The sequence below is a fragment of the Mobula hypostoma genome, chromosome 4, assembly GCF_963921235.1.
Source record: "Mobula hypostoma chromosome 4, sMobHyp1.1, whole genome shotgun sequence".
NCBI classification, from domain to species: Eukaryota; Metazoa; Chordata; class Chondrichthyes; order Myliobatiformes; family Myliobatidae; genus Mobula; species Mobula hypostoma.
The window spans coordinates 60,572,391-60,860,748 of record NC_086100.1 but is presented as its reverse complement, the minus strand read 5'-3'; the positions used below and the strand labels follow the sequence as shown (position 1 = coordinate 60,860,748).

Below are 288,358 nucleotides of genomic sequence, written 5' to 3'. Positions count from 1 at the left end.
AGAGTGCCTGAATTTCGTTGGGAACATTTACTGTATTTAGGCATTAAATAAATGCATGTTATAATAGGCATGTGTGTGTTAGCTTCTAGGGGGTTGTTCGAATAATTAATAATATTTAATGTCTCATTGAGAGCGGGCCAACTTGTGGACATGTCGGCCTTCAGCTGCCGATGTTAAAGATTATACAGTAACTTTCCAGGGTATATTTCCAGTTTCAGAGTGAATGAGCTTTTAGATGGTTAAACCAACTCCTAACAATGCGTTTTAAGGATCAGAAGTTACAAATTGGCCGCTCTGAACATACACACCTGCGCTTATCACATCAACGCATCTATATCGCGGCTTTAAAGCAGTAAACAATCCTCACAAAACTCAACAATCAGCCACGTTAGGATATTCGATAAGCAGGTTCTATGCAGAGCGTTAAAAAGGGCGGGAATTGGAAGGCGTCTATAATCTAGAGCTGATTTCGGGGCGAGGGGCGTTGAGCTGCAGGTACAGTCAGTGATTCCGATACATATTACAGCACCTTCATATAGTATGGTATCTTCCAAAACAAGATTATGACACTATTTCTATATTAATTCGGATCAAAATAACAAAAGTGATACAGGCAAAACTGTGACAAACGGATTTAAAATTCGACCGACAGTGTCAATACATCAGTATCAATTCATCAAACAGTCTGCGTTCCTTCATGCCAACGTATACCGGCGAGGAGGATAAATTCCGCACAATTGGTATACTTCCGTTCATCTGTCTTCTTGAGTATTAATGTGTGATCCTTCGTCTTTAGAGGGTATTTTCTTTTTGACGAGCGATAGTAAAATATCAAAGGCCTTGCTTGATCCTTCGCCTGTCTTTGCACAGCAGGGCTGGACGTACCAGTCACGGTCTGAGCAGCATCTCTTTAGGTGAAAGCGCCTGGTGATTTCCTCCGCAGAGAAAGCACCTTTAACATCCTGCTTGTTTGCTATTATCATCACCGGGATCCCTTTCAGACACTTGTGTTTCAGCGCCCGTTCAAATTCTATCCGGGAGGTCTCCATGCGCTGTGTGTCGGCACAGTCCACCACAAACACAAGGGCATCGGTGTCTTGAAAATAAAACGGCCAGAGCTGCCGCATCTTGGACTGACCGCCAACATCCCAAACTGTCAGGGCAATGCTCTTATCACGCGGCAGCATTTCCACGTTGAATCCTACGGTGGAGGCAGTGATAAATTCAGTATTACTGAATTTTAGTTTGTACAATAAGGTGGATTTCCCTGCTCCGTCCAGACCCAGCATTAAGATGCGAACGTGTTTCATTTTCAGTTCTCTGGAAGTCGACAAACCCATTTGGACTCAGAAATGTGCCTTTATGCTGTATTGTTCGGCAAGTTACCTCCGGAGCCTCGGAGCGAAAATGATCAAACCAGTTTCCGCAGCTCGGCTTAGAGACAGGCTCATAAAAAAGCAAACACTTGCGGCTATTCATACACTGCCTCCCATTCAAATACTGTAAAAAGATTACACAATGTTTGGTTTGGGCGCTGATATTGATACAGTAAGCAGAAGGCTGCTTGGAGCAACTATGTGGAATTTGGGGAAAGTCCACGTAGGTGACTCAGAGGCCACATGTCACAATTGCTTACAGGCTTGGTAACTTGCTTGGAAAAAGCATCTTCCAGCAAAAATATAAGAAAATAGGAGAGGGAACCAGGCCACTTGGCTCCTCAAGCTGATTCATCATTCAATATTATCATGGCTGAACTACCTCAGGACTGAACTCCTCTTTCATGCCAGTTTCCAATTGCTTTAATTTCCCTAATTTATAAAAAAAAATGCATACTTTATCTTTAAATGTCCCTAATGACCTAACCTCGTAACCTTCTGGGGAAAAAGATCCCAAAGATGCAAAACCCTCTGTGAGAAATCTATGCAACTCAGTTTAAAATGATTACTTCCTGATTTTGTAAGTACATTACTGCATTTGAGATTCTGTCACCAGTGGAACTACCTCAACACCTACCCTGTCAATCCCTCATTTAATGGTTCTGTAAGTCACATTTCACCCTTCTAAACTCCAAAGTATTTAGAATTAATTTCTTCAGTTGCTCATGTACTGACAGTATTCTCACTCCAGGGAATTCTGTATGGATCTCATTTGGATTTCCTCCAGTGCTCACATGTCCTTTCTTGAATGAGAGAACCAAAACGGTGCACGGTATCCAAAACAAGCTGCACTTCCCACTCAATTTTCTTAAACTATGAAATTCTATTATCTGTAGTTTCACAGTTTAAGAAAAAATGGAATGAAAAGATACTCTCAGCACAAGCAAACTTTCGAAGTGAAAAGCCAACTGGTGGAGGAACTCAGCAGATCAGGCAACGTCAGTGCAGGCAAAAGGATGGTCAACACTTTGGACTAGGACCCTGCAACAGGACTGGGTGTAGAGGGGAGATAGTTGGTAGAAAGAGGTGAGGCAGGGGCTGGTAGAACCAGCTGAGGAGGGGAATGATGGATAGGTGGAGGAGGGGAAGAGGTGGAGTTGGGGGATAGCTAGAAGCAGATCAGGAGAGAGAGAAAAATGGGGTTAAGCCTTCCGCCAAAGGGCTGGAGAACATAGAAACAGAGGCTGGAAGGTGATACGTGGTGATACAAAAACTGCACATACTGGAATCTGATAAGTAAGGAAGGAGATAGGTGGAACCAGAGAAGGAAGGGATGACAGGTGGATAAAACCAGTTAGAGGAGAGGCAACGAGAACAAATGGTAAAGTGCATGGGTAACAGGCAGATGGAATGAGATGGGGAAGGAGAGAGAAACTGGGTAATATCTGGATGGGAAGTGAGAGAACCTGAGTGGATCAAGAGGACAGAGAAAAGGGCACAGATCGTGTGGGTTACTCAAACTTGGAAAGTTCACAGTTCAAAGAAGGGATGGTGAATGAGAGTGCACATTAGGATAAGGGCAGCAGTGGTTTGTAACTACCCAGGTTGAATATGAGGTTTTGTCCTTCCAGTTTGCATTTGGCCTCGGTCTGGAGATGAAGGCCAAGAATGGTGGGGAATGGGAAGGAGAGCTGATGTGGCATGCAACCCATGATCTCTGTGTGGCCATTGACAACAGAGTGCAAGTGCTCCACAAATAATTGCCTAGTCTATAGTTGGTATGTCTGGTGTAGAGCAGGTACATCAACAGCACTGAATGTATCAGACAAGGTTGGAGAAGGTGCATGTGAATCTTTGCCTGACCTGGAATGGCTGTTTAGGTTCCAAGATGGTGGGGAGGGAGGCAATGTATGGACAAGTGTTGCAACTCCTATTGTAGCAAGCAGAAGTGTCCGGACAGGAAGGGGTGGAAGGAGAAGAATGAAAAAGGAGCATATGCACTACTGGAAATGGAAGCTGATAGGATGGTTGGTGAGGACTATTAAAATTCTTACCTCAGTTCTGTATATTGCCCACCAGCCAATGTCTCCTTTCTCAACCTCTTCCCACCTAACCATCTACCCATCACCACTCTTCTCACCTGGTTCCACCTATTGCCAGCCAGCCCCGCAGTGCCGGATTAACCTAGTAGCAAAAGTAGCATATGCTACGGGCTCCGCATTTTCGAGGGCCCTGCACTAAATGCTTGCAAGCTGCAGTTTGGTGAAATCGGCATCTCACCATATTCTCACGATGATCTGGCAATGCTGTTGTTTTCATGTCAGGGGAGCTGCATGCTGCATGGTATGTGTGTGCAGGTGTGTGTTGGCTCCTTGCTGTGTCCTGCTGACCTTTGGGCTATCTCCCACGCTCCCAAGCTGCTGCAGTGTGCGCTGTAACGCCGCTAGACAGTGCGCCGCCACGGTGAGCCTGCGTCAAGGGATGTGCGACTCAACAGTTTTATGTGACCCAGTTCATAGTTCCTCATTTTTTTTCCTGATTTTAGGTAGTCCGAACCAGCTCAGGAATGTACAAGATCGGATTAGACTACCCGTTTCAACCTGTATTTCCCAATTGAAATGAGTTTCAATAAGCAACTAAACAGATAATTTTCAGAACACTGTTCCTAGTTGGTTGTTGAGTGCATGTGATCCACATGCACTCATAGCCACAACAGTCACATAAAGTTGTTATTGTTCACTAGTCTTTGTTGATACCACTCCTTAACTGAAATGTGCTGCTGAATGTTGTCAAGAAGCATTAACTTTTATTTATTAATATATGCACATTCTTTCTCTCTCTCTCCTTTTTCTCCCTCTGTCCCTCTGACTATACCCCTTGCCCATCCTCTGGGTTTTCTCCCCCCTCCCCTTTTTCCTTCTCCCTGGGCCTCCTGTCCCATTATCCTTTCATATCCCTTTTTGCCTATCACCTGTCCAGCTCTTGGCTCCATCCCTCCCCCTCCTGTCTTCTCCTATCATTTTGGATCTCCCCCTCCCGCTCCCACTTTCAAATCTCTTACTAGCTCTTCTTTCAGTTAGTCCTGACGAAGGGTCTCGGCCTGAAACATCTACTGTACCTCTTCCTTGCTGCCTGGCCTGCTGCGTTCACCAGCAACTTTGATGTGTGTAGCTGTACACAATTTTTCCGCTTCTACTTATCGGTGGGATCTCCTTTCAGCTGCATTATCTGATGGTGGTGCTCATTTGCCTATTGTGAAAAGAATGTCAGATACCAGGTGGCCAGCTCATGCAGATGCAACAAAAGCACTTTTATACAGCTTTTCTGCAATAAAACAAGTCTTGGATGACATTTCAAATAACAATGATCAGAAGGCAGAGTTTCGACAACAGGCTCGTGGACTATTTTCAACCATGATGAAGTTGGAAACAGGAATAATGGTCATATTGTGGGATCAAGTATTACAACGTTTTCAAATGACCAGTGCTTCTTTGCAATCTTTTGGCCAATACTTGAACACAGCTTGTGCCCTCTCTGAATCCTTGCATGGATATATTCAAGCTATACGGTCTACTTTTTCAGACATTGAGCAAAAAGCCAAGGATCTGACTGAGTGTGAAGATTATCAACAGCAAACTCGAAGAAAACACGAGCAAAATCGCGCGTATGATGATTTCAGTGGTTCCAGCACTCTTGATCCACTTGTTGAATCTCAAACGTCTTCTCAGAAGTTTAAAAGCCGAACATTTCTTGCCATTATTGACAGCTCGCTTTCTGCCCTGTTAAAAAGGCAGAAAGCTTATCTAAAGGTGAATGGTGTTTTTGGATTCCTTCATCAGTTACAGTCATTTACACCTGAAGAAATCGTAAAGAGGTCATCAAATCTTATGAAATCATTTCCGGAAGATCTGGAAGAAAGTCTTGATGAAGAATTTTGCAGTTTGCTGAACTGTTGAAAACTGATCTTGCTTCTCATATTGGCGCCAAACAAGACCTTGTAGAGTTACAGTTGTACCATTTGATAACTGACAATTCTTTGGAGTCATGTTTTCCAAATGTAGAAAATGCCTTGCACATCTATTTGTCACTCATAGTTACCAACTGCAGTGGAGAACGCACATTTTCAAAACTGAAAAGGATTAAAAATGAACTAAGGAGCACCATGGGTCAAAACAGATTGAACAATCTCACTCTAATGAGCATTGAACATGAACTTCTGCGTGAAATAGACATTTCCAGTATCATCAACAAATTTGGTCATGCTAAATCTAGAAAATCTAACTTTTAAATTGTAGCAACACACATCAAAGTTGCTGGTGAACGCAGCAGGCCAGGCAGCATCTCTAGGAAGAGGTACAGTCGATGTTTCAGGCCGAGACACTTCGTCAGGACTAACTGAAGGAAGAGCTAGTAAGAGATTTGAAAGTGGGAGGGGGAGGGGGAGATCCAAAATGATAGGAGAAGACAGGAGGGGGAGGGATGGAGCCAAGAGCTGGACAGGTGATAGGCAAAAGGGATATGAGAGGATCATGGGACAGGAGGCCCAGGGAGAAGGAAAAGGGGGAGGGGGGAAAAATCAATTGTAGTTTTTTTACTTTTGACATTTGAAAAAGATACCTACATGTAAGTAATACTATTACTGAACTGTCAGACATTTGTCATATTATCTGGCTGTATAGCAAATGAAAAAATTGAATTACTTTACTATGCAAATAAATCATTTATATTTTAATACTCACGTGTATTTTTTAAATTTAGGGCCCCTTTATAACATATGCTACAGGCCCCGTGGTGGCTTAATCCGGCCCTGCAACCCTGCTTACTCCTCCCTCTTACGTCTTAATATTGGCTATCTCCCCTCTCTACTATCAGGTCATTACACATGGCCTTGACCCAAAATGTTGACAATCATTCTACCGCCTCAGATGCTGCCTGAACTGCAGAGTTTTTCAACAATTTCTGTTTTTATTTAGAATTACGTTAGTGCTCTTTTATTGCTGGTTCCCCTCTGAACAAAATAGAAACCAAGTCATATCACCAACTGTAATAATTACATTTAGCTGCCCATTGTATGAATGATAAATATACACTAATATGATTGAAAACCTAAATGTTTCAGGAAAGAATCTTTAAGCTCGCAATTTTATAATTGCTGTCACTCATAGAGAAGGCAAAAGTTATATTTGGTGACTCCAGATCAAAGTACAGGAGTCATTAAAAGCTTAAATGAAAAAGTCAAAAGGAATTTGCTTACACAGATTAATGATGACAAGAAACTGACTGCCACAGGAATGGATGAAGCAGAAGGCAAAGAAATAACAAAATACAAACTCAGTTCATAAGGGAGGGAGAGGCGAAGAAATAAATCGGGCACAGTGAGCAAAGTATTGAATTCATGTAGCAGCCTTAGCAAACCATCCCAAGGTTTTTAACTGGACTGAAATCAAACTCACCAGGCATTAGCCAATGGAGATTTTAGGATACATATCCAAAAGCTTTCTTTGTGTTAACTTTTCAAGGGAGCATCTTAAATCTGGGAAGAGAATTAATAAGCTGACACTTAGGGAAGGAATTCCAGAGTTAGTTGCTCGGGTTATGTTATCCTTTGGAGTGGCTACAAGCATATATTTTCAACAAGCCAGAATTGGAGAACTGAAGACATTTCTCAAAATATCTTTGTACAGCGGGAGCAGAGGATAAGTTATTGGATTAGTAATCAAGAGGTGTGGACAGACAGTTCAAGGAAATTCAATTTCAAATCTCATTGTTGTGGACTTTACCTTCATTTCTGAAATAAAAATAAATTAATCATTAGTCATGATGACCACAACTTTATCAGATTGTTGTAATTTCTTCACAGGATGAATTCTAGTATCCTTATCTGTTTCGGTCTACTTGTACCTCCAAAAGAGCTGACATGGTTGATTCTCAAATAACTCAGCAAGCAATTTATGGTATCAACACAAGATCCTCAAAAAACAAATTTCTAAAAACACCTTAGGTGCGAAGGAGGGAGGTTTTGGATGAATTTATCAAACCTGAATTAGTCCATGAGCCAGGACCCAAAATTTGGGCCACCGGTACCATCTGGGGGGAATAATTCTTATAGTGATTTTTGGCAAGGAAGTGATTTTCCCCTAGTGCTAGAAAATATGTGATAGCATTGCAGCGGAGGTAGCTTTCTGTGTGTTATCACTTGATTTATAACCCCATGCCAAAACACACTTTTCAAAACCATACACAGCACAGAATAAAGCATTCTACTTCAAACCGATGGTTCTCTCTTACTGTTGACACTTTGTCTTTGAAAATTGGTGGGAATATAGCTCAGACTATATGCTTTTCAGATAAGTTGTTAAAACTGGCATCTCTACAAATCTATTACTGGCAGTGACAACACAGTGACTATACATTACATAAGCTGTACTTCTGTTTTCATGTTCTGTTTCACATTTATATCTTGTATATCACCATTTATACATACATTTATATCACCTTCGCAGCAGGTGCTTTTTTCACCAGCAATGTTAATGTGATTTTTTTCTGTTTCAGGTACTGTGGTGGTGGGATAGTCCTGCACAATAGAGGAGTCAGAAAAGCAGAGTAGATTTAGATCTGGAGTAGCTGAATCACTTTGCTTCAGAATGGAGAGCCGTAAGCACAAAGAATCTATTAAGAAGCAGTGTATCATACACCAGAAAACATCAAAAGAAAATGATGACCATTTAGTTAGTCCTCAAGACTATGAATCCTGGAAAACATTACTTGAAGCAGCCAAAGCGAGAAACTATGCCCCTATTTTAGACGTTGCTAAAGAACTTGGAGAAAAAGAAGTCCCAAGAATCTACTATCACCGAAAATGCCAAAGCCTCTTCACCATGAAGAGAGACTTAGAAACTCTGAAAAGGAAAGCCAAGGAAAGCATTACTGATGAAGCTGGTGAGAATACCTGTACATCAAAAAGGCCAAGTAGGAGATCTTCATCAGAAGCAAGGTTTGGAGTCCTGTCGGCAGCTGATGGAGTAACATCGTTTTAGATTGCTCCTACCCTGTTTACTTAATTGTCTCCTACCAGTCTTTTTTTTTTGAAACCTTATTATAATACTTTAATACTACTCTACTATGGCTGGGAAAAAAGAAAAAGCTTCTGCCAAAGAAAGAGAAACAGAAGATGAATCCCCAGCCACTCTGGATTCAATCAATGACTTCCTGAAATGGCAAAAATCGGAATTTTCTGAGGAGTTTCAACAACTTAACGGCAAATTGGATACAATTCAACAAACTTTATCTGAGTGTGAGAACTGAATTCAGGAAAATACTGTGAAAAGGACATTGACGGTACAATTAAACTCTGCAAAGTCATAGTCATAGTCATACTTCATTGATCCCGGGGGAAATTGGTTTTCATTACAGTTGCACCATAAATAATTAAATAGTAATAAAACCGTAAATAACTAAATAGTAATATGTAAATTATGCCAGGAAATAAGTCCAGGACCAGCCTATCGGCTCAGGGTGTCTGACCCTCCAAGGGAGGAGTTGTAAAGTTTGATGGCCACAGGCAGGAATGACTTCCTATGACGCTCTGTGTTGCATCTCGGTGGAATGAGTCTCTGGCTGAATGTACTCCTGTGCCCAACCAGTACATTATGTAGTGGATGGGAGACATTGACCAAGATGGCATTGGATAAAGAGTTATCTTTATCCAATGATAAAAATAATAAAAAGGATTATCAGTTTAGAAAATAGGAACAGGAGAACTAACTTGTGAATTCTGGGTCTTGAAGAATCAATTGAAGGTGCTGACCCTACGAAGTTTTTTGCAAACTTTCTGAAACAACTATTCCCTGCTTTATTCACTTCCGAGCCGAAGCTCGATCGAGCATATCGCTCCCCGACTTCGAAGCCATTGTCATCGTCGGCAAGGCCCAGATCGGTTATTCTAAGTTTTCATGAATTTCGTATTAAGGACCTTTTAATTCATCATACCCGTCGACAAGGAATGATCGATTTCCAAGTTACAAGGTCAGATATGTGGAAGACTGTTCACCTGAAGTTATGGCTGATCACATGAAATATAAAGAAGTTATGTCAGAATTTTATAATAAAGGATGAAACCATCCGTTCGGTCTGAGTATTGTTTTGAAGAACGGATTGCGAAGAGAATAAAGTCGGTTGAAGAAGCAAAAGAGTTTCTGAAGGATGAAGTCTAAAGCTGTTATATTTCTTATTTGATCAATTTTTTTCTTCTGTTAATATGAATTTGAAATAAGGTTTCAATAAGCTTACGTTTTGGCTGTTCATATATTGTCTTTTGTTATATTCTTTTTGATACATTTTTATTATATCCCTTTTTGAGGCTTTATTTTAATGGAGCTTTCTTTGAATTTGTTTAAACTGATCCTTTTATATTTTCGAATACTGAGTTATTTTTCTTTTCATGTTATGTCTTGGTATGGACATAATGACCTCATGGGACCGGAGTTTTTGTCAACAGGATTCTTTGGGGAGGGAACTTAGTTCTTAGCTCGCTGACTGCCTATTGGTCAGCTTTCTCGCTTTGGCTGGGGGATGGGGTAGGGCCTATTTCTCTCTGGGAGTTGTGTTGGGTTGATTATGTGATTGCTTGTTTGATTACCTTACCTTAAGGTTTGCTTTCTAGTTTTAATAACTTATGGCCAGATCTTTTAATTACATGTTGATTGGTATTTAAAATGGTTTGAAATATTAACTTATTTAGTTTGAAATGTGAAAGGCCTGAATCACCCCATAAAACGGGACAAAGTGTTTGCTTGTTTTAAAAAATTAAAAGCACCCATTATTTTCTTACAAGAAACGCACAAACGCAGTTGTGACAGCTTATGTTTTTTTACTCGGTGGAAGGGTATGCAATTCCATTCTTCGTTTAATACAAAATCATGTGGAATTTTGATTTTTGTAGATAATACAGTTTCTTTTGTTCAGCATAAAGTTGTTTCGGACCCTAAGGTCAATTTGTTATTGTATCAGGGAGTTTAGACAGTAAGTTGATTGTTTTTGCAAATGCATATGCCCCCAACGTAGATGATCCAGTATTTTTTGCATGTCTATTTTCATTATTGCCAGATTTGTGTACTTACTCTCTTGTGATGGGAGGAGATTTTAACTGCTGGTTAGATCCAGTATTAGATCGCTCATCTGTCAAACCAGCCACACTGAATAAATCAGCTTTGTTTATCCAATCCTTTCTAACTAAATATTGTATAGTTGATGCCACACTCAGGTTGGAGGAACAACACCTTATATTCCGTCTGGGTAGCCTCCAACCTGATGGCATGAACATCGACTTCTCTAACTTCCGCTAATGCCCCACCTCCCTCTTGTACCCCATCTGTTACTTATTTTTATACACACATTCTTTCTCTCACTCTCCTTTTTCTCCCTCTGTCCCTCTGAATATACCCCTTTCCCATCCTCTGGGTCCCCCCCCCCCTTGTCTTTCTTCTCGGACCTCCTGTCCCATGATCCTCTCGTATCCCTTTTGCCAATCACCTGTCCAGCTCTTGGCTTCATCCCTCCCCCTCCTGTCTTCTCCTATCATTTTGGATCTCCCCCTCCCCCTCCAACTTTCAAATCCCTTACTCACTCTTCCTTCAGTTAGTCCTGACGAAAGGTCTCGGCCTGAAACGTCGACTGCACCTCTTCCTAGAGATGCTACCTGGCCTGCTGCGTTCACCAGCATCTTTTATGTGTATTGCTTGAATTTCCAGCATCTGCAGAATTCCTGTTGTTTATAGTTGATGCCTGGCATTTTCTCCATCCGATGGACAGGGAGTATTCTTTTTTCTCTCATGTTCATCATTCTTATACCAGGATTGATTTTTTTTTATTGACAGTCAAATTATTCCATTGGTTCAATCGATCGAATATAAAGAGATTGCTATTTCTGACCACTCTCCTGTACTTCTATCTTTAAATCTTCCTGGTCCTATCCCTTTGAGTAGATTTTGGTGATTTAATTTAACTCTGTTATCCGATGAGAACTTTTTAAAATTTATGGAGAATCAAATTACTCTTTTTTTTGAAGAAAAAATGTTGGAAGAGACGTCTACTCTTATTATATGGGATACTTTTAAAGCATACATCCGGGGTCAAATTATTTCTTATACTGCAAACATCATTAAAAAAGTTAACAGAGAGAGAAATGAACTAGCTGATCAGTTAAAACAACTGGACCATAAATATGCTTCGGTACCCAATCCTGAAACATATAAGAGACGTATTGAAACTAAAACTAAATATGATCTCTTCACGTATCCAATTGAAAGCCAACTTTTAAAAGATAGAAGTTAATTTTATATTCACAGAGATAAAACTGGTAAGCTACCTGGCTAATCAATTGAAGCCATTTATAGCCCAAGCAGCAAATTAAAGAAATACATAAAATTAATGGAGACATGGCAACTGACCACCTTGAAATTAATGACACTGTCAGGGGAATTTTATTCTAAATTGTAAAGTTCTGACTCTGTTAATGATAATATTGCAATGAATAATTTTTTAGATCAATTAAATATTCCTAATCTTTTGATAGATGATCGTAGGCAATTGGATCAACCCATTTCCCAGGAGGAAATTTCTCAGGCTGTTCGAGAATTGCATTCTGGGAAATCCCCAGGACCCGATGGATTCTCTGGAGAGTTTTATAGGACTTTTTTCCTCCTTGCTTATACCACACTTTGTTCTACCCTTACAGATTCCATTAAAGTAGGAAGATTACTGCAGTCTTTTTACGAAGCTTCCATTTCGCTCATTCTCAAAAAGAATAAGAATCCTACTGAATGTTCTTCATATAGACCAATCTCTTCACTCAATTTTGATGCTAAAATTTTATCTAAAGCATTGGCTTTCAGACTTGAAATATTATATCTTCTATAGTTTCAGATGATCAGACAGGATTTATTAAAAATCGATATTCCCACTTAATATATGACATTTGTTAAATGTTATGCACTCGCCATCTAAGGAAATACTGGAATGTGTGATACCTCTGGATGTGGAGAAGGCTTTTGATAGAGTTGAATGGAACTATCTATTTACATCCTTAGAAAATTTAATTTTGGACCTAATTACTTTATCTATCTCCCTCCGCTCGGGTTCTTACTAATTTTCAGGATTCTAAACCCTTTAAACTCCAATGTGGAACTAGACAAGGTTGCCCTTTGAGCCCTCTGCTTTTTGATTTGGTATTAGAACCCTTAGCAATTGCTTTTCGAGCGTCTAAAGAGATTACTGGTATTTTAAGGAGAGGTACTATTCATAAAGTGTTGCTCTATGCTGATGACTTATTGCTTTTTATATCTAATGTTACAATCTCCTTTACCATTTGTGTTCCATTTACTGAATAATTTTAGTCAGTTCTCAGGATATAAATTAAATTTACATAAGAGTGAACTGTTTCCTTTAAACAATTTAATACCAACTGGTATTAACCTTCCTTTTAAAATTTTAAGAAAACAACTTACATATTTAGGAAAACAATTACTAAGAATTATAAAGATTTGTTTAAGGAAAATTTTTTAAGTTTAATGAATTATGTTAAAAACACTTTCTAATTGGTCGCCTCTCTCTTTATTACTGATTGGCCGAATTAATTCTATTAAAATGATTATCTTACCTAAATTTATGTACCTTTTTCAAGCTGTGCCTGTTTTTATTCCTAAATCTTTTTTTGACTCTTTGGATTCAATTCTTTCTTCCTATATCTGGAAGAATAAAAAACCTCGTATAAATAAAGCTCACCTTCAAAAAACCGAACAGAACGGAGGCTTTGCCTTACCCAATTTTAGGTTATATTATTGGACAGTTAATACATGAAATATTACTTTCTGGATATATTACATTAACCATGAGAATTGCCCTATATGGGTTTCTTTGGAAGTCAACTCTGTTACGAAATTTTCCATTATTTCTTTACTTGGATCCTCGCTTCCTTTATATTTAAATAAACTAACTGACAATGTGGTGATCAAACGTAATTTGAGGATTTGATTACAGTTTAGAAAACATTTTGGTTTATTGAGATTCTCCCTCTCAAGTCCCATCTTTTCTAATTGTTTTTTTAAACCATCTTTAATTGACCTATCTTTTAAAGAATGGGATAGATTAGGTATTAAACAATTTCAGGATTTGTTTGATGGAGGGACTCTCTCTTCTTTTGTGCAACTTTCAATGAAATTTAACCTTTCCAATACTCACTTTTTTCGATACTTACAGGTTAGAGATTTTTAAAGATCTCAATTACATACATTTCCTACGAGTCCAGATAAGAATATAATAGATACAATTTTTAATCTGAAACCCTTTGATAACGGTTCAATATCTTACATTTATGGTCTACTGTTGGGACTGAAAAAGGCCTCTTTAGATAAAATTAAAGGAGATTGGGAAAAGGATTTACAGATTTTCATATCTGAAGAGAGCTGGAAGATCATTTTAAAATTGATTAATTCTTCATTATTATGTGCTCGTCATTCTTTATTGCAATTCAAAGTGATACATAGAGTTCATATATCTAAAGACAAGCTCTCTCATTCTACGCAGATATTTCCCCTTACTGTGATAGATGTACTAATGGAGTGGCCATACTAATGCATATGGTTTGGACATGTCCGAGCCTTGAAAAATTTTGGAAAGATGTATTTCAAAATTTTTCAATGTCAGTTTTAAGCTCAGTCCTTTGACTGCCATGTTTGGTATTGTCGAGGATAGTGTTACAAAATTAAAGCCATCTAACTTGCGGGTATTGGCCTTTATGTCTCTTATGGCCAGGAGAGCGATCTTGCTCAAGTGGAAGGAGGCTGCCCCACCCACTCATGTTCAATGGCTATCCGATGTTATGTTGTGCCTTGATCTACAGAAGATTTGTTCTTTGATTTCTGACTCTAAGCATGATTTTCTAATGCTATGGGGACCCTTTCTGAATTATTTTCATAATCTTTGAACTGTTATTAAAGTATGGATCTGAGCCATTATTATTATAATATCATATAGTAAGGTATTTTTCTTTTTTCTTCTGTTTTTTTTTAACCAAACAGTTCATTTTGGTAGTGGAGGTAGACATTTTTTTAATAAAATACAATTATTTTATTTTTGCATTTCATAATTCAATTTTTTTTCTACATGATTGATTTGGAATATGGGATACTGTGATTTAAATGTAACGTAATTCATATTATTTACTTGTATACTTATGAATTTTGTATTTGTATTCCTGCAATTTATATAATATCAATAAAAATAATAAAAAAAGAAAGAAGCAAGGGTGTATGATTAAACCTGCATTTCTTGTAATAAGGTGAAATTTCTGAAGGGCTCCAAGTCATGTGAAAAGCTTACACAAACTGTACAACTCACAGCTGACCAAACACTACGGGAATGTGCACCCCGAAAGGAAGATGAAAAGATTCTAGCAGTAACAAGCAGAGACATACTTGCTACAGAGGCCCATTATCATGTTTCATGCTACAAGGATTATACCAGAATCAAGAAAAAGGAACCTGCGTACAAAGAGAATGATGATGAATCGGATGGTGATGAACTGTATAAAAGGATAGAAAGGGAAGCCTATAAAGACCTTTTCAAGTATATCAGAACTGATATCATACCCAACAAGATGATTGTACAAGTCACTTCTTTGGTCATGAAACTTGAATCTTTCATGCTACCTGGTGGAGTTACACTCTTGCAAGATTCTACAAGGGAGTGCATTCATAGGAAACTGGAATCTGAGCTGGGCAATTCAGTAGATATATTTCCAGATGACAAAGGAAAATTCTTAATGGTTCCTGAAAGTGTATCATTAAGGGACGTTGTCTTGAAAAATCAAACTCTACAGAGGGAACTCAAAGTTTGGATGGCCAAGGCAACCAATTTCGACAAGATCATAGATCAGACTTCATCACATATCAGGCCCTGACCACAGCAGAAGGATTGTTGAGAAAGACAAAGCTACTTTAGCCACAACCTTGCAGAAAAATGTAGCAGTAGAAGAGCAACTCTCAGGAAACTCTGCTACAGTGGTTGATGGAATGAACTTGGTCCAAAGAGTGAAAGGTGATCAAGTTACTTTCAGAGATGTTGCCACAACAATTCTGGGTATGGCTCTGAGGGAAGGCAGTCAGAGTAGCAGAATAGATATTGTGTTTGACACATACAAGGAGAACTCTATCAAGAATAGTGACAGATCTCTGCGGGGTGAAGAGACTGGTCATGAGTTGCAAGGTATCACAGACACACAGATGGTGAGGCAGTAGAGGAGCTTTCTGACCAAAGTCAATAACAAAAATAGTCTCATTAGCTTCATAGTCCATGAATGGAGGAAGGCGGAGTACAGAGCAAAGCTACAGGAGAAGATTCTGTAGGCAACTGTGAATGACAAATGTTACAGAATCACATCTCAAGACAGTGAGGAGATGTCAGCTCTTCAGGGTCAACAAGAAGAAGCAGATGGCCGCCTACTTCTCCATGCTGCCCATGCCACAAGAGAGGGATACCAATCTGTAGTGATCTGCTCAGAAGACACAGATGTCTTTATCATGTCTTTAGCATTTTGTGACAAGACTGAGGCCCCATTGTTCCAGAAATGTGGCACTAGAACCCATACAAGGCTTGTAGACATCAGGAAGGTTGCTGCTGCTGTTGGCATAGAGGTTCGTAGGGCTCTCATCGGGTTGCATGCATGTGCAGGATGCACTTTTACAGGCAAAGGGAAGACAAGTGCCCTAAAACTTTTGACCAGCAACAGGGAAACTCAGGACATATTCTTAGAGTTGGGTCAGGAATGGGACCTCTCCCAAGAACTGATGGACAAACTGGAGGCATTGTTTTAATTTCATACAACAATATGGAAAATATGACATTGATCAAACTCCAGAAATCTCTCCAAATAAGGTTTTTTACCTTTTGGGGGGGTGGGGTAACATTTTCTTTTTTGTTTAACGGCCTGAGTCGACGTAGTAGTAGTAGTAACATTTTCTGCTGTACTGGTGTTAATATGGAATATATACAAAAAGTGATTACTTATTTGAAGAAATAAAACTACCACTGGTGCAATGCTATCACACATTTTCTAACTCTGGAGATGTGTACCTTTCCAAAAATCACTATGAGCATTATTCCCCTCAGATGGTACCGACCAAACCTACTGGCTCGCGGACTTAATGATCATTGTAAAATTGTAGTATTGGTATAGGTTAACTGAGTATCAGTATATGTCAATGAGCGCAGAAGGGCTGGTGAACGAGAGTGCACATTAGGATAAGGGCAGCAGATTTTATGGATGCCAGTGGTTTATTCATTCATTCAGATACAGTGTAGAGTCAGCACTTCCGGTCCTTTGAGTCACATCGCACAGCAATCCCGCAGTTTAATCCAGGCCTAATCACGGGTCAATTTACGATGACCAATTAACCTACCAACGGGTACGCCTTTGGACTGTGGGAGGAAACCGGAGTACTCGGAGGAAAGCCACGCACTCACGGGGAGAAAGTACAGGCAACGGTGGGAAATGAACCCGAGTCGTTGGTATTGTAACGTGTTGGCACCCCACAGAGGTTTACAGAGGCTAGACTGTGGGAAAGTAGCTAGAAGTGATCTGGAATAGTCAAATATATTTATTTATTTTTACTTAGCGAAACAGCATGGTAACAGACCCTTCTAGCCCAATGAGCCTGCGCTGCCCAGTTACACCCGTGTGACGAATGATCATCACCAGGAGGAAACCCATTTGGTTATGGGGAGTCTGCCACTTACATACCGGGGCAGAAATGAACCCAGGTCAGTGACAGTCATTATTGTTATGCTAACCACTACACCACCATGTTATAGAGCTATTAACATTCGAATGAAAAGAGCTGCGGTGGAATTGATGGCACACCCACATGAGTGAAAGTTCATTTCGTGGTCAAATATACTATGTCCTGTTTACCCTCAGAAAGTTGCAGGAGGAGGGGTGGAATCTGTAGCAATTGAGCAAAATCAATGACCTTATCAGTTAATTGATAAAAATTAGTCATTTAGTCACTTAACTGGAGAATACTTTTCTGTATCTTCTACTAGATATCAAAATGCCATTGGAGGAGTTGAGAATGATGGTGAGGAAGAGCTGAACATTGATAAATGCCATATTTCACTGTAAAAATTTGGAATACTTCAAGAAAATAACTATAATGAACAAAATGTTTGCATGTTAAAAATTCTGTCAGAAAACAACAGAATGTGAAGCAATTTTAGTTGAACCATGCCCCCTCAACCAAGTAATTAATAAATTCAGAAAATAAGCATTTTAAATAACAACTTTCAGTTCACTGACCCTGATAACCTCACTGCCACTGTCGATGTCCCAACCCTTTACACTTCTGTCCCCCATCAAAAAGGCGCTCTGCTTCTTTCTCTATAACAGATCCGACTGGTACCGCTCCATTGCACCCTCCTCCGTCTGGCGGAACTGGTCCTCATCCTCAACAATTTCTCCTCTTGCTCCTCCCGCTTTCCCTAATCTCAAAGGTAGCCATGGACACCTCCATGGGCCGCAGTTATGCCTGCCTTTTTGTTGGCTGTATGCAACAGTCCATGCTCCAAGCCTTCCCTGGTACTGGTCCCAAACTCTTTCTCCATTACATTGACGACTGCATTGGTGCTGCTGCATGCACCCATACTGAGCTCGTCAATTTCAACAACCTTGCCTCCAACTTCCACCCTGTCTTTAAATTTACTGGGTCCATTTCTGACACCTCTCTTCCCTTTCTCAATCTCGCTGACTCCATTGCTGGAGGCTAACAGTCTACAGATATCTTTTATAAACTGACTGATTCACACAGCTGTCTTGACTTTACCTCATCTGACCCTGTTTCTTGTAAAAACGTTACTCTCTTTTCTGAGTTTCTTCATCTCCACTGCATTTGTTCCCAGGATGAAGTTTTTCTTTCCAGGACATCAAAGAACAGAGTTTCCCTTCTCTATCATTAATGCTGCCCTCACCCACTTCTCCTCAATTTCCCAGACATCTGTGCTCACCCTATCTTCCCGCTGTCTTAACAGGGATAGAGTTCCTCTTGTCTTCACCTACTACCCCATAAGATTCCACATCCAACACATCATTCTCCCTAACTTCTACTGTCTTCACTGGGATCATACTGTAGGTTTTTGCAAATAAAATGAAGTGAGATGTTTTATTTTTAATGAAACCTATAACACAATTTATCGATCTCCAAAACCAAAACAGGAAAGGAATGGAGGGTTATGGGCTGAGTGCAGGTCGGTGGGACTAGGTGAGAGTAAGAGTTCGGCACAGACTAGAAGGGTCGAGATGGCCTGTTTCCGTGCTATAATTGTTATATGGTTATATGGTTATATGAAACACAAAAGTGGTCTAAAAATCTCTATGTGATAACATCATCACGTCAGACAAGCCTCTTAAACTAAAATACCAACTCAATGCTGGCCGTTGTAAATTATGTACATTTCTCTCAATTACTTTGTCCTACACAGGATATTCAGTCAGGACACTCATTCCACCGAGATGCAACACAGAGCGTCATAGGAAGTCATTCCTGCCTGTGACCATCAAACTTTACAACTCCTCCCTTGGAGGGTCAGACACCCTGAGCCAATAGGCTGGTCCTGGACTTATTTCCTGGCATAATTTACATATAATTATTTAATTATTTATGGTTTTATATTGCTATATCTATACTCTATTCTTGGTTGGTGCAACTGCAAAGAAACCCAATTTCCCTGGGGATCAATAGAGTATGACTATGACTATGACTATCCCAGAGTTCACTAAGACCATCGTTGTGAGCCTGTCCGGAGCTCAGATCGGCCATCTGGCTTGGGTCCTGTGTTCCATGGGTGGAGGAGACGCAAGTGCCTCTGGCTTGTCCAGAGTTGCGTTGACAAGCTTATGGTCATGTCATGACGGTAGTGGCATAATAGTGGAATACTCCAATTCTTGGTGGGCTGGTATAAGGCGATCTACTGAAATATGTCCAAGTTTACCCCTCTTATCTATGATAAAATTTTTTCTCTCCATTCCAAAATGTGGAATGGGTCATCATGAGGGTGCCTAAGGGGACGCTGGTGTGCATCATGTTGATGAAAACAAGCGAGGCAGAAGGTAGGTCAACAGGAACTAAAGAGTGCTGTTCGCCAGGATGGGAGGTAGGATTAGGTAAATAGGAATCAGATTTACTAAGGCAGGTAGAATGCTGTTGAAAAGTTGAATAGGCAGTCGTGGCATCAGGAGTGAAATCACCTGGCACTTGTAACAGCTGCCTGTATACCAACTCAGCTGTGGGTGACTGCAGGTCCTTCTTTGCAGCTGTTCTAAGCCCCAGCAGGACCCACGGGAGATGATCGTGCCAACTCTCAGTCAGGGAAGCCCTCAGGGAGGCCTTTAAGTGGTGAAACCCCTTGCATAGGCCATTGGATTGCGGGTGATGCACTGCGGTGTGATGTAGCCTAAAGCCAAGATTCTGGGCTGTCGCAGCCCAGAGGTCTGAAATGCATTGGGGACCGTGGCCAGAGGAAATATCAGATGAGGTGCCAAACCAAGCAACCCAGGTGCTGATGAACGCCCAAACCACGTCAGCGGCCATCATCGATGCTGGAGGGGTGACCTCTGGCCACCTGATGGGATGGTCCACCATGGTAAGGAGGTGTGTGAAACTGTGGGACCAACAAGGTCCACATTGACATGATCGAACCGTTGCTCAAGGACCTCAAAAGGTGCCAATGGCACCTGAACATGATGGTTAAACTTTGCCTGCTGGCCCTTCACACAGGCTGCAATCCAATCATGCACATCCGTTCTGAGGCCGTGCCAAACAAACTTTAGTGCAACTAGTTTCTGTGAGGCCTTCCAGTCCTGATACGAGATGCCATGTATGGAGTTGAAAGCTGTCCATCTCTAGTTTGCGGGCATGATGGGGTGAAGGTGACCGATTGAGTCATCTCATAGGAGAGAAACCCAGGCTTCCCTAAGCTTAATGTCAGCCAACCACAGGCCTGAGACTGCTGTTCTGTAAGTCTGAACCTCAAGATCAGTGGCTTGGCTGGATATCATGCCGGTGTGGTCAACCCCTATGTGTACGGCTTCAACGGCTGGCTGTGAGAGGCAATCAGCCATGGCATTATTTTTCCCCTTGATATGCTGTACATCCATTGTGATCTCTGATATGTGGGCCAGGTGGCATTGCTGCCATGCAGACCAAAGATATTTCGGCCATTACATGCACAAGGGATTTGTGGTCAATGAAAACTGTGAAATGGTGACATTTTAGAAGAAAATGAGAAATGGTAGACAGCCAGATAGAGACAGAGAGGCTCACAGTCAAACGTGCTATACTTGCTTTCGGTGGGAATGGAGCTGCCAGCTGTAGAAGGTGAGTGGCTGCCACAAGCCTCCAAAGAACTGTTTGTGCACAGCACCCACAGCGTAGTCTGAGGCATTAGTAGTAATGGCTATGGGTGCATTGGGGAGTGGGTGCGTCAGTAGGGTCGCATTAGAAAGAGCTTGTTTAGTATCATTAAACGGCTTGGTCATGTCCGCTGACCAGTCAAGCATTTGTTTCGTGGTACTGACTTTAAGCACATTATACGGGGAGCAGTTCAGCAGCTCGTGGATTGAAGCAGTGATAGAAATTTACCATACCTAAAAACCACTGTAGTTTTTTTGTAGTGTGGGATGGTGGGAAATCTATGATAGTAGCTATTTTTGAAAGGAGGATTTTCGCACCTTCTGCGGAGATGCGGTGGCTGAGAAAGTCAAGGGCTGACAACTCAAACCGGCGTGTAACAGGGTTAATAATCAGCCCATTTTGGCTTAAGTGCTTGAAAAATGTGTGGACATGAGATACGTGTACGGATTTGGGCGCACTGGCAACAAGTACGTCATCCAAGTAACCAAAAAGAAAATCTAAGTCTTTTAATACTGGGTCCATCAGCCGATGGAAAATCTGTGCTGCATTTTTCAGCCCAAACGACACGTGCAGAAACTCGAAAAGGCCAATCACAGCTGTTTTGGGAATGTCCTCCGAGCACACAGACACCTGATGGTAGCCCTAATTGGATCAACTTTGAAGAAGATCAATTTTCTGGCTAAACATGCTGAAATCTTAGATGTGTGGGACCCAGTAATGATCGAGAGTGGTGGCCTCGTTAAAGCATTGGTAATCACCACATGGTCAGCAACCACCATTGGACTTGGGGACCATATGGAGGGGTGAAGCCCAGGGGTTATTCCACTGGCGTACGATGCAGAGTCTTTCCATGTTGGCAAACTCAGCCTTCACGGTTGCCAATTTTCAGGAGCCAGTCTACAAGCGTGGGCACTGACTGGCGGGCCAATTGTGGGAATGTGGTGCTCGACCCCATGTTTTGTGACTGTAATGGAGAATGTGGGCTTGGTGAGATTTGGGAATTTGCCCAGCAGTCGAGTAAACTCACATGTGGTGGTGCATGCGCTTGATAGAGTCGTTGTGGGGAACCTACTAGTGTCATAATCCAGTCCATGAAGTCCATATTCCGGTTCACGGTCCGGTCCGTCGACCCTTGCTCCACGTTTTCCTATCTACCCTGTTTCTGTCCTTGTTGAGCTAATTGAGGCAGCTGATGCTAGTTGGGGCTGGCTGCATAAATACCTCCGGAGACCAGGGCATGGTTGCTGGATTGTTCTTGTCCTGACTCCTTGTATCCCTTCCCCTGCCTTCTGTTTCCTCGCCTGAAGCCTTGCCTTGCCTTGCCTTGTCTTGTCGGTAACTCTCGCCTCGCCTTGCTTTGTCTGAAGCCCTGCCTTGTCTTGCCGCCTTGCCTTGTCTTGCTGTCTTGTCCTGGAGCCACCCCATACCTAGCTCCCTTCCTGTCCCTTGCCTCCGCCCAGGTAAGCCAGGCCGTCTTGCCGTTACCTGGGGTTGGTTCTGTCCCTTCCTGTGCCTTGCCTCCCTGCCCAGGTGACCCGCGCCCTGCCCAGGAGGAGGCTGCCAAGCCTCGCCTCCAGTTTCCAGCCTCCAGCCTCGCCTCGTCTCCAGCCTCCAGCCTCGCCTCAAGTCTCCAGCCTCCAGTCTCGCCTCAAGTCTCCAGCCTCCAGTCTCGCCTCAAGTCTCCAGCCTCGCCTCATTTCCAGCCTCCAGTCTCGCCTCAAGTCTCCAGTCTCGCCTCAAGCCTCCAGCCCCACCTCCAGCCTCAAGCCTCCAGTCTCACCTCAAGTCTCCAGCCTCGCCTCGTCTCCAGCCTCCAGTCTCGCCTCAAGTCTCCAGCCTCCAGCCCTGCCTCAAGCCTCCAGCCTCTAGCCTCGCCTCTAGTCTCAAGTCTCCAGCCTCCTGCCAAGCCTCGCCTCATCTCTTGCCTGGCCTCGAGCCTGTAGACTCCAGCCTCGTCCTGCCTGCCTGCCAAGCCTCGTCCTTGCCTAGTTCTGGGGTCGGGGCCAGAGGCAAGACCCAGGTACTGGGTCCTTGTCCAGTCTCTGGCTCGGAGTCCAAGCCCGGGCTCCTAGCTCTCTTGTTCAGTCCTGTTCCAGGTTCCTGGTTTTCCTGTCCATGTCCTTGCCAGCGCCCTGTATTCTAGTCCTGTCCCTAGTGCTTCAGTGTCTGTGTCTTGCACTTGGGTCCGTTCCCAGCCCCACCGCCCTTATGACAACTGGAGAAGTAGGATAACAACCCAAAGTCCTTGGCATAGACAAGCCAGCAGTTCTTAAGATTGATTAACCTTCCTTGGGCACACAGGAGATCTGCACTGAGCAGAGGCCTAGCCACATTAGCCAGGACAGAATCCCTGAATAATGATTAATGTCACCCACTGAAGCTGAATGTTACCCATCATGTCATGCAAGTCTGGATCCTGCTGCTGTTGGTGGACCTCAGTGAGGTTTCATCACTCTGCCTTCTGATCAATAGGCGATGCTAGCAGCACACTCACTTGTGCACCCGTGTTGCACAGGCAGCATCGCCCTGATAGGGTGCTGTAATGAACAGTACATGACGGTGGCAGCTGGAACCCATGGTGTTCACAGACTTCTGCTATCCCAATGCACTGGCACTGTCGAAGCTGCAAAGCGGTTGGCTCTTCCTAGCATGCATGGTAAAAACACAGACCCAGCATCATCCGTTTCGCAGCCATGGGTGTCCTTATGTTGGGGGGCCTTGCTGACCAGGGTTATTGAGGTAGAGAAAGGAGGAGGAATGATGCATCGCTGCCTGGCTGAGTGTCGACTATCAGCCATTTTAGCAAGCTCCCTATAGTCATTCACGGGTGCATTAGTGAGGGCTATACAAACTTTATCAGGCATTTACTGTATGAAGAATTCTTTGAAAATAAAACAAAGATGGTGATTTCCCAGGAAAGGCAGCTAGTGGTCCATTAGCTCTGAAGGCCTAGCATCACTGAGACCAGGCAGGAGAGCAGCTGTTTGGTGCATTCAGACTCTGAAAGTCTGTTAAAGGAGAGTTTTCAGTGATTGGTATTTATCGTGTTTAGTACAGTCTTCAAGCAGACTCACCATTCTAGCAGCCATGAAGTTTCTGAGTGACGTTACCACGTAGTAGAATTTGGTTTCTTGCAGAGCGAACTGGGCCTGAGTTTGTACAAACCAAGTGATGACATTTTGCTCCGCAGACTCTGGTAGTTTCAAAGCGATTGCGTTGGTCAATATGTCCAATAACTCTGGAATAATCCTGGAACATTGGGTCACCAATGTGGGTTTATCGCAAATAAAATGAAGTGAGGGGTTTTTGGTGTAATGAAACCTGTATCACCTTTTATTGAACTCCAAAACCTAAACACAAAAGTGCGCTAAAAATCTTTACGTTATTGTCGCCATGTCTGACCAGCCTCGTAAAGGTGAAACCCCAACTCAGGGTCAGTGGCTGTGAATTATGTACATTTCTCCCAATTACGTTACCCTGCACTGCCACCAAACACATCTCCACCTCCTGCTTTTCCCTCTGCTGGGTGGAGGAGTCCTCATCCCTCTGCATTTCAGCCTGGCTTGGAGTAGCTCCTCCTGCCTCACTTCCGGCCATGGCCTTGAACATTTGCAGGCATAATGTCACTGTACCTGCTTGCTCCACTGGGTCCTTCAGAAGACTATGAGATCTGTAGATCATTAATTTGATTTAAAAGTACATTGCTTAAAGGAAAATTGCATGCTGCAGATTGCAGTGAGAGTAATTCGAAAGAGGAATATTTAGAAGCAGACATCCCACCTACCCCGGAAGTCCCGGGAGTCTCCCACATATGAATAGTGGCTCCCTGATGCCCGCAAATTTTATACAATATCACGGAAATCAATTTTTTGAGAGCGAGCGAGCGAGAGATAGCAAGCGAGAGCACGCGAGCGAGAGAGAGAGAAAGCAAGCGAGAGCACGTGAGCGAGAGAGAAAATAAGCAACAGTGAGAGAGCGCGCGAGCGACCACGAGAGAGAGACAGCGCGAGCGACCACGAGAGAGAGAGAGAGAGAGAGAGCGAGAGAGAGAGCACGCCATGGCAGAGTGTTCCAAAAAAAAAGAAAATATAAAACGTACGTCACCCCAGACTACCCTAAAGTGTATCCCTGCCTAATAGGGGTCAAGAATAATGACAGTGTTGCTCGCTGCGCTGTTTGCAACAGTGATTTTTCTATTGCCCATGGTGGGTTAAGACTGTAAAAGACATGTTGAGGTGAGTTTAACAGGTGTCATTTGTTCATTTGCATAGCTAACGTTATTTAAAATAGCTGACTAGCAGCTAAGGAGCTACTCTATTGCAGACAACCACCTCTCCCGGAAGTCTCCCGCAAATTGATGGTGCTACCTCCCTGAAATGAGCTTAGGCAGGGTGGGATGTCTGTAGAAGTACTGTACATAGCCCGCAGAGTGACACCATGGATCACCAGCGCCATCTTGTTGCCATTTGCAAAAACAGAATGATTAAAAGACAAAAAAAAAATCATATTTTGATTTTTGAACCTCGATAGAAATGATAGGAAACATTAATTATCAGCCAAATCTAATGTTACCAATTTGGGAACTCTTACGGAAATTCTTCTTTTTTCCTGAGGGTGGCATAGTGGTGCAGCTAGTGGAGCCGCTGCCTACCAGTGTCAGAGATCCAGATTCACCCTTGACCTTGTTTCCTGTGGTGGAGTTTGTATGTCCTGTCTGTGACATCATGCTCTTCTTCTCATGCTCTGGGGTCCTCCTACTTTCCAAGGACATGCACTTGCAAGTTACTGGCCACTGCAAATGACTCCTAGTGCTGGAACTAATGAGAATTTGAGGAGAATAAAAAAATAAGGATTACTGTAGAATTAGTGTAAATGGTGAAGATCCAGTGGGCTAAATAAAGTATACCTCTCTCTGATTCGATGATTCCTGTTTCCTGTATTGGTATTTATCACTCCAGACCTACAAGGAGTCAAAACACAGACCCAATATGTGCAAAATTTGATCATTATAGCTGAGAAGTAAGAGACCAAGCTTTGAAACATTTATTATTAAAATACCTTCTGGATTATCCATTCTGTCTGCCTCTTCCATTTCTAGCATCTGTTGTTTATCTTTTGATTTTCAACCCTCAAGTCAGGTCCCAAGTCAAGTGTAACATGTGATTCTGGGAACGAACAGTTGAAACAGGATATAGAACTTGTTGCTGCATGCAAAGGGATTAGATACTTCAAAAAGAAACTAGATGAATCAATGAGAGAAAGTGGAATATTAAAGTATGATGAATGTCTGAACTGAGTTAATTTCATGGGAGGTTATTGAATTTGAGCCAAATACAGTAATTCTTTCATTTTCAAACATTTTATTAACACATTCCTGTAACTACACAGTGGACTTTATGGTTTTGGAAATAATTTGAAGCAATAAGGGAGAGCTGAATGATTTTAAGTTCTTTTCTTAAATAAATTAAAACAATAAAATACTTTATATTTTTGTAATTGGCATCCCTCCTTTTGATTGCATCAGTATATTGGGCCCAGGACAGATCCTCCAAGACTCTGAGAGCCAGAAACTTAAAGCTTTTTGTACCTGATAGATCTACACCTTACTTACACCTTCTTTTAATATTAATCATGTTTTGTAGAAATTAATCATCCTCCTTATCCATGTGAACCTGCTACCCTATATATTCAATGAATATTACAGTTGTATTAAGGAACTATTCCATAGCACAGAAACAGGCACTTCAGCCAAGTTGTCCTTGCTGACCAAGGAGCCTTCCTGTGTTGGTCCCATTTGCTTGTATTTGGCTCATGTCCCTCAATGAAACTGTTATATTTATTTATTTAGACATATAGAGCAGAATAGGCCCGTTTGGCTCACTTCCTAGCGATCCCTGAATACCCCAATTTAATCCTAACCTAATCACAGGAGAATTTACAATGACCAATTAACCTACCCGGTATGTCTTTGAAGCGTGGGAGGAGCCCGAAAGACCTGAAGGAAACCCACGTGTTTCATGGGAGAACTGCAACGCTACCATGGCACTGATTGTAATTGTATCTGCCTCCAACACCTCCTCTGGCAACTTGTTCCATATACTCAGAAAGCTGATAAAATTGACCCTCAGTTCCTCTTGAAATCTTGGTCCTCTCACTTTAAATGTATGTGCTCTGCCTTTGGACTCTCCTACCCTAGGGAAAAAGACTGACCATGCACCTCATTAACGCTCCTCATAAACCTCTATAATGTCAACTTTTGGCCTTCTGTGCTCCAGAGAAAACAGTCCCGGCCTATCCAGTTTCACCACCCTTCAGTCCCAGCAATACTTTCATTAATCTTTTCTGCACCCTCTCTAGCTTAACCACATCCTTTGCTTAGTATTGTTATCAGAATTCCCTACGTAATTTGAATTTGAATTTAAATTTAACTTTGAACTTACTTAAATCTTATATCCTTTCCATAACGTGAGAGAGTAAAAGTCGTTGCATTATGACTCCGTCGCAATGTACAGATGTGAATTTAGAAGTCTCATGGCTTGTAGAAAGAAGCCTGTTGTTTCTGGCTTTAATGCTGCAGTACCGTTTGCCAGATGGAAGTGGCTGAAACAGTTTATAATTGAGGTAACTGGTGTCCCCAGTGATCTTCCAGGCCTTCTTTACGCACCAGCTGCTGTAAATGTCCTCAATGGAGGGAAGTTCACAGCCACTGATGTGCTGGGTTGTCTGAATCACTCTCTGCAGTGCCCATCGATCAAGGTTGGTGAAGTTCCCGTACCAGGTGGTGATACAGCCGGACTGGATGCCCTCAATGGTGCACCTGTAGAAGGTATTGAGGATTTGGGGGCTCAGGCTAAACTTTTTCAGTCGCCTCACTACAGGAAAGGTGTGGAAAATATAGAAGGGGTGTAGAGGAGATTTACAAGGATGTTGCCTGAATTGGGGAGCATGCCTTACGAGGATAGGTTGAGTGAACTTGGCCTTTTCTCCTTGGAGCGACAGAGGATGAGAGGTGACCTGATAGAGGTGTATAGGATGACGAAAGGCATTGGATTGTCAGAGGCTTTTTCCCAGGGCTGAAATGGCTAACACAAGAGGGCACAGTTTCAAGGTGCTTGGAAGTAGGTACAGAGGGGATGTCAGGGGCAGGTTTTTTAAAAATGTTTTTTTATTACACAGAGAGTGGTGAGTGTGTGGAATGGGCTGCTGGCAATGGTTGTGGGGGCGGATACAATAGTAGAGGCTCCCGGATACGTATATGGAGCTTAGAAAAATAGAGGGCTATGGGTAACCCTTGGTAATTTTGGCACAGCATTGTGGGCCGAAGGACCTGTATTGTGCTGTAGGTTTTCTATGTTCCTATGTTTTCTATGGTAATCCAAACAAAAGAGCCCAGATATCTTGGCTGGCGACGTCAGCTGAGCCACAATAGAGCTGAAGGTTCTGATGAAATTTTTTATAAAAGTTGGCAAATCCAAAGAATCGTTAGACTTGCTTCACACTGGATGATTGTGGGAAATCTCCAGCTGCCTGCCTATTACTAGGGTCCATCTTGAGATTGCGATAGGAGATGATGTAGCCAAAAAAGGAAATAGAGGTTATGTGAAATTCAGAATTCTCCAGCTTGACGTAAAGTCCATGATCAAGAAGCTTCTTTAGGATATCTCTGATGTGAGCAAAATACTCCTCTATGGACTTCGAGAAGATTAGGTTCTCATCCAAGTAGACGAAGGCCTACTTATGGAGCGCATCCTGGAGCATGTTGTCTATGAAGGCCTGGATAACTGTTGGCATGTTCAAAATGCCTAAGGGCATGACCAGATACTCAGAGTGCCCTGTCCCTGTGTTGAGTGCGGTCTTCCACTTGTCACCCTCCTTTACGTGAAGCGGGTTGTATGCACCCCGCAAGTCCAGCTTCCAGAATACTCTTGCCCCTTGGAGAATCTCGAAAGCTGTGTTCACGAGTGGAAGAGGGTAACGATTCTTGACTGTTATGTGAATTAGCCCTCTATAATCAATGCAAAGCCACAGATTTCCATCCTTCTTCTGTACGAATAAGGAGCCAGCACCGACTGGTGAGGTGGAGGGCTGAATGAATCGCAGGGCAAGAGCCTCCTAAATATACTCCTCCATAGTGCTTCTCTCCAGGCCTGAGGGCGTGTGTAATTGACCCTGCGGAGGACACACACCTAGCAGATGTATTGCTGGGTTGTCTGAATCACTCTCTGCAGTGCCCAGCGATCAAGGTTGGTGAAGTTCCCGTACCAGGTGGTGATACAGCCGGACTGGATGCCCTCAATGGTGCCCCTGTAGAAAGTCTTGAGGATTTGGGGGCTCATGCTAAACTTTTTCAGTCACCTGAGGATGTAGAGATGCTGTTATGCTCTTTCTTGCCACACAGCTGGTAAGTCCAGATGAGATCTTCGGTGATGTGTCTACCGAGGAAATTGAAACTATTCACCTTCTCAACTGCAGTCCCATTGATACTGATTGGGGTGAGCCTGTCTCCGTTCCTCCTGTAATCCATGATCAGCTATTTTGGAGAGGGAGAGGTTGTCATCTTGGCACCACTGTGTCAGGGTGTTAACCTCTCCTCTGTAGTCTATCTTGTCACCGCTAGAAATAAGGCCGATCAAAGTCGTGTCATCTGCAAATTTGATCAGCACATTGGAGCTGTGTGTGGCAGTACAGTCATGGGTGTAAAGGGAGTCGAGGAGGGGACTCAGGACACAACCCTGTGGGCTCCTGTGCTCTGTGTTGAGGGTCAGAAGGGCAGAGGTAAGGGAGCCCATCCTTACCACCTGTCGACGATTTTATAGGAAGTCCAGGATCCAGCTGCAAAAGGTGGTGTGCAGACCGAGGTCTCTGAGCTTCCTGTCAAGTCTGGAGGGAATTATGTTGTTGAATCTTGACCTGTGATCCAGGAACAGCATTCTAATATATGCATCCCTCTTCTCCGGGTGAGTGAGGACGGTAGAGCTGTGGCAATGGTTGGGAGATCGGTTCCATCAGTAGGCAAATTGTAGGGAGTCCAGTGTGGGTGGTAGCATGCTGCAGATGTAGTCTTTACCAGCCTCTCAGAGCATTTGCTTACAATTGAGGTGAATGCAATAGGGCGCCAATTGTTCAGGCATGCTACCTTGGTTTTCTTAGGTACAAGGACAATGAATCCATGTGTAGTTCACCAATATCCTACACAGCTGTAAGATAATGCCCCAACTCTTGTACTCAGTGCTCCATTGAATGAAGGCAAGCATGGCACACGGCTTCTTCACCGCTTTATCTACCTGGGCTGCTACTTTCAGGGAACTCTGTGCTTGTACTCCAAGGTCTCTCTCTTCTACAATGCTCTCTAGAACCTTGCCATTTACTGTGCAAGTCTTGGCCTGCTTTAGCTACCTAAAATGCATCTCTTTGCACTTGTCTGAGTTAAGTTCCATCTGCCAGGCCTTTAGCACTTTCCCAACTAAATTGCTAATTTGGTATAGAACCTGTTTAGAAAATTTTTTGCACTGTCCACCACACCATCCATTTTAGCAGCATTCACAAACTTACGTATTATGACTATGTTTTCATCCAAATCTTAATATACAAGACAGGCAGGAGGGATTCCAGTGGCACACCACCGGTCATGGGCCTGCTATGTGAAGAACAGCTTTTCCCTACCACTCTCTAGCTCCTACCACAGAAGCAATAATCAATAAAGATGAAAGCACACAAGTGAATACACATGAATATGTTAGTGTGCATCTCCCTAGACCTATCCATGACTATTCACACCTGTTGTGAAATACCCACTTGTCAGTTTCACTTTGAAGTCTGGAATAAAGAACCTCCTAATTTTCCATAATGAATTCAAACTGTCTCTTTTCTCTCATCTGTTGATATTTTCCTGTTTTGTTAGTCCCTATCAAAAAATATAATCTGTAGAAATTCTAACAAAATCTCCAGAGTACTCCCAACAAGAGTACACAACCTTGACTCTTTGAGTTTTCAATGGGAATGAACAACTCTGTGATGCTCGCATTGATTCTGTTGTTTCCACTTAAAGAACTGGTGTTTATTTCTCTTACCGACCATTGTGGTTTAATGTCATCACTCTATTTTGTTTCTGTGTTTTCACAAAGTTTTTTGATGCTCTGAGTTCCCCAGAACTCAGGACCATACGCTCCAAAGTGAAGTTCATCCTTTTTGAAGCAGAGAGTGTGCTTAAATATTTACTGTATTAGGCACAGAACTAAAAGTGAAAAAGAACCTTTTGCATTTAAGAACATAAGAAATAGGAGCAGGAGTGGGCCATCTGGCCCATCAAGCCTGCTCTGACATTCAATAAGATCACGGCAAATCTGGCCATGGGCTCCTCTCTGCCTACCTGCCTACCTGCCTTTTCCCTAAAACCCTTAATTCTCCTACTATGCAAAAATCTATCCAACCTTGTCTTAGATATATTTACTGAGATACCTCCACTGCTTCATTGGGTAAGAATTCAACAGATTCACCATCCTGTGGGAAAAGCAGTTCCTCCTCATCTCCAACGTAAATCTACTCCCCCAAATCTTGAGGCTATGTCCCCTAGTTCTAATCACACCTATCAGTCAAAACAACTTTCCTGCCTCTGTTTTATCTATGTCCTTCATAATTTTATATGTTTCTATAAGATCTCCTCTCATTCTTCCGAATTCCAGGGAGTACAGTCCCAGGCAACTCAATCTCCCCTCATAGTCTAACCCCCTAATCTCTGGAATGAACCTGGTGAATCTCCTCTGACCTATTGGACAAGCTCAAGGGTTAAGGCTCCTTCAGCACTGTTTCTTGAAACCCACTACCCACCTCACTCATAGTCACACCCTCTTGACCCCGACCACAGACCGAATTTGAAGCAGCTAATCTAACGGGTGTGACTACCTCCTGAAACAGAGAATCCAGGTAACGCTCCCCCTCCCTTGATGTGCCGCAGTGTTTGAAGCTCAGATTCCAGGGCATCAACTTTGAGCCTGGGTTTCTTGAGCAGCCAACACTTGCTGCAGATGTCATCACCAGGAACCACAGTGGGGTCCACCAACTCCCACATCATGCAGCTAAGACACATCACCTGGTCCTGCATCATCCCTACTTTGTTTAATTAGCTGTAATTTAGTGACTTTTTATTCAACCACTACAACAGCCTTACCTGCTACTTACCTGTGCCTCCCCACTGAAGCCTCTTGAGACAAAGCCTCAAGTTCCCACTCCTACACTGGTCCACTCACAAAATGGCCGCTCCACTTTGATCTGCTTTACTTTTATTTGTTCCTGCTAATGAATTACAAATTGATTGGTCTACTGCTAATATGCCGAGCCCTGCAAATCGTTCCTTTTTAAACTCTCCTCCCCGACCTGTGCAAAGTTCTCACTCTCTGTGAATTGATTGGACTGCCGCTAACACGCCAAGCCCTGTGAAACGCTCCGTTTTTAAACTCTTCTTCCCGACCTGTGCGAAATTCTCTGAATCTGTGAATTGACTGATCTGCTGCTAACGTGCTGAGCCTTGTGAAATACTCCTTTTTTAAACTCTCCTCCCCGACCGGTGCGAAGTTCTCTCTCTCTGTGAATTGATTGGACTGCCGCTAACACGTCAAGCCCTGTGAAACGCTCCTTTTTTAAACACTTCTCCCAGACTTGTGTGAAGATCCCTCTCTCTGCGAATTGATTGGTCTGTCGCTAATGCGTTTGATGAAACAGCCCTCACTTCAGTAGTAATTCATATCTGCAGCAAAGCACTTTAAAATCATTTGAAAATGTGTCTTGCTGCAAAGTGTAGGTGTCTCGTAACCTCTGCTCAAGCCCACACTACAACGCACAGATAATCTATGTTGATATTTGAATAAAAAGTGAGATAGATTGTTAAATTGAGGAAAAACCTGGGCTAAATTTCATCTGCTTGAATGATGTAAAGAAATTCACAGTAACATGGAGTAATAAAGTTCTTTGATGCTCTGTAATTTAATATCGAACCAAAATAAAATTGGTTATTTATCTTGCTCATTGTTGTTAGTGCCTCGCAGTGTGCAGATTAGATACTATGTTAACTTGTACTCCTGAGGGCTTTCGTTGGTTTTGAATTGGTATTGACTAATCCATTTTTTGGCCTAGGATAAATAGATCAATAAGATATACAAGTTGTATAGCAGCTCCTACAAGTTGTATAATTATATATGATTACAATGTCTTTGAAATTTGTTAATTTGTTGCTGTCATAAACATGAGAAACTTGCAGATGTTGGAACTCCAAAGCACACACACAGAATGCTGGAGGAACTCTGCAAGTCTGGCAGCATCTATGGAAATGAACAAACAATCGATGTTTCAGGCCAAGACCTTTCTTCAGGATGGGAAAGGAAGGGGGAGGACACCAGAATAAAATGGTGGAGGCAGGGGAAGGAGGATAGCTAGAGGGTGATAGGTGAAACCAGGACGGTAAGAAAGTTAAGGGCTGGAGCGGAAAGAAGACAATGGATCACAGGAGAAAGGAAAAGAGGAGGAGAAACGGGGGGGGGGGGTGTGATAAGCAAGTGAGAGGAGGTAAGAGGCCAGAGTGAGGAATCGAAGAAGAGGGGAGGGGGAGGGAATTTTTTTTTTAAACCAAAAGGCAAAATTGATATTCATGCCATTAGGTTGGAGGCTACTCAGATGAAATATAACTTGTAGCTATTTATAGCTATTAATAAGGGAAAATCCTGGGAACTATAGTATGGCGAATTTCACATCAGTTGCAGGGAAATTGCTGGAGAAAATTCTTAGTAATAGGATATATGAGCATCTGGAAACCCATGGACTAACCAGGGAGAGCCAGCATGGCTTCGTGCGTGGCAGGTCGTGCCTTACAACTTGATTGACCAGAGATGAGGGTAGGGCAGGGTGGATGTTGTCTACACAGATTTTAGTAAGGCATCTGACAAAATCTCTCATGGGAGGCAAATTCAGGAGGTTAAAATGGATGGGATCCTCAGGGAATTGCTGTTTGGATTCAGAACTGGCTTGTGCATGGAAGACAGAGGGAAGTGCTGGAAGAGACTTCTCTGGAGGTCTGGAATTAGTGGAGTTCTGCAAAGACTCTGCTGCCTGCCATTTATATAAATGACCTGGATGAAAATGTAGATGGGTGGTTTAGTAAATTTGCAGATGATACTGAGATTGGTGGAGTTGTGGATAGTGTAGAAGACTGGCAAAGAATTCAGCACGAGATAGACCAGTTGCAGATATGGGCTGAGAAATGACATATGGAGTTTAACACAGTTAAATGTTGCACCTCGGTAGGGCAAATGCAAGTAGACGGTACACTGTTAAGGACAAGGTCCTTAACGGTGATACTGAGCAGAGAGATCTTGGGATCCAAGTTTGTAGCCTTTTAAAAGTGCTTAGCCAGGCTGATAAAGTGGTTAAGAAGGTTTATGGAATGCCTGTTTTTATTAGTCGAGGCATGAGTTCAAAGTCAGGAGGTTATGTTGCAACTTTCTAAAACTCTGGTTAGGCCACATCGGGAATATTGTGTACAGTTCTGGTTTCCCCATTATAGGAAGGATGTTGAGGTTTTGGAGAAGGTGCAGAAGAGGTTTACCAGGATGCTGTCTGGTTTAAAGAGCATATGCTATCATGAGAGGCCGGATAAACTTGTGTTGTTTTCTCTGGAGTGTAGGAGGCCGAGGTGAGACGTGATATGGGTTTCAAGATTATGAGAGGCATAGATAGAGTGGACAGAGAGTATCTGTTTCCCAGGGTTGAAATATCTAATATCAGAGGACATACATTGAAGGTGAGAGGGGGTCAGTTCAAGGAGGGACAATAGACGTGTATGCAAAGTTACAGCATCATTACAGGCACATGGTATCACATAAGCAGCATTCACAAGAAAAACTCAAGATAAACAAATTATACACAATTTTTACAAGAAAGAACACAAACGAGAACAAAGAAGTCTGTTTTTGTTCAAAATGATCCTTTCCTCACTCAATGAACATGTTCGGTTTGAAAGGCTATAATTACCAAATTAACTAACATTTTGAATGGGGATAGGTAAATTTAGCAAAATTACGTAGTTCCAATGATAGCACATCCTAACTAGGAGGGCCCTTTGAATATTCTAATGCATTGGCTGGTCCAAAAGCTTCAGAGAACAAACCTTCCTCTTCAGTCCTTTGCAATTACAACCTGCCTGGCCTCATCTACCACCTTCTAGCTATCCTCCTTCCGCTCCCCCCACCTCTGTTATTCTGATGTCTTCCCCTTTCTATTCAGTCCCAAAGAAGGGGCTTGGCCCCAAACATCGACTGTTCATTCATTTCCATAGATGCTGCTGGACCTGCTGAGTTCCTGCAGCGTTCAGCACGTTGTGTGTGTTTCTGATCGACTGCCGTCACTGCGCATGTGAGCACAGCCATGCAATGAGCCAAACAACTTCTGAGAAAACTCCTCAAGCCGGAAGCATTCTTTTTGGGTCTTTAAGGAGTAGATTTTGTGAAAAGATGTTGTTGTTTCTAAGGCAAATAGAGTGGATGGAGATTAACATCCTTCCTCTGTGTGCTTCAAAGCAGAAAAACAAGCTGTACAGGAAGTGGTATTTCAAAAAAAGCTTGCAAACATAAAGTAGTCTTTATAAAAAATGAACTGCGCCTCCCAAACACAGCAGGGCCAGAACACTCCCTACTTTGCATCCAGAGTACGTCAAATTTTAAAGACTGAAAATAAAGTTCAAGTAATCACTTCATTAAGTCCTTGGCAAAAGAAGGATAACCCCCAGAGAATGGTTTAAAAACAGTCTTACCACACTGCCTTTAATCCTTCTCATTTTGATGTGAATAGTACAAATGCTATGCATGTAAAAATGATGACCCAACATTAACAATTTGCATGATATTCTTGAGGTAATGGACCTTGGACAAAACACATCAGAATCAGAATCAGGTTTAATATCACGGGCCTATGTCAATGATATATGTCATTGTTTTGCAGCGGTAGTACATTGCAATACATAATAATAAACTATAAATTACAATAAGAGATACATATATATGAATTAAATTAAGTTAGAAGTGCAAAATGAGAGCGAAAAAAATTGAGGTAGTATACATGGGTTTATTGTACACTCAGAAATCAATTATGGGAGATAAGCTGCTCCATAAACATTGAGTGCATGTCTTTTCACTCCTACCTCATCCTTGAGGTGATGAGAGTCCTTGATGAGAATGGCTTGGACCCAAATGCTGGAGTATCTGAGGCTAGGAGCGAGACAGTTTCAAACTGGATCAAGTTCAGATGTTCCTTAAATGCTCAATCCTTGGCACCTAAAACATGATTGCCAATTAGCAAGACTGTCCTAAATCTTTAAAGGGATTCATACTCCAGGGAGTTGGAGCATCTAAACCTCGGAAGCTGGCGCAGATGAGTACATGTCATAACAGGATCCCCTCCCCTATGGCTGACTCCTGATGGTCCTGGCTGCTCAGAGAGATAATGACTGTAGTCATGGATGAGGTGTCTCTTTCAGGCACCCATAACCTCTCCTCCAGTCCGAATCCTTCCCAGTTCATGAGGTATTGCCAAACACCTCAAACAGTACATGAGTCCAAAATTCTTCTCACAGTGAGAATCTGCTCCCCGTCGACAAATCTGAGTGGTAGCGGCGCTGATGGTGGTGGGGGTAATGGGCTGGTCTTCACAGGGTTTAACTTGGGAATGTGGAAAGTGGGATTGATCTTGAGGGTCTTGAGGAGCTGCAAGGTGTAGGCAACTGAGTTTACTTTTCTGAGAATCCTGAAGGGTCCAATGAACTTAGGTGCCAATTTCCTGGACTCCACTCAGAGAGGCAAGTCTTGAGTCAACAGCCAGACCTGTTGCTCAAGCTGCAAAGCTGGTCCTCATCTTCTCTTGTGGTTAGCCTTTATTTCAGTCTTCTGGGTAGAAGCTAACAAAATCTCCCTTGCCCTAATCCATCACTCCATCTCTCCTTACGAGCCTGATTGAATTTTTTGAGGATGTGATTAAATACATTGATGAAGGAAGAGCAGTAGATATAGTGTCTATAGATTTCAGCAAGGCATTTGATAACGTGCCCCATGCAAGGCTTATTGAGGAAGTAAGGAGGCATGGGATTCAAGGGGACAATGCTTTGTGGGTCCAGAACTGGTTTGCCTACTGAAGGCAAAGGGTGGTTGTAGACGGATCATGTACTGCATGGATGTCAGTGACCAGTGGTGTACCTCAGGGATCTGTTCTGGGACCCTCACTCTTCATGAATTTTATAAATGACCTGGATGAGGAAGTGGAAGGATGGGTTAGTAAGTTTGCTGATGACACAAAGGTTGGAGGTGTTGTGAATAGTGTGGAGGGCTGTCAGAGGTTGCAGCAGGACATTGATAGGATTCAAAACTGGGCTGAGAAGTGGCAGATAGAGTTCAACCCAGGTAAGTGTGAAGTGGTTCATTTTGGTAGGTTAAATATGATGGCAGAATGGTAAGACTCTTAGCAGTGTGGAGGATCAGAGGGATCTTGGGGTCCAAGTCCATAGGACGCTCAAAGCAGCTGCACAGGGTGACTCTGTGGTTAAGAAGGCATATGGTATATTGGCCTTCATCAATCGTGGGATTGAATTTAGGAGCCAAGAGGTAATGTTGCAGCTATATAGGACCCTGGTCAGACCCCACTTGGAGTACTGTACTCAATTCTGGTTGCCTCACTACAGGAAGGATGTGGAAACTGTAGAAAGGGTGCAGAGGAGATTTACAATGATGTTGCCTGGATTGGGGAGCATGCCTTATGAAAACAGGTTGAGCGAACTCAGCCTCTTCTCCTTGGAGCGACGGAGGATGAGAAGTGACCTGATAGAGGTGTACAAGATGATGAGAGCCATTGATCGTGTGGATAGTCAGAGGCTTTTTCCCAGGGCTGAAATGGCTGCCACAAGAGGGCACAGGTTTAAGGTGCTTGGGAGTAGGTACAGAGGAGATGTCAGGGGTATGTTTTTTACACAGAGGGTGGTGACTGTGTGGAATGGGCTGCTGGCAACGGTGGTGGAGGTGGACACAATAGGGTCTTCTAAGAGACTTTTGGATAGGTACACGGAGCTTAGAAAAATAGAGGGCTATGGGTAACCCTAGTAATTTCTAAGGCAGGGACATGTTCAGCACAGCTTTGTGGGCCGAAAGGTCTGTATTGTGCTGTAGGTTTTCTATGTTTTTTTCTATGTTTCTTTGCAGCATCATACAAGATCTTCAGCCACTGGAACCCTAAACTCAGCTACCTGCTCAGGGAAGAGTTACAGAGAATAGCTAAATTGGCATTCGAAAGGAGAAATTCCGTGTGCCGAATGCTGTAAAGTGTTGTGGGCAACTTCTGTCCAAATCAAGTGGTCGCTCCACTTGTTTGGCCTTTCAGAGGCCAGGCATCTTAGGGTACATTTGATATCTTGGCGCACTCGCTCCATCTGGCTGTTGGACTGCGAGACGGAGAGGAAAGATTCGCTGTTGCCCCAACCAGCTTGCAAAATGCCCTCCAGAAACGGTATGTGGATTGCAGACCGTGATCCAACGCAATGTCCACAGGAAAACTGTGGATCCCGAAGACCTGCTACAGGATAACCTTGGCCATCTTGAATGCATATGGAAGTCTGTCGAAGGCAATGAATTTGCAGGCCTTTGCAAAACAATCCACAATTACCATGCTAACAGTCTTCCCCTTTGATAGAAGAAGACCCGTGACAAAGTCCTTGGAGAAGAGAGCTCCTGGTCTTTCCAGAACAGGCAGAGAGTGAAGGAGCCCTTGAGGTTGGGCGTGGAGCTCCTTGTTCCAGGTGCACACCCCACATACCAGCCCATATTGATGGACCTCTGTTGTCATTCCAGGCCACCTATATCTTGTCTTAATGAACTCGAGGGTCTTGGCAATCCCTGGGTGAGATGTCAATCTTGATACATGTCCCCATTGAAGAACCTGAGACCGGACGTGACTAGGAACGGGCAGCCAACCCGGAGGGCCATTCTGAGGAATCTCCCCTTTTGCCTGGACCTTGCGGACAAGTGTGTCAATCCCCCAATGAATTGGCGCCATCACCTTGGCTTGGGGGAGAAATGATGGTAGGCTACTTCTCCCTTTTGGATTTGTTGTTCTGATGGGACAAGGCATCTAGCTTCTGGTTCTTAGATCCCGGTCAATAGTTCAGGATGAAATTAAAACAGTTAAAGAGAAGAGACCACCTGGCTTGCCTGGAATTCAGTCTCTTGGTCTCCTGAATATAAACCAGGTTCTTGTGGTCCATCCATATGATAAAAGGATTCTTGGGTCCCTTGATCCAGAGACACCACTCCTCCAGGGACAACTTGGCTGTGAGCAGCTCTCTATTCCCAATGTCATTGTTCAACTCTGCCGGGGATAGCCACCTGGAAAAGAATGCAACGGGTACAGTTTATTGTCTGAAGGTGTCCGCTGAGACAACAATGCATCCGGTGTCCACTTCCATGATGAAGGGAAAGTCTGGGTTAGGTGTGAACAAAATGGGAGCTGTTATAAACCATTGCTTGAACTCTGTAAAAGCAGCCTCCACCTCGGTACGTGAGAGGTACAAAATGACTAGGTAATGATAGAAATCTAGGAGATTATAAGGCTAGCAATTAGTGGGACTGTCCTGAATCTTTATAGGGGCCTCAGCAGCTACCCATAATCCTGGGAGTTAGAGCGTATAAACCTCAGAAGCTGGCACTCAGGAACTTGAAATTGCTCACCCTTTCCACTGCTGATCCCTTAAAGAGGACTGGTGTGTGTTCTCTTGGCTTCCCCTTCCTGAAGTCTACAATCAATGCCTAGACTTACTGATGTTGAGTGCAAGGTTGCTGTTAAGACACCACTCAACCATCTGACCTATCTCACTCCTGTACACATCTTCATGTGTCCAAATGCACATATGTAAATATAGGGTCAGCGCTCAAGTGATTTGCTGTCGTCTGCCATTTTCTATTGCTGTTGGCAACCCCACAACTTGTGACATATTACACAACTTCAGATCAGGAAACTGATTGTTCATTTTCCTCAAACAATCCATAAACCTGTTGGTCTAACAGCACCTTCAGTAAAATGCTGGCTTTGAGGACATAGTTTTCCTGTGGTCCCTTGGAGGGTCAGACACCCTGAGCCAATAGGCTGGTCCTGGACTTACTTCCTGGCATAATTTACATATTACTATTTAACTATTTATGGTTTTATTACTGTTTAATTATTTATGGTGCAACTGTAACGAAAACCAATTTCCCCCGGGATCAATAAAGTATGACTATGACTATGACTAGTTGCTGTGGTAATGTCTAATGAGCAGAAGGGTGACATGGTGCTTTCCTGGAATGACAATTGCATGTGTTTCCTCTGTAGTAGGCTGTTCCTTCTTCATACGTCCTCCAACTCGCAGTAGCCCTTCTGAATCAAAAAATGAGCAGAATTTACAAAAGGAACTGTGTTTTTGGGAGAGTCTCTTGCCTCGTGATGGACTGTACTTCTTCTTTGAACAACAAGAAGGAGTCTAAACTTCAGCTAATTCAGCTGCTCTGCATTGAGAGGTTGATTATAGCTGTGCCAACCATTGCAAAGTTTGTCTTGGGCTATTCCTGTAAAGGAATGAGTTATATGTGAGAACCAAGAAATTGCTCTGGTAAGTGACTTACAGTATGGAAAACACTCAAAGTGTGCACTACCAAATTGGAGTGGTGGCAAATGAGCAGTGTTGGTCAACACTTGAGGCCATATCTCTATATCTGCATTGGGGTCAGATAAGTCAAAAGTTTCCTGCTGACTATATTCTTGTTAAGAATCAGCAAGAAATGCTGGACCAGTTCACCATGAAGAGAGTGGAAGCTGATTACCTTGGAGTGCTGTTGTGACGTGATTATTCTGGTTGAGATCAGTAGGAACATAGTTCCATTTGCTCTTTTGGGTTGATTGTCTGATATCTTGCATCCTACCATGTATATAGACATAGAATCTCCTTGTTTCATTAGCTACATAACTAAGTAAAAACTTACTGTCAGTAAAGAACTGGACATCATCTATCCCTATCCATGAACTCTACATAATGATCATTCACTCCTGGTTTCATTTTTAGTGTGCATCTGAGGGATATGAGCCTGTTCTCTGTTGTTTGGTAAAAGCTACTGTGGAGAGCAGAGAGGAAGGCGAACCACCAACTGGTTGATTCACCTTTGCTGAGCTTTTTGTTCATGATTTGAAGGAAGACCTCATCTTTCATGGAAGGTGCAAGCTTATAGTCATCTTGGGAGTGACAGAAGATCAGCTTGCCTAAATCTGGTTGAGCAGAGGTCAGTATGTCAGGAGGCTTCCTTCACAATCTTCTCTTTCGTACAGATTCTACTCTCATGGGCTCTGAAATGACTTGAGTGCCTGTTTTCCAGGACATTAGTCTTAAATGTGCTAATGAGCAGCACTGAGGCAGACTTCATCCATGAGCTGCTCAATGACCGTGAGCAGCTTAAGGAGTTGGGTTTTCATTCCTTTTATTGGGAATGTGGTCTCACTCAATGGCTGTTGGCCAGGGTAAGCAGACCTCCACTCCTGTTAACTCCATGACTAATCCATTGTTTCTTCTTCTGGCAACCTCTGATATTTCAGAACTTGTCTTTACAGCGTATGTAACCTTGAGCACTGAATATGTCAATTAATGTTGAATTTGCCAATAAATTGCTCTAATCATCTAATATCACATATACGTATTTTTTTGCTCAGGAGGTCCTTTTGGGTAGATATTAGATAAATTTTAGAGCAGAATTTGCCTTCGAAGCCTTCCCCACATTCCTCTATGCATGGGGAAGTAGCTACATCCGACACAAGCTCAGCAGGCTCCTTGTTGTGCTCTGCTGCAGATGTGCTGGATTCAGTAGTAACCCAAAGTGCTGGCCTTGGATGAAGTGCTGATGTGTGCTGGTCACTGTTGCATTCAGTACAATGGCTTTACGGTCTTTTGTTTGGTAGATAATTCGACAAATTCCTTTCTAGGATCCAGCACCAACCTGATTTTCCCAATCTACCTGACCACCGTAACATAGAACATAGAATAGTACAGCGCAGTACAGGCCCTTTGGCCCACAATGTTGTGCTGACCCTTAAACCCTGCCTCCCATATAAGCCCCCACCTTAAATTCCTCCATATACCTGTCTAGTAGTTTCTTAAATTTCACTAGTGTATCTGCCTCCACCACTGACTCAGGTAGTGCATTCCATGCACCAGCCACTCTCTGAGTAAAAAAAACCTTCCTCTAATATCCCCCTTGAACTTCCCACCCCTTACCTTAAAGCCATGTCCTCTTGTATTGAGCAGAGGTGCCCTGGGGAAGAGGTGCTGGCTGTCCACTCTACCTACTCCTCTTAATATCTTGTATCCCTCTATCATGTCTCCTTTCACAAACCTTCTCTCCAAAGAGTAAAGCCCTAGCTCCCTTAATCTCTGATCATAATGCATACTCTCTAAACCAGGCAGCATCCTGGTATATCTCCTCTGTACCCTTTCCAATGCTAACACACCATAAGCTTTCGTAACTACCCTATCTACCTGTGAGGCAACTTTCAGGGATCTGTGGACGTGTTCTCCCAGATCCCTCTGCTCCTCCACACTAGCAAGTATCCTGCCGTTTACTTTGTACTCTGCCTTGGAGTTTGTCCTTCCAAAGTGCACCACCTCACACTTCTCCAGGTTGAACTCCATCTGCCACTTCTCAGCCCACTTCTGCATCCTATCAATGTCTCTCCGCAATCTTTGACAATCCTCTACACTATCTACAACACCACCAACCTTTGTGTTGTCTGCAAACTTGCCAACTCACCCTTCTACCCCCACATCCAGGTCGTTAATAAAAATCACGAAAAGTAGAGGTCCCAGAACCGATCCTTGTGGGACACCACTAGTCACAACCCTCCAGTCTGAATGTACTCCCTCCACCACGACCCTCTGCCTTCTGCAGGCAAGCCAATTCTGAATCCACCTGGCCAAACTTCCCTGGATCCCATGCCTTCTGACTTTCTGAATAAGCCTACCGTGTGGAACCTTGTCAAATGCCTTACTAAAATCCATGTAGATCACATCCACTGCACTACCCTCATCTATATGCCTGGTCACCTCCTCAAAGAACTCTATCAGGCTTGGTAGACACGATCTGCCCTTCACAAAGCCATGCTGACTGTCCCTGATCAGACCATGATTCTCTAAATGCCCATAGATCCTATCTTTAAGAATCTTTTCCAACAGCTTTCCCACCACAGATGTAAGGCTCACTGGTCGATAATTACCCGGACTATCCTACTACCTTTTTTGAACACGGGGACAACATTCACCTCCCTCCAATCCTCTGGTACCATTCCCGTGGACAACGAGGACATAAAGATCCTAGCCAGAGGCTCAGCAATCTCTTTCCTCGCCTCGTGGAGCAGCCTGGGGAATATTCTGTCAGGTCCCAGGGATTTATCTGTCCTAGTGTATTTTAACAACTCCAACACCACTCCTCCCTTAATATCAACATGCTCCAGAACATCAACCTCACTCATATTGTCCTACTGTCATCAAGTTCTCTCTCATTGGTGAATACCGAAGAGAAGTATTCATTGAGGACCTCGCTCACTTCCACAGCCTCCAGGCACATCTTCCCACCTTTATCTCTAATCAGTCCTACCTTCACTCCTGTCATCCTTTTGTTCTTCACATAATTGAAGAATGGCTTGGGGTTTTCCTTTACACTACTCAACAAGGCTTTCTCATGCCCCCTTCTTGCTCTCCTCAGCCCCTTCTTAAGCTCCTTTCTTGCTTCCCTATATTCCTCAATAGACCCATCTGATCCTTGCTTCCTAAACCTCATGTATGCTGCCTTCTTCCACCTGACTAGATTTTTCACCTCACTTGTCACCCATGGTTCCTTCACCCTACCATTCTTTACCTCACCGGGACAAATTTATCCCTAACATCCTGCAAGAGATCTCTAAACATTGACCACATGCCCATAGTACATTTCTCTGCAAAAGCATCATCCCAATTCACTCCTGCAAGTTCTAGCCTTATAGCCTCATAATTTGCCCTTCCCCAATTAAAAAATTTCCTGTCCTCTCTGATTCTATCCTTTTCATTGATAATGCTAAAGGCCAGGGAGTGGTGGTCACTGTCCCCCAGATGCTCACCCACTGAGAGATCTGTGATCTGACCTGGTTTTTTACCTAATACTAGATCTAGTATGGCATTCCCCCTAGCTGGCCTGTTAACATACTGTGACGGGAATCCGTCCTGGACACACTTAACAAACTCTGCCCTGTCTGAACCATTGGAACTAATCAGGTGCCAATCAATATTAGGGAAGTTAAAGTCACCCATGATAACAACCCTGTTATTTTTGCACCTTTTCAAAATCTGCCTCCCAATCTGCTCCTCTGTATCTCTGCTGCTACCAGGGGGCCTATAGAATACCCCCAGTAGAGTAACTGCTCCCTTCATGTTCCTGACTTCCACCCATACTGACTCAAAAGAGAATCCTGCTACATTACCCACCCTTTCTGTAGCTGTAATAGTATCCCTGACCAGTAATGCTACCCCTCCTCCCCTTTTTCCCTCCTCTTTATCCCTCTTAAAGCAATGAAATCCAAGAATATTGAGAATCCATTCCCGCCCTGGTGCCAGCCACTACATCACAATTCCATGTATGTATCCAAGCTCTCAGTTCATCACCTTTGTTCCTGATGCTTCTTGCATTGAAGTACACACATCTCAGCCCTTCTACCTTACTGTCTTTACACCGTTTATTCTGCTTCTCTTTCTTCAAAGCCTCTCTGTATGTTAGATCTGGCTTTACTCCATGCACTTCTTCCACTGCTCTATCGCTCTGGGTCCCATCCCCCTTGCAAATGAGCTTAAACTCTCCCGAACCATGCTAGCAAACCTACCTGCAAGGATATTGCTCCCCCTCGAGTTCAGGTGCAACCTGTCCAATCTCAACAGGTCTCACCTTCCCCAGACGAGATCCCAATGATCTAAAAATCTTAAACCTTGCCTCCTGCACCAACTCCTCAGCCATGCATTCAACTGCCATCTCCTCCAATTCTTACCATCACTATCACATAGCACTGGCAGCAATCCTGAGAACGCCACCCTTGAGGTCCTGTTCTTCAGCCTTCTGCCTAGTTCCTGAAACTCACACTTCAGGACCTCATCTGTCTTCCTGCCCACGTCGTTGGTACCAACATGTATCACGACTTCTGGTTGCTTTCCCTCTCGTAGCAGGATGTCATGCACCCAGTCAGAGACATCTCAGACCCTGGCACCCGGGAGGCAACAAGTCATGCGGGTGTCCTTCTCATGTCCACAAAATCTCCTGTCTGCTCCCCTGACTACAGAGTCTCCAATAACAACAGCTCTCCTCTTCTCCATCCCATCCTTCTGCACCACCAGGTCAGACTCAGTGCCAGAGGCCCTGCCACTGTGGCTCACCCCTGATCCCCATCAACAGTATTCAGGATGGTATACTTATTATTCAGGGGAATGGCTACAGGGGCGTTCTGCACTACCTGTCTACTCACCTTCATTTCCCCCCCTCTGACTGTCACCCAACAACCTGCTTCCAGCAGCCTAGGTGTGACTACCTCCCTGTAGCTCTCATCTATGAGTGTCTCATTCTCCCTTATGTCGAAGGTCATCCAGCTGCTGCTCCAGATTCCTTACACTGTCTTCCATATCGCCCAGTCGCATGCACTTCTGGCAGATCTGCGGGGAAGGGAGTTCCCCCAAGACTGCCACATCTCACATAAGAGGCACATCACCATCTCAGGAGGCATTGTAAAGCCTAACTGGGAACAAGCTTACCCTCCGCTCTTCTCGTCGAAACCTCTGGAGTCAAAACCTCAAAGATCCACTCCTTCACTGGCCCACTCACTCACTGGCCGCTCCTCTTGAGCTACCCCTCTGTTTATTTGTTTGAGCTTTTCAGACTGCTTGGTCACCCGACCTCGATTGCCTAATCAACTGTCTTCTGCTGAGCTATTCAAATCTTGATTGACTTGCCCTCTCTACATCCCAGTTCTGTCTCTAGTTGGAAATTATACCGCACATCCTCATAAATCTGTATTTAACTTCCATCATTGTCTTTTTACCCTGCAGTTTCTTATCTGTATGCTCAAGGATTCTACATCTTCTGATGCTATGACAGTTCTTTTTCAGGATTTGGTTTCATTATGTGATGATTAAAAGTAAAAGCCAATGGCAAAGATGCTGCAACATGGCCTCATTCCAGTAGGCAGTGTTATTTTGTTATTTTGTGTTCTCTTTCCATTGGCTTATTAGATTTTTTTTTGCAAATGCATACTATGTATGTGGTATAGTTTCTCCGTAGCCAGTCGGTTCCCTACAATAACGGTCTCAGACTCGTTAGCGACGGGTTTCTGGTCGGTTTCTGTCTGAATACTTGGTTCTCGTGACGTAAGCTGGTCTAATTTCGACCAGTTTCCTGGCTGAGCGGTAGTACGCGGGGGTAGTTGAGGACTGTGAAATGGCCACGGACTCCATATACAGTCGGGTATGTGTTGTATTTGGGTCAGAGCCAGCCTCGCCGGTGAGCTGCGGCTTTTCGGAGGAATAGCTGACGTAAAGTGAGTTACCGGTCTGGGTCCGAGATTCAGCCCTTCAATCTGGCCTGATTTATCCATTTCTTTTTTTGTTTATTATTAGTTTTTCTTCTTGAGGCGAAGTCAGCCCCGTCTTCATTTTGCAGAGTCCGGTACACAGAAATCTGAGGATAAAGATGTTTAGTTGTCGCTGCAGATTAGTATGTGGTGAGCTCAGACTTCGACTGAACAGTTAGTTACTCATGGTATGTGTAACGTTGAATTCGCCGGTAGTGAGAGCATTTAGCTGAGAGATCTGCTCTGGTAGAGGATTAAGGGCGGACCACATAAAGCAGGGTGATGTTAGATGCACTTTCGGTTCCTGTCATCTGCTTCCCATTTACAACTTTACAACTTCCCAATTTTAACCAATAGCTATCGCGTAAATGTTAAAAAATGTCTGCGGGTTGGGTGTGTTCGTGTGGGTGTTCGGTGCAGGTTGGCGGTTACCAGAGGAGACCAGCGAATTGGTTGAAAAACCAGTTTTCGCACGAAAATGGCTTCTGCCACCTCTGTACTTGATCTGCGGGGTTAATGAGAATGCTCAAAATGCCTTGTAAAGCGCATTCCCTCGGCTTTCGGATCTTTTTCTGTCTTGTCAGGAAGGTGAGGGAAGGAACGATGTAAATTCTAAAGAGGCGGTTAGGCGATGAGTCGTCATATGTAATTGTACAAATGTTGATGTCTTTGTAATCTTCATAATTGTTTCAATCTGCTGAGAGGCTGGTGCCGCAGTAAAAATTGGAAATTCGCGAATTTCACTTTAAATCCAGAATTAGTTTTATAAATTGTGATCTCTGAATTTTATGGTTGATAATCTTAATAATAAATTTATTCAGTGTTTTAAAATATAGTTTATCTTTACTGGCTTAACAATTAAACATCAAATTTGTGACAATAATTTTATCTCACTGTTCTGTAAAAATGGTCAAAAATTACCCCCCAAAAAAAAGCCCCCTTGAGCAGATAAGGCTTGCTACAGAATATAGTATAGAGGCCTGGTGCAGGATTTCCTAAGGGTATCATGCAGGTTGAGTTGGTGGTAAGAAAGGCAAATTCATCAGAATCGGGTTTATTGTCACCAGCACGTGTTGTGAAATTTGTTAACTTCGTAGCAGGTTAATTGCATTAAACTATGCAATTTCTGATAATATAGAAAGAATAAAATAAGTAAATCAATTGCAGTAAGTATTTATATGTATATTAAAAAAGTGCAAAACAGAATTTTTTGTTTAAAAAGTGAGGTAGTGGTCACGGGTTCAATGTCCACTTAGGAATTGTATGGCAGAGGGGAAGAAGCTGAATTACTGACTTTGTGCCTTCAGGCTTCTGTACTTCCTTCCTGATGGTAACAGTGAGAAGAGGGCATATCGTGGGTGATGGGGGTCTTTAATAATGGATGCTGCCTTTCTCAGGCACTGCTCCTCGAAGATGTCTTGGGTACTACAGAGGTTAGTACCCAAGATGCAGCTGACTAATTTTACAACTTTCTCTAGCTTCTTTTGGTCCTGTGCAGTAGTCTCCCCCACCCTCAAACCAGACAGTAATGCAGCCAATAACAGGAATTCTGCAGATGCTGGAAATTCAAGCAACACACATCAAAGTTGCTGGTGAATGCAGCAGGCCAGGCAGCATCTGTAGGAAGAGGTGCAGTCGACGTTTCAGGCCGAGACCCTTCGTCAGGACTAACTGAAGGAAGAGTGAGTAAGGGATTTGAAAGTTGGAGGGGGAGCGGGAGATCCAAAATGATAGGAGAAGACAGGAGGGGGAGGGATGGAGCCAAGAGCTGGACAGGTGATAGGCAAAAGGGGATAGGAGAGGATCATGGGACAGGAGGTTCAGGAAGAAAGACAAGGGGGGGGGACCCAGAGGATGGGCAAGAGGTATATTCAGAGGGACAGAGGGAGAAAAAGGAGAGTGAGAGAAAGAATGTGTGCATAAAAATAAGTAACAGATGGGGTACGAGGGGGAGGTGGGGCCTTAGCGGAAGTTAGAGAAGTCAATGTTCATGCCATCAGGTTGGAGGCTACCCAGACGGAATATAAGGTGTTGTTCCTCCAACCTGAGTGTGGCTTCATCTTTACAGTAGAGGAGGCCGTGGATAGACATGTCAGAATGGGAATGGGATGTGGAATTAAAATGTGTGGCCACTGGGAGATCCTGCTTTCTCTGGCCGACAGAGCGTAGATGTTCAGCAAAGTGGTCTCCCAGTCTGTGTCGGGTCTCGCCAATATATAAAAGGGCACATCGGGAACACCGGACGCAGTATATCACCCCAGTCGACTCACAGGTGAAGTGTTGCCTCACCTGGAAGGACTGTTTGGGGCCCTGAATGGTGGTAAGGGAGGAAGTGTAAGGGCAGTGATGCAGCCTGTCAGAATGCTTTCCACAGTATGGTTATAGAAGTTTTTGAATGTTTTAGATGACAAACCAAATTTCTTCAAACTCCTAATGAAATATAGCCGCTGTCTTGCCTTTTCCTTCTTTATAGCTGCATGTTGGGACCAGGTTAGATCCTCAGAGATCTGACACCCAGGAACTTGAAACTGCTCACTCTCTCCAATTCCAATCCCTTGGAGGATTGGTTTGTGTTCCCTTCCTGAAGTCCGTAATCAGCTCTTTGGTCTTACTGATATTGAGTGCAAGGTTGTTGTTGTGACATCACTCAACTAGCTGGTATATCTTGCTCCTGTACGCCCTCGCATCTCCATCTGAGATTCTACCACCAATGGTTGTATCAGCACCAAACTTATACATGGCATTTGAGCTATACCTAGCCATACAGTCATGGCTATAGAGAGAGTAGAGCAGTGGGCTAGGCACGCATCTCTGAGGTGCGTCAGCGAAGATCATCAGCAAAGAGGAGATATTATCACCCATCAACACAGGTAGTGGTCTTCCAGTGAGGAAGTCAAGGATTCAGTTGCAGAGGGAGGTACAGAGGCCCAGGTTTGTTTTGTCCAGGTGATCTAAGGCCATGTGAAGAGCCATTGAGATTGCGTCTGCTGTAGACCTAGTGTGGTGATAGGCAAATTGCTGTGGATCTGGGTCGTTGCTGAGGCAGGAGTTCATTCTAGCCATCACCGTAGTTTTGAGTGCTACTGGACTATAGTCATTGAAGCAGCTCAAGCTACTCTTGGGCATTGGTTTAATTGTTGCCCTTTTGAACTTCCAGCCGTAGGAGTGAGTAGTTAAAAATGTCCTTGGATACTCCCACTAATTGGTTGGCACAAGTTTTCAGAGTCTTACCAGGTACTCCATCGGGACCTGCCACCATGCGAGGGTTCACCCTCCTGAAAGACGGAGATCACAGGGTCAATGGGTGCAGCTTTAGTTATATTCTCCCTTTCAAAGCGGGTGTAGCAGGCATTGAGCTCATCTGGTAGTGAAGCATTGCTGCCATTCATGCTATTGGGTTTTGCTTTGTAGGAAGTAACGTCCTGCAAACCCCGTCAGAGTTGAAGTGCATCTGATGTCGCGTACAACCTCACTCAGAATTGTTTCTTTGCTCTTGAAAAATCCCTCTGCAAGTCATTCCTGGTTTTCTTGTACAGACCTAGGTCACCAGACTTGAATGCCACAGATCTAGCCCCCAGCAGACGATCAATCTCCTGGTTAATCCACGGCTGTTTGTTTGGGAATGCATAACAAGTTTTCGTAGGCACACAGTCATCCGCGACATGTTTTACGAAGTCGGTAACAACTGTGGCACGTTCAGTCAGATTTGAAGATGAATCCCTGAATGCAATATTAGCATTCATTTTAAGAGGACTAGAATATAAGAGTAACGATGCAATGCTGGGGCTTTATAACCATTGGTCAGACCGCACTTGTAATATTGTGAGCAGTTTTGGGCCTCTAACTAAGAAAGGATGTGCTGACATTGAAGAGGGCCCGGAAGAGGTTTAGGAGAATGAACCCAGGAATGAAAAGGTTAATGTATGAGAGTATTTGATGGTCCTGGGCCTGTACTCACTGGAGTTTAGAAGAATGAGGTGGTGGGGGTTTTCACTGAAACCAATTGAGTATTGAAAGACCTAGATAGAGTGGATGTTTCCTATAGTGGGTGAGTCTAGGACCAGGAGGCACAGCTTTAGGATAGTGGGACATCCCTTTTGAACAGAGATGAGGGAATTTCTTTAGCTTGGGGGTGGTGAATCTGTGGAGGCCAAGTCTTTGAATATATTTAAAGTGGAGGTGTTGGGTTCTCGATTAGTAAGGGTGTCAAAGGAGAATGCAGAAGGATGGGGTTTAGAGGGATAATAAGGCAGCATTGATGGAATAGTGGAGCAGACTCAATGGGCTGAATGGCCTAATTGTGCTCCTATATCTTATGATCTTGTGAATTTTTTGCTAGGCAAATTACCTTTATTTTTTATAAGTTGTAATTCTTAATTAAGAATGCATTAGATTAAAAAGGAATTATTTAAAGTCTATAAGATTTTAAAAAGGGCTGAACATGGATGGAGTTATTGGATGTACTTTATGAAGTCCTTCAGTCAGTCACAAGAATTGCAAATCAGGTCAGGTAAAAAATTTTTATGCATTCCAGCACATGTAGGGGTGAAGGGGAATGAGACGGTGGATGAGTTGGCAAAGAGGGCGTTAAAGAAAGAAAATATAGAATTGCACATTAGTATCAGTAAAGCAGAGGTTAAGTGTGTAATCTGGGAAAAAATCAACCAAATGTGGCAAGAAAGATGTGAAAGGGAGGGGAAAGGGAGGCATTTATATCAAATTCAAAAAAAGGTGTTGCAGGTACTAGGGTGGGTAGTGGATACAGAAGAGAGGAAACTGTGTGGACTAGGTTTAAGGCTAGGGCACTGTGGATTAAACAAAACATTGAAAATAATAGGGAAATGCCAGGAAGAGGAGCCAGTAGAACATGTAGTTCTGAGTTGCAGGAAATATGGGATACAGAGAGAGATGATGATAATCAATCTAAGGGAATTGGGGGTGCAGGAATTCACATTAAAAGGGTTGCTGGGCATGGGTGAGAGAGCACAGGTCAGGGTATTTTTAGCTTTTTTAAGGGGTACAGGGTTTTTTTTTAATAGGATATGACGGATAACAGGGATAGGGTACTAGGATGGCCAAAGATGGGAAGATAAAATGTAGGTTAGGGCCTGTGTGTGTGTGTGTGTGTGTGTGATTGGATGAAGGGATTTAGAATGTAACACTATAGCACACTCCGGAGCAGAAGGTGGCGGCTATCCACCATTAAGTTATTGGATAGCCAGATTTAATTAGTTTTAAAGGTGATCACTTTGAATCCAAGTGCTGGAACTGTTTTAAGATATCACTACTGTTTATTTGCTGGGTTTGAACGCTGTGGTTTGGACTGTTGATCCAGGTGTTACGTACCCCGTAACTGGGTTGCCAAACCAGCAGAAATGGATCACTCAGTTGGAGTCTGGAGTACTAGAACTAAGAAAGTTTTATTAAAGAAACAAGCAACACAGTAATCGAAAGGATAATAAATGCAACAGTTCAGTGATGATAAACACACATGTGCACAGAAGTAAGATAACAGCATCAGTCAAGCTCTATCGTTGTCTAGGGGTAAATGACCAATTTCAAAATGACTCAAAGTTCAGTCCAGGTAGTAGTTCGCAGTAATCGTTGCCATGGCGATGGACAACGTGGGGGAAGAGAGAGATAGAATAGGAACAACTGATCATTCAGAACACTGCTTCACTCACAGACCAGCGAGATGGCTCACAAACAGCTTTTGGGCGGGTCCTTGGTGATGTCACCTGAGGTCACCGACTGTGACCCCTCCTCCAGATGCGGTTGATCCTCTGCAGTGAACCCGGCACCCAGGCAAGGGCGGACACACACCGGGTTCCCGCTGATCGTACCTTTCCACCCTTGTCGTTGTCTGGTACTTCTCACCCACTCGTGAGAGGCGCACCGCTTCCAGGGTTTCGTTACCTCGGGTGGTGTGTGTCTTTCTGTCTTAGCGAACCTGTCCCTTTTTATCCCCCTGCTGGGGTATCGCCTGTCCATCACTTCAAACAGTTCAAGGTTCAAAGAGGGGAGCCGCTCCAGACAGCTCTCTCTCCCACATTCCTTCATTACACAGCTCCAGACGCTGCTCCATTGTTCCTTATCTCTCCTTCCCCTGAGGGCAGGTGGCAGACCAACTGCTGATGCCACCGATGCTAGCCCAGGCCAGCAAACATCTTAATTTTATGTGTATTCTCGTAACACAGGAAAGAACAAGAGGTCCAGATATGACATCTGGAAGGCCATCTCACATGCAAAGTGGCAATTCCAGACCAAACTTCAATCACAGAAGGACGCTTGAACACTATGTCAGGATTTGAATGCTGTCATCATCTACAAAGCAAAATGAAGCAATATAAATGGCAACAAGGTTCAGCTCCCAGATAAGCTTAATTCCTTTTCTGCTCGCTTTGACAGAACATGGAGGCACCTTCACAAGCACTCCATGGCCCTCGACAACCCTCTGATTTCAGTCTCTGAGGCAAACATGAGAGATTCCTTCAAGAGGGTGAATCCATGCTTCCAGACAGTGTACTTGGTCGAGTACGGACAACCTGTGCTAATCAACTGGGTGGAGTGTTTATAGACATCTTGAGCCTCTGGCCTCAAAAGTCTGAAGTACTGTTTGCTTCAAGCAGGCTTTAATGATCCTGGTGCCGAAGGTGGTAAGCTGCCTCAGTGACCATCATCCAGTAGCCCTTACAACCATTGTGAGGAAGTGCTTTGAAGGCTTTGTGATGAAGTATATCCACTCCATTTGCCAGCTGTCACAACAGATAAACAACAAATACCATTTCATTGGCTCTTTACTCAACTCTGGAACACCTAAGCTATGAAGGTACCTGCGTAACGATGCTCTTAAATGATTATAGCTCAGCATTCAATACAGGTTTCCCCCGCCATCCGAAGGTAGAGCGTTCCTATGAAATGGTTCGTAAGCTGAAATGTCGTAAAGCGAAGAAGCAATTACCATTTATTTATATGGGAAAATTTTGTGAGCGTTCGCAGACCCAAAAATAACCTACCAAGTCATGCCAAATAACACATAAAAACTAAAACAACAGTAACATATAGTAAAAGCAGGAATGATATGATAAATACACAGCCTATATAAAGTAGAAATACTTTTCCACAATCATTACTACACTGTTCTCCATAGTGAAAATCTCACGCAAGCGCTGTTGGCAAAAACACAGCACAAGCGCTATCCAGTAACCTTTAAGCTATGAAGCTGTCAAATCATACTAAATAACACGTAAAAATACACAGCCTATATAAAGTAGAAATAATGTATGTACCATGTAGTTTCACTTACCGGAATCGGGACAGCGCCGAGCACACTGGTGGTGTGTTAGACTGAGTCGTCGCAGGCTGGGGTGGTGCAGTGGGCCCCACCCTCCAGGCCACCAACCGATACCGATCTGCGAAGCATGCAGGGGTGCAGCGGTAGCCGGGAGGCACACAGCACATCTTTAAGAAAAAATCCGAAACAAACATGCTAATTAATTAGGTGCCGCCCAGCACATAATTGTCGGCCCAGATCAGTGCTGATTTTCGATTGCGTCGTCTCTGATCTGGGATTCTTGCGAATCGGTACCTGTCCGTGGCCTGGGGGTTGGGGTGGTGAGGCACTGGGGTGTTGTCTGTTTCCATTAGGGCAGGCAGGTCATCTTCTATCCCTGCCTGCCTCGATGTCGAAGGTCGAGGTTTGTCGTCTGCTGTGGCTGATGTGGAAGGCTTGCTTGACTGCTGAGCCTCACGCATTTTTCTATAACACAGTTCTTTGTAAGGACTCAAACCATCTTGCAAATATCCCCTAAACCTACGTACCCTTTCAAAATTAAAGTTGTACTTTATCATTGCAGCAGAAATCTCACGCAGTTGCTTCACGTTCAGTTCGTTATTACATTCGGTTTCGATTGTTATCTTTTTTTCTTCCAATTGCATCAGCTCTTCATCTATCAGATCTTGGTCATGGGATGCCAAAACCTCTTCAACATCATGTTCGTCTGCTTCCACAAGCCAAACTCACTTTGTCCTTACTTCATTCACCACGATCGAAACGCTTAATTATGTCTAGTTTTACGCTAAGCGTAACACCCTTACGAGCTCTTTTAGGCTTTTCCAATACCATAGAACTCACCTTGCAAACGACTGCTCACAGGCATGTGTTTAAGCAATTCTGGCGAGAATGCAGTTCCGAATCCGGGGGAGAGCGGCTGTTTGGGGTGCGCACTGCCTTTTATCGTGCGCTGCTTTTTTTTAGTAACAGTGAAAACACCATCTGAAAGCGAAAACAGGGTACTAATGTAGGTCTTTCGTAACAGTGAGGTTTCGTAAAGCGAACGTTTGAAAAGCGGGGGACACCTGTACTCTCATCCCCTTAATTTATCACTAAGCTTCAAGACTGTGCTCAGTTCTGGTCACCTCACTACAGGAAGGATGTGGAAACTACAGAAAGGGTGCAGAGGAGATTTACCAGGATGTTGCCTGGATTGGGGAGCATGCATTATGAGAATAGGTTGAGTGAACTCGGCCTTTTCTCCTTGGAGCGGCGGGGATGAGAGGTGACCTGATAGAGGTATATAAGATGATGAGAGGCATTGATCAGGTGGATAATCAGAGGCTTTTTCCCAGGGCTGAAATGGCTAACATGAGAGGACACAGTTTTAAGGTGGTTGGAAGCAGGTACGGAGGAGATGTCAGGGATAAGTTTTTTTACGCAGAGAGTGGTCGGTGCATGGAATGGGCTGCCAGCAATGGTGGTGGAGGCAGATACGATAAGGTCTTTTAAGAGACTCCTGGATAGGTACGTAGGGCTCAGAAAAATAGAGGGCTATGGGTAACTCTTGGTAATTTCTAAAGTAAGTAAATGTTTGGCACAGCATTGTGGGCTGAAGGGCCTGTATTGTGCTATAGGTTTTCTATGTTTCGAAGACCTGGGTCTCGATAGCTCCCTGTGCAACTGAATCTTAAATCTTCTAACTGGCACACCCCAGTTAGATTCAAAATTGTTTAATATCATTCCAGTACACAAGTGTAAAGTAAATAATTGTTATTCCCAATCCAATGCAAAGCAAAACTAAAACAAACAATACGATAAAGAACCCAATAATACGAAAAAACACAGTGAATATAAATACATAAGATAGCTTATATACATTGATTGTATGCCCATGAAGTTACGCTAGGTATGGAGTGACTGTATGTAAGGTGACCCTGACAGGATTTGATAAGTTGTTGGTGGTGGGGTGGGTTACTGAGAGGAGTTGTTGATCAGCCTGTTTGGCAAAGTAACTGTTTTTGAATCTGGTGACCCTGGAGTGTATGCTGCATAACCTCCACACCGAAGGAAGTGGGACGAGCAGTGCGTGGGATGCATCATGATATTACTGGCCTTTTTCTGGCAGCTTTCTGCATTTGAGTCCTGTTGGTCGGTTTTGACTACCCGTTGTAGAGCCTTTCTGTCTGCCGCAGTGCAATTTCTGTATGATGCAGTGATGCAGCTTGTTAGTATAGACTGGAAACAGTGTCTCATTCACACTCACCATCAGCATATGTGTCCCACAAGGCTGTATGCTTTGCCCTGTGCTTATCTCATGTTATACCTGTGATTATGTGGCTAAGTACAGCTCCAATGCTGTATTTAATTTTGCTGATGACACCATTGTTGTTGGCTGAATGAAAGATGGTGATAAATTGATATATGTGAGGGAGATTACAAATCTGGTCGAGTGGTACCCCAGCAACAATCTCTCATTGAACAGGAGCAAAGAGCTGCTTTCTTGTCTATAGGAGGAAGAAGCCAGAATTCAATGAGCCCGTCCTCATTAGAGAATCAGAGGTGGAGAGTGTCAGAAGCCTCAAATTCCTTGGTGTTACTATATCAAAGGGTCTGTCCTGGCTACAGCATATAAACGCCACCACAAAGAAGGCATGACAGTGCCTCTACCTTCTTAGAAGTTTGTGTAGATTTGGCATATCACCAGAATCTTTGATAAAGTTCTATAGATGCACAGCACACAGTATTCTAACCCTTTGCATCATGACCTGGTATGAAAATGCCAATATCCAGGAATGGAAAAGACTACAGAAAGTAGTGGATACAGCCCAGTCCGTCGCAGGCAGAGCCCCCTGCATCCTTGAGTGCGTTTATAAGGAGCGCTGCCACAAGAAAGCGGCATCCACTATCAAAGACCCCCACCATCCAGAAGTCCTTGTTCTGTTTCTGTGATAAGTCCGTGTTCAGGAACTGTTTTTAACCTACAACTATCAGACTCCTGAACCAGTTTGGGTAACTTCACTGACCACAACTCCAAATCGATTCTACGATTTACAGTAACACGAGGAATTCTGCAGATGCTGGAAATTCAAGCAACACACATCAAAGTTGCTGGTGAACGCAGCAGGCCAGGCAGCATCTCTAGGAAGAGGTACAGTCGACGTTTCGGGCCGAGACCCTTCGTCAGGACTAACTGAAGGAAGAGTGAGTAGTCCTGATGAAGGGTCTTGGCCCGAAAAGCCGACTGTACCTCTTCCTAGAGATGCTGCCTGGCCTGCTGCTTTCACCAGCAACTTTGATGTGTGTTTCTATGATTTACAGACTCTCTTTCAAGGACACTTTACAAATCCTGATTTCAGTATTTTTTTATTTGTATAGTTTGTCTTCTTTTGCACATTGGTTGCTTGTCAGTATATAATTATGGATAGATTTTATAGGTTCGATTTTATTTCTTTGTTTTTCATGTAAGTGCCTGCTAGATGCCAATGTAGTATATGTACTTTGATAATAAATTTTCTTTGAAATTGACTTTGTTGATATTAGGCTTCTGATATTAGTCTGTGAAAGTGTACAGGATTAACAATGGATAATGCAAAACAAATGAGCACTGCAAGTCTTTGTCTTATTTTCTATTTGGTCAGGGTTATTAGTTTACAATAGTTTATGATTGACCAATTAATTACTTCCAGTGACACAGAAACCAAGTGCAATTTACTGTAGAACAGCCAATTCTTATGAATGTGATGCAGTCAGAAGTGTAATTTTTACAAGGAATAATGCTTGTACTGAATGTTTTACATTTCAGAGGAGGCTTTGGGAGTCAGATGGGGGAGAAAAAAAATCAAAGACCACTGAATCAAAAGCAGTTTTACTACTTGGGGTAAAAGAGAGGCAAGACTGCACAGACGCATGACGTCAGCCAGTAGAGCGGGGAAAGTTTAAAAAGAAGACCGTCATATCCAGCGGGCAGCATTCGGAGTGGGCAGTAGAGTAAGAGGTAGCAGAGTGGTAGGGCTTTGGCTCAACAGGCTTAGGCAGTAATGAGGCGAGGTAGGTCTACCTGTGTTAATTGCGGAAAGAAGTTCTATGTGTGTGAGGCCGGTTTCCTGTGCTCGGTGTCAGATGTGGGAGCTCCTGGAGTCTCCCAGCCTCCTGGACGGCCATATCTGCACCAGCTGTGTCAAGCTGCAGCTCCTAAGGGACCGCGTTAGGGAACTGGAGATGCAGCTCGATGACCTTCATCTGGTCAGGGAGAGCGAGGAGGTGATAGAGGGGAGTTACAGGCAGGTGGTCACACTGGGACCACGAGAGACAGACAAGTGGGTCACAGTCAGGAGATGGAAAGGGAAGAGTTAGGTACTAGGGAGTACCTCTGTGCTGTACCCCTTGACAATAAGTACTCCCATTTGAGTACTGTTGGGGGGGACAGCCTACCCGGGGGAAGCAACAGTGGTTGGGCATCTGGCATGGTGTCTGGCTCTGTGGCTCAGAAGGGTAGGGAAAGGAAGAGGAAGGCAGTAGTGATAGGGGACTTTATAGTTAGGGGGTTAGACAGGTGATTCTGTGGACGCAGGAAAGAAACTCGGATGGTAGTTTGCCTCCCAGGTGCCAGGGTCCAGGATGTTTCAGATTGCGTCCACGATATCCTGCAGTGGGAGGGAGAACAGCCAGAGGTCGTGGTACATATTGGTACCAATGACATAGGTAGGAAAAGGGAAAAGGTCCTGAAAAAAGAGTACAGTGAGTTAGGAAGGAAGTTGAGAAACAGGACCGCAAAGATAGTAATCTCGGGATTACTGCCTGTGCCACGTGACAGTGAGTATAGGAATAGAATGAGGTGGAGGATAAATGCGTGGCTGAAGGATTGGAGCAGGGGGCAGGGATTCAGATTTCTGGATCATTGGGACCTCTTTTGGGGCAGGTGTGACTTGTACAAAAAGGTTGGGTTGCACTTGAATCCCAGGGGGACCAATATCCTGGCAGGGGAGGTTTGCTAAGGCTACTGGGGAGAGTTTAAACTAGAATTGTTGGGGGATGGGAATGGAACTGAAGAGACTGGGGAAGAGGTGGTTGGCTCACAATAGAGAAAGCTTGGAGACAGTGCGAGAGGGAGGTTAGGCAGATGATAGAGAAGGTACACACTCAGACCGATGGTTTGAGATGTGACTATTTTAATGCAAGGAGTATTATGAACAAAGCGGATGAGTTTAGAGCGTGGATTAGTACTTGGAGCTATGATGTGGTGGCCATTACAGAGACTTGGATGGCTCAGGGACAGGAATAGTTACTTAGAGTGCCAGGTTATGGATGTTTCAGAAAGGACAGGGAGGCAGGCAGATGAGGTGGGGGCGTGGCACTGTTGATCAGAAATAGTGTCACGGCTGCAGAAAAGGTGGACATTATGGAGGGATTGTCTACGGAGTCTCTGTGGGTGGAGGTTAGGAACAGGAAGGGGCCAATAACTCTACTGGGTGTTTTTTATAGACCACCCAATAGTAACAGGGATATTGAGGAGCAGATAGGGAAACAGATCCTGGAAAGGTGTAATAATAACAGAGTTGCGTGATGGGAGATTTTAATTTCCCAAATATTGATTGGCATCTCCCTAGAGCAAAGGGTGTAGATGGGGTGGAGTTTGTTAGGTGTGTTCAGGATGGCTTCTTGACACAATATGTAGATAAGCCTACAAGAGGAGAGGCTGTACTTGATTTGGTATTGGGAAATTAACATGGTCAGGTGTCAAATCTCACAGTGGGAGAGCATTTTGGAGATAGTGAACACAATTCTATCTCCTTTACACAACACACATCAAAGTTGCTGGTGAACACAGCAGGCCAAGCAGCATCTGTAGGAAGAGGTGCATTCGACGTTTCAGGCCGAGACCCTTCGTCAGGACTAACTGAAGGAAGAGTGAGTAAGAGATAGGAACAGACAAGTTAGAGAAGTGTTTAATTGGAGTAAAGGGAATTATGAGGCTATTAGACAGGAAATTGGAAGCTTAAATTGAGAACAGATGTTCTCAGGGAAAGGTAGGGAAGAAATGTGGCAAATGTTCTGGGGATATTTGTGTGGAGTTCTGCATAGGTACGTTCCAATGAGACAGGGAATTTATGGTAGGGTATAGGAACCGTGGTGCACAAAGGCTGTAATAAATCTAGTCAAGAAGAAAAGAAAAGCTAACAAAAGGTTCAGAGGGCTAGGCAATATTAGAGATCTAGAAGATTATAAGGCTAATAGGAAGGAGCTTAAGAAGGAAATTAGGAGAGTCAGAAGGGACCATGTGAAGGCCTTGGTGGGCAGGATTAATGAAAACCCCAAGGCATTCTATAAATATGTGAAGAGCAAGAGGATAAGACGTGGAAGAATAGGACCTATCAAGTGTGACAGTGGGAAAGTGTGTATGGAACTAGAGGAAATAGCAGAGGTACTTAATGAATACTTTACTTCAGTATTCACTATGGAAAAGGATCTTGGTGATTGTAGTGCTGACTTGCAGCAGACTGAAAAGCTTGAGCAGGTAGATATTATAAAGAGGATGTGCTGGAGCTTTTGGAAAGCATCAAGTTGGATAAGTTGCTGGGACCGGATGAGATGTACCCCAGGCTACTGTGGGAGGCGAGGGAGGAGATTCCTGAGCCTCTGGCAATGATCATCAATGAGGTTCCAGAGGATTGGAGGGTTGCGGATGTTGTTCCTTTATTCAAGGAAGGGAATGGGGATAGCCCATGAAATTATAGACCAGTGAGGGGTTGGTAAGTTGATGGAGAAGATCCTGAGAGGCAGGATTTATGAACATTTGGAGAGGTATAATATGATTAGGAATAGACAGCATGGCTTTGTCAAGGGCAGGTTATGAGCCTGATTGAATTTTTTGAGGATGTGATTAAATACATTGATGAAGGAAGAGCAGTAGATGTAGTGTATATGGATTTCAGTAAGGCATTTGATAAGGTACCCCATTCAAGGCTTATTGAGAAAGTAAGGAGGCATGGGATCCAAGGGGACCTTGCCTTGCGGATCCAGAACTGGTTTGCCCACAGAAGACAAAGAGTGGTTGTAGACGGGTCATATTCTGCATGGTGGTTGGTGACCAGAGGTGTGCCTCAGGGACCTGTTCTGGGACCCCTTCTCTTCGTGATTTTTATGAAAGTCCTGGATGAGGAAGTGGAGGGATGGGTTAGTAAGTTTGCTGATGACACAAAGGTTGGCGCTGTTGTAGATAGTGTGGAGGGCTGACAGAGGTTACAGAGAGACACTGATAGTATGCAAAAGTGGGCTGAGAAGTAGCAGATGGAGTTCAACCCAGACAAATGTGATGGCAGAATATAGTATTAATGGGAAGACTTTGCAGTGTGGAGGATCAGCGGGATCTTGGGGTCCGAGTCCATAGGTCACTGAAAGCTGCTGTGCAGGTTGACGCTGTGGTAAAGAAGGCACATGGTTTATTGGCCTTCATCAATCATGGAATTGAATTTAGGAGCTGAGAGGTAATGTTGCAGCTATATAGGACCCTGGTCAGACCCCACTTGGTGTACTGTGCTCAGTTCTGGTCGCCTCACTACAGGAAGGATGTGGAAGCTATAGAAAGGGTGCAGAGGAGATTTACAAGGATGTTGCCTGGATTGGGGAGCATGCCTTATGAAAATAGGTTGAGTGAACTCGGCCTTTTCTTCTTGGAGCGAGGGGGGATGAGAGGTGACCTGATGGAGGTGTACAAGATGATGAGAGGCATTGATCGTGTGGATAGTCAGAGGCTTTTTCCCAGGGCTGAAATGGTTGGCACAAGAGGGCACAGGTTTAAGGTGCTGGTGGAGTTGTTACTGACGTGATGTCAGGGGTAAATTTTGAGAATGGTGAGTGCGTGGAATGGGCTGCCGGCAACGGTGGTGGAGGCGGATATGATAGGGTCTTTTAAGAGACTTTTGGATAGGTACATGGAGCTTAGAAAAATAGCGGGCTAAGGGGAGGTCTAGTAATTTCTAAGGTAGGGACGTGTTTGGCACAACTTTGTGGGCCGAAAGGCCTGTATTGTGCTGTAGGTTTTCTATGTTTTCTGTGAATTACTGAATATATAAATTTGTTAATTTTATCTTTTATAATGTTTACTTTGAAGTTGCATGAGCTATTTTGTTAGCTTTTGAAACATTCAGTTTTGAATTTTGTTTGTAAATTAAAATCCAACAGAATTATTTGTGGTAAATGGCAGTATGTACTACGCATTATCTCCACTTAGTCGAAAGGAGGATCTTTGGCATTCTATAGTACATGTGCTTCTCAGGAACCAGGTAAATGTCACTATCATTCCTGAAACTAAAAACCCAGACAAACAGCAAAATCGAAGATATCTCAGCAAATCAACATTACGATGTTTCAAATATATTTTATTATAAGTTTCATTGCATTTGACCAAAGTTGTTTATAGTTCCCATACATGGAGATTTTTCTTTCACTTAATCCTATCCTTCATGTGTAGAAAGCTGTTGTCCGCTTTTTGCTATATTCTGTTCGTTCACCTACTGTGTCTGGAATTACATCAGAAATGCAAAATTTGGTGAGGTGAGTTTGTAATACAAATTATGAATGTGGAAATTCTAAACTGGCCTGTGTTCACAGAGTCATTGAATTGTCATAGTACAGAAAAGGTCCTTTTGGCCTTTCAAATCAATGCCAGCTCCTAGTAGACCAATCAGTCTCATTTCTTGTACTGTTTTGTATAGTAACCCACCTCTATTAAATAGGACACTCCATTGATTTTAAATACATGCAGTTCCTGCTCTAATTGTTACCCATTTGTAAAATATGTCGTCTTGCTGTCAAAATACCAATGGTCCAGGCAGGCATGGAAGTATGAAGAGTAGTTGGCCTGAAGAACTTGTCATGCCAAATTTAAAATGCGGAATTTGTGCGTTCTTCTGTTTGCACGGATTTCATCTGGCTGCTCAGTTCCCTCCTCCGTCCGATACTTGTGTAGGTTAATTGGCAAGTATAAATGTGAGCAGTTTTGCGCCCCTTATCTAAGAAAGAATGCGCTGACAATGGAAGCATTCAGAGAGGTTCGTGAGAATGATTGCAGGAATGCAAGCATATGAGCAGCATTTGATGGCTCTGGGCCTGTACTCGCTAGAGTTTAGAAGAATGAGTGTGGATCTCATTAAAAACTATCGAATATTAAAAGGCCTAGATGGAGTGGATGTGGAGAGGATGTTTCCTATAATGGGGGTGTCTAGGACCAGAGAGCGCAACCTCAGAATAGAAGTACATCCCTTTAGAACAGAGATGAGGAGGATTTTCTTTAGCCAGAGGATGGTGAATCTGTGGAATTTATTGCCACAGATGGCTGTGGAAGACAATTCATTGGCTGTATTTAAAGGTTCTTGATTAATAGAGGCACTAAGTGTTTCTGGGAGAAGCCAGGAGAATGGGGATGAGAGGGAAAATAAATCAGCCATGATGGAATGGTGGAGCAGACTCAATGGGCTAAGTGGTCGTATTAATTGTTCCTGGTAAATTTAAGTAGTAGATTTGGTGAGAATATGAGGCAACTAGGTTACAAGGAAGACAAAGCATGGGTTTCTGTATGAGCTTCCAACTGTGTTGGTTAGAAAATATGAGGAAGTATAGAGCTTTGCATAAAATAAAAATAGAATATACTCAATAGTGTTGGAAATGTTTCAGAGCCATGTGATATGTTTCAGAGCCATGTGATATGGTAAATAATGATGAAACCTGCCCCCAAGTGGTTTGCTGCCAATATGCCCATGATATCTACTGTTACCTGGAAAGTGTCCTTTCGCATGAACATTCCTTCACCAAGTTGGCTCTGATTTTTAGTGCAAAAACTAAAATGTACAATTAAAATCACTTACTTTGTGGAGAGGTACAACAGAATATTTCCTAGAGAAAGTTGTCTTTAACAAAAAAAAACATAGTAAGGTGAAATAGTGTGTTGTTAATCATCTGAACCTGAAAACTGAATTTTTTTTTTTTGCAGATTGTGAGAGGGGAGAAAAAAGACTGACTGTACTGCTGACAACAACAGCGTTTTATTCATCCAATGAAGATGAAACCAATTTCCTGGTGGAAGCAACTGTTCTTACTCATTCTGTTCAGTGTTATATTTTGGTTAATATTTTGCACAGAGAAACCAAAGGAAAAGATTGATTGGTGGTTCTTCTATAGTCAACAGCCGATCTATAAGTGGAACTTCAATTTTACATTGACTCCACATCTGAAATGTGAAGGTGACAATCATTTTCTAGTTATACTAGTTGCTACAAGACCAAATGAAGTAGAAGCTCGGCAGGCAATCAGAGTAACGTGGGGACAGAAACGGATGTGGTTGGGCAAAAAAGTCTTGACTCTGTTCTTGATTGGAAGAGATGCTGAACATGAAAATCAAGGGAAGCAACCAGTGCAAGAAGAATTTGCTCAATATGGAGATATAATTAGTCAGAATTTTATTGAATCTTACAATAACCTGACCTTGAAGACAATAATGGCATTTCAGTGGATTTCAGAGTTTTGTCCCAATGCTGAATATGTGATGAAAATAGACTCTGATGTATTTCTAAATACAAAGAATTTAGTTAATTATCTGCTAAAAGTTAACAAAAGTGTTTCCAGTGACTTTTTTACAGGCTATCCCTTTATCAACACAGGACCACACCGAGGTTTTGTTAAAAAGGCATACATTTCAAAAGCTGACTACCCTTTTAGTATATATCCTCCATATTGTAGTGGCCTTGGTTATGTTTTTTCTGGGGAATTGAGTTTAAAGATTTTTAAGTTGATGGGACATATTAAACCAATTAGATTTGAGGATGTATTTGTTGGCATTTGTTTGAAGATATTAGATGTAAATCTACATATTCCAGAAAAAGAGTTGTTCTTCCTAAACCAGCTGAAATTTGACAAATGTCTGTTCAGCAGGGTAATTGCAGTACATGGCATCACTCCACAGCAGCTGAACAGTTATTGGGAGGATCTTCAAGGATTGGAGAATACCTGTTGAGCAAGGGGTAGAAAATGTAAAGGTCTGAAGCTAATACTAGATTGCACTTCCTTGGGAGTGAAAATTCTGGTTGAGGTTTGCTTTCATTTCCTTTGTATCAAATTGGCTGAGTGTATTTTTTTATATATCACATTGGCTGAGTATAAAGAGTTGAGCATTTTAAAACTTGAGTCAGGCCAAGTATGAATCAGCTTCCATAATCTCTTTGGTACTGTTCTAATGATCATTTTACTCATATCCAGCATTGTGTGCAAAACTGAGTGCAGGTGACCCCTGCATTATGGCTATTTGGACATCAAAAAATAATGCTTGCTAAGTTCACAAATTATGACCCAAAATATTGATATGCAGAATAAAAACTACTCTAACAGAATTTGTGGAAAATGTAGATAAATAAGCACTTGTTTTTCAATTTGTTTATGCATGTGCAAATGATGTAACTTTATATCACAGAAAATCATGTCTGATTCATTTTCCCTCCCAGCCACCATCTCCTGCCTCCTCCCCATATCCCTTCATGTCCTGACTAATCAATAATCTATCAACCTCTGCCTTAAATATACCCAATGATTTGGCCTCCACAGCTGCCTGGCAATTAATTCCACAGACTCACCACTCTCTGGCTAAAGAAATTCCTTCTAATCTCCATTTTAAAATTGGGGCTTTGGTTTTGGACTCTCCCACCATAGGAAACATCCTCTCGACGTCCACTCTATTGAGGCCTTTCAACATTTGATAGGTTTCATTGAGGTCACCCCTCATTCTTCTGAATTTCAGTGAGTACAGGCCCAGAGTCATCAAACACTCTTCATATGACAAGCCTTCAATCCTGGAATCATTTTTGTGAACCTCCTTTCAACCTTCTCCAATGTCAGCACATCCCTTCTTGGATCAGGGGCCCAAAATTGTTCAGAATGCTCTGTGAGGCCTCACCAGTGCCTTATAATGTCTCAACAGTACATCCTTGCCTTTGTATTCTAGTCCTCTCAAAATGAATGCGAACGATATTATAATGCAATTCCCCACCCAGTCCGGGGGTTGCCTGTGCACAACTAGATTGAAATGTTAAGGAAATTGTGTTTTTGCTGATTACTCCTGTGTGTAAATTGCACTCCTTGGTTCAGTATACAAGGATCAGACAGCTTGCTTTATTTCTGATTATTTCAATTCATAATTTTCTAAGAAGCCTGTATATATCACTGAAGCAAATAAATGAGTGAACTTAGTTTTTAAAGTTAATTTGAATTTTATTACTTTATGTATAGCATTCATGTATACGTCCCAATGATTAAACAACTAACAAGTAAATTCGATCACTTTAACACGTAGATGTCAAATACGCGTGTTTTAAATTTACCTTTGGTATAGCGCGTGCATAAAAATGTTTGCATGAATATCTCTTGAAAGATTTAAATATTAATTTCTGGGCACAATGAGACTGGAGCACTGAACTATTTACAATTCAAACACAAACTGTTTATCGTTGAATTCACAAAACATGATCAAGGTCGAATTAGATTGTGTTTCTTCTTTGGTAGAATGAAGTGGTAAAAGCTTGAATGCACACTGAAATCACCAAGTACCTGGGAATCAAAGCAATTTGATTGGATCAACAGCTTAACAAATAAAGTTTCGTGTGCTTCATTGATAACTTTGTTGTAAATCATCATTTTATCCATTTTGGTCACTGAATGATGTTAGGTAAAATGCTGCTTTGAATCCATCATTGTCACGGTCTGGAAGTGGATTTCTCAACAAGTTTCATCCATAGTGTAAAGAGCATGTGTGAAGTATTCCTTTTTTAAGTGGAAAGGTGAAGCTCTGATCCATCCTTGCTTGGGAAAGTATCTTGTCCTTCACAAGCTCTGGAGTTGTTGCTATCATGTTTGCCACTGAAATTAAACCAGAAGGAAAATGGATGTTAGGATTACAATGAAAGGTTTGAATTTTAGCAGATACGGAATTATCTGCCTGGATATAAATGTTTAAAACTGAGGGTAAGTACAGCTGAAGTTAATAAACAAGAACCTTGATTACAAAAGCGTGTGTTACAGCGGGAAACAGCTGCCACATTGTGAAGGAGAACATGAACTGAAAAACAAAGCCCTCATGCATGTAGCAAAATCAAAGGGTTTCACAGAAGCCAGCAGTACAGGTTGAGTTGTGGAGAGTTTACCACCAAGAAAGTACATCTTGTAACAAGTAACTAATTATGTTTCTTGAGCAGTGGACAATCCAGCTAAACAGCGTAAATAATCTGGGTTTCCACTATCACCATAGTTGATATAGACAGGAGGAGTCTAGTTTGGCACTCAATTGGAGAAACATGTTCATCGTAGATTAACGAATTGAGGAATATTTTTGCACTGTAACTGTTTGCCAATTTGCAAGTACTTGGCAGGGCATGCATTTGAACTGTTGTTTTCTTAAGTGAATTATAATAGTGGAAAAAAGATGTCTGTAAAAAGTACAACACCAAATCCTGCTAGATCGATTAAAATTAAAACTGTTAGTCGTCTATCTTGTTATACATTGTTGACTGAGAATTGGAAAAGACTGGGGTTCTACAGGCTTAAAGCTGCGAAATTTGCATGATATTTCCTGAGTAAAAGAAGCTATGAGTAATGTGCAGGCTGATCTTTGGCCTTTGATCAAGTATCTGTATTGGTTGAGCAATTACCGTTCTAATTATGTGAGCAGCTTGTTGAACTGTATGTTAATTTATCTCCCAGAAGCTTTGTTGGAAATGCTGTGTGTAAATGGACAGCCCTACCTTTTTATTGAAGCAATTTGATAAGCAACCTGGAGTTAATTTCTCACAAAATGCACAACATAACATGATACTCCACCCCAATTTACATCTAAAATTCATGACAAGTGTGCGACTTCATTACTTATGGGCTCTGTTTTGTTTCCTGAATTCGATGTAATTTAATTTCACCCTGTTCTTCTTTGTGAATTGCGACTTCTGTTTTCTGCTTTTGGACATTTCATGAGTCTTTTCTGCAACTCAGTTGATCCTAATGCCTGTGTATCTGATGAAGGCAGATTTCCATCTCAGAATAGTTTTTAAATTGTTTACAAAAAGCAGACAGACACGTGCACCCAAAAGTTCTTCAGATTTCTTTAAAAGGTTAATATGGATGTGCATATTCAGAATACCTGATGGCTTTCTTGATGACTACGTCTACGGGAAGTTCATCTAGCTTCAGTGCCTGACTGACTGGGTCAAGGAGTTGGAGTTGGATGCATTTGGAATCATTCGGGAGGCTGAAGATATTATAGATGAGACTTTTGAAGAAATGGTCACCCCCCCCCCCCCCCCCCAGAGAACAGGCTTCAGACAGTAGATGGGTGACCACCAGGAGAGGTAAGAGGATTAAGAAGTCAGTGTAGGATTCCCCTGTGGCCATTCTCCTTAGAAACAAATATATCCCTTTGGATACCGCTGGGGATGTGACCAATCAAATCACCAGGCTGGTGACACTGTGACTACCTCTGAGGCTCGACTGGGAAGGGTTGTGTCAGGCAGTGCGGTAGTTTGAGAGGACTCAATGGTTAGGGCGACAGAAAGGGGATTCTGTTGCCGCAAAAGAGACACCAGGATGGTATGTTGCCTCCCGGGTGCTAGGATGTATCAGAGCAGCATTTTTTCAAGGGGGAGGGGAACAGCTAGAGGTAATGGTGCATATTGTCACCAGTGACATTGACAGAAACAGGGGAAGGAATCCTGCGCAATGCCCATATAGAGTTAGGAAAGGGGTTGAAGAGAAGGACCTCCAAGGATGTAATCTCCAGACTACTCCTTGTGACTCTGGCTAGTGCAGGTAGGAATGGGGCGATAGCACAGATGAATGAGTGGCTAAGGAGCTGGTGCAGGGGACAGAGTTTCCAGTTCTTGGATCATTGGAACCTTTTCTGGGGGAGGTGTGACCTGTACTGGAGGGAACATTTGCATTTGAGCTGGCTGTGAGGTTTGCTGATGTTACTCAGGAGAGTTTAAACTAGTTTTGCTGGGGACTGGGAAATGGAACCCCTGGTCAGTAAAGGAAGGATTGGACCAGAAGGTAGATGTCAGGAAAAGTATTGAAAAGCAAAACCAGAATAACTGGTTTGATGGATCGGATAGTTTGAAGTGTGTATATTTTAATGCTAGGAGTATTATGGGTAAGGGTGATGAACTTGGAGCATGGATCAGTACATGGAACTAGATGTTGTAGCCATTACTGAAACTTGGTTAAGAGAGGGGCAGGAACGGGTGATTACTGTACCAAGTTTTCAAGCTTTAGAAAAGATAGAGGAGGAGGTAAGGGTGGGATGGGGGGTGGAGAGTGCTGTTGCACTACTAATCAGGGACAGTATCACAGCTACACTCAGAGGAGACATATGAAGGGGTTAGACACGAGTCCATTTGGATGGATCTCAGGAATAAGAAGGGTGCAATCACATTGATGAGATTTGACTACAGACCCCTCATAGCATTGGAACATTGAGGAACAGATATGTAAACAGATTAAGGAAATGTGTAAAAATAGTGGGGTTGTTATCATCCGGGACTTCAACTTTCAGCCAGAGACTCATTCCACCGAGATGCAGCACAGAGCGTCATAGGAAGTCATTCCTGCCTGTGGCCATCAAATTTTACAACTCCTCCCTTGGAGGGTCAGACACCCTGAGCCATTAGGCTAGTCCTGGACTTATTTCATAATTTACTGGCATAATTTACATATTACTATTTAACTATTTATGGTTCTATTACTATTTATTATTTATGGTGCAACTGTAACGAAAACCAATTTCCCCTGGGATCAATAAAGTATGACTACTACTACTACTGCTAACTTCCCTAATATAAACTGGGACCTTATTGGTGAAAGGGATTTAGATGGGGCAATGTTTATTAAGTGTAGGAAGGTTTCTTAAATCAATATGTGGATGTTACAATGAGAGGAGGGGCTGTACTGGGCCTGGTGTTGGGTAATGTGCCTGGCCAAGTGACTGACCTTCCAGTGGTTGAACAGTTAGGGAACATTGATCACAACTGCTTAATTTTCAGGATAGCTATAGATAAGGACAAGTATGGTTCTTGTGGAAAAGTTTTTAATTGGAGTTGGGCAAATTTTGAGGGCATTAGGCAGGAACTAAGAAGCATTATTTGGGAGCTTTTTTCTGGCAAGTCCACATCAAACTTGTGGAGGGTGTCTAAAGATCCTCCACAGAGTACAGGAAAGGTATGTTTCTGTTAGAAGGAAGGACGGAGATGGAAGGATAAGAGAACCTTGAATGACCAGAGAGGTGATGAATTTTGCCAAGAAGAAAAAGTATGTAAAGCTTTGGAAGTCAGGATCAAACGAAGCACGAGGAGTATAAAGAAGCCAGAAAAGAGCTAAAGAAGGGAATTAGGAAAGCCGGGAGGGTCCATGGAAACTGCTTGGCAAGTAGGATTAAGGTAAATCCCAAGCATGCTATGCATACAGCACATTAAGAGCAAGAGGGTAACTAGGGAGAGGATGGGACCACTCGAGGATGGGGGGGGGGCGGGGGAACGACATCAGCTTGATGCAGAGAATGTCCGTGAGGGACTCAATGAGTACCTTTCTTCAGTATTTATCAAGGAAAAGGATATGGAGGGAGAGGAGATCAGTGCTAAGTGCTGTTCATTGACTTTAGTTCGGCATTCAATACTGTGATCCCCTCCAAGCTGATCACCAAACTTCGCCAGCTTGGTATCAGCGTATTCCTCTGCAATTGGACCTTGGACTTTCTGACTAACAGACCCCAATCAGTTAAGTTAGACAACCACTCCTCCTCTACTCTCACCCTGAACACCAGCGTGCCTCAAGGCTCTGTGCTGAGCCCTTTTCTGTACTCCCTTTTCACCTATGACTGTGTTCCTGTACATGGTTCTAACTCCAAAATCAAGTTCGCAGACGACACCACGGTGGTTGGCCTGATCAGAGGGAATGACGAGACGGCCTACAGGGATGAGGTCCAGCACCTGGCTGTGTGATGTGCCAACAACAATCTGGCCCTTAACACCCAGAAGACCAAGGAGATCATTGTGGACTTCAGGCATGCCAGGAGTCACACTCACGTCCCTATCTACATCAACGGAACTGTAGTGGGGTGTGTATCAAGCTTCAAATTCCTTGGTGTCCACATTTCCGAGGATCTCACCTGGTCCCTGAACTCCTCCATCCTCATCAAAAAGGCGCAACAGCGCCGTTACTTCCTGCGGAGCATCAAGAAAGCTCACCTCTGTCCCAGGATACTGACGGACTTTTACCACTGTACCATTGAGAGCATACTCACCAACTGCATCTCAGTGTGGTATGGCAATTGTCCTGTATCAGACCGCAAAGCCCTCCAGTGTGTGGTGAAAACTGCCCAGCGGATTATTGGCACCCTATTATCCACTATTCAGAACATCTACCATAAACGCTGCCTGGGCAGGGCGAAAAGCATTATCAAGGATGCATGTCACCCTAACCATTGACTTTTTACTCTCCTCCCATCCGGTAGGCGCTACAGGAGCCTCCGCTCCCACACCAGCAGGCACAGGAAGAGCTTCTTCCCTGAGGCTGTGACCCTGCTGAACCTCACATCACAGCGCTAAGCAGTATTGCATCTGTATTGTACTGTCTCAGTACTTCTATATTTGTGTGCTGTAGCACTTTTTTTTGCAGTTATTTTGTAAATAACACTATTCTCTGCATTTCTGGTCAGATGCTAAATGCATTTCATTGGCTTTGTATCTGTACTCAGCACAATGACAATAAAGTTGAATCTAATCTAAAATATGGTGAAGGCAGCAGGCCAAGCAGCATCTCTAGGAAGAGGTACAGTCAACGTTTCAGGCCGAGACCCTGAAACATCGACTGTACCTCTTCCTAGAGATGCTGCCTGGCCTGCTGCATTCACCAGCAACTTTGATGTGTGTTGCTTGAATTTCCAGCATCTGCAGAACGTAATCTAAAATATGTTTGGGCATTTTGAGGTCAAGAAGGAGGAAGTGTTTGGCCTCCTAATGAGCATTAAAGTGGATGTCCCCAGGGCCTGATGTGATTTATCCCAGGTAATTATGGAGGGAGGAGAAGATGGCGGCGTGACACAGTGCGCGCAGCCGTTCTGAATGATATCGAAATGTGTTAACTAGGGGCCGTGCCCAATCCTGATTTGATGGAGCCAGCCGTGAGAAGCACAGAGGAACACCTGGAGAAACTTCTGAAATGCCTGCTTCACTGCCGCTGCTACTGTGCAATTGAGAATCTCCGGACGGGAAGGCCCCAAATCCTCAGCTTTGCCTGTTGCTGGGGCGGGGTCGAAGCGCTTGGCAGAGATAGTGCTCAGTGCTTGGTGTCGGAGAGCTGGTTGGAGGCTCGGAGTTTTCGGACGGACTCGGAGTCGGACTGTGATCGGATGCTTCCAGGATGCTGCATCGGCAAGTTTGCGGCACTGGAGGTTCACCGTATGCGTGAGATGATAGGACTTTCGAGAGACTTTGAGACTTTTTACCGTGCCATGGTCTGTTCTTTATCAAATTACGGTATTACTTTGCACTGTTGTAACTATATGTTATAATTATGTGGTTTTTGTCAGTTTTTCAGTCCGTTTGTCATGTGTTTCTGTGATATCATTCCGGAAAAAACATTGTATCATTTCTTAATGCATGCATTGCTAAATGACAGTAAAAAAGGACTGCGTGTCCTCATAATCTAAAAAAAATCTAATCTAATTGAAGGGGGCAAGAGACAAGATTGCTGGGCCCTTGATTAGTATCTTTGTGTCCTCTCTAGCCACAGGTGATGTCCCAGAGGACTGACGAGTGGATAATGTTGTACCTCTATTTAAGAAAGGAGGAGGGAGGGGGAGGGAACGTTGACTCAGGCCATGAGAGGCCTGTGTTGGGCATTTTTATGCCTTACAAGGCGCAGATTGGAAGTCTGTGTTGGGCGCTACTCCTCGCACAGACACTAAAGTAATGTGTGGTTAAGTGCCTTGCTCAAGGACACAAATACGCTGCCACAGCTGAGGCTCAAACTAGCGACCTTCACATCACTAGACGAATGCCTTATCCACTTGGCCATGTGCCAAGAAAGGAACAAGGGAAAATCCTGAGACGTATAGACTGGTGAGTTTCATGTCAGTTGTAGGGAAATTGCTGGAGAAAATCCTGAGGAATAGGATATATAAGCATGGACTAATTAGGAAGAGCCAGTATGGCTTTGTGAATGGTAGGTTTAGCCTTATCAACTCGATTAAGTTATTTTTTTGACAAGGTGATGAGAGATGAGGGTAGGACAGTGGATGTTGTCTACACAGATTTTAGTAAAGCATTTGACAAAGTCAGTCATGAGAGGCTAATCCAAAAAACTAAGATGTTGGGGTCCATGGTGAATTGGCCATTTGGATTCAGAGCTGGCTTGTGTATGTTAGACAGAGGGTAGTAGTTGAAGGGACTTATTCAACCTGGAAGTCTGTAATTAGTGGACATCCGCAGGAATCTCTGCTGGCGAAATATGCCAACTAGTGGAGTGGTGTCGCAGCAACAAACTTGCACTCAGTGTCAGTAAGACCAAAGAGCTGGTTGTGGACTTCAGGAAGGGTAAGACAAAGGAACACATACCAATCCTCACAGAGGAATCAGAAGTGGAGAGAGTGAGCAGCTTCAAGTTCCTAGGTATCAAGATCTCTGAAGACCTAACCTGGTCCCAACATATCATTGCAGTTATAAAGAAGGCAAGACCGCGACTACATTCGGAGTTTGAAGGGATTTGGTATGTCAACAAATACACCCAAAAACTTCTCTAGATGTACCGTGGAGAGCATTGTGACAGGCTGTATCACTGTCTGGTATGGGGGAACTACTGCACAGGACTGAAAGAAGCTGCAGAGGGTTGCAAATTTAGTCTGCTCTGTCTTGCGTACTAGCCTACAAAGTACCCAGGACATCTTCAAGGAGTGGTTCTCAGAAAGGCAGCGTCCATTATTAAGGACCTCCAGCATCCACCAGAGCATGCTCTTTTCTCATTGTTACCATCAGGTAGGAGATACAGAAGCCTGAAGGCACACACTCAGTGACTCAGGAACAGTTTCTTCCCCTCTGCCATCCGATTCCTAAATGGAAACCCGTAAACACTACCTCACTTTTTAAATATACAATTATTTCTGGTTTTTGCATGATTTTAATCTATTCAATATATGTATACTGTAAATTGATTAACTATTATAATTTCTTCTATATTATGTATTGCACTGAACTACTGCTGCTAAGTTAACAGATTTCACGACACATGCAAGTGATGATAAACCTGATTTTGATGTTTGTGATTTACATAAATGACCTGAATGAAAATGTAGATGGGTGGGTTAGTAAATTTGTGGATCATATCAAGATAGGTGGAGTTGTGGATAGTGTAGAAGACTGGCAAAGAATACAGATCAGTTGTAGATATGGGCTGAGAAATGGCAGATGGAGTTTAACCGAGATAAATGTTGCACCTTGGTGGGGCAAATACAAGGAGACAGTACACTGTGAAGGGTAAGATTCTTAACAGTGTTGCTGAGCAGAGAGATCTTGGGATCCAAGTTCATAGCTCTTTGAAAATGGCTACTAAGGTCAATAAAGTGGTTAAGAAGCCTTATGGAATGCCTGCTTTTATTATTCAAGGCAATGAGTTAAACATTCAGGAGGTTATATTGCAACTTTATAAAACTCTAATTAGGTCACATCCGGAGTATTGTGGACAGTTCTGGTCACCCCACTGTAGGAAGAATGTTGAGGCTTTGGAAAGAGTGCAGAAGAGGTTTTCCAGAATGCTGCCTGGTTTAGAGGGCATGTGCTATCATGAGAGGCTGGATAAACTTGGGTTGTTTTCTCTGGAGTGCCAGAGGCTGAGAGGAGATCTTATAGAGGTTTCAAGCTTATGAGACACATTGATAGAGTGAACAGAGATGATCTATTTCCCAGGGTTGAAATGTCTAATACCAGAGGGCATACATTGAAGGTGAGAGGGGGTATATTCAAGGGGGTTGTGAGTGGTAGGTTCTTTACTCAGAGAGTGGTGGATGCTTAGAATGCACTGCCTGGTACAGTGGTAGAGGCAAATACACTGGAGGCTTTTAAGAAACAGTTGGATAGGCACATGGGGGTAAGGAAGATGGAGAGACATAGACATGGTGTAGGTAGGAGGGATTAGTGTTAGGGTGTTTTTGCTTTGCTTTTTAGTAGGTTTGGCACAACATTGTGGGCTGAATAGCCTGTTCTTATGCTGTACTTTTCTATGTTTTATAGACATACAGCACGGTTCCGTATGCCAGCATCTGGGGTCCTCATTGTCTTCAGAACTCTTCAAGACTTCCACCTCTAATTTATTTTTGAGCAAAGACCAGGTAAGACATATGATGTTAATGAATGGTGATTTCGCAGATTGGTTTAGTTCAATAAATTTGGCCATTGGTTGAGTGGAATTGAAACTCATTAGGGACACAGAAATTCTATGTGACCCTCTACCGGGACTTGTATACCAAATTGGCTTGTTAGCTAACTCTGCTAACAGCTAAGTGACTTGGCGGTGAGAAGGCCACCTTTCATAGGCGATACATGTCTAGGGTTGGTATGATTTAGGTTTCAACCAAACCGGAAGGTTGGGTGTTTCAATTAAGGAACTTCGATTGTAGTGAATGCTGTGTAAATACTGCCCATACACGTTTATCGATTGCCAAGACATGACAGATCATACACTCATATAAAATTACAAAGGAAGTGTATTTACCAACTTTCAACTTTATCAAACAGTTAATAGGAAAAGAAGAAAGAATAAAAAAGAAAAGAGCTCATTACAGCTAAACCAGTCCAAATATGTACATAAACTTTGGAGCTAATTTCGGTGGTAGCTTTACTCATGGCACTGAAATTCCATCACCAATCACAGGCAGACCTTCCCTTCTTGGAATCCTTTGCCTCACAAAACACTCCCTGCAGTAGGATCTCCACTTTGGATGAAATCCACCAGGTGTCTTCTCTGGTGCTCTTCTCTTTGCACCCCCAGCCAAAAATACCCCAAACCAGACTACCGTCTTTCAGAAACCTCATCCCACCCAGCTCTCTTGAATCTTCTCTTACATGCCACTGGGCAGAAAGTTACAACACGTACCCAGACAATCCTGATTGGATGACACATCATTCCTAAATTGGGCAACATGGCTCCTTATCTTTTGCTAAAGCTAAAACATTCTTACTAGCAGGGCACATTGCTTTTATAGAAAACTGCCAAAATAAAAATGCCTCACAGAATAGCAGTAGAAATCTTACCCAGGGCATTACATATATATGAATTAAGGAGAATCTGTCTGTCTGTGTTCAAACCTACACTTCTAAAGTTGAAACTAAAGAATGTGTTCCCAAATGAGAATATAATCTCAATCTGCCTCACCTGGCTATCTGACATAACAAACAAAACTTTTATTTAAACCTCCGATCATAGTACAGATGATCAGGAAATTAAGATATAAACATTGAACATGTTCTGTGTTGAAATTAATCAATTACAATTGCCAAAAGTTCTGAAAGACAAAAAAAATTCTAATTTCAAATTAAATTGATCAGTATTTTTAAATAACCAAGCACACCATTTTACTCCCCTAATAGTAGATGAATCAAAAAGAAAAATAACCACAAACCTACTAACATGTAAATAAAGCACCCTAAAGTTTTATATGGGATGTCAAGAAGAAGGCTGTGTGATTGTTAATGAAAGAGGAAAAGCAGGTGAAATCACTTAACCCCACAGAATTTCTAGTGTACTTACCTTCATTGTCCTCTGCTTTGGTTGCCAAGAAAAAGGAGAACCACTATACATTTAAAAACTCTTCTTACCAAAGTTGCTCAGACCATTCAGAAAAGAAGTACTCCCATTAGCTGCCACTGCTACTATTACAATGATATCCCTGCTCCACCTGCTCCTGCCAAGCAGGAGCCCAAAACCACATCACTAATGGAAGGTGTTCACTCAGGTTATGGTTGTTTATAATCCCTGGAATCTGGAGGCAAGTAACTTGTCAAAGACTTAAAGCATCACTTTACCAATATTACTGTTGCAAATTAGGAAAGTTTATTGGGGTAGGTTGAGTGACAGCAGTGAGGAAAAATAAAGGGAAAGGCCAAAAATAAACACATGGAGTTGGGTTTATCAGTTTATCCCAGATTTTCTATAAATTGAAATGTAATTTCCTAGATGCAGTTGGACTATTTCTAGTAGAAAAATCAGGACATATTGACTTTTTAAAAAAAATCTTTGACAACTTATATCTATTAGTTATATGAATATTGGCCAAGGGTGGCTGAACCATAACAAAAATATGAAACTGGCTAACAACTTTGTTAATCTTCTTCTGTTGTTGCTCTTTGTGTTGTGTTTTGTTGGGGTGTAAGAAAGCAGTGAGGCAATGTGACAGAACCTCCAAGAATTCACTTATGCAGAGGCAGCAATGTTATTGTACAGAAAGGAGCATGAAATATCATAAACAACAGATATAAAGTGCTGGAGCAACTCAGCAGGCCAGGCAGTATCTATGGCAAAGAGTAAATACTGTAGTCGACATTTTGAGCTAAGATCTTTCGGCCTGAAATGTCGACTGTTTACTCTTTTCCATAAATACTGCCTGACCTGCTGTGTTCCTCCAGCATTTTGTGTGTGTTGCTTTGGATTTCCAGCATCTGCAGATTTTCTCGTATTTGTGAAATGTCCTATTATCCATTGGGGAGCTGAAAGTAAACCCATGAATTGTGCAAAGTGATAGGAATATTGGCAATTAATGTGCAGACCAAATTACAATGATTGTATTTACTCACTTTTTGTCTCCAATTTATTTTCTATGAAATCAAAATTCATTCAGCTCACGTTTACAAATTCATATTTTTATTTTATTGTTTACACAACACAGCTGCTTGCCCACATTTTCAGTAGTTTGACACTTTCTGATGCTGATCATCACAGTGATTTACATATAGTTAGTGTATATACATACTTATTTCACCAGTTCTATTTAGCCACTAGCTTTAGTAGTATAATGTCCTGGAATTATGAACTGTACATTTTTTGGCATACAAAGCATGATACCTTGATGCCCATTATGTAACTAAGACAGTATGGTTTATTTACATCCAAAACACCTTGTCAGATTCGTTTCAGTTTGTGCTGTCTCCTGGAGACAAATGTAGAGCCATGCAGGTCTTCAGAACATAAAACGTGAATTGTTGTACACCTTAACCAAATTTGCCCTAAGCCCCATAGCTAGAGTTAGTAAATACAAATAAGTATTGAACAGTGAATAAAATAGGAAATAAAACAAATATCATCAGTGGAAATAAATGAAGACCTGAACGGTGCCTGTCCAGAATTTGGATACTATTATTTCATGGAATTACACTGATGTATTTTAGTTGACACTGAACATGTTTGTTATATGATGTAGTTTTTCCTTTCTTACATTGAGCTAATTTATAAGATTATGAAGTGTTTTGAATTAAAACAGAACTTTTAAAAAGTGTTATGCTGGCATCATATTTCACAGTTAAATAAATTAGGAAAATTGCAATCCATTATAACTATTTTAAACTTGCCTCATCTTCATGTCCTTTATATTTATGGACACAATATGGCATCAGTTTATGGAAAGCACAACTTCCATCATATCATTCAGAAATGCACAGAATGGGTTGTTAATTAAATACTGTAGACTCAGAAACAATGAGAGAAAGCTCAGAAGAACAGCTTAGGTATTTACTGCTGATGCATTACCTGGGAGGAATACTGAAAGAAAAAGCAGGCGGGTCAGAATGCATTGCCATACCACAACACACCTGAGTTTTGACTCTCTTGTGAAGGCCACTGGGGTTTTCAACAATCCTCATAACTTTACTAAATATAATTTATGCTGGAGGGATCAAACAGATAGCTGTGCAAAGATGCCTTACAGATATTGGTGGCACAGGCTAGTCTTGCAGTTTATTTCATTATCAGATTTAGGAAAATGTCCCTGGCTTTGGACAAGAGGAAATTCTTGGCCTTTATTCATGGTCCTCACTTAAACCTAATCTGATCCTTGGTGCAGTAGTTGTCTTTGCAATGGTATTTGGAGGCACAGGATGTGACACTTTCATTATGATTAAATCTGCAATAAATTAAACTGACTTTGTTATCAATTTTGCAAGCACTTCTGAAACTTGTAAGAATGGTCTAAGATAACGGACAATGGAATTTCTTCCTGTCTACTTTCTCACATCTCTTTATCAGGGAAGGAATGTTATTTAGAAGGGTTTCTTAATTAGCAACACTTTTTATATTTTAGAGAAGTTCTGATTTGTAAGATGTAAGTCTGTTAATTTAAGAATTATCAACCGGTTATATATGAAAGTTTGCAAATCACACCTGCAAATTGATCTAATCTGGGCAGTAGTGCTACAAGGCCAACACTCAAAAGTTTACTTTCATTAATTAACGTCTATGGGTAAAGCTGGCCAGATCTACTTGCTATCCATTCTTTTTACAGTTCTGTCTTTGATTACATTAAATATCTATTAAGAATATTTAAAAATAAACCAGGAGATTATTTTACGACTCCACTGTAAGATTTCATACAATTCGTGATTTTTTTGGTAATGATTTGGTGTTGTTTCCAGATCATATACTTCCAATCTTGATTACTTTACATAGGTTCTCTTCTGTCATTGAGTCTATAAACATAAGCTTATATAACTAACAGACCACGGTGTTTTGAGATGATAACAAACAGTGCAGTCCCCTCATTATTATGAATTAGTATAACACGTAATAACACAGGTGCACTTCATGACAATTAACTCTAGATGCAACATGTCTCCTTTGCCAAATGTACATGGTTCATATGCAACGATGGGGAGTCTACATAACATTTAAAACAATGGAATAATGGGTATAGTATTGTGAGAAAATTTCTAATTTAATCACACTTTCTTTTTGCATTTTGAATATCTCTGAGTGAAGTTCAAGCTATCAAATCTGAACTTGCTTAGTAGCTGAAAAATTCTTTAATCTAGTACTATATTTGATATAAAAACAGAAAATGTTAGAAATGCTCAGTGGGTCCAGGCAGCCTATGCAGAGGGGAAGAAGGAACTAACATTTCAGCTTGACAGTCTTTAAACAGGGAAGTGTTAAAAATGAAACAAGTTTTAAGTTGCACAGAAAAGTAGAATGGGCAGTAAGAACAAAAGGGCGATGGTTAGCGACCATGCAGAGTCATCATCATAAATGTTGCTGATTTAAAGGGAGTGGTAAGTTACACCTGGAGAAGATGAATGAAGTTTGAAACATCATTATAGGAGAAAGTGGAGGAAAAAAAGTACTGGAAATAGAAGATAGAAGATAGAAGACTGGAATGGTGAAAAGCTGAAACTGTTGAATTCAATATTAGGTCAAAAAGTTTGTAATGTATCAGGTCAGAAGAAGAGGTGCTTATCCATGAGAATATATTGAAATTTGATGGTATATTACAGTAGACCAAAGACAACACAGTCAGAGTGGGATCGAGAATTAATGATACAGGCAATAGAAAGCTCTGGGTCACCCTTGTGTTCTCCAAGACAATTGTCCAGTAAGTTTGAACACACCACTGTAAGAAGTGTTTTGATCTTTGGTCCCTGGCTTATGAGAAGGGAGAAGGGAAAAAGGAAAGGTTTTCAAGTTGTGTAATGGGAAGTGTTGAGAAGAGTCTGGGTACTGTGGAGGTGGAAGAGAAGCACAGAGATGGACACTTAACATTTGGGGAGGGGAAGACAAATGCGGAGGTGACATCAGATTGGAGAGCATCTCCATTCAATCTGTAAGGATGACCTTGAGTTTCCAGTGACCTGTCATTTCCATTCTCTGGGAACTTTATTGGTCAGTTTACCTCCTCCTGACACACTTTTGTTTAGGTAGCGCCATTATTGTTTAAGTAATTCAATCTGTTACGGCATCCACCCTATCACAGACCTTGCCCAGTGTTCTCTCTGTCCTTGCCCTCCTTCACTGTAACTGAAAACATTTTTTATTTAGAATTATTTTGTTCATTGTAGTGAAAAACTATTGGTCCGAATTGTGAACTCTGTATTTCTCTTTGATGCTCTCTGCCTAACTTGAGTTTTGTCAGCACTTTGCATGTTTCGTTCAGATTTCCAATCTTTGGCATACAGCATTTGAGACATGTGGAATGCAAATCCTTTCCAGGGGGTTGTCCCTTGGGCTTTGCTAACTATTGGGTCACAATATGAATGATCTATAAGATCTGATGCAAATTAGAGGATCCCATTAACCTCAATAGAAAACAGTGGATCTAAGTCTGAATCTCCGTTCTGCCATTGTCCGCAAACGGACTGTGAGGTGGTGTACTTCACAGAGCCGAGAGCTCCGTCTACAATTGTATTGGTGCTGGGAAGAGTTTGTTGTTATAAAAATGCAATTATGATACTGGGAAGGGTTTACCTGGAGTACAGTATATGCGCTAACAAGAGGAGTTGAGAAGCCTTTCACTGACCACTCAATCAGCAATCTTGTTTGCACAACCATACAGTATTGAAAGGTCTTGATATTTCATCAAACCATGTCAATTACAAACAAGGTTGCGAAATATGCTTGAGTTATCCTGAGAAGTAAGTAATTTTATGAAACAGTGGTTGCAGCATGAGAGACCAGGCATGCAGAATACAATAGAGAATGCCACTTAAAATATTTATGGTGTAAATTGAACCAGGGTACATACTGCATGGTAGCTAATTCTGTCTTTGAATAGTATCAGATTTACTGCAAGCTGCAGCCCTTCTCCAGATCTTGTCTACGTTGACTTCAAGTCAACGTGATCCCTGCAGCTTCTGAAGCATAGCATCTGGGAGCCCGAGATAACCAAAAGCTTGGCTGGAAAAATGTGTGCACACCCTCTTACTGTGCAGCAACTGAGCTTTGTTAGCTGCTCATAGATCAGTGATAAGAAAGGCTATATAGAACTTTTAAGTTGTACATCCATATCATCCTATCTAGAAAAAGAAGTCTGGAGTTTTTGGTGTATGGCAGGAGAGAGCTAAAAAGAAGGGCAGGTGTATCAACTAAATATTTGTCACATGCTTATTTCCTAAACTTTATGTGCTACGAATTTATGCTGCTATTGTAAAATAACTATGGAGCTACAATAGATTTACTCTTTTAGTATGTTAAAAGAATCCCCTTTCTGTCATGATTTTTATTCAGCTTTTTAATCCATAGTTGTTCAGTAGTTGTTCTACCGATTGCATAAGTCATTGGATCAGTAACAGGGTTCCTGAATGTTAATTGATTTTTGCTTTATTGCTTATGTTGATTATTCTTTATAAAACAGTTGATCACAATTAGTTTAGCATTGTAGCATAAATTTTGCACGGTATATTGTATTATTTATATTAGAAATATTATAAGAGATTTGAAAATGATCATAGATTAAAAAGGGTGGCTTTTGACCTCAACTGGTTAAAATGAATGTGCAGCTACGTGGTTTCTCCACTTCTACAAAGCTGTCTAGCATTGACCATTCCAATGTGAATATCATAACCATTACTATTACTATCACACACATTGCTAAAATTTGCACAGCGTTATGTTAAGAACTTGTCCTCATGTGCTCACTGTCATTCATTGGTCTTCAATCTTACTGTTGTTCCTGAATTTCACCACCATTACAGTTATGTTATCAGGACATCCTCTGTAGAAAGACTGCAGAACAATACTCTTTGCACCAAAGTGAGGCTCATCCAGACGTTCTTTAATGAATCTCACTGCTTCTTCATTGCTGAAAGCATCCCAGAGGCCATCCGACGCTAGGATCATGAATTGTGGCTGTAGTTTATCCAGGTCAAAGGACAGGATGTCAGGGTCAGATATTACAACATTCAGATTCTTAAGAGGGTAATCTCCTAGGGAGCGAGACATAGCCAAGATTCCTTGGACCCTCCATGAACCATTGAAACTTATGAATCCACCTATAATAAAATAAATTACAAATTGAATTAATAATCTTGTCAGTATTAATATGATGCCATTGTAAATATTGCAATGTGCTGGGGAACCACCTAACAGGAATATGGTGCCATATTAGCATGCATCCAAAACTTTATTGTTCCATAATGTCTACCCAATATTATGGACCACAATTAGGTTGTGTGTTAAAAGTAACCTCACATTAACCAGCCTTTGGCTACTTGTTCATATCTGCATATTTCATGCTTATGGATTGCTCATATGTACTGTACATGAAGGAATTTTATAGATGACACTTTTACAGTGTGACCATTCAAAGACACCATTTTCCCATCATACGTATATAAGCTCCAAGAGTGAACTATTTAGTCAAATTGCACTGTTCTTTCCCTATACCTCTTCATTTTTTCCCTGAATATCTAACCAACACCCATTTTTAAAAGTTATTACCAACTATTTATTTTTCACCCTCTCAGATCATAATAGCTTAGTTTGTGAAAGGCTACACAAAATGCTGGAGGAACTCAGCAAGTCAGGAAGCAAAAATAAAGGAAATGAACAGTCCATGCTTTGTGCCAAGACCCTTTACATGACTGGAAAGGAAGGAGGGAAAAACCAGAATGAAAAGCTGGGGTATACAGGTTTACCCCGCCATCTGAAGGTGCAGCGTTCCTATGAAACGGTTCATAAGCCGAAATGTCGTAAAGCAAAGAAGCAATTACCATTTATTTATATGGGAAAATTTTGTGAGCGTTCGCAGAGACAAAATTAACCTACCAAATCATGCCAAATAACACATAATACCTAAAACAACAGTAACATATAGTAAAAGCAGGAATGATATGATAAATACACAGCCTATATAAAGTAGAAATACTTTTCCACAAACATTACTGCACTGTTCTCCGAAGCGAAAATCTCACGCAAGCGCAGTCGGCAGAAAATCTCACGCAAGCGCTGTTGGCAAAAACACGGCGCAAGCGCTCTCCAGTAACCTTTAAGCTATGAAGCTGCCAAATCATACCAAATAACACGTAAAAATACACAGCCTATATAAAGTAGAAATAATGTATGTACAGTGTAGTATCACTTACTGGAATTGGTTTAGCGCCAAGCACACTGATGGTGTGTTAGACTGAGTCATCGCAGGCTGGGGTGGTGTAGTGGCCCCCACCCTCCAGGCCGCCAACCGATACATTGCCATGAAGCATGCAGGGGTCCAGCGGTAGCCGGAAGGCACCCAGCACATCTTTAAGAAAAAAGCCGAAACAAACATGCTAATTAATTAGGTGCCACCCAGCACGTAATTGTCGGCACAGATCAGTGCCGATTTCCGATTATGTCATCTCTGATCTGGGCCGACAATTATGTGTCGACCGACACCTAATTAATTAGCATTACCGCTGCATTCCCTGCGAATCGGTATCTGTCTGTGGCCTGGGGGTGGGGGTGGTGGGGCACTGGGGTGTCATCTCGTCATCGTCTGTTTCCATTAGGGCAGGCAGGTCATCTTCTACCCCTGCCCGCCTCGATGTCAAAGATCGAGGTTCGTCGTCTGCTCTGGCAGATGTGGAAGGCTTGCTTGACTGTTGAGCCTCATGCATTTTTCTATCACACAGTTCTTTGTAAGGACTCAAACCATCTTGCAAATATCCCCTAAACCTACGTACCCTTTCAAAATTAAAGTCGTACTTTATCATTGCAGCGAAAATCTCATGCTGTTGCTTCACGTTCAGTTCGCTATTGCATTCGGTTTCGATTGTTATCTTTTTTTCTTCCAATTGCATCAGCTTTTCATCTATCAGATCTTGGTCATGGGATGCCAAAGCTTCTTCAACATCATGTTCGTCAGCTTCCACAAGCCAAAGTCACTTTGTCCTTGCTTCGTTCACCACGATCAAAATGCTTAATTATGTCTAGTCTTACGCTAAGTGTAACACCCTTACGAGCTCTTTTAGACTTTTCCGATACCTTAGAACTCATCTTGCAAACGGCTGCTCACAGGCATGTGTTTAAGCAATGGCGGCGAGAATGCAGTTCCGAATCCGGGGGAGAGCGGCTGCTCGGGGCGCGCGCTGCCTTTTATCGCACGCTGATTTTCTCGCGTGCTGATTTTTTTTCATAACAGTGAAAACACCTTCTGAAAGCGAAAACAGGGTACTAATGTAGGTCTTTCGTAACAGTGAGGTTTCGTAAAGCGAACGTTTGAAAAGCGGGGGACACCTGTATACAATAGCTTTTGCTCACCACTAGACAATATCAAGGATAACAAGAGTAGATGAATATTCAACACTGAATTTTTTTAGGTGTCTTAGAAACATAACATATGCATGAACTTTTGCTTTTTTCACCCCATTACCTGCTCGTTTTATCCTCTTTCTTTCCTTCAACTGATAAGGTTTGTGGTCATGTGAAAGAGGTACAGCATTTCCATCTTTATCACACAAGACACCACGAGAATCCCCAACATTTGCAACGGTTAGCTCCTTGTCTGATAGCAATGCAACCAGACATGTTGTGCCTGTAAACAATTAAAAAAACTGATTATAATCAAAAGTGATATTAAAAGGAACAATTTAATTACAGTTTGATTACACTTTGAAACAATGAAAACATGCCAGTATTTTTGATGTTTTATGACACCAAGGTCCTGTTATACACAAACCCTTAAGATGAGTATTAGCTTTGGAATGTCAGTTATTCGCTAAATCTTTCTTGACAATGTTGTTTAAAACTGCAAGGATCAGGGCGTATCCATTTTTCAATGCTGACTGTGTGAGTGAGGAAATTGGTAAAATAAATGTTAAAAATTATGGGTCTATTTTATAATCATGGATTTAAAGACACATTTTGGACAGGGTTCCAATGACACCTAGATAATCTTGCTGTAAGAATAATTATCTTTATGGGTACTTTATTGGGCACAGGTCATACTTTGGACATTTCCTGCTACATTATGTTCTACTTTCAAGCTGTTGCTGCAGATAGCACAATGATTAATCCTCCTTTGCCTTTAGCTTCAGTAGTTTTTAAACATTTGCTAATGGTCACCCACCTTTCAAAATTATGACTCATTCACTGAAGTAAGTCCTGCTCATATGTGTTCACTCTCCATGCCAGTGTATACTGGCTTCCTATCCTTCAAAGAACCACTGACAAAATCTTTATCTAGTAGTCCCACCATGATTTTGCTCCATTCTCTGAACCTCTTTTATCACGTACTGTCTCCAGTCCTGGCCTTCTCTATGTCACTCTCGATTTCTTCTTCATACAGCTCTGGCGACACTCAATAAAACCTACAGCAATATAACTGATTGCCAACTCTTTCCTTTCCTTCAAAAGTATTGTTACTTTCTCTCTTAGTTCTTTAGTACTCTACCTTGAGAAACTCTCTCTCTCTCTAGATGAGATGATTTTCCACCCTTTAATTTATAGGAACTATTTCAAAACCCATAGACTATCAGAAAATGAAACCAATGCACCCATTACTTTAGCCTGTTACTATTTAGGGATGCACATTATCAGGACAGGGGGATTTCAGTCCCACTAATGCCTTCAACACAGTATTTTACTAATATGGATGTGGATTCCCTACTCTGTGGTATTAAAAAGCATCCCATACACACCTCTGAGGTATTACTGCTTACTTAGTTTGACCAGTCTACATCTAGACGAAAGTCCCCCATTATAACTATAGAACATTTATTACACGAATCTTTAGTTTCCTATTCAAAAACAACTCTTAATGTTAGCACCACTGTTTGGAGGCCAAACTGTTCCCATAAATTTGCCCTGTCCCTTGGTGCTTCTCAGCTCCTCTTAGCCAGATTGTACATTTTGATTTTCTGAACCAACATACTTCCTCAATGTTGCTCTGGTTTTAGCTATGATTTGGGAGGACTGACAGTTCAGCCAGATCTCTCTGGATTTTGGTATCAGTTAGTTCCCCCTTCAGTACCAGAGCAGGTTGTCTTCCTCAACCAACAATACAAAAGATAATTAGTTGGTTTGAAGAGCTTTGCTGTGCAAGAACTGGACATTGTTTGCCCACATAATAGCAGTAATAGCATAATAGGAGAAGATGGCGGCGCACCTGCACGTGCGCAGCCCTCCGGTGAAAAATGATGTCGTATCTGTTAAATAGGGGCCATGGACAATTCCGATTTGATGGAGAATGGACGTGAAAGCACTGAGGAACATCTGGAGAAATTTCTGAAACGCTCGTTCACTGCTGTCGTTACTGTGTGTTCGGGAATCTTTCGGAGGGTAGGCCTCAAAATCTCTGGCCTTGCCTGCTTTTGGTGACCGAGAAGGAGGTCGAATCATTCGGACAGAAATAGCGCTCAGTACTCGGTGTCGGAGAGCTGATCAGAGCTCGAAGTTTTCGGATGACTCAGTGTTGGATTGTGGTCGGCATGGCAGGGAGAGTTTTTCCTCCTTCTCCCGTCTGCGTGAGATGTGGGACATTTGAGAAACTTTGAACTTTACTGTGCTCATGGACTTCTTCATCTAGTTATGGTATTGTGCACTGTTGTAACTAATGTTATAATTATGCGGTTTTGTCAGTTTTTTGCAGTCTTGGTCTGTCCTGTGTTTTGTGATATCATACTGGAGGAAATAATGTATCATTTCTTAATGCATGCGTTACTAAATGACAATAAAAGAGGACTACGTGTCTTCATAATCCTAATTTGTACTTCAAATATAATTCGTTCATGGTGAAGCATTTTGACATGTCCTAATAATGTGTAAGAAATTTTATAAGTATAATTCATTTATTTTATTAATATAAGCAGTCTATTAAAACAAATCCTTAAATTACTTTTTTGCTTAAGTAACGAGGCCGAATTTTCTCCACTCTGTGATGATCAACATTGTTAGAATTTGAAGAGTTTCTCATTTCACAATCATACCTTGACTATACTTCCTAGTTGTTACTGTCCAATCTGCTTTTGAATGTACCTGTCTCTACCACTCCCTGAGGCAGTAATTAAGATACATCCACCACCTTCTGTGTGGAAAAGTTTGCCCTTCAGGTCCCTTTTAAATCTTTCCTCTCTCACTGTAAACCTATGCACTCAAGTTTTAGACTCCAATATTAAAACCCTTAACAGAGAGATCTTGGGGTTCATAGTTCATAGCTCCATGAAAGTGGCTGCACAGGTCGATCAGGTGGTTAAGAAGGCTTATGGAATGCTTGCTTTTATTAGTTGAGGTATTGAGTTCAAAAGGCAAGAGGTTATGTAGACCATAAGACCCTAAGATATAGGAGCAAAATTAGATCATTTGGCCCATCGAGTGTGCTCTGCCATTTCATCATGGCTGATCCAATTTTCCTCTCCGTCCCAGTCTCCTGCCTTCTCCCCATATCCCTTCATGCCTTGACCAGTCAACAATCTATCAACCTCTGTCTTAAACATACATAAAGACTTGACCTCCACAGCTGCCAGTGGCCAAGAATTCCACAGATTCACCACTCTCTGGCTAAAGAAATTCCTCTTCATCTCCATGCTAAAAGGACACTCCTCTATTCTGAAGCCGCGTCCTCTGGTCTTAGACTCTTCCATCAGAGGAAACATCCTTTCCACATCTACTCTATCAAGGCCTTTCACCATTCAATAGGTTTCAATAAAGTCACCCCTCATTCTTCTGAATTCTACTGAATACAGGCCCACAGCCATCAAACGCTCTTCATATGATAAGCCATTCAATTCAGGAATCATTTTCATAAATCTCCTTTGAACTCTCTCCAGATTCAGCACATTCTTTCTAACATAAGGGGTCCAAAACTACTCACAATACTCCAACATCTTCCTAATCAGTGAGACCAGACTAACTGGCCTATAATTTTCTTTCTTCTGCCTCTCTCCCTTCTTGAAGAGTGGAGTGACATTTGCAATTTTCCATCCCTCAAGAACCATGCCAGATTCTACTGATTCTTGAAAGGTCATTACTAACGTCTCCACAATCTTTTTCAGCCACCCCTTTCAGAACACTGGGGTGTAATCCAATTGCTCCATGTGAATTATCTACCTTCTGACCTTTCAGTTTTGCAAGACTCTTCTCCCTAGTCATCGTAACTTTACGCACCTCATGACCTGACACCTGGAACTTCCACTATACTACTAGTGTCTTCCATAGTGAAGACTGATGCAAAATACTTATTCAGTTTGTCCGCCATTTCATTATCCCCCATTACTACCTCTCCAGCATCGTTTTCCAATAGTCCGATATCCACTCTCGCCTCTCTTTTACACTTTATGTATCCTCAATAATATTATTGGCTAGCTTACTTTTGTATTTCTGTTGGTTTTTTAAAAGCTTCCCAATCCTCTAACTTCCCACTAATCTTTGCTCTATTACATGTCCTAGCTATTATGTTTGCTTTGACTTCTCTTGTTAGCCATGGTTGTGTCATCTTGCCTTTAGAATATTTCTTCCTTTTTGGGATGTATACATCCTGTGCCTTCCAAATTGCTTCCAGAAATTCCAGCCATTGCTACTCTGCTGTCATCTCTGCCCGTGTTCTTTTCCAATCAGTTCTGGCCAACTCCTCTTTCATGCCTGTGTAGTTCCCTTTACTCCACTGATTGTAGCTTCTCCTTTTCAAATTTCAGGTTGAAGTTGATCATATTATGATCACTTGCCCCTAAGGGTACCCTAAGCTCTTTTATCAATTCTGGTTCATTGCACAACGCCCAATCCAGAATAGCTGATCTCCTAATGGGCTCAAACACAAGCTGCTCTAAAAAGTCATCTTGTAGACACTCTAGACATTCCCCCTCCTGAAATCCAGCACCAACCTGATTTTCTCAGTCTACCTACATATTGAAATCCCCCATGACTATTGTAACATTGCCCTTTTGGCATGCATTTCCTATCTCTCATTGTAACTTGCAGACCACGTCCTTACAACTATTTGCGGGTCTGTATGCAACTCTCATCAGGAATTTTTTACCCTTGCAGTTCCTTAGCTCTATCCACAACAATTCAACACCTTCTAACCCTATGTAATCTCTTTCTAATGATTTAATTTCATTTTTTACCAACAGAGCATGCCACCCCCTCTGCCTTCCTGCCTATCCTTTCAATACAATGTGTATCCTTGAACATTAAGCTCCCTGCTAAAATCTTTCAGCCATGATTCAGTGATGCCTACAACATCATATAATCTGTAACTGTGATGATCTAATCTGTAACTGTGCTACAAATTCCACAACCTTATTCCGTATACTCTGTGCATTCAAATATAAACCTTCAGTCCTGTATTCACCCTTTTCGATTTTGTCCATCTGTTGGCTGCAATTTTGCCCTATCATCAGCCTCTCCTCACTACACATTGCTTCTGTTTGTAAATCAGCTACCTCGTCTTCAGCATTATTATCCACTATTTCCTACCATACTTCTTGCATTGAAATATAGGCAGCTCAGGACACTAGTCGCACCATGCTCAACCTTTAGTTTCCTAACTTTGACTGAGATCTTACCAACATCTACCTCCACTCCTCTTCAGCATTTCTAGCACTTTAGTTTAAACCCCACCATGCAACATTAACAAACCTTCCCTCTAGGATATTAGTCCCCCTCCAGTTCAGGTGCAAACGGTCTCTTCTGTACATGTCCCACCTTCCCTAGAAGAGAGCCCAATGATCCAAAAATCTTATGCCCTCCTTCCTACACCAACTTCCTAGTTCTGGCCTCACTATCATGTGGCATGCGTAGCAATCCTGAGATCTCAATCCCAGAGGTCCTGCCCTTTACCTTAGCACATAACTCCCTGAACTCCCTATGCAGAACCTCATCCCTCATCCTATCCATGGTACCTACTTGGACCATGACTTCTGGCTGTTCACCCTCCCACTGAGGACTCAATCCAAGATATCCTGGACCCTGGCACCCGGAAGGCAACATATTATTCGGGAATCTCGTTCTCACCACACAAAACTTACTGTCCGTTCCCTTGACTAGCGAATCCCCTGTCAACACCACTGTGACTTTCTTCTGTTAGGTCATTCCCCCTACAGATAAGATAATTATACAGCCAGAAACATTGACTATTTATTCATTTCCATATATGCTGCCTGACCTGCTGAGTTCCTCCAATATTTTGTGTCTGTTACTTTGGACTAACAGCATCTGCAGACTTTCTTGTGTTTACTACACAAGTTTCTGTAAAGAGTACTTGCCTTCATTAGCTGGGCATTAAAGTGTAAGAACACAGGTGTTATCATACTACAATATAAAGCATTAATTAGGCCACAGGTAGAGTGGTGCTTGCCTTACTATGGGATGGATGTGATTCCACTGAGATTGTGCCAAATTTCAGCCTTTACTCATTGGTGATGGGAGGAGATTTTAATTGCTGGTTAGATCCAGCTTTAGTTCGGTCATCATTTAAACCAGCAACACTGAATAAATCAGCTTTGTTTACTCAATCTTATCTAATGAAATGTGGTATTGTTGATGTATGGCATTTCTTACATCCACTAGACAGGGAGTACTCATTTTTTTCTCATGTCCACCATACGTATTCCAGGCTTCATTATTTTTTTTACCTATAGCCAAATGATTCCATTAGTTTGATCCTGTGAATATAAAGAGATTGCTGTCTCAGATCATGCCCCTGTGCTTTTATCTTTAAATCTCCCTGGTCTTCCTCAACAGATCTTGGCGCTTTAATCTAACTTTGCTGTCTGATAAGGATTTTTTAAAGTTTCTGGAGAGACAAATTATTCTTTTCTTTGAAGAGAATACACTGGAAGAGACTTCTAGTCTTATTATATGGGATGCTTTTAAGGCCTATATTAGAGGATGAATTATTTCATATACAAGTGTCAAGAAAAAAAGCTAATAAAGAGATAATTGAGTTAGCTAATCAGTTGAAACAATTAGACCAAAAATATGCCTTAGCTCCAGATCCTGCTTTATATAAAAGGTGTGTTGAAATTCAAACTAAATATGATCTTTTAACTTATCCAATTGAAACTCAACTCCTAAAAGATAAAAGTCAATTTTATATTCATGGAGACAAAACAGGTAAATTACTGGCTAACCAATTAAAAACCTTTTATAGCTAAATGGCAAATTAAAGAAATTTGTGAAGCTAATGGTGATAGGACAACAGACTATTCAGAAATAATTGATATCTTTAGAGAATTCTATTCTAAACTTTATAGTTCTGACCCTCCTAATCATAATACTATCATGAATAATTTTTTAGACCAATTAAACATTCCTACACTTTCTGTTGATAACCGAAAACAGTTGGATCAACCTATTTCTTATGAGGAAATTGCCGAGGCTGTACGTTCATTGCACTCGGGGAAGGCTCCGGGTTCTGATGGATTTCCTGCAGAATTTTATAAGGCGTTTTCCTTACTGCTTATACCTCAGTTTTTTCGGATTCCTTTAAGTTGCGTACGTTGCCAAAACCTTTCTATGAAGCTTCTATTTCACTTATCCTTAAAAAGAATAAGAACTCAACTAAATTCTCTTCATACAGAACGATTTCCTTACTTAATGTTGATACTAAAATTCTATCCAAAGTTTTGGGCCGTAGGATTGAAAATATTTTACCATCTATCATTTCTGATGATCAGAGTGAATTTATTAAAAATCTATATTCCCACTTTAATATTCTTTGGTTATTAAATGTTATTTATTCTCCTTCTAAGGAGATATTGGAATGTGTGATATTTTTAGATGCTGAGAAGGCTTTTGATTGGGTTGAATGGAATTATTTATTTAAAACCTTAGAAAAATTTAATTTTGGGCCCGATTTTATTCAATGGATTAAATTACTCTATCTATCTCCCTCTGCTCGGGTTCTTACTAATTTTCAGAATTCCAAACCTTTTAAACTTCAATGTGGAACCAGACAAGGTTGTCCCTTGAGCCCTTTGCTCTTTGATCTGGCCTTAGAACCCTTAGCCATTGCTTTTCGAGAATATAATGATATTATTGGTATTTTAAGGAGAGGTACTATCCAAAAAGTTTCGCTTTAGGCTGATGACCTATTGCTTTTTATTTCTAATGTCCAGACTTCGTTACCTCCCGCACTTTCTTTACTCTCTTGCTTTAGCCAGTTTTCAGGATATAAACTGAATTTACATAAGAGTGAACTATTTCCGTTGAATAATTTGGTATCAAATAATACTAACCTTCCTTTTAAAGTTGTAAGAAATCAATTTACCTATTTGGGTGTAACAATTACTAAGAATTATAAACACCAACTTAAAGAAAATTTTCTTACCCTTCTGAGTTATGTAAAAAGGGCACTATCAAAATGGTCGCCCCTTTCGTTATTATTGATTAGCTGAATTAACTCTATTAAAATGAATATTTTACCTAAATTTATATACCTTTTTCAGGCCTTACCCGTTTTCATTCCTAAATCCTTTTTGACTCTCTTAATTCTATTATACCTTATTATATATGGAAAAATAAACATTCTCAACCAAATAAAGTTCATCTTCTAAAAGCTAAAAAGAATGGAGGTTTAGCTTTACCAAATTTTAGGTTTTATTATTGGGCAGTCAATATATGAAATCTTACATTTTGGTCATATTATATTAACTGTGAGGACTGTCCGATATGGGTTTCTTTAGAAGCTAACTCTGTTAATAAATTTTCTATCATTTCTCTTCTTAGATCCTCACTTCCTTTATCCTTAAGTAAATTAACTTTGAGGATCTGGGTACAATTTAGAAAATACTTTGTTTTAATGGGATTTTCTCTTTCAAGTCCCAGTTTTTCCAATTTTTTTTTAAAACCCTCTATGACCGATTCAGTTTTTAAAGAATGGGATAGATTGGGCATTAAATGCTTCCAGGATTTGTTTGTTCGAGGAAGTCTCCTTTCATTTGAGCAATTGTCAGCTAAATATAGCTTACCAAAAACCCACTTTTTCCGATATCTACAAATTAGAGACTTCCTGCGTTCTCAATTATATACATTTCCTAATAGTCCCGATAAGGACTTAATAGATGTAATTTCTAATTTGAAACCCTTTCTTAATGGTTCAATATCCAATATTTATGGTATGTTTTTGGGAATGAGAAATGCTCCTTTCGACAAAATTAAAAATCTCTGGGAACAGGATTTACAGACCTCAATTTCTGAGGAAACTTGGAATGAAATTTTTAAGTTGGTTAACACATCTTCGTTACGTGCCCGCCACTCCTTCCTACAATTTAAGGTGGTCCATACGGCTCATATGACTAAGGATAAGCTACCTCGTTTTTATTCGTATATATCGCCCTTTTGTCATAGATGTAACAATGGAGAAGCTTCATTAACTCACATGTTTTGGACATGTCCAAGTTTTGAAAGATATTGAAAGGAAGTATTCCAAACTTTCTCGGTACTTTTTAAGGTAAATGTTAAGCCTGACCCGTTGACCGCCCTATTCGGTGTTGTTGGAGGGAAAGATATTATTTTGGAGACACCTGATTTGCATATTTTGGCATTTACTTCTCTTATATCTGGGAGGGTGATCTTGTTTAAGTGGGAAGGATGTCGTTCCGCCTATTCGCGCTCAATGGTTATATGATGTTATGTCATGCTTAAATTTAGAGAAGATCCGTTGTTCAATTTCTGAATCTAGCCAAGATTTTCAAACATTGTGGGGACCATTTCTGAACTATTTTCAAAACCTTTGACTTGGTGTTAAAAGTACGGATGGTGGCTAATAACATATTTCACTTTATGATAAGGATTTTTTTTCCTTTTTTCTTTCTTTACCAAACAGCTTTGATCTTGGTAGTGGGTTTAGATTTTTTTTCTGTATAATAAATTATTACATTTCAATATTACGATTTAGTTTAATTTACATGAATATAGGGTAATGTGATTGCAGCAACACACACCAAAGTTGCTGGTGAACGCAGCAGGCCAGGCAGCATTTCTAGGAAGAGGTACAGTCGACATTTCGGGCCGAGACCCTTCGTCAGGACGAACTGAAGGAAGAGCTAGTAAGAGATTTGAAAGTGGGAGGGGGAGGGGGAGAACCAAAATAATAGGAGAAGACAGGAGGGGGAGGGATGGAGCCAAGAGCTGGACAGGTGATTGGCAAAAGGGATATGAGAGGATCATGGGACAGGAGGCCCAGGGAGAAGGAAAAGGGGGAGGGGGGAAAAAACCCAGAGGATGGGCACGGGGTATAGTCAGAGGGACAGAGGGAGAAAAAGGAGAGAGAGAGAGAAAGTATGTGTGTATATAAATAAATAACGGATGGGGTGCAGAGGGAGGTGGGGCATTAGCAGAAGTAGGAGAAGTCAATGTTCATGCCATCAGGTTGGAGGCTACCCAGACGGAATATAAGGTGTTGTTACTCCAACCTGAGTGTGGTTTCATCTTTACAGAACAGGAGGCCGTGGATAGACATGTCAGAATGGGAATGGAATGTGGAATTAAAATGTGTGGTCACTGGGAGGTCCTGCATTCTCTGGCGGACAGAGCGTAGGTGTTCAGCAAAACGATCTAGAGATGCTGCCTGGCCTGCTGCGTTCACCAGCAACTTTGATGTGTGTTGCTTGAATTTTCAGCATCTGCAGAATTCCTTGTGTTAATGTGATTGCAAGTGTGATTCTAATATAATGTACTTGGTATTTTTTTGATTTATTATATATATCTTCTTGTACTCTGTATTCTTATATGTAGAAACTAATAAAAATATTGAAAGAAAATTGTTTCACTAATCTTGTGGAGCTGTTACCAGCAGTGGAAAATTCATACTCTAGTGTACAGCCTGAAGCAAACTTTAAACTCATTATGTTTAATATTTTCACAGCAAATAGATGGAATTATAAAGGATTGTATTGACCTTAGTGTTCTGATAAAGCTAGCAATAAAATTGAACAATGAATAACAATCTGTTCAACAGATTTTACAGAGAATGGTTCTGTTAAGATATGCTTTTGCTTCACTTTTAGAATATAAAGGAATATTGAAAGGACAAGATAAAAGCAAAAGGACAGATTGCTTCCCAATACAAAGGTATTTAGATAATTATTTCATTCCTTTATAGTCTTAACATTTATTAAATCTGGAAGAGACCTTAACCATGGATTTGAAAACACAACTTGTTTTCTTATTTTATAGGCCATAAAGGCAATTTTTCAATTTTTAATATTTTTTTCAAAAATTTAAAGCATTTGCACATTGCAAATGTTACTCCTGTCAGATTCAGATTTACTTATTTCTCACATGTACAGTGAAATGCGTCATTTCTGTTAATAACCAGCACAACCTAAGGGTCTGCTGGGGACAGCTCGCAAGTATCATCACACATTCGGCACCAGCATTCCATGACCACAATGTTCAGCAGTATAAGCAACAACCACAATAACAGCAAAACAAGCCCCTTTTCTGCCTCCCACCCAGTCAAACATACAGATGAGCCTCCAAACCTAGGCAGGCCACCTCTGGGTCTTCACCCTCCAGTCCTTGGTCCGGACTCACAGGTTTGTAGACATTGGACCTCTGACTTTCTGCTATGCCAACCCAGGGAGCTTGACCATCAGGCCTCAACTTCCACAATTGCTGACTTCAATATTTGGCCTTTGGCATTGACCTTCAATATTGACCCAAGGACTCATTGATCATGGGACTTTGAACTTTGGGCCTCAAACTCCGGATTTATATGGGCCGCTGACCCTAGGACTCACAGACCTGTGAGGGTTGTCACTGGCTAGAACTCCCAGACTTGCAGACATCAAGCCTCCACCTTCTGGACACGATAACCCAGAGGCTTCAACCATCGGGACTCAGCTTCTGGGCTCGCTGACTTTGATCTTCAACCTTTGGGTTTTGGACTCTGGTTTCGAACTCCAGACCTCCAACTACGAGACTCACCAACCTGGGAAGATCATTGGCCCTCGTTCCTCCTGCCCACAAAGATCTCTGATACCTAGACTAACCTGGCATCCTGGATGTACTTCCCGACCTGAGGTGTCACCGACCTTTGTCCACAGGGCCGGCTGACCTAGGTCATTGACCACAGGGTCACTGGCCTATTGATGGACCAAATAGCCGAATTCTGCTCCTATGTCTTACGGTCTAACACAGGCACGCTGAAAAAGCTGAAGAGAAATTTTATAGCTCATGTACTCAACTAAATAATGGTAAGTAAAAGTAGTTGAAACAGCAAGTGAATCAGTGAAGGAAAAGATTGGTATGAGGTAAGGAAATGAAGATGAATTACTCCTTTGAATGAGTCATCTTGATTAAAAAGCATAAAATCTTCACTGAAGTTTTAAAGTTTATAAATGCTACTACTTCAGTTTTATTTCTCTGTCATCCATGTAATAGATTTGAAATATGAGTAGCCGTCTTCACAATATCTGCCTGCATGATTTTGGCTGGCTTCACTCTGAAGTCAAGACATTGAACTTTTGGTTCAGCAAAATCCATGTTCTTTTTACATGTACATTATTTGTCTTACTGGCAATGGCTAATGTTCAGCACAGTTCATCGTTTGCTTAAGAGATGAATGAATGCATGCATGAATAAACAATGGAGTTTTCAAAAGGAATCAAAATAATGGATTCCTTCTTCCAATATTTATTTGGCTGAAAGTGTAGTTCATCTAGGTCCGCTGATATAAATACAATGGATGAGCTGTGATAGTATTTGAGTGCTAAAGGAAAAGCTACACATTGCAAAGCTGTTCAGCCAGAAAGGCCTTTGGATAACCCATCTCTGCACCCTCCTGAGCTTACCACAATCACATAATCCATTTTGATTCACGTAATATTATGAAGTGGCTAAATGCACTGGATACAGCAAAGCCATGGTACCAGGCAATATTCCAGTTATGAACTGAAGATTGTAACTCCTGAACTGGCTGTACCTCTAGCTATGCCACTCCAATCTAGTTATAACAGTGAAATCAACCCAGCCATGTGAAAAACTGCCTTGATATGTCCAGTTCACAATAACAGGACAAACCTAATTACCACTCCGTTTCTTTTAATCTCCATGGGTATCAAATGGAAAACACTCCAAAGGCTGGGGGTCATACCTTGGAAAAAGAGAGCTGGTTGTGGTTGTTAGTTGTCAGTCATTCCAGCCCCAGCAAGTCACAGCAGAAGTTCCTCAGGTCTGTGTCCTAATCCAACCATCTTTAGCTGCTTCTTAAGGCCAGAAATGGGTACCTTACTGATGACTTAACGAAATTCACTTTCATTCACATCATGGTAGAGGGCAGCACAATAATGTAGCGGTTAGCACAATCGCTTTACAGCGCCATGGTTCACTGATCAGGGTTTGATTCCTCCTGCTTTCTCTAAGGAATCTGTATGACCACATAGGTTTCCTCTCACACTTCAAAGACATACGGTTAGGGTTAGGGTTCGTGAGTCGTGGGGATGTTATGCTGGCGCCAGAAGTGGGCTGTCCCTGCACAATCCTTGAACTGTCTTGGTTGTTGACACAAAATGACGCATTTCACTGTAGGTTTCAATGTTTCGATGTGTATGTAACAAATAAAATGAATCTTTTACTCCATAGCAAATGAACATATCCACGCCTGTGTGTAGTGCAGACTGCTTTCAGGCATAGGCTAATGAATGACAAGTAACATTCATTTCACAAGTGTCATGTTATATACACCATTAATAGGGAAAGAATCTAACCACCTATCTGACATTATCATCCCTGATGCTCTGCCATTAACATGTTGGGAGTCATTACCAACCAGAAACTATACGGAACCATTCAGGTATATAGTGTGGCTAAGTCAGCAAGGCAGGCATTGGGTGATGACCCTCACTTTGCACTCAAAGCCGAAACCACTTGAAAGGTGATGGAATATTCACTCAACCCTGCATGACTGCAGGTCCAGTAGATATACAACATCCAGGACAAAGTAGCTACCTTTTTAACATTTCATCCATCACTCATGACCTCTGCAGTTAGTGTCGAGTAGCTGCATTAGGTACCATCTACAAAATGCACTGCACTTACTCACCAGTCTGCATCCTTTGTTGCCAAGAACGACAATGGCTTGAGGTTTACGAGAGCCTGTCAGTTCTCATACCATTCTGCTTGGAAAGGCATCATCATTCTTTTATTATTACTGGGTCTAAATGCTGAAACTCTACCAAACAGCAGCATGGGACTATCTTCAAGAAAACGATGGTAGTGCTTCAAGAAGGTAGTTCATCATAATTTTCTCAAGAGTAGTTACAGAGAGGCAATAAATGTTTTTCTTGGAAGGTACCAAGGGGGTAATCACTTTGCTGGAGGTATACTATAGACCTCTTAACAGCTAGCAGGAGAAAAGCAGCAGAAATGCAGATAAATTGTGAGAGATGTACAAGTATTAGGATTATACTCATAAAATATTTCAACTTGTGAAAGGCATAGAAGGTGTGGAATTTTTAAAGTGCATTCAGGAGAGTTTATTTAGCCCATATGTTAATAGTCTTATGAGAGATGGGCTGGTCCTGAACCTAACCATTGGGAGTATAGCTGACCAGATGGTTGAAGTCTCAGAGGGAGACAATTTTGGACATAGTGACCATAACTCTGTCATTTTCAAGTAGTTATGGAAAAGGTGTTGTTGAACAGGCACCCATTACACTATAGTAGGTTTACGTTAGTAGAAAATAGGCCACATCACAATTTTCTGAAATATGAATACATCTTGAAATGATTTTTTTCACATAAATTCCATACCACACAAATTTATTCTGTAGCTCAAATTTCAGGATAGTAATTTGTGAACTCTGTAAGGGTGAATTTTAATAATCTGATTGGCTATAATATGGAGGTAGCTTGTAGAGAAGAGGATAGTCGTAAGCTACAGGTTAATATCCTCTGCCACCAAACTCCTATTTCCCGTACTCCACACTGCTTATTTCTACTTCCTACCCAAGATCCACAAACATGACTGTCCAGGTAGACCCACTGTCTCTGCCTGCTCTTGCCCCACTGAACTCGTGTCTGCCTACCTTGACTCCATTCCATCCCCCTTGGTTCAGTCCATCCCCACCTATATCTGCAACACTTCACATATTCTCAGTCTCCTCAACAGCTTTCAATTCCCTGGCCTTGAACGCCTCATTTTTACCATGGATATCCAGTCCCTATGTACTTCAATCCCCCATCAAGGAGGCCTTAAAGCTCTCCACTTCTTTCTCGACAGAAGACCCAACCAGTTCCCCTCCACCACCACCTTTCTCCATCTGGCAGAACTAGACCTCACATTCAACAATTTCTCCTTCAGATCCTCCCAATTTCGAGGGATAGCCACGGGCACCTGCAAGGGCCCCAGCTATGCCTACCTTTTCATTTTCAGTCCATGCTTTCCATGGTAATGTTCCCTGACTCTTTCTGTGCTATGTTAATGACTCCATTGATGCTGTTTCATGTATCCGTACTGAACATGACAACTTCTTCATGAAACAGTCACTCATGGTTAAGGCAACTAAGTGTGAGGTGGTCCACTCTTCCTGCCATGAACTCAAAGCCTCTGTGTGGATTCAAAGTTTTTTTTGATATCATTTGAATGCTCCTCATGCATTGTGTCAGGGGCTAGAGACCTCCAGGAGTTGGTGTGGTTGTTAAAATCCAGTAAGGAGGACTTGAACAACTGCCTTATTTGATGTCAGGCAAGCAAACAAGTGGGCTCCCCAGTGTAGCTTATTGAGCTTATACGGAGCTCAGCATTGGGGAAGTTGCCCAGGACAGGGTAGTGATGTTGATTTACTTATCCTTTGAATCAATCTGGATGACAGTGTAAGTGGTACTTTCCCGTGGTTTTAGTTGATTGCTATAGGCAACCCAAGTTCTACTACATACAGTGGAAGGGCAGTGATCACTGTTGCCCTGTAGACCAGGGCTCCCCAACCTTTTTTGCACTACGGACCAGTTTAATATTGACAATATTCTTGCAGACCGGCTGAGTGGGCCGGGGGGGGGGGGGTGCGGGTGATAGAGTTGCCAACAGACGAGAGTAGCAGTCAACTACCTTGTGTTTACCCAGAAAAGACTACAATGACCATGAAGCCTTGCATGGACACCAGTGCGCATGCGTGTACCTGCCGATTTTTTTTTCCTGCAAATTGTTTTTGGCGATTCTGTTCGGCCGGGGGGGGGGGGGTGTTAATTATGACCGGAATATAGGTGATAAGTGGCTAATGCACTCAATTTCATTTCTAAAAGGGTTTATCTAACGAATTTAATATTAAACACACAGCACATATTTTCCTCACATGAATATAGTGATAAGTCAATTATCAGGGGAGGACAGGGGAGCTTGAAGTAAGTGTTGAACGAACTTCCAGTAGAAGTGGTACAGACAGGTTCGATATTACCATTTAAAGAAAAATTGGATAGGTATATGGACAGGAAAGGAATGGAGGGCTATGGACTGAGTGCAGGTCGGTGGAATTAGGTGAGAGTAGCGTTCGGCATGGACTAGAAGGGCCGACATGGCCTGTTTCCGTGCTGTAATTGTTATATGGTTATATAAGTAAGTCAATAGCATCATAACATTTTAAGTAACGTTTGGATATTAAACACACAGCGCATATTTTCCTCGTATGAACATATAAAATCATTGCAACACACCAATATCGCTGAATCACTGGGAGCCCTGGACTGAATACTTGTTCCCTACAACAACATGGTCCTATCGAGGGGTGATAGGAGACAGCGATACTCGAAGGGGGTTCCTTATATCCAGTCTATTCCGCAATTTAGTTTTCGTTGCATTCATTGCAGAAAACCCCGCTTCGCAGAAATACGTTGGAAATGGAAGCAACATTTTCAGTGCTTTCATGGCTATCTCAGGATATTTAGCCTTGACTTTGATCCAGAATGCCGGCAGCAATATTATGTCAAACATACTTTTCAGCCCGCTGTCATTTGCAAGCCCGAGGAGTTGATCTCCTTCCCGCGCTGACATGGATGACGCACGGGTAATGACTTTGCCTGCGTTCAAGTTCCAACAGCGGGCATAACAGGGAATGAGGAAAGGTGCAGCTGACTCATATCGCCAAATCATATTGTTTCCTCACGGCCCAGTAGCACATGCTTTGTGGCCCGGTGGTTGGGGACCACTGCTGTAGACTATGAGTTTTATGTCAAGTCTGGGATCTTAATCTACAAATACCTTTCTTCTTAATTGAAGAAAAGGATGTACAATAGTGTCACATGAGATATGGGAAGTGATCCATGCTGACAATCAACACTGGCGCACCTCCAGGAAATGTGCTTAACACACTGCTCTACTGACTCTACACCCATAACTGTGAGGCTAGGCACAGTTCAAATGCCATCTATAAATTTGCCAGTGACATAACTGTTGTTGGTAGAATCTCAGATGGTGATAAAAAGGCATACACAATTGAGGTAGATCAGTAGATTGACTGGTGTCGCAACAACAGCCTTACACTCAATATCAGTAAGACCAAGGAATTGATTGTGGACTTCAGGACAAGGGAGTCAAGGGAACACACACCAGTCGCGATCAAGAGATCAGCAGTGGAAAGGGTGAGCAGTTTTAAGTTCCTGGGTGTCAACATCTCTGAAGATCTTATCCTGGGCCCCAGCATTTGATGCAATTACAATGAAGGCACATCAGCCACTGTGTTTCATTAGGACTTTAAAGAGATTTGGTATGTCAGCAAAAACTCTAACAAGCTTCAATAGGTGTACTATGGAGAGCATTCTAACTGGTTACATCACTGTCTGGCACGGAAGAGACACTACCTGACTTTTTTCCCCCTCTCTTTTTGCACTAACTATTTAATTTAACTTTTTTATATATACAGTATTTCTTATTGTAACATAAAACATCAAATTTCACGATATATGCCAGTAATTATCAAACCGGATTCTGATTCTGCACCATCCCTAGCAGCTCTTAATGCACAGATCTTTATGTTGAAAATTCATTACCTGAAGAATTCAAAGCTGAATAGGGTTGCAGACTCAGTCAGTTCTACCATGAGTACAGGCTTCCTGAGCATTGAGAACATCTTCAAAAGCCAATGTCTCAAAAAGGCTGTATCCTCTATTGCAATGTATTTAATATCTCAGTAATATTTGAGTAATATTGTAAATATGTTGTTTGATTAAGCATTCTTTGTGTACATAATTCATTATGGGTTATATGTAAGAAGTATGTGAATGGCACACGTCATTACACCACCACGTCAAAACTGAGCACCTCTCTAAAGTAAAACGAAGTAGACGCATTACCCAGGGCTACCGTGTTTTTCTTTTGATCAGTTTCTGGAGTTACAAAACATAACAGTGGCAAATATGGATTTTGGTGGACCACTTATGGGCACAAATTTCTTGGTAGTAGTAGCTGTTGTTGTTAGATCGCATCTGGAATTTCCAGTTGGCGGACGATTTCCCTCCACGCCGCTCTGACATATTGGGAAATCATGTTCGTGGCCAGTTACAGCAGTGGTTTGCCTTTGCCTTCTGCTGGGTGAGATTAAAGAGATCACCACCTCTTGCAGTGGATGACCAGGATGTCTAAGCGCCTTGTCATGCTCTCAGCGCTCCACAAACACCTGCTGGCCTGCCTTCTTGACCGTTGGACCACTAATTGGTCTCTTCTGCTCAATCTGCCATGGCCAGACTTCACATGCTGGGATAGGCAGATCTCCTACCTCACCGAGGGTCGAAGACCCGTTGGCTACCCTCACCTGGTTTGGCCCGTCTGCCGAGATGGTTTACTGGGGTGTGGCCGCTGCACGTGCTACAGCTACTTGGAGCCACAGGTGAGAGCTGAGCGCCAGGTGGGGACCAAAGGTGGACGAGCTGCCCTGAAAAAGGGCACGGCAGGGCCCCCCCCCCACCAGAGGTGCAACCCTCCCTAGACACCCCATAGATGCAGCTACAAAGTGGCCAGAAAATGTTCCCAATAGCCTCCACTACAGCCATTCACACTGTTGATGTGTTGAGAAGCCTCTTCTCAAGGACAGGTGTTCCAGAGCACTTAGTCAGTGGCAATAGATCACAGTTTGCTTCAGTCATTCCTGAAAATGAATGGAATAAGACATATAACATTGACCGTATCACCCAGCTACAAATGACTTGGTGGAATGGTTTGTCCAGTCTAAAGAATGCACTGTGAGCAATGCCAGCAGAACACACTACACTGACACAGTATCAGAAATTTGCCAACTTCCTCCTTGCATGTCGCAATGCAGCACATTACACTAACACTGAATCAGAAGTTCGCCAATTCCATCCTTACATATCGCAATGCAGAGCACTCCACAACCAACAGCTCACCAGCTGTGCTGCTTCTGTGTCATCCCCTGTGCTCACACTTGGTTTTCAGAAGGACTATGCTGAGTATGCAGCTGAGACAAACTGAGGGCTCCACAAACAAGGAGTTTCAATGTTTCGCTCCTGGACAAGCAGTCCAGGTGAGGGGTTACAGAGATGATCAAAAGTGGGTATTTGGAAAGATTAAGGACAGAACTGGACCACACTCCTATGCAATGGAGATTGTGTTTGATGTCATCTGGAGACGACACATCTATCAGTTAGGAGAACAGAGTCAATTGTTGGAGCAGAAAGATGGCCAGAGCTGACAAAACTCTGAATTCCTGAATTCCTAGAGTCAACTCCTACACCCAGCAGGGATGAGGCCCCAGAAGCTGAGATTGTTTCACAGCCACAAGTCTCACCTGCCAAGCAGGGTGATCTCCCTTGTTGGGAAAGACATTATCCCATAAATATATATGCAATATATCATGACTAGAGAGCAATACGTTACATATTTGAGATAAGATGCATTCTGTATTGATTATAGCTAAGCAGGGAAGAGTGTTGTGTATGTAATATTTCAGTAATATTCTAAATATATTGTTTAATTAAGCATTCTTTGCTTGTTTACGTAATTCATTACAGGTTATATGTAAGAAGTACGTGAATGGCATACATCTTTACACCACAATTTCATAAGTGTGTGCCTGACTGAAGTAAAACAAAGTAGACATGTTATCCCGGGCTCCAGTGTTTTTCTTTTGATTAGTTTCTGGAGTTACAAAACATAATACATATCACTCTGGACATGCCCTATTCTCATTGCTACCATCAGAGTGGAGGTACAGGAGACTGAACTCACACACTCACAGCTTTTTCTCCTCCACCATCACATTTCTGAATGGACAGTGAAACAACCCAATTTCCCTCGGGATCAATAAAGTATGACTATGACTATGACTATTATGTTGCACGAGTTATTTAATATTATATATTCCTTATTGTATATAGACTTGTTGCATCACAGCCTGATATGGTAACACCAATACCCCTGAATGGAAAGTCCTACAAGAAGTAATGGATATGGGTAAAGCCTTTACCACCATTGAGCACATCTACAGGGAGCATTGTTGCACGAAAACAGCATCCATCATCAGGGGCTCCCACCATGTAGCTCATGCTCTCTTCTCGCTGCTGCCATCAGGAAGAAGGTACAGGAACCTCAGCACTCACATCACCAGGTTCTAGAACAGTTATTACCCCTCGACCATTAGGCTCTTGAACCAAAGGGGACAGCTTAACTCAACTTCACTTGACCCATCACTGAAATGTTCACACAACCTATGGAGTCACTTTCAAGGACACTTCATCTCATGTTCTCAATATGAGAAGATGGCAGCGCAACAGCAGTGCGCGTGGCCTCTCAGGTGATGAATATCTGTTACCTGTCAAGTAGGGGACCGTGCACAATTCTGATTTGATGGAGACGGACATGAGAGTACGGAGGAACATCTGGAAAACTTCTGAAATGCCCGCTTCGCTGCCACTGCTACTGTGTGGTAACCGAAATCTCTGGAGCAGAAGGCCCGAGACCTTGGCTTTGCTTGTTTCAGTGGCCGGGGCTAGGTCGAAGGTGCTCGGCAGAGGATGGCGCTCGGGAGGCTGTATCGGAGGGGCTGGTCGGAGGCTCAAAGTTTTCAGACGGATGGACTCAGTGTTGGCTGTGGTCGGCTGTTTCCAAGGCATCGGCAAGTTGATGGTGCCTGGAGGTTTATGGCAGGGAGTTTCTCCCTTTTGCCACCTGCTATCGGGGACTCAGGAGTCGATCGACTGGGGGACTTCTGAGACTTTTTTTTACCGTGCCCATGGTTTGTTCTTCATCAAATTATGGTATTGCTTTGTACTGCTGTAACTATATGTATAATTATGTGGTTCTGTCAGTGTTAGTCTTTGGTTTGTCCTGTTTTCTGTGATATCACTCTGGAGAAACATTGTATCATTTCTTAATGCATGTATGCATTTCTAAATGACAATAAAAGAGGACTGAGTGTTCTCATAATCTATCTAATATTTTCTTGCTTATTTATTTGTTATTATTATTTCTTTCTTTTTGTATTTGCACAGTTTGAAATCTTTTGCACACTGGTTGAATGCTCAGTTGGTGCAGTCTTCCATTGATTCTATTATGGTTATTATTCTAATTTGGATTTAAATGAGTATGCCTGCAAGAAAATGAATCTCAGGGTTGTATATGGTGACATATATGTACTTTGATAATTAGTTTACTTTGAACTTTGTAACATAGTTTGTTTTATGTATTGCTCTGTACTGTTGCCGCAGAACAACAAATTTCATGACAAATCAGTGATACTAAACCTGATTCTGATTCTGATTCTAATGTTTTCCATGGGTTTACCATCAACCTTTTTTGATGAAGGTCAGACTAGTGCAGCAAATGCAGATTAGAGAGAGGCCCTGAGATGTTGGGTGTAAAAAAACCACTCACTTGTATACTTCAGTGAATGCATTGATGAGGCCAAGGAACTCATCCTCAGAGTGCATTGTTTGCATACTGTGACTCAACTTCTGAGATCAGGGTACACGTAGTTTTGGAGTGTAAGGACTATACTTTCTTCTTCCTTTGGAAATCCTGCCAGATATTGGAGCGCATATATTCTTGTCACAGATTATCGAAACACAACAAAATAGACACCAACAATTGTATTAGTCCTGTCATTAGGACCTGAAGCTTGGACATATATAGTATTCGGATCCATGATTGGGAATAACATTAGGTGAAATCTAACAAAAGCCAAAACCTGATTAAAACTGCTGGACTTTTGAGGAGAGAGAGAAGAAAATGCAGATTCAGCAAACAAGACTCTTCTCTGAAACTGTTGAAGTCACAGTCCATACTTTATCAAAACCTCTTTGAGCTGATAAAGCAAATGTTAATTATAGCAAGCTTGCAGCTGTGTGTCAGAATCAGACAAAGGATTTAAAAACACTTTGCTTGGCAATTTGTTGATGCACATTGCATATATTGCAGTAAAACCTGTTTGCTACAATGTAAAGGAGATAATAAATCCCTGGTGACTAGGGCAGTTCTATCGAGAGTGGCCTTGCTGAAAGACAGGTCTTGTGTTTCGGAGTACTCAGGGTGCTGCTCAGTTACCTCACCCCTCTATGTGTTGCTTGAGTTTTCTCCACAGCTGTGAACAGATAAGTTAACACAAAATAATCTGCAGATGCTGGGGTCAAAGCAACACTCACAACAAGCTGGAGGAACTCAGCAGGTCAGGCAGCATCCGTGGAAAAGATTGGTTGACGTTTCGGGCTGGAACCCTTCGTCAGGACTGTAGGGGGAAGGGGCAGAGGCCCTATGTCAGATAAGTTATCACTTGCAATGCTTAAGAGTTTCTTTTCTCTGTGAGGGTTAGATGTGCACAAAGTCTGGGTCGCTGTTTACTGAGAGGGAACAGCTTGTTCGGCTGAGTTTTCTACAGAGTTAACTTGAAATATTCAGCAATATTTTGCCATTCCAGTAAGGTGCCATTTTGACAGCATGGAGGAATATGGAAGTAGAGAAAATGCTTGTTAGCAGAAAGTGGAGGTTGTTAAAAATTGATTGGTGGGTAAAGGACCAGCAGAATGAAGCTAGATTGAAATATTGATAGGGTTGAACTTCATTTTGAGGGGTAGTTGGATGTTTGATGACTACCAGCTAAGACTTGCTCTCACAGACAGAACGGCAGCATGGAACGCTGGGGGAAATTAAGTTATTGACAGATGTTATCAGGATAAAGCAGCAACTCTGATGGTAAAAACATGGTTTTCACATTATGGATATATTAAGGTGGCATTTTTATACAAAAATAAAGTCGGAATATAGCTTCTGTGTAATTGAGAATTCAGCAGCGATCTGTAACCATCGAGAAGTTTTGACAAGAGCTGAAATGCAACTTCTCTCTGGGTATACTTGAAAGAACTCAGTCAGTCAAAACTTGATTGTAATAAATATATTTTAGACCATTAGACATAGGAGCAGAAGTAGGCCATTCAGCCCATCGATCCAAGATCCCACTCAACTTCATACACCTACCCTCTCGTCATATCCTTTCATGCCCTGACCGATCAGGAAACTATCAACTTCTGCCTTAAATATACCCACGGATTTGGTCTCCCCTGCAGTTTGTGGCAGAGCATTCCACAGATTTACTACTCTCTGGCTAAAAAAACTCATTACCTCTGTTTTAGAGGGTTGCCCTCAATTTTGAGGCTGTGCCCTCTAGTTCTGGATACCCCCACCGTAGGAAATATCCTCTCCACATCCACCCTATCTAGTCCTTTCAACATTCCGTAGGTTTCATAAGACCATAAAATATAGGAGCAGAAGTAGGCCATTCAGCCCATCGAGTCTGCTCCACCATTCAATCATGGGCTGATCAAATTCTTCCTGTCATCCTCACTTCCCTGCCTTCACCCCATACCTTTTAATGCCCTGGCTAATCAAGAACCTATCTATCTCCGCCTTAAATGCACCCAATGACTTGGCCTCCTAGCTGCTCATGGCAACAAATTCCACAGACTTACCACCCTCTGACTAAAGTAATTTATCTGCATCTCTATTATAAATGGATGTCCTTCAATCCTGAAGTCCAGCCCTCTTGTCCTAGACTCCCCTACCATGGGAAATAACTTTGCCATATCTAATCTGTTCAGGCCTTATAACATTTGGAATGTTTCTATGAGATCCCCCCTCATTCTCCTGAACTCCAGGGAATACAGCCCAAGAGATCCCATACGTTTCTCATACGGTAACCCTTTCATTCCTGGAATCATTCTCGTGAATCTTCTCTGAACCCTCTCCAATGTCAGTATATCCTTTCTAAAATAAGAAGCCCAAAACTGCACACAATACTCCAAGTGTGGTCTCATGAGCGCCTTATAGAGCCTCCACATCACATCCCTGCTCCTATATTCTATACCTCTAGAAATTAATGCCAACATTGCATTCGCTTTCTTCACCACCGACTCAACCTGGAGGTTAACCTTTAGGGTATCCTACATAGGGACTCTCAAGTCCATTTGCATCTCTGCATTTTGAATTCTCTCCCCAACTAAGTAATATTTTTAGTTCCACCAAAGATTAATATCTTCCACCAAAGTGCATGACCATACACTTTTCAACATTGTATTTCATTTGCCACTTCTTTGCCCATTCCCCTAAACTATTAAGTCTCTCTGCAGGCTCTCTGTTTCCTCACCAGTACCCGCTCCTCCACCTATCTTTGTATCGTCGGCAAATTTAGCCACAAATCCATTAATCCCATAGTCCAAATTATTGACATACATGATAAAGAGCAGCGTTTGGGAGGTCTGGAGAGGTCGGAGGGAAGGTATACAGAAACTGTATACAGAAAGTCTCAGTAGACGACTCAGTTTGCCGGCAGGTGGCATAGTGGCATCAGCGCTGGACTTCGGAGCGAATTCGAATTCAGCTGGCTTCCTTGCACGCTTTCCATCCGTGCTGGGTTGAGCGTCGAGCTAGCAATTTGGCCTCGTAAAAATAAGAAAGCCTGCTAAAAAAAAATGGCGTCCCGATGACTTTACTCGGAGTTAAGGCTTTCTTCTTCAGATGACTCAGTAGATTTTCTGGGCACCTTGGCAATCCAGTGAGGATCTAGACGTAGGCAATTATTTCATTTTATTGTGTGTGCCCTGAAGTGCATGTATTCACAGATCCAGGTATACAGTAAGCAGCTATCAAGGTGGAGGAAAATGGTGGACATGATGGATTGCTTGCAGATAATTTGGAGAGTTGGCCAATCTCATCACTAAGGTACATTCAATGGCTCCTACTCCTAGAACTGGATTGGAGTTGATGAGAGTCTCCATGTATTCTTCTAAATTCCTGTGAGTACAAGCCCAAAGCTGCCAAACATTCCTCATATGTTAACCCCTTAGTTCCCGAAATCATCCTCATGAACCTTCTCTGGACTCTCTCCAATGACAACACATCCTTTCTGAGATATGGGGCCGAAAACTGTTGACAATACTCCAAGTGCGGCCTGACTAGTGTCTTATAAAGGCTCAGTATTACCTCCTTGCTTTTATATTCTATTCCCCTTGAAATAAATGCCAACATTGTATTTGCCTGCTTTACCACAGACTCAAGCTGTGAATTAACCTTCTGGGAATCTTGTTTGAATACTCCTAAGTCCCTCTGCACCTCTGATTTTGTATTACACTCTCTGCCCACCACTAGATAGTATGGCCTAACTGATCTTTCAGTATTGATAAGTGTTGCTTTCATACTAACGTGCACTCATTTTGGGTGAACAAATAAAATTAATTGATTTTAACCATATTGAAACCATGTTGCCATGTTGAAAGCCAGATGATCTTCTGACTCTTCAATGTTGTAGTGGATCAACCTTATTTTATACAGAATATATTGAAGATATTCAGAGGAGAATGGTCAGACTGGCTCAAGCTGACGGGAAAGTGACAGTAACTCAAATAACCACAGGTTCTGCAGGATCTCTGAATGCACAAAACATTGAACCTTGAAGTGGATGGGCTACAGCAGCAGAAGACCACAGACATATACTCATTGGCCACTTTATTAGGTACAAGAGTGGCCACTTTATTAAGTACAAGAGTGGCCACTAAGTTTACTGTATATCATGGAAAAAAGAAAGGTATCTTGAATTGTGTCTTACAGAAGTACTGCACATAGCCCTTTAGTCACTGAGACCTTTGTTGACGTTACTCAGAGCTTTCTCCCAGAAGGCCACTTTGTTAACCAATTTGTCGCTTTCCTTTGAATTTCATAGACTTTTACATTCATGATCGATTCACCATGTGAGGCTTTATGAACAGGCTTGTTGAAATCAATGTATGCAACTTTAAATACGCTACCCTCATTGAACCAGAATTAGAGGTCTTCTAATTCTCCAGTACTAGGTATGTAGCCAAAGAACAGAACAGTACAGCACAGTACAAGTCTTTCGGCACTTGATGTGTGTGCCTGCTCAACCCACTCTAATTCTTCCCTTCCACATAGCGCTCTGGTTTTCTTTCATCTGTGTTCTTAAATGTCTTAAATGTATCTGCCTCTCCCTCTAACTCTGGCAATACGTTCCACTCAGTCACCATTCTCAGTGTAAAAATAAATACTTCTGAAATGCCCCCGCCCTTGCACCCGTACTTTCCTCCAGTCATCTTAAAATTATGCCCTCTTACCTTAGCTATTTCTGCTCTGGGAAGATGTCTCTGGCTGTCTACTCTATCTATGCCTCTTATCATCTTGTCCACCTAAATAAGTCACCCCTCATCCTCCTTCTCCACAAAGAGAAAAGCCTTAGCTCTCTCAACCTTTCCTCATAAGACATTCCTTATTAGTGAAGGACAATTGCGACTTTTAAGAACATAGACCCGGTGGTGCAGAAGCGTGGGACGGAGAAGAGGAGAGCTGTCATCATTGGAGACTTTATAGTCAGGGGAGCAGACAGGAGATTTTGTCGACATGAGAAGGACACCTGCATGGTTTGTTGCCTCCCGGGTGCCAGGGTCCGGGATATCTCTGACTGGGGGCACGAAATCCTGGTACGGGAGGGAAAGCAACCAGAAGTCGTGATAGATGTTGGGACCAACGACATAGACAGGAAGAGGGATGAGATCCTGAAGTGTGAGTTTCGGGAACTAGGCAGAAGGCTGAAGAACAGGACCTCAAGGGTGGCGTTCTCAGGATTGCTGCCAGTGCTACGTGACAGTGATGGTAAGAATTGGAGGAGATGGCAGTTGAATGCGTGGCTGAGGAGTTGGTGCAGGGAGCAGGGTTTTAGATTTTTAGATCATTGGGATCTCTTCTGGGGAAGGTGGGACCTGTACAGATTGGATGGGTTGCACCCGAACTCGAGGGGGAGCAATATCCTTGCAGGTAGGTTGGCTGGCGTGGTTCAGGAGGGTTTAAACAAATTTGCAAGGGGGATGGGACCCAGAGCGATACAGCAGTGAAAGAAGTGCATAGAGTAAAGCCAGATCTAACATATAGAGAGGCTTTGAGGAAAGAGAAGCAGAATAAACGTAGAAGGGTTGAAATGTGTGTACCTCAATGCAAGAAACATCAGGAACAAAGGTGATGAACTGAGAGCTTGGATACATACATGGAATTATGATGTAGTGGCCATTACAGAGACTTGGCTGGCACCAGGGCAGGAATGGATTCTCAATATTCCTGGATTTCAATGCTTTAAAAGGGATAGAGAGGGCGGAAAAAGGGGAGGAGGGGTGGCATTACTGGTCAGGGATACTATTACAGCTACAGAAAGGGTGGGTAATGTAGCAGGATCCTCTTTTGAGTCAGTATGGCTGGAAGTCAGGAACAGGATGGGAGCAGTTACTCTATTGGGGGTATTCTATAGGCCCCCTGGTAGCAGCAGAGATACAGAAGAGCAGATTGGGAGGCAGATTTTGGAAGGGTGCAAAAATAACAGGGTTGTTATCATGGGTGACTTTAACTTCCTTAATATTGATTGGCATCTGATTAGTTCCAAGGGTTTAGGTGGGGCAGAGTTTGTTAAGTGTGTCCAGGATGGATTCCTGTCACAGTATGTCGCCAGGCCGACTAGGGGGTATGCCATACTAGATCTAGTACTAGGTAATGAACCGGGTCAGGTCACAGATCTCTCAGTGGGTGAGTATCTGGGGGACAGTGACCACCACTCCCTGGCCTTTAGCATTATCATGGAAAAGGATAGAATCAGAGAGGACAGGAAAATTTTTAATTGGGGAAGGGCAAATTATGAGGCTATAAGGCTAGAACTTGCGGGTGTGAATTGGGATGATGTTTTTGCAGGGAAATGTACTATGGACATGTGGTCGATGTTTAGAGATCTCTTGCTGGATGTTAGGGATAAGTTTGTCCCGGTGAGGAAGATAAAGAATGGTAGGGTGAAGGAACCATGGGTGACAAGTGAGGTGGAAAATCTAGTCAGATGGAAGAAGGCAGCATACATGAGGTTTAGGAAGCAAGGATCAGATGGGTCTATTGAGGAATATAGGGAAGCAAGAAAGGAGCCTAAGAAGGGGCTGAGAAGAGCAAGAAGGGGGCATGAGAAGGCCTTGGCGAGTAGGGTAAAGGAAAACCCCAAGGCATTCTTCAATTATGTGAAGAACAAAAGGATGACAGGAGTGAAGGTAGGACTGATTAGAGATAAAGGTGGGAAGATGTGCCTAGAGGCTGTGGAAGTGAGCGAGGTCCTCAATGAATACTTCTCTTCAGTATTCACCAATGAGAGGGAACTTGATGATGGTGAGGACAATATGAATGAGGTTGGTGTTCTGGAGCATGTTGATATTAAGGCAGAGGAGGTGTTGGAGTTGTTAAAATACAATAGGACGGCTAAGTCCCCGGGGCCTGACGGAATATTCCCCAGGCTGCTCCACGAGGCGAGGGAAGAGGTTGCTGAGCCTCTGGCTAGGATCTTTATGTCCTCATTGTCCACGGGAATGGTACCGGAGGATTGGAGGGAGGCGAATGTTGTCCCCTTGTTCAAAAAAGGTAGTAGGGACAGTCCAGGTAATTATAGACCAGTGAGCCTTAAGTCTGTGGTGGGAAAGCTGTTGGAAGAGATTTTTAGAGATAAGATCTCTGGGCATTTAGAGAATCATGGTCTGATCAGGGACAGTCAGCATGGCTTTGTGAAGGGCAGATTGTGTCTAACAAGCCTGATAGAGTTCTTTGAGGAGGTGACCAGGCATATAGATGAGGGTAGTGCAGTGGATGTGATCTATATGGATTTTAGTAAGGCTTATTCAAAAAGTCAGAAGGCATGGGATCCAGGGAAGTTTGGCCAGGTGGATTCAGAATTGGCTTGCCTGCAGAAGGCAGAGGGTCGTGGTGGAGGGAGTACATTCAGATTGGAGGATTGTGACTAGTGGTGTCCCACAAGGATCTGTTCTGGGACCTCTACTTTTCATGATTTTTATTAACAACCTGGATGTGGGGGTAGAAGGGTGGGTTGGCAAGTTTGCAGACGACACAAAGGTTGGTGGTGTTGTAGATAGTGTAGAAGATTGTCAAAGATTGCAGAGAGACACTGATAGGATGCAGAAGTGGGCTGAGAAGTGGCAGGTGGAGTTCAACCGAAGAAGTGTGAGGTGGTACACTTTGGAAGGACAAACTCCAAGGCAAAGTACAAAGTAAATGGCATGATACTTGTTAGTGTGGAGGAGCAGAGGGATCTGGGGGTACATGTCCACAGGTCCCTGAAAGTTGCCTCACAGGTGGATAGGGTAGTTAAGAAAGTTTATGGGGTGTTAGCTTTCATAAGTCGAGGGATAGAGTTTAAGAGTCGTGATGTAATGATGCAGCTCTATAAAACTCTGGTTAGGCCACACTTGGAATACTGTGTCCAGTTCTGGTCGCCTCACTATAGGAAGGATGTGGAAGCATTGGAAAGGGTACAGAGGAGACTTACCAAGATGCTGCCTGGTTTAGAGAGTATGGATTATGATCAGAGATTGAGGGAGATAGGGCTTTACTCTTTGGAGAGAAGGAGGATGAGAGGAGACATGATAGAGGTGTACAAGATAACAAGAGGAATAGATAGAGTGGATAGCCAGCACCTCTTCCCCAGGGCACCACTGCTCTAAGCAAGAGGACATGGCTTTAAGGTAAGGGGTGGGAAGTTCAAGGGGGATATTAGAGGAAGGTTTTTTACTCAGAGAGTGGTTGGTGTGTGGAATGCACTGCCTGAGTCAGTGGTGGAGGCAGATACACTAGTGAAGTTTAAGAGACTACTAGACAGGTATATGGAGGAATTTAAGGTGGGGGCTTATATGGGAGGCAGGGTTTGAGGGTTGGCAGAACATTGTGGGCCGAAGGGTCTGTAATGTGCTGTACTATTCTGTGTTCTATATGTTCTATATAACTGCCAGATGTAAATATTATAAATACAATGAAACTTTTAACGTCAATTCTTCCAAAAAAATCCACACCTGACATTCAAAATGATTAAAGTTAACCTGAAGTTTATTGGAACTTTTCACACTTACCTGCTTCATCATAGGCTGCAGAAAGTTTTTCAAGCACTTTGCGATCAATTGCGAGAATCTGCTGTTCCAGAATTGTTTGGTGAGACAATACACTATTCTCCTTGTCCTTTTCGTAGTCTTGCAAATGTTGTTTCAGAGCTTCAGGCAAGTGTATCTTCACATATTCTGCAGCAGACTGGATAGAAAACAGATGCACGTTGAAAGGAATGTCAGCAAAATATTTTTCAGAGTTGAACAGTGGAAATATAGAACATTGTGCCATATTTTGCATCAGATCAACAGTGCAAACCGTGATAAGATTATTTCACAGAATGAGTGGAAGTTAGTGCACAGGAGGAGTCTATTTCACCCATGGAGCTGATCAAATGGAAAACAAAGAATCTTGAAATTCTCATCCCTTTTGTTTATGAATTTTGAATATTCCTACTCAGAGAAATACAATGATTCACATATAACCCACCTTATTTACCAATAGGATATGTAAAGAAGTTTTAAAATTATAATGCATATTTTGGCTTAAATATGGCTCAAAATCAGCTTGTACCTTTGCGAATGATCAATCAGTTTTACTTTTTTTTGCTTTCCTTTAGCTGGATTGTGTTGGCATTTTTTATTCATTTATGGAACATGGACATCTCTTGTTCGGTGTATTTATTGTCCAACTATAATTCCCTTTCAAATGGTGGCAATGTAATTTGGACATCCTGCATTTCTCATGCTGAAAAACTCCCACAATGCTGAGTGAATTATCCATATAATTCTTTGTCAAGATTCAATGGGATCCCAATTCGCATGTATCCAAGAGGCTCCCTTCTAATAAAGAATATTTTAAAATAGTTTTTGGGGGGACAGTGGTTATTTTGCCTTGATTTTAATATCAGTTAGCCCTTCGTAGGTAAAATTCTCTTTACTATTGATAGTTATGATGTAGGGAGACTTAAAGTCATAGAGTCATAGAGAAATATAGCACCGAAACAGGGCTTTTGGCCCATCTAATCCATGCTGAAACAATGTAAACTGCCTACTCCCATTGACCCACACCAGGACCATCACTTCCATATCCCTTATTTAAGATCTTCCCCACAAGTTTACTAATACTCATGGAAAACTTATTAAAACACAACTCATTAATTATGTTCTGCAACAAAACGCAGAAACTAAATTTCTTATACTTGCTTTACTACACACAAGAAAATATACACTTGATTATTAAGTATGACAGCTGCATTCAAATTTTGAGTATCTCTATTAGTTGTATCCGTTCGCTTTAAAAGTAAGATTAACATGGCAACAAAACTAAATATAAAGTTACCTTATTTATAGTATACCATCATGGACTTTGAAATCATTTCTCTGATCATATTACAGCTATGAAAGTGGAAATGGAAGTTCCAGTAGCAGAAGCAGTGGAAATCTGATATGATTGCAACTCAAAATTGTTTTACAATTCCAAACTCAGACAAACTACGAAATCTAGCCTTTGAATTATTATGCTGGGTAAACAAACAAGATGCATTTATCTGTATCTTTGTACATGTTAATTTTTCAACATAAGTATCATTGTGAGAAACTCGTCAAAATGCTGCAGAGGTAACCGGAATCTGTAACTTTACAACTTGAGATAAAAAAGATTGAAAACTCAACAAGCCTGATGGATGAACATTTTTTCTTAAATATAATGCTGCAGGTACATCTGGGGTTCTTTGCATTTTACTTTATTGTGAATAATAGGCTCATGAACCGAAATGTTTAACATTTAATGTTTTAATAAATTTGGTTCCAACAATGTGCGGTTTAAATGGTACAAGAGAAAAAGCAATTTAATCAACTAGCAAATCTAACTTAGCACTATCTTTTAAAAAAATTGTCTACCATTCAAATAATTGGACCCAATCATTGGCTGTTCTTATGCAAGGCATTTTGTCCTAATTGCCTGCTGGACAGTTGCTATTTTCTGTACAAATAATCACAGATTACAAGCTGAAGTGAAAGGTAATAATTTTATTCAATAATTTTATCATGATAATGGTGTACTATATGATATTATGATAATGTCATTTCAAAGTTCAAAAGCTCAAAGTACATTATACAACCCTGAAATTCATCTCCTTATAGACAGCCACATAACAAGAAACCCATATATATATATATAAGCCCGCCAAACACCCAATGAGCAGAGAGAAAAAAATAAACAAATTTTGCAAACGTAAGCAAAAGTAAAGCAAATAGCATTTAGAAGAAAAGTGAGTCCTCAGACGTGGAGCCTGGAGCAGCCAGAGCAGGCCACAGCCCCAGCCTCCGCCTCAGTTCAGTGCACAGTGGAGTAAATGTTGTGGAGCCCGCAGGCACAGAGCAGACGTTTGTTAGTGAGTCAATTCAAATGGTGAGGGGGGAGGAAACGTCGACTCAGACCGTGAGAGGCCTGCGTCGGGCATTTTCATGCCTTACAAGCGCAGATTGGAAGTCTGTGTGGGGCGCCACTCCTCGCAGAGACACTAGAGCAATGTGTGGCTAAGTGCCTTGCTCAAGCACACAAACACGTTGCCACAGCTGAGGCTTGAACTAGTGACCTTCAGATCACCAGACGAACGCCTTAACCACTTGGCCACGTCCCCTCCTCCCCCCTCCCTCCCCCCCAATTCAAATGGAAACTCCTCAGAAACTGGATTATTCCAGATGTGAATATAACAGAACCTAGATAATGTTCAGGGCAAGGTTAACAAGTGGCAGGCAACATTTGTGTCACACAACTGTCAGACAGTGAACAACTCCTGCAAGAATGGAACCTGGCAGGCTACTCTTGACATTCAGGGGCAATGACCATCGCAGTCCTTCCACCAACTGTACTCAAGGCGTGGCAATTGACCAGAACCTTTCCAAGGCCAACCAGATAAATACAAGTTGCAAGAGCAGGTCAGGCACTTGGTATCCTGGTGTTCACTACTGAAAATGTGAAGATTACAGCTTCAAGAACATCTGAGAAGGCTGACAACAGGACAAAGCAGTCTGCTTGAACGGAACCAGTCTAAGGATTCAGTCTCTGCATCATTGTCTCATTCTGGGTGCAGAGTGTAACATCTATAAAGCGCACAGTTATCACTAGTAGCATCTTCTCAGATCACCTTGGTAGCATCTGCAAAATCTGTGATCTTTAGAAGGTCAAGAACAGCAGCCACAGGGAAACGCCACCACCTGCAGTTTCCTCATCAAGTTATATATCATCCTGATTGGGAAATATGTAACCAATTGTGAAACATACTATCTTACAAGACAATGGGAGTAACATCTTGAGAAGAACTGTAGAAATTGAACTTGGCTCACCATTATAGCTTTTCAAGGGGACAGAAGATGTGCAACAAACACCAGTCGTACCACTGGCTCCTCTTATCCATGAATAAGTCAAAAATATTAGTCTTGAAAAATCTGTATAAGATGATTACTGAGCAACACACACAAAATGCTGGAGGAACTTAGTAGGTCAGGCAGCATCTATGGAAATGAATAAACAGTTGGCCGAGACCCTTCTTCGGGACTGGAAAGGAAGGAGGAAGATGCCAGAATGAGAAGGTGCAGGGACGGTTAGGAGGACAAGCTAGAAGGTGGTATGTGAAGCCAGGAGGGCAGAGGAGGGAGGATGAAGTAAGAAGCTGGGAGGTGCTTTGTGGAAAAGGCAAAGAACTTTTCTCCATATTGGTGAGACCCAATATAGATTTGGGGACCGCCTGGTTGAGCACCTCAGCTGCATCCACAAAAGCAAGTCTTCTGGTGGCTAACCATTTCAATTCCTATCCCCATTCCTGTCTGACATGTCAGTCCAGGACCTGCTCTTTTGGCACGATGAGGTCACTCTCAGGGTGGGGGAGCAACAGCTCATATTCCATCCAGGTAGCCTCCAACCTGATGGCATGAACATTGATTTCTGTTAACTTCTGTTAATTTTTCCCCACCCACTTCCCTCTTCTAATATCCCACCTCTGTCCCCTTACCTGCCTATCATATCCCCCTGGTTCCCCTCCTCCTTCCCATTCTTCCATAATTTACTCTCCTCTCCTATCAGATTTGTTCTTCTCCAGCCCTTTACCTTTTCCACTTATCCCCTCCCAGCTTTTACTTCATTCCCCCTTCCCCAGCCACCTGACTTCGCCTATCCCCTTCCAGCTTGTCCTCCTTCCCCTCCCCTCACCTCCTTGCTCTGGCATCTTTCCCATTCCATTCCAGTGCTGATGAAGGGTCTCGGCCTGAAAAGTTGACTGTTTATTCATAGATGTCTGATCTGCTGAGTTCCTTCAGTCTTTTGAGTGTGTAGCTCTGGATTTATAGCATTGGCAGAATCTTTTGTGTTTATAAGATAATTACTCACATTTTTTTTGTGGATCAGCAGTAGGTGCAGCTGTTTGATGGCTGACTACCAAATGGAGACTGAAGAAGTTTCATTTTAAGTAGCCAGAAGTATGACACTGGATTAATTGCTCTCTACTCTGAAGGATCTGGTTCAATGTTTGAACCCTTTCTCTGAAAAAGAGCATCAAAATGTTTCATCTGATGTTTACTTTTTAATATAAGAATAATTCTAGGAGAAGGTAAACAAGATAGTGAGAAAACATCCATTTCTTTAAAGCGTGCAAAATTATTTATAGAAATTGCTAAGAACAGAACTAAAACTTGCCTGCCATTACCTGTGTCATTTATGGCAGAAAAGAACAGACAATATCCCTTTTCCTCCCTTGTTTGATCATCAAGGAATTAAAATAACTCTGATAAAAACATCATTAGTCAGCTAAAATCAAATTTGTCTGGAAAATGGGATGAGCTCTTAAATTACTTCCAACATCAAAAGCAGTTGTTGAGAAGCTCTTTAAGCAGTAAGATCTGAAATTATACGCAGTTGTAGTTGTTGTAGGAAGAATTGGAAGGTGATTATTGGCCCATGATCTAGCTCCAAACATGAAACAGAGTAGTGTGAAAAAGCTCTGTAAATATTATTATAGTTTTTGTCAAACTGCTCTTTTCTTTCATTTGCTACCCCTTGTGCCTCTGTGAAGCTAGAATTATAGTCTGAATGGTTATTACATAGTACGTAGTTAAACACCTGTGCAATGTAATTGGAGTAATTTACAAAATTCACAGTTATTTTCACTGTGAACATAATACTGTATAAAGCATGACACACAAAATGCCAGAGGACCTCAGCAGGTCAGGCAGCATCTATGGAAATGAATAAACAGTTGACGTTTTGGGCCAATACCTTTATTTGGGATTAAGAAGGGAGGAAGACACCGGAATAAAAAGGTTGGGGGGGAGGGGAATAGCTAGAAGGTGATATATGAAGTAGATGGGTGGGAAAGATAAAGAGCTGGAGAGGAAGAAATCTGATAGGACAGTGGACCAGAGGAGAAAGGGAAGGAGGTGGAGACCCAGGGGAAGGTGATAGGCTGGTTGACAAGAGGTTAGAGGCCAGAGTGGGCAATTGAAAAAGAGGCTAAAGTATTTTTACCAGAAGGAGAAATTGATATCTATGCCATCAGAATGGAGACTACCCAGACACAGAATATAAGGTGTTGTTTCTCCATCCTGAGGGGGGCCTCATTCTGGCACAAGGGGAGGCCATGTTGGAATACGAATGGAAATCGGAATTAAAATATTTTGCTACCTGGAAGTTCCGCTTTTGGTGGATGGAGTGGAGGTGCTCAATGAGGTGGTCTCCCAATTTACGACGGGTCTCACCAAAGGAGGCTGCCTCGGGAGCACCACTCACAATAGATGACCCCCGCTGATCCACAGGTGAAGTAATATAAGTGGTTCGTATTTGGAATACGCTGAAACATCATTACACTAAACATTGATGATTGTAACGTTATTGTAATACTGACAAAATTCTTCCACTGAGTAATTACATATGGAAAAGAAAATAAAGAGGAAATGTGCCGAAACATTAAGATGACTTTTTTCACAGAAACTGAGTTCTATCAGCTACTCCAGTATAGTCATGGGGACAATGATGTTCACATACGACCCTATGAACTAGTTAACCACATGGGTGCAGAAGGCAAAGAGAAGAGGATTTGATAATGTGAAGGAAGAGATGATTAAACTGAACGATTAGCTTTATCTCTCTCAGATGAAAATCGAAACATCGAAGCAGACATTAAAAAGCATCATTTGGATTCAGAACGTACTGGGGACCGCCTGCAAATGTCGCCATGCTTCTGGCACCAACACAGCATGCTCACAACTTCCTAACCCTAACTCAAACGTCTTTGTAGCGTGGGAGGAAACAGGAACACCCAAAGGAAACCCCGTGGTCAGAGGGAGAGCACACATTCTTCTTACAGTCTGCAGTGGGAATTGAAACCTAATTTTACGACTGGTGACCCACCCTCGTGTTGAATCAGAGTCAGAATCAGGTTTAGTATCACTGGTGTATTTGTTGTTCAGCAGCAGTAGTACATTGCAATACATAATAATAAAACCTATCGTGGGAATTGAATGCGGTCACCAGTGCTGAAATAGTCCTACGTTAAATGCTATGCCACTGTGTATGACACCTGTCAACCTCAGCACCTGCTATGAAGAGAAGACAGACAGGTGTGCTGCTTGTGGTGAGAAGGGAACACTTCAACATATTTTGAGTGCATGCAGAGTTAATCTTTCCAGCAGCATGTACACTTGGAGACATAACAACATTCTCAAAGTTGTAACAGAAGCGGTTGAGCAGAGAGTACTGCAGCACAACTTATCTCATGCCCCATGCTGCACAGAACATTGCATATCATTTGTGAAAGAAGGCTCCAAGTCAAGGGTGTACAGTGCAGGCTCACGATCAAGCATTCTTTCTTCAGCCAATGATTGGTGTGTCAAGGCCGACCTGGACGGGAAAGGCAGTTTCCCGGAGCAAATAGCTTTCACCACATTGCGTCCAGATATAATCGTATGGTCTGACAGCAGTAGAGAAGTGGTTATTGGTGAACTCACAGTCCCCTGGGAAGACAACATCGATGAAGCCCATGAGTGCAAGTTAACCAAGTATGCAGAATTAAGATCAGAGTGCAGAGACAGAGGGTGGAAGATATCATGCTATCCATTTGAAGTAGGCTGCCGTGGGCTTATTGCGTTCACTTTCCAGCAGTGGCTGCGTGACCTTGGCTTCACTAGAAGAGAGGTCAACTCAACCAGTAGGGCTGTAGCTGAGGCAGCAGAGAAAGGATCAGCATGGGTGTGGAGCAAGTATGTCCAGAGGGGCAGATAGTCAGACAGTGTACACATATCTTGCAAACCCTTCAGTAGTTGCATAGACACCTGAAGAGCAGACTATCTGTTGGATGGAAGTGACCAACAACTCTGATAGAGGCAGATGCCAAGTTTTCAAGCTCACCAGTGGGAGGTGGTGCTTTAGCACTGCTGGCCCACCACCTCGAGGGAGTCTTGATCATAAACAGGCCGAAACTCCTGAAGACAGGTGGCAGATCAACTGATGATCCCACTGGTGATAGCACAGGACAGTTAACATCTTAGTCCACGTGTATTTTTAACTCTCACTATTTTTGATCTGATGCTCTTGGCAGGGTTCATTCTGTTATGTTTTGTAACAATTAGTAGAAAGAGAATAGCACAAAAAAAATGGGAGCCTTAGTTTAGTCTTTACTTTAACAAGACGAGCACGCATGGGAGCGTGTTGACATATGCAATTCACTTATTTTTATATATAACCTGAATTATTTAAGCCAACGAGAGTGCTCAAACAAATTATTTACAATGTTACTCAGATACTACTAAAATATTAAATATCAACACTCCTCCCTGCTTAGCTACAAACTCTAACTCAATATAGAACGCATCTCAACATATACACAGTATGCTGTAGAATACAACTATTATACAGACATCCATAGCACAGTAAATTTTAAATTATCTCATTCAGGCTTAAAGATTTAATCACTGTGTTGGATTTCTTACTCTTGTGGAATAACATCTCTCCTGACAAGGAAGGTGACTCTGCTTGGCAAGTGAAACTTGTGTCTGTGAAAACAATCTCAGGTTCTAGGGCCTCCTTCAGGGTGGCTGTAGGAGTTGACTCTGGGACTGCAGAAGTGGTTCTGACAGCTCTGGACACCTTTCTTCTCTCTGTCTACTTCCTGTCTTTCATTTTCTTGCCTTTCTTTTTCTTCTTTTAGTTTTTTGTATCTCCCAATTTGCTATTTTCTTGAGAAACTTGGTCTCATTTATCTTCTTCCATTCCCATAGCACTTATATCATCCTCTTCTTTCATTTCCTTTTTCTTCTTTCGAGGATGTGCATCTTGATCTTGGGAAGGTGTATCTCACTTTTTGCAGTATTCTCTTATTAATCCTTCTATTGCTCCCTTTACGACCTGATTTCACCTCTTGGTTTCCTTATCCACATCATCATCTTACAAATCCTTTGTTTTCATATCTCCACTGACTCCATTATTTTTGGCCTTCCATTCATCCAGCCGGTCTTTGGTCTTTGCATCTACTTTTACAAGCAGCTTTTTGCCTCCCACTTGAAATCCATGCAATAACTTTAATGCACGCAGAGTAGATTCTGGTTCTTTATACTCACAAAAGTCAAATGCTTGCAATCTTCCCGCAGCTCCTTGAAATCTCTTCCAGCTTTAAAACAAGCCACATTTTGAAAGAAACTGCCTGATTAACATATCAGAAGCTTTCTCAGACACGTTGCCAACAGAAACTGCTGTAGTTGGACCACTGCTTTTGTCACTTCCATGATTCTTCTGAGCAGCATGGTCCTTCCTTGGTCTCATACGCTTTCCAACCAGAGGCACAGAGGTTGGCACTAACATGTTTGCCCTCTGTTGGGAAACAATTCACGGAGAACACCATGGAGACTGTTGTGGCATCATCCATTACCTTTCTTAATTCGCTTGCACTTGACTCTATTGTAACGGATGTGGCATGAAAATGGAGGATGGATCTCTAATCAAGTTGTAATTGTCTCAGTCACTCATGATCCACAATGCTGGTGCTCCTGTTTTCATCACATACAAGCCCAGTGTGGCTTGTTGGATGTTGTATTTCAATGTTACTGCTCTTCTCCCTTTACACTATTGACTGCACCTCACAGGATCCATCTGTTAAACTCCTGAAGTTTGCAGACGACACAACTGTCATTGGCCTTATCTGAGACGGTGATGAGTCCGCATACAGACGGGTGGTGGAACGGCTGGCCCTCTGGTGTGGTCAGAACAATCTGGAGCTAAATACGCTCAAGACTGTGGAGATGACAGTGGACTTCAGGAGGAGCCCCCCAATGCTCCCCCCACTCACTATACTCAACAGTATTGTGTCTGCTGTGGAGACCTTCAGGTTTCTGGGTGTCACAATCTCCCAGGACCTGAAGTGGACACCCAATGAGGACACTCTTATCAAAAAGGCTCAGCAGAGGTTGTATTTCCTACGTCAACTCAGGAAGTACAACCTGCCTCAGGAGCTGCTGATTCAATTTTATTCAGGAATAATCCAGTCTGTTCTCTGTTCGTCCATCACTGTCTGGTTTAGATCAGCTACCAAACAAGACAATAATAGACTCCAAAGAACTGTCAGGGCTGTAGAAAGGATCATTGGTGTGAAGCTGCCCGCGATTCAGGACTTATATGCATCTAGAGTCAGGAAGCGAGCAAGCAGCATCATTGTAGACCCATCACACCCTGGACATCACCTGTTCCAACTCCTTCCTTCTGGTAGGTGCTTTAGATCACCGTATGCCAGGACAAATAGGTACAAGAACAGTTTCCTTCCGTATGCCATCAGTCTTATGAACACTTGAATTTTAGTCTATTATAAACCAAGTCCACCTGTACATACACAGGTATACCTCATTGTATATAGTTCACAATTATTTGCAATATTGTTTTGTTTGCTTTTTGATTCTGTACAGCGAGAGCTCAGGGAAACCGGCATCAAATTCTCTGTATGTGTCCACATACTTGGCAATAATAAAGGATTCTGATTCTGATTCTGATGTTATGTCATTCCCACAGGAGTTATCTCTTCTTTAGTCTCAGCTCTTAGTTGGAGATCTGCAGGCTTCAGTTCAGCATCTCTGAAATGACATTCATAGTCATTTTGTGGAATGACAAACAGCTAAACCAGTGTCCAATTCCAATTTAATTAATTTGCTGTTCACTTCTGGTGTAAGCTATATTGCTTGTCTCTGGTTAGTTTTCACACTGTATGTAAATCTCAAGGCTACACAGTCCTGTGCCACTCTTATCATTATCGGATTTTTCACCAACAACATGCACGTTAGTGCTCTTTTAGAAACTGCAACTCAACTTTTTATCTTTATCTCTTTCATCTGCAGTCCATTCATTTTTGTCTGCCCAACATGCTGTTTGTATGTGTCCTACCTTGTTGCAGTTTCTGCAAGTTTTGCCTTTAAACCTGCATTGGTCTAGTGTATGTGAGCCCCTGCCAGAAGGGTAACACAATTGTTTGGCTTGGCAGGTTTCTGTTCAGACGTTACAATCTTGTTCCTGCTCACTTTCATTCCTGACTGCAACTCAATTGCTTCTCTGTCTGTTGTTTCCATTGATACAGCTATTTCAAATGCTCTAAGTTGTGCTTCAGTTAGGAGCCATTTTTGAATATTGCCTTCTAAGATTCCACAAATTAAACTATCTCTCAGTGCATCATTAAGCCCATTACCGAACTGACAATGCTCAGATAATTTCTTCAAATCAGCCACGTACACTGAAAAGCACTCCTCTTCCTTTCGATTCCGCTTATGAAATCTAAAGCGTTCTGCAATCAACAATGGTTTTGGATTGAAATGATGCTACATTACTTTCACAATATTAGCAAAGATCATTTTGGCGAGTTTGGGTGGAGCAGTCAAACTCCGAAGCAAACTGTATGCTCTTCCATCCAATGCACTCAGAAAAACTGGCACTAGCTTCTCATTGGCTTTTTCATTTGTTTCAAAGTACTGTACAATCCGTTCAGTATATAAAATCAAGTTATCTTTTGTGTAACCAAAGGTGTCAATCTTTCTGATGTAGCCAGCCATTTCTGGTCTTTCTTTTTTTATGATTATTATCACCTGGTGCTCACTGTTATGAACCTGTGAATTCTTCTGCGTTCTGCCTTTTCTTTTAACTTCACTGTCTCTGCAAGTGCTGTGCTATTTTTTTACCCAACCGTTTCTCACTGCACTTTTTATAAACTCGAAAGTCTCGCCGCACTTAACAGGTTGGTAACCATCTTGGTTTGTTTAAAACTTCCTCGTCACCACTGATATGTTTTGTAGCTCCAAAACATTAAACTAAATGAAAAACAAAACCATGTGAGCCAGGAAAACTTGCACACTTCATTTTTTGACCTTAAAGAGAGATGTACCACATGGTAGCGTCATGACGTATACAATTCACTTATTTTTACATATAACCTGTAATGAATTATTTAAATGAACAAGAATGCTTAATCAAGCAATATATTTACAATATTATTCAAATACTACTGAAATATTAAATATACAACACATTCTACATTCCACTTGTGAGGTTGACTTTTATAATTTCACTTGCAAATTTTGAACATCCACAGATTTGCAGAGTATATATGATATTTTATGATGACTACATCTGTTCAGCATTTCAACTATACATGTACATTATATGTAATATTTGTACCAACAATTACATTACTTAATGGTTTTTAAAAAATTGAAGAGAATTGGAAGGTCAAGTGGCCTCTCATCATTCATTAATTTGTGGTTAACGATCACATCATCACCACTTCTGCACCGCCTAGTAAGTTGAACATAGAACAGGTCAGTCCTTTCTGACCACCATATCAGCGTTGACCACGATACCAATACAAACTAATCCCCATCTCAAAGTTCAAAGCTCAAAGTAAACTTTATTATCAAAGTACATTTATATCACCACGTACAACCTTGAGGTTCATTTTCCTGCGAGCTTACTCAGCAAATCTATAGAATAGTACTAAAAAAGATCAACTCGAATGCAGAAGACAACAAACTGTGCAAATGCAAATACAAATAAACAGTATTAAAAACAAGAACATGAAATAACAAGATAAAGTGTCCTTAAAGTGAGATCATTGGTTGTGGGAACATCTCAATGGGCAAGAGAGTGTAGTTAACCCTTTTGTTCAAGAGCCTGATGGTAGTAACTGTTCTTGAGCCTGGTGGTGTGAGTCCTGAGGCTCTCGTATCTTCTACCTGATGGAGAGCATGGCCTGGGTGGTGAGGATCTCTGATGGTGGATACTGCTTTCCTATAACAGTGTTCCATGGAGATGTGCTCAATGGTGGGGAAGGTTTTACCCGTGATGTACTGGGCCAAATCCACTACCTTTTGTAGGATTTTCCATTCAAAGGCATGGTGTTTCCATACCAGCCATGATGCAGCCAGTCATTACACTCTCCACTACACACCTATAGTGCTTTTGCCAAAATTTTAGATGTCATGCCAAATCTCCACAGTCTCTTAAGGAGGCGGAGGAACTGTCTTGTTTTCTTCACAATTGCACTTACATGCTGAGTCGTGGACAGATCCTCTGAAATAGTTACACCTAGGAATATAAAGTTACTGACACTCTCCCCCCTGATCCTCCAATGAAGAATGGACATGGTCCTTATTTACCTATTCCCAATCTGTCTATATTAATGTCTCTTAAACATTGCTATTGTATCTGCTTCTACCACCTTCCAAAGCAGTGTATTCTAGACTCCTGCTGCTTTCTGACTATCTACCCTATCTATGCTTCTCATAATTTTATATACCGTGGATTCTGGTTAATTCGGATACATCAGGAGAGCACATTTTGGCACAATTAAGCAGCTGCCCCTATTAGCTGAAGTTTCATAGAAATAGTTCAAAAGTATTTTAAAAAAAAGACAAGCTACCATTTAACTGAGTTTTACAAATTACGTATTTAAATGCAATACAGCAGGTCCCCAACCTTTTTTGCACTGCGGACCGGTTTAATATTGACAATATTCTTGCGGACCGGCCGACGGAGGGGGGGGGGGGGTGTAGGTTTGCCAACGAACAAGAGTAGCAGTCCTGACGAAGGGTCTCGGCCTTAAACGTTGACTGCACCTCTTCCTAGAGATGCTGCCTGGCCTGCTGCGTTCACCAGCAACTTTTATGTGTGTTGCAAGAGTAGCAGTCAAATGCGTTGTTTAGCCAAAAGACTACAATGACCATGAAGCCTTGCGCGGGAACCAATGCGCATGCGCGTCGTGACCTGCCGATTCCCACCCCCCCAAAGCAAATACTTTTTGGCGATTCTGTTCGTGGGGGTGGGTGTTAATCACTACCAGAATATAGGTGATAAGTGGGTAGTACACTCAATTTTGTTTCTAAAAAGGTTTATCTAACGAATTTAATATTAAACACAGAGCGCATATTTTCCTCGCATGGATATAATGATAAGTCAATTATCAGGGGAGCTTAAAGTGTTGAACGAACTTCCAGTAGAAGTGGCAGAAGCAAGTTTGATATGATCATTTAAAGAAAAATTGGATAGGTATATGAACAGGAAAGGAATGGAGGGTTATGGGCTGAGTGCAGGTCGGTGGGACTAGGTGAGAGTAGCGTTCGGCACGGACTAGAAGGGCCGAGTGGGCTGTTTCCGTGCTGTAATTGTTATATGGTTATATAGGTCACTTATAAGTCAATAGCATCATAACATTTTAAGTAATATTTGGATATTAAACGCACAGCACATATTTTCCCCGTATGAATATATAAAATCATTGCAACACACCAATATCACTGAATCAGTGGGAGCCCTGGGCTTGTTTCCCTGCAACAACACCGTCCTATCGAGGGGTGATGGGAGACAGCGATACTCGAAGGGGGTTCCTGATGTCCAGTCTATTCCGCAGTTTAGTTTTCGTTGCATTTATTGCAGAAAACTCCGCTTCGCAGAAAAATGTTGGAAATGGAAGCAACGTTTTCAGCGCTTTCGTAGCTATCTCAGGATATTTAGCCTTGACTTTGATCCAAAATACCGACAGAGATGTTATGTCAAACATACTTTTCAGCCCGTTGTCATTTGCAAGCTCGAGGAGTTGATCGCCTTCCCGCCCTGACACGGATGACGCGCGGGTCATGACCTCGCATGCGTAATGGCTGATCAGTGGCCGTGACAGGGAATGAGGAAAGGTGCAGCTGACCAAATCATATCGCTTCTTCGCGGCCCGGTAGCGCATGTTCTGTGGCCCAGTACCGGTCCGCGGCCCGGTGGTTGGGGACCGCTGAAATACAGAACAAATTAGAACACTACCAATGCAGCTACAGTACTACAGAACTATGTATTAGTCCCTAATAGTTATCGACGAGGAATTCATTCAGTGTATGTTGCCGTGTTCTTTTGATTGACAATAAATGAACAAAATCAGTGCAGACACCTAGTGCAGATAATCGACTGCCTTCATACAATGCAACTTTTAAATTAGGGGTTCCCAGCCTGGTGTCCACTGACAACTTGCTTAATGGTATTGGTCCATGGCATAAAAAATGTTGGGAACTCCTGCTCTAAATCTTCATTTTCATTGTAACATTGTAAGATGATTATAGCTGGCTGGTGGTGTAGTGGCATCTACACCAGACTTCAAGGTGAGTGGTCTTGGGTTTGAATCCGGCCGGCTCTTGCACGCTTTCCATCCGTGCCGGGTTGAGCGTTGAGCTAACAACTCGGCCTTGTGAAAAACAGACAAATGCTAAAGAAACAGCAAGGTTACCATCTGATGTGCCACAAGGCATGGAGAGGAACAACAATTCAAGATGATTGTTGATACCTTCAAATTCTTTGTAGTTCCTAACTTGTTGAAGTAGTGAGATCATTTCATTTTCACTCCCGGCCGTTTCTGGCATCTCCAATGCTTGAAATTGTCTTGCTGCTTATTTCTCTCCAACTATCAGTAACAAAAAAAAATCACTGCTTTTTGAACATAAATACACGCAACTGATGTTATTTAAAAACTGTTTGCTCTAAGTAGTGTCTAAAGGCCATACAAGTGCATGCAACTGGTGCTGTTAGAAATTGTTCGGCAACAGTATCCTGTCCCAATTAAGTGGCACAGTGTTCCAAATAAACAAAAGGAACCCCAGCTATTTTCTCAATTAATTTTAGTTCTTTCAGAGTTGTCCCAAATAAGCAGCTGCCCTGATTAATCGGTAGCCCAATTAACTGGAATCCACTGTACTTCTATCAGGTCACCCCTCCTCAGCCCAGTGTTCTCCAACATCCCTTTGTAGTTAATACACTCCAATCCAAGCAACATTGTGGTCAACCTCTTCTGCGTACTCTTTAAGTCTTCACATCTGGAGATATTTCTTCCGTTCTCCCTTTTCACCTATGACTGCGTTCCTGTACATGGTTCTAACTCCATAATCAAGTTCGCAGACGACACCACGGTGGTTGGCCTGATCAGAGGGAATGATGAGACGGCCTACGGGGATGAGGTCCAGCACCTGGCTGCGTGATGTGCTGACAACAATCTGGCCCTTAACACCCAGAAGACCAAGGAGATCATTATAGACTTCAGGCATGCCAGGAGTCACACTCACATCCCTATCTACATCAACGGAACTGTAGTGGGGCGTGCATCAAGCTTCAAATTCCTTGGTGTCCACATTTCCGAGGATCTCACCTGGTCCCTGAACTCCTCCATCCTCATCAAAAAGGTGCAACAGCGCCTTTATTTCCTGCGGAGCATGAAGAAAGCTCACCTCTGTCCCAGGATACCGACGGACTTTTACCGCTGTACCATTGAGAGCATACTCACCAACTGCATCTCAGTGTGGTATGGAAATTGTCCCGTATCGGACCGCAAAGCACTCCAGCAGGTGGTGAAAACTGCCCAGCAGATTATCAGCACCAAATTGCCCACCATTGAGAATATCTACCATAAACGCTGCCTGGGCCGGGCGAAAAGCATTATTAAGGATGCATCTCACCCTAACCATGGACTCTTTACTCTCCTCCCATCCGGTAGGCGCTACAGGAGCCTCCGCTCCCACACCAGCAGGCACAGGAAGAGCTTCTTCCCTGAGGCTGTGACCCTGCTGTACCTCACATCACAGCGCTAAGCAGTATTGCACCCATAGAAACTACAGGACAGAAACAGGCCTTATGGCCCTTCTTGGCTGTGCCGAACCATTTTCTGCCTAGTCCCACTGACCTGCACACGGACCATATCCCTCCATACACCTCCCATCCATGTGTCTGTCCAATTTATTCTTAAATGTTAAAAAAGAACCTGCATTTACCACCTCGTCTGGCAGCTCATTCCATACTCTCACCACTCTCTGTGTGAAGTAGCCCCCCCTAATGTTCCCTTTAAACTTTCCCCCCCGCACCCTTAACCCATGTCCTCTGGTTTTTTTCTCCCCTTGCCTCAGTGGAAAAAACCTGCTTGCATTCACTATCTATACCCATCATCATTTTATACACCTCTATCAAATCTCCCCTCATTCTTCTACGCTCCAGGGAATAAAGTCCTAACCTATTCAACCGTTCTCTGTAACTGAGTTTCTCAAGTCCCGGCAACATCCTTGTAAACCTTCTCTGCACCCTTTCAACCTTATTTATATCCTTCCTGTAATTTGGTGACCAAAACTGAACACAATACTCCAGATTCGGCCTCACCAATGCCTTATACAACCTCATCATAACATTCCAACTCTTATACTCAATACTTTGACCAATGTACCAAAAGCTCTCTTTACGACCCTATCTACCTGTGATGCCACTTTTAGGGAATTTTGTATCTGTATTCCCAGATCCCTCTGTTCCACTGCACTCCTCAGTGCCTTACCATTAACCCTGTATGTTCTACCTTGGTTTGTCCTTCCAATGTGCAATACCTCACACTTGTCTGTATTAAACTCCATCTGCCATTTTTCAGCCCATTTTTCCAGCTGGTCCAAGTCCCTCTGCAGGCTCTGAAAACCTTCCTCACTGTCTACTACACCTCCAATCTTTGTATCATCAGCAAATTTGCTGATCCAATTTACCACATTATCATCCAGATCATTGATATAGATGACAAATAACAATGGACCCAGCACTGATCCCTGTGGCACACCACTAGTCACAGTACAACCCATATTGTACTGTCTCAGTACTTTTATATTTTGTGTACTTTAACACTTGCTTTTTATTCGCAGTTATTTTGTAAATAACACTATTCTTTGCATTTCTGGTTAGATGTGAACTGCATTTCATTGGCTTTGTACCTGTACTCGGTACAATGACAATAAAGTTGAATTGAATTGTTACGAGAATACACATAAAATTAAGATGTTTGCTGGCCGGGGCTAGCATCAGTGGCATCAGCAGTTGGTCTGCCACCTGCCCTCAGGGGAAGGAGAGATAAGGAACAATGGAGCAGCGTCTGGAGATGTGTAATGAAGGGATGTGGGAGGAAGAGCTGTCTGGAGCGGCTCCCCCCTTTTGAACCCTGAACTGTTTGAAGTGATAGACAGGCGATACCCCAGCAGGGGGATAAAAAGGGACAGGTTCGCTAAGACAGACACACACGCCACCCGAGGTAACGAGACCCTGGAAGCGGTGCGCTTCTCACGAGTGGGTGAGAAGTCCCAGACAACGACAAGGGTGGAAAGGTACGATCAGCGGGAACCCGGTGTGTGTCCGCCCTTGCCTGGGTGCCGGGTTCACTGCAGAGGATCGACCGCATCTGGAGGAGGGGTCACAGTCGGTGACCTCAGGTGACATCACCAAGGACCCGCCCAAATGCTGTTTGTGAGCCATCTCGCTGGTCTGTGAGTGAAGCTGTGCTGAATGATGAGTTGTTCCTATTCTGTCTCTCTCTTCCCCCACCTTGTCCATCGCCATGGCAACGATTACTGCGAACTGAACTACAAACTGGACTGAACTTTGAGTCATTTTGAAATTGGTCATTTACCCCTAGACAACGATAGAGCTTGATTGATGCTGTTATCTTAATTCTGTGCACATGTGTGTTTATCATCACTGAACTGTTGCATTTATTATCCTTTCGATTACTGTGTTGCTTGTTTCTTTAATAAAACTTTCTTAGTTCTAGTACTCCAGACTCCAACTGAGTGATCCATTTCTGCTGGTTTGGCAACCCAGTTACGGGGTACGTAACATAAGTGGGGGCTCGTCCGGGATTTTGAACGCTAAATTTGGGACGGAGTAAATTGATTGGGTTAAAATTCCCGAAAGAAAGAAAAGACAAACAGCAGAAATGGAGGTTGAGGAATTTATAAAGGCGCCGACCTTGGAGGCATTAGAGGATGCCAGGAAATCGGAATTGATAGCTGTGGCAAAACGGGTGAATCTTGCTAAGGTGAAGTCGACAATGAGGAGAGAGGAGATACACAGAGCTATTGTAGAGCACTATGTATCTAAAGGTGTGTTTCCCCAAGGTGAGCTGGGGGAGGTGTCTATTGAAAAACCTGCTGGAGACGCGGTACAGGTACAGCTTGAAAAACTGAGACTCGAGCACGAGTTCCGGGTACGGCAGTTAGAAAGGCAGGAGAAAGAGAGAGAGTTAGAAAGGCAGGAGAAAGAGAGAGAGTTAGAAAGGCAGGAGAAAGAGAGAGAGTTAGAAAGGCAGGAGAAAGAGAGAGAGTTAGAAAGGCGGGAGAGAGAGAAAGAGGTAGAAAGGCAAGAGAGAGAAAGACAGTTGGAGAGAGAAGAGAGAGAGAGGGACAGACAGTTGGAGAGAGAAGAGAGAGAGAGGGACAGACAGTTGGAGAGAGAGGAGAAACAGAGGGAAAGGGAATTTGAGCTGGAGAAGTTAAAGATAAGGGCCGAGCAGGGGCTCGTGCCGAACCAAGGTGGAGGGTTCCGGGCGACCCAGGAGGTTAGGCTGGTTCCCCCATTTGACGATACCGATGTGGATCGGTACTTTCTCCATTTCGAAAAAGTGGCCATAAGTCAGGAATGGCCGAGGGATAAGTGGGTTGTCTTACTTCAGAGTGTACTGAAAGGGAAGGCCCAACAAGCTTACTCCGCTTTATCCGCGGAAGATGCCCAGAAGTATGAGGTGGTGAAGGAGGCCATCCTCAGGATTTATGAGTTGGTCCCGGAGGCATACCGGCAGAGGTTCCGGAATGCGAGGAAGCGGTGGGACCGCACGTATTTGGAGTTTGCTCGTGAGATGCAAACATATTGTGAGCATTGGTGCGCCTCGAAGGGGGTAGAGGGGGATTATGACAGACTGCTGCAGCTGATTCTGATTGAGCAGTTTAAAGGTTGTGTCCCTGAGGGTATGAGACCCTACCTCGATGAGAAAGAGGCAGCCACGTTAGCCGCAACTGCTAAGTTAGCGGATGAGTATGCGTTGACGCATAAAATGAAGGTTGCCCCGAGTAAAGGCTACCAGAAGGGTAGTCAGGACGGCGGGGAGAGTCCGCCGGAAAAGTCAGAAAGTAAGCCGGGGACTAGTGAAAAGGATAAGGTAGACCGGGAGCAGTCTGGTAGGAAGTCTCCTGGGGTCGTCTGTTATAATTGTGGGAAAGTCGGACACTTTGCGTCCAGGTGCTTTGCCCCAAGGAAGGAGACGGGGAAAGGAAAAGCGGAAATTTTGAATGGCTGTATTGAGCTGTTAAGCGAACCGCTAGGGAAGGACAGGTCTGAAAAAGTCCAGGAAGGGCGCGAGAGGTTTATCTCGGCCGGACTGGTGTCAGTGAAGGAGAGGTTAAAACCAGTTCCAGTACGGATCTGGAGAGACACGGGAGCGTGTCAGTCACTAATACTGAAGAGTGTATTAGAGTTTAGCTCAGAGACCCAGACTGGGGAGGTAGAGGTCAAAGGTGTTGGGGAAGGGACAGAGTCAGTCCCTTTGCACCAGATACATTTACAGAGCAACCTGGTCTCTGGACTAGTCACGATCGGGGTGAGGTCCGAATTACCGATGAAAGACGTGGAAGTCTTGCTCGGTAATGACATCGCCGGAGGAATCGTGTTCCCAGTCGTGAGATTGACGGGTCAGCCTGCCAGCATGGAGGCCCCGCCCGCGATGGTGAATTTGGCTGAAACATTTCTGCCAACCTTGTATGAGACAGGGTGTAGTGAGATAAGAGGTAGTGAGGGAGCTGGGACGGACGTAGCAGTAGCCAGGAAAGAATTTGTGCAGACGCAGGAGCGAGACGAGGGGCTGATGGTTTTGGCCGAGACCGCTCTCTCTGACACAGCCTTGACAAGCTATTGTGCGGATAAGGAGGTGCTAAGGAAGAAAGGGAAATCAAGTACAGCATCCGCAGATGAGGAGTGGGGGGTGGTGCAAAAGAGTTATGGGGATGAGGTTTTTAACATGGCCCACGAGGTACCCCCCGGTGGACATTTTGCGGTGCTGGAGGAAACAGTTGGTGGAATCATGAAAGAGAGTTACCGGCTGCCCAGGGGGAAAAATGTTATTGATCATGACCGACGCGAACTGAGACGGTCACCGGCTTTTGATATGCTAACAAACCTAGTCGGTGTTAGCGTGGAAATCAATGAAGCTAGGGGCCCCCTGCTAAGAGGAAAAAACCATTTTGAAAAGATTAGGATGGGATCGGTCAGATGGGAGAAGGCTATTGTTTTGGCCAGGTCTACTGATAAGGTCTCTCCCTTAATCCCCGAAGGAGTAATTAAACGACTCGCACCCATGTGTTTGATTGTCCCGAGGAAATGCAAAGAACTGGGACGTTGGGTGATTGTGGTTACAATAGGGCGGCCAAGTAAACAACACCCATATTTTTTGAGTAATTCAGTGACTAAAGGGCTGATGAACACAGAGGTGTGTATTGGCAATTTAATACGGCTGTCTGAAGCCAGCGTGATAGTGAGCCTTGGAAAAAATGAATTCGGCCACACGAATGTCACTTACCTGGGAATTGTGGTGACACAGGGGCAGCTGGCAGTGATGCAAGCTACAGTGCAGGCTATCGCTGACCTCCCAACCCCGACAGACAAGAGGGCCCTCAGAAGGCTTTTGGAGATGGTGGGGTACTGCAGGAAGTTTTGCAATAACTCTGCGGTCAATACCCGTCCCCCTCCTACTAAGCCCTTGCGAGGGAAAATTGAGTCGGAATGGGACGACCCTTGTTGTTGTGGTCCGGGACAAAACCAAATGAGAGGTTACATTGGTCGCAATTCATCAGTGTTTTTGGCCACTATGAAGTTTGCTGAGTTGGAGCCTGGTCTAAGGGATTATTAATAACACGTGTAAAAGGAACAGAAAATGTGATGACTGTCTGTCAAGGTGTTGACAGCTTCAAATTCTCTGTATTAGCTAAATAACTGTTAAAGATGTATATTGTGTATGTATCAGATAATGTAGTCATGTTTGTAATTTTTACCTCCCGGTAAAAATCCTTAAAGGGGGGAAGTGTTACGAGAATACACATAAAATTAAGATGTTTGCTGGCCGGGGCTAGCATCAGTGGCATCAGCAGTTGGTCTGCCACCTGCCCTCAGGGGAAGGAGAGATAAGGAACAATGGAGCAGCGTCTGGAGATGTGTAATGAAGGGATGTGGGAGGAAGAGCTGTCTGGAGCGGCTCCCCCCTTTTGAACCCTGAACTGTTTGAAGTGATGGACAGGCGATACCCCAGCAGGGGGATAAAAAGGGACAGGTTCGCTAAGACAGACACACACGCCACCCGAGGTAACGAGACCCTGGAAGCGGTGCGCTTCTCACGAGTGGGTGAGAAGTCCCAGACAACGACAAGGGTGGAAAGGTACGATCAGCGGGAACCCGGTGTGTGTCCGCCCTTGCCTGGGTGCCGGGTTCACTGCAGAGGATCGACCGCATCTGGAGGAGGGGTCACAGTCGGTGACCTCAGGTGACATCACCAAGGACCCGCCCAAATGCTGTTTGTGAGCCATCTCGCTGGTCTGTGAGTGAAGCTGTGCTGAATGATGAGTTGTTCCTATTCTGTCTCTCTCTTCCCCCACCTTGTCCATCACCATGGCAACGATTACTGCGAACTGAACTACAAACTGGACTGAACTTTGAGTCATTTTGAAATTGGTCATTTACCCCTAGACAACGATAGAGCTTGATTGATGCTGTTATCTTAATTCTGTGCACATGTGTGTTTATCATCACTGAACTGTTGCATTTATTATCCTTTCGATTACTGTGTTGCTTGTTTCTTTAATAAAACTTTCTTAGTTCTAGTACTCCAGACTCCAACTGAGTGATCCATTTCTGCTGGTTTGGCAACCCAGTTACGGGGTACGTAACAGAATCTAATCTAATCTAATATTTACTACATTATTAGCTACTAATAAAGCTTCTGAAGACTGGAAGAAAATTATTGTCATTCTGTTGTTTAGGAAGTTAATCAATGAACTACAGGCCAGAGAGCCTGACATCAGTATTGGGGAAGTTACTAAAGGGAATTCTGAGGGTCAGGATCCACCAGCATTTGCTTAAACAAAGTCTGATTAGGAGATGTCAGCACTGCATTGCGCTTGCAAAGTCATGTTTAATGAACCTTTCAGAGATTTTTGAAGAGATAACCAAAAAATTAGATGAGGATAGGGCAGAGGATATTGTCTACTTGGACTTTAGCAGGGCTTTTGACAAGGTTCCGCAATGCAGCAGAGGTGGTGGTTGAAGGTTGTCTTGGAATGGAGGCTGATGACTAGTATTATGCCACAGGGGTCAGTGTTAGGATCCTTGTTATTCGCTATTTATATAAATGATTTGAATGTGAATGCACAAGGCTTGATTGGTAAATTTGCATATGATACAAAATCAGATGTTAATACTGAAGAAGGTTATCGTAGATTACAGGGAGGTCTTGATCACTTAAGGAAGCGGGTATTACGGAGTGTGATGGAACAGAAGGGCCTAGGAATACAAGTATATATTTGTTGAAAGCAGTGTCACAGGTAGACAAGATGGTGAAAAGGGGTTTTAGCACATTGGCCTTAATCAGTCAGAGCACTTTAGGAGTTTGGACATTATGCCACAGTTGCATAAATCATTGATGTCACACATGGAGTACTGTGTACAGTTTTGGTCAACCTGTTAGGGGAAAGACATGGGGAAACTGGAAAGAGTGCAGAGAAGATTTACAAGGATGTTGCCAGGACTAGAGAGCCTGAGAAGTTGGCCAGTCTAGTCTTTATTCTTTAGAATGTAGGAGGATGAGAGGTGACCTTACAGAGGTGTTTAAAATTATGTGAGGCTGTGATAATGTGCATGGTAACAGTCTTTTCCGCAGCGTAGGTGAATCCAAAACTTAAGGAGCATAGATTGAGGATGAGAAAGAAAATATTTAACAGGAACCTGAAGGAAAACTTTGTCATACAGAGGGTGCTGAATATATGGAATGAGCTGCCAGAAGAAGTGGTTGAGGCGGGTATCATTTAAGACGCACTTGGATAGGTACATGTAGGGGCAGGGCTTCAATGAATATGGACTGAACTAGCCAGGTGGGCATCTTGGTAGGCATGAACTGCTTGGGCAGCATCCATAGTGTACTGCACTGGTCTACCATCTCTACTGTTTTCCTTCTTTTTAATAGCTCACCAGCTCAAACTTCTAAAGTTCCCATAGCCCTACCTCCAAGCCTTATCTTCCTCCAGTTGGCATTCTTGATGAACTAACTTTATCCATGAAGACCTACTTCTACTTCTTAAATTTCCAGTAAATTAGTAACTCTACATTGGCGGGAACTGGCGCAAAGTGGGGGACCGCTTTGTCGAGTGCCTTTGCTGTCTGCCACAAATGGTAGGATTTCCTGGTGGCCACTCACTTCAGTTTGACCTCCCCTTCCTATTCCCATTCCATGCCTTTCGCTACTGCCATGATGAGGCCATGCTCAGGTTGGAGAAGCAACACATCATATTATATCCAGGTAGCCTCCAACATGATGGCATGAACATCGATTTCTCGAACTTCTGGTAATTTCTCCACTCCTTCTTCTCCCCTTTTCCAATCCCCATTCTGGTTCTCCTCTCACCCCTTCTCTTCTCCCTTGCCCATCACCTCCATCTGGTGCCTCTCTTCCCTTTCTTCTATGGTGCACTGTCCTTTCCAATCAGATTCCTTCTTCTTCAGGCCTGTACGTCTTCCACCTATCACTTCCCAGCTTCTTACTTCATCTCCCCTCCCCCATCCGGCCACCTTCTCCCTCACCTGGTTTCACCTATCACCAGCCTGCTCCTTCAAAGGATCAAAGGGGTTCAAAGATTTATTTATTATCAAAAGTATACAATTCTGGAATTCTCCTCAAGCTAGCCACAAAACCAAGAAAGAAAAGAACGCAGCACAATTATCAACCCCAAATCCCTCCTCCCCACACAAAAACAGACCAGGCACATTGCCTCCCAAATAATGAAATATATGGTTTCATGGTCTATCCAGAAGATGTTGACCGTGGGAATGTTGTATGCAGATGCTATCTTGACCAGAAGAACTGTTATCCCTTCCCCCATCTTCTTATTCTGGCTTCTTCCCCCTTCCTTTCCAGTCCTAATAAACAGTCTCAGCCCAATATATTAAATATTTATTCCCTCCATAGATGCTGCCAGACTTGCTGAGTTCCTCCAGCACTTTGTTTGTGTTACTAATAATTTGCAGCTTTCTTTCTTGACACACGCATTAGTTTCTATTGTTGACGGTCTAAAAAAATTCCTCACCTCTTGCCCTTTTGCTCCCTGTAGATTTCTGTGACTTTAAACAGCTACAGCAAACAATTACATATTACACTGAGGAAAATCTGGAGGAAATAATTAATAACCTCTTTTAAAAGCATTGGTGGAATTTCTTTTCGGCTCCGTGCTCAGATGTGCAAGTTTCATGGAGGGCATTAGTTGAATTGTTGAGCTGCAGCACATCAGTACTTATGTCAAATTAACATTACATGTTGACAGATGCCATAATCCGTCTTCACATACATATACATGAGTTGTGCGTTTCACATACTCATCTATGAATGTTCTCACAAATATAGCATCCAGCATAATTTGCTCTACAAGTCCACACGTGCATTTCAACTGTTATTTTGAGGTGAGGAATCCATAAAAGCATGCCAAATTTCTTGTTGGCAAAATCTAAACCAAGATAACACACACAAAGTGCTGGAGGAACTCAGCGGGCCAGAAGGTATTCATGGAAACGAGCAAACAGTCGACGTTTCAGGACACACCCTTTTTCAGGACTGGAAAGAAAGGGGAGAAAGGCCCTGTCCCGAAAGGTCTTATCAACTGTTTGTGCTTTTCCATGGATGCTGCCTGCCCTGCTGAGTTTCTCCAGCATTTTTCGTGTGTAGCTTTGGATTTCCAGCATTTACAGATTTTCTCATGTATGTGATTCTAAATCAAGATATATGGATTAGAAAAAGTAATTTATTTTGAAGAAAAGAGAAAGAAAAATGGGTTAATAAGTTGGGATAAAGGGATAGACAGAAAAGTAAGACTAGATATATTGTAATATTAGAAAAGCCTTCAACAGAAATTCTATTATGAACAAACAAGAACTATTTTAGTTGATGTTACATGTTCCCATTGGAGAGATTATTTGGCAGTAAGATTTATCCAGCTGTAAAAAGTGGTACAAATTTCAATGAATCTGTTCTCGGTCTAGCATGTAAGTGCCATTACGAGGAAGGCACAGAAGTGCTTCTACTTTCTTAGAAGTTTGTGCAAATTTAGCATGTCAGGTTAAATTTTGAAAAAATCTATAGATATGTGGTGGAGAGTATACCACATCATGGTCACATCACGGCCTGGTATGGGAACACCAATGCACCTGAATGGAAAATACTGCAAAAAGTAGTGGATGCAGCCCAATCCATCACAGGTAAAACCCTCTCCACCATTAAACACATTTATAAGGAGCACTGTCGCAGGAAAGCAGTATCCATTATCAAAGATCCCCACCATCCAGACCATGCTCTCTTTTCGCTACTGCCATCAGGAAGGAGGTACAAGAGTCCCAAGTCCTATACTACCAAGTTCAGGAACAGTTATTACCCTCAAATATCAGGGTCTTGAAATAGAAGGGATAACTTCACTCACCTCAATTCTGAACTGATTCAACAACCTATGGACTCTCTTTAAAGGACTCTACAACTTGTGCCCTCAATATTGTTACGTACCCCGTAACTGGGTTGCCAAACCAGCAGAAATGGAACGCTCGCTGAAGTCTGTGATTACTAGGAACTAATAACATTTTATTAAAGAAATAAGTAATACAGTACACTAATTGCAAGGATATAAATGTAACAGCAATGATAATACACACATATACATAGAAATAAGGTAACAGGATTCAACCAAGCTCTATCGCAGTCTAGGGGTAAAATGATCAGTCTTAAGTGAAGCAGAGTTCAGTTCAGTTTAGTGCAGTTCGAAGTAATTGCTGTTGTTGTACCGTTGGAGAGACAGTGAGAGATGCAGTTGATTTTGGGCAGACCTTTTGATGTCTTCTGATCCCGCTGTGGTCACCGACTGTGACCCCCTCCCTGTTCCGGATACGATCATTCTTCCATGGTGAACCCGGCACCCAGGCAAGGACGGACACACACCCCAGGTTCCCACCGATCGTACCTTTACACCCTGTGAGCCTCTGACCGATTTCCGCGAACCAGTCCTCCCACCAACTTGTGGGGGCACACTGCTCTTTCCAGGGTCTCGTGGCCTGCCGTGCCTTAGCAAACCTGCTCTTTTTGTCCCCCTGCTGGGGTATTACCTGTCCATCAAACTTCAAACAGTTCAGGTTCAAAGCAAACGGTCTGTCAATATCTGAATTGTGTTTCTTTCTCATTAATCTCTCTCTTCTCTCTTATTAGCATTTTGAATGTTTCTCCATTGTCTTCCGTTATCTCTCTCATTAGCATCATCCATCCGGTAGCTCTGCTTGGCGTCACACATGACAATATTTATTGCTTGCTTTCTTGTATATATATATATATATGTTTATTTATTATCTTTTTTTTGTATTTTCACAGTTTGTTGTCTTTTGCACATTGGTTGGTTGTCTGTTTACACAGGCATTTTTTCATTGATTCTACTGTGTTTCACACAAAAAATGCTGGAGAAACTCAGCAGGCCAGGCAGCATCTATGAAAAAGAGTACGCAGTTGATATTTCGAGTCGAGCAGGACAGGATTGCGTTTCTTTTTATTTACCGTGAATGCCTACAAGAATATGAATCTCATGGTAGTATATGGTGACATATACTGTATGTACTTTGATTAAAAAACTTACTTTGAACTTTGAACCAACAATTGTTTTCTTAGGAGAGCTTAATGGATATATGTAACTTGAGTACAACACCTCTGATGTATCCCTAATATTCACTGTTGCTTTTCCTGTTGTGATACTATTAAAGCAAAGCTTCTGGAGGACCAAGGCAGATTGCTGATGCTGTAAGTTCACGCTTGATTTCTACTTTAAGAGTAGTGAACATTGCAAGTATATATTTCAAGAACTGTGTCCAAGCCATTATGCTTTCAAGACTTTCAAAATTACGTGAGTGTTACCAAATTTGCCCAAATTTCAGTCTCTGTCATTCTAGCATTTACTGATAATTGCAACCATTTGCAAATTCATTTCAGCAGGTTGATAATAAAATGATTTGCAGCAGTCTGTTGGAAAATTTAACTTGCTGTATAATTTATAAGCATATTACTACAGTAATTCAGAAATTTCAATGAAAAACGACTCAGGCAAGAAAACTCAATTATCCTAATAGAGAATCCACAGAAAATAAGTGAACTAAAAAGAACTTAAGGTAGATATGGCTCACTCACATTGAAAAAGAGCCCTGATTTCTTTTTATTCTTTGTTTCATGAATATTGAATTAGTTTTCAGAGGTTTACAAATCCATTATTTCTGCTTAGAAACCTCTTGCCCCCAAGAAACTAATTTTATATGCTCAGCAATTCCTTGCACAATTATTTTTAAAAATCTGTATTTTGAGCATACTTATTTTTAAAATTATTTATTTTAAGAAGCTTGTTGATACATTTTAGCTTCTATCATTTTTACACATTCTAATCTTTATTTTTCATTTAAAAGTTATTGCAAAATTGCGTTTTTTTGGTTTGTTCTCTGTGAGAAATTTCCCACATGAGAGGCTGCAGTGACCTCTGAGGCCCAGGTGCTAGTGTAATTACAATGATATACACATTCAGCAGCATTACAGGTCAATGTCCTTTTGGATCGTGCGCACACCATTGTAACACCATGTAGTACTGAATTTCATGGGACTTCAGCTGCTCCAAAAGGCATTGTTGAACATCAGTGTTTTCTCTGTCTGGGAGTGCTGGTGCTCCTCTGGCTAATGCTGACAAATAACACTGTCATCAGGGTAACGGGCATTACTGCTGGTTACAGTGGTGCGTTGATGCGACACACAGGAAGGCCTCAAACACAGAATGCGGTCTTGTAGTATTGCAGAAATGGGTTGAATGACTGGGCTGAGGATTGTGGCTGAGCTGGGTAGGAGCAACCGTCATATGATTGGTGGCAAGCAGATATGCAGCCTAGACGATAGGATGTGGGCTAAACCACAGGCTGAAGTCCATGATGGGGGTAGGAGGTTTAAGGTTGATGACTGGAGTCATGAAAGGGTTGTGGTGGATGACTGAGAGTAAGAGCTGGGTTTGTGATTGGGAATCAGAATGGGGCTGTGGCAATTCATTGCTGGGGGTGAGGGGAGTAGTTATGGGATGATCAAGCTTCAGGGGGGCTGTGGTTAGTTATTTCTGTGCAAAAAATTTCTGAGCTTGATACCAAAATAAGTTGAGGGAAGTACCTTATTTTGGAATTGTTGACCAGAAAGAACGAAACCAATGAACAAGAATGGTGGCGGCCATTTTGCGAGACTGTCCTTGCAAACGCTATTTTGTCAACTAGTGGAGCTGATTTCTTGCTCTGGGATAATATAATCAGAACAATGGAATGTGGGTGCAAGGAGTTTTTTGCTGATGACCTGCCAAAGCTGAGATCATTCTCAAACAAGTAGCTACTTAGTATGTAAAGTGTCAGGCTTGCAGGAGGACAAGCTGCGAATTTGTTAGGCTCAATGTCTGGGTAACCTGGTTTAGCTGGTTTGAACCAGTCCGAGTTGAAAAGAACAAAAGGCCTGAGGCTGAGGGAAAAGGCTACAGAACAATACTGGATCTAGCCCTGAACTGGACCCAATAAGATGGTGACCCAAGTTGGTCAGGTGACCTCGAGCCAAGACGATTGAAGCGCAATATTTGAATTGGTGAGGAAAGAGTGAAAATGGAAAGCTTTGAATGCAAAGGAGTGACAGCATTCTGGAAACCAACTATCAAGGATTTGGAGGACATGTGGAGATTAGATTGGGAGTACAAGCGACAGCTGACCCGTGTACACTCCTTTCTCAGGTATTACCTTTTCTATTGTTTGACCATTCATGGGAGGGTCAGGGAAAGGTGTGCACATAGCTATATGGTTGTGTAAATTCACGTGCTCCTCAGTTGAGACAATAAAGGTACTTGTCAGTAAATGCAGACTCTCTCTGTGTCTAATTATCATCATTACTAAGGGGTCATCTTTATAACAGGATCCTTCCATCATAATAGCATGAAACATGGTTGTTCTAGGAGTGACAACCAACCTAGTGGTCACTTGAAATAACAATTTTGATGCTTGGGTGTGAAACATGAGGAAAAATTTGGTTGAATTTCTGGCAGTGTTGAATTATAACTTACTGAGCCATGTTGCATTCTGTTGAATTGAATTGAAAAACCATCCAATATGTTGGAGACACAAGAGACTGCAGACACTGGACATCTGGAGCAACACTTGTGGAGCCCAGAGGGACAGGCAGTGTATATGGAGGGAAATGGACAGTTGATGTTTAGTGTTAATACCCTTCATCAGGGCTGGAAAGAAAGGAAATGGCCCTTATAAATATATGTAGGCCTCTATATTTAAAGTTTCTATGTATACTTTGCTTTAGATTTCAACGTTTTAAGCCTGAATGATGACTCCTGGTTGGAAAAAAAACACAAAATAAAAATAGAAAATACTGGAAAAGCTTTTGGGTCAGGTGAGATCTGTGGAAATGGAAAAGAGTTAAAGTTTCAAGTCAAACATCTTTCATCTGAACTGGAAAAGTGAGAATACAAGGTAGTTTTAGATTACAGAAAGGCTGGAGATGAGACGGATGCAGCATTTGCTTATTGCTCCATTGGCATACCTGTAATGCCTCATAGATGTGCTGTCAGCTGGTACGGAGGAGATGAATACACCTTGTTTGAGGAGAATTTCAGCCATCTCTTTGATGTAACTGACAAACATTCTGAAATAGCTTACAGCTGAAAATATTGAGAGCCATCACCAGCATTACAGCTACATTCAAAATGATTAATATAAAAAACCTACAGCACAATACAGGCCCTTTGGCCCACAAAGCTGTGCCAAACATGTCCTTACCTAAGAAATTACCTAGGGTTACCCATAGCCCTCTATTTTTCTGAGCTCCATATACCTGTCCAGGAGTATCTCAAAAGACCCTATCGTATCTGCCTCCAGCACCGTCGCTGGCAGCCCACTCCACGCACTCACCACTCTCTGCATAAAAAACTTACCCCTGACATCTCCTCTGTACCTGCTTCCAAACACCTTAAAACTGTGCCCTCTTGTGCCAGCCATTTCAGCCCTGGGAAAAAGCCTCTGACTATCTACGCGATCAATGCCTCTCATTATCTTGTACACCTCTATCAGGTTACATCTCATCTTCCGTCGCTCCAAGGAAAAAAGGCTGAGTTCACTCAACCTATTCTCATAAGGCATGCTCCCCAATCCAGGCAACACCCTGGTAAATCTCCTCTGCACCCTTTCTATAGTTTCCACATCCTTCCAATAGTGAGGTGACCAGAACTGAGCACAGTGGTTAGGGGATACTTGGGAAACGTTGCTCGTTGCAGTGCTACTTGGAGATTGTGGTGTGCTGGTTGTATATGTTAATTTTAATGTAAGGACACAGGGAAGTATTTTACTTCTGGGCCTTTGGGACTGTTGCTGTAGGAGTGATGAATTACTGCTGGAAGTTGCTTGCGAAAGGTCCCCCTGGATAACATAGCTAAATTCCTGTACTTCTGAATCAATGGCTCATAGGAAGTTTTGCACAGAGAATAACATTATTGCTTGTATCCCCAATGGATAAAACACAAGGATGACAATGACAGGGTAGATGCCCAGTTGAATTCTCCAAATGATATACATGATGATGGCCATTACATTAGTTCACCAATGGAAAAATTCAATTTTCAGTTGTGTAACACTGAAAAAGAGTACTATATAATTGAATTTTTAGGCACACGTTCCTTAACTGAGGCTGTGGCCTGCAACTAATGGGCTCCTGGCCTGACTGCAGTGATGACTGGCTTTGTGGCTGTGAACTCACTTTTGTAAACTTCAAATCTGAATGTTTGTGCTTACTTTTTATTGTTTGCATGATTTGTTCTTTTTTTTACATATTGGGTGTTTGAGGATCTTTTTTAATGGGTTCTCTCGCGTTTCTTTGTTTTGTGGCTATCTGTAAGAAGACAAATCTTAAGGTTGTACATAGCATACATACTTTGATAATAAATGTACTTTGAACTTTTGAACTTTGAACAACCATCAGTACGTAGACTCTGTACCATTAAACTTTGCTTCTTCTGTAAACTGTCTCTTTTAGAGTTGAAAAAACATAACTTTGGCAATGGGGAAGTTTAAAACAAGATTGAGACAACTATCTACCTGTTGAATATTTGAATTTTAAAACGCAGAGTGGGAAACAGTCAAGGAAAAAACAATTACTGTGCAGCATGGTGCTTCTTCAGGAGGGGAAGATATTTGAGTTTTAAAAGAAGGCAAAAAACAGACAAATTCACTGGTTCATATATAGTGAGCACCGGGTGATATTACTCACGTATTTAAAAAAGCAGAAATGGCTGGCTACATCGCAAAGATAAATGTGTTTGATTACACAAAAGGTAACCGGAAAATGTATATTGAGTGAATTGAGCAGTATTTTGAAGCAAATGAAATAGTCAATGAGAAACGAGTGCCAGTTTTGCTGAGTGCATTGAGTTTAAAGGCAAACAGTTTGCTTACAAGTTTAGCTGCTCCAACCAAACTAGCCGAAATGAGCTTTGGTGATATTGTGAAAGTAATGCAGGAACATTTAGGTTCAAAATCATTGTTGACTGCAGAATGCTTTAGATTTCACAAGCAGAATCAAAAGGGAGGGGAGTCCATTTCAGCGTATATGGCCGAAAGGAAGAAATTGTTCAAGCATTGTTAGTTCAATGATGGGATTTATGACACACCAAGAGACTGTACAGTTAGTGAAATCTCACAAGAAAGCATTCAAAAATGGCTCTTAGCTGAAGAACAACTTACATTTAAAAGAGCAGTTGAAACAGCTTTATCAATGGAAACAGTAGACAGAGAAGCAATTGAGTTGCAGTCAGGAACAAGAGTGTGCAGGAACAAAATTACAACAACTAAACCGAAATCTGCCTGGCTGAACAAATAGTGTTACCGTTTGGCAGGGGTTAACATATACCAGGCCAGTGCAGGTTAAAAGGTGAAACGCAGAAAATGCAACAAAGCTGGACACATACAAACAGTATGTTGGGCAGGCAGAAGTAAATGGACTGCACAGGGAAGTGAAAAAGATAAAAAGTCAAGTTGCACTTTCAAAAAGAACACTAACATGCATGTTGTTGATGAAAAATCTGATATTGATGAGAGTGACACAGGACTGATTAGCCTTCAGATTTACATAGTGAATACTAACCAGAGACAAGCAATATGACTTACAGCAGAAATGAACAGCCAATTAATTAAAATGGAATTGGACACTGGCTTGACTGTTTGTTATTCCACAAGATGATTTTGAACGGCATTTTAAAGATACTAAACTGAAGTCTGCAGGTATCCAACTAAGAACTTGTACTGGAGAAAAGATAACTCCTGTGGGAAAGACATACATTTTTAGCAGTAAAGTACAACAACCAACAAACTATATTGGACTTGCATGTGGTAAAAACAAGAGGGCTAGCATTGTGGGGACATGAGTGGCTGAGACAACTACAACTTGATTAGAGATCCATCCATCATTTGCATATCACAAACCTTGAAACAGAATCAACTGAAAGCGAATTAAGAAAGGTACTGGATAATGCCACTATTATATAATGTCTCTATGCTCTATTATGAATTGTTGCCCAACCAGAGGGCAAAAGGGGTGCTGGTGCCAATCTCTGGTCCCCTGGTTGGAAAGCATATTGGACCAAGGAAGGGCAATGCTACTCAGAGGGATTGTGAAAGTGATGAAAGCAGTGGTCTGACTACAAAAGTTTTTGCGGGCAACATATCTGAGAAAGCTTCTGATATGTTAATCAGGCAATTACTTGTGAAATGTGGCTTAGTTTTAAACTGGAAGAGAGTTCAAGGAGTTTCCATAAAGTTGCAAACATTCAGTATAAAGAACCAGAATCTGCTTTGCACGTATTAAGATTATTGCATGAACTTCAAGTGGGAGACAAAACGCTGCTTGTAAAGGTAGATGCAAATACCAAAGCCCAGCACCAGAACAAGGAACGAGTCAAACCATACCCACACTTACAACAATACACACAAAAGATTCAGCTGAGGGACGGTAAGTGAAGGCAGGAAATGCTGGTTGCACATTAGATACTGTACCCAGCAGAGGTAATGGAAATAAAAATCAGCCAGTATGCCTGATAAGTGGCCAATCTACTACTAAATGCACCTTCCCAAGATCAAGATGCACATCCTAGAAAGAAGAAAAAGGAAAAGAAAGAAGAGGATGACCTAAGTGTTATGGAAATAACACTTCACTGCTTTACATTCCAGTGAAAACAGAATTTTATTCCTGTTTTTAAGTAGATGGTTTAAAATCTCAGAAATGATTTTGTTCGCACCTTGGAGTAGATGTCCGTCACCAATAGTAATAGTCATACTTTATTGATCCCAGGGGAGATTGGTTTTCGTTACAGTTGCACCATAAATAGTTAAATAGTAATATGTAAATTATGCCAGTAAAAATTATGAAATAAGTCCAGGACCAGCCTATTGGCTCAGGGTGTCTGACCAATAGACAATAAGGAAGCAGGAAATAAGGAAAATAGAATAAAACAGACATGAAATAGTGGTTTCTGAAATAAAGCACAGCTAGTCTCATCTAAAATCTAAGAGATTTCACGTGGTGGCTAAATTTGTGTCAACCAGTCAGCAAGAAAGGATAAAAATGGAAAATGCTAAAGCACTTGATACATACAATTGAAATATCTATTCTTTCCAAGTTGACTCCTTACATACTAATTATTTGCCAAATATTTTGGTTCACATTTACAGCATCTTTTTTTTTTATTCTCGTTGTTAATAGGGAAATATTATTTGATCTCAGGCTAATGCTTCAAGATCTTGCCCTCAATACCTCCTTTTGCAATTGGATCCTCGATTTCCTCACTTGCAGACCCCAGTGAGTTTGGATTGGCAACAACATCTCCTCCACAATTGCCATCAGCACAGGTGCACCACAAGGCTGTGTGCTTAGCCCCCTGCTCTACACGCTTTACACTTATGTCTGTATGGCTATGCACAGCCCCACTGTTGTAGACTAAATCAAAGGTGGAGATGAATCAGCATACAGGAAGGAGAAAGAAAATCTAGCTGAATGGTGTCACAGCAATAACCTCTCACTCAATGTCACAAGACCAAGGAGCTGGTTATTGACTTCAGCAGGAGAAAACCAGAGGTCCATGAGCCAGTAATGGGCTTGAGGAAGAAGGGATCAGCTGTGATTGAATGGGGGTGCAGACTCGATGGGCTAAATGGCCTAATTCTGCTCCAATGCCTTATGGTCTTACTCACTGGAGGATCAAAGGAGGAGAGTGTCAGCAACTTTAAATTCCTCAGAGTTATCATTTTGGAGGATCTGTCCTGGACCCAGCGCTTAAGTACAATACAAAAAAAATGCATGGCAGCTCCTCTACTTCCTTAGGAGTTTGCGAAAACTGAGCATAACATCTAAAACTTTGACTAACTTCTACAGATGTGCGGTGGAGAGTATATTGACTGGCTGCATTACAGCCTAGTATGGAAACACCAATGCCCTTGAATGGGAAATCCTACAAAAGGTAGTGGATACGGCCCAGTCCATCGTGGGTAAAACTCTCCCCATCATTAAGCACATCTACATGAAGTGTTGTCACAGGAAAGCACCATCCATCATCAGGGACCCCCACCACCCAGGTCATGCTTCCTTCTTGTCGTTGTCATCAGGTTTAAGGGACAGGAGCCTCAGGACTCACACAACCATATTTAGGAACAGTTATTTAATTCTATTGTGGCTATTGTTCTATTATGGATTTATTGACTATGCCCGCAAGAAAATGAATCTCAGGGATGTATATGATGACTTATATGTACTTTGATAATAAATTTATTTTGAACTTTGAACTTTTTATACCTGTAAATTTGTATATCTGTGCACTTGTAATGTTACTGTGACACTATAATTTTCTTTGGAATCAATAGAGTATCTATCTATCTTAATGTAAGCTTATATAAATACTGGACAAGAATCTATGTTGGGCACTGGTAGTGGTGAAATAAGAGATGTTTTACATTCTGCACGGGGAACAGAATTAATGGCTCAAATCTTTTGTAGAACTTCTAGCATTTACTTCCATAACTTTAGGGGAGTGAAAATCCAAACATTTGTGCAGCTGATCTCCAACAATTAACAATTGTGCTTGATGAACCTGCGCCAGGATTAGACTTGGTTCAAATCAAGTGAGCCCATTCATTTAGATGGTGTAGACCAACAGCAAAGTATAGGGCAAGATACATGTTTGAAAGCAAAATACTGCTAGAAACTTTAAGTAAAACACAAAATAACTGTAAATGTTTTGCAGGTCAGGTAACATCAATGGCAAGAGAAATAGACTTAATGTTTCAATCAATGACCTTTCATCAGTGCTCACTATTAAAGGACTGATGAGCGGCCAATGTTTACCCTTTTTCTCTTTCAATAGATGCTGTGTTATCTGCTGAGTATTTCCCGCATTTCCGATTCATTCCATTCCTTTCTTTCATTAAATTAATTTACATGTTTATTTGTTTTTAGACTGTTGGCCTAATTTAATTTTTAAACCTGTTACGATAATTTTAATAATTTTTATGTTTGTTTCATTTTTAATAGGTTTTGGATGTTTGTGAATGTCACAAACTTTGAATTCTTTGACAACTGATTAGTCTTCGATTCGACCAATGACTAAAGTATTTTTACGGTTGAGACTTGCAAGGGCTGAGAAATTATCAACAATTGGCTGGTCAATGAAAGACTTGGCCGTCGTATTTTCAGCCAGAGGGGTGACTATCCACATGCTCTAGAATCTGCTGGCTTAAATTGACCAGAATCCTTTAGATAAGATATGCATTCTAGTATTTTGGCTGTGTGGGTCAAATTCAAGTGCCAGTTAAAATAGTAAAGTCCATCCATCTACTTCTAGTGATGAACTTCTCTTGAATGTCTAGTGTAATTTTGTAGTCAGCTGCACATAGAATTCCTCAAGCAACATTATTTTCTTCTTGAACTCCCCATCCTAACTGCAATCCTTGATTCATCTTGTGCTGCGGTGTGAAAAACAAAGTACTCATTGTGCAAGTTGTCACATTTGTGCCTTGTGCTGTTGAACTTTGCAGCAGTGCGTGCACAATCACAACCATTGTTGAACTGTGCAACCCACTATCCTTTCCCATATGCAGATGAATTTCTCAACCAAAATATATAATGTACATATAATGTACAGTATGGCACATCAAATAGCAAAGGGTAAAGAGAAAAGGTACTTTAACTTGCAGTCTCATAAGTTGAAGCATCTTTTCTCTTGATATTTTGGACAAGAACTGAAGGACTAAGAAAAGCAAGTGCCTTGGTAAAAAGAAAATCAAAGCTTCAGATGTTGCAAAACTAACATAAAAGGTAAATAAAATGTGTTGGAAATACTTAACAAGTTCGGCAGGATTTGTGAAAAGAGAAAGATAATTAGTGTTTCAGGCGAAGGTGTTTTCTTTTATCTTTCATTGATTCATATGTACAAGACCGTTCAGGCTCAATTGCTTCAGCAGGATAATGAGCAGGGAGTGCAATTAGTTCCTACACCCTCAGGTTAGACAGGGAAAAGGTAGCCTGTTTTACTCTTGATCTTTATCCCCTGAAAGGTGGAAGGGTGGATATCATGTAACTGCAGGATTAAGAGATGGAAAGGTATTTAAGTATCAATGACTTTATGCAGATAAAGGAAAACTGGATAAGGAAGAATAACCTAGCTGACCTTTGCCATCATAAACTGTACAATGTGGTTACTTAACAGATTTCTACTTTCAAAATGTGTAATATATTTGTTGTTATGCAAATTTAGAGTACAGTATCATGAACATTTTCATCACTGCTGCATTACACTTTGCAAATGCAGAAAAAAATCTACACAAATGCATGAGGATTAATAATAGAACCAGCTACTCATCAGTTCAGATAGCGGCCTCGCATAAAGACTTTCTCAGCACTATAAGGAAACCTTGTCAGCAATTCAAAGCTCATACGATTCATTACCAGGCATCTTCCCCCTCAGTGGAGGAGAGTGATACGAGTTCTTTCCTGAACCACTCAGTCAATAATGCACACTGGGGCTGAATGAGGAGCATAGAAACTAGTCAGTGACTGGGCAATTTCTCTGCTATATTTTTCACAATAATTCTACACTTTAGCTGTTTGTATTTATTTTATTTCTTACAACCAAGGCAGTAAATATCTTTGTGGTGCATCTCCGTAGCAATGTATAAATAATATAGAGGGGAAGTGTGGGAGGATACCACTAAGATTGTATTTGTAATTGTTTGGTATAAATTTATGTACAGTCAGACACACAATCAGATCAGTGTATAGTCAGATACACAATCAGATCAACGTGTATTGATAATCTGATGGCCTGATGAAAGAAGCTGTCCTGGAGCCTGTTGGTCCGGGCCGTAATGCTGTGGTACCGTTTGCCAAACAGCAGCAGCTGAAACAGTTTGTGTTTGGGGAGGCTGGAGTCCCTGATGATCCCCTGGGCCCTTTTTACACACCTGCTGCTGCTGTAAGTGTCCAGAATAGAGGACAGTTCACATCCACAGATGTGCTGGACTGTCTGCAACACTCTCTGCAGTGCCCTGTGATTCAGGGTAGTGCAGTTCCCGTACCAGGCGATGACACAGCCAGTCAGGATGCTCTTGATGGTGCCCTTGTAGAAAGTCCTGAGGTTTTGGGAACTCATGTCAAACTTCTTCAGCCGTTTGAGGTGAAAGAGGTGCTGCTGTGCTTTTTTTGCCTCACAGCTGGTATGTACAATCCAGGTGAGGTCTTCGGTGATGTGTATACTGAGGAACTTGAAACTACTCACCCTCTCAACTACAGTCCCATTGACGTCAATAGGGGCAAGCCTGTCTCCATTCCTCCTATAATCCACAATCCACTCCTTCGTTTTTTTGACATTGAGGAAGAGGCTGTTTTTTTTGGCACCTCAGTGTCAGGGCATTGACATCTCCTCTGTAGGTTGTCTCATCATTGTTGGAAATAAGACCTATTAATGTTGTGTCATCTGGCAATTTGATCAGCAGATTGGAGTTGTGCATGATAACACAGTGGTGGGTGTATAAGGAGTAGAGGAGGGGGGATGGTCAGGGGGCTCCTGTTTTGATGGCTAGAGGGACAGAGGTGAGGGAACCTATTCTTACCACCTGACAGCCATCCGACAGGAAGTCCAGGATTCATTAATAAATTAAACCATTTATTAATGAATAATCCTTAAAATACAAACTCAGAAACACTTAATAAAAGAAATAATCCAAGAGAGAATTTTCAAACCAAATCTTAGAGTAATGTCGATGGCCTGGAATTGAGAGGGAGCACCAAGGGGTCACTTTGAAGAAAATTTCCACACAAAACTTTCAAGACCCCAATACCATCAAATTTTATTCCCTTTGTTCTGTGCATTGGGAATGTGAGGTGTTCAGGAACAGTAAAATTATCAAACAAATTGAAGAATTCTTGCAAAGTGCAAAAGCAGGAAGTGGGAAGCACAGATACTTAATATTTTTAGTTATTTTATAAAAGGTAAGATAAAGACTGTAACTTGCACATGAAATAAGACAAATGTTACAAAGTACTTTTTTATTGTTTTAAAAGTCTCTAGAAGGTAGAGAACTACATTCTATGGTTAATTGAAAATCAAGGTATCGCCAATACTAGAAATCAGAAATAAAAAATGAAAACCCTATTGGCCTCAATGATCTGGGGTTGAGAGGGTGAACAGCTTTAAGTTCCTCGGCATTAACATCACTGAGGATCTCACGTGGTCTGTATATACCGGCTGTGTAGTGAAAAATGCACAACAGTGTCTCTTTCACCTCAGACGGTTGAAGAAGTTTGGTGTGGGCCCCCAAATTCTAAGAACATTCTATAGGGGCACAATTGAGAGCATCCTGACTGGCTGCATCACTGCCTAATATGGGAACTGTACTTTTCTCAATCGCAGGTCTCTGCAGAGAGTGGTGCGGACAGCCCAATGCACCTGTAGATGTGAACTTCTCACTATTCAGGACATTTACAAAGACAGGTGTATAAAAACAGCCCGAAGGATCATTGGAGACCCGAGTCACCCCAACCACAAACTGTTCAACTGCTACCATCCGGGAAATGGTCCTGCAGCATAAAAACCAGGACCAGCAGGCTCTGGGACAGCTTCTTCCACCAGGCCATCAGACTGATTAATTTATGCTGATGCAACTGTATTTCTATGTTAAATTGACTATCCCGTTGTACATAATATTTATTATAAATTACTATAATTGCACATTTAAATGGAAACATATCGTAAAGATTTTTGCTCCTCATGTATATGAAGGATGTAAGTAATAAAGTCAATTCGATTCAATTCAATTGAAAATGCTCAGGCAAACACTTAGCAGGTTAGGCCACACAGATGTTTGAAAAAACAGCATTTTAGATTAAAGACCCTTCAGCAGAACTGAAATGCTAACTTTGTTTCTCTTTTCACTGACATTGTCTGATTTTGACTGTTGTCAAAGTTCAGTTGCCACATGAAGGACTGCTTAGTATATTAAATTGTGTTACACTGTGAATGCAGACATCTGGATCTCTGCATTGAACTGCGCACGGAAAAAGCTACTGTATTAAATCGCAAGGGCCACCATGAAGCCCCTAAATTGTCATAAGGACCAATGTTCCCTGTAAGGTGTGTTCATGCGCACACATCTTTTGCTACTAGCGCAAAAAGGAATTTAAACTGCGCACAAAAGGTTGTCACCCTCCACCTCATTGGCATGTTATTTCACAATCATACACAATCACATTTCCTTTTGCAGTTTCTAATGTGGACGGTGTTGATAATGTGGAGTTTCCGATGACTCACCTGCAGATTTTGGAACTGGCTTAATTATACTATTTTTATTGAAGAAATTATTCAGTGTGCACATGTTGTTGTCACTGGGCAAAAAATTGTACAGCGCAAGATCTTTGCACACACTGGTCATTGCAAATTAGGGGAAACATTGATAAGGGCCCATCTGGTTCATTTAAGACACAGGCAATTACAGATTGGGATCTGGAGCAAAGTTAAACTGCTGGATACAGTTCAACTCATTTTGTTCATTAACGGTTTACAGGGAAGATATTTTGCTTTCCTTATCCAGTCCAATCATTACGTGGCCATGCACCCAATTGGTTTAATTGCATTAATATTGTCACATGTACCAAGATACAATGAAAAACTTTGTTTTGCATGCCATCCATGCAGTTGAATAGAAAACATAAGTACACAGAGGAAGTATAAAGGGAATATCAATACCAGAATGTAGAATATAGTGTTACAGTTATACTAACAGAGAAACCAGAGTCAGGTATGCAATAAGATGCAAGGGCCATGATGAAGTTGGCTTTGAGGTCAAGAGTTTATCTTTAACATACAAGAGTCTTATAACTGTGGGATAGAAGCTATTCTTGAGTCTGGTGTTGCTTGTTTTCAAGCTTATGTGTCTTCTGCCCAAAGGGTTTGATTAAGTTGACTGCTTTCCCGAGCAAAGTGGTTGTCTCGATTAATCATCTTAAATGGTGAAGCAACCAAGGGCACTGAGGGATGAGCCCCTGCACACATGGGGTCAGTGATGTCCACATTATGGGTGTGAGATACAAAAAGCTGATTCCAGAAATTCCTCTGTTTTGTCAAAATAATCATAGTAACATAGAGCTTCACTGCAATTTGAAAATACTGGCCCAATATATTTTACTTGACTTTGTGTAGTGTCAGTAAGTGTTAATATAAATGTATGGAACTAGAATTTCATAACTAGATGCTTAAAATACACACAGTGGTCACTTTATTAGGTGCAGGAGTGGAACCCAGTGTGGTCTTCTACTCCTGCACAGTATAGGCATCTTCAAACACTACAGTGTTGAGGTCTCTGAAATAAAATTCTTGATTTTGTAAATCCAAGCAGTAAGCTTTTGGTAATGCTTAAGGGTTTTTTTTAATTGAATTTCCAAGATGTGGTGTGTATAGATAATGTGTTTTTTGTTGAAATGTCCAGACCAGGATGGTTATAACAGTTTTACAGAATGTTAGTAAGCTGTTAGCTATGAAATTGGATCTGCCAAGATTGTTTCTATCTAAGATCCTCTATCTTTTCTTTCAAAATACCAGCACTACTGAAGTATGCCAAGCCCACAATTATATGCCAAAAGCAGAACACTCCATCTGGAAATTGCTCTGAAACGCTGTAACCTGTTTATCTAGTGACTGATGTCAGTTGCATAAAATTAACTAAGATCACATTCACCAACCCTAACATCCATCAACTTGATGATTAACGTTCACAAGGGAGTGTTACCAAAATTTTTCTTTCCTCAGTGACTGTTGCTTGGAATAAAAGTGACAATGTATGAAATATAGACGATTCAGAAGTAGTTCGCTTCAGGAGAAGTCTTATGGTCCCAAAGCAATTTTTTTCTCTGCTGATCTCAAAATCATACAATAAAAATGAAGCAAATGGACACTCAGGCAAATAAATGTGAAGTGGTGTACTTTCATATGAAATGCAGGAATCTTACCTACACCCTAGACAATCAGAAATTGAATAGGGTAGATATTCAGAATAGAACATTAACATGCTACAAAAACACTGAAATTCATTCCTTAGCATCTAGAAAAAGGAGGTAACCCATGAAGGAACCTGTCCTGGTCTCCATTTTCAAAAGAAAGATTACAATGGTGACACTAGACCTTAGAATTACCATCTACAGCAGAGATTCCCAACCCTTTTTATGCCATGGACCAATACATTAAGCAAGGGATCTGTGGACCCCAGGTTGGGAACCCCTGGTCTACAGGTTGAATTGTTTCTCTTTGCTTAAAAAAGTTAAGATCTGCAGTTAACTTTAATTTGATAATAGCATTTATTTATTATTGTCACATGTAGCAATGAAAAGCCTGTGAATACTGTTCATACAGATCAAATCATTACACAGCAGGGCAGAAGTTCTCTTTGAGCCTGGTGGTAGGTGCTTTTGGGATTTTGCATCTTCTGCCTGATGGGGGAGGAGAGAAGAGAGAATGTCTGTGATGGGTGGGGTCTTTGATTATGCTGTGACGTATTGAGTTGTGTCCACGACTTCCTGCTGTTTTTTGCAGTCACATTCAGAGCAGCTGTTGTACCAATCTATATGCACCCGAACAAAATATTTTCTATGGTACATTGATTAAAAACTAGTAAGGGCGATAGGAACATGCTAGATTCCTTTGACAGAGTTCTTTAAAAAGTATGACTGAGGTGGTAGGGGTACAGAACCCTGACGGCACACGCTCGGCGACTGAGGAACAGCTTCTTCCCCTCTGCCATCCAATTTCAAAATGGACATGGAACCTATGAACACTACCTCACCACTTTGTTATTTCTGTTTTTAGCACTACTTACTCTAACTATTTAATATACAAATATATATATACTTACCGTAATTCTGCTTTTTTCTCTTTCTATCATGTATTGCACTGTACTGCTGCTGCAAAGTTAACAAGTTTTACGACATAGGCCAGTGATATTGAACCTGATTCTGATTCTGATGAAGAAAACAGCTTAGCAAAGAAGCATGGAACAGTGGTTCAAGGGTCATTTTTGTGGGTCAGTGAAAAATTCTGCAGCACATGAGCCTCATGGCACAAGGAGGATCCTGATGTTGAGAAACTGGGGACATGCCTAGGGCGAAGGGGAGGGGCGGGAGCCCATGACAGAGCTGGGTAAGTAAATTACTTAGGAATGTTCCTATCTCAGGTGGATTCCCAGCACCAAACCACCACCCTGCCTCGAAGTAACAATGAAACAGATCTTACAGGCATTGTGAAGGCTTGTTACAGCATGAGTGGCTCATGGGGTGACAAACTCGATGAACGAAAATTTCAGAAATGACACCCAGGTCTACAAGTCACATTCTTATAGATCACTGCATCATCCCCTAGAACATCAGATTCAAAGATGATCTGAAAAGAAAGTGTGCATTGTATGAAACCTTTGATTTTACAGTATATTTTTATTTTACAGTGGAACTGATTTGGGTTATATTAAAGGGGGGACCATGGACTGTGCTGCAACATACAGCTCGAACCACACCATCAGGTTCGCTGAAGACACGACCATGGTGGGTCTCATCAGCGAGTCAGCATACAGAGAGGAGGTGCAGAGCCAACAACCTGTCTCTGAATGTGAGCAAAACAAAAGAGATGGTTGTTGACTTCAGGAGGACACGGAGCGACCACTCTCCGCTGAACATCAACGACTTCTCTGTAGAGATTGTTAAGAGCACCAAATTCCTTGGTGTTCACCTGGCAAAGAATCTCACCTGGTCCCTCAACACCAGCTCCATAGCAAGGAAGCCCAGCAGCATCTCTACTTTCTGCGAAGGCTGAGAAAAGTCCATCTCCCACCCCCCATCCTCACCACATTCTACAGAGGTTGTATTGAGAGCATCCTGAGCAGCTGCATCACTACCTGGTTCGGAAATTGCACCATCTTGGATTGCAAGACTCTGTAGCAGATAGTGAGGTCAGCTGAGAAGATCATCGGGGTCTCTCTTCCCGCCATTATAGACACTTACACCACACGCTGCATCTGTAAAGCAAACAGCATTATGAAGGACCCCACGCACCCCTCGTACAAACTCTTCTCCCTCCTGCCATCTGGCAAAAGGCACTGAAGCATTCAGGCTCTCACGACCAGACTATGTAACAGTTCCTTCCCCCAAGCCATCAGACTCCTCAATACCCAGAGCCTGGACTGACACCAACCTACTGCCCTCTACTGTGCCAATTGTCTTGTTTATTATTTATTGTAATGCCTGCACTGTTTTGTGCACTTTATGCAGTCCTGGGTAGGTCTGTAGTCTAGTTAGATTTTGTGTTGTTTTACGTGCTCAGTGTAGTTTTTTTATTGTTTCATGTAACACCATGGTCCTGAAAAATGTTGTCTCATTTTTACTGTGTACTGTACCAGCAGTTATGGTCGAAATGACTATAAAAGGTGACTTGACTTGCCTTGACTGGTAGCATAGTGGCTACTGTGACACTATTCGGGGTTCAGAGTTCAATTCCAAAGTCACCTGCAAGGAGTCTTCCCTGTGGAATGTATGGGTTTTCTCCAGGTGCTCTGATTTCCTCCAAAACTGCAAAGAGGTACCAGTTAGTAGGTTAATTGGTCATTGTAAATTGTCCTGTGATTAACCTATAGGGTTAAATCAGGGGTTGCGGGCCAACGTGGCCCAAAGGGCCGGAAGGGCCTACTCGGTGCTGCAATAATAAAAATTTCATACTGAAACTGAACGTGTTGTGCTCTGTGCTCCAACTACTTCGCAAACACTTCTGCCTATAGAGCTACATAAATGGATAAATATCTTTACTCAGCGAGTAGTTATGATCCCAGGGGAAACCAATTTCCCCCAGGATCAATAAAGTATGACTATGATCTAGAACTTGCTCTCAGGATTCAGCTCAAACCGTGTCATCAAGTTTGCAGATGACAAACCGGTGGGTGGCCACGTTAACAATGATGATGGGTCGGAGTACAGAGAGGAAGTGGACTGGCTGGTGGACTGATATAAGAATCACAACATACATCTGAATGTGGAGAAGACCAAGGAAATGATTGTGGACTTTAGGAAGGTGCAGATGTGCGTGAAATAGGAGATATGTGTTTGAGAGCAGAGTTGACGGTGGAGGAAGGGAAGCCCCTTTCTCTAAAAAAGGAGGACATCTCCTTCATCCTGGAATCACCCCATCGGCTCTCACCCCATCCTCCCGCCACCCCACTAGGGATAGGGTTCCCCTTGTCCTCACCTACCACCCCACCAGCCTCCGGGTTCAACATTCCGCCACCTTCAACGGGATCCCACCACTAAGCACATCTTTCCCTCCCCCCTTCTCTCTGCTTTCCGCAGGGATCACTCCCTATGCGACTCCCTTGTCCATTCGTCCCCCCACATCCCTTCCCACCGATCTCTCTCCCGGCACTTATCCTTGCAAGCGGAACAAGTGCTACACATGCCCTTACACTTCCTCCCTCACGACCATTCAGGACCCCAGAGAGTCCTTCCAGGTGAGGCGACACTTCACCTGTGAGTTGGCTGGGGTGATATACTGCGTCCGGTGCTCCCAATGCGGCCTTCTGTATATTGGTGAGACCCGACGCAGGCTGGGAGACCGTTTCGCTGAACACCTACGCTCTGTCCGCCAGAGAAAGCAGGATCTCCCAGTGGCCACACATTTTAATTCCACGTCCCATTCCCATTCTGATATGTCTATCCATGGCCTCCTCTACTGTAAAGATGAAGCCACACTCAGGTTGGAGGAACAACATCTTATATTCCGTCTGGGTAGCCTCCAACCTGATGGCATGAACATTGACTTCTCAAACTTCCGTTAATGCCTCACCTCCCCCTCGTAACCCATTCCTTCCTTCCTTCCTTCCTTCCTTACTTACTTACTTACTTATTTATCTATTTATTTATTTATTTATTTATTTATTTTTCTTTTCCCTTTTCCCCCCTCTCTTTTTTCTCCCTTTGTCCCTCTCACTATAACTCCTTGCCCATCCTCTGGGCTTCCCCCCCCTTTCTCCCTAGGCCTCCCGTCCCATGATCCTCTCCCTTCTCCAGCCTTGTATCCCTTTTGCCAATCAACTTCCTAGCTCTTAGCTCCATCCCTCCCCCTCCTGTCTTCTCCTATCATTTTGGATCTCCCCCTTTCCCTCCCATTTTCAAATCTCTTACTATCTCTTTTTTCAGTTAGTCCTGACGAAGGGTCTTGGCCTGAAACGTCGACTGTACCTCTTCCTATAGATGCTGTCTGGCCTGCTGTGTTCACCAGCGTTTTATGTGTGTGTTGCTTGAATTTCCAGCATCTGCAGATTTCCTCGTGTTTGAATTATACCTTTAGTATCTTTACGTGTTTGTAGTGTACTGTTGCCACAAAACAAAAAAACTTCATGTCATAACAAAACTACAACAAAGCTGATTCTGATTCTGAAGTCCCAGAGTAGTTTACAAAACGTAAACAGAAGTGGTCAGATTAAATGCAGACATATGTGTGGAATCCAAGTGAAAGGAAATAGACTTCGACAACCAGGCTGTAGCCACAGAGGAGTCGAGGAAAGAACGCCTTAGAACATCAACACTTACAGGATGTGAAACAGGAAGATCCCTACTCTGTTTAATTTACTGGAATATGTAACAATTTGCATCAGTGTGTCATTTGATTTACAAGTGTTATAAAGAATTTTTAGGACAATGATACTATGAAAGAATTCTCATTTAGTATCAGTAACAATTTAACAGTGCAGAGATAAGTCATGGTAGTACAATACTAGTTGGCTTTGTTGCAAACAGGAAGACTGTTAATGAAGTGGTACTAAGAAGATCAGCATTGAGGCATTCACCAGATAATCTTATCAGTAGCTAAATGTTGAGAAGAACACACTAAGCCCAGTATAAACTTTGGAAGCTTGCATCCAGTTTTAGAACTGCCTGCCTAGTTTGCCGATGTTAGTCAGTGTTGTGTCCCTTAAAATAGACAAAATACAGCCAAGCAGTGTGCTTCTAATTGTTCTGACTGTCAACAGTCATAGATTTTACACGAAAGTTGGTGGCAGAGGAGAAAACATAACCTCTCTGACGGTGGTGTCTGAAAAGAGGATGCTGCCCAAGTTGCAGGCCATCTTGGACAATGTCTCCCATCCACTACATAATGTTCTGGTTGGGCACAGGAGTACATTCAGCCAGAGACTCATTCCACCGAGATGTAACACAGAGCGTCATAGGAAGTCATTCCTGCCTGCGGCCATCAAACTTTACAACTCCTCCCTTGGAGGGTCAGACACCCTGAGCCAATAGGCTGGTCCGGGACTTATTTCCTGCATAAATAATTTACATATTACTATTTAACTATTTATGGTTTTATCACGATTTGTTATTTATGGTGCAACTGTAACAAAAACCAATTTCCCCCGAGATCAATAAAGTATGACTCTGACTATGACTATGACTTACGACTGACAATAAAAAAAAGGTCAGGGTCCTAAGATGAGTTGTTCATGAAATTACTTGAGGCAATTTCTCAACTGGTGAAATTTTACCCAGAAAAGATTGCTAGTTAAATTGCTTTTATAGGTCATACGCAATTTCTAAACAAAAAGGTACTTTATAAAAGATTTTAAGGATCAGCTGGAAGGACAGATGCACTAACACTAGCATACTGGAGGAGGCCAACATGAATGTCATTTCCAACATGATAAGACAACACCAAATCCGACAGATAGGTCGGGTCATCCAGATGCCTAACTCGCATCTCCACAAACAGATCCTTTACTCAGTTGCAGGAAGGTCAGCAAGCCCCTGATGGGCAAAGGGAATGCTTCAATGATAACATCAAAATCAAACTGAAGAAATTCAACATTCCAGCTGCAGTGCTGTTAACAAAAAAGCCTTGCAGAGGGTGGTTCGGGGAAGCAGAGAAGGTTATTGGGGTCTCCGTACCTTCTGTCCAAGACCTCTTTCAGAGTCGATGCCTCCAGAAGACACGGTACATCATTAAAGACCCCTCACACCCTCTCCATGAACTGTTTGTTCTTCTGCCATCAGGCAAACGTTACAGGAGCATCAAAAGTAAAACCACAAGGCTACTAAACAGTTTCCTCCCACAGGCAGTCAGACTGCTAAATAGCTGCTCCACCTGACTCTGCTTTTGGGCACTTTTAACTTGCACTGGATACTTATAACTGATTTAACTGATATGTGGCTGTTGTGTTTTACTATTTATTGTTATGTTTATTATTTAGTGTTGTGTTTATTATGTTATGATTGCACTGCCCCTAAGGAACACTGTCTCATTCCGCCCTGCAGAGCTGATGTATGGTTAGAATGACAATAAAGATTTTTGAATCTTTTGAATCTTGAATCTTGAATCTTTGAATTACATCTAAAAACTGGGAAGACATTGCAGCTGGAGGAAATCTGTTCAAGAGGGAGCTGCGCTATATGAGAACGACCTCCGATGTGGAGACAAGCAGCAGCTGCAAAAGTACAGAATGAACAACTAAAAGACCCAACCACTAACCAGAGTCACCAATTACTCACGCCCACACTGCACCAGAACATGTGGATCCTGGACTGGCTTCTGCAGCCACCTGAGGACCAACAGACAACCTTTTAGTAGGACATCTGAAATGATCACACCACTGTTAAGACAGGATCCTCCTTCGAGGCACTTCTGTGAAGTTGCATATCGGAGAGGCTAGAAATGAAGCACTGAGGCATTTGTCAAACTTAGCATTTTGCCTTTGTTAATCTAATCATTAGAACTCTTTACTGCTGACCACAACATACAGAGTTGGAGTTAGGTAGTCAGGATATTTTTCCAGGTGGGGTAGGATTTACATTACAATCTGCCAAATATTTGTCCTTTGGAGGATGATTCAGATTATCTGTGATGAACGGTTTGATTGTTAAACAGAAATACAGTTCATCCAGTGGGCAATTCTAGTTTGTGTAGATTAAACCATCTAAATTTCCAAATGTTCGACACCATTTATCTTCTTGCGTTGCGGCTTTAAAGGAATGCTATGTCTGGGATTGCATGTTAAAGCTGGCTTTATAGTAGCACGTAGGAAAAGGACTGAGTCAAAAGGTCAACGTTGAAAGGTTTTGCAAGAAAAGCATTTATGTAATTTTGATATTTTGGAAAGAATCATAATGATTGCACCAATTGTAAATATTATCAGTCCTGTTGTCTCAGTACTAAGAAATGTAGGAAGCCAGATATATAAACACCACCTGCTACTTATCACTCTTCCCTAAGTAACTACAGATGCTGTATGCCTAGTTGACTTCATTGGGAAAGGATTCTAAAGCAGAAGCAGTAATGCTTTATATTTCTGAGTACTTACCATGGCAGGAGTGTTAGTTTTCATTGATATTGGCCCTTCTCCATAATAGTATGTAGCTTGCTAAAAATAACCCATGCAACCTACCTTAACCAACCGTAATAAAAAGTTTAAAAAGGCTCTTAAATGCCAATGAAACCACTTTCTGTGCCCCCATCAAACATGTACTGTATAAATTTAAATTGTCCTTCATTGCAACTACATGATTCAAAGTCAGTTACAAGTAAGTTTTTCCCTGACAGTTTTCCAGAGAAGAAATTCAAGCAAAGATAACTGGTTAAATAGAACTAAGTTTGTTTAAAAGTAATGAAATAAAATGCTTGTGGTGCTTCATAAAAACTGTATTTCATATTATTAATATACTACCAAAAAAGAGAACATTGAAATGGAAACAAGGGCTTACTAAGATCACTAATTATATTTATTTGATTTATTTTTGGCCACAAATTCTCAACACATTCTTAGTCTTATATTACAGCTGGCTGCTTTTAGAATGTATTACTGCTAGCTGAGCTTTCTTGGTAGTACAATAGCAACTTCAGGTTCTGAAATGTTACAGTGATTTTCTTATTTGCTGGACATTACTCTGAGAAAATCAATCATTCAATGCTGTAAACAAGCATTTATACATTAGATAACTGGAAGGGGTGGGAAATTACTGCTGGTAGATGAAATAGGTGTTATGTAAAAAGGGTGGCATTGAAATTTGGCAGAATTGAAGGGATGTAGTGATAGAGATAGGATGCAAGAACTTGGGGGGATTAGTAAAGAAGGATGGGAATTTCAAGCACCATTCATTGCCTGAGCAGGAACTGATATAGTTCATCAGCTCAAGGATGATTAGAGAATAGGTATCAGTGCAATTTAAGAATCAAAGGAGCTTTGAAGAGATTGAATTTTTGGAATGCAGAAGATGGGAGGCCAGCAATGTGAAAAATAAAACAGCCACCACTGGTTCATCTTTATTTCATTCTCAATGGCATATGACCTGTGAAACTAGTATTTCTACAAAATGCTATATACACTGGGCTCATCACTTTTACTTTGAAATGCACATAATTTAAAGTTCAAAAATTATGCAATATTTCAGTAGTAATGCCACAGTGATAGTAGAAGAAATTCTATTATTGCCATGTTTTTATTTGATGGTAAAACACTGACAGAATTAGTTCAGATTTTATTAGAATATTCAAATAATGGTAGTTCAACTTTAAACAGCTGTCTTTTCATCTTTAATCTATCTTCTATTCTGGGAATGAGTTTTCTAAATGGTTTAATTTCCATAAAACTTCCTAAAATGTGTTCTGTTTTTGATTTTTATATCGGAGTTAGGATATGGACCTGTCTTTTCCACAGGTGCATTTTTTATTCAAGTCGTGATGTGTTGTTTGAGCAGAATATACTTGTGCAGTCATATTTGCCATACAACACTTACACGTTAAAAAGATTAATTACTCATTTCATATTTCTGTTGTAGTAAAGTTTAAAACAAACTTTACAGCTCTCACCTCCACAAAACATTTTACAATTAGCTCTTTTGTGGTAATCAGACCCGACTTGGACATGACAGGAATACGTCAAGACAGACTCATTGTCCTTGGGAACACAGGAAATCTGCACCGAGCAGAGGTCTAGCCACAACAGCCAGGACAAAGTGCAATGTGTAATGTTGTCCACAGAAGCAGAGCATTGCCAGCCTCCAGCAAGGTTTCATCGCTCTTTGCCTTCTCATCCATAGGCGATGTTGGCGGCACACTCACTTGAGCACCCCCGCCACACAGGAAGCGTCACCTTGAAAGGGTGCCCGTATTGACAACCCTGGCAGCTGGAACCCGCAGTGTTCACAGACCTCTGATGCCCTGATGCACTGGTACTATTGAAGCTGAAAGACAGTCAGCATTTCCTAGCATTCGTACCAAAGCAAACATGGTGGGAAAAAACAGTTCTGATGTCGTCGGTTTCACAGCTGGGGCTTTGCTGACAGGGCTTATTGAGGCAGGAAAAGAGGAGGAATTATATATCGCTACCCGGCTGAGTATAGACTATTAGCCATTTTAGCAAGCTCCCTGTAATCATTCACAGGTGCATTAGTGAGGCCTATGCGAACATCATCAGGCACTGCTGCATGAAGAGTTCTTTAAAAATAAAACAAGGATGGTTATTTCCCAGGAGAGATAGCATATGGTCCTTCAGCTTTGAAGGCCTAGCATCACTGAGGCTGGGCAAGGAGAGCAACTGTTTAGCGTGCTCAGGCTCCGATAGTTCAAAAGTCTATGAAAGGTGAGTTTTCAGTGAACGGTATTTATTGTGTTCAGGCGGGTGTTCTAGTAGACTCAACACTCTGGATGCTGTGGAGCTGCTGAGCGATGATACCACATAATAATATTTGGTGTTATCGGTGGAGATTTCTTGCAATGTGAATTGGGCCTCTGCTTGTGCAAACCAAGCAATGGCACTTTGCTCCCAAAGCTCTGGCAGTTTCAAAGCGACTGCATTGGCCAACATGCTGAATAACTCTGGAATTGTCCATAAGCATTGGGGTCACCAACGTAGTGTGTTACAAATAAAATGGCCAAGGTGTTTTATGTTCCAGAAAAGCCATAGCAACTTATTTATGGACCCAAAGTGCACTAAAAGTGCTTTACATAATTACCTCATCTGCCTCTCAAAGTGAACCCCAACCCAATGTCAGTGATTGTGAATTCTGTACGTTTCCACCAATTACATTACCCTACAGGTTCATTATCCATTCAGAAATCTGAAGGCAGAGGGGAAGAAGCTGTTCCTGAAATGGTGAATGTGTGTCTTCAGGCTGGTATACCTCCTTGATGATAGCAATGAGAAGAGGGCGTGTCCCAGGTGATGGGGGTCCTCAATGATGGATGCTGCCTTCCTGAGACATCGCCTTTTGAAGGTGTCCACGATACTAGGGAGGCTAGTGCCCATGATGGAGCTTGCAGAGTTTACAACGTTCTGTGGCTTTTTCCAGTCCTGTGCAGATGCCCCTCCATACCAGACGGCGACACAACCAATTAGAACACTCTCCACTGTTAGGTGCATCTGTAGAAATTTCCGAGTGTTTTTGGCGATGTACCAATTTTCCTCAAAACTATTAGTGAAATATAGCTGCTGTCGCTGGGCCCAGACTGATCCGATCTGCATTGACTGTGGTCTCCTGGTGAGGATCCAGTTGCAGAGGGAGTTACAGAGGCCTAAGTTTTTGAGCTTATTGATTATAACTGAGGGTATACTGAGCTGTAGTCAATAGTGTAGGTCAGGCTGAGTTATAGAGCAGCAACAAACCAACATATCTACCCTGACCTAAACCTATCTTATCAATACTAATCCCGATTACTAGCACTGGTTAGTAACCTTCTATGGCTTGCAAACTCAAGTGTCTGTCTATACAGCTCTTCAATGTTGTGAGAGTGCCTGCCTTGGTCATCCATTATTCCAGATATCAACCACCCTTGAGGTGTGAAAAATTTCTTCCTCATATTCCCTCTGAACCTCTTGCCTTTTATATTAAAACTATGCCCTCTAGATTTTGATACCTTTGTCAAGAAGAAAGGTTACTAACTATCTGTGGACCACATAATTTTGAATATCTCTATCAGGTCTCCCCCCACCCCCAGCTTCCTCCTCTCCAAGGAAAACAAGGCCAGATGATCAATTCTCCCTCAGGTGAAACACTCCATTCTAGCTGACATTGCAGTACATTTCCTTTGGTATGGCAACAGAACTGTACACAGTGCTCCACCTGGAGACTAACCAGTGTTTTATAATGTTGCACCACAATCTCTGTGCTTGTATTCCATGTCATGACTAATGATGGCATATATCCCTTCTGCCTTCTTCACCATATTTCCTTGTGCTGCCACCCTTCAAACACCAACCATGCTCTGTGTAAAATAAAAACCTGTCCCACACATCTCCTTTAAACTTTAACAACAGGAATTCTGCAGATGCTGGAAATTCAAGCAACACACATCAAAGTTGCTGGTGAATGCAGCAGGCCAGGCAGCATCTCTAGGAAGAAGTACAGTCGACGTTTCAGGCCGAGACCCTTCGTCAGGACTAACTGAAGGAAGAGTTAGTAAGAGAACTGAAAGTGGGAGGGGGAGGGGGAGATCCAAAATGATAGGAGAAGACAGGAGGGGGAGGGATGAAGCCAAGAGCTGGACAGGTGATTGGCAAACCCTTGTACCTCTTCCTTTAAACTTTCCCCTCTTACATTAAATGTATATCCGCTAGTACTTCACCTTTCTACCCTGGAAGAAAAGATTATCTTTGTCCCTGGCAGTTTTATAAACTTCTATCAAGTCTACCCTCAACTTCTGACCCTCCAGAGAAAATACCCCAAGTTTGTGCAACTTCTGATAGCTTCAAAAGTTGAAAGTAATTTATTATCAAAGTACATATACTGTACTTTGAGATTCACCTTCTTGAGGACATTCACAGTAAATACAAAACAAAACACAATAGAATAAATGAAAAACCACACACAAGACAGGCAAACTATCAATAGCAAAAGACAACTAACGGTGTAAGTACAAAAAAAGCAAGCATGATAATAATAATAAATAAGTAATAAATATTGAGAACATGACATGATGAGTCCTTGAATGTGAGTCCATGGGTTGTGGCAATAGTTCGGTGCTGGGGTGAGTGAAGCTAAGTGAAGTTATCCCCTCTGGTTCAAGAGCTTGATGGTTGACCTGTTCCTGAACCTGGTTGTGCGAGTCCTGAGGCTCCTGTACCTCCCTCCTGATGGGAACACTGAGAAGAGAGCATGATCTGGATGTTGGGGGTGGGTCTTTGATAAATGATGTTGCTTTCCTGCAACAGCGCTCCTTGTAGATGTGCTCAATGGTGTGGAGGGCTTTACCCATGAGGGACTGGGCCGTATCCACTACTTTTTGTAGGCATTTCCATTCAAGGGTATTGGTGTTTCCATACCAGGCAGTGATGTAACCAGTCAGTATACTCTCCTCTGCGCATCTATAGAAGTCTTTTTAGATAACATGCCAAATCTTCACTAACTCCTAAGAAAGTAAACCTCATCCCCTCTCATCCAGACACATTCTTCTGCAGCATTTCCAAAGCCTCCACAATCTTCCTGTAATTAGACTATCAGAAATGCACACAATACTCCAAGAGTGGCCAAAACAAAATTTTATATAGCTGCAACATTACTTCTTTACTCTTGGACTCAGTGTGTAAACACTTTTAACAATGGAAAACAGAATTTTTGGAGGGGCACAGAAGTGTCAAAGGATTGTATGGCTGGAAGAAATTACAGTGATGTGGCTGCTGGAGAATTTCAAAACAAAGATGTGAATTTTAATGAGTAATCAGTCGATGTTTCAGGCTGAGACCCTTCATCTAATCCTGTTTATTCATTTCCTTAGATGCTGCCTGACCTGCTGAGTTCCTCCAGCATTTTGTGTGTTTTGCCTTGGATTTCCAGCATCTGGAGATTTTTTTGTGTTTCTGATTCTTAATCAATGCATTGCTCAATTAGGTGGGGGGAGGGGCGATCAGCATTTATCAATGGGGATGGGGCTCAAAATATTAGATTAAATGTTGAAAGGCATTTGGTCCAGAAAGCATACCTATCAAATGCTAAAAGTCTGTGCAGACCAAATGGCTGGAGTATTTATGGACATATTCAACCTGAGGTTCCCAGCTGCTTCAAAAAGATATCTCTCGTACCGGTGCCTGAGAAGAGCATTGTGACTTGCCTCAACGACTACCATCTGGCAGTATTTATATCAACTGTAATAAAGCATTTCAAGAGGTTGATTATGTCATGAATCAGCTCCTGAGTCATATAAATTAACTGGATCCACTTCAATTTGCCTACCAGTGCCTGAGAAGAGCAATGTGACCTGCCTTAACGACTACCATCTGGCAGTACTTATATCAACTGTAATAAAGCATTTCAAGAGGAAAAAGGAAAGAAAGATATAAAACAGATTTGGTAAATGCATTTAACTGTCATGTGATGGAAAAGTATAGTGATTATACTCACATTTATACGGATGGTGCGAAGAAACCTGAAACAGGAGTGACAGGGTTTGGGGTGGTAATACCAGCAAAAGAAATTGGAATCAGCAGAACATCTAATAAGTTAGGGGTGTTTACAGTGGAGATGCTGGCAGTGTTGGTTGCGTTGCAATGGGTGCAGAAAGCCAGACAAGCCAAAGCATTGATATGTTCAGATTCATCCTCACTTCTAGCAAGTTTAAGGTCTTTTCACACAAACAGTCGGCAAGATGTACTTTATGAAGTCCTTCAGTTAGTTACAAGAATTGCAAATCAGGGAGGTCAGGTAAAATTTCTATGGGTTCCAGCACATGTAGGGATGAAGGGGAATGAGAGGGTGGATGAGTTGGCAAAGAGGGCGTTAAAGAAAGAAAATGTGGAAATGCACATTAGTATCAGTAAAGCAGAGGTTAAGTGTGTAATCTGAGAAAAAGTCAACCGAATGTGGCAAGAAAGATGGGACAGGGAGGGGAAAGGGAGGCACTTATATCAAATACAAAAGAGTGTTGCAGTTACTAGGGTAGGTAATGGAAACAGAAGAGAGGAAGTTGTGTGGACTAGGTTAAGGCTGGGGCATTGTGCATTAAACAAAACATTGAAAATGATAGGGAAACACCAGACAGGATTGTGTGAGGAATGTCAGGAAGAGGAGTCAGTAGAACGTGTAGTTTTGTGTTGCAGGAAGTATGGGATACAGAGAGAGATGATGAGAAATAAATTAAGAGACTTGGGGATGCAGGAATTCACATTAAAAGGGTTGCTGGGCATGGGTGAGAGAGCACAAGTCCGGGTATTTTTAGCGTTTTTAAGGGGTACAGGCGTTTTTTTTTATAGAATATGATGAATAAACAGGAATAGGATACTAGGATGGTCAAAGATGGGAGGGTGAAGTGTAGGTTTGTGTGTGTGTGTGTGTGCGTGTGTGTGTGTGTGTGATTGGGTGTGATTGGGTGAAGGGATTTAGAATGTATGTCTAGTGCACATTCTGGAGCAGAGGGTGGCGGTAAAGCACCATTAAGCTGGATGCCAACCGCCGTCAAACAAGATACAGACAGACAGACAGGCATTTCAAGAGGTTGGTTATGTCATGAATCAACTCCTGAGTCATATAAATTAACTGGATCCACTTCAATTTGAGTACCTGGTTGCAGAGGGAGATACTGTGCCCCCAGTTAGTGAAGCTTGATGATGAGTTTGGATGGGATGATTGTTTCAAATAACAAGGTGTAGTCGATGAACAGCAGCCTGAAGTATGACTTTCTGTTGTCCAGATGGTCCAGATCAACAGCAGAGACAATTTCTCTGGCTCTTCACTCTGCTTTGGACCATCTGGGCAACAGAAAGTCATACTTCAGGCTGCTGTTCATCGACTACACCTTGGCATTTGACTACTTCTTCAACAGCAGGTCTTAATTGGTGAGGATTGGTAACAACATCTCTTCGCTTCCATCAATACAGGTGCTCCTGAAGCCTGCTTGTTTAGTCTCTGACTCTACTCCCTACACATACATGTGTGGCTAAGCACAGCTCCAAGGTCATATGCAAATATGCCAACAACACAACTGTTCAACGACTCACAGGTGGATGTGTCAGCCTACCAGAATGAGATAAGACTCAGAGCTGACTGGTGCCACAACAGTCTTCTTCTCAACATCAGCAAAACTAAAGAGCTCATTGTTGACTTCAGGAAGGGGAAGGATGGCAAAGATGCCCCAGTCTACACTGGGAAATCAATGGTGGAGAGAGTCAGCAACTTTAAATTCCTGAGTGTTAACATATCACATGATCAGTTTTAAACCCATCACATGGATGCGATCATAAGGAAAGTGTACCAGCATCTTCACTTTCTTCGGAGGCTAAGGAGGTTTGGTTTGTCACTAAAACTCCCAACAATTTTCTACAGGTGTACTGTTGAAAGTATCCAAACTGGCTGCACAATAATCTGGTATGGGAATTCAAATGCAATGGAACATCAGAAGTCACGGAGAATATTGCACAGGCATTATATCACAGATTTATCTCTTCCCTCCTCCCACCATTGGTAGCACCTACAGGAGGTGCTGCCTCAAGAAGGCAATATTTCCCAACCATCTAGGCCATGCCATTTTCTCAGAGTTGCCACTGGGAAGGAGGTATAGAAGCCTGAAGTCCCACACCATTGGGTGCAAGAATAGCTACTTCCCTTCAGCCGTTCGGTTGTTGAACCAACCGGCAAAACCACAATCACTATAGTGTAGTATCACTCTGATCACTTTGATCACCTTGCACTGAAATGTACAGTACTTTGTTTTGTTTTGTTCTAATTGTGTTCTTTTGTGTAAGAATTGTGTATAATATATGGATAACTGATATGTTCATACATTTGCTTTTCTTGTGAATGCTGCTTATATGATGCTATGGCCCTGTATTGCTAATGCAAGTTAGTTTTTCATTGCATCTGTGTTCTTGTACTAGTAATATGTCAATAAACTTGAATTTGCTCTTTGACTTTGACTATAGAGAGCAAAGCTTTAAATATGCTCAATTCTACCAAGGATGACCTGACAGGCATTATTTCAGATGTAAGTGTATGGAGCTTTTAAAATAGATGAGGTACAGGCTTAGATATCAGTTATAATGATCGGATTGCAAACAATCCCCAGGGCGTGGCTACACGAGGGAGCAAAATTAGCATTTTGTGACAAAGGATAATGGCTTCATTTATCTAATATTTCACTTATTACCACTTCACTACTAGAAACTGAGTGTCAAACTAGATGGGGTTGAGCAAAACAATGCTTTAGTAAAACTGAGTATTACTATGTAATATTCAACAGAGTTTTCTAAGAATATTCACAAAGGGCTGCAAGTGGCTGAGTAAACCAAGCCTATGTTCTGGAGGCAGCAATGCACGAATGGGAAGAGAAAACTCATTAGAACCAACAAACATTAGAACTATGCAGGAATTAGACTTAAATATTTTGAATAATTTACGATGTCCTTAGTTCGTACTGGGAGTTTAATTATTAATTCTGTGCATATTCTAAAAGGCAATAACACAGCCCTGCTTTATTGAAAGAATTTGGCCAACCACAGAATGTTCACAGAGACAGTCATTTTAATTTGTGTAGTTTATTTCTGATGCATTTAATTCTGTTTACATAAGCAGATCACATCTCTATAAATTAAAGTATCTGAATCCAAGCTCAATCATTAACTTGTAGTCATTACATACATATTTACCTGAGGAAAAAGTAATTACTCAAAAAGTTGTCCTGTCTGCTTCAATAAAGCAGATAGCATCCAACTAAATCAATTTGTGATCATCTCATTAAATCAATGCGTCCAGGCTAAAACTATTTGAAATAGCAGTGTTACGTACCCCGTAACTGGGTTGCCAAACCAGCAGAAATGGATCACTCAGTTGGAGTCTGGAGTACTAGAACTAAGAAAGTTTTATTAAAGAAACAAGCAACACAGTAATCGAAAGGATAATAAATGCAACAGTTCAGCGATGATAAACACACATGTGCACAGAATTAAGATAAGAGCATCAATCAAGCTCTATCGTTGTCTAGGAGTAAATGACCAAATTTCAAAGCGACTCAAAGTTCAGTCCAGTTTAGTAGTTCAGTTCGCAGTAATCGTTGCCATGGCGATGGACAACGTGGGGGGAGAGAGAGAGAACAGGAACAACTGATCATTCAGACATGGCTTCACTCACAGACCGACGATATGGCTCACAAGCAGCTTTTTGGGCAGGTCCTTGGTGATGTCACCTGAGGTCACCGACTGTGACCCCTCCTCCAGATGCGGTCGATCCTCTGCAGTGAACCCGGCACCCAGGCAAGGGCGGACACACACCGGGTTCCCGCTGATCGTACCTTTCCACCCTGGCCGTTGTCTGATACTTCCCACCGACTCGTGAGAGGCGTACCGCTTCCAGGGTCTCGTTACCTCGGGTGGCGTGTGTCCTGCCTTAGCGAACCTGTCCCTTTTTATCCCCCTGCTGGGGCAGCGCCTGTCTACCACTTCAAACAGTTCAGGGTTCAAAGGGGGAGCCGCTCCAGACAGCTCTCTCTCCCGTCCCTTCATTACACATCTCCAGACGCTGCTCCATTGTTCCTTATCTCTCGTTCCCCTGAGGGCAGGTGGCAGACCACTTGCTGATGTCACTGATGCTAACCCAGGCCAGCAAACATCTTAATTTTATGTGTATTCTTGTCACAGCAGTAACTCAAAATATTTTCAGGAACACATGCAGATAATTTTATGATTTGGTCCTATATGAAACTCCAGCTGCCAATCACCAGATCTAATTCAAGATGAGAATCAAAGTACTGATATAAACAAATGTAGGGAACTGAAGGCCATCAGTAGACCTTTATCTTCCAGTTGTTCCAGACAGTGCAATCTGCCCCTAAATTTAAGGACAATGAAGACAAAATTCTGAGCCCCAAATATTCTGAAGAGATTGATGAGGGAGAAGCAACACACACAAATTGCTGGAGGAACTCAGCAGGCCAGGCAGCATCTATGGAAAAAAGTACAGTTGACATTTCGAGCTGAGACCCTTCGGCAGGACTGGAGAAAAAAGGATGAGTAGACTTAAAAGGTGGGGGAGGGGAGAGAGAAACTCAAGGTGAAACGGGGGGGGTGGAATTAAGTAAATAGCTGGGAAGTTGATTGGTGAGAGAAACAGGGCTGGAGAAGGGGGACTCTGATAGGTGGGGACAGAAGGCTTTGGAAGAAACAAAATGGGGGAGGAGCACCAGAGGCAAGCAATGTGCAGGCAAGGAGATAGGGTGAGAGAAGAAAAAGGGGATGGGGACCTGTGAAGGAGAGGGTGGGGGCATTACCGGAAGTTCAAGAAATTGATGCTCACGCCATTAGGTTGGAGGCTACTCAGATGGAATACAAAGTGTTGTTCTTCCAACCTGAGTGAGGCCTCATCGTGACAGTCCTTCCAGGTGAGGCCACACTTTACCTGTGAGTCTGTTGGGGTCATATACTGCATCTGGTGCTCCCAGTGTGGCCTCCTCAAATATCACCGACGTAGATTGGGAGGCCGTTTCACCAAGCTCCTATGCTCTGTCTGGCAGAAGAAGAGAGATCTCCCAGTGGCCACTCCTTTTAACTCCACTTCCCATTCCCATTCCGATATGTGAATCCTTGGCCTCCTCTACTGTCGCGATGCAGCCACACTCAAATTAGAGGAACAACATCTTATATACTGCCTGGGGAGCTTCGAACCTGATGGCACGAACATCAATTTCTCGAACTTCCAGTAATGGAACTCCCATCCTCTCCTTCACCATTCCCCATCCCCTTTTCCCTCTCTCACCTTATTTCCTTGCCTGTCCATTGCTTCCCTCTGGTGCTCATCCCCCCTTTTCTTTCTTCCATGGCCTTCTACCCCCACCTTAAAGAATTCCCCTTCTTCAGCCCTGTATCTTTATCACCAATCAACTTCCCAGCTCTTTACTTCATCTCCCCCCCCTCCCGGTTTCACCTATCACCTTGTGTTTCTCTCTCCCCTCCCCCACCTTTTAAATCTACTCCTCATCTTTTTTTTCTCCAGTCCTGCCGAAGGGTCTTGGCCGGAAACGTAGACTGTACTTTTTTCCATAGATGCTGCCTGGCCTGGTGAGTTCCACCAGCATATTGTGGATAAAGGATACATTCATTTTAGACAACACTGCTTTATTTCTATTAGGATCTGATCTTGGTTCTCAAGGGAATCAATCTCCCATCTTGGTGATACTTCATGGGAGGAAAAAGTTTCCATCTGAATGCCAGCTATTTCAAATAGTTTACTGTCTGACATAAACTGAATGTTTTTACCTTTGCTGTAGTTACCATCTACTAATTTGCTGACGATACAACCATTGTTGGTGGAATCTCAGGTTGTGACAGGAGGGTGTACAGGAGTGAGATATGCCAACTGGTGAAATAGTGCTGCAGTAACAACCTGGAACTCAATGTCAGTAAGACAAAAGAGCTGACTGTGGACTTCAGGAAGGGTAAGACTAAGGAACACCTACCAATCCTCATAGAGGGATCAGAAGTGGATAGAGTGAGCAACTTCAAGTTCCTGGGTGTCAAGATCTCTGAGGATCTAACCTGGTCCCAGTATATTGATGTAGTCATAAAGAAGGCAAGACAGCGGCTATACTTTATTAGGAGTTTGAAGAGATTTGCCATGTCAACAAATACAGTCAAAAACTTCTATAGTTGTACCATGGAGAGCATTCTGATAGGCTTCATCACTGTCTGGTATGGAGGGGCTACTGCACAGGACCGAAAGAAGCTGCGGAGGGTTGTAAATCTAGTCAGCTCCATCTTGGGCGCTAGCCTACAAAGTGCCCAGGACATGCCTTTTTCTCACTGCTACCATCAGGTAGGAGATATAGAAATCTGAAGGCACACATTCAGCGATTCAGGAATAGCTTCTTCCCCTCTGCCATCCGATTCCTAAATAAACTTTGAAGCTTTGGACACTACCTCACTTTTTTAATATACAGTATTTCTGTTTTTGTACATTTTTTAAAAAATCTATTCAATATATGTAATTGATTTACCTGTTTATTTATCATGTTTTATTTTATTTATTATTATTATTTCCCCTCTCTGCTAGATTATGTATTGCATTGAACTGCTGCTGCTAAATTAACAAATTTCACGTCACATGCTGGTGATAATAAACCTGATTCTGATTAAAATGCATGGGGTTGGAGGAAGGCAAGATGTAATGAGTACTTTGTGCCTGTGTGGGGCGCCAGAAAGCTTTGGGCTTGGGTTTTTTTCGAGACTCTGAATTGGTTAATTATTGTTTAATGAGAGTCATATATCATTAAGAGTTCCTTGTGTTTTATCTTGAGCAACTCAGCTTGCTCTTTGTTATGCGGTCTCCTGGTGCTTTCAGTTTAAACTTGTAAGTTTATTTTGTTAGGCTCGGGGATTCCATGTTACTGATATTACTTAAACGATGCCAATTAGTGCTAATCGTGGAGTCCTAGTTTTCAGAATGTTACTTCTTGCAGTGTCGCTTGGCTAAGCCACCAATGTTCTTTTGGAATTATAAATAAAATCTTGTTGCCGTCTCTACATCGGTGTCTGTCTTTCTTCCACACTTGGGTTCCAATACTGCTTGCACACACTGTGTTTAAAAATACAAGATAGTATTTTTAAACATGCCTTTCTAGATTTCAGAAAACCTTTCATCTGTATATTGTAGTAACTGAATCAGCTAGCCACAGAAAGAATGTTTACTTTCCATATTTCTTCAGAGATTTTGAGCACAACCTTGAAGTTTTTTCACTGTCCTCAGATGCTGCTCAACCCACAGAGTTTCTCCAGCAGAGTGCTGCCTCGATTTTTCCAGCTTTATTTAACCCTCCCCTCCCATGGTATCTTTTCCCCCACCTTTCCCCACTCTCTTTTTCTGATTCTCCTCTAATCCTCCCATTTTACTTCACCTTCCCTTAAAAACCCCCATCCCCCTCCTCATACTAGTTCCATCCACCCACATGCCCATTACACACTTCTCACTCTCCTATGTCTGGGTCTGTTTCATCTGCCATTACTTATCAGTCTCCAGCACTGGTGGCCTTTTATGTTCTTGCTCATCTCCCTAGCTGTCTCAAAACTTCACACTCCCTTCCCTCCACCTTGCTCCACCCAGCTTTTTTTTTGTTTCCTTTTGGCCTACCTCCTATCATTCACCTACTGCTATCTCCCACTTCCACTCCTGCTCCCCTCACATACCAGTTACAACTTGCCAGCCATCTTCCACCCTCCTCAGTCCACTAATCACCTTGGACTTCAGTCTCACCACTCTCCTTCTCATCTTTATATTAGCTAGCTCACCTCTCCATGCTCAGTCCTGATATATGGTTTTGACCTGAAACATTGACTATTAACATTACCACCAGGTCAGGGAGCAACCCTGGATCAATGAAGAGTGCAGGAGGGCATGCCAAGAACAACACCAGGCATACCTCAATATCAGGCGTCACCCTGGTGAAGTCACAATACAGGACTACTTGCATGCCAAACACCATAAGCAACAAGTAATAGACAAAGCTAAGTGCTCCCACAACCCACAGATCACATCTAAGCCCTGTAGTCCTGCCATATCCAGCCGTGAATGGTGCTGTACAATCAAGCAACTCACTGGAGGAGGAGGCTCCACAAATATCCCCATCCTCAATGATAGAGGAGCCCAGCGCACCTGTGCAAAAAATCGCCACACATTTTAATTCCACGTCCCATTCCCATTCTGATATGTCTATTCACGGCCTCCTCTACTGTCAAGATGAAGCCACGCTCAGGTTGGAGGAACAACACCTTATATTCCGCCTGGGTAGCCTCCAACCTAATGGCATGAACATTGACCTATCTAACTTCCGTTAATGCCCCACCTCCCCTTCGTACCCCATCCCTTATTTATTTATTCATTTATTTATTATTATTATTATTACCTCCTTTTTTTCTCACTCTCTTTTTTCTCCATCTGTCCCTCTCACTATAACTCCTTGCCCATCCTCTGGGCTCTCCTCCCCCTTTCTCTCTCCCTAGGCCTCCCGTCCCATGATCCTCTCCCTTCTCCAGCCTTGTATCCCTTTTGCCAATCAACTTTCCAGCTCTTAGCTCCATCCCTCTTCCTCCTGTCTTCTCCTATCATTTCAGATCTCCCCCTCCCCCTCCCACTTTCAAATCTCTTACTATCTCTTCTTTCAGTTAGTCCTGACGAAGGGTCTCAGCCCGAAACGTCGACTGTACCTCTTCCTATAGATGCTGCCTGGCCCGCTGCATTCACCAGCATTTTTTGTGTGTGTTACTGCCCTATCAGCCCACTCTCAATCATCAGCAAAGTAACAGACGGAGTCACCAACAGAGCTATCATGTAGCACCTACTCAGCAATTATCTGCTTATGGATGCCCAGTTTGGGTTCCGCCAAGGCCACTCAGCTCCTGATCTCATCCCCTCCTTGGTCTAAACATGGCCCTAAGAGCTAAGTACCAGAGGTGAGGTGAGAGTGATAGTCTCGACATCAAGGTAGCATTTGACTGAGTATGGCATCAAGGTGTCCTAGCTAAAATGGAGTCAATGTGAATTAGGGGGAAAACCCAGCAATGATTGGAATCATACCTGACACAAAGGAAGATGGTTGTGGTGGTCAGAGGTCAATCGTCTCATCCTCAGGACATCACTGCAGGAGTTCCTCAGGGAAGTGTCCTAGGACCAACCGTCTTCAACTACTTCATCAATGACCTTTGTTCCATCATAAGGTTAGAAGTGGGGACATTCGCAGATGACTGAACAATGTTCTGCACCATTCGTGACTCCTCAGAGAGTGAAGCAGTTCATACCCAAATGCAGCAGGACCTGGACAATATCCAGGCTTGGGCTGACAAGTGGCAAGTAGCATTCGAGCCACGCAAGTGCCAGGCAATGACCATCTCCAACAGGAGAGGCTTTAACCATCGTCCCTTGATATTCAGTGTCATCACTATCACTGAATCCCCTACTATCGACATCCTGCGGGTTACCATTGACAGGAAACTCTACTGGTCTAGCCATATAAACACCATGGCTACCAGAGCAGGTTAAATGGTAGGAATCCTGTGGCATGTAACGCCTCCTGACTCCCCAAAGCCGGTCCACCATCTACAAGACTCAGGGCAGGAGTGTAATGGAATATTCACCACTTGCCTGGATGAGTGCAGTTCCATCAACACTCAAAAAGCTTGACACCATCCAGTCCATGGTAGCCCACTTGATTGGTACCTCTTCCACAAGCATCCAATCCCTCCACCATCAACGAACAGTTGCAGCAGTGTGCACTATCTACAAGATGCACTGCAGCAACACACCAAAGTTTCTAAGGCAGCACCTTCCAGATCCATGACCACCACCATCTAGAAGGACCAGAACAGCAGATACTTGGGAACTCCACCACTTAGAAATCCCCCTCCAAGTCACTCACCATCCTGACTTGGAAACATATCGCCGTTCCTTCATTGTTGCTGGGTCAAAATCATGGAATTCCCTCCCTAGCAGCATTATGGGTGTACCTACACCTCAGGAACTGCAGCAGTTCAAGGAGGCACCTCATCACCACCTCCTCAAGGGCATCTAGGGATGGGCAATAAATACTGGCTTAGCTGGAGATGCCCACATCCCGTAAATGAATAAATTTTTTAAAAAGTCCTTTCCTCCCGCAGATGGTGCTCAACCTATGAGTTTCTCCAACAAACTGGAGGGACCCCAATGCAATGTGCATTGGGATCTATCCAAAGCAAATTAACAGAGCAATATATCAAAATTTTGTTTCTTGACTGGTTCTGTGAAAGATTTTGTTTTGTTTTCTATGAGATCCCATGTTCTCTGCTGTTCTCTGTGAATGCCCCCCCCCAACTAATTGTTGACTTCAATGCTCCTGAACCATTGTAACATGTAGGAAATTAAACTGGATAAGCCTTGAATTGTGTCCATTTCATATCACTCAATAAGTATTTTTGCATCATTCATCACTGTAGAAGACACTAGCAGTATGGTGGAAGTTCCAGATGTCAGGGGTCATGAAGTGTATGAAGTTACCATTACTAGGGAGAAGATTCCTGGGAAACTGAAAGGTCTGAAGGTAGATAACTCACCTGGACCAAATGGTCTACACCCCAGGATTCTGAAAGTGGTGGCTGAAGAAATTTTGGAGGCATTCGTAATGAATTTCTTGAATCAGTGGATTCTGGCATGATTCCAGAGGACTGGAAATGTCACTCCACTCTTCAAGAAGGGAGGGAGGCAGAAGAAGGGAAATTTTAGGCCAGTTAGTCTGACCTCAGTGGCTGGAAAGATGTTGGCGTCGATTATTAACGATGTGTTTTCAGGGCACTTGGAGGTACCTGATAAAATAGGTCAAAGTCAGCAAGGTTTCATTAAGGGAAAATCTTGCCTGACAAATCTGTTGAAATTCTTTGAATGAAGATGTTGTGTACTTGGATTTTCAGAAGGCTTTTAACAAGGTGCTACACATGAGGTAGCTTAATAAGCTAAGCACTGATGGTATTACAGGAAAGATACTGACATGGATCGAGTTTTTGGCTGATTGGCAGGAGACAAAGAGTGGGAATAGAATCAGAATCAAAATGAGGTATATTATCACCGGCATGTGTCATGAAATTTTTTAACTTAGTGGCAAGCAGTATAATGCAATACATGATAACATATAGAGAGAAAAAAAGTAAGTCAGTTACAGTAAGTGTAAATAATATGTATATTAGTTAAATAAAAATACTGCAAAAGCAGAAATAATATATTTAAAAAATGAGGTAGTTTTCACGGGTTCAATGTCCATTTAGGGATTGGATGGCAGAGAGGAAGAAGCTGTTCCTGAATCGCTAAATGTGTGCCTTCAGGCTTTTGTACCTCCTTCTTGACGGTAACAATGAGAAGAGGGCATGTCCTTGGTGATGGGGGTCCTTAATAATGGACGCCACCTTTCTGAGACACTGCTCCTTGAAGGTGTCTTGGATACTATGGAGGCTAGTACCTAAGATGAAGCTGACTAATTTTACATCTTCCTGTAGCTTCTTTTGGTCCTGTGCAATAGATCTCCCACCCCAATACCAGTCAGTTATGCAGTCTGTCAGAATTTGCTCCATGGTACATTTATAGAGGTTTTCATGTGTTTTAGGTGACAAACCAAATCTCTTCAAACTCCTCATGAAATATGGCCACTGTCTTGCCTTCTTTTTAGCTGAATGTTGGGACCAGGTTAGATCCTCAGAGATCTTGACACCCAGGAACTTGAAATTGCTCACTCTCTCCACTTCTGATCCCTCTATGAGAATTGGTTCATGTTCCCTTGTCTTACCCTTCCTGAAGTCCACAATCAGCTCTCTGGTCTTACTGACATTGAATACAAGGTTGTTGGTGTGATACCACTCAACTAGCTGGTATATCTCACTCCTATATGCCCTCTCATCTCCATCTGAGATTCTACCAACAATGGTTGTATCATCAGCAAATTTATAGATGGTACTTGAGCTATAGTTAGCCACATAGGTCATGGGTATAGAGAGAGTAGAGCAGTGGGCTAAGCACATACCCCTGAGGTGCACCAGTGTTGATCGTCTGCAAGAAGGAGATATTATCACTAATCTGCACAGATTGTGGTCTTCCAGTTAGGAAGTCGAGGATCCAATTGCAGAGGGAGGTACAGAGGCCCAGGATCTGTAACTTATCGATCAGGTCTGTGGGAATGATGGTGTTAAACGCTGAGCTACAGTCGATGAACAGCATCCTGACACAGCTGTTTGCATTGTTCAAGTGATCTAAAACCATGTGAAGAGCCATTGAGGTTGCATCAGCCGTAGCTCTATTGTGATGATAGGCAAATTGAAGTGGGTCCAGGTCGTTGCCGAGGCAGGAGTTCATTCTAGCCATGACCAACCACTCAAAGCATTTCATCACCTTAGATGTGAGTGCTACTGAATGATAGTCAAGAAGGCAGCTCACACTACTCTTCTTAGGCACAGGTGTAATTGTTGCCTTTTTGAAGCAGGTGGGAACTTCCAACCGTAGCAGTGAGAGATTGAAAATGTCCTTTAATACTCCTGCCAGTTGGTTAGCACAAATTTTCAGAGCCTTACCAGGTACTCCATCGGAGGTCTGCCGCCTTGTGAGAGTTCACCATCCTTAAAGTCAACCTGACATCGGTCTCCAAATTGAGATCACAGGGTCACTGGGTGCAACAGGGATCTTCACAGCTGTAGTTATATTCTTTCTTTCAAAGCGAACTTAGAAGGTATTGGGCTCATCTGGTAGTGAAGCATTGCTGCCATTCATGCTATTGAGTTCTGCTTTGGAGGAAGTAATGTCCTGCAAACCCTGTTAGAGTTGATGTGCACTGATCTTGCCTCCAACCTTGTTCAGAATTGCTTTTTCACCCTTGAAGTAACTCTCTGCAAGTCATGTCTGGTTTTCATGTACAGACCTGGGGCATCAAACTTAAATACCACAGCAGACGACGAACCTCCTGGTTCATCTGCAGCTTTTGGTTTGGGAATGTACAGCAAGCTTTCGTAGGGATGCACTCATCCACACAGGTTTTAATGAATCTGGAATAAAGGGAGCCTTTTCTGGTTGGTTTCCAGTGATTAGTGGTGGTCCACAGGGGTCTGTGTTGAGACAGCTTCTTTTTACGTCACACGTCAGTGATATGGATGACAGAATTGATGGCTTTGTGGCCAAGTTTTCAAACAATATAAAGATAGGTGGAGGGGCAGGTAGTGATGAGGAAGCAGGGAGGCTACAGAAGGACTTGGACGGATTAGGAGAATGGGTAAAGAAGTGGCAGGTAGAATACAATGTCAGGAAGTACATGGTCATGAACTAGACTCTGTTCTAAATGAAGGGAAAGTATGAAAATCTGAGGTGTGATGGGACTTGGGAGTCATTGCACAGGTTTCCCTAAGGGTTCATTTGTAGGTTGAGTCGGTGGTGAGGAAGGCAAATGTGATGTTAGCTTTTTTTTTTGACAAGACTAGAGTATAAAAGCAAGGATGTAATGTTGAAGCTTTATAAGGCACTGGTGAAGCCTCACTGGGAGTATTGTGAGCAGCTTTGGGCCCCTTATCTAAGACATGAGAGAAAGTTCAAAGGAGGTTGATGAAAATGATTCTGGAATTGAAAGACTTATATCAGGAGCGCTTGATGGCTCTGGGCCTCTATTCACTGGAATTCAGAAGAATGAGGTGGGTGGATCTCATTGAAACCTATCAGATACTGAAAGGCCTCAATAGAATGGATGTGGAGAGAATGTTACCTAAGGTGAAGTCTAAGACCAGAGGATACAGCCTTTGAATAGAGGGATGTCCATTTAGTACGGAGATGAAGAGGAAGTTCTTTAGCCAGAGAGTGGTGAATCTGTGGAATTCAATGCCACAGGTGGCCGTAGAGGCCAAGTCATTGGTATATTTAAGGCAGCGGTTGATGGATTCTTGATTGGTCATAGCATGAAGGGATACAGGGAGAAGGCAGGAGATTGGGGCTAAGAGGAAAATGGATAAGCCCTGATGAAATAGCGGAACAGACTCGACGGGCCAAATTGCCTAACTCTGCTTCTATATCTTATGATATCACCTGCACATTTTATGATTCCTGCCTGTAGCCAGGAACAACTTTGTGGTGAAACAAAAACAGAAAATGTTAGAAATAAACAGCAGGTCTGATAACTTCTGTCTTGAGAGGTAAACTGAATTAATATTTTAGGTCAATGTGACCATTGGCCTAAAATATTAACTTCATAACTTCTACCTGATCCATTCAATAGTAACAGTAACTGCTGTTTTTTTATTATTAGGTGCACATGCATGGCTCTGTTAAGAATTTAAAATAGAAAATACAGCATCTTAAGTAGCATCTGTGGGGAGAAAAAATCAATGTTTCAGGTCAAGGATCCTTCAGAAAATTTGATAAAAATGAGAAAACAAACATATTTGGGAAAGAATTGGAGAAAATAAGAGGTAATGTCTGTGATGTTGTGTAAACCAAAGATGTCAAGGTAACAATTTCTTTAAAAACCAGTAATGACAGAAGAGAATAAAAAACGACAGGAAGGCATAACCACATCTCTAGAGAAAAAAGGCTACTAAAAAATAATGGACTGGGATCAAACTCTATTTAACTCTTCCAGCTAACTGAACCGTATTCAGCAACCTCCACTACATAGAAAGAATTTTAGAACATCTCTGTTCAGTCTGCAAAGGAATCTAAGTTTCTAGTCACCTGTCATTTTAATTCTTGCTGCTTCTCCTCCTCTCAACTTTGTATCTTTAAATTTCTATATTGCTCCAACAATGCCCAATGTAATCTCAAGTGAAAGCACCTCATCTTCCATCCTGGATTTAATACTGAACTTAATTTCAAGTAACTTCCATTTTTCTTCTCTCCACAGGTACCTTTCAGTCTCAGTTTGTTTCTTTTTCTTTCTAACTGCTGGCTTTCAAGGTAATTGTAATCTTGACAATCTTGGGCTCTATTCAATCTTGGATATTTCATCTGTTCTCTGTTCTACTCCCTCTCTGCAGACTGTTTTTGTACTGATGAAGGGTCACCAGCCTACAGATTTTATTGTGCTCTCTCGATTGACAGGCACTGCCTGACCTGTTGAGTGCTTACAGCAATTTTTGCTTTTGGCTTCCAGAGTCCAAAATAAGGCATCTTGGATCAACATGGTAGGGTAGCAGTTAGGGCATTGTTATTACAGCACCAGCAATTGCCAACAATGCCTGTAAAGAGTTTGTACATTCCATGGGCTTTCTCCAGGTGCCCTGGTTTCCTCCCACATTCCAAAGATGTACGGTATGGTTAGTGAGTTGTGGGCTTGCTCTGTTGGCATTGGAAGCATGGCGACACTTGCAAGTTGCCCAGGAAGCGTCCTGGCTGATTTGATTTGACGCAAATGAGGCATTTCACTGTTTGTTTTGATGTAGACCATAAGAGATATATAGCATCAGAATTAGGCCATTCAGCCTGATTCTGCTCTGCCATTCTATAATGGCTGATTTACCATCCCTCCCAACCCCATTCTCCTACCTTCTCCTCATAATCTTTGACAGACTTACTAATCAAGAACCTGTCAACTTCTGCTTTAAATATACTCAACAAAGACTTGCCGTTCACAGCCACACATGGCAATGAATTATACAGATTCACCACCCTTTGACTAAAAAAAATCTCATCTCTTTTCTAAAGGGATGTCCTTCTATTCTGAGGCTGCACCCTCTGGTCCTAGACTCCCCCACTAATGGAAACATCCTTTCCACATCCACTCAACCTAGGCCTTTCAATATTTGATAGGTTTCAGTCAGATCCTCCCTCGTTCTTACATGTGACAAATAAAGCTAATATTTGAACCTGTAAATTTCTTTCTCTACTAACATCCTATGATGATGTTCTGGGTCTCCAAATGTGCAGAAGGACACATATAATTTTTTTTAGCAATTATCATCATAAGAAAAAATTTCTGGACCATAATTGTGCTTGATCTGTAACATTGTATCTCAACCCGGCACTGATCCCGATGAAGAGGAAAGAGGGGAAAACTGAATAGGAATCTGAGAAGCAGCTGATTTTACACAGAGGGAGCCAAGTATATGGATTGAGCTGCCAGAGGAAGAGGTGGAGGCAGGTATAATAAGAACTTTTACAGGTACAAGGATGGGAAAGGTTAGAAGGCTATGGGTCAATCATAGGCAAATTGAACTAGCTTGAATGGGCATCTTGTTTGGCATGGACTAGTTGAGCTAATAGGCCTGTTTCCATGCTGTACAACTCTATGAAGCTATGAAAGTGCCTTTTTCTAAATAGATTGGTAATCGGGGGCCCTTCGTGTAAAAATATGATGACATTTTTAGATGAAGATGAAATGTGAATGTCCTACAGTGAACAGTTCTTTTTTAAATGCATTTATTTGTATCCTTTCAATATTACATTCTTAAGTGAGCTATACAATGATCTACTGTGGAATTTTATTACAGTAAAAGGAAATTCTGCTGTTCAGAAATTCCCAAATTCACACTGTGTGCACATAAATCTGGAACTTGCTTATCTGAATTGGATGAACGCTGATAAATTTCTATGGAGCTGTCTAACAGAGTTAGGTAGCTGTATTTCAAAAGGATTCTGTATCCTTTGTGAAAGAGCTGAGAAACTAGGAAATACCATTAATCATGAGTAAGTATTTCCAAGACTCCCTGGTGTTTTGATTGTAGCTCTGCAATTATAGAATCAGTAACTTTCTTATTAATGAATTTAGAATTAAGGTAAAGTTAAATCTCAATGGGGAAAAGTAAATTTGAATGAGTTCTACTTTCTCACATCATTTATGATACATCAAATCTCAATAAATATTAATTTAAAATGAATCTGCATAAAATTACTTTGCCTGAAAATTGAACTGTATAATGGTTTACTTCTCTGTTATACAATTTAAATTTGATTTTTATCCAAAGTGAAACACAAAAACCTCCATTTCCAAGTTGTAATTTTTGAGTGAACATTTTCCATTGTCAATCATTCAACAAGATTCCATGTCAGGGATTCACGGGGTGACAAACCATAACAGATTACACGTCCACCCTGTTCATCAACAACAGCGATGCCTCCCTTCCTGATAGGCTGAATGCTTTCTACACACAATTTGACCAATTTAATGATGTGACATTGAGGAAAGCACCTCTCTTCCTGACTGGTGCAGCCAAGGTGAAGAGCCAGGGTAAACCCACGCAAAACTGCAGGGCTGGACAACATTCCTTGTTAGGTGCTGAGGGACTTTGCAGCCCAGTTAACAGAGGTGTTAATGGACATCTTTAATATTCTCTGAAAAGGTCCACTGTCCCTGCAGGCTTCAAGGCAGCCACCATAGAGAGCAAGGATAATCGGCCTAAATTATTATCACCCAATGGCACTGACTTCAACATTCATGAAGTACTTTCAGCAGCTGGTAATGGATTGTATAAAATCCCACCTTTCAGCTACATTGAACCCTTTCCAGTTTGCCTACCACTCAAACGAGTCGAGTGATGATGCCATAGCCTCGGCCCTCCACTTTGTCCTGCTCCACCCCGAAAATGATACTTCGTACGCCAGGATGTTGTTCATCAACTTCAGCTCAGTGATTAACTTGTCCTCATTGTTACTCATTACCCCTTCAGTAACTGGATCTTGGACTTCTTGACAAGAAGATCTCAGTCAGTCTGAGTTGGCAGCAACATCTCAACCTCCATCACATTGAGCACTGGTGCCCCTCAGGGCTGTGTGCTCAGTCTACTGGTATTCACGCTGATGACTCCTGACTGTACGGCCAGATTCAGCTCAAACTGTATCAAGTTCACCAATGATAGTACCCTGGTTGGCCTTATCAGCAACAATGATGAGTCAGCATACAGAAGGGAGCAAGGGAGGCTTATCAAATGGTGTGAGAAAATCAACTTGAGTCTCAACATGGACAAGACAAAAGAGATGATTGTAGACTTCAGGAAGGCACAGATCGACCACTTTCCATTTGAATATCAATGAGTCAGCAATGGAAAGAGTGAAAGGCACAAAATTCCTTGCTATACATATAATGGACAATCTAACCAGAACCCAAAACACCTCCTTGCTAGTCAAAGAGATTGAGGTGTGCAAGGCACTCCGCACCCATTCTAACAACTTTCTACAGGAGCACCATTGAGAACGTCCTGTCTGGCTGCAACATTGTGTGGTATAGATGCTGCAGGTCTCTCTGGAGGACAGTAAAAACTGCTGAGAGGATCATCGGGGTCTCCCGCTCCCCATTTGTAACACTTACAGGTAAAGTTGAGCAGACAAAGGGCCCAAAGCATTGTTGAGGATTCCTACCGTCCATTCCACGACCCCTTTGACCCACTATCATCAGGAAGGAGGTTACGAAGTATCAGGACTAGGGCTACGTCCACACTAGACCAGATAAATCAGTAACTGAAACTTCTTCTCTTTGTTTTGACCCTCCGTCCACACTGAAACAGCGTTTTCCTCCCCCAAAAACGGAGCTTTTGAAAAATGCTCTCCAGAGTGAATAAATCTGAAAACGCCTAACAGACGGTGTGGTGTGTATGGGGTAGCCGGCTCTGTTTAAAACCGCTGTCATGACGTGCCGGAACAGATGGTGGCAGCAGCGCGGCATTTCATTGTTTTCTTGAACGCAACCTCCAACACCACAACAACAATGGCGGACGGCTTCATGCGTGTGTTGTTTACTTTATTGTCTACGTTAATTTCAACCCTCCCACACAATAGACAATAGGTGCAGGAGTAGGCCATTCAGCCCTTCGAGCCAGCACCGCCATTCACTGTGATCATGGCTGATCATCCACAATCAGTATCCAGTTCCTGCCTTATCCCCATTACCTTTGATCCCACTATCTTTAAGAGCTCTACCCATCTCTTTCTTGAAAGCAACCAGAGACTTGGCCTCCACAGCCTTCTGGGGCAGAGCATTCCATATATCCACCACTCAATGGGTGAAAAGTTTTTCCTCAACTCTGTTCTAAATGGCCCACCCCTTATTCCTAAACTGTGGCCTCTGGTTCTGGGCTCACCCATCAGCGGGAATACGTTTCCTGCCTCCAGCATGTCCAATCCCTTAATAATCTTATATGTATCAATAAGATCCCCTCTCAGCCTCCTAAATTTCAGAGTATACAAGCCCAGTCGCTCCAATCTTTCGACATATCACAGTTCCGTCATCCCGGGAATTAACCTTGTGAACCTATGCTGCACTCCTTCAATAGCAAGAATGTCCTTCCTCAAATTTGGAGACCAAAACTGCACACAGTACTCCAGGTGTGGTCTCACCAGGGCCCTGTACAGCTGCAGAAGGACCTCTTTGTTCTTATACTCAATTCCCCTTGTTATGAAGGCCAGCATGCCATTAGCTTTCTTCACTGCCTGCTGTACTTGCATGCTTGCTTTCAGTGACTGATGTACAAGAACACCTAGATCTCGTTGTACTTCCTCTTTTCCTAACTTGACTCCATTTAGATAATAATCCTCCTTCCTGTTCTTACCACCAAAGTGGATAACCTCACATTTATCCACATTAAACTGCATCTGCCATGCATCTGCCCACTCACCCAGCCTGTCCAAGTCACCCTGCATTCTCATAACATCCTTCTCACATTTCACACTGCCACCCAGCTTTGTGTCATCAGCAAATTTGCTAATGTTACTTTTAATTCCCTCATCTAAATCATTAATATATATTGTAAACAGCTGCGGTTCCCCACTGGTCACCACCTGCCATTCCGAAAGGGACCTGTTAATCGCTACTCTTTGTTTTCTGTCAGCCAACCAATTTTCAATCCATGTCAGTACTCTGCCCCCAATACCATGTGCCCTAATTTTGCCCACTAATCTCTTACGTGGGACTTTATCAAGGCTTTCTGAAAGTCTGGGTACACTACATCCACTGGCTCTCCCTTGTCCATTTTCATAGTTACATCCTCAAAACATTCCAGAAGATTAGTCAAGCACGATTTCCCCTTCGTAAATCCATGCTGACTCGGACCGATGCTGTTACTGCTATCCAGATGTGTCGTAATTTCAATTTCAGAACAACCTAACAATTTCAGAACAGACGGCAATGAGACTGAAGCCAGAAGAATTAGAAATGTATTCACCAAATACTTTGACCCATAACTTACTGAATACTGAATAAATAAGTATACTCACTTTGCCCTGTTTTCTGTCCTTGCTTGTATGGAGGTGGTTTACTTATTTATGCAAGTACTTCTCTGACAATAGATGTGTAACAGCCTAATGTAACGTTGTACGGAAATACAAGATAACAGTGATGCAGACATGTTTTATACATTTAACAAGGTGCTTTATTAATGTATTGCTTGTGCAAACATTCAATAGATGCAAATGTCACTACTTCCAAAATGTCATTTTTAAGTAGTAGCTTATGTTTGGCATAGACGTGAAAATGTTAAGGCCAAAAAAGGAAAATTGTAAGTTTCACTTTTACTTAGGTAAAAATAAAATCACTTTTGCCCAGTAACTCGTTTTATTGCATGTTAAATACAACAAAATAATACAGAAAGACGTGGCAAAAGTAAAGGCAAACAAATGAGGTAACAGCAAATTTCACTTTTGCCCAGTAACAAGCCTTATTGCATTTAGTTGTAGCTGTCATTGTTTTCATCGGTGAAGAGACTATGGCTGCAGGAAATGTTTCCAGGGTGACCCCTCTGTGGGAGTGGGGAAGATGTTGGTGGGGCCACCCGGGGGTCTGTGTGTCTCTATGTGTAGCTATTGAGAGGCTGGTATTGTGGCGGTGAAAGTACGGGGGGAGGGGGTGGAGGGGAGCCATCATATTCCTCATCATTGAAAATCCCTCTGCAACAGAGTTAGTCAGTTTTTCAATGTTTGTCGTCAGCTGGATCATACTGTCCATGAACTCCCTGTCAGTTGCATCCATACGCTCCAGTATTAGTTTTTTTAGTTCTAAGTCCTCCTGCGCAAGAGCCAACAGCTGTCCATCATTTGGCAATTTCCTTTTAAGTTTTTCTAGTCTGTAACTGGACAAACGCACATTAGCGTTGCTTGGTCCAAACTGTCGGAGTCGGACGTATTCGTCGAAGCGGGTTAATTCTGTAGATGTGTCCTGCGCATGCCCAGTAGGAGGAGATTCGCCCAAATACCCGTTTTAATGTGGACGGAGGTATCTTCAAAAATGCTTGGTGTGGACGCCTATCGTTTTTACGTGAAACTGGCGTTTTCAAAATTATCCAGTCTAGTGTGGACGTAGCCTAGGACTGCCAGACTGGGTAACAGCTTCTTCCCTCAAGCTGTGAGACTAATGAATACCCTGCCCCACCAAAGTCTCGTCACTAGGCCAGCAAGATGTTTATTGTACTGTTTACTATTTACCTGTGCTGCACTTTACTACATGCATTTTGAATTATATTTTATTAACTTATTTATAGAATAATATTTTGGTTTCTGTGTTGTGTGTGATATATGTTCTGTGGGCACACTGTGATCTGGAGGGACATTGAATCATTTGGTTGCATGTATGTAAAGTCAAATGACAAAAAACTTGTTCTTCATGCATCACTGTTTCTGGTGCATCACCGGAGAACTTGGACCAAGTTAATCCGGGAACACTTGTTGACATATCACAGTGCTCCAGTGGAAGGCCTTCAAGGCAAGTGAAGCAATTAGCTTCATCTTTATGCCCTCTCACTCATTCAAGTCCCTGATATTTAGCCTTTTGCATCTCCATTATCCTGATCATGTTGATCAATGCCCACTAACTGATTTTTAGTACCACAGTGTTGCGCCATTCTTAACCAGCTCTTGCAAGGCAAAAAGTAATTGAGATGATGATCTGGGATTATAGCTGCTAGTATCGAATATTAAAATAGATAGGGTGGGGATGAAAATAAATTCCTTCTAATTGATTGGTGAAACAAAATCAAAACATTGCAATAAAAATTGTAATTTTATGCAGTGTGGAGGGAACAAAACAGCTGAGGTGCATCTTCCAGTAAGGATAATAATTTAATACCTTATAAACTGTTCTCAACTCTTTGAAAAAGTAAAAGGATCTCTATGGAGTAGATGCAAAATAACCCTTCCATAAGAGTTATTCAGAAAGAAAGCATGTACAATTGTCAGCAAGTAACAGAACCTTCCCATGGTTTTCCTGGCTCATTTTTCATGTGAAAAATGTTTTGCCAAATGTTTTTTTTCCAGTTGTGTGTTCAATGTTTAAACTAAAAATTTCAAAAGTATTTTGTTGGCTGCAGCACCATCAATTATTAATAGTTTGTAAAAATGCTGAACTGAAGCAGCTAACAGCCTGAGATGACTTTCAGGAGAGAAAAAATTTCAAGTAACTTGATGTAAATAGAATTAAAGGTATCAACAAAATGCAGACTATGCTCTTCTGCTTTTCTCTGCATTTGCTTTTGAAGATGGAGTGGGAAGCTGAGTAAGCAAGATTTGATTCTAATAAATAATCTGCTGAGTGTTGTAACTTCTGTATTTTTGGACTAGAAGATTTTACAAGAGAGCAATAATTGATTCCTTTGGCTGTTGCCATATAAATTCCTTACCTAATATGCATCTGGCTGTGGAGTCAAATTTTCTTTTTGCCTGTAACAGTCTTATAGGAGATGACAACATCCATAATTCAATGAAGTTAATAAGAACTTATTGAAAAACATAAAGATGAGTTTGAAGAGATTTGGTGTATCAACAAATACACTCAGAAACTTCTATAGATGTACTGTGGAGAGCATTCTGACAGGCTGCATCACTGTCTGGTATGGGGGCAGGGGTGGGTACTGCACAGGACTGAATGAAGCTGCAGAGGGTTGTAAATTTTGTCAGCTCCATCTTGGGTACTAGCCTTCTAAGTCCCTAGGACATATTCAATGAGCGGTGTCTCAGAAAGGCAGTGTCCATTATTAAAGACCTCCAGCACCCAGGGCATGCCCTTTTCTCACTGTTACCATCAGGTAGGAGATACAGAAACCTGAAGGCACGCACTCAGCGATTCAGGAACAGCTTCTTCCCCTCTGCCATCCAATTCCTAAATGGACTTTGAACCCCTGAACACTACCTCATTTTTAAAATATATATTATTTCTATTTTTTGCATGATTTTAAATCTATTCAATAACATATACTGTAATTTAAGTATTTATTCTTTTTCTTCTACATTATGTATTGCATTGAACTGCTGCTAAGTTAATAAATTTCATGACACATGCCGGTGATAATACACCTGATTCTGATCCTGTCTCTCTGGCCCAAAATCATTTCCTGTGTTAAACATGACATTTTAATACAAATAGTCAATGTTCAATACTGCAACACTTCAGGTGAAATTATCTAGCTTTCACTGTTACCTTTGGGAAGAGAAGAGAAATATATTCACAAGACCTTACTTATCAGATGAAAGGACAAATTGCACACAAACTTTGAAAAAGATATGCTTAATTTCTTCTCATTTCCCTTGTTCTTTTTACACATTCATATTGAAACTTCCACTTACAATATAGACAAAGGATCCTACGTCAACTTACCAGAACTGTCTCTTAAAAAGAACACACAATTTTGGCACCTTCAATTCCCACCAATCACATCTTATGAATCCCACAGCTATTTGCAAATCAATGTTTATTTTCACAGATTTTGTAATTGTATAAATTCTCCTTGAGCTGATTTCACCAAAGAGCAATGAAATGTAGCAATCACAAGAACACTGTCTGAATAGAGGACTGGTTGGATACAAAATTAAAAATAACTCTGAACCTAACCCAAGCAGGGTCCAGCTGAACTCCTCCAGTTTCACGATACTTTCCATTGCATGCCCTACCTGAATGGACCCTGAAACATTCACAGAAAAGTAGATAAAAGTCATGCTATGTTACATATAGTTTGCTATTGGTGTTTCGCTGTAATAATTTATTGTCCTGCTCTAATTGATGGAACAGAGGAGAAATTTCCTGTCTCAGGGGACTATAACTCTTTGTATTACTCTGTTCCTAGAGAATTGTGAAGGTTTAATTAATGAATGTTAAAAAAATTTTGTGACTATGTTTTACTGCTATCATAATTACAATATATGTGCCTTGTGCTGTGTGTGACTGTCGGCAGTGTATTGCGTTTTGCACCTTGGCCCCACAGGAATGCTGTGTCTTCTGGCGGTATTCATGCATACGGCTGAATGACAATTAAACCTGAACTTGCACTTGTTCTGCATGCCATGCCATTCATACAGACAATTTCATAACACTGAGGAGACACAAAGGAAAAGCAGTAACAGAATGCAGAGTGTAGTGCGACAATTGCTGAGGAAATGTAGTGCGGGTAGACAATAGATGCAAGGTAGTGAGTTTAATGGTGTTTCTGTGAAGGACCCTTGGAAATATTGTCATGTTTTGCACCAGATTCTAGATCAGGTGCAATTACATTTTACGAAGAAAAACTATCCCAGACCAAATATACACATCTGTGATCAAGTAAAAAGTGTGCTCATCTTTATTAATTCATTTCTGTTTTCCAAAATAAATTATTTTCATTGTGAACAATTATAATCAATATGTTTAAAAGGTTTTTTTCCAATCAATGTAATTTTTCCAAGCTTTAAATCCTATTTTATTATATTTTAAAAGGAGAGTACAAATATAGTATTTTTCTCGACCAGGTTCTAAAAATTCCCACTGGTACCTCAATTGATCATACACCTATTCAATTGAACCCATACACATTTGAACAATGTGAACAATAACAATCCTGTTTCATGTTACAATGATAATCAGAAATACTATGGCAGAGTCTGGTATCTGTTTTTACATTACACAGTATTAAATGACAGACTTAATTGCTAACTTGTTTTTTAATTCACTTGATATTAACAATTTATGAAAACATCTTGCTCTGCAACATTATTACTCAGCACACTGGAGCATCAATATGGTCTGAATTTTAAAACATATTGGGTGTAGTCAGCTCTTAACGAATTCAGCCGAGTGGAGATAGATGCCCTGTTTGTGCATATTAAAAGGGACAAAAAGCTCTAACGCCTTAAAATCCAGTGTTCATCATCTGGTAGTTATGTCCTCTTTTAAGTATCTTACTTGTCTTCTCAATGGTTAGGCCCTGGCTTGCAGTGAAGTTGCTGTATTTGAACAGTGGATACAAACTTCAATTCCAAGAAAATGTTTGGTCATTTCAATTTCTCATTTAATGATCATGATAATGATAAACACTAATCATTCCCAAACATTCTGTCTTGCATGTGTTATGATTATAAAATATTGGAGCAAAATTAGGCTATTCAGCCCATCTGCTTATGGCTCATATTTTTTTTAATCAATTCCATTCTCCCACCTTCTTCCCATCACACATAACCTCTTACCACTCAAGAACCTACCAATCTCTGCCCTAAATACACCCTATGACTTGGCCTTCCCAGCCCTCTGTGCCACTGAATTCCAGAGATTCACTACCCTCTTGTTGAAGAAATTCCCCTTCATCTCAGTTTTAAAGGGATATCCGTTTACTCTGAGGCTGTGCCCTTGGATCACAGACTCGCCTGCTAATGGAAACATGGCGGCGCGACACAGCTTGCAGCGGCCACTCTGGTGATGATATCTGTTATCTGTCAAGTAGGGTGCCGTGCATAATCCTGATTTGATGGAGGCAGATGTGAGAGCACGGAGGAACATCTGGCGAAACTTCTGAAATGCCTGTTTCACTGCCGCTGCTACTGTGTGATCCAGAACCTCCGGAGGGGAAGGCCCCGAGTCCTCGGCTTTGCCTGTTGCTCGGCGGCTGGGGCAGGGTCGAAGCACTCGGCAGGGATGGTGCTCGGTGTCGGAGGGCTGGTCGGAGGCTCAGAGTTTTCGGATGGACTCAGAGTTGGGTGCTTCCAATGCATCGGCAAGTTTGCGGCGCTTGGAGTTCATGGCTGGGAGAGTTTCTCCTTTCTACCCTCTGCGTGAGATGATGGGGCTATCGAGACTTAAGACTTATTTTACCGTGCCCATGGTCTGCTCTTTATCAAATTACGGTATTGCTTTCACTGTTGTAAATATATGTTATAGTTATGTGGTTTTGACAGTTTTGTCTTGGTTTGTCCTGTGTCTCTGTGATATCTTTCTGGAGGAACATTGTATCATTTTTAATGCATGCATTTCTAAATGACAATAAACAAGGACTGAGAGTCCTTATAATCTAATCATCTCCACATCCACTCTATCCAGGCCTCTAGAAGTCTCATTCTTTCAGGAATTATTTAATGTTTGAGTACTGAAAAATGCAAAATTTAAATGTGATTTAAAATTTACTTTTCTCCTTTCTGTATTTTTTCCCTTAATTGATTTATCCTTTCTTTTTATTTTCTCTTACATAATTGAAGTATCTTGAACACCTACATTCATTTACATTCTTTCATAACACTCATGCTGTTTCATAAACTCTCAAACTGATTAGTTAAAGCTTGTCAAAATTAGATTTTCACTTTCAATAATTTTGACAGCTAAAATTGATGTTTATTTTTAGCCAATATTATCTCCAATTGTAAAGCATGAGCAGTAATTGTGGTAGTTTTAAATTTTTAAATTATTGTTATCATTTAACAGGTATATTTTGCACAAAATGAAAAAAAATATATAAATTGTCTCAGGTTTTTTGTCATACTCACGAGTGTGCATAGTTTTGCTAGGTCAGGGAAACCTGATCTCCCAGGACTGTTACATTTTAAAATTTGCTTGAAGGTCAATGTTAGCAAACTCAGATTTTTAACAATTAAAATATGTCACACAAAATTACATGTATGAAATGAATCAATACTTATTGGCACATACCAATGAAGATAACTTGCCACAAAGCCTGGTTAAAGTGATTAACACTGGCTTTTTCCTGCTGTACTTAATCAGTTCACACCAGACATACCCAAATTAAAAGCTGTGGATGAACCATGAGATACGTAGTCTGTTGAGGGCTAGATCTATACAAGATCTCGTATAGATCCAGAACTATACAAGGAGTCTCGGTATGAACTATGGAAGGTGCTCTTAAGAATGAGAAAACAATTCCAATTGAAGACAGAGATGCAATCCGATACACGGCAGCTCCGGCAGGGTTTGCAGGCCATTACTTCATACAGAGCAAAACCTAACATCATGAATGGCGTGTGATCCTTCACTCCCAGATGAGCTCAACATCTTTCATATATGCTTTGAAAGAGAGAATAGAACTATGACTATGCAAATCCCTGCAACATCCAGAGAACCTGTGATCTGTCTCAGAGGTCAATATCAGAACATCTTTCAAGACGTTGTCGGTGTACCTGGTAGGGCTGTGAAAACCTGCGCCAGTCAACTGGCAAGAGTGTTCAAGGACATCTTCAATCTCTCACTGCTGCAGTTGAAGTTTCTCACCTGCTTCAAAGGGGCAACAATCCTACCAGTGTCCAAAAAGAGTGTGAGCTGCCTCAATGACTATTGCTCAGTGGCACTTGAATCTACCCTAATGAAGTGCTTTGAGAGGTTTGTCAAGGCTAGAATCAACTCCTGCCTAAGCAAGGTCAAATGCCATCCATAAATTTGCCGATGACACAACTATTGGTAGAATTTCAGATGTTGACGAGGCATGCAGGAACGAGATTGATCAGCTGGTTCATTGGTGTTGCAGCAACAACCTGGCATTCAATGTCCTTAAGACCAAGGAATTGATTGTGGACTTCAGGAAGGGGAACTCGAGGGAACACACTCTCTTTGAGGGATCAAAAGTGGCAAGGGTGAACAGTTTCAAGTTCCTGAGTATCAACATCTCTGAGGATCTATCCTGGGCCCAACATATTGATGCAATTACAAAGAAGGCATAACAGTCACTAAACTCATTTGGAAATTGGTTATGTTACACTCACAAATTTCTACAAATATACCGTGAAGAGCATTCTAACTGGTTGCATCACCATCTAGTGTGGCCACTGCATAGGACCAGAAAAAGCCATAGGAAGTTGTAAACTCAGCCAGCTCCATCATGGGCACTAGCCTCCCCAGCATCCTGGACACCTTCAAAAGGCGATGCCTCAAACAAAGTGACATCCATCATTAAGGACCCCCTTCACCCAGGACATGCCCTCTTCTCATTGCTACCATCAGGGAGGAGCCTGATTACACACAGTCAACGTTTCATGAACAGCTTCTTCCCCTCCGCCATCAGATTTCTGAATGGACAATGAACCCATGAATACTTCCTCAGTATTTTTTCACTCTCATTTGAACTAATTATTTATTTTCTTAAAATAATCTTATTGTAATCTACAGTTTTTATTAATATATATTTCAATGCACTGTTGCCACAAACCAACACATTTCACAACATATGCTGGTGATATTAAACCTGTTTCAGATTCTGACCTTAAGGCACTTGATAAGCAAAAAGACTAAAATCTAATTGTGCTTTTCTGATGCAGACCCAGCCACAACAAAATCTGGGCAACTATCATTTTACACTTCTGGGATTGAGGCTGACAAAACAAGTGGTTTACTATTGTATTATTCTACACATTCACATATGACTAATATGAAAAGAATGATGTTGGTAATAGCAACACACATCAAAGTTGCTGGTGAATGCAGCAGGCCAGGCAGCATCTATAGGAAGAAGTACAGTCGACGTTTCAGGCCGAGACCCTTCGTCAGGACTAACTGAAGGAAGAGCTAGTAAGAGATTTGAAAGTGGGAGGGGGAGGGAGAGATCCAAAATGATAGGAGAAGACAGGAGGGGGAGGGATGGAGCCAAGAGCTGGACAGGGGATTGGCAAAGGGGATATGAGAAGATATGAAGGGTCTCGGCCTAAAACGTCGACTGTACCTCTTCCTAGAGATGCTGCCTGGTCTGCTGTGTTCACCAGCAACTTTGATGTGTGTTGCTTGAATTTCCAGCATCTGCAGAATTCCTGTTGTTCGATGTTGGTAATAGACCTGTATTGCCATGATCTTAATTTTTATGTCTTCACTACTTGAGTATACTTGATATTTTAAAACATGCTAATATTATGTACAATTGATATGGTTTTGTACATAAATATTTCAATTTAAAGTATGTTTTATGTATTGTACAGTACTGCTGCCACAAAACAAATTTCACGACATAACACAATAAGAGCATAAGATGTAGAACAGAATTAGGCCATTCAGACTATGGAGTCTGATCTGCAATTCTATCATGACCGATTTATTTTCCTCTCAACCTCATTCTTCTACCTTCTCCGCATAACCTTTGACATCCATACCTATTAAATATACCCAATGATTTGACCTCCACAGCCATCTGTGACAATGAACTCCATGATTTTACCCACCACTCCATGACTAAAGAAATTCCTCTTCATCTGTTTTCTAAAGGATCACACTTCTATTCTGAGATGGTTCCCTGTGGTTCTAGACTTCCCCAATATTGGAAACATCCTCTGCACATCCACCCTATCTAGGTCTTTCAATATTCCACAGGATTCAATGAGATCCCTCCTTATTCTTCTAAACTCTAGCAAGTACAGGGCCAGAGCCATCAAATGCTCCTCATTCACTAACCCTTCCATTCCCAGGATCATTGTAGTAAACCTCCTCTGGACTCTCTCCAATTCCACACATCCTTTCTTAGAAATGGGGCCCACAACCGCTCACAATACTCCAAATGCAGTCTGACCAGTGTCTTATAAAGCCTCAACATTATGTTCATATTTTATACTCTAGCCCTCTGGAGATGAATGTTATTATTGTTTTTGCCTTCCGTACCACCAACTCAACCTGCAAGTTAACCTTTAAGGAATCCTGCACTGGTACTCCCAAGTCCTTTTTGCGCTTCCAATCTCTCAATTTGCTCCATTTTAGTTTACGCTTTTATTCCTTCTACCAAAGTGCATGACCATACACTTCCCTACACTATATTCCATCTGCCACTTCTTTACCCATTCTCCTAATCTGTCCAAATTCTGCAGACTCCCTGCTTCCACAACAGAAAGTATATCTCCACCCACCTTTATATCATCAGCAAACTTGGCCACAAAACAATTGATTCTATCTGCCAGATCATTAACATATAGTGCGAAAAGTAGCAGATCCAACACTGACCCCTGAAGGACATCACTAATCACCAACAACCAACCAGAAAACGCCTCCTTTATTCCCATTCTTTGCCTTCCGCCAGCCAGCCAATCTTCTGTCAATGCTAGTATCTTGCCTGTAATACCATGGGTTCTTATCATGATTAGCATCTTATGTGTGGTACTTAGTCAAGAGCCTTCTGAAAATTCAAGTAAAACAATATCCACTGATTCTTTTTTGTCTAGCCTGCCTATTATTTCCTCAAAGAATTCCAACAGATTTGTTAGGTGGGATTTCCCTTTAAGGAAACCATGCTGACTTCAGACTATTTTGTCATGTGCCTCCAAGTTCCCCAAAACCTCATCCTTACTGATGGACTCTAACATCTTGCCAACCACTGAATTTAGCCGAACTGTACCATAATTTCCCGTCTTTTGCCTCTCTCCCTTCTTATTGAGTGGATGTCTGGAGATGTAGAGGAGACTTGACCCAAGAGCAGAGAAGCAGAGCAGTGAACAATAACTTTAATAATAGACCACAAAACTATAAACCACAAGGGGGCCACAAAACAAGAGAGAACAGGAACTAAACACAACAGACAGCAAGGTAAACTTTAAGCTGGGTAAAAAGCTAGGAGCAACAGATTGAGTCAGAACAAGGACTGTGGATTGCAGCTGGGGTAAAATAGGCTGCAGGTGATGCGTCTGGAACGAGCTGTAGATGAATCGTATTAGCTGGGTGCAGACTGGGAGGTGCCCGCATGTGCAGGCTGGGAAGCGTCACTGGGAGCACACCTGACAGTGGAGTGACATTTGCAATTTTCCAGTCCTCCAGAACCTTCCCAGACTCTAGTGATTCTAGAAAGATCTCTATTAATACCTCCACACTCTCTTCCAGGGACATTAAACCTGATTCTGATTCTCATTGAGTGCTAATGAATATTTCTGTGAGAAAGATTTTTAAGTAAGCCGCAGTGCTCTCTTTTGATAATAAAGTCACAAGTTATAGAAATATTTACCATAAATTTTAAATAAACTTCAAAATTATAGAAACTAACAGATTTAAAGCCTTTATCATCAGAATAAAAGCACATTGAAAATAAGAAAATAACTTTAAAAATACAATTGATTTATACAATGTAAATTTCTAAATTTCTAAATTCATTTTGCCCAAACTTCAATCAACTTTGGACACAATATATTCTGTTACGTAGCCTAAGCTAAGGTTCCAGAGACTTGAACCAAGGAATTAGATTATTTGGTGATGCTTCTTTCAGAAATTGGGTTTGCTGAATGTAAATTATAATTTCTAGATGAAATTATACTCATTGCAAAATGAGTTGCACCTTCACCTTCATTCATGATCCCTGTTAATGCACTTGACATTCTTCCAGCATTACTTGTGAACTTCGTGATGTCAATCATTACACAGCACAATTATAACTGGTCTGACATACATTGGAAGTTCCTCGAAGTGACATTGAAGAATGTCACTTCAGAATAATGATTAAAACCTGCAGCATTCTTAATTTATTTGTAGATTAATGGACTATTCTCCTGTCATTGAAACACATCGTAAGATGATACCAGAATAGATTGTAGACGTTTGAAACATCTCCCAGAGTCCTCAGAGTGTACTCAAACCAGTAGTGTGTGCTCCTTGCAACCTTTAACAGCTGAGCGACTTGTTGATGGATACTTCAATGCTAGCAACATTTTTATTACTGGAAGCTTTGCAAGTATTGTAGGCAAATCTGGGAGGGTCACAGTCAGCACACAGGTCACAGTTATACCGATGTCCTCAGATCCTTGCTCCCAAAGGGTCTTTACAGATAGGGGATCATGCCTGGTCCTCTCAAATGAGCAATATTAGCTCAGGTTGTCAAGATGTGATAAATGAGATCTTCGACATTTAGTAGGGTGACCTTTGGGTATGGCGCACTCTTACCGTGGAGGTCAACTGCTTTCAATTTCCAGGCGTCTGGTGGCTGTTAGAGAGCTTTAGCATATCTCTCAGTTTATTACCCATCAGAGCAGGAGAGAAGTCATCCAGGCTTTGTATACATAGAGGAACAACTTTGTGGCCTTTGGTTTTTGTGAAGAATAGAAGGCAACATCTCGTGCACAGGGATTTTCCAGGATTGTTGTCTTTCCCAAGGTGCAAGCAGCCATCTAGTACACTCATGTTTCATGAAGGCTCCCTGGAAGAATCTAGTTTTATAGGGTTTCTTCCTGATGTGCAAGTTGCTGTGTATCAAAGAAGAATATTCACACACCACTTCCACTTTTCCTGGCAGCTCCCCAACTTAATCATTATCAAGGAATCCATTTTGCCAGCCTTCTTAATGAACAACACTGCCAATAAAGGGGGAACAAAGGTTATTCTATCCAGTTGGTATCGACATCACTTTGTTCTCCTCCCATTCTAGCTGAGTGCCAATTCAAAAGAAGAAGAGTAGTAGTGTAGAATACTACTATTATGCTGAAAATGAGACTACAGTGTTGTCAGCAGTCCAGGGCTGAATTTGCCTAACTGATGGAGGGTCTTCCTGTGGTGTGGTGCAGGCTGCATAACCTGGCCAACCGGAGAGAACAACTGATTCACTAGTCAGAAACCCCACATACTGAGCATCAAAAACCACAATTAGAAAATCAACAGGAGCACCAGGACAAATAAAGCTCTGGAGGAGATTCCTTTTCAATATCATGAGCTTCAGCATCCTGCTGAGCAAAGAAGGGAGGCAATATCTCATAACTGGTTTACTTTTGAACAATAATTCTTATGGGCCTCAGTGAGTCTCCCTATCAAAACAAGTGACCCTGTACAAGTACCTTCCATAAACATTGTTACGTACCCCGTAACTGGGTTGCCAAACCAGCAGAAATGGATCACTCAGTTGGAGTCTGGATTACTAGAACTAAGAAAGTTTTATTAAAGAAACAAGCAACACAGTAATCGAAAGGATAATAAATGCAACAGTTCAGCAATGTTAACCACACATGTGCACAGAATTAAGATAACAGCATCAATCAAGCTCTATCGTTGTCTAGGGGTAAATGACCAAATTTCAAAGTGATTCAAAGTTCAGTTCGCAGTAATCGTTGCCATGGCGATGGACAAGGTGGGGGAAGAGAGAGATAGAGCAGGAACAACTGATCATTCAGACACGGCTTCACTCACAGACCGGCGGGATGGCTCACAAGCAGCTTTTTGGGCGGGTCCTTGGTGATGTCACCTGAGGTCACCGACTGTGACCCCTCCTCCAGATGCGGTCGATCCTCTGCAGTGAACCCGGCACCCAGGCAAGGGCGGACACACACCGGGTTCCCGCTGATCGTACCTTTCCACCCTGGTCGTTGTCTGATACTTCTCACCCACTCGTGAGAGGCGCACCGCTTCCAGGGTCTCGTTACCTCGGGTGGCGTGTGTCTGTCTTAGCGAACCTGTCCCTTTTTATCCCCCTGCTGGAGTATCGCCTGTCCATCACTTCAAACAGTTCAGGGTTCAAAGGGGGGAGCCGCTCCAGACAGCTCTCTCTCTCTCCCACGTCCCTTCATTACACATCTCCAGACGCTGCTCCATTGTTCCTTATCTCTCCTTCCCCTGAGGGCAGGTGGCAGACCAACTGCTGATGCCACTGATGCTAGCCCAGGCCAGCAAACATCTTAATTTTATGTGTATTCTCGTAACACTTCCCCCCTTTAAGGATTTTTACCGGGAGGTAAAAATTACAAACATGACTACATTATTTGATACATACACAATATATATCTTTATCAGCTATTTGGCTAACACAGCGAGTTTGAAGCTGTCAACACCTTGACAGACAGTCATCACATTTTCTGTTCCTTTTACACGTGTTATTAATAATCCCTTAGACCAGGCTCCAACTCAGCAAACTTCATAGTGGCCAAAAACACTGATGAATTGCGACCAATGTAACCTCTCATTTGGTTTTGTCCCGGACCACAACAACAAGGGTCGTCCCATTCCGACTCAATTTTCTCTCGCAAGGGCTTAGTAGGAGGGGGACGGGTATTGACCACAGAGTTATTGCAAAACTTCCTGCAGTACCCCACCATCTCCAAGAGTCTTCTGAGGGCCCTCTTGTCTGTCGGGGTTGGGAGGTCAGCGATAGCCTGCATTGTAGCTTGCATCGCTGCCAGCTGCTCCTGTGTCACCACAATTCCCAGGTAAGTGACCCTCGTGTGGCCGAATTCATTTTTTTCAAGGTTCACTATCAAACTGGCTTCAGACAGCCGTATTAACTTGCCAATACACACCTCTGTGTTCATCAGCCCTTTAGTCACTGAATTACTCAAAAAATATGGGTGTTGTTTACTTGGCTGCCCTATTGTAACCACAATCACCCAACGTCCCAGTTCTTTGCATTTCCTCGGGACAATCAAACACATGGCTGCGAGTCGTTTAATTACTCCTTCTAAAGATTCGCTTTGTTCGGGGATTAAGGGAGAGACCTTATCAGTAGACCTGGCCAAAACAATAGCCTTCTCCCATCTGACCGATCCCATCCTAATCTTTTCAAAATGGTTTTTTCCTCTTATCAGGGGGCCCCTAGCTTCATTGATTTCCACGCTAACACCGACTAGGTTTGTTAGCATATCAAAAGCCGGTGACCGTCTCAGTTCGCGTCGGTCATGATCAATAACATTTTTCCCCCTGGGCAGCCGTAACTCTCTTTCATGATTCCACCAACTGTTTCCTCCAGCACCGCAAAATGTCCACCGGGGCGTACCTCGTGGGCCATGTTAAAAACCTCATCCCCATAACTCTTTTGCACCACCCCCCATTCCTCATCTGCGGGTACTGTACTTGATTTCCCTTTCTTCCTTAGCACTTCCTCCTCCGCACAATAGCTTGTCAAGGCTGTGTCAGAGAGAGCGGTCTCTGCCAAAACCATCAGCCCCTCGTCTCGCTCCTGCGTCTGCACAAATTCTTTCCTGGCTACTGCTACGTCCGTCCCAGCTCCCTCACTACCTCTTATCTCACTACACCCTGTCTCATACAAGGTTGGCAGAAACGTTTCAGCCAAATTTACCACCACAGCTAAATTCACTACCGCAGCCCTATGATAAACCTGTGAGTCCATGGGCGGGGCCTCACTGTTGGCAGGCTGACCTGTCAATCTCACGACTGGGAACACGATTCCCCCGGCGATGTCATTACCGAGCAAAACTTCCACGTCTTTCATCGGTAATTCGGACCTCACCCCGATCGTGACTAGTCCAGAGACCAGGTTGCTCTGTAAGTGTATCTGGTGCAAAGGGACTGACTCTGTCCCTTCCCCAACACCTTTGACCTCTACCTCCCCAGTCTGGGTCTCTGAGCTAAACTCTAATAAACTCTTCAGTATTAGTGACTGACACGCTCCCGTGTCTCTCCAGATCCGCACTGGAACTGGTTTTAACCCCTCCTTCACTGACACCAATCCGGCCGAGATAAACCTCTCGCGCCCTTCCTGGACTTTTTCAGACCTGTCCTTCCCTAGCGGTTCGCTTAACAGCTTGATACAGCCATTCAAAATTTCCACTTTTCCTTTTCCCGTCTCCTTCTTTGGGGCAAAGCACCTGGACGCAAAGTGTCCGACTTTCCCACAATTATAACAGACGACCCCAGGAGACTTCCGACCAGACTGCTCCCGGTCTACCTGATCCTTTTCACTAGTCCCCGGCTTACTTTCTGACTTTTCCGGCGGACTCTCCCCTCCGTCCTGACTACCCTTCTGGTAGCCTTTACTCGGGGCAAACTTCATTTTATGCGTCAACGCATACTCATCCGCTAACTTAGCAGTTGCGGCTAACGTGGCTGCCTCTTTCTCATCGAGGTAGGGTCTCATACCCTCAGGGACACAACCTTTAAACTGCTCAATCAGAATCAGCTGCAGCAGTCTGTCATAATCCCCCTCTACCCCTTTCGAGGCGCACCAACGCTCACAATATGTTTGCATCTCACGAGCAAACTCCAAATACGTGCGGTCCCACTGCTTCCTCGCATTCCGGAACCTCTGCCGGTTTGCCTCCGGGACCAACTCATAAATCCTGAGGATGGCCTCTTTCACCACCTCATACCTCTGGGCATCTTCCGCGGACAAAGCGGAGTAAGCTTCTTGGGCCTTCCCTTTCAGTACACTCTGAAGTAAAACAACCCACTTATCCCTCGGCCAGTCCTGACTTATAGCCACTTTCTCGAAATGGCGGAAGTACCGATCCACGTCGGTATCGTCAAATGGGGGAACCAGCCTAACCTCCTGGGTCGCCCGGAACCCTCCACCTTGGTTCGGCACGAGCCCCTGCTCGGCCCTTATCCTTAACTTTTCCAGCTCAAATTCCCTTTCCCTCTGTTTCCCTCTCTCTTCTCGCTCCCATTGCCTCTCTTTCTCCTCTCTCTCTAACTGTCTTTCTCTCTCTTGCCTTTCTAACTCTCTCTTCTTCTCTTCGTGTTCTAACTGCCGTACCCGGAACTCGTGCTCGAGTCTCAGTTTTTCAAGCTGCACCTGTACCGCGTCTCCAGCAGGTTTTTCAATAGACACCACCCCCAGCTCACCTTGGGGAAACACACCTTTAGATACATAGTGCTCTACAATAGCTCTGTGTATCTCCTCTCTCCTCATTGTCGACTTCACCTTAGAAAGATTCAACCGTTTTGCCACAGCTATCAATTCCGATTTCCTGGCATCCTCTAATGCCTCCAAGGTCGGCGCCTTTATAAATTCCTCAACCTCCATTTCTGCTGTTTGTCTTTTCTTTCTTTCGGGAATTTTAACCCAATCAATTTACTCCGTCCCAAATTTAGCGTTCAAAATCGCGGACGAGAACCCCACTTATGTTACGTACCCCGTAACTGGGTTGCCAAACCAGCAGAAATGGATCACTCAGTTGGAGTCTGGATTACTAGAACTAAGAAAGTTTTATTAAAGAAACAAGCAACACAGTAATCGAAAGGATAATAAATGCAACAGTTCAGCAATGTTAACCACACATGTGCACAGAATTAAGATAACAGCATCAATCAAGCTCTATCGTTATCTAGGGGTAAATGACCAAATTTCAAAGTGACTCAAAGTTCAGTTCGCAGTAATCGTTGCCATGGCGATGGACAAGGTGGGGGAAGAGAGAGATAGAGCAGGAACAACTGATCATTCAGAACACTGCTTCACTCACAGACCGGCGGGATGGCTCACAAGCAGCTTTTTGGGCGGGTCCTTGGTGATGTCACCTGAGGTCACCGACTGTGACCCCTCCTCCAGATGCGGTCGATCCTCTGCAGTGAACCCGGCACCCAGGCAAGGGCGGACACACACCGGGTTCCCGCTGATCGTACCTTTCCACCCTGGTCGTTGTCTGATACTTCTCACCCACTCGTGAGAGGCGCACCGCTTCCAGGGTCTCGTTACCTCGGGTGGCGTGTGTCTGCCTTAGCGAACCGGTCCCTTTTTATCCCCCTGCTGGGGTATCGCCTGTCCATCACTTCAAACAGTTCAGGGTTCAAAGGGGGGAGCCGCTCCAGACAGCTCTCTCTCTCTCCCACGTCCCTTCATTACACATCTCCAGACGCTGCTCCATTGTTCCTTATCTCTCCTTCCCCTGAGGGCAGGTGGCAGACCAACTGCTGATGCCACTGATGCTAGCCCAGGCCAGCAAACATCTTAATTTTATGTGTATTCTCGTAACAACATGATCACAGTACACCAAAAAGCATGAGTGAGAATCCAAAAGACACACAATATTCCATATTTGCTGCTTTGTGGGACTACCACAATGATTTACAATCCCTGTTGTTGCTACTAAAATGCCTTGGCACAACATCTCTGTTTATCTTGGTGAATGGTTTTCTGTTTAAATCACTCCAACCTCCAGATGAAACAAAAAAAACTTGGCGCAATTCCGATCTGCAGATGCTAACAAGGAACAAAATCTTTCATGCTCTGACAAGCTGATCAGTGCCAATGGTAGATACTTACGGCAATGCAACTGACAATAATGTACATCACAATATATTGTGCAGGCTGCTATGCAATGGGTAAGGAGATGTACTTCATGCTAGTAAAATCTAAACTCCTTCAACTGAAGTCAAAAGGTTTATTTTAAAGCCCTGAAATAACTGAGTACACCAAGATAAATGATGGGAAGAATGTACCTAAATCTCCCCTGTGAGGACAAGCTTCCTGTTGTATCCTAAATTTGAATAGGTAAGCCTGACAATGTTCCCACCGCCTCACTGTTCATCTGTATCAGCTTTCTCATTAAAGTATCCCAAATGTAGTTTTCACTTGAGTCTTCTGGGGGAAGTATTGATGTGTAAACCATCTCCCTCCAACTGCTTCAACCTCGGGAGTACCCACATCAGATTCCTATGCCTCTTCTGAAAGACAGTGCCCTGCTCAGACCTGGCACCTCTACCAGTCGAATGCCCCTCTAACCTACTTTTCTCATCCCCGCAGTGCCAGTCTCTGAGATGGTGCTGTGTGATCAGGTGCAATGACGCACTGTGCTCATCCTCATCAAGTTCCTCCTCTCTTTTCCTTCCTTCCTGTTCCTTCATCTCCTTGTTTCCACTTGGTCCTGATGTTGTAGTGAAGGGGTAAACAGAAGAGATATCCTCATATCCTGCACAGACAAAACAGAAGAGAGTTGCATATATAAGCAGTGCACTTTGGTGATGCAGAAATGTATGCACGGTAATAAAGATATATGCTATTGATCTTTACAAAGGTGATGCACTGATCACAATGAATCAGAGTTAATGTACATACCTGGCACACTTCATACTGCCTCTCCATGAGGCTTCACATGAGGAGGTGGATCATCTCCTCCAGCTTGGTGAGACAGTGCACTTGAGAGAGTATCTCACCTATCCAGGTGGCCTCTCTGCTATTCTTCGTTGTTGAGCTAAATGGAGCAAATGGACACTGAATAACCTTTACATCGTCCCATGTACAGGGAAGTTATTGACACATAGGTGTGGTTGTGTTGGTGACTAACAATTTGTGTGTGTCTGTGTGTTTGTGTAAGCATTTCAGTGTGAGAGAACAGTTATTACATTTCTTCCGATACTATTCCAATGTGTGGGGATCTTCACCCCAGAGCCACCTTCTGCTAAGATGGTGTGATGCTGGCAGTATCTCCTACCACATCTCTCACTCTTCTTCCCAGATCCCCTAGTGGTATATAAGATCTCACTGATGCGTAACTTTGTCACTTACAGATAGTTCAGAAGTTCACTGCCCCTACCAGGCAGCTTCTCTCTGTCCATGATAGTCACAGTATGTGTTGCTGATGTATGGTTGCGAGAGGACAATGCCTTACAGATTAAGGCTGGCCCCATTAGGAAATTACCAGGTCACATTTTAGCAATTTTTTATGAGTGGAAAATATGCTATACACATGTTTTGGTCAATTTCCCATGTCTTGAGGGGTAATTAACTTGGCAATAGTACTACATGCAACAATATTTCAACAAGTTGATTTCAACTTCTTGCCAGATAGATATTACGATAATCGATTACTGCTAATTAACACAAAAATTCAGAATACTTACTAAATATAAACAGATAATTATCTACTTATACAATTTTTTTACTTTTTAAAGAAAATACTGTTTTCTGGGCAATTCTTCCGTACAAAAGCAGAGATTTTTCACATTAAGCATTCCTTATACCTTTTTACCAGAAGACTACTAAATTTTGTTAAGTGTATTTCATGTTCTTACACAACGTACTGTGGTTATTATGCATTTTTAGTTAACTCTTTCATACTGTACATGCCATCATTAGTATAAAATGGCACAAAGCTCTGTGTCAAATGTTACCAAAATTTATTCTCATTTTTCTAGGGTGCATCACAACCTGGTATGCAAGTTATCTTGTCCAAGGCGGAAGAAGCTGCAGAAGATTGTGAACATGGCGCAGCACATCACACAAACCAATCTTCCGTCCTTGGACACACTTTACACCGCACGCTCTCGGAGCAGTGCTGCCAGGATAATCAAGGACACAACCCACCCAGCCAACACACTTTTCATCCCTCTTCCCTCCGGGAGAAGGCTCAGGAGCTTGAAGACTCGTATGGCCAGATTTGGGAACAGCTTCTTTCCAACTGTGATAAGACTGCTGAATGGATCCTTACCCAGATCTGGGCCGTACCCTCCAAATATCCGGACCTGCCTCTCAGTTTTTTTTGTACTACCTTACTTTCCATTTTTCTAATTTTTCTATTTATGATTTATAATTTAAATTTTTAATATTTACTATCGATTTGTAATCCAGGGAGCGGGAAGCGCAGAATCAAATATCACTATGATGATTGTACGTTCTAGTATCAATTGTTTGGTGACAATAAAGTATAAAGTATATCAATGGTGACATTTATTTTATGGCTCTCAAACTGATTAATTTTCCATCACAAATCACCTCATTTCTCACATATTCTCTCTGATAATAAAGTAACGTGTAAAAACTCCAGGTGATCCACATGTTTGTTGCTCCAGTTCCAGCATCTGCAGTCTCTTGGGTCTCAATATAAAAACTCTTGTTTATGAAACAGTGAATTTTGGGGAAGATTGTCTGTCATCCAGATCTATTATCAAATAAACCTTTAACTCTGCTACTCTCAAGCACAGGATGAAGTGCAGCCTTCTGTTCAGCAGGATTCTGGCACTTGGACACGAGCACTGCACCATTAGACACCTTATGGATTCCAAAGAAGCAGTGCAAATTTCTCACTTCTCAGGTAGGTGAAATGCTTGTGGAGCCTATGCCAAGTTAGGCCTGGCAGATACAAAGTAGATCCATTATAATGAATGGGAGAAATTGGTTGCTAGGGGAAAGGTAACTGGAGTTTTTTTTTAATGCAACACACACAAAATGCTGGAGGAACTCAGCAGGCCAGGCAGTATCTATGGAAAAGAGTATAGTTGATGTTTTGGACCCAGACCATTCAACAGGATGTTTGGCCCGAAAAGTCGACAATACTCTTTTCCATAGATGCTGCCTGGCCTGCTGAGTTCATCCTGTATTTTGTGTATGTTGCTTGGATTTCCAGCATCTGCAGATTTTCTCTTGTTCGTGATTGGGTTTTTTTTATATATATGATTTTATTGTGTGTTTAATTATTCTTGTGTGTGTATGCCTGTGGTTTTTCAGTCTTTTAATGAGAAACATGTTATTTAAAATTCAAGGAAATATGCTAACACTCAACAACGGCTTGTAAAATCAAAGATAATGAATGGCTATTGAGGCCATTCTCTTAATGCAGTCGAGGCCTTGTACTGTACTTGTGTCATCTCATCAACTCATCTACACTGATAAACTAGGAACCACACCCCGTGATCATGCTGGAAGAAACTGTATGATTCAGGAATGGGCAGCTCGCAATCCGGGGCAGAGGAAGCTCCGCAGCAATGGTAATCTGTTGAATCAGAATCAGAATCAAATAGGATTGACAGGATTGAAATCCGTTCTCTGCAAATTTTGTTAAAGAACGGAAAACTTGCATGTACTTCTCACACCCTTTTTAGAACATCCCAAAGCCATTTACAGTCAATTAGCTAAAACACTGGAGGTAACTCTGCTATTCTTTCCATACAATTCATCATGCCCACCAGAGGAACCAGAAAGGAGCCTGCCTTAATGATTCATCTCAATGCCAAGTAGAACAGCACTTTCCATTTATAGAGCATCTTTAACATGGAATAATACCCCATAGATGCACACTGCAACAAAAAGTGGTTTCAAGCCAAATGAGGAGACATTAGGACAGCCATCAGAAACAGATTTAAAGGAATATTTTAAAGTTAACGAATGAGGCAGTGAGGCAGAATATAATTCTGGACCCAATGGTCCGTACTGCAAAAAGAAAAATTACAAATTACCAAGCAAACAGAGTTTATGTAGGGCATTACAGCCCAGAAACATCAGAATTCTCAGAGGAAGTTACAGTGAAAATGAAGGAGGTAGTGGTGGTTGATGAAGCCTTGAAGACATTAGAGGTACTGGGTCTGCAGAGTATTGGAAGGGCGGAAGTTTATAAAGGAGAGAAAAAACAGCTGCAGAAAGCTGCAAACTCAACCAGCTCCATTATGGACACTAGCCTCTCCAGTATCAAAGACATCTTCAAAAGGTGATGCCCCAAAGATGCAGTATCTGCCATTAAGTACTCCCATCACCCAGGACATACTTCTTCTCATTGCCTGTATCAAGGAGGAGGTACACTCAATATTTTAGGAACAGCTTCTTCTCTACTGTCATCAGACTTCTGAATGGGCAATGACTCATGTACACTACCTCACTGTGTTTTTTTTTGCTCTCTTTTTGCAGTACTTAATTAAAATTTATATTTCTTATTGTAATTTACAGTTTTTAAAATTTTATATTGCAATCTACAGCTGCCTCAAAACATATATCATGACTTTATTAAAAATCTACTGAGATAGAGCACAGAATAGGCACTTCCGGCCCTTCAAGCCAAGCTGCCCAGCAATTCTCTTGATTTAATCTGAGTTTAATCATGGGGCAGTTTAGAACGACCAACTGACCTACCAACAAGTACGTCTTTGGACTGTGGGAGGAAACCGGAGCACTTGGAGGAAACACACGCCGTCACGGGGAGAACATACAGGCAGCAAAGGGAATTGAACCCAGGTTGCTGGTACGATAAAGCGTTGTGCTAGCCACTACGTTTTACATATGCTAGTGATATTAAACCTGATACTGAATCTGAGATGAAAGATACTTGAAGAGAACAATGAAATAATTCCACTGGAAAATAACAAAAGCAGAAGAATAAGAGACAAACAAGAGAAAATCTGCAGATGCTGGAAATCCAAGCAACACACAAGAATAAAAGAAAGGGTAAGAGAGAAGGTAGAAAATTTGAGGTTAGTGTCTGCATCATGCATACATGTGGAGCAAAGTTCTTAGGTGTTGTTTCTTAATAGTGATGTGCAGATAAGGAACAAGAGGAAGACATAGACTACTGTGTATGACAGACAGAAGGCATGAATGTCGATGCTCTGACTCTGGTTGAATATATAAGATGATTAGGTCAATTCCATTCAGCCAGTCAAGAAAGGAACTGGAAGTGAATGCAGTGCTTGATCATTTCCATTTTCTATAAGTACACTCAAATATCAATCACAGGGCTTGGCATTTGACAATTTTATTGGGAGAAATTTCCTTGCTTTGGTAAGGGTAGAAATAGAATCGAATAAATTCAAAAATGGAGCCACGGAAAGATGGGCACAGATTTGCAAATCAACAGCAGTTTAATGTTGGATTGGGGTGTGATGTACTGTAGTGTTACTTTTCTTGTAGCTTAGTTTTCCTGTGCTTGTTTGTAATTTTATATAATCACCTATTTGCCATACATTTAATTGTTCAGTTAATTATCGAGCAATAACAGTATAGTGGCTTCTGTATATTTCTAGAAACTTCTTTGCTTTCCATAGCCAGTGTCACACCACTTGAATTCGGCTATTTTATAGGTTAATTGTTATCATTGGAATTCTTTGTTATCTGTATTCCGAATATGAGACAACCACAACAAATTTTTGTCTTGCCTTTCTTTGTTCGTTCTTTGTTCATGTAACATTTAATAAAATTGCTAGCAATAAATTTTATTCTTCATTCTAGGCTTCTGAAGTAACACTGGATTGCAAAAGTATCAGTATCTAACACGAAATAAAATGAGTTTACTACAGTAGAAATAACCAGCTAGATTCCTGAAAGCAGCACTAGGCTAAACACCAAAAATATATTTGGCAGTTTCTCTGTATCCTATGTGATCAAATATTCTGCAATATTTACCTGGCCTAGATGTTCAAGACTGTATGTTTCTACTGAATCTCTCAGCAAGCAGATGATATTCATTTACAGATAGGAGGGGCTGGTAACCAACAATCCTGCAGCATTAGTGTTTAAAATATATGATAACATGTATTATCAACCAAAGAGCATTGGAAGGTACATACAAATTAGGAAATTACTTTCTTTCTGTCATATTCAAACTAGAAAAAAGCAGACTTGCAAACTATTTTGAAAGATAAACTCTAACTGGCAAGGCTGACTTTCAAGAACTAACTTGATGAAAGACTGGCAGCCTGAACTATTAACTCCGTTTCTCTTTCCACAGATACTACCTGGGCTGCTGAACATTTTCAACATTTACAGATTTTATTCCAAGAGCCTGTACTTCCTACAAAAGTACATTTTTCAGTACAGATCTGAATTCTTCACACAGTACTAGATTTGGACACAATTAATTTAAATCTGCTTTGCTTAGTAGACAGTATGAGCATAGAGTTAAAGGCCTAGAAATTCAAGCAAATATCAGATTCTTTTGAATGTCATGTAATTGAAATCTGACTTTAATCCTGTTACTCACACGTGTTGACATTATTGGGTGAACCATATTCCTGTCACAGGTGAAGTGCCATAGATCTAATTTTTAAGGTTACTGACTTTAATTCAATTCTTGTATGATCCAACATCATTGTTATTCCTAGGAAAACCATGCTTTACCATGACATAACAGGATTGGGATCCTGTCAGATAAGTTTGAACCTTCCCATATGGCACCAATATATCCCTTCCCCAATTTCACTACTGACTCCACGCAACCCAGGCCCCAACCTCCAGATGTTCAGGAATTCCCCATTCTCTAACCCTACTGATGTTCAAAGTTCCCCTGGTCCCCTGATGTTCTGAAGTTTCGGGAGCACTGGTAGCCAGCACCATATTTGAAGATCACTTTCCCAGCCCTGGCAATCTTCGTAATTTCCCTCCCAACCACAATCCCAGTACTAATCCTCACTGTCCTTGAAGGCAACTCCAACCCCATTACCAACTGGCCACCTACCTTTCTTAGGAACCAATCACAGACCCTAACCTTGGGCTTCAGCCCCAGCCTTCTCTTCTGTTTGAATCCTCATACTTCACCCCCCTCCCTCCACCCAAAATTCCCAGATCCAGATTCGGTTCCAGTTTACAATTTTTTCCATGAAGGAAAAAAGCAACAACCTTTCACCAGTGCTTGAGGAACTCTATGCATTAGAATTTCCAGCCAAGAATAAAACTTTTGGGGAAGGTTTATACTAGTTTGGCAGGGGGGTGGGAAGCACAGGGATAGGTCAGAGTATGGGGCAGTTGTTGTGAAGGAAGATGCAGCCCATAGAGAGACTGTGAGGAAGGGCAGGCAATGGAAAGGGCATAATCACAGTCAGTTGAATGGGTTGAAATGGATCTATTTAAATGTGAGAAGTATCAGAAACAAAGGAGATGAACTTAAGAGCATGGGTCAGTACATGGAAATATGACATTGTGCCCATTACAGACTTGGCTGTCATAAGAGCAGGAATGGCTGCTGGGTATTCCAGAGTTCAGGTGTTTCAAAAGGGACAGGGCGGGAGGTAAAAGAGGTGGGGGAGTGGCATAGCTAATCAGGAATAGTATCACAGCTAGAGAAAGGGAGGACATCCAGGAAGGATCATTTACTGAGTCAGTGTAGCTGGAAGTAAGAAACAAGTAGGGAGCAATCACTCTATTGGGAGTATTCTATAGACCCCCCCCCCCACCCAACAGACATTGAGGTGCAGTTTGGGAAGCAGATCTTGGAAAGATGCCAAAATAACAATGATGCTATCACGGGTGACTTCAACTTCCCTAATATTGACTGGCACCTCCTCAGTGCAAAATGTCTAGATGGGGCAGAATTTGTTAAGTAATTAGCCTGAACTATTTTTTAAATCCCAAAGCCAATGACCTTTTCACAATGTGTTCCATTCATTGGCTTTCTTCAAAAGCACTTTGAAAACCCCGTTTCCTCATTTTGTTATTTCATATTTTATCTTGTTCTTCTATGTAGGGGGCATTATAAAAACAAAAATAAATCAAATAAAAAATATGGACTTGAACGCAAGTCACCTAATTACTTGTGTTGTTTCGATCCATGGGGTAGCACAATTCAATACCACAGCTCCAAGATATAATGCTCCCTAATCATACACAGCCCTTATGCAAACAGTGAATTTAATCAGGTACTGCAAATAAAAAACATTTAAACATTGGATGAAACAGGTTTTTGGCAGACCAAAAATATTCTTTTATTTAAATGGTGCATGCATTTTCAATTGATCGCTCTAAGTATTGTAGCAACAGAACCTTTCATAGGATATACACAAAAGCTAAAATTAATCCTATATTTTACATTGTGCCAACTGAAAATAAAATTATTAGATAGGGCACCTTTCTCTATATATCTCATTTTACAGCAAAATGAAAGGAATACCTGCTCAGTAACAGCACTTTGATGTATTGCAAAATAAATAACTGATCACATTGCCAACAATAGGTATGATTGCTTATGAAGTATGTGGTTCACTTCAACAAAACCTTGCAATAAGGTACTGAACTATCTGATACATCATCTAATTTCCAATGAGAAAACATTAGTTTTGGATATGATAAATAACCTTAATATTAATCATACTAATATGTGGGAAAGCATCGGGAATGTCAAAAATGTAAAATTAGGGAATGTATTCACAGCCCATTAATACAGTTTTGAGGCAAGTATCTCACCAAAGAGGGATGGAACATTCAATGACACACTGTACTTGTATTGGACTTCCAATGCACCACTACAACCTGATTTAAAATTCAACAGTAGATGTGTACACTGCCACAGCCTCAGGAATCTCAGCTACAAAAGGAAGCAGAACTGGAAGTGGAATTGATTTATTACTGTCATGTGTACCAAGACACAGTGAAAAACTTTTCTTGCATACGGTTTGTACAGATCAATTCATTATGCAGTGTATTGAGATAGCACAAGGTAAAACAGTAACATAATGCAGAATAAAACATAATAGCTACAGAGAAAGTGCAGTGCAGGTGACAGTAAGATGCAAAATCATAACAAGGCAGTGAGATCAGGAGCAATCTTATCAAACTAGGGAACCATTCAATAGTCTTAAAACAGTGGGGTAAAAGCTGTCACTGAGCCTGGTTGTACATGATTTCAGGCTTTTGCATCTTCTGCTTGATGGCTGAGGGGAGAGGAGAGAATGTCAGGGTTGGTTTTTGACTATGCTGGTTGCTTTATTGAGGCAACAAGATGTACAGAGAGAGATACAACTACCTGAAGATTAAATGCCTTAAAAGCATTCCTTGTTGGTCAACAGGAGAAAAAGAGCAGCTCCAATAAACTCCACCCTGCCAATCATCTAACTCTCTCACAACTGCTCAACAAAAATATATTCAACACCATGCAATGCACTCTCACTATTGTCTCCCTCAATACTCTCAGCCCTGATTCCCCAGCTCTATACAGCAACCCACTCCTCCAGCCTTTCTAATTACTGGGATCTCTTGTTGCTGTTCTGTTTAACAGATGTGGGCTTATTAGCTCAACTGATAGCTTAATGGGAAGTCACAACAATAATTATGATGAGGTCTTGGCAAAATTCTGTGTTCTTGGCCTCAAAACAAAAATCAGTTTGCTACATCCTAAGCAACACACACAAAATGCTGGAGGAACTCAGCAGGCCACAGCATCTATGGAAAAGAGTAAACAGTCGATGTTTCAGGCTGAGATCATGAAGGGTCTTGGCCTGAAATGTTGACTGTTTACTCTTTTCCACAGATGCTTCCTAGCCTGCTGAGATCCTCCAGTATTTTGTGTGTGTTGCTTTGGATTTCTGGCATCTGCAGATTTTTTTTGTGTTTGTGATTCTGTTGCTACATCCTACCCTACTTCCCTCAAGTCACAGGTCTTAAATGCAGTTAACAAGGGAATGTTCTAAAGTTCACTCATAGTTCAAAAATAACCTTCTGAACTCTGGAATAAATCTCATTTATTCCACTACTGAACCCTCTTCGCTATTCATAGGATAACTCATTTCCAATCAGAACTCTATAATCCCTCCCATGGTCTGAAAGTCCATCCATCAAAACTTTGAACATATGCATGTAGTAGTAACCCAGCACTCACAGCTCACTAGATACAGAATTCCAAACATTTATAACTCATTCTTCCTCATCTCAATCCTCACTGGCCTACTCCTCTCTGATACCATGCTTTTTGGTTTTGGACTTTGCCACCAAGGAAGACATCCTCACAACATCTCTTCTGTCAAATTCCTTCAGAACCTTCTACATTTCATCCCAAGACTATACCTCCTTTGTGAAGGATACCAAAACCATACAGTGTGGTCACACTGCTCAATCATTCTGCACATTCTCACTTGTGATCTAATCTACAGGCAATAAGGCACGATCCCATTTGCATTCTTAATTACTTGCTGTGTCTGCATGATAACTTGTTGTATCTCTCAGATATCCCAGCAACTGCTTTTACATAAAATAAATTTATTTAAATAACATAAACAACAGGAATTCTGCAGATGCTGGAAATTCAAGCAACACACATAAAAGTTGCTGGTGAACGCAGCAGGCCAGGCAGCATCTCTAGGAAGAGGTGCAGTCGACGTTTCAGGCTGAGAGCCTTCGTCAGGACTAACTGAAGGAAGAGGGAGTAAGGGATTTGAAAGTTGGAGGGGGAGGGGGAGATCCAAAATGATAGGAGAAGACAGGAGGGGGAGGGATGGAGCCAAGAGCTGGACAGGTGATAGGCAAAAGGGATACGAGAGGATCATGGGACAGGAGGTCCGGGAAGAAAGACAAGGGTGGGGGGGGGGAACCCAGAGGATGATACGAGAGGATCATGGGACACCTTATATTCCGTCTGGGTAGCTTCCAACCTGATGGCATGAACATCGACTTCTCTAACTTCCGCTAATGCCCCACCTCCCCCTCGTACCCCATCTGTTACTTATTTTTATACACACATTCTTTCTCTCAATCTCCTTTTTCTCCCTTTGTCCCTCTGAATATACCCCGTGCCCATCCTCTGGGTCCCTCCCCCCTGTCTTTCTTCCCGGACCTCCTGTCCCATGATCCTCTCGTATCCCTTTTGCCTATCACCTGTCCAGCTCTTGGCTCCATCCCTCCCCCTCCTGTCTTCTCCTATCATTTTGGATCTCCCGCTCCCCCTCCAACTTTCAAATCCCTTACTCACTCTTCCTTCAGTTAGTCCTGACAAAGGGTCTCGGCCTGAAACGTCGACTGCACCTCTTCCTAGAGATGCTGCCTGGCCTGCTGCGTTCACCAGCAACTTTTATGTGTGTTGCTTTTATTTAAATAACATTTTGGCTTTTTAATTTTCCTACCAAAGTGCATAACCTCACTTCCCTTATCATGTTTATTTTGCTGTCTTTTTGTCTCCACTTACCCAATGAATTCTGTCTCTCTGGGTCCTCTAAACGTACTCTCCTATCTATTCCTGTACTGTCAGCAAACTGTCGAGAGTTATTAATGTACATGTATTGTATATAAAAAAGTTAGGACTCTAATCTTGCCGAAATACTCAGTTTTTAATATAATTTTAAAAATGTCATACTGGCTGCAATACATTCATGAAGCTTTGATTCCAAGTGGAATACTGTCACATTTTTACCATGTTGGGATTAGTACAATGGCGCTACCTTTGTCATTTTTTTCTCAAAAAAGTTTTTTTCTTGTTTGATTAACATTTAAAGTGTCCCTTACCGTTGACAAAACTTTTATTTATTTCCCTTTGGCAACATGATAGTAAATGCAAAATTGAAACGCTCAAGGACTCTAACAGTAATTATAATTAAATCCTACCATCCCCTGTATCCATCTGAAGATGTTACAGGAGGGTAGTAATCCTTGTGGAGGCATCATCTTTCATTAAATGCTTGCTCCTTGTCACATCACGGGCAATCAATGTTGGCTGCAAAAGCATAAACTACTATTTCATTTTAAAAGCGTTGTAAAACGAAAGACGCTGTGTGCATAAAGATTACAGTTAACACGCAATTCTTTTAATAGTGAAGGAGTTATCAGAAAGCGCACTTGTACCCTAAGGGGCATTCTACTGAGCTATCGAAAAGCAAGTTAAATTAAAGCTCAGTGGGAAAGGCAGGAGCAGGGCAGAGGTGATTGATAGTGTAGATATTATTTAGTAATCCGAACACGTTTTAATCTGGTTGTAGGGCACAGCTGCTTGCAGAACTGTGAAATGCAAGGTCGCATATGTTGAGCTCAATCGATGAAGTCAGAACAGAGGTGCACCATCTATCCAAAACGGCCATCCCCTAAAGACTAACACAAGCTACACACAGCTGTATCTACCTACTGCTATTCCACCTCCCAAATCCCCCGCCAACGTGACTAGTTCTCCCATCACTGCCATCTCCTCAAAATCGTGGTGACGAACCAAGAGGCGTGTTAGCCTCCATGAAGGTTACACCTCTGTACCGTCTCGTCTGCTGTGGTTAAACATTCACAGTGGAACACTCTTGAAGGTCGAGATCAGGACAGGCGCGTTCTCCCATTTCACTCGGCAACACACGAGCTTATTTCAAGGTTGACGAGAATTCTGGAATTTGTTTTACAACCTCTAAAAATAAAATCATTCAACTTCAAGACAGAAATTCAAATGAGACAATAATAGAATCCATTAGTCACGGTAGAAGGCGATCGTAACTGATGACCAACAATGCTGCAGGAAACAAAACCCACAGGGGGGAAAAACACGATAAATACAATTCCCCAGACTGACCGAAAAAGGTCACCCCGGCCATTCCAGAGAGGTCTTTTTTATTATTATTTACTTCGCCCACCAGCAAATAAAAGCATTCTGCAGCACAGATAGCAGCCTTCAAAATCATGGCAACGTAGTGTTTATTTTTGTGAGGACGACGACCGAGAACGCCATGACCTGTTCAGCACACATTTCCCTGCGCAGGGTCTTGATTAAACAGACACATCAGGCGCACAGGGACAACGTGAGTTTCGAAGTTTCGATCCACCGCAAACATCTAACATTATTTCATGCAGAATTTCATTTTACAGTCGTACATTTTCTGATTTGGAAATTACATTTGGATTTCAGTACAACAATTGTAGTTCGTGTGTTAGAAGACCTATAAATTACCATCAGGCACAAATTGTCACAAGCAACACACATCAAAGTTGCTGGTGAACGCAGCAGGCCAGGCAGCATCTCTAGGAAGAGGTACAGTCGACGTTTCAGGCCGAGACCCTTCGTCAGGACAAATTGTTTCTACTCAAAAAAACTTTCTAAATAGATCCGAAGAAAAATAATGGAGTGCTTCTTTATAGGAAATGAACTATTAGTCTTTTTTTTAAACGGGGAAAAGGGCTTTGCAATCGTTTTTACCCCACTGCAGGTTCGTCAAACTATTAGGCAACAATATAGGCTCTTGTGATACAACATCAATCATCAAAAGGCAAATTAGCAGCTCATCCTATGAAGCATTTCAAACATTTACCTTTTTTTTGCAGATTCGAATACCAACATCTGAACATGACAAAATTGAGAAAAGTGGGAAACTCAACGCAACACGGAGAAATTCTGATGAACGATCGACCCGAAATTGCACATTGCACATTTAGCCGGAGACGTAACGTAAAGATTTTTACTCCTCATGTATGTGAAGGATGTAAGAAATAAAGTCAATTCAAACGTCAACTGTTTTTTCTCCCTCCTGAGAAGTTGCCAGGCCCGCTGAATGGCCTTTTTTACTGCGTCCATTTCAAATCTCCAGTATCTGCAGGTTCTTCCCCCCCCCCTTCGATTGAACCAACCAGCTCATATTTCCCTCAACCAGTTTTCTAAACCATTCTTAAACGTTCACAATGGCTCGGTCTTTATCACTAACAAACAATCCTTTATGAATATAAAACTTCCCTGCTCTTTGCCCTATTTAACACACGCAAGCGCCTGCGGAGAATTGCTCATTGTTCAGTCTAACAAATTTAAAACGCCTCAACACATACTTCATCTTCTAATAAAATAGCATTATACTTCCATATATATGAAAAAAGAGAAAATGCTAGGCATTTTAGGCAGTATTTGCGGAGAGAGTAACAGATCGGTGATCTTTAACTAAAACTATGAAATAGTACAAATAAAGCAAGTTAAAATTTGTGGGAAGGAGGAGAGTGAGTGAGTGCAAAAGAGGGCAAGTCTAGATTAGACAAGTGGTCTGAAGGTGCAGAATGTGGTGAAAAGCATAGTGTGTGTATGGGGAGAGGGGTGTAGGGAACATTGAACTCCGAAATTACCAGGAGAGGACAGGAATAGAATGCAGATTAAATATTTTAAGGTTGAACAGGTTGATTATCTGAGATTGGTGAATTCAATGTTGGATCAGGAAAATGTAGTACTTGAACTTATGAAAGAGTGGTTAGAAGAGATGGCAGGCTCCTGAGTTAAGGGCAGCCAGATGAAAGGTGTGGGTCATCCCTGTGGATTGAACACGTTTGATTTAGACCATCCAATCTGTTTTTGTGTAGCAGAAACTGTATAGTGCGCAATGAATGTAATATTTTATCTCTCTTGATCGCCATCCCATCTACACCGCACTACCCCACCCCCTCTTTTCTCTGTAATTTACGATTTATCTTATTTCTGCTTTCCCCCGGTTGAGATGAAAGGTCATCCTCTGAAAAGTTGTCCTTATTTCTGCACAATCGCTGCACGACATGCGAGTGTTTTCAACAACTTGTTTCTTTTTTGCTTCAGGTTTTCAGCATCTTGCCCTTTTACATTTACAGCTTTCTTTATTTTTGTATTCCCCATTGCCAGCTGACATCCCAACAAATCCATTTTTTTTGCTTGCAGCCTTTTGGTTCTATGACTGTCGAGAATAGACAGTGTTTATGCTGAAGTATCCCAGCAGTTTTTTTTTCTGTGTACTTGTGCATTCACACTATTCTAATCTCGTGTGAAACCGAATGCCTAAATCCCCGTGCTCTTCCTAAACATACAACCTTCTTCCATCCGATTAATCACACTGCCCGCACGTTCACAACACAGCAATTCGCATGTATCTAACAGAAGCATCACAGATACTACTGCACGAGTCCAAAAGATTTTCTCCTGTGTGTGTTTCACACTTACCGCATCAAAAAAAGAAGCAATGGTACATATATAATAACCGAATGTGAAGAAAATATATATCGCCACCGTCATAATGAAATGACAACTATCTTAAACAAGACTCATCTCGTGATTTTTCCAAACCATGATCGGCTTCAAATCCCGTATGCAAACATTGTCGCTTTCCTCTGTACTTTTAAGGACAAATCAACTGGTGATCTTAGTGCTTAAGGCAGAGGGGATGTCACAATCCCGCGAATGCATTAACTTCAATGATGATGCCGCTTTAACAAGTCACTTTCTCATCGGCGTCTAATACTTTACCATATTGTTCTCCCCAAGTTTAAATCATTCTAGCGTTTTGTTTGACATTGACAGAATGTCAAATAACACATCTCTGGGAATATATAGGGACTCACCTCTCCTCCGTGTCCATCAAATATCCCGAAAATAGAAGGATGACTTTTATTGACCAGATCAGTAAGGACTTCAAATCGATCCTCCATGTGATCTCTCCTGCCTTGGATGGAATAAACGGCCACATTGTTGCTCTTGTATTCCCAGGTTTTGGAAAATTCTGCTTCTAGAACGTCCAACCCCCCGAACCGATCATTCTGAATGATTTCCACCACTTTCCCTTTCATCATTTTCACCGCATTCTGGCTCGATTTCACTATGGTCTTCACTTCATCTGTGTGAAAGAAATAACTCCAAAGAGCCAAGCTGATGCACAATAGAAATAAAGTTTCCGGTCTCAGAAGAAAATAACGCATGATGCGGCCTAAAAGAGACAACAGAGTCATTGTATCTTCTATCATTTATTCTACAAACTTGAGGAGAATCACACAATCAATTCACCATCCTCTACAACAGGGACCTGCGCAAAGAAAAAGGCAGTGTCTCCGGTGCTCAAACCCCGCTGCAAGGTGCCGCCGGGCCCCGCACAGCCAAACCCCGAAGAGCGGCGATGGCGATGGTAGTGTGTCTGTCCTCTGTGTCAATGTGGCTCCGACGGGCAGGGCAGGCCAGGCCAGCAGCGCCGCTCCCCTGGCTCTCCCACCGACCGTGCTCCAGCGCCGACAACACGATCTGCCGCATTCCCCCCGCGGGACCGGCCCACCGCCAGACGCGGGGCCGCACCCGCACTGGTCGCGCACACTCTCGCCCTTACCGCAGCCCGGCGCCAGGTGCCCGTACTCGCCCTGCCGCGCAAAAAAGCCTTCCCCTTTGGAAAACGGAGAGCGGCTCAGGAGGCAAATACCCCGGGTGGTCATTGAGTTTATTTTGCTTCGCGGGTTCCCCTTCGCCTTTGGTAGGTTCTGCTCGTAGCAGCTGGAGCTTTGAAACGGGTGGCCGGAAGGATCAAAATTCAACCACTGTCGAAACGCGCTTTGTCCACACTGGGGTACTTCGAATAGAAGTTCACTTCGTGCCCGTCGACACTCGATTAATGGCAACGTCTTTTTCATATTTCAAAGCACTTCCACATAGCATCTGCATTTTGTCTGGTGCTAGAACCAGAGATGGGGAGAACAATAACTGTTTACTTTCCTGCCAACCCCCACGAACAACACGTTTTGTATTTTTTAGTCTAATTGGAAAATGTTTACTGAGAATATTTAATAACTATCTGTTCGTAAGTAATTATAATTACGCTAAGTATTTATTCATTTAACTTGGGCCATGTGGATTTTTCAATGTGAACTTGGACGCAGCTGGAATGATCACAATTGTGGATCGCAAGCAGATCAGAAGCTGAGAATCCGGCGAGAGTGAAAATTGGCTGGAACGATGCCTGCGGTTTTACGTCCTGCAGGCAGAACCCGACCCGATGATTATAAATCAGCAGTTAACAAATAAATGGTTTATTTTGTTTCGTGATTAAAATGGTTCCTATGTTTAGGGATATACGGAAAAGTAACAAGCGTAATTTAAAGTGTAGGTCTACTTTACAAAAGCTTTTTGGAAGTTTGTAATCAGAATGGGGCGACAGCTGTGAAATATTAGCCTACAATTCTTGCACAAAGGTGATCGCTCGAAGTGAGAAACATCACTAAATGCTTGAGTTCAAAACGTGGGTTTCTGAATTTGAGGAAAGCTGGATTTCGTGCGGGGTTTAACCCAGATCACAGGTTTCAGGAGGTGCGGTTTTTATATCAAGGAGCAGTTCACAATAGCAACTGGGTTGAAAGATGTTAATACAAAAGGAGTCCTTCGGAACAACATATCTCTTTCTCTAACTATTTTAGGTGACAGCATCTTAAAGTGCCTGGATAAACTGCAGAACCTTCTGGAAAAGGTGCAGGGTTCCAAGAACTGGAGGGGGAAGGATAGATTCGTGGTCCAGTTCCAAAGAGAATCAAGGTGGATTTCTGCAATCTGAGTTCAAGGAGATGTGGAGAATTTAATGGGACAACGTAATTTTCGGATGAGCCGGCGAGAGTTTTAAAAGGTTAATATATCAGTAGAAACATAGTGCACAAGGAGAGGGTTTGGTATATTGTAATATTTAGTTGGTAGAAGAGACCTGTACATATTGGATGTGTTCTACAGGTCTCTTCTACCCAAGCTGGAAACACTGCACTGGTGAGCTGGGAGTCAGTATCAGAATCAGGATTATTATCACTAACATATGTTGTGAAATGTGCTGTTTTGTGGTACAGTGTGAGACATAAAAGTAAGATAAATAAATTCTGCAAAGGAGGAACAGTGAGATAGCGTTCATGGACTGCACAGAAATCTGATGACAGAGGGGAAGAAACTCTTCCTGAAATGTTGAGTGTGCAACTCCAGGCTTCTGAACTTCCTCGGTAATGGTAGTAATAAGAAGGGGGCATATCCTAGATAGCAAGAGTCTGTCTTCCTGAGGCACTGCTTTTTGAAGATGCCCTCGACGGTGGGGAGGCTCTTGTCCAACTTCTTTTGATTCTGCGCAGAGGGGAAAGGTTCACGCTGGAAGAGAGCTAGGCATTGGATGTCAACAAGGCGTATAGACAATTGGTACAGAGAATTCGCATGGAAATAATGTAGAGCTGCATGTGATTACAGACAATACAGAGGTCGTAGTCTCTTGAAATGTAGCTGTGTATCTGCACAGTTTGTTTAAAATGGTTGATAAGCCGCAAATGAAAACAGTGACATAAAACACATTGGCAATGGTAGGAATGGAAGTTTAGCTCAACGTAGTTTGGATGGTTCATATTTGTATTATGAAGTATTAAAGAAAGTAAAGGAAAGATAAGCAGTGGTGAAAATACTCATTTAGGAGAAGAAAATGCCTTTGAGGGGGTTCAAAAATGGAATTAAGAAAAGTAGTGGAACTACAACGCTCTATATGAAAGGAACAAGTACATGGAGTGGTTATAGAATAATCATAATAGGAAATAACACCTATATTTTATACAATCTCCATATTAAAAAAGGGCTGTGGTCATATTTAAGAGGCAGAGAAAGATGTGTGTTCGGGAACACTATTTAAATTAATGTACTTTCTGCCAAATGGGGAAGATATTGTGGGATCTAGGTCTGAGAATTTCTGTGGGTCAAATGGAGGATATCAGAGTGGGGAGGATCTCTAGGATTTTGATTGCAGCATCATATCATTTAGATTGGTTAACGGCAAGGATGATGAGTGTTCCAGAATTTTAAAAATTGCTCATTGGAGCAGACCTAATTTCAGCAAATTGACTAAACCTTTGATCCAGATAAATAGTCAAAGAGCAGCCAAGGAGAAATACAGTAGATCAATGGTCCACCTTTGAAGAGATACTCTGTCTACAGTCTGGCTATTTTCATTGAAAAGAGAAAAGGGAGGGCAAATAAAAGTGGAGTTCCCAGTATGATAAAGGAGTTAAAATGTAGGATTAAGCAGAACCAAGTTAGATAAGACAGATGTCAGCTTCATGATACTTGAAAACAACAGGCTACATGTTAAAAGTCTATAGAAGATGTAAGAAAGTAAAATGTGGAGTGGAAAAATCAAATAAAATCGATTGGCAGCTAACTTAAAGGAGACCTAAATATGTAGGCACATTGAGTAAAAAAACGGTGTTATTTGTTCGAGTCAGTAATGAGATTCATTGTGAAGGAATAAGGCATATGTGAAGTACTAAATGAGGACTCTGCATGAGTGTTTACAATTGAATTCAATTGACTTTATTTCTTACATCCTTCACATACATGAGGAGTAAAAATCTTTACGTTACAACTCTGTCTGAATGTGCAATGTGCAATTTATAGTAATTTGTAATAAATAGTATGTACAACAGGACAGTCAATATAGCATAGAAATACAATTTTGTACCAGCATGAATTAATCAGTCTGTTAGCCTGGTGGAAGAAGCTGTCCTAGAGCCTGCTGGTCCTGGCTTTTATGCTGCGGTAACATTTCCCGAATGGTAGCAGCTGGAACAGTTTGTGGTTGGGGTGACTCAGGTCCTCAATGATCCTTTGTGCCCTTTTTACATACCTGTCTCTGTAAGTGCTCTGAATAGTGGAAGAGAAATTTGCAGAAGCTATGATAAACAAAAGGTTTGGCAGGGTACAGGAGGAGGAAATTAAAGTTAAAGAGGAGTTAAGGGAATGAACTGGCCACATTTAATCAACTGGGCCAGACTGAGTGCAGAGGGAAGCTGTGGTTAAAATTGAGGAGCTACAAACTAGAATCTTCCAGTTCCCCTTAGATACAGAGGTCATACTAAATTCAAAGAAATAAAAGAGTCAGAGAAAACAAATGACACAAAAGGAGGCCATTCAACCTATTCTGCTTGTGCTGATCAATAAAGAACTACTCAGCCTAATTCCACTTTCTGCACCAGGTTTGTAGCCTTTCAGCTCATGGTGCTTCAAGTACAAGTCCAATGCTTAATGAGAATTTTTGCCTCTATCACTTTTCAGACAGTAAGTCTCAGACCCCTATTACCCTCTGGGTGAAACAAAATCTGCCTACATTTTCTAATCCTTCTGCAATTATTTAATCCTTCTTTCAGAGCCCTCTGCTGTGGGAAATAGATCCTTCCTGTTTATTTATCTAGGTCTTTCAAAACCTTATACTCCTCAATTAAGTCTCCCTTCAGCTTCTAAAGAAAACAACTCGAGTTTATCCATTCTTTCCTGATAGATACAATTTTTCTTTGTAAACCTTTGTAAATCTCATTTGCATTCTCTCTTTTGTAATCACATCATTCTTATAATGTGGTGACCATTCATAGGAGGGAACAGAAGGGAGATTTACATTGTAGTCAAGCAGGGATCTACCTAGTGTTATATATAATTTTGTCATAATCTCCCTGCTTATACATTATATGGCACAGTTTATAAAAGAATTTAAAAAATATATATATTTTAACAACCTTATTGATCTCTCCTGCAATCTTCAAGGAACTGTAGTATAGTGCACTCTTTTGTTTTTTCTGATAGAACAGTATATGTCAAACCCTCTGTCTCTTAAAGAGGGGCGGTTTTGCAATTAAGGCAATATAGTTGAGTAGAATCTTGTAACAAAGTAGAGATGTGTGTTGTACTCTATACAGATATTTCAAATATTTTTATGATTTTATAAATTACTATTATGATTTCAATACATTTAAACAATTCCAACTTGGCAAACAGTCATTCTAGCCTTAAGGCACTTAATTGAGTTGCCTGACTAGATTGGATCCTGCTCTAACTCCAGTACTAATATGCATATTTATGGATGTTTATTTTAATTACCCACAGTTATGGCCATGTGGTCAGCTGTATCACCATTTCCTCATTGGTCACCTTGGCCGTGCTCTGCTGTTACATGGAATACTGGTTGTTCTACCTGTCCCATGCTTCATCATTGTTATCTTGCCACAATGATCAAAGCTCACTCAATGATTCAAGAACAGTATATTCCCCTCCGCAATCAGATTTCTTAACAATCTGAACGTGAAATTGTTATTCTTTTTTTTGCAGTATTTATTTATTTTGTAATTTATAATAATTTTATGTCTTTGCACTATACTGCTATCTCAAAACCAAAATTTCAGTCTTATAAGACAGAGATAATAACTTGATTCTAATTATGTTAGCACATGTGAAAAGTTTTGTCTTTAGTAAGTACATGGGCCTGTTTTATCAATGTACTGTTCCCTTACATATTGCAAACAATCCTTCGTGCAGATTCTGCACTGTTTTGAACTGCAGTACTTATCACAAAGTTTATTTCTTGTTTACCTATTTCAGGTTTTGGAGGACAATTCCAGCCTTTCCTCTAAGGTCATTGTCATTTATATTTCAAACAAGTTTATCTGACTAAACCTTCAAACATAGACCCTCTCAGCCAAGAGTGAATCTGAAGAACTCTTAATGATAAGATTTTAAACGTCTTGATATAAATCAGCTTAAACACTTAGAGGGTAGCCCAAAGTCAGATTACTAAATGGTGATAATTTAATAAAAAGTTTATAAATCAAGAAGTTCCATCACTTTTAGAGGCTTTGCAATTAATTGTGTAAATTAGATTGCTGTAGCAAACTAATTTAAAAAATTGAATACATTATAAAACACATTGATAAAATTCACAACCATGGCTGAGATCTATTATCCTGAATTATTTACTTTCTTTCCTAACTTCTAATGAAAATAAAATAGGCTGACATGAAGGACCATAAAACATAGGAGAGAATTAGGCCATTCTCCCATCAAATTTGCTCTGCCATTTGATCATGGCTGATTTATTTTTCCTCTCAACCTCATTGTGTGCCTTCTCCCATAACCTTTGACAGCCTTACTAATCAAGACCTATCAACCTCTGCTTTAAGTATACCTAATGACTTGGCCTCCACAGCCATCTGTGGCAATGAATTTCACAGATTCACCACCCTCTGGCTAAAGAAATTTCTCTTTATCCCTGTTCTAAAGGGATGTCCTTTTATTCTGAGTCTGTACCCTCTGTTCCTAGACTTCCACACCATAGGAAGTATCCTCAGTATGTACTATCTATCTACCTAGGCCTTTCAATATCTGGTAGGATTCAATGAGATCCTCCCTCATCTAAATTCCAGTGAGTACTGGCCCAGCTCCATCAAATGCTCCTCATACTTTAACCTTTCTATTCTGGAATCATTCTTGCAAACCTCATCTGGACCCTCCCAATGCCAGCACACCCTTTCTTAGATATGGGGCCCAAATCTGCTCACAATACTTCAAATGCAGCTTGACCAATGCCTTATAAAACCTCAGCATTACATTCTGGCTTTACATACTCAGCATTATTCTAGTTCTCTGGAAATGAATGCTAACATTGGATATACCTTCCTCACTACCGATTCAAACTGCAAGATAACCTTTATGGAACCTTTCAATGGGCTTCCCAAGTCCCTTTGCATCTTCAATTTCTGAATTCACTCCCCATTCAGAAAACAGCCTATCCCTTAATTCCTTCCACCAAAGTACATGACAACACACTTCCCTATATTGTATTCCATCTGACACTTCTTTCCTCATTCTCCTAATCTGTCCAAATCCTTCTGCAGACTTCCTACTTCCTGAACATTACCTGACTCTCCACCTATCTTTGTACCATCCACACACCTTGCCATATAGCCATCAATTCCATCATACAGATCATTAATATAGAAAGTGGAAAGTAGCAGACCCAACATTGACCCTGCATATCACCACTAGTCACTGGCAACCAAACAGAAAAGGCCCCGTTTATTTCCTCTCTTTGCCTTCTGCCGATCAGCTAATCTTCTTCTGTCTATGCTAGTGTCTTTCTTATAACACTATGGGCTGCTATCTAATTTACCACCCCACATGTGCCACCATGTTGATGACCTTCTGAAAATCTAAGAAAATAACATCCACTGATTATCCACTGATACTCCAGGGTGCTGCATCGGCAAGTTTGCGGCGCTGGAAGCTCATGGCAGGGAGAGTTTTTCTTCCTTCTACCGTCTGCGTGAGATGATGGGACTTTCAAGAGACTTTGAGACTTTTTTTTTTACCATGCCTATGGCCTGTTCTTTATCAAATTACAGTATTGCTTTGCATTGTTGTAACTATATGTTATAATTATGTGTTTTTGTCAGTTTTTTTAGTCTTGGTTTGTCTTGTGTTTCTGTGATATCATTCTGGAGGAACATTGTATCATTTCTTAATGCATGCATTACTAAATGACGATAAAAGAGGACTGTGTATGCTCATAATTTAAAAAAGAATAACATCCACTGATTCTCCTTTGTCTATCTTGTTTGCTGGTTCTTCAAAAAATTCCAACAGATTTGTCAGACAAGATTTCCCTTTAATGAAACCTTGCTGATGGTGACTTCCTTTATCTTGTGCCGACAAGTTCCCTGAAACTTTATCTTTAATAATGGACTCTCACATCTTGCCAACCACTGATGTCAAGGTATCTGACCTATAATTAGCTGTCATTTTCCTTCCTCCCTTTTTATAGAGTGGAGTAAAATTTGCAATTTTCCAGACCTCTGGAACCATTCCAGAAGCTAGTGATTTTTAAAAGATCAATAGTAATGCCTCAAGTAATCTTCCACTACCTCTTTCAGAACCCTGGGGTACAGTTCATCTCATCCAGGTGACATATCTACTCTACCATCAGACCTTTCAATTTTTCAAGCATCTTCTCCGTAGTAATAGTCTTTGCACTCACATCTGCTCCCCGACACACTTGAATTTCTGCATACTTCCGGTGTCATCCACAGTGACGACTAACACAAAATATTTATTCAGTTCATTTGCATTTCTTTGTCCCCCCGACTACCTCTCCAGTGTCATTTACCAGCAGTCCAATGCCCACTTGCCTCTTTTTCACTCCTTATATATCTGAAAAACATTTGATATCTGCTTTAATATTACTGACTGACTTCATGTTTCATCTTTCGTCTTTTAAAAAACAATTGTATTCTGCTGTTGTTTTTTAAAGCTTCCAAATCCTCTAGCTTCTTGCTATATTGTATGTCCTCTCTTTTGCTTTTATGCTGTCGTTGATTTCCCTTCCCAGTCACTGCTGTCTCACCCTCTCTTTGGAATGTCTCTTTTTCTTTGGAATGAACTGATGCTGCATCCTCCGAATTACTCCCAGATATTGCAGCCATTGCTCCTTTACTGGCAACCTTTACTTGGGGTGTATGGGGTGCCAGGGAGGGGTAGCACCTCTGGTGGGGGAACATGTCATATCCTTTTCAGGCAACTTGTCCACCTTTGGTCCCCACCTGGCACTCAGCTCTTACCTATGGCTCTCCATAGCTGTTTGCATGCGACAGTGGCCACACCCCGGGCAACGGCTTCGACAAGCCGGCTAAACCAGATGAGGGTAGCCGACAGGTCTCAAACCCTCGGTGAGATAGGGAGTTGTCTATCCCAGCATGTGAAGACAGACTCCGGCGGATTGAGCGGACGAGACCAATGGAAGGTCCAACGGTCAAGAAGGCGGTCTCTGCAAGCGTCGTGGAACATGTAGAGCACAACAAGACACAGAAGGCGTCCTGGTCATCCACTGCGCCTAGTCCCATCTCCAGCCGTCTCGACTCTGTCTTGCCACTGGATCCAGATGGGAATTGGGAAGAGAGAGTGAGGCTGACGCTGTGCAACTCTCCCTCACTTAAATCCAAATCATGTGCTAGTCTCAACACCATCATAATGGTGTCCAGGTCCTCATCGATGACGACGATGGACGAACACACTGGCAACCTTACTAGTCTCCCCTTCCAATCAGCTTTGGCTAGCTCCTCTCTTATCCATCTGTAGCTCTCTTTACTCATATCAATACACCCAATCTTAGCTTCTCCTTCTCAAATTGCAGGGTGAATTTTAATATATTATGATCACTGCCTCCTACATTTTCATTTACCTTAAGCTCCCTAATCAAATCTGGTTCATCAAAGAACACCCAATCCAGAATTGCCTTTTCCCTAGAGGGCTTGACCACAAGCTACTTTAAAAGCAATGTCCTGGGCAATTTCTAAGCATCAAACCAGAAGTCCCTACAAAGGTCTATGAGAACAGCTGAGGGGGTCACAGGAGTTTCCCTAACATCCATCGGGGACATTTATCAGGAATACTGAGTACACATTATTAAGGATCCCACCCATCCATCCAGCATCCTCCTTGACTTTCTACCATCAGGTAGGAGACTCTGATGCATAAAAACAAGAATAGTTGGGATGAGAAACAGCTCTTTCCCCCAGGCCATTTTCTTTTTAAATTCCCTGCTACATCATATTCAAAGTGTCACTGGTTCATCTGTTTGGTATCTTACAATATTTAATATTAATGCACTTTAGTTTGTTATTTATGTGTGATTCATCTGTAGATTTTTATCCTTACCTTCATAAGTTATCATTGTGTTATGTGCACAACTGTGGTTTACACCCTGGTTCGAAGACACATTGTCTCATTTCTATATACAAACGTACATTATCTGGTTACATATGTTATATACATGTATATAGTTAAATGACAATAAGCTTGACTTGACTTGATTCTACAAATTCTTTCTCTTAAGATCCAGCACCAGCCTGCATATTGAAATCCCTCATGTCCATCGTGACATTGACCCTGTTACAAGCCTTTTCTATCTCCATTGTAATTTGTACTCCACATCCTGGCCACCGTTCAGAGGCCACTATATAACTCCCATCAGGGTCTTTTTACTCTTGCAATTTCTTAACTTTCCCCACAAGATTCTACATCTTCTGATCCCATGTCACTTCTTTCTAAGGATTTGATTTCATTTTTTATCAACAAATCCACCCCAACCCCTCTGGCCACTTGCCTGTCCTTTTGATATGATGTGTATCTTTGGATGTTAAATTCTGAGGTATGATCTACTTTCAATCACAGTTCGGTGATACCCACAATGTCATACCTGCCAATTTATGACTGTGCTACAAGATCATCCACCTTATTACATATATTGTGTGTTTTCTAATATAACACTTTTGTGTATTTACTACCCTTTTCAATTTTCTCTCCATGTCGCCTGAGGATAAATTCATATCTTCTTTGAAACTTTTTGTCTTATTTTTTATTCTGGAGATCTCCGTAACCTCTCCTGCACTCTCTCACCCTTTTACTTTACCCATACTTTTCCAAGCTGTTGTACCCACACCCTTACTATTTAGTTTAAAGTCCTATCCGCAGCCCTAGTTATGTGATTCACAGGGACCCCATCCCATCGGACAGCTCCCTCCTTCCCCAATGCTGATTCCAATGTCCCACAAGTTGAAACCCCCCATTAAGCCGCATTGTGACTCTGAATATGCAAGTTTTATGGAATTTTATTTTAATAGGTATCAGAATTTGGACAATTTTAGTAAATATTATATCTCCTTCATTTTCAACTGTTTTCGTCTAAAATTGATGTACATCTGTACTCCCAGTTCCGATTTAACCAAATGACACCCATATACTTTGTCTTCAAGTTTAATGTTTCAGAATCAGCTCTCTATAGTGAATGTGACAGTGCCTTGATTTAGTGAGTTACTATCTCTATCCTCTATCTCTGGTCATGATGGTTGTCAACTAACTCATTAGTTGTTAGAAAACAAAGAATAGTGAGAGTGTATCTATTCTGTATTCTCTGGAGTTTAGGGAAGCGAAAGAAAACCTTAATGAAGCTTACAAAATTCTGACAGGCTGGCTGTGCGTTTGAGCGGGTTGAGGAGACTGTAATCAGCATTAAGAATTTAGAATAAGTGGTAAGCCATTTACGACCTAAGCAACGGAAAATTCTTCATGCAGAGATGACGAATCATTGGGGTTTTCTGTGGAGACTCATTTGTTTACTTTGTTCAAGCAGAAATCAACGCGTCTGGTAAATTAAGGGGACCATTGCAGGAAAATGGCGTTGAGGTGGCTTAAACATAATCCTGAAGAATAGGGGAGCAGGCTCGAAGGAGCGAATATCGCACTCTGCTCCTATTTTCCCGTTACACACTCTCCTCTGGTGGGATCTCCAAGGCCACAGTCAGAGTGTGTCGTGACAGGCGCGGCGTGGCCAGCTGTAGGGGTGGGTGGTGGGGGCCTGTCGGGGACACGCTGCGGCGCAACTGCGGGCAGCCATTGCTTTCGCATCCTCGCTCTCGGCGTCCTTTTCCTCCTCCGGGTTCCAGTAGGAAAGCGGCGAGGCGCTATGCGGGAGCGGAGCTAGGCCGACTGACTGCTCCGGCTTCCCCTTTGCACTGCAGACGCGGCGTAGAGCCCAGATGGAGTACCTGAAGGAGCCAGCCACCAGCACCCAGGGCCACATGTGAGTAGCGATATCAGTGCCTGATCACAGCACAAACCCATTCCACGGGAGTGAAGATTAAACAAAGTAAGCCGCAGGTGCTGGAAATCTCAAGTAAATGTGGAAATTATTCAAGCAACACACATCAAAGTTGCTGGTGAACGCAGCAGGCCAGGCAGCATCTCTAGGAAGAGGTGCAGTCGACGTTTCAGGCCGAGACCCTTCGTCAGGACTAACTGAAGGAAGAGTTAGTAAGGGATTTGAAAGTGGGAGGGGGAGGGGGAGATCCAAAATGATAGGAGAAGACAGGAGGGGGAGGGATGGAGCCAAGAGCTGGACAGGTGATTGGCAAAAGGGATATGAAAGGATAATGGGACAGGAGGTCCGGGAAGAAAGACAAGGAGGTGGGGGGGACCCAGAGGATGGGCAAGGGGTATATTCAGAGGGACAGAGGGAGATAAAGCAGAGTGAGAGAAAGAATGTGTGTATAAAAATAAATAACGGATGGGGTACGAGGGGGAGGTGGGGCCTTAGCAGAAGTTAGGGAAGGCGATGTTCATGCCGTCAGGTTGGAGGCTACCCAGACGGAATATAAGGTGTTGTTCCTCCAACCTGAGTGTGGCTTCATCTTTACAGTAGAGGAGGCCGTGGATAGACATGTCAGAATGGGAATGGGATGTGGAATTAAAATGTGTGGCCACTGGGAGATCCTGCTTTCTCTGGCGGACAGAGCGTAGGTGTTCAGCAAAGCGGTCTCCCAGTCTGCGTCGGGTCTTGCCAATATATAGAAGGCCACATCGGGAGCACCGGACGCAGTATATCACCCCAGCCGACTCACGGGTGAAGTGTCACCTCACCTGGAAGGACTGTTTGGGGCCCTGAATGGTGGTAATGGAGGAAGTGTAAGGGCATGTGTAGCACTTGTTCCGCTTACAAGGATATTGTACCTCTTCCTAGAGATGCTGCCTGGCCTGCTGTGTTCACCAGAAACTTTGATGTGTGTTGCTTGAATTTCCAGCATCTGCAGAATTCCTGTTGTTTGCGGAAATTATTCAGGCAGCATTTGTGGAAAAAGAAAGTCAGAGCATCTGGAAACTGGAACTTTAATTGTTTCTCTTTCCATAAGCAACATACCTCACGCTGGGGGGAGACAACTTGCGATTCTGGCATCTGTAGTCTCTCCTGACTTTTCTTTCCACAGATGCCCTCTGACCCTCTTAGTACTTCTAGCAGAAATTGTAAAGTCGTGGTTAATACATCATGGAAACTTTCGACCGACCTTGTCTGTATGAGCCATCAGGTACCATTTTTGGATTAGGAACTGGTTCTGGCCCACAGAAGTCAGAGTAAGAGTGGAAGGTTGTCAATCTGGCTAGAAGTCCATGATCGGTGGTGTTTTGCAAGAATCAGTGCTAGGACCTCTTATATCAAAGATTTGGATGGAAATTTAGATGGGTGGATTAGCAAGATTGTTGGAGCTGTACACAATGTAAAGGACTACCAAAGAAAATAGTGAGGTATTGATCTGTTGCAGATGTAGTTACAGAAGTGGCAGATGAAGTTTAATCCAGACAAGTGTGAGGTGTTGCACTTCAGGCAGTCAAAGGAGGAATTATACGGTTAATACTAGACTCCTGACTAGAATTGAGATGCAAAGGGATCTTGAGTTCTTGATGTGGTGGGTTTTAGAATAAGGAAATTATGCTGCATCAATATAAAATTTTAGTCAAACCATACTTGGCATATTAGGTGCATTTTTGGCCACCCCATTGTATGCATGTGGAGAGGGTGCAGAAGGAGGTTGCCAGCATGCTGCCTGGATTAGAGGGTATGAGCTATAAAGAATGGTTAGACAAACTTGTGTTGTCCTTACAGCTTTGGGGGGTTCAGGGGAAACCTGATAGAGGGTTTAAATTTATGAATGGCATAGATTGGGTAGACAGTCAAAATCTGCGTACTAGGGAAGAAATATCAAACACCAGAGGTACCTGGAAAATGCTTGTTTATTGAGATACAGCGTGGAATGGGCTCTTCCAGCCCTTGGAGCTCTGCCGCCAAACAACCCTGATTGAACCACAGACAATTTACAATGGCCGATCAGCCTACCAGCTGATACGCCTTTGATCTGTGGGAGAAAACTGGAGACCTTGAGGAAGCCCACGCCAACTTAGGGAGAACGTACAAACTCCTTACAGACAGCGGCGGGAAATGAACCAATTTGCTGGTACCGTAAAGCATTGTGCTAACCTCTATGCTGCTGTGCCACAGTGGATCAGGCAGTTTGGTGGAGTTTGAGGCTTCTAGGTAAACACATGAATAAGAAGATAATAGAGGGATATGGATGATAAACTGGAGGAGGACATTTAATATAAATTGGCATCAAGATCAGCACAGCATCGTGAGCTGAATGGCCTGTCCAGTGCTGTACAGGAAAAGCACGAGGCAAGTTTTATTTTACACAAACTATGTAGGTGTCTGGAATATGCTTCCAGGGCAGCCTTGGAAACATACAGTATGATAGTAATGTTTAGATTGATACATGCACAGATAGTGAGTAGCGGGGTATGGACCATGAGCAGGCAGATGGAAATAAATCGGTATTGTGATTGGTGGAGACACAGTAAGTTGTAAGTCCTGTTTGTATGCTACACTATAGAATTATGTAAGATTAGGAGAAGCATAGATAGGGTAGATTGTCAAAATCTTTTTCCCATATTAGTTGGTTTGAAGGGGGATCTAAAGGATATTTTTAAAATCTGGAACACAATGCAAGAGGAGGTATTGGGGTCAAATTTAACTATTATGTTCAGAAGACATTTAAACAGGTATTTAACTTGGCAAGGTTTAGAAGGATACAAAGGGTAGATGGAGATAAAAGAGCAGCATCAATTTATTGGCCAAAGAACTAGTTTCTGTGCTGTACAATGCTAAAACTATGAGAGAGCTCAAAAGAAGTAGCCTGGTGTCACACATGCAGACGTGGAAAGATTTGGAGATAATTAAGATAATAGAAGGAGGATGGGTAGATAAAAATGTGTATTGTATGTTCTAGACAGTGGCAGGGCAAGATTGTAGTGGCACTCAGCAGTGTATTTGGGCTACTTGTGAAAAAGAGCATTCACTACATAAACAAAAATCATACTAAACCAGTAGGAACTTTTAGGCACTGCTCCTCAGAATGATTTCGAGGGTAGTAATGGAAGAGGTTTACTCAGTGGTACGAGTGGTGAGGGACTTCAGTTGTGTGGATCGATTGGAGAAGCTCGGATAGTTTCTAGGATAATTATGAATAAATATAAGTAATTGAAGGAATTTGATAAATCAAATAGAGAACATTATTTCCACTGGCAGCTGAGTTTACTGACTGGTTGTAAATGTGAAGTAGAGATATAGAGCTCTGTAGCACAGAAATAGGCCCCTAGGCCCGTCTAGTCTGTGCTGAACTGTTATTCTGCATAGCCCCATTGACCTGTAGGTGAACCATAGCTTTCTATATTTCTCCCATCTGTGCACTTATCTAAACTTCTCTTAAACATTGCAATTGATCCTGTATCCACCGCTTCCACTGGCAGCTCATTTGAACTCACATTGTCCTCTGTGTAAAGAAGTTCCACCTCAGGTTCCCCTTAAATATTTCACCTTTTATCTTTAACATGACGTCTAGTTCTAGTGTCACCCAACCTCAGTGGAAAAAGCCTGCTTGCATTTACCCCTCATAATTTTGTGTACCTCTATCAAATCTCCCTTCATTCTCTCAGGTTCCAGGGAATAACATCCTAACCTATTCAATATTTTCCCATAACTCAGGTCCTCAACTCCTGCCAGCATCCTTGTAAATTTTCTCTCTACTCTTTCAATCTTGCTCATATTTTTCCTTAGGTAGGTAACCAACACTGTACACAATATTCCAAATTTGGTCTCGCCGACATCTTATACAACTTCGACATAACATCCTAACTCCTGTACTCAGTACTCTGATATATGAAGGCTAATGTGCCAAAAGCTCTCTTTACGTCTCTATCTACCTGTGACATCGTTTTCAAGAATTATGGATCTGTATTCCCACGTTTCGGTCCCACTCCTTAGTGTTCTACCTTTCACTGTGTAAGCAACTTCCACCACCTCCCAACGGGATCTCACCACCAAGCACATCTTTCCCTCCCCCCGCCTTTCTGCTTCCCACAGGGATCGCTCCCTATGTGACTCCCTTGTCCATTCGTCCCCCCGCCACATCCCTTCCCACCGATCTCCCTCCTGGCACTTATCCTTGTAAGCGGAACAAGTACTATACCTGCCCTTACACTTCCTCCCTCACCACCATTCAGGGGCCCCAGACAGTCCTTCCAGGTGAGGTGACACTTCACCTGTGAGTCGGCTGGGGTGATATACTGCGTCTGGTGCTCCCGGTGTGACCTTCTATATATTGGTGAGACCCGACGCAGACTGGGAGACCATTTCACTGAACACCTACGCTCTGTCCGCCAGAGAAAGCGGGATCTCCCAGTGGCCATCCATTTTAATTCCACGTCCTATTCCCATTCTGATATGTCAATCTATGGCCTCCTCTACTGTCAAGATGAAGCCACACTCAGGTTGGAGGAACAACACCTTATATTCCGTCTGGGTAGCCTCCAACCTGATGGCATGAACATTGATTTCTCTGACTTCTGTTAATGGCCCTCCTCCCCTTCTTACTCCATACCTTATTTATTTTTATTTCCCCCCCCTTTTTTTCTTCTCTCCCTGTCCCTCTCACAATCACTCCTTGCCTGCTCTCCATCTTCCTCTGGGCTCCCTTCCCCCTTTCTTTCTCCCTAGGCCTCCTGTCCCATGATCCACTCCTTCTCCAACTCTGTATCCCTTTTGCCAATCAACTTTCCAGATCTTAGCTTCATCCCTCCCCCTCCTGTTTTCTCCTATCATTTCAGATCTCCCCGACCCCTCCCACTTTCAAAACTCTTACTATCTCTTCTTTCAGTTAGTCCTGTCAAAGGGTCTCAGCCCGAAACGTCGACTGTACTTCTTCCTATAGATGCTGCCTGGCCTGCTGTGTTCCACCAGCATTTTGTGTGTGTTGCACCAGCATTTTGTGTGTGTTGCTTGAGTTTCCAGCATCTGCAGATTTTCTCGTGACTGTAAGTTCTACCCAGTTTTGTCCTTTCAAAGTGGAACACCTCACACTTGCCTGCATTAAATTCCATCTGCCATTTTTCACCCCATTTTTCCAGCTGGTGCAGATCCCACTGTAATCTTTGGGAGCCTTCCTCTCTGTCCATTATGCCCCATACTTGGTGTCATCTGCAAACTTGCTGATCCAGTATAACACATTATAATCCAAATTATTAATATAGATTACAAACAATAATGGACCTGGTATTGATTCCTGCAGCACATCTCTGATCACAGGCCTCCGGTCAGAGAGGCAACCATTTGCTACCACTCTCTGGCTTCTCCCATGAAGCCAATGTCAAATCCAGTTCACCACCTCACCCTGAATGCCAACCGACTGAACTTGCTCCACCTGCCTCCCATGTGGGAATGTGCTAAAGTCAACGTTGACAATGCCCACTGCCTTTCCTCCATCAGCTTTCCTGGTAATCTATAAAAATTTTGTAAGATCGGTTAGACACAAAGCCAAACTGACTATCATTAAACATGCCCTGTTTATCCAAATACTTATATACCCTGTGTCTTAGAATATGTTCCAATAACTTATCCACCACTGATGTTAGGCTCACTGGCCTTAATTTCCCAGCTTATTTTTGGAGCCTTTCTTGAGCAGTGGATGTTAGCTATCCTCCAGTCCTCTAGCGCCTCATCCATGGTAAATGATGTTTTAAATACCTCTCGGGGCCCTGTAATTTCTGCACTAGCCCCACAAGGTCCTTGTCAGGCCCTGGGGACTTATCTACCCTAATTTGTCTCAAGACAGCAAGCATCTCCACTTCTATTACACTCACAACACGCTGGAGGAACTCAGCAGGTCGGGCAGCATCCGTGGAAATGATCAGTCAACGTTTCAGGCCGGAACCCTTCGTCAGGACTGTAGAGGGAAGGGGCAGAGGCCCTATAAGGAAGGTGGGGGGAGGGTGGGAAGGAGAAGGCTGGTAGGTTCCAGGTGAAAAACCAGTAAGGGGAAAGATAAAGGGGTGGGGAAGGGAGGCAGGGAGGTGATAGGCAGGAAAGGTGAAGAAGGAATAGGGGAAAACACAATGAGTAGTAGAAGGAGGTGGAACCATGAGGGAGGTAGTAGGCAGCTGGGGGAGGGGGCACAGTGAAATAGGGATAGGGGAAGGGAGGGGGAGGGAATTACTGGAAATTGGAGAATTCAATGTTCATACCAAGGGGCTGGAGACTACTTAGACGATATATGAGGTGTTGCTCCTCCAACCTGAGTTTAGCCTCATCATGGCAGTAGAGGAGGCCATGTATAGACATATCCGAATGGGAATGGGAAGCAGAGTTGAAGTGGGTGGCAACCAGAAGATCCTGTCTGTTATGGCGGACGGAGCAGAGGTGCCAGAAATGTTGACTGATCATTTCCATGGATGCTACCCGATCTGCTGAGTTCCTCTAGCGTGTTGTGAGTGTTGCTTTGACTCCAGTATCTGCAGAGTATTTTGTGTTTACGATCCACTTCTGTAGTCTGGATACTGTCCATGACCCCTCTGCTGTTTAACCTCATTTCTGTAGACTCTGCCAAACCAGACAAGGTGAAGGAAATAATTGACAAAAGGGTAGGACATGTGATGAGAATTCATTTCACACAGAATTATGATCGGAAAGTGTTGGATCAACAAAAGATGATCTTTGAAAGGAAATGGTGTATGAGATTTGGAGGCGATTTGTAGCATTATGGGGTACAAGCAGGGAACAAATAGGACGGATGTTTACAAACAAGCGTGGGAATTACAAACAAAATAGTTGCTTCTTGTGCAATAAGATCTAATTAAAATTGATGAAAGTTGCTGGTGAACGCAGCAGGCCAAGCAGCATCTGTAGGAAGAGGTGTTTGAATTTCCAGCATCTGCAGAATTCCTGCGTCGACTGCACCTCTTCCTACAGATGCTGCTTGGCCTGCTGCGTTCACCAGCATCTTTGATGTATGTTGCTTGAATTTCCAGCATCTGCAGAATTCCTGTTGTTTGTAATTAAAATTGATATATTTTCCAACGTTCATCACCTCAACTTTGCTGCTGTTGTGCAACTGTGCATTAAACTGTTTAAACATTGGCTGCTCTTTGAATACTTGTCTACCAAGCAATTGCTTCCAGCAACAGGTTAACAGAGAACAGCTTTGCTTTCTGATCTGGTAACCTGTGACTAACTTCTGATATTGATCATGCCTTTTGTGCCTTAAATATCCAGCTGATGCACAATTATCCATTTTCCATCAGATCATTTTCTATTGCTGGGAGTGCAAAGCATTATTAACAAGTGTGTGCAAGGTTATGATCATACATGTTTAAAAGAAATCAAGTTTTCTAGATTAAGCAGTGAATCAATTTGTTTAAATAATAAACTGAAGTGGTCTAAGCCCTTGCCCCTAGCTTTCAAATTCTCAACATTTATAACTAAATATTAAGAAAATGATTCACTGAACTTGTAAAGTTCAAAAAAACTTGGTCTTATCAGCTTCCTTTCTAGAATATGGGAAGGTATGTGCTGTTGCACAATGTTTTATTTGTTAAGTCCCTTTGAAATTAATTTTGTTTTCTTTCATCCTTAGTTTATGTTGCCAGTGTGGTGTCCCTATCTCTCCAAATCCTGCAAATATGTGTGTTGCCTGCTTGCGGATCCAAGTTGATATCACAGAAGGAATCCCAAAACAAGTAAATGTTCATTTTTGCAAGCAATGTGAGAGGTAATTTTGCCGAATTTAAGTAATGCTTTGTTTAATAAATTGTGTATGAGGACAGGGGAAGGCACGAGCTTGTAATAATACAGACGTAAGAGAAATCTGTGTGTTCCTAAACTGACTGGTTCAAGAGTTGCTTACCTCCTACTTCTTTTCTGGAGAGGCTCAGTCTCAATTTATAGTCTTGATTTAAAAAAAATTCTATAAAGTTCTGTATTCATTTGGAGTATTTAGTTATTATATAATAGCCTATTCTGTAAAAATAAACACACTTATGAATCTGGTCTTTTGGAGAGTTGATAGTCAGATACTGATGTCAAGAACATTCCAACCCGATTATTTTTAAACGATCATTCAAACCACTTGAAGTTCAGAGTTTAAAAATATAGCAATATCATTTGATTGTAGAGTTATGAAAATGGTCTATTTATAGTCTGCTTATTTTTGCTTTTAAAATGTTGCAGTTTTGAGAAGATTAATCTGGGAGTTATTTATTTATTATTGTCATATGCACCGAGATACAGTGAAAACTTTTATGTTTGCGTGACATCTATTTGGATTATTCCATGTATAAATACATTGAGGTAGTACAAGAACAAGAAAATAAGACAATGTAGAATATACTTTTTTCAGTACAGGGAAAGTGCTGTACAGATAGAGTCATAATGTCATAGAAGAGTACAGCACACAAACAGGCTCCTTGGCCCATCTAGTCCATGCTGAACTATTCAAACTGCCTACTGCTATTGACTGGGACCATAGCCATCCGTAACCCTAACATCTATGTACCTATCCAAATTTCTCTTAAATGTTGAAATTGAGCTCGCATGTACCACTTGTGCTGACAGCCTGTTCCATGCTCTTACGTCTCTCTGAGTGAAGAAGCTTCCCCTCATGTTCCCCTTAAACTTTTCACCTTTCACCCTTAACTCATCACTTCTAGTTGTAGTGCCACCCAGCCTCAGTAGAAAAAGCCTGCTTGCATTTACCCTATCTATACCCCTCATAATTTCCATATAACTTAGGTTCTCCAGACCCAGCAACATCCTTGTAAATTTTCTCTGTACTCTTTCAATCTTATTTACATCTTTCTTGTAAGTAGGTGACCAAAACTGCACACAAAACTCCAAATTAAGTCTCACCAATGTCTTGTACAACTTCAACATAACATCCCATTTATTGTACTCAGTATTTTGATTAATGAAGCCCAATGTGCCAAGAGCTTTCTTTATGACCCTACCTACTTGCAATGCTGCGCAATGAATTCCCAGGTCCCTTTGTACTGTTGCACTCCTCGGTGCCTTACTGTTCACTGTGTAAGACCTACCCTGGTTGGTTCTACTGAAGTGCAACACCTCAAATTTGTCTGCATTAAATTCCATCTGCCAGTTTTCCAGTTGGTCCAGATCCTGCTGCAAGCCATTCCTCCTGTTCACCACCTCCAATCTTGGCGTCATCCGCAAATTTGCTAATCTAGTAAACCACATTATCATCAAGATCGTTGATATAGATGACAAACAACAAAGTACTCAGCACTGATCCCTGCAGCACTTCATAGTCACAGCCCTCCAGTCAGAGAGGCAACCACCTACTATCACTTTCTGGCTTCTCTCACAACACCAATGTTTAATCCAATTTACTACCTCATTTTGAATGCTGAGTGACTGAACCTTCTTTAGCAACCTCCCATGCAGGGCCTGTAAAGTCCATATAGACAATATCCACTGCTTTGTCTTCATCGACTTTCTTCGAAAAACTATAAGGTTAGGCATGACCTGCCGTGCATGAAGCCATGACTATCCTTAATCAGTCCATGTCCATCCAAATACTCGTATATACTGTCTCTTAGAGTAGCTTACAATGACTTTTCCACTACTGTCATCTCACCAGCCTATAATTTCCTGGTTTATATTTGGAGCCTTTCTTAAATAGCGGAACAACATTGGCCCTCCTCCAATCCTCTGGTACCTCACCTGTCGCTAGGGATGATTTGATTATCTCTGCTAGGGCCCTGGCAATTTCTGCACTTGCCTCTCGCAGGGACTGAGGAAACATCTTGTCAAGCCCTGGGGAATTATCCACCCTAATTTGCCTCTGAGATAGTGATGCTGAGGAATTTAAAGTTACTGACCCTCTCCACCTCCGATCTCTGATGATTACTGGCTCATGAACCTCTGGCTTCCATCTCCTGAAGTCTACAATCAGTTCCTTGGTCTTATTGACATTGAGTGAGAGGTTGTTGTTATTACACCACTCAGCCAAGTCTTCATTCTCCCTCCTGTATGTTGATTCATCACCCCCTTTGATATAGCCCACAACAGTGGTGTCATCAGCAAACTTGAATATGGTGTTGAAGTTGTACTTAGCCACACAGTCATAGGTGTAAAGCAGGTAGAGCAGGGGGCACATATAAGTACATATCCCTGTGGTGCTGCTGTGCTGATAGAGATTGTGGAGGATATGTTTTTGCCTATCTGAACTGACTGGGCTCTACAAATGAGGAAATCCAGGATCCAACTGCAGTACTTGGGTGTGGTGACCCAGGTTTTGGAGCTTCCTGATTAGTTTATAGGGGATGATGGTGTTAAATACTGAGCTGTAATTGATAAAGAGCAACCTGATGTATGCATCTTTGCTGTCCAAATGTTTCATGGTTGTGTGAAGCGCTAGTGAGAGGGCATCCTCTGTAGACGTGTTGCTTTAGTAGGTGAATTTGAGTGGATCTAAGTCATCATTCAGACAAGCTGATATGCTTCCACAGCAGCCTCTGAAAGCACTTCGTCACTGTGGATGTAAGTGCCAGTGGGCTGTAGTCCTTTAGACAGGTTACCGCATTCTTCTTGGGCACTGGTACGTTTGAAGCCTGCTTGAAGCAGGTGGGCACCTAACACTGCCGGAGTGAGAGTTTGAAGATGTTGAATACACTAGCCAGTTGGTCAGCACAGATCTTCAGTACTTGGCCTGATCCTCCACCTGGACTGTATGCTTTCCTTGGATTCAGTCTCTTGAAGGCAGCCTGCAAGTCATCTTCAGATACTGAGATTAAAGGATCATCGGGAGACATTGGGGTGTGCAATGGCTCTTCCCTGTTCTGGTGATCGAAGTGAGCATAGAAGGCACTGAGCTCAGCTGGAAGTGAAGCTCTGCTGTCCCCTATGTCGCAAGATTTAACTTTGTAGGAGGTTATGGCATCCAAACCCTGCCACAGCTGTTGAGCATCCCTCATTGATTCCAGTCTAGTCCAGAAACTCCACTTTGCCTGAGAGATGGACTTCCTGAGATATGCCTGCATGTATTGTAGCATGCTTGATCTCCAGACTTGAACGCTTCTGATCTGGTTCTCAGCAGGTTCTGCATTTCATTCTTCATCTAGAGCTTCTGATTGGGGAAAACCCGGAATGATCTTGTGGGGACACACTCATCCTCGGCTGTTTTAATAAAGTCTGTAATGACCCTGGTGTAGTCATTCAGGTCCTCAGATGAATTCCTGAGCACGATCTAGTCCACTGACTTAAGGCAATTCTATAATTGTTCCTCAGCCTCTCGTGGCCACCACTCGGTTGTCTTGATCTCTGGAGCCTTGCTCTTTAGGCTGTGTCTCTATGCAGGTGGCAGGAGTGCAGCCAAATGATCTGACTTGCCAAAATGCGGACTTGGGAAGGAACGATAGGCATTCCTTATCGTAGTGTAGCAGTGGTCTAGAGTGTTGGGACCTCTGGTGCAACAGGTTACGTGCTGGTGATAATTGGGCAGGGTCTTCTTCAAACATGCAGAGTTAAGGTCACCACCTATAACTTGAAATGCGGCAGGAAAGGCCATTTCTTGTTTACAGACAGCATCGTGCAGTTTTGCGAGCGCTTGCTTATGGGTATACAAACTGTGGTTAGGATCACCGATGAGAGCTCTCGAGGCAAGTAGAATAGCCTACATTTAATCGTTAATTTTTCCAAGTCAGGGGGACAGGAAGTTGACATAACCTCAACATCCATGCACCAGCGAGAATTGACTAAAAAGCATATGCTGCTACCTTTTTCCTTACCAGAATTTGAGCTTTGATCCATTCTGAAAATAGTAAAACGTGATCGGATAGCTGGGTCTGGCGTGACCAAGTCTCAATGCAACAAACAATTGAGATCTGCTTTATCTGCCTCTGATACAGCAGCTTTGCCCTGAGGTCGTCAATTTTATTTTCAAATGACTATACATTCGCCAACAAGATGCTTGGAAGAGGAGGCCTCATTCTGCGTTTCCTGCCGCATTTTCAGCCATGATATTGACCCTGAAAGGTGTCGCGATTAACTGCTCTGCATTGAACTGTTGAACTTGAGATCTGAAGATCATTGATGTAACTTTGTATCCTGTTGTTAAAGAGGAAATTTACATGTTGCAGATTGCAATGAAAGTAGTTCAAAAGGAATATTTTTAAAAGGAAAACAGGTACAAATTCCTACAGTCTGCAGTGAGTCACCAATGTACATCTGCACCATCTTCCTTATAGTCAAGTACAAATAATTACTTGATTTCAAGCTACTCAGAGGTATTATTGACAGATGAAATATTACTGAATTGTCACTTTTTTGTATGTGGGTAAATGTTCTAACTACATTTGTGGGTAAAAAAATTGAATTTTTGGGTGCATATAATACACGGCATTTTCAGTGAATTTGTTTACTTCTAAAGAATTATTAAGTTGATGTCAAGATAACTTAATAACATCACAATAGGTCAATGGCAGATGCAATCTCCATGGCTCTTCACACGGCTTTAGGCCACCTAGGTAACACAAACACCTGCATCAGGATGCTGTTCATCAACTATAGCTCAGCATTTAATACCATCATTCCCACAATCTTAATTGAGAAGTTGCAGAACCTGGGCCTCTGTACCTCCCTCTGTAATTGGATCCTCGACTTCCTAACCGGAAGACCACAGTCTGTGCGGATTAGTGATAACATGTCCTCTTTGCTGATGATCAACACTGGTGCATCTCAGGGATGTGTGCTTAGCCCACTGCTCTACTTTCTGTATACACATGACTGTGTGGCTATGCATAGCTCAAACACCATCTATAAATTTGCTGATGATACAACCATTGTTGGTAGAATCTCCGATGGAGACGAGAGGGCGTACAGGAGTGAGATATGCCAACTAGCGGAGTGGTGTTGCAGCAACAACCTGGCACTCAACGGCAGTAAGTTGAAAGAGCTGACTGTGGACTTCAGGAAGGGTAAGACGAAGGAACACATACCAATCCTCACAGAGGGATCAGAAGTGGAGAGAGTGAGCAGCTTCAAGTTCCTGGGTGTCAAGATCTCTGAGGATCTAACCTGGTCCCAACATATTGATGTAGTCATAAAGAAGACAAGGCAGAGGCTATACTTTATTAGGAGTTTGAAGAGATTTGGCATGTCAACAAATACAGTCAAAAACTTCTATAGTTGTACTGTGGAGAGCATTCTGACAGGCTGCATCACTGTCTGGTATGGAGGGGCTACTGCACAGGACCGAAAGAAGCTGCAGAAGATTGTAAATCTAGTCAGCTCCATCTTGGTCAGTAGCCTACAAAGTAACCAGGACATCTTTAGGGACATCTCAGAAAGGCAGCATCCATTATTAAAGACCTCCAGCACCCAGGGCATGTTACCATCAGGTAAGAGATACATAAGCCTGAGGGCACATACTCAGTGATTCAGGAACAGCTTCTTCCCCTCTGCCATCCGATTCCTAAATAGACTTTGAAGCTTTGGACACTATGTCACTTTTTTAGTATACAATATTTCTGTTTTTGCACATTTTTTTAAATGATCTATTCAATGTACGTAATTGATTTACTTGTTTATTTATTATGTTTTGTTTTATTATTATTTTTTCTCTCTGCTAGATTATGTATTGCATTGAACTGCTGCTGCTAAGTTAACAAATTTCACATCACATGCACCTGATTCTGATTCTGATATCATTTTTATTTAGGATTTCTGTCAAAGATATTGGGCTTTGAGGGGATTGTGGATTTTTCCAAACTGTTCATATTATAACGGCACCTTTTCTATATTTAGTCTACAGAAACAAGTTAGAAGTCATAACAGTGAAAATGTCATTGATGAAAATACCATTCTCTCTCTGTTATGTACTTTAATAATTTGCAAAACAATTATGCTGGAAGTGTATTGGTAAAAAATATTTGCTAAGATTTGGTTTTAACTTTTGGACTACAGTAAATCAGTCCTTTAAAATCAACTATATAGTTTCACCACGCTGAATGTGCAAATATAGCTTGACGATGTCGGAGACATGACACCTTATAGAAAAATACTGCTTTTGGGTTACAGAATGAAAGCTTGAAGATATATGGTGATCACTTGTATAACTGAATTAGCTAATGCCACCTAATTCATCAAACTTGCTCAGATTTATTCAAAATACGCAACTCTGAAATCTTTCATTTCTCTGAGTAGTCATGAAATCAAGAAAGAAAAGAAAAGGCAGCGTGATCATCAACCTCCAAATCCCACTTCCCTGCAAAAAGAGGATCAGACACATCAACTCCCAAATCCCCGCTACTGCACAAAAACGCACAAAAAAATGAGCAAAATGGATCTGCTACATAGACCCTAAAATCCCTCCTCCTGCAGAAGAAAAACGAACAAAATGAATCAGGCAAATCAACCCCCAAATCCCTCTTCCTGCTCAAAAAACCCTGAAAAGAAGGGATCAGGCACATCGACCCCCAAATCCCTCCTCCCGCACAAAAAAGTGAACAAAAAGTGGAATTAACTTTGATGCTGGCTTTTGATTTTCCTCAACAGATATCTTCAACCTCCTGGAACCTGGATACAATGTGCACTGGAATCAAGAGAACTTTTAACTTTGTGCCTTAAAAAAATGAAGGCCCCTTTGAGCAAGGTTAGTAGATTGGGTCATATGGAAAAAAAGATTGTTTATTTTGAGTTTTGTTTTTCAGAATTTTTATTTAATTGCAGACAAAGAATATTTATACTTCATAGCTTAAGGTTGTGTTATAACTTTTAGTTTCAAAGACCTGGTTATAGATCACAAGCTATTACTGATAGTATATTATGTAAAATTTAACAAGAAAATGTCAGTGTTTATTTTAATGAAGAAATTAATCCTTCTGTTTGTTGAATTAGCCACTAAATATTTAAAAGTAGCTGCAAGTTATCTGATATCAATTTATATACAGTGAATCTACGAAGCTCTTGTGCCAAGATGAGGCCACCCTCGGGTTGAGGAGCAACAAGTTGTATTCCGTCTGCATGGCATGAATATTGATTTCTCCTTCCGGTCAAAAAAATACTCTCTCCTCCCCCCCCCTCAATTTCCCACTCTGACCTTTTACCCTTTCTCACCTATCCCCAAGGTCCCCACCCCTTTCCCTTTCTCCTGTAGTCCACTCTCCCATCCTATCAGATTCCTTTCCCACCTAACTGGCTTCACCTATCACCTTACAGATAGCCTCCTTCCTCCCACTCCCCACCTTGTTAACCTGGTGTCTTCCCCCTTCCTTTTCAGTCCTGAAGAAGGTTCTTGGCCCAAAACTTCGACTGTTTATTCATTCCTGGAGATGCTCCCTGACTTGCTGAGTTCCTCCATCACTTGTGTGTGTTGCTATAGTTTTACCACACGGAACAGTTAGCTGGCAGATTTGATCGTACCAAATAAACTTGTAAGAGATATTTTATGTAAAAGATGCTGGGGACTACTAGTAGAGGAGAAATTCTCATTCCAGCACCTATTGCTCATTTGGAATATGAAGTACAAACTTGTGAAATACCAGTTTTGGAAATGTCATCTAGCATATGCTACTGTTTACATCCATCCAATCACCTAATATTATTTTGTGCTTGGTAATTTTTCTTTTAACTAATGTCCTTGGTTAATAGTTAAGCAGTGTGTCTTCTCTATTCTGGAGTCTTAGACAAAATCACCCTTAACAAAGAAATAGTTAAAATAATAGTTGTCAAGTGAAATTTTTGTTTGTGGTCTCTCTGTGGCAAATGTATAGTTTATGATGCTTAGTTATGATTCTCATACTGGTTGCTATAAATACCTGTGTAAATATTATTACTTAGATGAAATTTTGAAGGATGGGATAAATTTTGGAAGGATTTTCATTGGATATTGCCAAATTGACTTTGGGAAGGAGAGAGAGAAAATTGGCAGAGGGAATAACAGTTTGTAAAGAAGGTTTAAATAACTGAATGAGCACTGGAGACTTCATTTTAGAACCTTTATGCTATCCTTATTCTGGTGTAAATTTGGACACATTTCTCTATAGAAAATCTAATGTGGAAAACTAATCATTAAGATACATTAGTTATCAGCATCAGCATGTGGTTTCTCTTACGCAGGTGCGACTTATAGATGCAGGCTTCATTTGGACAGAGCCTCATTCAAAGAGGTTAAAAGTCAAGCTTACCATTCAAAAGGAGGTAAGACGAAGCTTAATCCTTAACAGCAAACTCACTCAAAGCATTATGTCATGACTTGACATTGTCACCTTATTTTGAATATCATGAAGAATCGTGAATGGAAATTTCAAATGTATTTAAAAATTGACATTTAAAGATGTGTACTGTTACTTATCATCAAAATGACATTTGATCATGAGTCCTACACTGCTTTCTTAAGAGTTTGAGCAATGAATCTCCACTTAAATTGGATACAGGTGTCCCCCACTTTTCGAATGTTCGCTTTATGAAACCTCACTGTTACGAAAGACCTACATTAGTTACCTGTTTTCACTAACAGAATGTGTTTTCACTGTTATGAGAAAAGGCAGCGCGCGGAAGAAGGCAGCAGCTCTCCCCCGGATTTGGAACGGCATTCTCGCCGGCATTGCTTGAACACGTGCCTGTGAGCAGCCGTTAGCAAGATGAGTTCTAGGGTATCAGAGAAGCCTAAAAGAGCTCGTAAGGGTGTTACACTTAGTGTAAAAACTGGACATAATTAAGGGTTTTGATCGTGGTGAACGAAGTAAGGACAAAGTGAGTTTGGCTTGTGGAAGTTGACGAAGATGATGTTGAAGAGGTTTTGGTATCCCATGACCAAGAACTGATAGACGAAGAGCAGATGCAATTGGAAGAGGAAAGGATAACAATCGAAACTGAATGCAGTAGCGAACGGACTGAAAGTGAAGTTGTCCAGGAACTGAACGTGAAGCAACTGCGAGATTTTCGCTGCAATGATAAAGTACGACTTTAATTTTGAAAGGGTATGTCGGTTTAGGGCATATTTGCAAGATGGTTTGAGTGCTTACAAAGAATTGTATAATAGAAAAATGCGCGAGGCTCAGCAGTCAAGCATACTGTCGTTTTTTAAGCCTTCCACATCAGCCACAGCAGACGACGAACCTCGACCTTCGACATCGAGGCGGGCAGTCATAGAAGAAGATGACCTGCCTGCCCTGATGGAAACAGACGATGATGAGATGACACCCCAGTGTCCCACCACCCCAACCCCCGGGCCGCGGACAGATACCGATTCGCGGAGAATGCAGCGGTAGCCGGGAGGCAACCAGCACATCTTTAAGAAAAAAAGCCGTAATAAACAAGCTAATTAATTAGGTGCCGCCTGGCATGTAAATGTTGGCCCAGATCAGAGGCGACGCAATCGGCAATTGCCTCTGATCTGGGCCGACAATTACGTGCCGGGCGGCACCTAATTAATTAGCTTGTTTATTTCGGCTTTTTTCTTAACGATGTGCTGTGTGCCTCCCGGTTACCGCTGGACCGCTGCATGCTTCGCGGATCGGTATCGGTTCGCTGCCCACCCCAACCTCCGACAACTCAGCCTAACACACTGTACATACATTATTTCTACTTTATATCGGCTGTGTACTTTTATGTGTTATTTGGTATGATTTGGCAGCTTCATAGCTTAAAGGTTACTGGAGAGAGTGTTTCTGCCGAGAGTGCTTGCTGAGATTTTCGCTACAGAGAACAGTGCAGGCAATGATTGTGGAAAAGTATTTCTACTTTATATAGGCTGTGTATTAATCATATCATTCCTGCTTTTACTATATGTTACTGTTATTTTAGGTTTTATGTGTTATTTGGCATGATTTGGTAGGTTATTTTTGGGTCTGCGAATGCTCACAAATTTTTCCCATATAAATAAATAGTAATTGCTTCTTCGCTTTACGACATTCCGGCTTACGAACCGTTTCATAGGAACACTCTACCTTCAGATGGCAGGGGAAACCTGTATTCTTAATTTATACTGGGCCAGTTATAACTATGTCAAAGTGCAGTTGCACTTAGCCAGAATAAGAAAGTTGCCTGGGAAGCGCTGGTTTATTAGATGAGCTACTTGTGGATAACATTCTCAGTTTTGCATGCCTTATGATGACTTCAGATTTTTTAAAAATTACTTTGCACAATCCACAGCTGGTAAGGTTACTGACTTGGCTGGCTGGCTTTGTTACCTGGATGTCTTCAACCTTTGACATGAGGAACATTTTCTGACCTTATGTACAACTGAAATTATTTATGCTATTAAGTTGTAGTATATAATATTCAATCTATTTTACATTTTCTAATAGCAAGTTTTGTGTGCAGGTAATGAGTGGAACAATATTGCAGCAAGTATTTGTGGTAGATTTTGTCATTCTACCACAGATGTGTGATGATTGCCACCGTGTTGAAGCTAAAGACTACTGGAAAGCAGTAGTGCAAGTTCGCCAGAAGGTGAATAAATTGTTTTTAATGTACAAAAATAGTGTACCTTAACATTTTGATGTGAGTAACAGCATTTCATCATTTTGAAAGGTGTAGATATGTGTGTGGAACAAATAGCAGTTAAATGCATAGAATTATTTACTGCAACAAAGCTAATGAAATAACATGGATGAAATAAGGTGCATTATATTGTAACGCAGTTAGAAATTGACAAGTATGACCTTGCAGACATCACAGAGTTGTGGGTGAAAGAAGATACAGCTGGGAGCTTAACATCCAAGGATATTCATATCGAAAGGGTAGACAGGTGAGCAGAGGGTGTGGCGTGGCTTTGTTGGTTAAAAAAGAAAATATAGATGCCTTATCAGTAGAGTTAAGAAACTGCAAAGGTAAAAAGTGCCTGATGGGAGTTATAAGCAAGCATCTGAATAGTAGCCAGGATATGAGATACAAATTACAATGAGAGATAGAAAAGGCATGTAAAAAGGGCAATGTTACAATGGTCCTGGGGGATTTCAGTTTGCAGGTAGATTGAAAAATCTGTGTTCGTCCATCGTCATTGGTGAAGACCTCGACACCATGATTGGAAAATCGGGCTGGTGTTGGATCTCAAGAGAAGGAATTTGTAAAATGCCTAGCAGATGACTTTTTATAGCAGTTTGTAGTCGAGCCCAACAGGGAGAAGACAATTCCGAATTAAGTGTGTAATGAACCAGATTTGATTATGGAGTTTAAGGTACAGGAACCCTTAGGAGGCAGTAGTCACTCACTCTGCAGTTTGAGAGGGAGAAGCTAAGGTCAGATGTATTGGTATTACATTGGTGTAAGAGAAATAACAGAGGTATGAGAGAGGAGCCAACCAAAGTTGATTGGAAGGGGACACTAGTAGGGATGATGGTAGAGCAGCAGTGGCTGAAGTTTCTGGGAGTAATTCGGAGGTTGCAGGATTCATTCATTCCAATGAAGAAGAAGTGTTTTAAAGGGAGAATGAGGCAACTGTGGCTGATACAGGAAGTCAGAGACAGCATAAAAGCAGAAGAAACGGCATATAAAATAGTAAGAATCAGTGGGAAATTAGAGAATGGGGAAACTTTTTAAAACCAGCCATAGACGACTCAAAAAGCAATATGGATAAAAAAGATGAACTATGAAGGTGAGCCAGCCAATAATATAAAAGAGGTTACCAAAAGTTTTTTAGATGTATAAAGAGTAAAACAGAGGCAAAAGTAGTCATTGGACAGCTGGATGCTCGAGAAGTAGAAATGGAGATTTAAAAAAAACAGCAGGCAAACTGAATAATTACGTATTTTGCATCAGTCTTCACGATGGAAGATGCCAGGAGCATGCCAGAAAGTCGAGTGTGTCAGGAGATAGAAATGAGTATAGTTGTTACTACTAAGGAGACGGCACTTAGGAAGAAGAAAGGTCTGAAGGTAGATAAGTTAACTGGACCAGGTAAACACCCCAGGTTTCTGAAAGAGGCGGCTGAAAGAGATTGTGGAGGCATTAGTAGTGATCTTTCAAGAATAGCTAGATTCTGGAATTGTTCTGGAGGATTGGAAAATTGCAAATTTCACTCCACTCTATAAGAAGAGAGAGAGGCACAAGACAGGAAATTATAGGCCAGCTAGCCTGACTTCAATGGTTGACAAGTTGTAAGAATCCATTATTAAAGATGAGGTTTTGGGATTTGAAGGCACTTGATAAAATAGGCATAGTTTCCTATGGGGACATTTTTTCTGACAAATCTGTTGGAATTCTTTCAGGAAACAACAGGTAGGATAGACAAAAGAGAGTCAGTGGATATTGTTTACTTGGAGTTTCAGAAGGCCTTTGACAAGATGCTGCACATTGGGCTACTAAACATAATAGGAGCCCATGGAATTATAAGAAAGACACGAGCATCGATAGAAGATTGGCTGTCTGGCAGAAGGCAGAAAGTGGAGAAAAAAAACATTGCCTTTACTGGTTAGCTGCTGGTGATTAAAGGTGTTCTGCAGGGGCTGATGTTGGGTTCACCACTTTCCATGTTATATGTAAATGATCTGTATGATGGAATTGATGGCTTTGTTGCCTTGTTTGTGGATGTCAAAAGAGAGATGGAGGGACAAACTGTTGAGGAATTGAGGAGATTGCAGAAAGACTTGGAGAGATTAGGAGAATAGAAAAAGTAGTGTCAGATTTTACAGTGTAGGCAAGTATATGGTCGTGCATTTTGGTAGAAGGAATGAACTTTTTACTGTTGGACTTGGGCCACATTCCACCGTGATACAACACTTGGCGGCTCGGGAGGTCGTTCCTGCCTGTGGCCATCGAACATGCAGCTCCTCCTGTGGAGGGTCAGACACCCTGAGCCAATAGACTGGTCCTGGACTTATTTTCCATCTGGCATAGTTTGCATTTTGTTGTTTGATTGTTGGTGGTTTTTGTATTGCTATATTTACGCTCTATTCTTGGTTGGTGCGGCTGTAATGAAACCAAATTTCCCTCGGGATTAATAAAGTATATCTATCTATCTACCTAAAGCCTTAAGCTATTTCTAAATAGGGAACAAATTCAGAAATCAGAGGTCAAAAGGACTTGGGATTCCCTAAAGGTTAACTTGCAGATTGAGTCAGTACTAAGGAAGGCAAATGCAATGTTAGCATTCTTCGCGTGAGGACTAGAATACAAAACTGAGGGTTTATAAGGCATTGGTCAGACTGCAGTCGTAGTATTGTATTCAGTTTTTGGCCCTATAATTTAAGAAATGATGTTCTGGTATTAGAGGAGCCAGAGGAGGTTTATGAGAATGATCCAAGAATGAAAGAGTTAATGCACGATGACTGTTTGTACTCCTTGGGAGTTTAGAAGAATGAGGGGTTCTCATTGGAATCTACTGAATATTGAAAGGCTTAGATGAGTGGACGTGGGGTGAATGTTTCCTATAGTGGGAGAGTGTAGGACAAGGGGACCCCAGCCTCAGAACAGAGATGAGAAGAAATTTCTTAGTCAGAGGGTAATGAATTTATGGAATTCATTGCCACAGAAGACTGGAGGCCAGTCTTTGGGTAGATTTAAAGCAGAGGTAATAGGTGCCTGATTAGTTAAGGTGTTAAAGAGTTACAGGGAGTAGGCAAGAGATTGAGGTTTAGAGGGTAAATAAATCAACCATGATGGATAGTGGTTAATTATTTACATAGCATTAAATAGCACACTGATTTATTTAATAGCTCACTTTGTTAAACGTGTATTTTTTTTTCTGTCACAAATTGGAAGTCCCATGGTGATGTGATATCATTAAATCTTTTCACATAAATACTTGCTTCATTTGTAAAGTTTTATGTATATAGCTACAATATTGTTAGTTACAATAGATGGATTGGTGGATATATAAGCATGAGTGTAAACAACATGTCTGTTTGGAATAATTGGCAAAAAGGATTTTTTGTCATATGTTCATTAGTAAGTACATGTCTTATTCATATGACATTTTCCAGTGAAATTGACTTTCATTCAATAAAGCATTCTAGAACTTGCACTCACTGGCCACTTTATTAGGTACAGGAATGGAACCTTGTGTGGTTTTCTGCTGCTGTAGCCTATCCAGTTCAAGGTTTGATGTGTTACGTGTTCAGAGATACTCTTCTGCTGTTGTAACACATGGTTATTCGAGTTACTCTTGCCTTTCTGTAAGCTTGAACCAGTCTGGCCTTTCTCCTCTGACCTCTCGTTAAAAAGATGTTTTTTTCCCCCACAGAACTGTTGCTTACTTGACGGTTTTTTTGTATATCACACCATTTTCTGTAAACTTTAGAGACTTGTGCATGAAAATCCCAGGAGATCAGCAGTTTCTGAGATACTCAAACCACCCTGTCTGGCACCAACAATTATTCGATGTTCAAAGTCACTTAGCTCACATTTCTTCCCTGTTCTGAACAACAACTGAGCCTCTTGTCTGTATGCTTTTATGCATTGAGTTGCCACAACATGATGTTTGCATTTATGAGCAGCTTTACTGGTGGCTAGTGAGTGTATGTCACATAGTGAAATACTGGAATTTTTTGTGTTTATTATAAAATAAAAATGAAAATACCTTTTCTATTTTTTTATGTTTGGAATTCCTTAGACTGCACACAAGAAAACTTTTTATTACTTGGAACAATTAATCCTAAAGCATAAGCTACATCAAAATACACTGCGTATCAAAGAAATGCACGGTAAGTGAATATTTATGAAATTGTCTTTTTACCATAGATTGGGAATATCCTAGATTTTCACTGATATTAACCAGATACTTTGGTCATGGTCAGAATTGCATTTTGTTCTGGAAGGTGACAGAGCAGAGCTTTAAATCGTTATTCCCCCGGTTCAGGTGTATACTTTCTAATAGTGTGAAGTTTGTTATGATTGGTACTGGGACTATAAAATTTCTTTCATTCCCTTCTATTTTAGAGAATCATAGAGTCATAGAAGACTACAGCATAGAAATTGGCCCTTCAGTTCATCTGGTCTGTGCTGAACTGGTTTTCTGCTTAGTCCCATCAACCGGTACTTGGACCATAGTCCTCCGTACCCTTCTCATCCATATACTTACTCACGTTACTCTTAAATATTGAAATCAAACCCACTTCATCCACTGTTTCTGCTGACAGCTTGTCCCACTCTCGCAGCGTTCTGGGTGAAGTAGTTTCCCTTAAATATTGCACATTTCACTCTTATCCTACGACCCCTAGTTCTAGTCTCTCCCAACCACGGTGGAAAATTTTTCTTGTGTTTTCCCTATTTATACTGATAATCTTGTATACCTCTATCTAATCTCCCCTCATTCTCCTGCGCTCCAGGGGATAAAGTCCTAACCTATTCAACCTCTCCCTGTAACTTGGGTCCTCAAGTTCTGGCAGCATCCTTGGAAGTCTTCCGTGTAATCTTTTAATGATATCTTTCCTGATTTGCAAATTACACCTCACAAATGTCTTAAACATCTTTCTGGGTGATTGTTAGATAGTTAGTCAAAATAGATTGTTGAGGAAATTTTCGTCTTAGAACAAGTTAGTTATTTATTGTCTTTAGAAATAGCTTGCAAGGGAATTCTTCTGGTGAGTGTTGCTGCAACTAGATACAGAAACTAACACTGGACAGCAAATTTTTTCAGAAGTGTTGCTTCCTTAGAATTATTTTTAGTTATGATAGACGGCTCGAAGCTGAACACAAATACAATTTCAGACTGTTTGTATCATGTAGAAATTTGGAGAAACAGGAAATTATCTTTTATTGAATATAATGTGTTTAAATGCATAACAGTGCTAATGCTTTGCAATAGTTCAACTAAGTTAAAAATGTTTTGTTGATGATTTTTGTTTGTACTCAGTGTCTGAGGCTTCTCATTTACATGTCCAACAATAATCAGCCAGCATTGATGGATTCTAGTTTCCCTGATACCATTTCTACGTGACCGCAGTGTCCTGGTGAAATCTTTCAGCATGCTTGTCACTGACTGCGCCAAGATTTGCAGGGAAGAAATCTAAATAGGCACGCAGAAAATTAATCCTTTGTGACGTGCTGCAGTTCAGTTTTGTGTGCTTTAAGCATGTTGTCAACCAGCTGCACAGAGTTTGGTGCTCTGTAGTAGCTAAGAAAAGTTTCAACAACATTCTTAAATGCCTTCCATGCAATATTCTGTAATCCCACTTGAAGTTCTTTGAATTGCCTCATTGATGACCTGTTTGATTTGTGGACCAACAAAAATGCCTTCGTTAATCTTGGCACCGGTTATTCTGGGAAGCATCCGTCTGAAATATCAAAATCCTTCATGGAAATTTTTGTGCATGGTGACAGCAGATTCCATTCTTGCAGTCTTGAACCTTGTAATTCTGCTTTTGCCTTTGACAAACCCAAATCTCTGACTAGGTCACTTAACCAAATTGAGTTATCAGATGATGCTCACTCGACATAAAGGGTTCAAAATTTCTATTAGTATCAGTGTAATTTTCAGTTCCTGGCTTGTGCATCATTCCTTCATCTTTTGCTTCCTCTAGACTCCATGTGGCTTTGATACTGGAAGACTATCATCATGCAGCACAGGTCTCATGGCTGAAGGGAGATTGGGGCATTCAGTGGATTTCTTTTTTTAGCAGAGAAATCAGGCACACTGGTGAGACAGAAGTAGCAGTCTGCCACATGATCTTTCTGCTCTTGCCATATCATAGGGACAGCGAATGGCATTGACTTCCGAATACCTCTGAGCCAAGCTCTAAGATTGATAACGCATGTTGCACAGTAACTGTGAGCCCAAGCTTTGTCTTGGTCGCCAGTTTTACACCCCAAGTAGAGCTCATAGGCTTTCTTAATACGAGGAGTCTTTATCAGTCTACGATTTAAACTTACACTTGCCACAAATATAACAGAAAGTATCGCCACTGTTACGACATTGGTGAGACATTCTGCTATCACAAATACTCCTAAAAATACAATTACTTTATTATAATGAGTACACACAATGTTTTACGTGCTTAAAGCATACACATCAATGTGATTGCAAACTAATATTCATGTAATCACAATGCCTAGAACGGTGTGTGTGATGCTTTTATAGGCTTTCTAAAACCTGTCCTGCCATGCAGTGTCTGTCACGCCTAAGCATGCTGAGGTATGTCTGGACAAGATAGAAAACTTCTCAGCTTACATTGTGGGTAACATTTTAATTGACTTCAATTATGAATTGAAATAACAAATACAGACAATTTCAAATGGTGCATGATAGGGAGATGTCGTGGTGATTTTCGTGATCAGCAGCCCAAAATCCATTAGATACTTCCAAAAGTATTCAGGAAGCAAAATCTTTGTTGTCCAGTGTAATCATACAATTCGGTTTCCTTTTAAGAAAATAGAAGAATAATAACTAGTTAAATTAATGCAGTTAATTAATTTATTATTTTATTGAATATAAATTTTATAATAAAATACTAAATATTCAGACAAGTGTTAGTATCAAGCTTGAAAATTAATGGAGCTTGAGAAACAGATTGATATTAACTGGAAAATCAAAGTAAAAATTTATTTCAAATATCGTATATTTCACTTTAAAAGAAGTACTTTCCTTTCAATACTTCTATGGATTTGGGAGAAAAAGCTTAATAAAAGTAAAATACAGAAATCTGAATTTAAAACAGCAAATGCTGGAGAAGAGAAAAGTTTTAACGCATAACTGGATATTGCTGTCAGATATTATTTTTCCCGCTCCACTGGTGCTGCCTGTGCTGCTAAATATATGTAGGTTTGGGTAACATCGGAGATTTAGGCGTTTCTGGTTTTGTTCCTGACTATCCACTTTTGACATAAGATCAAAATATTGCCAATCCTCGAACTATGACAAACAAATAGAAAATACTAGAAGTACAGGCAGCCTCTGCGGAGAAAGCAGTAAACTGAGTGTTTTCAGTGACTATCTTTGTTAATAACATAGGGTGATATTTTAAAAAATGGTCTTAAAATATCACCTTGATTTCTTTTTTTCAATTTTGAGATGGCTTACTTGAATGTTACAAATAGCCAAAGTAATCAGTATTAACAATGTTTTGATTTTAGATGGTCTGGATTTTTATTATGGTTCCAAGCAACATGCCCAGAAGATGGTGGACTTCCTACAGTGTACAGTTCCTTGCAGGTTGGTATTAAAGTGTTACAGGCAAAATGGATCTATTATCGAAGGATTTATATGGTATTAAAGATTTTTCATGGCCAATCAAATGATTATTTAAACTAAGATGGTAGTTCATATGCAGTTTTAAATCTGTCCCACTTAGCATGCTATACATGGTAGGGTGTTCTCAATGTGGGAAAATGAGTCGCTATTTTCATAGGAATGTACAGTGATTTCTCCCACCAACACTTATAACCATCTGGATCTGAAATGAGTATATGGATGGAGAGTACTTTTCCTCTTGCATTCATTCTCAATTGGTTGCCACTGACCTAATCTGAAACTTTTGTGAGTTACTAACTTGAGCAGCAACAGTGCTACTGAACCATTTGTGAACATGATTTTTAATTATTCTCCCTACCCATAACACATTATTTTTGCTCATTCTGTTTCTTCCAAGTGATATTCAACAGTTGATTACCTTTATCTGTTGGAAGGAGGACAAAAGGTGGAAATTTGCCACAAGTTACTTTTGAACCTCATATTCTGAGACTTAATTTGTTCTGGGGTCAGAATCATAGCTTTTTGATAGAACATAATACTGGGGTTTAATGTCATACTGGTTAATAATTACTGTTCGACTTGTCCTTAGGACAGCTCTCATACTCTTGGTGCTCATCTCCATGTGCTAATGAGGATCTTGCAGGTTCAACTGTACTAGGTTTACTGTTGCCAACAATTATGTAATTTCTCTTCAATAAGATATTGAGAAATCCAGACTTATTGTCATTACTTCTTGCAAATTATCTTCCTTAGCCATTTACTCCACTCTTCTCCAAAGGATTTCTAATAAAACTTGTTTTACTAATTTTAAATTAGAATATCTTGTATGCTGATCATCCTTTTAATGAGGGTATAAGATGTATGTTTTTGAACATCCAATTTAGTTCAAGATGTTGGTATAAAGTATTTCCAGAAAATACTTTTGGGCTTTTCTTTTAATTGATTACGAAACAAATGTGTGTTTTATGTTTTGAAGGTATAAGGCATCTCAGCGCCTTATCTCCCATGATGTCCACAGTAATAGCTACAATTACAAGAGTACCTTCTCTGTGGAAATTGTTCCAGTCTGCAAGGTAGGAAATAATATTTGCTTAAAAACAGCTCCATGTGTCATTGGTGTGAAGATATTGGGTTGGTCTTCAGCTGCTATCCCACTCTACTTCCACTGTTCAGCGCACCTACAATTCTGTCATCTGTATAAAGAGATGTTAAAGTACAGGAAGGAACAGAGCTTAGCTGCTGGAGTTCATTGGTATCTCTGGAACAAGCCTGTAAGAGGGGCGAGATGCACATACTTGCAATGTGCGTCTATGGCTAATATTTAAACAGCAGTGACCTTTATTAAAAAGTTCTTTCACTTTTCTTTGTTTCACTGTGTTACATGGTGCTGCAATCTGTTCTTAATTATTTTTAAAATTAGTATTTTTTAATGTTCTGGTTTCTAAACCATTTCAATTGCTTTACGCAACACACATATAAGTTGCTGGTGAACGCAGCAGACCAGGCAGCATCTCTAGGAAGAGGTACAGTCGACGTTTTGGGCCGAGACCCTTCGTCAGGACTAACTGAAAGAAGAGCTAGTAAGAGATTTGAAAGTGGGAGGGGGAGGAGGAGATCTGAAATGATAGGAGAAGACAGGAGGGGGAGGGATGGAGCCAAGAGCTGGGCAGTTGATTGGCAAAAGGGATATGAGAGGATCATGGGACAGGAGGCCCAGGGAGAAAGAAAAGGGGGAGGGGGCCAGAGGACAGAGGGAGAAAAAGGAGAAAGAGAAAAAGAATGTGTCTAAATAAATAAATAAATAACGGATGGGGTGCGAGGGGGAGGTGGGGCATTAGCGAAAGTTAGAGAAGTCAATGTTCATGCCATCAGGTTGGAGGCTACCCAGACGGAATATAAGGTGTTGTTCCTCCAACCTGAGTGTGGCTTCATCTTTACAGTAGAGGAGGCCATGGACAGACATATCAGAATGGGAATGGGATGTGGAATTAAAATGTGTGGCCACTGGGAGATCCTGCTTTCTCTGGCGGACAGAGCGTAGGTGTTCAGCAAAACGATCTCCCAGTCTGCGTCGGGGCTCGCCAATATATAGAAGGCTGCACTGGGAGCACCGGACGCAGTATATCACCCAGCCGACTCACAGGTGAAGTGTCGCCTCACCTGGAAGGACTGTCTGGGGTCCTGAGTGGTGGTGAGGGAGGAAGTGTAAGGGCATGTGTAGCACCTGTTCCGCTTACAAGGATAAGTGCCAGGAGGGAGATTGGTGGGGAGAGATGGGGGGGACGCATGGACAAGGGAGTCGCGTAGGGAGCGATCCCTGCGGAAAGCGGGGGGGGAGGGAAAGATGTGCTTAGTGGTGGGATCCCGTTGGAGGTAGCGGAAGATTGCTTTACGATGTATTTAATTCTGGAGAAATTTATAACTGTGTTAGAAACCTTTGACAGCAATGACCTGCCAGTAGTTGTCTGGACAGTGCTGAGGTGTTGTTTGAGGCTCGATTAATAGTTGTCTGTTACACATATTAAAAAGACGGCAAATTTGAGGCCTTAAGAATGATCCATTCCATGGGTGATGTAGTAGCATTTAAGTCAGGCATTGGCATTGGTGCTGGAGAGAGGGAGAGCAGTATGGTATATGGGTTAAGGTACTGATCATTGAGGCTTAAGACATTTATTGAATCTTCCAGAATATGTACATTTCAATGTAATGATTTCCAAAAAAAACTATGCCAACTTACAACAGGATTTTCAGTTTGTGTAGTGTCGATGTACTCATAATGATGTGAAATTAATTTTAAACTTGTGGCTCTGGAAGAGAAATAATCGAGCAACATGTTCACATATGTTTATTTATCCTTTTGGATTCCAAAGACAAGATCTTAAATTTTATTTGATTAGTTTTCTGTCTCTGAATATGACTAGGAATAAAGGCATACACTATGTTTTATAAATGGGGAGTGAATTCAGAAATCGGAAATGCAAAGGGACCTGTGGGTCCTAGTGCAGAATTCCCTAAAGATTAAATTTCAGGTTGAACTGGTAGTAAGAAAGGCAAATGCAATGTCAGCATTTATTTCAAAAGGACTATAATATACTGTAAAAACAAGGATTTAATGCGGAGGCTTTAGAAGGCATTTGAAGCTCATTTGAAGGATTGTGAGCAGTTTTGGGCCCCATATTCAGAAAGGATATGCTGGCATTGGAGAGGGTCCAGATGAGGCTTATGAGAAGGGTCAGTGTATAAGGACTGTTTGATGGCTCTAAGCCTTAACTTGTTGGAGTTGAGAAGAATGAGGGGGTGGGGGTGGGGGAATCTCATTGAAACCTACCAAATTTTGGAAAGCCTGTGTGGAGAGGATGTCTTTAGTGTGAGATTCTAGCACCTCAGGACACAACCTTAAAATAAAAGAATGTCACTTTAGAGTAGAGTTGAGGAATTTCTTTAATCAGAGTGTAGTGAGTCTGTGGAATTTGTTGCCCCAGATGGCTGTGGAGGCCCAGTCCTAAGGTATATTTAAAGTGGAGTTAGATGGGTACTTACTTAGTAAGGATGTCAAAGATTATGGGGAGAAGGCTGGAAAACGGGGTTGAGAGAGAAAATGAATTTACCATGAATGAATGGTAGAGCGAACTTGATGGGCTGAATATCCTAATTCTGCACCTATGACATAATGGTCTTAATCCTATAGTGGCATTCAGCTCTAGGTGATATTAATGTTATAAAACTCTTTTTGATACTCTTAATAAATTATTTGTTTAGTATTTTGAAATAGAGTATACAAATTTCTCTATATGTCTGTTCTCTAGATCTGCATGCAGCCTGGGAAAATATTTTTGTGCTCATCTTGTTGATTTCTATCACTTTAATTCTACATATGCACTGATTATACCATACTATCATATCTGCTATTCAGTAATGTGGCCACCAAGATTTAAAATGAAATCTTGAAAGTAAGGTAAAGAAAATGGAACTTGGAGTCATAAAGTCATAGAAAAGTACAGCACAAACACCAGCCCTTAGGCCCATCCAGTCTGTGCCGAACCGTTTAAACCACCTACTCCCATCAGCATGCACTGCGACCATAGCCCTCCGTACCCCTACCATCCATATACCTATCCAAACCTCTTAAACATTGCAGTCAAGCATGCTTAATTGGACATAATGCTGTACATTTTAAAAAGTACGTAAAGTAGAAGATACTTCCAGTAACAAACTTGAACGTAAAAAAAAGCAAATATTATTGTGCAACAGAGTCTTTGCTGTATTCTGCAGCCTACTTTGGTTTCTCCTTTTATAGGACAATCTGGTATGCTTGCCACCACGTGTAGCCCAGAGCCTTGGAAACATGAGTCAGATATGTGTTTGTGTTCGAGTGACTAGTGCTGTGCACCTCATCGATCCTACCAGCTTGCAGAGTAAGTTTTTGCAGCACTCGTGCTTCAATTTTAATTGAATTCTAGAAATTTATTGCATAGGAAGGGAGCATTTCTGCAGCTGGGAGATGGGAGAACCTACGTTTATTTGTGGTAGCTTTTAACTTTACCTTTGTAATTTAACAGTGGTTTATTTCATTGATGCAGTAAAGAAAAGAATGCGCAACAGATATCTTAATTTACTTTTTCATTACTTACAGTTGCAGAAATTGATGGTTCCACTTATTGGCGCTACCCTTTTTACAGTCTGTGTCAGCCTGGGCAGCTGGAGGAATTTATTGTAATAGATATTGAAGTAATTGGAGACAACAAAAATGTGCCTGGTTCAGGCACAAAATCCACCAGGGTAAGTAGACAGATGATTTCTGAGGGACGAAGAAGGCAAAATACAAAGTAACACTGCCAAAGAGAAAAAATGAAAACAGAATGATGGTTAATATAAAAGGTATCTCAAAAATCTTATTTCAAAGGTATTGAATATAGATATTTCTCCCCATCCTATTACTGCTATCTTTGGATTACCTAAAATTTCCAGTAATCTTTCCCCTTCAGCCCGTAGATTGATTGATTGCATTTCTTACTTTAATGGCGAAAAGATGTATTCTACAACATTGGAAGGAGATTAATGCTCCAACTACGTTCTTTTGGTTTTCCCAGACGATACTATGTTTAAATTTGGAGAAAATTAGAAGTAATCTTTATGATTCTTCAGTTAAATTTGAACAGACCTGGAGATCTTTTATTCAACATTTTCATTTAATGTAACTTTTTTTCTCTCTCTGTCCATATTTACATTCCCTTCTTGCTTTTTAACTGTTTTTAATGGAGGTCGGGTTTGAGGACGTGATTGTTTTAAGTTGTTTATCTACTTGATAACTAGTTAGCCCATTGCTTTGCTTTGCTTTTTAGATTAGTTGCACGGTGGGTTTTTTTTGGGTTTTTTTTTTGAGTTTTTTTTCCTTTCCTTATTGACATGTATGAAAATAAGTATACAATTATATTACCTTGTTATTTTATATCTAAACTGCACTGTTTGTATTAACTTCTTTTTGTGTATTACTATCTCTTGTAAAGTTATATTGCAACAGTGTATCAGTGCCTATATGGTTTACCTTTTGTGTACTAATTCAATAAAAAGATTTAAAAAGAAAAGAAAAATCACCTGATGGCAATTACATAGTAAAAGGGTAGTGAGAGGCATGATTTGATCGATTAAGGTGATATATGCTCAGTGGTGCAGCTAGTAGAGCCACTGCCTCACAGTGCCAGAAACCTTGGTTTAATCTTGAATTTGGGTGTCACCTCTGTGATATTTGCATGTTTTCCCTATGACCATATGGGTTTCCTCCAGGTGCTCCAGTTTCTAAACACTTCCAAAAACATAAAACTTCTAAAACCTGTCATTAGTGATTGTTCAAGAATCACTAAATTCTGGAATGGTTCTGGAGGACTGGAAAATTGCAAATGTCACTCCAAGAAAGGAAGGAGGCAGAAGAAAGGAAATTATAGGCCAGTTAGCCTGACTTCAGAGGTTGGGAAGATGTTGAAGTCCATTATTAAAGATGAGGTTGCGGGGTACCTGGAAGCACATGATAAAATAGGCCACAAGCAGTATTGTTTCCTTAAGGGGAAATCTTGCCTGACAAATCTGTTGGAATTCTTTGAGGAGATAACAGGCAGTATAGACAAAGGAGAGTCAGTGGATGTCATTTCCTTGAATTTTCAGAAGGCCTTTGGCATGAAGCTGCTAAACAAGATAAGAGCCCAAGTATTACAGAAAAGATAATAGCATGGATAGAAGACTGGCTGACTGGCAAGAGGTAAAGAATGGGAATAAAGGAGGCCTTTTCTGGTTGGCTGCTGATAACTAGTGGTGTTTGTTTATTTTTATGTACTTGTTGAAATACAGTGCAGATTAGGCCCTTCTGGCCCTTCAAGCCACGCCGCCCAGCAACCCCAGATTCAGCACTAGCCTAATCATGGGACAATTTATAATGACCAATTAACCTACCATTCAGTATGTCTATGGACTGTGGTAGGAAACTGGAGCACTTGGTTCTTTTCACGTTATATGTCAATGATTTGACTGACAGAATTGATGGCTGTGTGCCCAAGTTTGCAGACATTGTGAAAATAGGTGGAGGGGCAGGTGGTGTTGAGGAAGCACGGAGCCTGCAGAAAGACTTAGATTTGGAGAATGGGCAAAAGCAGTGGCAGATGGAATATAATGTAGGGAGTGTATGATCATCCACTTGGGTATAGGGGTTAAAGGCATAGACTACCTTCTAAATGAGGAAAAAATTCAAAAAATCGGAAGTGCAAAGGGACTTGGGAGCTCTTGTGCTGGATCCCCTAAAGCTGACTTGCAGGTTGAATCGGTGGTAAGGAAAGCAAATGCAATGTTATTACTCATTTTGAGAGTACTAGAATATAAAATCTAGGATGTAATGCTGAGGCTTTATAAGGGAACACTTGAAGTATTATGATCAGGTTACGGCGAGAAGGCAGGAGAATTGAATTGAGAGGATAATAAATCAGCCACGATGGTATGGCGGAGTAGACTTGATGGGCTGAATGGCATAATTCTGCACCTATGTCTTATGGTCATTTTGGGCCACAGCTGCGGCAAGGCTGATCACTGGAATCTGGCTGCAGTGGAAGGAAACCTTCATGGACTACATTGAATCCCTACCAATTTTACCAGTGGCAAAACTCGAGGAAGCAATGAAACTCAAGCCATTCTGCATGCACTTAGGAGAACTCAGGCAGAAATAGAATGAATCTGAACTGATAAGACTCATTTGAGGGACACAGGACAATGTCTTTATGACATGCTTCAGGTTCTCACATCCGTGACACACCCTTGACAAAAATATAGATGAGTTTATCACTCAGTTGACCCTAGTGATGCAGGAATGCAAGTATAAAGATATTCTCCTGAGCAAATTCGAAGAAGTGATGCTTATCCAAGCATAGATTGTTGGAGTCTAAGATGGGAGGACAAAGGAGAGTCTCCTGTCTGAAAGGTACAATTTGTCCTGTGATGGAGTATTCTCCACAGCTCGCCACTGGGAGGTGGTCTTCAGCCCTCTCCTGAAAACGTCAATGTTTACCATCGAATACTAACCCACAGCCTACAGTCATCCCAGATGTCACCTAAGTCTCCACGGAGATGCCATCGCTGTGGTGAAGATCATGCCCAGTGGTCTGATACAAGCATCAAAAGACACTCTGCCCATTCTGTCAGAAGATATGGTACCTCAAGAAGGTGTGATTTGCGAAGCAATGTGCCATGAGAAAACAGTGGAGTTCGACCATCAACTCCACAAGGATGCAGCCGAAGCAAAGAAGTGAGCATTATTTTCTGACCCCATGACATGGCCCACCGAAACCAGCCTTCTTGGTTACACTCGCAGTGGACAACCAGCTTGTGAAATTTAAGGTGGACACTGGATCAGTCATGACCTTGGTAAGTGAATTATCCATATGCCGGATTCTAAAGTTCTGATCGCCTGTGTTCCGCAGCTACACTGGAGGTAGCATGGACACGGGAAATCTGTGGTGTCTTTATGGCAGACGTTATTATACAGTGGGACCTGTTTTACTTACCTGTGCATGTGGTCAGGGGAGGCCAGTAGCCTAATTTGCTGGGCAGAAATCGGATTAAAAAGATGCCATTGGTGCAGTCCTACATCAACTGTACTGAGGGGAACCTCGCATTGAGTTCTCTATTACAAAAGCACTAGCTGGTTTTCCAAGCTGACACTTCAGATCAATACTGTTGACCCGAAGGGGAATTGCCAGCTGAAGTTTTAACACGGCCCTCCCAGTGCCGTATGCGAACTTGACTGGCCACAGAGAGCAGATCTGCGGCAAGCTCTTCAGCAGAGAATTTGTGCAAGCAAGAGGCTATGAAACAAAAATATGACATGCTCACTGTGGTAGGCTGAGAATGTTTGATACAGAGACAAAATCTACACCGGCATCCCACAGGAAGAAAACTGGCTTTTGGCTGTCATCTGGCATTATCATGGTCAAGTAGTAGAGCTTGTGCTACCAGATGGACAAATTGTGAGACTTCATTTGGATCATGTAAACTGCTGGGGTACCCGGGGAAGCTACAGAAGTATCCTCTACTGATAAAGTCAGTGTCCCATCAAGAGGAGATTCGCAGTCCACTGCCTTTATCAGCTAACCAGGATGGCACAGAAAGAGAAGTTAACCCCTGTAGTGGTCCACAAGGTTGCACCAACCATTTGATGGGAACCAAGCGGGGTAGACATTTCAACATTTTTCTCAGTTTACTACACTTATTCCTTTCCTCTGTGATTCCCATCTATGGGGGGAGGAGGGACGTACTGTCTCAGATTGATTGCGTGGTGAATTGTTTAGGCCTGCTATGCGCAGAGGGCTCTCTCTTTTGGGAATGGGCTTTCAAGCATGTTGTTGACTTGGCTTGTCCAGTTCATAGCTCCTGCACTTTACTGTTATTAACATAACTCAGTAAAATCACTACTGTACTCCATTGTTATTCTTGCTCTGCGCTTACGTAACAAATTGACCTTTGTACCCTTAGTGTATAGGTGAGTGGTAGATTCTGGGAGGATTTGATGAGAATGAGGTGGAAGTAAATGATTCAATGTAGGATCAGTGTAAATGGGCAGATATTGGTTGATACAGACTCTGACTTGCATTGAGAGAAACACTGCCATTTGTTTCATTTGTTCTCATTTGGATTTTTGTCTTTTTATTATTCTCCTCCATAGTCTAGATGTCTTGAACATTGTATCCTATAACTAAATGTCAATACAGATTCTGTTTATTTCCTTCCATTGGACATGGACTGCATCTCCATTCCGTCATAGTGATATATTCACCAATTCTACAACTGTGTTGCATGTAAAAAAAATATTCACTATTTATTGAAAGCAAAGAAAACTTTCATTTCTTACATATGAGACATTGGAATTATCTAACTCAACAAAGATACATTTTCACATTTTCCCTCACAAATTTGGATAATGTAATGTGTATTCCAACCTTCATAAACTTTGTCAACCAGTTTTGTTCCTGTTGCCCATTTCTTGCCAAATTCTGTTCACCTAAGTGGTAGGAAAGACATAGGTGTCAACTCTGGAATTACCTCCTCAACTTCTCCATTCTATATTTCCATCATTTCTTTTAAGACGTTTTTAAAACTTACTTCTTTGAGCAAGCTTTTGTTGGGCGACCCCAGTGATCTCTTTAAGTGCCATGTTCAGTTTGTTAGATTAAATTTCTGTGATATAATGTACATTGAGATACTTGCTACACTTTATACCAAGCTGCCAACAGAAATTTAAAATAAGTTAGTACTTAACTGATTCCACAGTAATCCCTGTGTAATCGGGTTACTGTACAACATTGGTCAACTATTAACAAAACTATTTTTTTAGATATCATCATTAAAACTTTGCCATTTGGATAAGTTGGTTTAGCTACTTTTTGATAGTTTTCTAAAGGTGTACATTTGCAGATGCATACAGTTTGTAGGGCTAATTTCTGGAAAATGTAGAAGTTAGAACTGTTAAAGATTTTCACTAAAGTGCAATTAATTTTAACAGTTATGTAGCCCTACAGAAGCAATCTAAATGGCAAAAATGTTTGTCAAAATAAGTAAGTTATGCTTTAAATTCTTATGTTCTCTTTCATATTTTTATTCTAGCATACATTGGCTGAGGCCTGGGTACAAAAAACATCTGAAATGAACACCAATCAACAGTACTATTGTCGTACTCATTTGGGGCATTTACTTAATCATGGTGACCTGGTGTTGGGGTTAGTAATTTCCTATATAAAAAATAGTTAACTATAAAGCATTATGGCATGAGATGTGAATTGTCTTCTAAGATGGTAGATCTGAAACATTTATACTCAAATCTGTGAATTTTGCTTCTTATTCACAAGCTAGTTATTTTCATTTTACAAAATCTCTGCATAGTATTGTGTTCTTAAAGATAAGGTTCTTATAATGAGTGAGTATGTGTGTGTGTGCGCCTGCGCACATGTTGAAAGATTTATTTGAATTTTTAAAAAATTGCTTTTAATTAATAGGTTTGATTTGGTTAATTCAAATCTCAATGATGAACACGTGAATAAAATGAATCCTCAACGAGTTCCTGATGTGGTAAGAAGCAATCTTATATAATAAAATAGAAATATTTTGTTAATTATCTTCTAAAGAATGAATTTGATGTTTATTACAACACAGAACCAAAATGCCTGTTTTGTAATACAGTGGACTCCAGTTAATTGGGACATGTGCAAACTAGTACATTCTGGCCCAATTCAGCAGTTTTCTCAATTAGCTGAAGTTTCATGGAATAGTTAAAAAGGTATAAAAAAGACAAACTATTGTTTGACTGAGTAACAAATTATGTATTTAAATGAATTACAGACAAATTAGAACACCAACAATACTACTACCATACTATAATATAGCATTAATGGTAAGACCCTTGGCAGTGTGGAGGAGCTTAGGGTCCGAGTCCATAGGACGCTCAAAGCAGCTGCGCAGGTTGACTCTGTGGTTAAGAAGGTGTATGGTGTATTGCCTTCATCAATCGTGGAATTGAATTTAGGAGCCAAGAAGTAATGTTGCAGCTATATAGGACCCTGGTCAGACCCCACTTGGAGTACTGTGCTTGGATCTGGTCGCCTCACTACAGGAAGGATGTGGAAGCCACAGAAAGGGTGCAGAGGAGATTTACAAGGATGTTGCCTGGATTGGGGAGCATGCCTTTTGAAAACAGGTTGAGTGAACTCGGCCTTTTCTCCTTGGAGAGGTGACCTGATAGAGGTGTATAAGATGATGAGAGGCATTGATTGTGTGGATAGTCAGGGGCTTTTTCGGAGGGCTGAAATGGTTGCCACAAGATGACACAGGTTTAAGGTGCTGGGGAGTAGGTACAGAGGAGATGTCAGGGGTAAGTTTTTTACTCAGAGTGGTGAGTGCATGGAATGGGCTGCCAGCAATGGTGGTGGAGGCGGATATGATAGGGTCTTTTCAGAGACTTTTGGATAAGTACATGGAGCTTAGAAAATAGAGGGCTATAGGTAAGTCTAGTAATTGCTAAGGTAGGGACATATTTGGCACACCTTTGTGGGCCGAAGGGCCTGTATTGTGCTGTAGGTTTTTTATTTTTTTGTTGGCGTGTGCCTCCGTGCGTGTGTCCGTGATGATGTCTTTTTCATGGCTTTTTACAAGGTGCGGAACGAGAGAGAGACTGCATGGTGCTACTCCTCCCACAGACATTTTCTCAGTATTTTCTCTTTATTTTACGAGGTTGAGTTGTGATCTTGACACTCAGCCCGGCACGGATGGAAAGCGTACTCGGGAGCGGACCCGACTGGTTTCGAACCCGGGAACCTCCACTCCCGGGTCCGGCACCGATGTCATTGCGCCACCAGCCGGCCCGGTTTTCTATGTTTCTATGCATGTTTCTATAAAACTGTATTAGTTCCTAATAGTTCTTGACAGAGGAACTCATCCAATGTATGCAGACGTGCTCTTTTGGTTGACTATAAATGAACAAAATCCATCCACAAAATGCTGGAGGAATGAACTTAAGGTAGAGCAACCTCCTCACCTCCTATCACATACATAACATTTCTCTTTGGCATGTTAGACGTCGTCCTCTACAAAAAGACAACACAATAGTTGTTCAAAGCCTCAGCTGTTTCTGTATAACCCAATATTAATTCCTGTTTCTTGTCTTCCAAGTCCCAATCTCCCAGTTTCTAACTACTCTTTACGATTTTGTATACGTGATCTTTTAGTTCGTTGCCACCTTTTTATTGCCTTAGTTATCCAAGGCAAGAGGCCAGTTAGCTTAATGCCTGTGATCTGTAAAGTGATGCTTGGATTTAGAGGTGATTTATTAGCATAGATACAGGATTGGTTAACAATAGACAGTAGAGAGTTGGGATAAATGGATGTTTATCTGACTGGCAATCAGCAGTGAGGGGTGCTTCAGGGGTGGGTGCTGACCCTGCAGCTTATCACTGTACACATCAATGATTTGGAAGAAGGGTCTGTGTGTAGTTTATCTAAATTTGCTGACGACGTGAAATTGAGTGGGAAAGCAAACTCTGCAGAGGATACAAAGATTCTGTAGAGAGGTATGGTAGGCTAAATGAGTGACCAAGCGGCTGGCAAATGGTATACAATGTTGGTAAATACGAGGTCATCCACTTTGGATGTAAAAGTAGAACAGATTGTTATTTAAATGGTGTAAGGTTGCAGCATGCTGTTACGCAGAGGAATTTGGAACTGTTGGTGTGAATTGTAAAAGGTTGGTTTGCAGTACAACAGGTACAAAGAAGGCAAATACAATGTTGCTCTTCATTGATAGAGGGATTAAGTTTAAGAGCAGGAAGGTTTTGCTACAATCGTACAGTGTACTGTTGAGGCCACACCTGCAGTGCTGTGTGCAGTTCTGCTCTCCTTTGAGAGAAGATGTACTGGTTTTGGAGTTGGTGCAGAAGAGGTTCGCCAGGTTGATTCCGGAGATGAAGGGGTTGGCATGTGAGAAGAAAGAGTGGGTCGTCTGGGACTATACTCATTGGAATTCGGAAGAATGAGCGGGAATCTTATAGAAACTTACAAAATAATGAAAGGAATATATCGGATAGAGACAGGAATGATTTATCATGCTTATACATGCTCATACAGTATAATGCATTCTTAGTCCACTGTACCATGTTCATTTTTTTGAACAAGTCCATGCTAAATTGTACAGTTTACACTTGTGGATTTCTTTGTCTTATTTTGTTTACAACAAGCTCTAAAACTGCTTTTCAGTGCATTATTTCTCACTTTCCTTTATCCTTCCCACTCATCCATGGTTTTCCACCACCTTGTAAAACACTTTGAGCTGTAAGTGGTCTAATTGTAACAATGATGATTGTTAAAAGCATAAACTTAAACTTATAAAACATCATTCTTTAAAAAAATTGGAAAATGTTGCACTTTAGCATGGACCGATTTTATCTACATTAATTTGAAGATACAGTAACTTGTGAATTATTTATATTTATTTATTGATAAGTACTCTTCCTTTAGATTTTAATTAAGAAGAGCTATGATCGAGCCAGACGGCAACATCATCGGAACTGGAAACTTAAAGAACTGGATAAAGATCGTGACGAGATGGGAACAGATGATGAAAAGTATTGTATAGTCTATTATTTCCTCACAAATCTCATGGTTATAGATACTTGAAGCTGTGACACCAAACAAAAAGCTGCTGTGGGTAGAAAGGTCTGAGGAGTTGTTATATTAGCGGGCATTGAGTTGAATTGGAAGTATTTGAGTTTGTTGGTTGAATTTTGTAAGATGCAAAGAAACACAGGAGGTTAACAAGATGATCAAGGTAGACCATCAGACATAAGAGCAGAGTTCGGCCACTGAGCCCATTGAGTGCTTCACCATTCAGTCACGGCTGATTTATCATTTCCTCTCCATCCGATTTTCCTGCCTTTTCCCTGTACTTACTGACACCCTTACTAATCAAGAACATATCAACCTGCACTTTAAATATACTCAACAACATGATATCCACAGCCGTTTGTGGTTATGATTCTACAGAGTCTGGCTAAAGAATCAGGTTCAGTAGTATCCAAGATATCTTCAAGGAGCGGTGCCTCAGAAAGGCAGCGTTCATTATTAAGGACCCCCATCACACAGGACATGCCCTCTTCTTATTGTTACTGTCAGGAAGGAGGTACATAAGCCTGAAGGCACACACTCAGTGATTCAGGAACAGCTTCTTCCCCTCTGCCATCCGATTTCTAAGTGGACATTGAACCCATGAATGCTACCTCACTTTAAAAAAAATCTGCTTTTGCTCTATTTTTAATTTTAATTATTTGATATACAAATATATATGCTTATTATAAATCATTTGTTTTTTTTGATATTTATCATGTATTGCATTGTACTGCTGCTACCAAGTTAACAAATTTCATGAAGTATACCAGTGATATTAAACCTGATTCTGAGTCTTCTGAACTCTAGCTGGTGCAAGGACAGAACCGTCAAATGCTCCTCATACATTAACCTTTTCTTTCCCAGGATCATTCATGTAAACTTCCTCTGATCCTCTCCAATGCTAGAGTATCCTTTCTTCAATTTGGGTCTCATTGCTGCTCACAGTACCCCAAATGTGATCAATATCATATAAAGCCTTACCATTACATTCTTCCTTTTATATTCTAATCCTCTCAAAATGACTGCTAATATTACATTTACCTTCCTGACTTCATTCTTAACCTCCTAGTTAACCATTAGGAAAAGCTGCATTATGACTCACAAGTCCTGTTGACTCTTTCTCCATTTAGAAACTAGTCTATATCTTTATTCCTTCTACCAAAGTGCATGACCATAGACTTTTCTACACTGTCTTCCATCTGCTACTTTCTTGCTCATTCTCCCAACCCATCTGAGTTCTCCTGCTTCCTCAACTCTTTCTCTTTCCCTCCACCTACCTTTGTATCAAGCGCAATCCTGGCTGTAATTCCATCTATTCTGTCACTGAGATAATTAACATGTCATGTGAAAAGCAGTGTACCCAACGTCACCTCTGTGGAATGCTGCTTGTCACTAGCAGCCAATTAACGAAGGCCCCCTTTATTCCCACTCTTTGCCTTCTTCTAATCAGCCAATCTTCTATCCATGCTAATGCCTTTCCTGTCATACCATGGGTCCCCATCTTGTTTCGCATCCTCATGGGTGGCGTTTTGTCAAAGGCCTTTTGAAAATTCAAGTAAACAATGTTGACTGATTCTCCTTCATCTGTCCTGCTTCTTGCGTCTTAACAGGTTTGTCAGGCAGGATCTTCCCTTAAGGAAATCATCCTGAGTTTGGCCCATTTTGTCATGTACCTCCGAGATCCTTAAAATCTTGCTAACCGGTTTATAATTTTCTGTATTTTCCCTCCCTCCCTTTTTAAAGAGTGGAGTGACAGTTGTGATGTTCTGGAACTATTTCTGGCTCTCGTGTTTCTTGAAAGATCACTGCTAATGCCTCCACAATCGCTTCAGCTACCTCTTTCAGAATCCTGGTGACTTACCTGCTTTCAGACCTCTCAGCTTCCCAAGCACCACCTCCTTTGTAATAGTGACTACACATACTTCTGCCCCTCATCCTCTCAATTCTGGCATGTTGCTGGTGTCTTCCATAGTGAAGGTGGATGCAAAATATTTATGTAGTTCATCTGTCATTTCTTTGTTCCTTTTGCTACTTTCCCAGGGTCATTTCTTAGCAGTCTAATGTCCACTTTTGCCTTTCTTTTACTTTATTGCTTTTTTTAATTGCCTTCTGTTGATTTTTAAGTTTCATAATCTTCTGGCATTCTGCTAATTTTTTTTTCAATATTATGTGTGTTCTTTTTTGCTTTTATGCTCTCTTTGATCTTCCTTATCAGCCACTGTTACCTCATCTTCCCTATATAATGTTGTTGCTTCTTTGGGATGAAATGATCCTGAACCTTCTGAATTACTCACAGAACCTCCTTCAATTGCTGCTGTACCATCATCCCTGCTAGTGTCCACTTCCAATCAACTTTGGCCAGCTCCTCTCTTACGCCTGAGTCGTTACCTTCACTCAACTGTAATACTATTGTATCCAATTTTAGCTTCTCCCTCTCAAGCTGCACAGTGAATTCTGATACATTATGATCACTGCCTTCTTAAGGATTCTTTTTCCTTGGCTTCCTAGTCAATTCTGGTTCATTGCACAGCACCAAGTCTAGAATTGCCTTTTCCCTTGTGTGTTTGACCACAATCCATCTTGCAGTCATTCTACTAATTCTGGCTCTTGGGATCTAGTGTCTACCTGATTTTCCCGATCTGCCTGCATATTGAAGATCCCCATGACGACCTTAACCTTGTCTTTCATTCATGCCTTTTCTATCACCTGTAATAATTTGTACACCACACCCTAGCTATTTGGAGTCCTGTATATAACTCCCATCAAGAATTTTCCTTATTCTACCTCCAGTAACTAGATCCCCCCCCGCCCCCGACTCAAAATCCGTCTGCAGGCCAAATGTGCTGTTCCGAACCCAGGGACCACACAGGTAACAAACACAGCCTTCGAGGTTATGACAGATAATAATTGCCTAGTCCCCTGACTATACCATCCCCAGTTACAATACATTTCTCTTCTCTCCCCCTTCTTGAAATGCTCCCTGAACCACAGTGGCATAGTTGCTCATCTTTCCTACAGCCTCCACTGTTGACCACACAGCGTACAAGTCTCAAACCTTTTTGATAAGCTTAATGGTTGAGGCTTCTGCAGCACTACCTCTTGAATCCCACTACCTGCCTCACTTTCAGCTGCACCCTCTTGTCCCTGACATTAGTTAATCTAATGGGTGTGACTGCCTCCGGAAACAATGTGTCCAGGTAGCTCTTCCCCCTCCGTGAAGTGTTGCAGTGTTCGAAGCTCAGGTTCCAGGTTATCAGCTTTGAGTCTGAGATCCTTGAACAACTTACAAGCAACCAAATTGGAGATTGCAAAAACACTGAATAGAGGTTTCAGTAGGCGGGCAATGTAATAGGAAGAAAATAGGCAATACCATGGAAATGAACAATTCTGGTAATGAACATTTGAAATTCTGGGTTAGATGGCATCATGTATTAGATACAAAGGGCCAAGAGGTAAATATAAGGGATGAGGATTGTTGAACAGAGTTTGAAGGAAATGTAAGCAATGCTCACAAATTGCTAGAAGAACTCAGCAGGCCAGGCAGCATTTATGGAAAAGAGTAAACAGTCGATATTTTGGACTGAGACCCTTCATCAGGACTGGGAAAAAAGATGAGAAGTCAGAACAAGAAGATGGGGAAGAGGGGAGGAAGTAGTGCAAAGTGGTAGATGAGAGAGGGAGAAGGGTAAAGTAAAGAGCTGGGAAGTTGATTGGTGAAAGAGGTAAAAGGCTGGAGAATGGGGAAATCTGATAGGAAGAGTAGAAGACCATGGAAGATTGGGAAGGAGGAGGAGCATCAGAGAGAGGAGATGGACAGGTAAGGAGATAAGGTGAGAGGGAAATGGTGAAAGGGGGTAATTACAGGAAGTTTGAGAAGTCGATGTTCGTGCCATCAGGTTGGAGACTACCAGGAAGGAATATTGGGTGTTGCTTCTCCAACCTGAGTGTGGCCTCATCGTGGCAGTAGAAGAAGCATGGACTGATATGTCGGGATGGGAATGGGAAATAGAATTGAAATGGGTGGCCACCGGGCAATCCCGCTTTTTCTGGTGAATAGAGCATAAGTGCTTGGCGAAGTGGTCTCCCAATCTACATCGGGTCTCACCGATATACAGGAGGCCACACTGGGAACACTGGGTACAATAGATGACCCCAACAGACTCTCAGGTTAAGTGTCACCTCACCTGGAAGGACTGTTTGGGACCCTGAATGTTAGTGAGGGAGGAGGTGTAGGGACAGATGTAGCATTTGTTCCACTTGCAAGGATAAGTACCAGGAGGGAGATCAGTGGGGAGGAATGGAATGGAGAAGGGAGTCATGTAGGGAGCAACTTGTATTGTAAAGGAATTGTCTTTGGTCTTCATAATAATTAATTAAATAGTAATGATTTGGCAATAATATGATAATATGGAGCTAAAGGTTGTCATTAGGGTGGAAAAACAGTGCTAGAATTGGCAGGTGATCATGTGCTATTAGATGACTAAAGGCAGCATAGTAGTCTCTTTTTTTTCTGAAATGAAGCAGTGTTGTTACACAAGAATTATCACCCCATAATGACCATTTTGAACAATATAATATTGGCATAGAGAAAGGAGGGTTGGAAAACTCATGACACAATTGCAAACATGGAAGTGTTAGGCAGAATAGTTTGTTTTCTCTGTTATAAATACATTAACATAATCCAGTGTAAAAGGTTGCTTTCTTTTGTAAGAATTTGAACCCTTTGAATTTGTTTATGTATCTAATTTTATAAGAGGAAGAAAATTACAACTATACAGATAACCTAAAAACACATCTAGGAAGGAATTGAATATATATGATGTTTAATGTTATTTTGGGTGGTAATATTTAAGATGGTATATCGTCACAAAACTGCAAATATGACTTACATTATCTCAGAAGAGAATGAGGATTGAGTCAGCTGAATACCAATGCCAATCTGAAGTTATAAAAGTTTATGACTAAGAACAGATTAACAGTACTTGGATTAGTAGAAACTGATTTGTGTCTGTATGGTTTTGCTAAGGAGGTCAGGTCTGACTGACTAATTGTTCTAAACTGGTTGATGCTGGAATTTCACTGTGGACCAAAAATCTATCTATTTAGACTTGAATTTTTTAGTAAAAGTAAGCCCACAATTGGAGCTAATATTTTGACATGGTTTAGAACTGAAGAGATAGAAGTTAAGAGGAAGAAATAATGTTCTTTAACTATCCATATCAAGTGTTGTTCTGCAGGGATCTGAATGGGACCCTGCAAGTAAGTTTTGCTACAAATAAGTTTTTTGCTGTATTTGTGCATACATGTTTTTGTGTATATGTCAGTAAACCCGACTTTGACTTTGGAATGCAGGTGTCAGATTTTCAGCATGTGTTGATTTGGTTAGATGAATAGATATGGATGCAAGACTGTAACTGCCACTAACTTAAGTGGCAAGACATTTATGGATGGAATAGAAAATTACAAAAGGATGTGGACAGATAACAAGCAAAATTTTGGCTGGGTAGTCTAAAGTTGGGGAACGTTGAAGGAAAACAAATTGGACAATTAATGGTGAGAGTCTACAAATTAGTATAAAGTAACAACTATTGAACTGTGCACAAATACTAAAAAACCCATAATAATGATAGCTTTTATGTCTAAGGAATTAGAATTCAAAAATGAATTTACTTTGTGTGTTAACCAAACTCCTAATTTGATTACTGGATTTGGAAAACACAATGGAGGTGATATGCAGATGTTATTGGCTGAAATCAAGCTTTCAGTGAAATTGCGCTTGCGAGATCAAGGGCAAAAGCCCATGAAAAAAATAACTTAGCCATTTGGGAATGAGATTGTGAAGTGATTAAGACCATAAGACATAGATGCATAATTATGCCATTCAGCCCATTGATTCTGCTCTGCCATTCCATCATGGCTGTTCCCAGATCCCACTCGACCCCATACACCTGCCTGCTCGCCATATCCTTTGATGCCCTGACCAAACAGGAAACTATCAAGTTCTGCCTTAAATATACCCATGGACTTGGCCTCCGCTGCAGTCTGTGGCAGAGCATTCCACAGATTCACTACTCGCTGGCTAAAAAATTTCCTCCTTACCTCTGTTTTAAAAAGTTGCCCCTCAATTTTGAGGCTGTGCCCTCTAGTCCTGGATACTCCCACATTAGGAAACATCCACATCCACCCTATCTAGTCCTTTCAACATTTGGTAGGTTTCAATGAAACCAACCGCGCCCCCCCCCGGCATACTTCTAAATTCCAGTGAGTACAGGCCCAAAGCTGCCAAACAATCCTGATATGCTAACTCCTGCATTCCCAGAATCATCCTCATGAACTTCCTCTGAACTCTCTCCAATGACAATAAATCCTTTCTGAGATGTGCGGCCCAACATTATTGACAATACTCCAAGTGTGGCCTGACTAATGTCTTATAAAGCCTCAACATTACCTCTTTGTTTTTATATTTTATTCCCCTTGATATGAGTACTAACATTGCATTTGCCTTCTTTAGCACAGACTCAACCTGTAAACTAACCTTCTGGGAGTCTTGCACAAGAACTCCCAAGTCCCTCTGTACCTCTGATGTTTGAATTTTCTTTCCACTTAGATAATAGTCTGCATTATTGTTCTTTTTACCAAAATGCGTTGTCATACATTTCCCAACACTGTATTCCATCTTCCACTTTTTTGCCATTTTCCCAATTTGTGTAAGTCCTGCTGCAATCGCATTGCTTCCTCAGCACTACCTACCCCTCCACCTATCTTCGTATTATCTGCATACTTTGCCACATAGCCTTCAGTTCCATTATCTAAATCACTGACAAAAAATGTGACCCCTGAGGAACACCACTAGTGACTGGCAGCCAACCAGAAAAGGCCCTCTTTGTTCCTGCTCGCTGCCTTCTGCCTGTCAGCCGTTTCTCATTCCATGCCAGTATCTTTCCTGTTATGCCATAGGATTTTATCTTGTTAAGCAGTGTGGCTGGCACCTTATCCACTGCCTCTCCCTTCTTCAACCCTGCTTGTTACTTCCTCGAAGAACTCTAATCGATTTGTCAGGCAAGATTTCCCTTTACAGAAGCCGTGTTGACTTTGTCTTATTTTATCATTACTCTCCAGGTACCCTGAAACCTCATCATTAATAATGGACTCCAAAACTTTTCCAATCACTGATGTTAGACTAACTGGCCTATAATTTCCTTTTTTTTTTTGCCTTCCTCCTTTCTTAAAGAATGGAGCGACAGTTGTAATTTTCCTGTCTTCCAGGACCACGTCAAAATCAAGTGATTCTTGAAAGATCATGACTAATGTATCTGTTATCTCTTCAGCAACCTCTTTCAGGACTCTGGGATGTAGTCCATCGGGTCCAAGTGACTAATCCACCTTAAGACCTTTCAGTTTGCCTAGCACTCTTTCCTTTGTAATAACAATGGGAATCACTCCTGTTCCCTGACACTCATAGACCTCTGGCCCACTGCTAGTGTCTTCCACAGTGAAGACTAATGTAAAATACTCATTAAGTTCACCTGCCATTTCTTTGTCTCCCGTTACTGCCTCAAATGCTAATGAATTCTGGAACATCTCCCCCTAAAATGCTTCTAACTTAGCTGTTGAAATCTTTGAAACTAAATGATAAATATTTGTTACATATTGAGATTTAAAGTGCAAAGGTGAGGAAAGCAAGTTGATACAGATTGTCACATTTCAATTGAACGATCTCTTGTTCTTGTGACGCAGCAATATAATGAATTACTGAAGCCAAGTGTAGACCACAAAGGGGCAACAAAATTGTTTCTTTTTTTAAGCAAAATAGGAGAGCCTTAATCAATATTGGAATTGTTCCATATTATCAGATTTGTGGAATTCACTTTCAGAAATTGTCAGTGTGGGATGGTCTCCTAACTTCTGTATTAATAATGTAGTGCTATAATATAAGATCCTATCCATCTGTATGCTTGTTGTTCGAATATCCTTCACTTTCCTCAACCATCTTCAAGAGTCACAACTAGATTTGATCTTAAATTTTCTTTTACTGAAGTGTGCTAAAACATAGCTGAGTATGCTGAAAATGTTGGGAAAGGCTGTAGTGGAAAACCACACATTATTATTGATACATGTAATCTATATAAAATAACAAAAATTTCTGTACATTCTAGACAATACTTAGAATTTCTCGAAGACCTTGAAGATGATGCTATCATCAGAAAAAATGTCAATATTTATCGGGGTAAGTTTAACATTGAGGTTGCTGCTTTATGTGACATGAGAGAAAATTACTTTTTGTTTTTTTTTCCCTCCATCCATACCTGGTTTCTTTGATGGAAATCTGTTAAGCATCTCTTAATCTCGTGGCAAAGTACGTAATTTTTTAACTGAATTCAATGCACATTCAGTGTACTTAATGTACTTATCCAATGTCATGCACCTGTTTGCCACAAACTTGAGGGGTGGTAAGAAATGTTCTTCATTGACATTTGTCTTCATTCTTGCTATATGTTGGATTTAGTATAGTTATGAAATCAAAACTGATTTAACGTTAAAGTTGTTTTTTTGACCCGTGGAATGCATGTAAGCAGTAATATTTTAATCCCCCACCGAGATGGCATTGGAGTGCTGTCCAGTGCTCATCTTGTTTGGATTGGAAATATTACTATTTGTATTGCAAGCCTGCAGTGCATTGAAAAAGGTAATTAATTTTAAGTTCTGTGGACTCGGGTCAGGTGCATCTACTTCTGAATCTTGTAGTGAAATTAGAGGAGCTGAAGTATTATTGGTCATAGTGGTAGAGCATGGAAACATGCTGACCAAGGTGCCAATCGATGCTAATTTGATATTCCTGCATTTATCCTACATGTCTCTAACCTTTCCAATCCATCTACCTGTTCAAATGATTTTTAGATGCTGTTATTGTACTTGTCTCCACCATCTCTTCTGACAGCTCAATCCATGTTCTCCATTCTCTTTACAGAAAGGCTTCTTGTCATTTTGTCTTTAGATACTCCACTTCTCACCTTAAACTCATGACTTCAATTTTTAGATTCTCCTACTTTTGGAAAAAGACTATAACTATTCTCCCCTACCTATGCTCCTCATGATTTTATAAACATCTAAAAGGTCATCCCCCAGCCTCCACTTCGGTTAGAAAAATCCCAGCCTATCCAATCTATCTTTGTAACTAAAGCCATTTGTTCCAGTGACATCTTGGTGAATTTCTTCCACACTCTTTTCTAATACTACCACACCCTTTCCACTGTGTGGTGGCTGAAACTGCATCCAATATTCCAAGTGTGCCCTAACCATGTCTTGAACAGCTGCATATCCCAGATCTTGTACTCAGCACCCTGGCAGGAGAAGGCAAGCAAACTTGTATTCTGGCTGTATACCACCAGCTACTGATCTACCTAACTCTCCAGGTTGTGAATCACACACACAACTTTTATGTAAAGACAGGAGATTCTGCAGATGTTAGAAAGCCAGAGCAACAGACACACACAAATTGAAGGAGTTCATCCAGCATTTTGTGTGTGTTATTCTAGTATATGTGTACTAGCTGCTATAAATATTATTGAATTCAAACAAGAACCAGAGTTGGTGGAGGGTGGTGGGGTGGGAAGAAACCTGGTTACATGTAACCGCCGCACAGTAATCAGACACATTGTTTTTTAAGATCACAGGTTGCCAGTTACACCATAGGACACTTAAGAGGATTGCTTTTGGTAATTGACAAGCAATCACATATATGGAAACTTGTGAAACAAAATACTATTAAACAATGTAATATCCACTGCTATTTCAAGCTCATTGAAACTAGACATTGAACTTGGGCTATCCGGATTCCGTTTCAGTATACTTAGGCAGGGGAAGACCATAAATAAATGTTCACTGTAAGTGATCCTCCTCAAAGGCATTCATTACAGTACTGTGGAGATATGGTTACTGTATCCAGTGATTTGTGCATTTTCTGACTTGTAGGGAAAATTAACTTATGGATATTTGTAAAAATGTTTTTAATCCAGGATGGCCTGCATTTGTAAAAGGCTTTGTTATTTAAGCCAAAAGAAACTCATTGATGCTTGTAAATTATTTGACATTGTATTTGTTCAATATTCAAACGGTTCCATTTGAAACATCATTATACTGAATTTCAGTTAATAGAAATTACATAAATGTATCTGATTATAGTAAATGCAAATAATTTTTATTCACAGATTCCTCAAAAGTTCCAGTTGAAAGTGACACTGATGATGGTGGTGCTCCCCGGATCAGTCTAGCAGAGATGTTAGAGGACCTTCATATTTCTGTTGATGCTACAGGTGGTGAGGGTGCAGCAATGATGGACTAAAAAAAAACTTGAAATTAAACTATTGAATTCATTGTGGTGGTACATGAGACAATGTTCAATCTAGCCTGCCGTGAAAGAGGTAATCACTACGTAAATATTTCCATTTTACTGAGTCTAGCCAGCACAGAGTTTCCTATTTTCAAGCTAGTTTTCAGCAAATATTCTGCAAGTTAAGGAACTTGATAAGATTGGAGGTATGAAGTTTTTCTATGTATCTGTGGAGCTTTGTGTCTGCTGGCATTTCAAGACAATTTTAGAATTCTGATTACTGATCGTTATCACTTAAGATAAGACTTAAGCTTGGTTTTCTTAGGAAATGTTTTGTTTGAATTTGAGATCCAGGTATGATAGCTAAAAATATTTATTGTTAACTATGCAATATTGAAATAATACAAATAGGTGGAATATATCTATTCTGTAATGACATTATATTCTCAAATAAACGTTTCTTAGTAAACAATGGCATTTCTTTATTTTCTTGTGCTGATCTAGGCAAATTTGATCTACTTAGACACCTTTCAAGTAGGATCTCTGTAATGCAGGATATCCAAAAGCCAATGTCTGCCTGAAAATGTAAATAACAGGCAGACCAGATTTTATTTTCTTCACGAGTTTGGAAAAAGTAAATACTGTCCATGACATTCAAGATGTAAATGTTGGCTTCCCTTATGAAACTTGTACTGTCATGGAATCTTTTGTATCTACCAGAAAAGGACATCCGGGACATGCTCTCTTCTCATTGCTACCATTAGGGAGGAGGCACAGGTGCCAGACAGCTGGTACTCAATATTTTAGGACCAACTTCTTTTCCTGTGCCATCGGTTTATGAGTGAATGAACAATAACTTACTATTGCTATTTTGAATTACAAACGTTTGTATTTATTTATTGTAACTTGTAATTTTTTATATCTTGCAAATTTCTGCTGCCACATAACGATTTTCAGGGCATATACTCACTGGCTACTTTATTAGATGTCTTCTGTTGAGTTACTGTTGCCTTTCTATCAGCTTGAACCAGTCTGGCTATTCTCTTCTGACCTCTCATTAACAGGACGTTTGCAGCCACAGAGCTGCGCTCACTGGATGATTTTCTTTTTTGTTTTTGCTTTTTGCACCATCCTCTGTAAAGTAGAAATGTGTGTGGGCAAATCATAGGAGATCAGCATTTTCAGAGATGCTCAAACTACTCTGTCATACCAGTAACAATCATTCCACGGTCAAAGTCACTGAGATCACATTTCTTCCTCATTCTGAAGAAAACTGAATCTCTTGACCATGCATCGAGTTCCTGCTGCATGATTGGCTGATTAGATATTCACATTAACAAGCAGGCATACCTAGTAAAGTGGCCACTGAGTATATGTCAGTGATAATAAATCTAATTCTGAAAATTTAATGCCTTTTGTAAATAGTATTACGTGCAATATTGGTAAGTGCACTGTCACTGAGATGCCATATTATTTTGTGTTTAAACTTCTGTAAAGTGTATGAGCATACTGGAATACTCTGTTAAAACGTGCAGCATGCTGGGTGCAATTTAAACAAGTGTCACTCTTCATACAGTCAGAATTAGAAAGGCTCACTTATGGTGGAAGGTCATTGAGAAGGTACTTTGGGGGGTTCCGGTGATGTCATCGTCCAGAATGGCAGCTTAAATCAACAGCTGCTCCAGAAAAACGCAAGTTTTGCCCTGTTAATCCGTCAAATATAAGATCTTTCGAAAATATCTGAATTGATAAGGGGGGCAAGAATGGGGAGAAAGAATGGAGATTAAAAAAAGCACCACTGCTGAGTCTATGGAAGAGAGAGGTACAGCGCGCTGCTCTCTTACACGTGCGTGTGGCGGCGAGGCTGACGCTGGGCCTCGTGCAGGTGATGCGGCAAATATGAGGATTCTGGAAGAGATAAGGGAAGTCCAAAAAGATATAAAGCAGCAACTCAATGATATAAAGTCAGAGCTCGCTAACATCAATCAGAAAATAGCGGTGGCA

The 288,358-nt window shown here is 41.8% G+C and overlaps 5 protein-coding genes and 1 long non-coding RNA gene across 14 annotated transcripts; 4 read left to right on the top strand and 2 right to left on the bottom strand.

The window, feature by feature from the left end:
* Positions 1–26: 26 nt before the first annotated feature.
* LOC134344799 (ADP-ribosylation factor-like protein 14) lies at positions 27–1,492 on the bottom strand. Its single transcript, XM_063044896.1, has one exon. It carries the CDS (start codon positions 1,338–1,340, stop codon positions 753–755), a length of 588 nt encoding a protein of 195 aa, XP_062900966.1. The 5' UTR covers positions 1,341–1,492; the 3' UTR covers positions 27–752.
* Positions 1,493–46,347: 44,855 nt separating this feature from the next.
* Positions 46,348–66,615, top strand: LOC134344798 (UDP-GalNAc:beta-1,3-N-acetylgalactosaminyltransferase 1-like). Of its 6 annotated transcripts, none has more exons than XM_063044893.1 (2): positions 46,348–46,407; positions 63,778–66,614. In XM_063044893.1, the coding sequence occupies exon 2, from the start codon at positions 63,841–63,843 to the stop codon at positions 64,795–64,797; it is 957 nt and encodes a 318-aa protein (XP_062900963.1). In that variant the 5' UTR covers positions 46,348–46,407; positions 63,778–63,840; the 3' UTR covers positions 64,798–66,614. The 6 variants fall into 6 exon arrangements, 5 of the variants coding, with proteins under 5 accessions (XP_062900963.1, XP_062900960.1, XP_062900964.1 ...); XM_063044890.1 differs by having other exon boundaries at positions 46,356–46,480; XR_010017527.1 differs by lacking the exon at positions 63,778–66,614 and adding an exon at positions 52,711–53,317 and having other exon boundaries at positions 46,385–46,480.
* An 11,027-nt stretch (positions 66,616–77,642) lies between these two features.
* On the bottom strand, positions 77,643–224,981 carry ppm1lb (protein phosphatase, Mg2+/Mn2+ dependent, 1Lb). Of its 3 annotated transcripts, XM_063045841.1 has the most exons (4): positions 224,302–224,981; positions 115,128–115,302; positions 85,183–85,344; positions 77,643–82,825 (listed from the first exon to the last, which is right to left on the bottom strand). In XM_063045841.1, exons 1-4 carry the CDS (start codon positions 224,698–224,700, stop codon positions 82,479–82,481), a joined length of 1,083 nt encoding a protein of 360 aa, XP_062901911.1. In that variant the 5' UTR covers positions 224,701–224,981; the 3' UTR covers positions 77,643–82,478. The 3 variants fall into 3 exon arrangements, with proteins under 3 accessions (XP_062901911.1, XP_062901909.1, XP_062901910.1); XM_063045839.1 differs by lacking the exons at positions 77,643–82,825; positions 85,183–85,344; positions 115,128–115,302 and adding exons at positions 199,678–209,503; positions 209,650–209,785 and having other exon boundaries at positions 224,302–224,441; XM_063045840.1 differs by lacking the exons at positions 77,643–82,825; positions 85,183–85,344; positions 115,128–115,302 and adding an exon at positions 199,678–209,503 and having other exon boundaries at positions 224,302–224,421.
* Positions 220,110–222,469, top strand: LOC134345340 (uncharacterized). Its single transcript, XR_010017660.1, has 2 exons — positions 220,110–221,762; positions 222,283–222,469. It is a non-coding gene; the product is annotated as an uncharacterized LOC134345340 (long non-coding RNA).
* On the top strand, positions 224,850–226,209 carry LOC134345339 (uncharacterized). Its single transcript, XM_063045845.1, has 2 exons — positions 224,850–225,518; positions 226,132–226,209. Exons 1-2 carry the CDS (start codon positions 224,850–224,852, stop codon positions 226,144–226,146), a joined length of 684 nt encoding a protein of 227 aa, XP_062901915.1. The 3' UTR covers positions 226,147–226,209.
* On the top strand, positions 226,205–286,813 carry nmd3 (NMD3 ribosome export adaptor). Of its 2 annotated transcripts, none has more exons than XM_063045844.1 (15): positions 226,205–226,334; positions 243,832–243,966; positions 250,767–250,863; positions 252,330–252,410; positions 254,538–254,666; positions 258,766–258,856; positions 262,224–262,302; positions 263,318–263,414; positions 266,639–266,756; positions 266,975–267,120; positions 272,479–272,591; positions 272,868–272,940; positions 275,878–275,984; positions 284,181–284,251; positions 286,233–286,813. In XM_063045844.1, the coding sequence occupies exons 2-15, from the start codon at positions 243,878–243,880 to the stop codon at positions 286,364–286,366; spliced, it is 1,425 nt and encodes a 474-aa protein (XP_062901914.1). In that variant the 5' UTR covers positions 226,205–226,334; positions 243,832–243,877; the 3' UTR covers positions 286,367–286,813. The 2 variants fall into 2 exon arrangements, with proteins under 2 accessions (XP_062901914.1, XP_062901913.1); XM_063045843.1 differs by lacking the exon at positions 226,205–226,334 and adding an exon at positions 235,874–236,123.
* Positions 286,814–288,358: the final 1,545 nt, after the last annotated feature.

What these genes read in the sequence shown, in the direction of transcription:
- LOC134344799 (XM_063044896.1), bottom strand. Translation starts at nt 1,340, where the DNA reads ATGGGTTTGTCGACTTCCAGAGAACTGAAAATGAAACACGTTCGCATC.
- LOC134344798 (XM_063044895.1), top strand. Translation starts at nt 63,841, where the DNA reads ATGAAGATGAAACCAATTTCCTGGTGGAAGCAACTGTTCTTACTCATT.
- ppm1lb (XM_063045839.1), bottom strand. Translation starts at nt 207,621, where the DNA reads ATGGAGGTTGAGGAATTTATAAAGGCGCCGACCTTGGAGGCATTAGAG.
- LOC134345339 (XM_063045845.1), top strand. Translation starts at nt 224,850, where the DNA reads ATGGCGATGGTAGTGTGTCTGTCCTCTGTGTCAATGTGGCTCCGACGG.
- nmd3 (XM_063045843.1), top strand. Translation starts at nt 236,080, where the DNA reads ATGGAGTACCTGAAGGAGCCAGCCACCAGCACCCAGGGCCACAT. An exon ending in AAATTGTTCCAGTCTGCAAG is followed by an intron (nt 263,415 to 266,638) that starts GTAGGAAATAAT and finishes CTCCTTTTATAG; the next exon opens with GACAATCTGGTATGCTTGCC. An exon ending in CATGGTGACCTGGTGTTGGG is followed by an intron (nt 272,592 to 272,867) that starts GTTAGTAATTTC and finishes TTTAATTAATAG; the next exon opens with GTTTGATTTGGTTAATTCAA.